Consider the following 240716-nt stretch of genomic DNA (forward strand, 5'->3'; position numbering starts at 1 on the left):
CTCTGGGGTGCCGTACAGGGTGGAGAGGTGCCTTTGTGGGGGACCAACACCATAATTAAGGATTCCACAGCTGCCTCCACCTGATTTGCATGTCTGATAATTTGCCACATGCTATACAACACAGCTCTCTCTCACATCAGGGCATTACCACTGCAAAAATCATTAAGACTGCAGGGGAGCAGGCGCCATGCAGGAAATGTTAACATGCTGTAAAAGCCTTTTAAGATTCAGCTCTGATGGTGTTTCTGCCATTTTTCCTCTTCACAAATCTCACTGTGCTTTCAGCATATACTGTGTAAACAAAGATATCTTTACAGTTATCAAATGTTTACTGTAACACAGTGAAGAATTTTACTGTTCACTTAGGTGAGAAGTAATTATTTCCTTGGGTTATTTGAAAAGACAAACATTTGGAATGCAAATATTCTATTTTCAATTCGTCAGCTGATGTTCTTGAGATTAAATATTAACGTGTTTTTTAAGTGCAATTTTTTAAAACCATCACATTCTCAGACTTTCTTAGAGCTGCAACAATCAATAAATTTCTCAACTGATCAAAAGAAAATTAATTTGTTCTAGTTTTGATATCAAATAAATCAGTTAATAGTTATTACCTTTAGGAAATAGAATACAACAGTTAGCAACATCTTTATGCAATCTTTCTTTTGATCCTCTGTCAACTCACTGCAAAAATTATAGAAACTGGTAGCCGCTGCTGTTTTTATGATGCCGATCTCATATATATTAATATTATTTTAGCCCTTTTATGCCCACCTCCCAATATTAAAAGGTTTCTATATTTGTTTCTGACACATGAAGAGTGTTACATTCCTTTGTCTCACTTCCATTTTAAACGCACCACACATGCAATTTTGAAAACTAATCTCTAAGACACTGGAAACAAACAAACAGTAAATGACAGTAAATGTATTTTGATTACTGTATGTGTTGTTTTCATTTTCTGTTTAAATAAAAAAGGTAAAAAGAAGATAATCCTGTGCTGTTCTTAATTTTCATAACTTAATAGAAAAAAAATGTACCTATCGAAATAATTAATAATGAAAAACAACGGTAGTTACTGCCCTTATCTCTAGTGATGCGATCAAAAGAGATAGCATCCAACAGGAGGAACATCTGGTCTCAAAGGTCATCAAGGGGCATATAGGCAGTATTACCTCTGCTATTGGTACTTAAAGAACAATCAGTTTCTGTTCAAACAGAAAAAAGCAATCGTTTGTAAGTTCATGTATGATAGCTTACATTCAGGGACAGCAGCGGTTATGTGGGGCATTGTACATTAGTGTTGTAAAGCTTACCAGAAACACTGATCATTCAATCAAACCTAACTGATCTTCTGGTTTGTTTCATTGTGAGTCAGAACAGTGTGTGTTCTTTAGTTTCCAGCTGTGGATATAGACTTTCAGTCAGAAGGCCACGTCTGAGTCAGAACCTTTGTGTACATAAATGGCTCACTATAAAGACTCCAAAACATATTAGTGACAATCCAACACACACAGAGATCTATACAACCTCTCGTTTGTTGCATCATGAATAAACATCTGATTTTATTTTTATTTCCCTCAGAATGAAACTGGCAACCTGGAGTCACAGATCCATAACATCAATCCAGTGACAGATGTCTCCATGAAAGCAACACCAGAGGTAATATGATCGCACCGCAAGGTTAACTATGACTACTGAATAATCATGTCAACCCCTACATGTTATTTAGATCTTGTTAAAATAGTTCAAACAGGTTGGTGTAATTCTGTTTTCTTCCCAACTTTCAAAGCATTATCTCGAAAATAGTGAAAAACTGTCCACATATTCGCATTCCTCAGGTCACACTGGGTCATCAGAAGTCGAAGATGTTCCTAATTCAAACTGAACTGACTCATACTACTAGCTACAATTTCCCATCATATTAAAGCATTAAAGCAACGCTTCATGAGCTCAGACTCACCTTGATACGGAGGGATTGGTGGATATCTGCTGCCAACTGTCCTTTCCACCATTGCAACTCCCTTTCCATCTTTCCCATCCAGAGCAAACTTCAAGAATCGAGTTTTACCTGCAGAGACAAACGTGTCCAAAGTTCAAGCTCCTCATGATGAGGCTGAGACGCCCAGGATGAATAGGAACTGTTATTATAGAAGAATCCTAATGAAAACATTTTAGATGTAATAGACTGCAAAGATTTATTTAGAAGAGGCAAATAAAGTACTGACGTCTAAAATGAGTCTGTTTGTGTGATATATAATCGATTCCATTAAATTTGATAACATCCAGCTGATTCCACAGTGGAGGTCTCTCTCCACATGCAGGCCATTTTTCCTGCTCGGGAATTTAAATGGCCGAGTTAAATGCCCACTCGACCACGCTGGAGGTCAAGCGAATCAAAAGTCATTCATTAATGTCAGTGTTTGGGATTATTGTTCTGTACCGACCTCCCCAGCCCTTTGACTACCCACTACCCACGTTGTGGACACCATCACGGCAGGAGCAGCGCCGAACACAGAGGCTACACAAGTTAGCGTCATCTGCCAGACGAGCCCCGAAACACTCGCCTCGTGTGAAGAAACACGACTAAACAAAACCACACAATGATAAAAACTAAATATCATGACGTAATCACAGTGTGTTTTGTCCATTGCATTACTAACTTTCCATCATCACGTATGCCACTCACCACTCCGACTGGAATGCCCCCCCTAGACCCCTTTGTCTCAGTCCGACATCCTGAACCAGAGAACTCTTCTTCGGCTCAACTTTAAAGCACGACCTCTTTTATCTGGCCGGGGGGAAAAAAAACGACACACATCCGTGGTTAAGTGAACGAAACACCGGCCACCGCCAAATCCCAGCAACAGGCGTCCGGTCGAACCGTTCCCCCGAAATTGTTAACACTTTACCGAGAAATTCCGCTCGGTCGTTTTCTCCGCAGAGGCTCCGCTGTAACAAAAGTAAGCTCAACGGCTGCACCAGCTGCTGCTGTAGCGGTGAGAGGCTCGTGCTGCCGACGTAAAGAGCCAGGTCTGGATTGGGAGTTGTAGTTCTTTAGTCATGGTTTGAACTACAAACAATGAAAACGTGGAATAGCGATACAACGATAACATTTTGTTGTTGTTTTTTTCTATATTTTTACGACTAGACGTTTACAGTTTTCTTTGTGGTATTATAGTTTCTTTGGAATTTAATACAAATGTGAACCACTTGACTGAATGAACAATCTTGTATAAAAAAAAGAATGCTACATTCCAAAGTTCAATGTTTATATACCTCTTTGAAATCCCTTTAATGTTTTGGACAGGCTTGACGAAAAATTAAGCATGTTTATGAGGCGCTAACAGGAAGGATTTAAATGAATGAACAAAATTCAATGAATCAATGCCTTGCAATTAATATTAATCATTTCATTCACCATGATTAATGGCTACAGAAATTGTCTGTATTTTAATGAAGTATCCTTCTAATCAAGAATATACATTCGACATTGCTTTTGTTACTTCACTGAGGTGTCAAAGCTTCACTGTACAGATGATGGTACTTTATGTGATTTTGACACAAAAGGCTGTTTTTTAATGTCTTCTCTGAGGACGGTAATTTTCTCTCTGTCTCTATCTTTAATACATGAGCATGACTTTGTGATATGTCACCCAGTGTGGAAGAATATCATGTTATTATATGCAATTTACACAAGTGTGATAAAAACTCTCAAAGTGATGATGTGTTATATAAACAGGACAATAGAAAACATAAATGGCTATGTCTCCAGATTCCATTTGCTCTCTCTGTCCTTCTTTTTCAGACTTTTTACTGTGTAAAACACATCAAAATAAAAATGGTTCTAATAAACTATTTACACAGACAGTGAAGTAAACCCTGTCATCTGGCAGCATCCACTTTGGGAATGAAGTAATTATGCAGACAAAGAACATTTTAGCCATTATCAACGGTGACAATCCAAATTGTTAATTTGTTAAAAAATGTTACATAAAGGAATTATAGTATCCCAAACATTTTTTTCATCTTTGAAAAAGTCTATTTCTTGGTTTTACTGAATTCAAAGGCATCAAACTATACACACACTGCATCAATTTGTGTAATCAGGAAATAATATTTTCGTCAAATTAATATACAGGTAATAGCATTGATTTCATTTGACCTGCAATTATAAATCTTCCTGCTTTTTAAAATTACTGCATTATTACTGCTTTGTGACATTCTCTTACTAAAGTAATGTATAACTCCGCACCTCCATTAACATGAACCAAAAATTAAACAATTCTACTTTTTTTTACATTTTCTATAATTTTGTTGTGAATAAAAAATTCGCCATCGCGAATACCACAATCAAAACACATATCCTTTCAGTGTGAAGCAAACTGATGTGATTTTGCCTTTGTTGCAGACTTTTTTCTGTCCTTGTGCGCCCCCTGGTGTCAAACGTTGTAAACAACTGAAATATGCAGAGACCTACAACTGATGGGCACTTAATTCAGAAGTGAATTTGTGCAACATTTTGTGATAAATTTAAGTCAACCTATACTATAGCATTAACTGTCATCCTGAGCATTAGCTTCTCTATCAGCCCCATCGAGAAAGGTCTGGTCAGCATAGATAAGAAAACCAGTGAAGGTGCTGTCTGTCCAGAAAGGGTCAAAGAAGAGTCCGTTCTGCTCGGAGTAGAAGATCTGCAGCCACACCTGGTCAGATCGCTGCAGGTGGAGCACAGTTGAACCAGATGCCACGTCATGGTTCCCTGTATTTGCATCAAATGTCTTGATTTTGTACTGCCCATTGTGGACCAGGCCGATGGCCAGGTGCTTATTTGCCAGAGTGATATCATATGTGAAAAAATAGACCCCAGGAATGGCACAGACAAACTTCCCATTGCTCGTGTTGTAATGACCCCCTTCATTCAACAGGATTCTGTTGAAGCGGATGGGCAGTCGTTCTTCTGGGTAGCTCCTAGTCACCGCCACAGAGAAGGCTGAGCGGGCTGTCTTTCCACAGTTGCAGCCTCCAGGAGCTCCTTGCTCACCCACATCCCCTTGCTCTCCTTTTTGCCCTTGTTTTCCTACTACCCCCGGCACTCCTCGCAGCCCTCTCAGTCCTCGCGGTCCAGCCTTCCCTATGACACCTTCACGGCCTTTCACACCTGGCTTGCCTTGGTTCCCAGGCCTGCCTGGATCACCTGATGACAGATGCAGAATAAGGACATATTTTATTTTGTATACATGACATATCCTCCATTCTTTTGATGAGTAGTATACATATTGATTTGTGCTCCAGACAACCAACCTCCAGTGTCATCTGAAACTTCCATGGAAAACTATGAGACTCAGAAAAATCCAAATATCTAAAGACGCTATTACTTGTCATAGATAGTTTATTTGTAAGAATGTGTAGTTTGTCCAGTATGCACACACAAAAATGACTATCCATGGGATGGGATCTTTCAAACATAAAACATAAATCTCCAATAATAGACATACAAAAAGTCTTATTGGACAATTACAATGAAATAATTTCCAGAAAGCATTCTGACAACCAATAATGACAGTTGCGTTCAACCAGGTTTTACAGCTGAGGTCTTTTAAACATCTGTGTGAATCATCTTAATAACAAATTATAAAATATGCATGAAGTTTATTACATAATGTTGGACATTGTTTGTGTTAAGAGGGCCTGTAGTCTCCAAAATCCAACACAGATACAGGACAGACAGTCAGATGTTACCTCCATCCCCTTTTCCCCCGTTCCATCCATCCTTCCCATCAGGGCCATCCTTCCCTGGGGACCCCATTGGGCCCATGGCCCCTTGCGGTCCAGCAGGTCCGGGGTTCCCTGCAGGCCCCACTGGGCCTGGCAGACTGCAGACAAGCTGTGAGGGGTGGATGGTGATGTTGCGAGCTCTCTTGGGTAAGGCATATGTTGACTGAGAGAGGACAACTGACAGCAAGCAGAACATCACACATATCTGGAGCATGATGGGCCCTTTGGAGTCGCCAGGAGATGAGGGAAAGTAGCTGAATACATTTATTGTAATTTTATGAGTTATTCTCTGTCAAAAGACGAAAGTCTACATTCACAGAAAAAAACCTGCCAAGTTTAGATTGAACTTGAGAGCGGCGGTGCACTAATCAAATAATAAAATGTTTAAAAGATGGCATATACTATAAATGTAAGTTTAATGTTATTTAATGTGCAAGAAGTAATGGGTGAAAAGAAATCCCAAAGTGCCACTCCAAGCATATTTTCACTGGACGAGTGCTCCAGATGGTTTAAAAGCAAAGAAAAACAACTCACCCGTTGAGATTATGGTCAGTGCTAATAGTTGTTTTACACAAATCCTTTATCTGAATTAAAGTGCACAAACTCTCCTACATGGTTTTCCAGTGATCGAGTTCTTCAAGGCAAGTAAGTACTCTATTGTGCAGCTCAGTAAATCCGTCCATAACATCCGCCCTGTACACACTGCCAAAGAATACTTTCACCATGATGTCACTACACTCAAGTCTGTGCAGCAGTACTGCACAGCTGATGTGGTTAGCTATCATGTCTTCATACACTGTGTGGCCAAACAGAAGTTCTCTCAGATGTGTACCTATCATGAAGAAGTGTTTAATTTTAAATCATGATTTAGTTGATCATTTGTGTAACCTCAACAACAACAAAACAAAGTGGTCTGCATCTATTTGTTCCTATTAATCCCTGTGAGGCAGAACGAAGCACTGGGGGTCAGAATGTTCCAGCTGTTGGGTGAGGCAGTGCCTTTTGTTTAAATTCCAGTGAATGGTGCCTAGAGGCTCTATAACTAATGTAACTGTAACATACTGCATAGAGCAAAGAATATAATGGGGAAAATATGAAGACATTTTCTAACATGAGGGACAGAATTTGGTCGTGCACTGACTCATTCGTCCATGTGAATTCTTCTAAATTGGATGCACTAAGACATGTGTCAAACTCAAGGCCCAGGGCATAAAAGGTCAGTGTCTAAAAATAAATAAATGGGTTTTTTTGGCTGTTTAAAACTACATTTCCCACAATGCGGTAATTAAGCCCATTTTAACTTTGACAAAAACGTTTTGAACGAAGTTAATGTCCAAACTTGTGTTTGATGTTATTTTTCTTTATTAACTTGGATTCTTTGATCCTTGATTGATGGAGTTCTGTAGGTTTAATAACCTGACAAATTAAAAGGATATGTTATAACATAGAAACAAGCAAACAACTGTAAAGTTTGTATCTTGAATAAGTAATTAGTTAACATTAAGGAGTAGTTACATTTATTTTAGAAATATTTTCCATTACACTGAGTGACATTCACTTACATTTATAAATTACAATCTGGCCCTTTGAAGACGGCCATTATGCTAAAGTGAAACTCAGTGAAAAGGAGTTTGACACCCTTGCAGAGATTTACAGATTGATAGGCAGAAGACGACCATGATCATAATTTACTAATGTAGATTACTCTGTCATGACACTTTGGTAAGTCATAACAGTTATAATCTGTTGAAGATGGAGGGCACTGACTTTGGGGGGCAGTCTATTACTTTGACAAAAAGTTAATTTAACTAAATCCACAGCTTCAAGCTGGTGTGTCACAAGTACATCAAGTGGCGTTTCATTTACATTTAGGCTTCTTAATCCACCTAACATTCACGTGGACTTCAGTTTCATAACTATGAGCTATAATTTGATCCCATGTGTTTAGTATTCAGTTACTCTATCTCCAAATGTAACAAAAGTTGACTGCCAACTTTGCAAAAAACAATTATAGTTATTTATGATGTACAGTAATTAAAGAAGTGAAGAAAACACAATGCACTGCTTCACTGGAACTGAGATGCAATCCTCTCTTGCTTTTTCAAACTGAAAATCTAATTTTCTCCAGCAGTTTTCGTCCAGGTCACATTAAAGGTCATCATTAAAGACAATGAGAGAAATAACAATTATTTAAAGCAGTGATTTAAGCTGATTTGGAAACAACCTTTAACATTTACAGTGATGTTCAAGTTTATTGCTCCTAACATTTCTAATGACAAAAAGTTTTCAGTCAAATCTAAGATATAGCAGATTTTACTATAAAAATTCTGCATTAATCCCACAAATGGAGTTTGCTGTACATCCTTTATATTTCCTTTTCTGTGAAACTGATTGAATGCAAAATAAAATTTACCTTATTGCCTCACAGCAATTAACATTAACGTGACATAATAAAAAAGCATGAAAAATTTAAATCAACAAAATGCTGTACATTTTCTTTGACGATGGTGAACCCAACAGAAAACTCCGCCTTTATGTCTACTGCAAAAGTTTTGTTGAGACTGAGACATTTTGCTCCACTTAGCAATGGTTCTGGAGAAGTATGGAATATTAGGGAAGAATTCATGGGAGTCAGCAAAGACCAGGAAGGTCACTGTCCCAGGAAGGAAGCCATTGGATCGTCTGGCCGGGCACGTTTCATGCGGAAGGCCTCCATCTCCTCCTCGGTCGGTGCCTTGACTTCCTGCAAGCTGTTGTATGGCCTCTTTCTCTCCTCCAGCTGCATTAGCGCATCTATGTGTTTTCCATGCTTGTCCTCTGCCTCGAGTGCCTGGAAAGAGAAAACAGGTGGGAAGTCAATCCGTCAAAAAAAATCAATTAACCCAGAGAGATGAAGACAAAAATAACTTTACCTTCTTTAGTTTCTCCTTCTTCTTTTCTTCATCATCTGAGTCACCACTGTTCTTTCTGTTCTTCTTTTTCTTCTTCTTATCCTTTGCCATCTTATCCCGATGCATCTGGAGATTAAACAAAATAATTCCATGACCAAACTGAATGTGCATTTTCCCTGCCAACAAACCCCCTCCATCACCCCTACTGGACATTTCCTCAGCTTCACTTACTTCCAACAGAGTCTTTACTGGTTCTTCCTCTTGAGCCTCGTTCAGTCCCTCTTCAAAGGGCACACAGTCCGAGTTGTTCTTCACATTAAGGAGAAAACAATAACAGCAGTGTTAAGTTATTAAAACAGTGAATTAAACTAAGCTTTTCATCATTCTTAGTCCTTTATATTACTTACTACTGCAACTCCAGTCTCTCCTGTGCAGTAACTCTGTTTGACCATGGAGTGACAACATTTGTATCCCCAGGAACCATCTTTCCAGAAGGAGCCCCAGATACACTAAAAACAAAAGATTGTTTCATGTACGTAAACAACTGAATCAAATAAAAATAGCTGGGGGTTTTTCTCTGGGGCCATGGAGTCCTCACAGTGTGGTTGTTGATGAGCACGTCCTCCTCATACTTGGAGCGAGCCACAGCCTTCTCAAGCCCCTTCAGCACAGCGCCATGACGGGAGTACTCCACGTAGTCCTCCGTCTGGGCCAACAGCAGCTCCCGTGGCGGTGCATTCAGGTGTTGTTCACCTCCATACTGGTTGTTGTATACAAAAGAACAAACATTGGTGACGTCTTCTAAGCTCCAACACGCCATGCAAGTTAGGGCTGAGTGGCACAAACTGAAATCTTAATGACAAATTTTTGCCTAAATTGATGTTATATATTCTGATTTAATAAACTAATAATGACATGGAATTGACAACCTGCTCCCATAAAAATGTATCCCAATAGTGTACCTTTTCTAAAATGCTGTCCCTCTGTTTCTCCTTGAAGTCCTCCTTCTTGACTTTGAAGGACTTGTGGAGCAGCTCCAGCTTGGTGGGATCAGCCTGGAGATGCACCTCAGAGCCTCTCTCATAGGCGTCCCAGGCAAACACTATCATTTATGTTCAAAAGACAGACATGTTTTATTGGTATATGAGTGTTGACACACTGAATGTTTCTTGCAAATGTCTGATTTGCTGCTGTGATAAATGTCCTTTTTGATCTTACTCAAATCAATTGAGGAATTGTGCAATTTCCTCCAGGATTAATAAAGTATATATCTATTAGTTTTCGTGTTGATGTAACTAAAACAAACATATCAGTGAAATTGAGAAGTTCCTCAAAGCCATCATCAGTAAATTTTTTCACTGACGTACCAATAATGACAGTAGAGAATACTGTTGTAAAGATGCAAAAAATACACCTACTAATATACACATAGTGAGCTGAAACATCTGGGAGACTTACATTGTGTTTGAGCCATGGTGATTGTGTCCCCAGAATAGCGGGCAAAATTATCTCCAGCGTAGCCCACTCTGCCAGAAAACACAGTTAAAAAACATTTAATGAAAGCCCTCGAGAACTTTTTAGGAATCAGGAAGAACATTAACTCACTCCTCAGGGTTCATGCCAGTGCTGGAGTACGGATTCTCTCTCATGGCTCGAGTCTTCGGGTCATAGTATGCTGAATTTGGATCCAAATTCCTCAAGTACTGCAAGAAAGAGAAGCAAGAAGTTCAGGCAACTGGTTGTCTCTGACTTCTTTAATAGGACCTGCTTTAACTTTGGACACTAATCATTTTCCACCACAAATAAATGAACGTTATCACAGGTAGAAATCCAACAGTAAAAATGCAGTTCAACTCAGGGGAAAGCAGCAGATGTGACCTGACTCTTACTTTAGCGGTGTCTTCTCTGATACGCAGATTCCTGACTGTGATCCGTCTTTTAGAGTCAAAGTTCTGACCAGGCATGTCAATGTCATCGGCATACTTATCTTCATCTTCATCCTCACTGTCATGTTCCCGCTCCTGCAGAAAAATTATATAAAACGAAACATGCATGGTGTTCCAGCCAAAAGACCGCCTTGTAATCACTGGATTATTAGTGACACATTTATTATCAGTGAACTTGGCATCAGTGAACACTTACAGTTTGGTCCAGTTTTCCAGAGGCCAACTCATCCTGAAGTTTCTGTGCCTTCAGTGTCCTTTTGGCCTGAGATGCAGATACAAACACAAGTCCAAAAAAACATTTAAAATTTTTATAGTCTTCACTGAACCAGAAAAAGGTGCAAAACTTAACTAACATAACCTTTGTATTCAACTTCAAGTACATTTTTTGATTGCTCTTCTGCATTTGGGGTTTTGGGTGTCAGGTTAGGGTTAGGGAAGTGACTGTATACAGACTGTTTCAATGAGGCTTTCAGTCATACAGTCAACATAAGATTAGATAAATAAGCAACAAAACATTTTTCTTAAACCAAGGTGATTTCACATTTGCACTGCTTACCAGATCGACTTTGGCATATTCCTCTACGATACGCTGATGTTCCTCAGGGTCATACCCATTCCAGCGGTCACGCTTCCCATCATAGTCCAAATCAAGTTGTACCTGAGAATGTTCATCTGCAGCTAAGCCTGTGCCTGTATACTTCGCCCCAACCTTTCTGGGCCGCTGAAGACAAATATGAAAGTCAGAGGTTGCACTATTATTTATCACCGATAAAACATTCTGTACGGGAGAAACAGGAGATGATCAAAGATAGCTTTATTAATTTCACCTCCAAGCAGTCCTTTTTCTTGTGCGTCATGGCACCGCAGTTTTCACATGCCCCCTTACGAAATTTAGTGGAGACAGAATTCTGTTTGGTGGAGAGAAAAAAAAATATTGTTATTAAAAGTAGCGCTACTGAACATGTGTATTTGATCTGTAAAAGAATCCAACTTTACTTCAATGAAACACATCAATGTTCGTAATAGTACTGACATATTTTGCAAATGTGCCAGCAAATGTGTCATCTACTGTATTAAATCCTCCTGAACATTGCAAGGGTAAAGGTGGAATTATTTGGACTTAGATACATCATGACATAAAATAAGATGTTGAAACCTCAGAATCAGAGATAAGGATGGCACTCAGCACCAACCCCTGAATAGGAGCCAGTAAACCCATGATTATTTTCAACTATACTTGCTTTTCAAGACTCACTATTGACAGGAGTTTACATTCTTTACATTGACACTCTCAGTTTTTTTCTCTCCAATATTCGCACAATTCTCCAGACTTATTTTCATAGTGATTCAGCTCACCTCTTGCACTCCTCTCTTGTACCACTCTCCAATAGCTGTGTATTGCTTCTCATATTCAGTTTGTGGCCTCTGATGCTTCAGTGTGGGTCTTTTGGATGGGTCGATGTACCATGGCACTGATGAAATATATTGTGGGATGTGAGGGTTTATGTCTCTGGAAAAGAAAAGAGGTAGCATGACTGATTCACGCCAATATCACAACAGCTTGACTCTAAATATGACATTATTTAGATAGACTCAGACTCAGAAACACAACATTAATTTCATGTTGGGGACTACAACTTACTTCCCCTCCTCATCCACCTCAGCTGGAGCATTCCCCAGCTTTCTCTGCTCCTCCAGCTCCTTCTTCTTCCTCCAGTCCTCCCTGGTCATCTTCTTGGGTTCATCCAGGCCCACGATCCCCTCCGAGGCAGTGGTCGCCTGCTCAGTCATCTTGGAACCTGCAACCATAAATACACCACATCAAGCTTTCAATACAGCCAGAAAACAAAGTGACATATCAGTTAAATATATATATAGTTTTCATATACTTATGAATTACTAGTCTTAACACAGACAATCGCATTTTGTGAAAAGTACAGAACTTCAGACAGGAGCAGCCGTCGCTCCGGTGTTAGCAAACGTGAGCTAGCTTGTTCACAAACTGACCTCAGTGTAAACGAAGTAACTTTCATTTTACACTGACCAAATAAAAAACTTCATTACCTTGGGTAGGATCGGATAAATAAATAGGCCTTAGGTGCTGTGCTCGTCAAAACGCTTACTTTCGCAGTTTGTTTATGAGGTTTGTTATATTTACACTAAGAGACGAGCGTCACCATTTTGCGTCAACTGGTGTTACGTCACTTCCTGTCTTCCTTTTTGACTCAGAGACTCACTTTCGGAAAGAGCGACATCTAGCGGACTCTGCCTCCGACGCGGACCCCGTCGATCGTAAAGGCGGTGCAGGGTAGGAATTTGAAAACGCATCACTGTGTTTACTTTATGTAAATATTTGAGAGAGTAGCTTGTCTCTATAGAAATTTTAAAAAAATATTTTCTTGCTTTTATTGGGTATGTCAATTTAAGCCCCAGTAAAACAAACATGTCATACATGAACTTAAAACAAGTAAATTCTTACATACAGCACAGTTTAGAACAGGAAAACTGACAGCTTAGGGACTAAAATAAGGAATTCTTTGACTACCGTGTTTACAAATGAGGACAAATCCAACTTAAGCAAAATTCTGAAACAATGCAAATGGACCTCCTCTCAAAATAGAACAACTGTTCAGTTTTTATGACTGGAACTAAAAAGCTTGACCAAGTCATTTATATCCAGTGTCTTTTCCTGTCTAGACTTATGACCTCAAGTGAACTCCAATATCATCTTCCATTGTTGTTCTCAGGTGTTCTTTAACCAGGTTTGGGGCTGATAAGCTGTGCTCACCTGAGTCACTGGTATTATAACAGTAACCCTAACAAGAAAATTTCGTGAATTATGGTGTCAGATGACAACAAAGACCTCCTCCATCTTCTGAAGGTCTTTGATTTTATCAGAAATTACACTGGAATTTTTTGGCAAGCATAATACTGTCACAACTGCTATTGCTCTGGCACAGCAAAAGTTAATTACGGTAAATAAATCTCTATCAATATAGTCTGTTCAAAATAATGGAAATATTAAACAGTAGGAAACCATCAGGTTGTTTAGGTGCCAAATAGCCTTAGTGTGGACCTTAGTGTCACGTTACCTGTTGCTGCTTACCTGTCATTATCTGTGTATCCTGACCTGATAAATTTCGTTAGTCACCCTGGTCTGAACATGGTCCGGAGCTGGTCAGGTCACACTCTGCATATTCAGGTCCACACTGGTGTAAATCTGGTGTGGACCATTAAGACAAGGTTTCTAGTTAAATATGACAATCCCTGATCTCAAAGGCTTTTGACATGAGAAAAATGCAAGGATATGGAATTAAAAAATTAGAAAATCCCGTAGTTTAAATGGAGTTCTCCAACAGCAGCAAGGATTTCAGTCTTCCTCCTGTGAGCTCTAATTTCCACAGAACCTGTTGTAAAAGTAGATCCTTTTACCAGTCCAAAGCAAAAGGATCTAGACTAGAGAATACGTGAACATAAAAGTCGCATCATTTGCTCCATGGAGGAATTCTAAGACCAGATGATTTGCTCAATAAATTCAGGCCCCCAGCTCCCAGTGCTCAGCTGAAGAAATCATTTTTAGATTGTTCATTTTCTGTGCAAATCTGTAGATGAAAAAAATATTGTTTCACTGACAACTTTGTCTATTTGGAAATAAATATTACCCCATATTTGTAGATACCTACCTATTCAGGCCTAAGAGAGGAGGGTTACTCCCTGAAACTCTTGCAATTCTACTCGATGACCCCCGATCTGGAGCCTTAAAGACTCCTGAGAAACACCAACACACACCAGGAGAAACACATTTTTGTCTAAGTGTTGTAATTAGAAAGACAGTAACAACATCAACGACAACAACATAAGATGTCATTATGATAACAGGTGGTATAATTTCTCACATTTTTTTAACATTAAAAACATTGTAAAATGCCAAAAAATGTAAACAATGTTGGGAGAATAAACCAAAGAAATGACAGCACCAGACACAAATAAACAGATAAGCAGAATTACAAAGAGCCGTAGCACCAGAACGCATCCCCAGTATCAGTCGGGCAGTCTGGGGATGGGAAGGCAATGAGGTACCAAAGTAAAGTGTTGCATTTGACGAGGTACCAAAATATTACTTTCATTTTTGTCCTCTGAATGTTTGGGAGCTCTCACTGAGTCCTGATCGGGGAGGATCTGCTCACTTGTCATCATCCTCTACTCTGCCCCACTCTTCAAAGTCCTGTCCCTCCACCTCTCCATCATCTGCGTCTTCATCCACATAATCTCCCCAACTGTCATACAATTCCCCTGCTTCATTCTCATGTTCGTCGTCGTCTTCCTCCATCAAGTCACCGCTGTACAGATGCTCATCTTCCACTATCTCCACGTCATCCATTTCATCCTCTTCCTCGTCTCCGTCGTCGTCATCGTCTTCCACGTCTTCCGTATCGTCCATGTCTTCCACCTCCAACCCACACACCTCCCCGTCCTCCAGATCACCATCCTTGACCTCGGAGGAGGCGAAAGTGGAAAACGCACTGCCGTCAGTTCTGTTTCTCTGGTAAGTCCTGCTGGAGGGGATGAAGCTCGAGGTAGCAGTCTTGGTATTTATGTAGAGACGGGGTGGAGGCCCCTGTTCTGTCGTTCTGGTATCATCAGCAGAAGTAGGGGAGGGAGCAGAGTCAGTCCTTCTGGAGTCTGGGACCAGAGGGACCGACCCAGTCCTGGCCCCGGGCCTCAAGGCGCTGGCGTTGGGCACATATTCCCGAATCTCTCCTGGCTCCAGGGGGTCGGGGCCACAAGGGTCGTGTTCGCTACAGGACAGCTTGCCGTCCAGTTTGGAGATGAAGAGCATGCCTTCACGATGCTCTTTGCAGTAAGAGCTGGGACACATCTCACAGAAAGAAGCTGCCTCTATACCACAGACGTCACACTGGTGCCAGGGACACTCCCATCGCCCTGGAAACAAGAAAAGCATCATTAACATTAAAGCATTACTGACTTAAAAAATAAACAGCTGAGTTACATTTTCCCCCCATAATAATGTTCATGAATGAATCATGAACATAATAAATAACATAATAAATAAATAACATAACACAATAAATCATCCATCCATCCATCTTCTACCGCTTATTCATAGTCGGGTCGCGGGGGCAGCAGCTTCAACAGGGAGCCCCAAACTTCCCTTTCCCCGGCCACATCCACCAGCTCTGACTGGGGGATCCCAAGGTGTTTCCAGGCCAGTTTTGAGATGTAATTCCTCCACCTGGTCCTGGGTCTGCCCCGAGGTCTCCTCCCAGCTGGACCTGCCAGGAACACTTCCCTAGGGTGGCGACTCGGAGGCATCCACACCAGATGTCCAAACCACCTCAACTGACTCCTTTCCACGCGAAGGAGCAGCGGCTCTACTCTGAGCCCCTCGCGAACAGCAGTGTTTCTCACCTTATCTCTGAGGGAGACACCAGCTATCCGCCTGAGAAAGCCCATTTCCGCCGCTTCTATCAGCGACTTTTTTCTTTGGGTCATGACCCATCACTCATGACCATAGGTGAGGATAGGAATGAAGATTAAACGGTAGATGGAGAGCTTTGTGTTGGAGGTGAAGTGTTACCAGTTGGATCTGGTGGGGCTTGCCTCAACGCATACCATCAGTTATGGAATCAAATTCCTTGTTTTTTTATTGTAATAAATCAGTTTTATGTAATAGCCTTCACTTCTTCAAGCACACTGTATTTTATTTTAGTTGCCAAACGACACACGTCCAGCGGTATCCATTCTGTTCTTTGCTATATGCACTGCAGTACGTAAAAAACTAAAATTAAATAAATAAGAACATGAAGTAAAGTGACCTTTTAATGTTATAATATGGGTTTAAACTCATCCTTAATAAAGTCCCTCCAGCTCTACTTGCCTGCAGGTCTCTTGGCCAGGTTGAGACAGTCTGCGTGATAGACCTTTGGGCAACCTGGCTTCTTACAGGAAACTATCTGGCCGCCGTCACCACAGCTAAAGCACTCGTCCTCCCTCTCCTTGGTGACCTCTTGTTTGGTCTTCTTCTTCATGGGAACTCTCCTCTTCCCTTCTTTAAGTTTCAGCTTCTCAGATGGTGGCTGGTTCTGAAAAAGGAAAAGAAATGGTTTGACGTCTAGCTGTAGGCAGGCATCACCCCTACCCTCTGGAAGGTGTGCTGTGTTCACACGTAGGCTGTCACCTTCGGCCGGACACCCAGGAAACCGCTGCAGTTGGGTGCTCCACATTTACAGGCTGTTTTCCCATTTCCAAGACACTCCAGGTTGTAATTGAAATTCAGCTCCACACCTAGTGCACAACAAGTACATGTTGTGTTGTGAAATTATTTACATTCTCACTTCAAGACCAAATGAAACTCTGAAATGCGACGCTGGCCGCCCACTCAAACCTTTTGGGATGTCTTGCAAGGCAAACAGCCCCACCCTCGTGTCCCCGTTCACAGTCCACTTCTGAGTCTCACAGTTTGGTTGGCAGCAGTGATTCATGAAGCGAGCCTGGTTTCCTTTCGGCCCGGCATCAATGATCCGGTCCTGGAAGAGCAAAAAACAAAACAGTTTTGCATTGTGTGTATTATCTAAGTGCGTTGTGAAGCTTTGTGAAACGCAGGGTTTTGTATTTGTAGCGGTGAAGTTCAGAATCACCTTGTCCAGTGTCAGCATGTAGAAGTTACAGATGTCGTTCTCCTGGGCATGTTTGATTCTGGCTCGACACTCCTCTTCATCGATCACCTCTCCTACATATTCACTCACGAAGGCTCCCTGAGAGGCAGCAGAAGAAGACTTAATAACAGGAAGAAAAGAACCTGAGTATTCACACGCTATTCCTTCTAAAATACCTTCTTGATGTCCAACACGGCACGCAAACCCCAGCCGCAGGACAGCGTCCGGTAGATCTCCACGTGGGAATACTGACGCTTCGTGAAGGCTTGGTTCTGACACCGCTCCCCTGCCGCACACACCTGAGGGTGGCACTCGTACATCAGCATGCGATTGATGCACTCCGAGTCGACGCCACACGGGGTCTCGTCAGATGCCTTGCAGTTACAACGCGGGATCTCCGATAGGTCCGCAGTGATAATCTGCACCTTTCCAATTGGCCGGTTTACCTGGGAGACAGAAGCAGAGGCAGGATTTTCTAAACTTCATCCGAGTCAAACAACATTTCAACAGGCTAATGCTGAGCACACGCGACACACAGTACCTTAATGTGCTTGTATGGAGGTGGCTTCTTGTCATTCTTTCTGTCTTCCTGAAGTTGCCTCATCTCCTTTTCTGCCTGGAGCTCTTTGAATCGCTTTGCTGCTTCAGTTAGGGCTGTGAGGACAACACATTAAAACATCAACCATCAGGAGTACACCATAATACAACAAATACTTGTTGGACGTGAGCACATACCATTTTTGTACACTGCATCTGCACCTTTTCCCATTTTCTCAATGTTATGAGTGTCACCCTCCATGTAGGGAAAGACTCTGGCCTGATAAGTCCACACAAAATCTTTGGAGCCAAAGAACTGTACCGGGAACTCTCCCACCTCATGCTTCATCCTGAGAATGTTATCTGGGACATCTTTGGTCAGACAGACCTCTGCTGGCCACCATCTAGAGAAAGGGACCCAGTTTAAAGGATGGAAAACAGTACATGAGCTGTTTCTTGAAGCCAACACTGTGTGAAAAGACGGGGCTCGTCTCTCACCTGTAACGACCCCATTTGACCCACAGGATGTCCTTTATTCGAGGCCTCTTTCCAGCTTTGCAGTCGTTGCAGAACCAGCTGCCCTGAGGCATCTCCATATTCAGACATTCTCGATGGAACGCTGCAGGACAGGCTTCACAACACAGCAGGCTGCCCCCTTTATTGTGGAGTGGATCGGGTTACAGGGTCAGATCAAGCCTTCCATAACGTTTGGTTTATTCAATGTAATTACATTAAAAAGGGCCTGTTTGTTGAGATAACTGGTTTATTGGTTAATGTCTACTTTTTAATGCATGGGTCCACACATGGTCAGCGCAAACAGACATATGTCACTTATTCTGTCCAGCTCTCTGAAGACATACGATTTCCAAAAATATGAAATAAACAAGGAAAATAATTCAGTCAAGGAATTAACTCCAAACGACTGATCTCATCACCAGTGTCAGCAGACAGACTGTTTTCATCCTTTAAACAGCATAACTGAGAGAAATCGGTCGCCCTGCAGACAATTAGCACACAGGTCAAAGAGATAAGACAGTTCACCCTAAACCAACTGAGATTTTCATTGTCTGTTTGTAGCAATGGTGCTAAACTCACATAAGTGACATGAATCGTTTGACATACGTTTCATCTTGTGGTTGTTTTAACTGTATACAGATGGAAAAACTATCACTAAAGATTTGCATTTAGTCGGTAAAACCACTTAAAACATTATTTGTTGCATTTAGTCCAGCCTGGTATCTGTCCTCAGAGAGTTTCACCACATTCACACTTTAAATTAAGTGACAATAATGCCCATGACTCACATGATGCATCATTAGGCAAAACAACCTGTTTGTCCCCAGCGATCCCTTTGACTCAGCTGTTAAGGTGTGATTTTATCGACTACCACTGTGTTTTCACCCTCAGAAAAATGTAAACACATCAAATGTTTCCGACACTCTCCACCAGCCAGTTACAATCGAAGCTTCTTAGACAGGATGTGTAATGTCTCTAAACTCCAAACAGAAGTCCAGCTGCCCCAAATTCAAAACAATGAAAAAAACACCCCAGACTCACCTTCAGAGCAGACGAAGCACCAGCTGACGTTAATGTGCTCGTGGTTCTTGCAACCCTTACGGGGGGTGAAGTGGTTCGGACAGAGGAAGCTGTTGTTTGCCAGCAACAAGCTGCCTGCGGCCATACAGTTGTCATTGGCGTGATAGGCCACAGGGCAGCGGACGCAACGAGCCAATCGACCTACGGCGACAAAAGGCGACCAGGGACAGCTTAATGTCAGAATATTTGGACATTCAAATGTAGGTTTGACAACAACAGCCAAGTCCGGTTATCACCTGCCCTGTGAATTTCAAGAACGACCTCTGAAGAAAAGTATCCCTGACATCACAAGTCATCAAAGATGCCAGAGTTGTCATGTACTATCAATAAATCAAGTACAACCATCAGTTTGCTCAACGACTCACTGCTCTACACAAGAGGTTTTCAAAAATATTGAATGCCCAAAAGAAATCCTGATACATTAGGTGACAAAACTGAAAGCATAATAATCACGATGTTGAAACAAATCTTCAAGGCTTCAAGTTCAAGTGTTTAGTAAATACTCGGTGCTCAGGAATGTCTTATTTTATTCTTTGTTCGTAAACACAAGTGGAAACAATACCACAACCTTGACCAAATCGATTCAGCAGTAGAAACACGAAAAACTGTACAAATGTGTATATACATTCATATTCCCTTATTTATTATCTATTTATTACTATTTCTACAATGCAACTGTAATGAAAAGCAATTTACCCCTCGAGAATCAAGCAATCTGATTCTGTTTCAGAAAGAAATATAACTTTACTCCTATGGTTCCCAAAATCTTAACCCAACAAATCAGCAGAGATGTGTGGAAGTACTATAATGAATATGGTATAAATCCACAGGAGAAATGAAAACGTACCTTTTGAGCAGATGTTGAGACGGTTGCTGATGTGACAGGACAGACATGCGTGCAGAGAGCAGCGGAAGCCTTTGTTATGCGTCTGGGTGGCCGAGTATGGCAGGATACAGTCGGTGTGGTAGAACTTCCCACACAGCGGGATCATGCAGCGCTTTATCCCGTTACCAGACTTCTTACACACAAAGCACAAGTGAGCACCTAAAGGTCAACAGAGAACACAGATGAGCTCCACCGTGTCGGGACGTTTCATCATCAGGCTGCTTCAGCCCGATGTCAGACACAAGGTGTACCCACCGGTGTTGCATTCACAGCACACAAACTTTCTTCTGGGAGCCACTGAGAGACCGATACACTGCAGATGAAAGGCTCCATAGCACTGGCCCTCACACACCACCAGGTCTCCTGTCTGCTCACACACCTGCAAAAACACACAAGTAGGGCTATTCAAACACTCATTTAGATGAATGCTGATGATCTACCCATCTCCTGGTTTGAGAAGGAATTTAATTCAATACATTAAAAGTTTATTTCTTCACAAAACAGAAACCTAATGAATTGACATGTATGAGTCCAGTCAGAAACAGGCTGTCTTCGTTTTGAGTAAAGGACTGATAGAGAGCTGTAGCAACAATCCCATAAAGCCCAACATAAGCAGAACCAAACAAACTTGTAGTGGACATGTGGAATGTATGACGTATACATCCATCCTCAGCATTTCCCTTTCTGTTACTAAATTAAGGCACAAAGATAAAATTTGACCTTTGGGATTTCAGATGTCATAATTTCATCATGGCCTCCTAATGGCCCATTGTATTCAAAATTTTCAAAATGCACAAACGTCTGAGTTATAGCCAAAAACATGTTTTGAGAGGTCACACTGACTTCTTCATTTGACCTCAAAAATCAGTTCCTACCTGTGTCTGAGTTTAAATCATTCATTTTACATTTTGTATTTCTGTCATGTCTATCTGTGTGTGTTTCAGTTCAATAGTTACATGAAATAAAAACTTAGCCAAACCAAAGTCTAAATTACATTCCAGGCCAAAATATCTGTGTTCTTTCAAATAGTTTAGGGTAAAACATTCATTCATTTCCCATCACTCAATAAATTCACTCAAACTTTTTTCACTTTACTTGGACATTTTTGCCAGGCAGGTGTAGTTACCTTCAAAAGCTACTCCTCTAGTGCACCACTGCAGGAAATGGCTGTATGATATTGTTTTGGATGCATACTGAGATATGATTACGATAATGTAATCAAGTTGCCTATCACAAATAATTTTGTCTACTTCTCTGTCATCTCTTTCAATTGCTCTTAAATTATCTACCAGACCAGATTTGACCAGCAGTCTTTGCTCCAATGCATGTGTCCTAAGTGGATTTTTAAAGTAGAATAGAACGGATGGATGTTTGTTGGACAGAGGTATAATAATTCATACTTTCTACTTCATTGTCTCACCTGACAGACATTCTCCTTGAACGTTGTAGCTCCTATTTTCGGTTTTACATCCACCATAGAAGAAAGACTGTCGCTTGACTCAACAGAGTTTTCCTACAGAGTAAAACAGGGGGATGCTGTTACAATCACGGAAGAACGGTGATGGACTATTTTTGCAATGACCACTTTCTTTTTAGCTGAATAATTCTCTGTGCACACCTCAGGTTTCGGGGTTAGTGTTCCAGTGTGTATATTTTCTGTATCCACAGTGCTGCAGGCATCAAGGTCCTGCATGGGAGTCCTCGAGCCTGGGGGGCTCCGAGGTTGGTTTGCGGTGAGGTCCTCGCAGAGATCTCCATTTTCTGAGTTCTCGGGGGTAGAGGTAGAAGATGCGCAGGGTACCGTCTTCTCTTTCTTCAGACATCCATCCTATGCAATGTGAGATTAGTTTGGTTTAAAGGTTAGGGTTATGGTTATGAGGATTAAGGTGCAAGAATGACCATTGTATAGAGACAAAGCAGTGGTACCTGAGTTTTCTTGACTAACACTTTTACCTCTGAAGTAACTCCACTGTATTGCTTTTGTTCCTATAAAACGAACAATAAAAATACATTTGACATTTCTATAACACAGATCTTTTTAAAAACACTGGTAAGTACAAACATACCTTCTTCTTTGTAGAAGCAACAGACACTTCTTCAATGGTGCATTCCAGAACTTTGTGCGACAGCTTCCTCGGCCTCTTTCTTTCTTGGGATACTAACCCTTTGTCTTAAGTAAGAATGACCCAACACATCAGACACACATTTCAAATAAAATGTCAGAATTAAAAGTTTTTTATATTCAATCCAGTAACCTCTGTGACATTACAAGATAGAATAACACATTTCATAACAGACCAAGTATTATAGGTAAAAGACAAAATTGATTACCTGACGTAGGAAGTAAATCAGTTGCTTCTGCTGCGTGTGTGTCGAGGACAGTTTGTGTTGTTGGTGAGGAACCTGAGGGCGCCAGGGGAAACGGTTCATCCTGTGACGGACTCTGCAGCTCTGGACCCTCAGTGGGTTCTACAGACGACAAGGATGACGTGGAGGTGGAGGGAACTATTCCTGGTGTGCTGCGGAGATCCTGTAGTGCTGTCAACCCTGAATTTTGCTGCATAAACAAATGTGAAAGAAGACCCATTGGAGTGCATGAACTAAATAATGTTGTGTTATAACATGTTCCCAGCTACAATGGAATGGAAGAACAATTGGAATTAAAATTCTACAAACGATTTGATAAAAATCACTTAATTTTCATGAAGGATGATTTTACCAAGTCTTGTAAAACTACTGTACATGAATATTAGTTTTATGGCAACAGAGGGTGTTATCAGAAATACTGTATGTCTATAATTTTTTATAATATATTACAATGTAAGCTACTGCAAAAGGACTGTGGCAGAACGGATATCTGTGAAAGGTAACCCCTAATAAATTGGTTAGTGCTGTGATCTTTCATTTGCGTTTGAAAGAAAGTAAAATACAAGCACATCTTACCACTTTGGAAGCTGCTAAGGTGTGTTTCTTTGATTTCTTTTTTGGAACAAATATTTGTTCAAAGTCCTCGGTTGACTCCAGAAGCCTTTTTGTTGGCTTTCGGAGGCGTTTCTTATCTGAGTTTCCTGTGTGAGTAGATTAAATACTTTTAGACATGAACATTCATTCATTTGGTAAACACGTATCCAAAGCAACCAACAAATATCTATGTGTGATCCAAGCAAAGGCAGATCAAAAAGGAGTCTTTGAGAACAAGTCCTACAAACAAAGCTAAACACAGGTATAGCAACTTCTCCTTTTTCCATCTCGTTGGACAAACTGAACAGCAGCAGTTCATGTCTTACCGGCGGCGTTGATCTCAGAGAAATACAGATCATTCTCTATGTGCCCCTCAATGTCCAGATCAAGATCGGGTGATGCCGTCACGGTGCACGACCCATTTATCTCGGTTGACAACTCCTTCATGAGTTCAGTCTTGCTCTCGGAAACATCCTCCATCAACTGCCAGCGCTTCTTTGGAGCCACTGTGGATCCTGAGTTCCGACCGCGGTAGCTTGCCGAGGGACCAGCAGTGACAGGAGGACTGGACAAAGCATAGGATACATCCGCGTGGCCACTAAAAAACTGCCTGCCATAAGCAAAATTGGACAGGTCGGAAGAAAAGCCAGGGAGACCTGGTTTCAGTTTGGCTGGTAGTCTTTGTTTTCTGCGCTGCTTGTCTGAGTTTGTCTGAGAGTTAACAGTAAAGTCTTCACAATAAAAGTCAGCTTTCACAGTAACTTTCGTCCTGTTCTTTGTTCTAACTCCTCTATTTTGGAATGTTGTGGACTTCCCTGACTTTGCATACTCTGTTTTAATCCTCTGAGTACAATCGTTGGTGTCTCCTGCAGTAGAAGTAGGGATGACAAGAGGTTCCTCCTTGATCAGGACAGAGGATCGTGGGACAGTCAGGGGTTTCCCTTCTTTTTCTCTGGTATCATGCATGTCTTTCAAAAGCATCAGAAAGGTACTGAATTTATAATTAGAATCAGGTCGAAATACTGTCGACTCAGCGTCACTGCTGTCCTCGTTCCCAAGAGATTTAAATACGAGTTCTTTGGGATCCTGGAAAGCGTCCACTGGAGACAGAGAAGAGGATGGGGACAACGATAATGTCTGAGGAACGTTTTCTGTCTTGATCTCAATGGGCTGCACAGTGGGCACACTAGACTTTTCAGACTGGGACTTGATCAGTGAGCCATTGTGAATTTGTTTCTTATCGGGCTTCCTCGCTCGCCTCTTTGGAGAGCTGAGATTACTGGAGGTCGACACATTACTGGGTGACTCCCAGTTCAGAGACGTTTCGGTTTGGACAGGTGCGTTCTCAGGTGTAACAGGAGACTTATCTACATGGAACTCTGTTGAGTTGTGGCTTGTTGGCGGCGTGTCCATCACCTCTGCTTTCAGAGCTCTGGTCATCAGACGACTACTAGCAGGGAGGCTTTCAGAGTGCTTTTCACTTGATTTTGATGAGAGTTCTTTACAGCTGCCTGAACTCTGTTCAGTGTTTGTATTATTAGGAGTTCGCTCTTTTGTTAAAATGCTACTATAACAATTGTCTGTATTACGGCTCACTATTTCAGTAAAGTTTATTTCATCTTTAGTTGAGCCCAGTTCGTCTCTGAATACGTCTACATCCTGTATCGGAGACACGGTTGTGCGTTTAGGCCGATGTAGCATCGGAACTGAATCCAGGTCTGCATAAGGTGAGTCCTTTGGCTCCTGTTTCAGTGCATGAGTTGTATTCTGTAACTGATCCAGCACATTCGTGATGGGAGAAGACTCCTTTGAGCCACTGACTATATGACCAAATATATCTGACAGGCATTTCTTTTTCTTCTTAAAAGCTTTGCTCCTACTGCACTGAAGTGAAGCAGAGCTTATGATGTGACGAGATTCATTTCCATTGAGCGTCAAATTGGGTGATGGGGGTCGACCGGGGTCCACAGGGACAGAGGGGGCCTCCTGGAGCTGTTCAGTTGGGAGTGGGCTGGGCATACTCTCCTTTCCATTGACAGGAACTGAGAGCGTACTTTCAGTTTTCCTCTGCTGATTCGGGAGCAGACACTCAGCCTCTGCCACACTGACTTTCCACGCAGTCAGTAAACTTCTGGGTATCTAAGAGGTACAGACATAACAGTTAAAATTACATTGACCCTAAGATTATAAGTTACTTTAAAATAATTTTACAAACCTACCGTATACTTGTAGTCTTTCTCCTTCTGCTTGCCCCTTCGTCTGAGCACTGGTAAATCTTCAAACTGATGGCCTCCTTCAAAAGAATGAATCGCATTCCCTGTGACCCAGGCACGCTCCACGATCTCCCCAATAGTCTCCAGGAAATACATCCGACAAGGGCGGGGACTGGGAACTAAAACAGGATTTTCAACATATTAATTACCTCGCACACACACACACACACACACACACACAGTATTATTTGATATTAATTTGTCAAGTACAGGTTACAGGACATGACCTAATTTATCAATACATAGTGAAGTCACAGTCCCTCTCCTCCACCACCCTTCCTGACTGAAGCCCTACCTTTCATCTTAGTGTGGGTGCCCTGGTCTGGGTCACAGATGACATGACATGGCCACCAAGGGCGTCTGTTGAATTTAGCCCAAACCACATCCCCTTCTGCATGTTTCACTGCAGGGAGAGACTTTTTCTTTGGGCTGTTGGACTGACCAGGAAAACAAAAAATTATTTAGTATTTAATGCAAATGATAGCAGCTCTGCATTTTACACAGTGGTAAATTAATCATTTTTCATGACAAAGCTGACAGTATTTGATAAAACATATGAAGACACAATATTCTCTATAGCATTGTTTCATTTTGCACCCAAATCTCACTGTTCCAAATTCAGAATTTAGATTACTCAAACTTTCTTGTGTGTGAAGCAATAACTTTTTGAAGAAAAACAATAAAATTACGATGGCAAGAAGGTGTCCAGGTACAATGAATTTATACTCAGCTATCACCTTCATGCATGTGTTCATCTCTAAGGAGACACAAAACCAAGACAAACAAAGACACGAGCGAAGCCGTGGTTACACAAAGATGAGAAAGTATTCCAGACGTTTACGACTTACATTGGAGTTGGTCCCAGCTGGTGAAGTCAATCCATGATCAACAGTAGAGGCAAGTTCACCATCACTGTCTGATTCCTCGCCCAAACTCCAGCCGTCTTTCATAGTGATTTCTGGCAGCGCGCTGGGGCTTAGCGTGGGGTTGAGTTCAGATATAGTTTTCGACATCAGATTAAATACAGTAGGTTTGTATGTTCTCTTATCCACCCCTGAGCTGCATGACGTCTTATTGTCACTAACAGTTTGGTCCCGACTCAACTTTGGAAAGTGGCGAAAAGGTGTCAAAACATCGTTACTACCGTGCTCCCTTTCTCCACCTTCTTCCTTCATGTCACTGCTGTCAAACAGGGTGGACTCAAAATGCAGGTAGCCGTTGGGGATGGGAGAACAACTCTCCAAAAGGCCGGGGCTGTGAGGGGAGAAGCCGTTCCTGTTCAAGTCCCGGAGCGCATCCAAAGGCCCCAACTCATCCTTGCCTGGAGAAGGTGGCAGCCGGACTGAAGGCGCCTCGAACTCATCATCGCTGATGGGGCTGGCACAGTGCAAGCGGTTTCTGGTGTGCGGGTTCCTGTCCAGGTCATGCCTGCTGACTGCAGCGTTAAGGTCCTGCAGCCTCTTCAGCGGGCTGTAGCAGTGGGATCGCTCCGGCTGCTTGAGGCTGGGGGGCGGCAGCTGCACACCTGGAGGCTGGTCTGACCCTTGCCTCACAATGCCACATTGGTTTCCATAGGAAGTGCTCACAAGGCCATGAAGGGCTCTTCCGTGGGGCTGGCCAGAGCCGAACACTGAGCCTAACCCAAAAGCCGGTCTGTATGACTGATTCATGTTGTCACAGCTTTATCCTGGCAAAGAAAGAACACATCAGAGAAATGACATTTAAACCTCTCACAGTATTTCATGTCTACTGTTTAAAGTACAATGTCAAACAAATAAAGACTACCGGAATAACGACTCCGACAGAAGCCTGTGAGAGAGAGAATGTTAGCCATGAGCAGGGCGCACACTCACTGATAAACCCTTTGCATGGCCTCCATAGTGGAGGCAGGTCGCACAAACACACAACACTAGCTGCTGACACACACTTCATTCACACACCAGTCTGAATTAGCACAGCTCGGTCGCTTGATTGTGCGTCATGACGATCGCAGACAAGCACAGTCCAAAGAGGGGGATCGCTCCGGGTGTAGTGGAGGTGGTGACACCGAGCCATCACAGCAAACACACACAAACAAGCTACAGCCACACACACACCGACTGAGGAAGCGACTAACAACTCACAATAAGGTTTGATCGCCAAGTTGACGAGTGGCCAACACGTGGAAAAACGCGACAAACTCACCATCTGGAGGGGTGGTCACCGTGAATCCAACCGCGTTTGTTTTGGAAATGTGGCACACAGCGAGGATTTCTCCCGGTTTGTGAAAGCGGATCTGCACAATCCCAGCTGCAGCAGCCCGAGCAGTAGGCCTGAGCACAGCTCTCATTCTCTTCACTTCATCGCCTCATCAGCGGCGGCCCCCTACAAAAAAAAAAAAAACTGTCACCATAGATAGAAAATATAAAAGAAATCTCCATTACGCAGCGGAGGAAGTGAGAGCGCTAGCGCCGGTCCCCTACCAGCTACTGCGGCTTATTTAAACCATTGTGCGTGTTGTCGAAGTGCCCCTGGTTATGTTAAAACAAGCCCAGACTGACTGTGTTGGTGAGCAGCAACCAATCGGCACCGCTACCCAACCCCCAGTCTGCAGAGGGCCGTGACACTCACCCTGCGAACAGACGCGCACACTTCCAAGCAAACACGCATTGGACGTGTGCGCGCACCGCGCATCCACGTGAACTTTTGATACATAAAACAAAAATATAGAATGAGACACAACTAGATTTAAAGTTGGTGTTGAAGGGGATGTGTCCAGTTTGTGCACGTCTGCTTCATTGTTTGGGGTTTTCTGTGCTGTGTGATTCTGGAGCGACGAGTGAGCAGAAATGATCACAAGGCGCAAACTGGCACACGGCCTCTCCGGTTAAAACCGTGCGCCATGTTGTCTCTGCACCGAGTCATCTGACATGAGGAAACAGGCCGCTAAGCGCCCAGGAAAAGAAGACACACACACACACACACACACAAAAAAAAAACAACAACCCCGAGTCGATGTTGTTATAAGCGTTTATAAAAACGGATCAGACTCCGACTGGAAACCTTGATTGTTCCTCCAGCTGATATAAACACACATACTGATTTGGTGCCCGTCTGCTGGATTATGTTGGTAAAGATACAAAAAGACGCAAACTAGGACACAAAGGGATTGCTGCAGTGGGACAGTCCCTGAAAATCACACACACTCATTCACACAAGACACACACACACGCACACACACACACACACAAAGCCTTCCAGTCCAACACGGACACGACAGCAGAGGCGCACGACTCCACACAAAATCTATCGGGACCATTTTGGAAAGAACGATCCGGCAGAAACAAAAGCTTGTCTGCCATCCAATTTTTGAGACATATTTACGCAACTAATTTCTATCTGGAATGGAATGTATTCATAGTGTTAAACCCGTCCGGATCCATGCCCCCCCCCCCCCCGTGCGTCCACAGGAAGAATGACATTGAAATGGTTTTGTGAAAAACCAGATTTCTTTCTCTTTATTGTGGTTTCACATGCAGCACCAGATTTTCTTTCTACATATCACACAAAGCCTTTTTTTTTTCTGTATCATCGCTTTCGTCACCAAAAGCATTAATTCAGAAGATCTTATCAAGTGAGGTTGGGGACAAAAATGTGCTGTTTGCAGTGCATGTCCAAAACCATATTCACAAAGTGCTGAAACAATAAACACCATGTTCAGAACAATTATGTACTAAGTGTTACTGGTTCAAGGTAATTAGCTGTTCCCATTTTAGACATATCAGGATAAGACCACGAGTAAAACAATGGAACAAAAAAAAACAAACAAACAGACTGATACAAAGCCATATGTTTTTGCTCAGAAAAATCTGGTTTGAAATGTTTGGTTTTAATAAAATGGAGGGTTTTTTTATAAAGGTAGAAAACATCACAAAATCCCAGTCATAGACGTACCGAATCTGAGTGGGACCAATCAAAATTCAGAGAAACAAAAGGCATAATAAGGTGGGGGAAAAAAGACCTCTCTACTGAGGACCCACACACTGTAATTACATTTGGTGGGACTGATTCATCTTCATGCATCTCTTCCAAACTGGTACGCGTATTTCAGTCAAACATGATCAGATAATGAAGATAAATGCCTGAAACTGTACAGATAAAATCTGTCAGGGAGATTATAAATGACCACTTTTTTTTATTCATTTCTTTTTTCAGAGATTCAGGATGAAAGTTTTTTTCCAAGTATCATTTTGCTCATGCACTCATAATCTTTGTTCGAGCACGAGAGAACGTCAGCGTTATTCGCTGCTTTTGTCCGCTTTGCTGCTCGGCTCGCTGAACGGTCTCTTCTCCATCATGTCGTATGGAAACGGTGGAACGTCACAGCCGGCGAAGTCAAGTTTCTTGGGAACACTGCAGTTGTTAAAGTCAAGCTTCTTGTTTCGAGACAGACTCTTGATGCTTCCAGGAGGCCTACCAGGACTGACCTTGTATCCCGCTGCTTTGGTGGTACCGAGAGGCCGCCCTGGACTGGTTTTGAAACCAGCAGCTTTAGTTGTTCCGAGTGGACGTCCGGTACTTGTACGATAACCAGCTGACTTGGTGGTCCCCGATGGCCTTCCTCTACGCCCCGACTTCGCCATGCCTTTCTTCTTAGAGCCTTCGGGTCCTGCAGAATCGCTGCGACTGATTCTCACAGTCTGAGGCTGGAAGTCACTCTGGTTGTCTTGCATTTGACATGTCATGGCTTTGAGCATGCCCTGTGGCAGAGGAGCGAGGCCTGCGAGGGACAGCTGCAAGCCAGGGGTTGTTGAGGAGGGGTAGAATTTGTGGGATTGGGGGTTACATAGTTCAAAGTGACCTGCCGGATGACTGTCCTCAGATAGTGAACCAATACAGAAGTCACTGCTGCTGCTGGTCACTTGGTGCATCATTTTCTGTTGGAATGCAGATAATTAGATATTAGGTAAAACAACAAACCCAAACGGGCCGTTTGGCTGTGCAGCAAGAATTAAGTGATGTCAAGATAAAGCCAGACAAACTGTGCGTCATGAGCAAACCCTGTAGCCGTGCGCGCAAAGACCTGTCAGTGATTCCAGCGCAAAGACACTGATCGGCTTTGGAAACGTTAAAACAATTAGTTCGTACCTTATTTACTGGTGGATGTTGGCTCGGAAAGAGTTAAATTCAAATCGAATACATTTCCTTTCTCTGGCAGCCACATCATGTCCGTGAGGGCGTCGAACACACGACCTCCTGACGTCCAGAACCACTGTCTGCAAGCAGGACCGTAATTTGATCTATTTCATGCGGATTTCATCCTAAAATCAGAGGTTTGTATGAGAGGCAGCCATTTTCATCTGAAAAAAAAAAATTAATATAACAGGATGCACCGTCCGCGCATGCGTACAAAGGTTTCCAGGAAACGCAGCTTGTCAGTGGGGACGCAGGGGTTCGGTTCTAGTCCCTCAGTCCTGAACCAGACGAGCCAGGTTGTGTATTTAATCCAAGTCTTTAAAAACGTTCATAGAAGGCTTTCCTTCAACTATTTGCGCCATGTGCTTCCACATTTTTGAAGGCATATGTTCAAAGTGTAACAAATAACAGTACAATATTTAATGTTCTATTTACAACCTCAGGATCCTGCTGATATGGTTTTATCTGTCCTTTTAGCCTTTTACTAGTCATTGAAGCGTTTGCCTGCAGAAGAAACCAACTCCTCAAATTCTTTGTGATCAATGAAGAATCTAATTTCTCTTCTTATGCAGGGTTTGATTGCAGTACCAATTTTTTTCTCTATTACAGAAGCATATATACACACACACAGGGACTATAGACATGCAATAAATGCATTGATGTGCAACTACATAGCAGTCTCCTGTGAGCCGCCTTGGAAGTTCAAGGGCTTTGGCGGTGCTCAGGAGGTGAACTGACACCGCTCTAACCTTGTTGCATTGTTCAGAATGGCATGTTTCCCTATTTTCCTATCTTGAGCATTTGCTTACTTGTTGGTAACTGTAAAGGAAATGTGCACACAATTGTCACAGCAGACAAGATAAACGAGACCACACCAGCATTTTGTCTTTTTTAATATTATCATCCACATGAACTGGAGCACAGGTACTGGATTTCTGAAGCAACTTCAATGCTAGAACAAGAAAAATGTACATTTATCAGGAATTCCGAAGATGGGATCCTCCAATGTTTGGAAAATGAAGTCCACAGGACCTAAGTTTCCTTGATGAGCTTGGTGAGCTTCTGGATCTTTGTTTTGGTGGACATGTCCACATAATTGTCTCCAATACTGACAATCATGCCACCCAGAATTGAAGAATCCAACTATGGGGAAGACAATAAAAATTACAATGGACTCAATAGACACAATTACATTGCAGCTGCTGCTGAGTAAAATTCATTTCAGAGCAGTTTTTCCATTACCTTTATTTCAGTTAAGTCACAGCAATGACAAAATACACATTGGTGTGATTCTGGGTGTAATCCATTAAAACTCTACCTTTGTTTCCAGCTTGATAGTCTCACCCTTCTGAAGAAAGCCATTGAGGGCAACTTTAAGTTCAGCAAGATTTGCTTCATCCAAAGGCTGAAATAAACAAACATTCCTTACTTGATCATGAAACATTAACAGACAAAAGGCTCTTATTAAACACTTATCGGTGAGTGAACTGTGTATGAGTGGTAACAACATCAGTGTAAGATCTTCAACTAGAATCCTTGCATTGCATGTCAACAAGTTACCTGGGCAGTAGTGACAGAGCAGATGACTTCTCCACGATGTGCACTCATCATCTTACCAAAAGCATTGATAACGTCACCAGTTAAAGGGAGACGACCATTATCAGCCAAGGCGTCTGCAAAACAGTAGGATATGTTTGAAAGATATTCCCTTTGGACTGTTCCTGATTCACCAAACGACAGCATCGAGATGAGGAAACTTCAAAACATGAGAAAGCATTCAGCAAAATAAAGTGTTAGGGATTTAATTTGGTCAATAAAAATGCAAGTTTCTCTCATATCACATGTAAAAACAAACTTAACATTTCTGTACAGCATGATCAATATTAAGGCAACATTATATGTCATTTCCTATAACCGTGTATAATCTGGTGTTTGAATTAATCTTCAGTTTTAATCAGATTCACAGTTAAAAAAATCTGCAAGTGGAATCTAATTTACAAACAGTAAAATAATGAATACATATGAAGAAATAGAAAATAAAAATCAGTCCCAACACAGTATTGACCTAATCAATGCTGTATATTGATTAGGACTGTTTTCAAACCAGTACAGTATGTTTTGAGCAAGACACTTGGGTGCTGACAAATGGCTGACTGAAGAGCTTTATTGTTGAATACAACTGCTGCTTTAACTTAAAACCCTGGACAATATATTATCTTGCTCTGAAAAGCTTAGCAGCAAACTTGTCTACACCGTTTGTACTGTGGCCCCAAAAACTCTAGGCTAGATGTTCAAAAATCACCACGTACTTTCAGGGCCATTACGGCTGTCTCCCAGCTAACCTTTCAGTACAGTAAGTACCAACACATGTTGTGGCCCTCAGGATGGGGATTAAAAGCTGAGACTTTGTGATTTTTCATCCATTTTCATTATTATTTTTATATGTTTTAAAATTGTTTTTACATTTTCTGTATACTGCTGGTGATCTTATTTTACAGCTATAGTGAAATGATTTGCCATGTGGTTCTGAAGAAGACATTATAAGAAAAAGTTTTTGTAATTTATAAAATCTTAAATCTCCTGTGACCTTTGAGGTATTACAGAAATTAATCTTTTTTATGCCAATAAAACATATAGTCAGACATAAATATTCAATGTGGTCATAATGACTGAACATTTGTAGTCAAGAATAAAAAATCTAAACATTCCATGTTTAAGTGAATTTTTAAAACTACTGAAGACTGACGTTACATTACAATCTGTATAAATTTTTTTGTGCATGTTGGTTTTCCCAATGAAATGTAGGAAAGCTGCAGCATTTAAATCAGTCTGGATATTATCCCTTGTCTTCTTTGACAACTATAAAGTACGACAATTAGGTGCTTTGAGATTGCTTGAGCATCATCATCTTTTTAACATTCATATTTTTCCATATATGTGAAAAAACAGGAAATACTTTGGATTGGTTCAAAAACCAGTTACCCAAAGACATTACACCAGTGCATACGCAACACACTTCGATCTGACTTACGTCTACAAGATATAACTAAGATCAGTTAAAACAGAATTACAATACTGTATGTAGCTGCCTGGTTAACGACTTACTGATGAGGTTGATGATCATGGGTGACACCTTAGCCTTTGATAGAGCGTCAGTGAATGTCTTCTGCTTGATGCTGCGCTTTACATGAGGATTCATAACAATGCTGGAAATCTTGGGGTCCTTAATAAGAGCCTGAAGAAGAAAGTGACATTAAGCAAAAGTCAACTTAGTTGATGTGTATCAGAAGAAAATGTACACTAATGCATTCCAACGGCACAGACTAGCCACGCTCCTAGTCATTAACACAATATTTTAATCACTTTGTGATGAGATGCCGTGGCATCCATTGACCTTTGTAATTCCCTGTAGTTTGGTGATTGGAGTCAGACTTACATGAACTTTGCCCAGCTCCTGCTCCGTCTGGCTCAGTTTGTTCTGCTTGCTGGCAGCTGAGAACAGGGCAGTGGCGTAACGACCCTCCACTCCATAGACCTGGATGGGGGGCTGGAAAGACAGAAATAAATCACTGATACAACCTGACACGATCGGATATGCTTCGTGTAATCTGTGAGTCGCTTACCCGGACGAGTTTTGTCGCAGGTCTGATCACAGACGTGCTGAACTGACGGACCTACAAGAATGAACACAATTGCATCTTCAGAACATGCAGAATATTTAACCTGACCTGAAGAACTTCAGACACCTACTGCACCCTTTACGTTAGCGACAGCTAGCATACCGGCTAACACCCGAGCAGTCATTGAAGTACAAAGCCCCGTGTGAATGTTAAACATTTGGAGTTCCACTTTGTTACCCACAATTAATACATTACTTGATACAAGTTCAAGTCATAAAGCTTATCGACAGTACGAGTTAAAAAAATGATTAAAATCACCAAAATCATTGAATGTCTTACCTGCTGTCCTAGCATGAACGCTGCCATTTTCTCCTCCAGCCGTCAGGGTGGTACAACCTACTGCGCATGTCCAGTTTAGAAGAAGGCGTGGTTATGGGAAATGTAGTCCTTTCATTTAGGACTTCATACGTACAATTAGGACAAGGATGAATTTTGGCTGCATTGATTTGCTTAATCGATACTTAGATTTTTGTTTGAACTGACCACCATCAGTGTGTCTTCTGACCTTTATGCCTTTGATAGACATTAATAAAAAATTGTAGGAATAGAAATTCCAATACAAACCATATTACACTGTGCTTATATCACCTTTTAATCAATCCAAATACCATTCACCTCACTTGATAGATATCACTGGGGGGAATATGTGTGTTATTTCTGAGGGTCGTAGGAAATTCTAGACGCATTAAAGTTTTGATGATGATGATGATGATGATGAAGATGATGATGACGACAATAATAATAATAATAATAATAATAATAATAATAATAATAATAATAATAATAATAATAATAATAATAATAATAATAATAATCAATTACTCTTATACAATATAGTTCAAACAACCCGTCCTTCCACTGTGCACCTAGACAAAATAAAAACAGTCCGGAATAACAAGGGAAGGTTTGACGATTTTTTTTCGGTGAAGCTATTCATTAATTTCTGTCTGATAAACCACATGTGTCGTGTCCTCTTTTGAGTCCACACATCAGTTATCATCTCATTCATTCAGTCATTCAGTCTCCATCCTACCACTTTATCCACTGTAATGGGAGCTGGAGCCTATCCCAGCTGGTTTGGGGTGTGAGGCGGGGGAAACTCCGTGCGCGATTATTATTATTATTATTATTATTACAGCATTATTATTATTATTATTATTATCATTATTATTATTATTATTATTCATTTTCAAGTACCGCTGCTGTATCCGCCGCAGCCCACCGTGTTGTGAGGCGACAGAGCTAACCACTGCGCCACCGTGCCGCCCATTATTATTATTAATATTATATTATTATTATTATTATCATTATTATTATTATTGTTGTTGTTGTTGTTATTATTATTATTATTATTATTATTATTATTATTATTATTATTATGAAAACAATGCTTTCTGTTATGGCATTATCGTTATTTCTCTTATCAGATTGTTATGTCTTACCAGTAATTTGCCCAGGTCGACCAGTTGAATGCACTGATGAAGGCTGAATGATGTAAGGTTCTATCCTCAACTGGTTCAGAGACAGTAATGCTGTATTGTATGGTTCTCCTTATATCTCTTTTCCAATAACCTATTATTATTTTACTTTGGAAAGTAGATCAGTATGAGTAAGTCCTTGTCTCAGGTTTTACAGGAGTGCAAAAAAAGTGCAATTTTAATTGCATTATATTCTGCTTAAAAAAATCAAGACTAAGACTAATTTTAAAATGCACATTTGTATTTATGATTTCATTACTACTAAACCTGGCAAGACCGTTAACAGCATCACGTTCTAATGGTGCGTTCTGGACGCGTCATCGTTACTGTTCCGGTTTGGTCCAGCAGAGGTCAGATCAACCATCAAACTTCACTTCGAGATTTTAAGAAAACATACGTAGAATAGGGATGAAACAGAAAAACAAACCGGAGCCACTATAACCTGGTGCTTTAAGGATGGAACTGCCATGTAACACATTTTAACACACGCAGAAACGCTTTCCAGGTGTTCCGTTTAATATGAAGTGTTGGGTTCCTGGGTTTGGAGCAGAAACTACAGGTTTGGGTCAGCAATTTGTAGGACACCACGGGGGGGGGGGGGGGGGGGCAGTAAATGAGTGTGTCGTGAACTCACACACTCCGGTGGCAGCGGACTGAAGGGGACGCAGGGGCAGCTGACGCATTCCCTTTGCGCGCGCGCATACACTCCACGCAGGCTGCGAATGACCACAGCTCGCTGGGACGCAGCCTAGCTGGGCCATCACACCGAACGACACGGGCTTCCTGCGGCATTTCAACCACCGCTCGTCTCGGTAGCTGTCGGCGAACCAAGTATGGATGACAAGTCGTTCACCAAGGAGTTGGACGGATGGATCGAACAGCTGAACGAGTGCAAGCAGCTGTCGGAGAATCAGGTTAAAGTCCTGTGTGAAAAGGTGAGTTTTGCGCAGGAGGACGGGGAAGAGCTGCGAGTCATCCGCCTTCTGCGCGCTAACGGAGGGGTTTGGCTGTTTCACATGATGAATAGTCAGTCGTAACAGTGCCGATGACGCCTGCCTGGATGGATGGATGGATGGATGGATGGATGGATGGATGGATGGATGGCTGGGGCCTTGCTTTGGTGCACACCATCTGGATGCTGTTGCTTTAATACATTGTTATGGAAGACTACTCTTCCAAGAAGATGGAGGTGCATGGCTGCAAATATGTTTTCCTCAGCTACGCCCACTCCTGGTGCCTCTTCAGCACTGGAGCGCACTGACACTACGTAGCAAACCCCATTTCCTGTAATGTTATACGTATTAAATTGGAAAAAGGATGAATATTCACTGCAATCAACTTAAATTCTGTTTTATGGGAAAAACATAAATTATTACGCAGTCCTACACTGCGCCATACTCTGTGGTGCGTGGTTGTCAGCATTATCTTGTGTTTTTGTGGTCCCATATTCTAAGGCAAAGGAGATCTTAACAAAGGAGTCCAACGTGCAGGAGGTGAGATGTCCGGTGACAGTCTGCGGAGACGTTCATGGTCAGTTTCATGACCTGATGGAGCTGTTCAAGATTGGAGGGAAATCTCCAGACACTAACTACCTCTTCATGGGAGACTATGTTGACAGAGGCTACTATTCTGTGGAGACAGTTACTCTCCTGGTTTCACTAAAGGTACAAGAAAGATGTCCAACCATGTTAGGATGGATGAAACTAGTTCATAATTCATACCTTGGTCAGGAAGTGAATTTGCAAGGGGAAGGGTGGTGTTAATGTGGATGATTACTTTCTTCGTAGGTAAGGTTTCAAGAGCGGATCACGATTCTCAGAGGAAACCACGAGAGCAGACAGATCACACAAGTTTATGGCTTCTATGATGAATGCTTAAGGAAATATGGAAATGCAAATGTTTGGAAGTACTTTACAGACTTGTTTGACTATCTGCCCCTGACTGCGCTAGTGGATAACCAGGTGAGGTTCTGTATTTACAGATGGCATGACAGAAATGCTGTAAGGACGTTTTTCAGTGAGTTTGTTTTTGTCCTGTCAGATTTTCTGCCTCCATGGAGGATTGTCTCCTTCAATAGACACACTGGAACACATCAGAGCGCTGGATCGCCTGCAGGAGGTTCCTCATGAGGTAAACTCAGTACACGCAGACATGACAGGAGCCTCCATGCAAATACAAACACTTATCTTACATTTATTTACTGTCATAACATGAATATTAAATTGTGAATTATGCTGCTTGTGGCTCCAAGTCTGCTTGCAATGAATTTTGTCATCTGCTATACGCACATTTATAAATTTATTACATTAATATTCACAGTGAAGAAATCAGATGGTTGATCAGAAAAACAAACATCAAAGACACAGTTTCAATAGTTTATTAACCTTTAAAATGAGTGTTTAGTGAAAATGTTCAAACTACTATGGTTCCCGTGTATATTTTCAGATTTTCTTGGTCTCATCTGAATTTGAAGCACTTTAGTTGAAACACTCTTTTGTTTGCGTATACTCCATAATTAACAGCAATGTTTCCTCCATGTTTCAGGGACCCATGTGTGATTTGTTATGGTCAGACCCAGATGACCGTGGTGGCTGGGGCATCTCACCCCGTGGCGCTGGTTACACCTTTGGGCAGGACATCTCTGAGACCTTCAACCATGCAAATGGCCTGACTTTGGTATCGAGAGCCCACCAGCTGGTGATGGAGGTACAGTACTTACATTTTTTGGGGTTGTTGTGAATTATAAACAGACAGCATGTAAGCATGTGGTAATGTGTCAATCTAGGGTTACAATTGGTGCCATGACCGCAATGTAGTGACGATCTTCAGTGCACCAAATTATTGTTACCGTTGTGGAAACCAGGCAGCAATTATGGAGCTTGATGACACGTTGAAATATTCCTTGTAAGTAGAAATACTTGTTTTATTTAGACATAAACATATCTTCTTTTCTTTTTTTGCATGGACCTTTTGCACATTAAGTAATAATTAATATTAAAATGTGAGTTCATAATGAATTCTGCCCTTGGTTTGCCTTAGCCTACAATTTGACCCTGCACCACGCAGAGGAGAGCCCCACGTGACACGGCGTACGCCAGACTATTTTCTGTAAAGATCTCCGGTAAGGATGGAACAAGGCTACACAGAGGATTGAGAGAAATAGTGTTCATAACCACATGGACCTAAAAATGTGTGCCATAACCTCAATGAAACTACCACATCTAACTGAAGTCCATCATCATTTGAATATTTCCTCTCTGTGCATGATGTTTTTATTATTGCTAGAAAAGATTGCTACTAAGAATAATACCTTCACATACCTGCTGGTGTACCAGGAAACATGAATGAACTAATGTTGAGAATAACAACTAAATGTAAGTCATCTTGGCGTTGGTGTGTACATGACGAGCAGATTGTTGACATATACAGTATGTAAGTTGCATTTTTCACTTGGCATGGCCTCAAATCAAAGGACGCAGTGAATACAATGTCAGCTCTTCTTTTTCAAACTGAAGTACATTTTATTTTGTGAACACAGAAGTTAAGATGTCCAATATGAATTTTATTGTCTCTGCACTTTCATATTTGATTTTTCACATTTTTCCACGTGGCATGGACAGAATGTGTTGTTGGGATTTTCTTTGTTTATTGTTACCATTATTTTTTAATTCTTTTATGATGTAAATAGCTCTCCTTGTGCTCTTCTGTCTCTTCTGAGAATTCATATAATTAAGTTAATTCAGCAATACTGGGACAAGTCACATCAGTTGTAAAAATGTTTTGCAGCTAAAGCTATACAAAATAATAAAGACTGAAATTTCTTCATCATGTATTTTCTTTAGGTAGTTTGTGGTATTCTCTCTCATTGTTCACTGCTAGATGGAAACAGCCACCTCAACAATTCTAATGAGTATGTAGAAGAATAATTAATTATGCTAAAAAGTTAAGGAGCCATTTATTTTAAAATTATTTTTGTTACAGACATTTATTATGTCATTATTTTGACACCTAAAAGAAATAGGACTGTTGTTTTGCAGCCAGTCCCAAGGGGAGTAAACGTCCCTCTTATTTTATAGCTTTCTATAGTTTATCATTATGATTATTGATATTTTAAACCATTTTTATTTTCACGACACATACACATCGCCATGCTGATTATAGAGTATCGTGTAAAGTTCCATCAGTCATTAAATTACTGTTCTTTGAATCAAGTCACAAATTTCTCCGTGAGATACCGGAAGTTATCCGCGGCTCGCCGCAGGAAATAAAAGTCGACTTCAACGACGTAGTGGAATTAAACTGAAATTCGTCTCTTCACTACCTTACCTACAATTTTAATCATTCGACACAGAGCTGGAGAAGCATCACGCATGTCAGGACCTGTTTAGAACCGAATGTTTTCACCACGTCCACTAACATCTCCCTGTGAGGATAGGGGTTTAGCTGGGGCTTTTATTTTGGCGGAGCTGCTTCCGGTCGCAGGTGGGCTGTGGTTGTGTCGCTGCTGGGAGCGCCAGAGAAAATTAGCTGTCAGCTGCGTCTAAGGGACCGCGCTGTGGACAAGCCGGAGCTCTCAGTCCAGTAAGTAGTGTATTCTTGTTTTTAAGGATTTATAAACGTCTGCTTGGAGAGGAGCTGCGTGGATCCGTGACTTCAGGGAAACTGCAGGACACGCTCCTCGTGAAAACCCCACTGGACGTGTGGATGTGGCAGCAGGCTGGTACTAGTTGAGTCCGGGACGCACAGCGGAGCAATTATGGGTTTAACAGATGTGTGCAATTAATCGCGTAAAAATGTTACTTGGGCCTTTAATTCTTCACGAAAGTCCTTCTGCTCATGTGCAAAAATGTCTCCCTATGCAGTCCAGATCTGACTGGTTTACGTCGATGAGGAAGAAAACGAACCGAATCAAGTCAGGGAGCGTGTTCGGATCGTTTTACGCAGAGTTCAGATCCAAGACAAAATAAAGGGTGAACTATTCGTTTTGAGATTGAGATGATTCTTGTGTTTGATGTTTTTGGTGGTGAGGTTAATGGGTGGTCATGCTGGCTGCCGGTGATTGGGTGAGTGTAAGCAGAGGCACCCATGGGTCCACGGATCAGAGTCCGTGTCGGTCCAAAGTTCAACCCGCTGGCACCACATTCATGAGACGTGAGCCTGCTGCTATCTGCGGGGACCACACGGCAGAAACTCACTCACGACCACCGTTCAGGGGACATCCAGCTTGTGATTTATTCAACAACCTCAGAGGAGGATGTGTGCTGTGATCCCGTGAGAATCCCGTGGATTTCTTTTATTTTTTTTTAATCAATTCAAAGTGAGCGCATGTCTCCTGCAGCACACTGTCCATCTCTGCCAACACAAGCGGCTTTTGAGCGCGGTCTTGTGCGTCCAGCAGCCATCTTTACAGCAAAATTCAGGAACAATTTCGTCATGTGTGGAATTTATCAAATAAAAATGATTCATACACCCGAGATCTGGTTTGGTTGAAATCTGGGTTAAAGGAGTCCGAACGGAAGGATGTTTACGCATCGCAGCGTCTCATTCCACGCAGGCCGGTCTTCTCCGGTTTTGCATTGTGCAATTCATGATGGTGATAATAAAATCCAACACACTTTTTCCCACTTTCTCCCACTGCAAAATGAGAATTCATTGTTTAACATGATGATTTATTCACCCGCTGGTTGTTCACAAGGCATGCCACTGCTTTTACTACAGGGTTTGGGGGGGGTGGGTTGGTGTGTGCTCACAATAGGTTTGCGCAATTTAATGCTTCACAACCCCTGTGTGTTCGGTCAGCCATCCCCATGGCAACATAATGCTTAATAAGCAGGATGGAAAGCCAAAGGGGGCTTCATCCATTCCTGCCTCTATGCATTTACTGCCAATGAGAACAACTGAAAGTCCTTGACCTGTAAAATTCTTTTTGTGTATTTTTTTTTTTTGTGTGCATTCATATAATTGCCAACTTTCCTTTCAACAGATAAAGATGGCAGCAGAATTATCCACTTCCATAAATATCAAGGAGCCACGGTGGGACCAGAGCACGTTTATAGGACGGGCCAAGCATTTTTTTACCGTCACAGACCCCAGGAATGTCCTCCTCACTAATGAACAACTGGCACACGCACACAAAATCATCACGGAGTACAGGTAAACCGGACCACAGCTGCACACGAGGTGTTCTCCAGGAACGGAATTAACGTTTCTTACCTGCCTTTCCTTACCTGTCTCCTAGGCAAGGTATAGTGTCTCCAGGGCTGACAGAAGATCAGCTTTGGAAAGCCAAGTATGTGTTTGACTCAGCCTTCCATCCCGACACTGGGGAGAAGATGATCCTGATTGGTCGCATGTCAGCACAAGTCCCCATGAACATGACGATCACTGGGTGTATGATGACGTTTTACAGGTAGGAACTTGTAAAAAGTCTCCATCAGCCAGGTGTGTTGGAGTTCACAGTTCTAACCTGTTAAACTGTGCTGCTACTCCTGAGACTAGTACAATAGGAAAGATTCTTCATTTGACATTAATGAGCACAGGTAAAATAATATAAAATTATGATGTTTAATTGCTTGGTTTCCGGATCCGTCTATTGGACAATGTCGTGCTTACGATGCTATCAGTGCCATTGTTAACATTATTTGTTATCAGGTCTTCAGCCAATCTTAAGTTGTTTTTTTTAAATTTCCTTGATTTACTTCCCTAAATGTGTCTGATTTTTTTAAGGTCCCTGAGAGAATTTTCTGAGAATTTAAAAAAAAAAAACCTTCCTTCCACGACATTTCATGCAAATCCCTTAAGTCAGGCGTGTCCAAAGTCCGGTCGGTTTTTATCCGGCCCGTGATCTGTTCGGCCCACCATACGACCACCAAACAGAACACGCAGTTATTTTTCTTAACTCATGGAGGCAGCTTTGTGTAACACGTCTGTCAACTACTGTAAACCTTCAAAGAAGAAGAAGGCTGACCGATGGACCAATCACAGCCTGGGCTGTGTGACGCTGGTACTCTGGTACTCACTGAGGGAGGGGTCGTGACTCCAGAGAGTTGTGCAAGTGTTCACAGGATGTTTGTTCTGAGTCTTTAACTGGAAAGTTGAGAGTGAAGCTGCAGCTTCCAGGAGGAAGGTGAACATTACAGTATACAGTATCTTCTGGTTGACATAAAGATTCTGAATGCGCTGAATGTCAGCCTTCAAGGAAAAGATGTGGTAGTTAAACAACTAGCTGCACACATCAAGGCCTTTGGGACAAAGATACAACATTTCCAGAGACACTTGTCAGTAATGGATCCCTGAGCCACACTGTCCAGCTCTGTGGGGCGTCATGGGGGCGATACTGATGAGTCTCCACCTCATCTGATGGAGCTGATGGAGCTTCAGGTGACAGAGTGATGCTGCCACACCCTCAAATCACTTCTTTGTACCAGGAGGTGGATCAGTGGAAGTTTCCAGAGATGCACATTCGCGTAGAAGATGTTAAGCTTGTTTGGCTCATCATATTTGTGTGAGCAGACGCTATGAAGTTAAACTGTTTGTGATTGAGACTAAGTCACTCCCACCTACCTGACATTTTCCGCACTGCTCTCCAACTACACCTGCCATACGTACTGAGGTGACATAGGGAGGGACTGGTGGCCACCGGGCACATTCACATGATCAAATCTGGCTCTCCTGACAAAAAGTTTGGACACCCCGACTTATGTGGATTTTACATAATTCTATTGACAGTCAAAACAGGAGAAAACATAATTTTGGTCATTGTTCGGACACCAGAAACTATTTTCTGATTGTTAAGGGTTTATTATTTTCTAATTATGGTTTATTATCAGTGCAATGTGTCCCGGTGTGAACTGCAGTTTCTTCTGTGGCCCCCCCTCCTCATTACTCTGTTGTTTTTAACCTTGCAGAACAACTCCAGCTGTATTGTTCTGGCAGTGGATTAACCAGTCTTTCAATGCAATAGTAAACTACACCAACAGGAGTGGTGATGCTCCAATCACGGTCAGGTAAGGTCCCAGAAACAATGTAGGCACTGACACTGACGCATATTAACCCTTTTAATTCAATGGTTGCGTGCAGTTTAATCCATGATTTGACATTTGAGCTTTCTGTTTGCAGTCAGCTTGGTACAGCTTATGTGTCTGCCACCACAGGGGCGGTTGCCACCGCTCTAGGACTAAATGCACTAACAAAGGTATCAGTTCATCTAACCCCATTCTACTTCATTTTAAGGTATCAACCTGAACCATATCAGTGTGCCGACTTCATTTAATCTCTGCACAGATAGTCTTTGTCATAGAAGACAAACATTATTTAGAGCCAGAACCAAAGGATATGTTTCTTCCTGACTGGTTTCCTTCGTTTTCTCCTCTGCTGTAGCACATCTCACCCCTGATTGGACGATTTGTTCCTTTCGCTGCTGTAGCTGCTGCTAACTGTATCAACATTCCACTCATGAGACAACGGTGAGGATTACAAGGTGTACTCTTCAGAGTACATCATTGTTTCAAACCATGTCCACAGTAGACACTGAGTATTGGCCTTGACCTGACAGAAACAATAACTGGTTGAAGCAAATTTGATTTGTCTGATTCGTTTTGTTTTGCCCTGTTGTCTTCAGAGAGCTTAAACACGGCATTCCCATAACAGATGAGAATGGCAACAGGTTAGGAGAGTCAACAAAAGCTGCACAGCAGGCAATCTCTCAGGTTGTAGTCTCCAGAATTCTCATGGCTTCCCCAGGAATGGGTAAGAATGTCTTTACCCAGGATAATATGTACCTAATTTTATATTTTCAATAGAAAATGTATTGATATTGAATATGTTTTGCAGCTATCCCCCCATTCTTAATGAACCATTTGGAGAAGAAGGCCTTCCTTAAGGTAGGAAAAACTTTGACCTTGTTTCATTCATTAAGATACAAAGTGCAGTGCAGGAGCTGCATTAGCTGCAAGAACATCATCATCACAGATTTAAAATACCATTAAGGTTACTTTTTTTTTCCTATACTTTGGTTTGTTCTAATAATCACACATCAGACACATGAAAAGCGCTGAGGACATGAGGCCACTGCACTCAGAGAATCGTCCAATGCTTTTGTGTCCCTCATTCCCATTTCTGCCTGGTCTTTTCAGAGGTTCCCATGGATGAGTGCACCTATTCAAGTCAGTCTGGTGGGATTCTGGTGAGTCGTCAGAGATGGTCCAGCTGATAATCCAAGAGGAATTCATTTGAAATTTCAACCTATTTTCTCATCAGACAGATATGAAATGTCATTTATTCCAAGATTGATGCCACTTGAAAGCTTTTGAAGTTATTGCGATGCGTCTCAAGAGAAAATGTCTTCATTAGCTGTTGTTCGTTTCCTTGGTGATATAATGCAGCTCTTTCAGTTCATTGTTCTGTACTCCATTGCCAGGTGTTCAAAAAAGTGTAATATAAAAACAAAAGCAACTTGCGTTAACACAAAATGCATCTTTTAAATAATAATTTTAGTGAGGGAAAAGAGTGTACCAAAATCACCAGTGTGACAAGGTATTCATTCCCAAATACAATACTGTAGCCAGTGGTGTCTTTAACAGCAACAACTGCAAACAAACACTTCCAATAACTTGACATCAGTCTCTGACATCAGTGAGGTGGTAGTAACCCCCCACAGTGGTGGTCAGACCATATGTTTGTATCTGCACAATGTTCTTGTTGTTTCCCTGACTGCTCGAGGTAGGCTAAAACCACACACCACAGAATATTGCGGTCAACATTATTTTATAAGCATTGTTAATTTCGCCATTTCACGGTTCTCATTTTTATAGAACTGCAGACGGTACAGAAAGCTAGAACCAATTCCTAGGTTTGTGTCAGTAGTTATAATTAAACAGACGAGACAAACATCACAACCCAGTGGGGTATAAATGAGCTGACAGAATGTTAATATAATGAGGACAGACAGAATAACACAATATACTGTACATACATGTAGACAAATGTATAAACACTTAATGTTCGGTTTGCCCTGTTAGATGTTATTTCCATTTCAAATCTCTAAGACCTTCTGTTGCCTATACAAATTCTCTTCCTTTAATTGACTTATGTTCTTAGTATTTTTTCTTTTAGGCCTATTTAAGTGTATATCTAGTCTTTAGGTGTGAAGAACTCAAGACACTACAATAATACACCATTAATATTAATAAATGCACACAGTCTAACTGGTATACAATCATCAAATGAAGGAAATATGGAACAAATATTGGAAGTGTGGCCTTCTGGGAAAGTTCGCGGTTGATATTTCTCCTTATGAATCTGTGGAGTCCCAGAGCCTTAGAAATAACTTTGTAGTCCTTTCCAGATTCATGAATTTTAATTTCTTTCTTCCTTTCTTGTGGATTTTTTATTCTGGTTTGATGTGCTCCTGCTGACAGACCTACCACCTATCTTCAGAATTTCAAGTTACTCTATGTCAGTTTAATGTGGTGCTCACTTGTTTGATTTCTGTTTTGTAAATCTTGAATGTCTTGAATTTTACTCACAAATGTTTATACTCACTGTTGTGCGTGTTCTGTCTGTATGACTTTGTTCACTTGATGTGTTTGTTTTCAGCCTGGTCTTTGCCACGCCACTATGCTGTGCATTGTTCCCTCAGAAGAGGTGAGTCTGACTCAGTGATATTAGTAACAAAACCTCTGCGTCCCCTTCTTCAAATAAATGTTTGCACATTTCTGCTGAAAAGCGTTCATGTTTTGTTCCATTGACCACCGCATGTCTCCAATTCCTTCCCGGATCCAGCTCCATGTCCGTCACCCGTTTGGAGTCGGAGCTTCAGGAGAAAATCCGTGCCGAGCACCCCGGACTGGAGAGAGTCTACTTCAACAAAGGGCTATGAGCGTTCAGCCCCGTCACCCAAATACTGCCAAAACCCAGCCGAGGGCTCCGTCCTCGACTTTCACTAACTCTCCTCATTCAATGTGCCAAAGTTAAGTTTGTGTTTTCTCATTTCTAACCATTCAGCATGGAAATTTAAGGACTGCTCTCAGCCTGGCAGGAGAAGTTTGCTTTTGTCAATGTGACTGTTGATTTTATTGTCCCAGTCAGAGAAGACTGTCTCTAACTGGCCAAGAGGGAAGTATAGTCTTCATCATAATTGGTACTGTATAGTGGTCTCATACAAAGTTGCTTTAAATTCCAGGTTGTCATCATAAATGAGAACTGGTCCTCTGTTGACCTTCCTGGTTAAATGAAGATCAGATTAAATACAATAAATCAAAAGATGAACTTTTTTTCTGTAAGTTAGATATTTATTATTATATATCATCACCAAATCATTTTCTTTCTTGACTTCGTATGAGATTCACAGACACCTCATGTGTTAAGTGTGACTATAATCATATTTTGATATTTATTAGACAAAGACCTCTTTAGTTCGTGCATTTGCCAAAACTGTACTCGAGCCAATTGATGACGACCTCGACTCATTTCAGTGTATTTTGCCAAAGGCCTCCTTGACATCTAATCATTAATGGTTAATAAGTGACAACACGTCTCCAGGGATCCACCCTACAAAATGTGATGCTATGATGGTAACAACCATTAACTGGCCAACATGGTGCTATCTAATGTCTTAACTTTCAGTGTGTATCGTAGTATTAACTTTCAGTCGTCACACAGAGGCTACACTCAGGAGAGTTAAACAGTGACTAAAACTTCAGCAAAAACACACAGATTCACACGTAATCCATAATCTCTATTACTTCATCCAGGATTTTATGATCCCAGTATTTGATACCACCAAAATTTAGAGACTCATTTGTGCTCTACAAAGATTCGTAGGGTGTCTCCTTTCTACCTTAATGTAGCTGCCCAAGAATGGGGCCATTACTGGAGCACAAGATGACACATTTTAGATGTCAGATTAATTGTTTTATTTTTAAGTGTGTGTGTATAAGACACAAAAACAAACGCTTATGTATGATGTAGCTATTAGAGGAAATGACCAACAGTTTTAGGATGATATCCAAAAATATGTTTTTTTCCATCATGAACCTGTTCAATAGAACCATTAAAAAAGTGTGTGCAGAATCACTTTGACCTCAACCCGAGGAGTTTCTCAGCTTAAATATTAACTGATTATCAGTTCCTTGATTATTTTTATGCACATTGTTGTTAAAGTGACAAATGTACACACTGTATTTATTGCAAATAGATTTGTTTACATTTGCACATACCACAGCGGTTAAATCAGACACAGCCTGAAGTCGTAACCTTGGTTCTGTTGATAACGCCAATCTGGTATGTGTGAGCACAATTATTGTGAGCTGTGTAGTGACACCAGAAGGCAGTGTTGTTATGCTCTTTGGCAGATTTGTTCACGTGTTCCACATTGACAGCAACTGTGTTTTACTGTGTGAAGTTTAAATTCTAGGCAAAAATCAGACGTATTTAACATTGGTCATTTTAAAACAAAGGAGGAGTGAAGAACACACAACCTCCTAGCTGCAGTATTTAACACACCTCAACCAACTTGATTTGAAAAAAAAAAAAAGTACTGTATTGGTATATAACCAGTGTGTTTTAATTATCTGGTCTAGTGGAAAGTGGAAATTATTTAAATCAAATGCTCGTAAACGTTGACATGTCATGATATCTTTTTGCTAATCATGCTGTGTAATTTCTGTGAGATGTTTAATGTTTAATATACTGTATTCTGACATTGATGTATAAGTAATTTTATTTTTCATTTTCAATGCTTTCAGAGACATTCGTCAGGAGCCATTCTTTCATCGGTGTTTAATATTTTAGTGTTCAAGGTAACTGAATGTAGCCTTTTCCAGTTGCAGTTGTCTGTGGCGTTACTCCAGAAAAGCTAAATCTTACAACTTTTAAAATGCTGCACATATTTAGAACTCTCTAAACCAGCCGTTTCCTGATTGTGCTCTTCGATACACTGCATCAAGGAAAAAAAAGAGAATTCCTGGACTATCCCTTTGGTGAAGATGGTTGTTGGTTCTACCATCTATGAACAAGAATATTAAATTAAATTTCTGATAACTGCTTAGAGACTTCACTCGATCAAATTAAATGGAATGCCACTACAGCCAAACCCAAGACATATCAAAAAAGAGGAATAAGTCGTTTGCATAATTACACTCAATATTTTTTTAAAGGAATATAATGACAAAAATGGTACTTGATTGTTTTGCAGTAAAGCAGGGTGATGTGATGTTCTGACTAACTGGGTGAAATAAAGTCCAAATCTTGCACATGGTGTTTGATGCTTCAGTGCAGCTTGTGGTTCTGCAGCGCTATCTTCTGGTTTAACGACGCGGTTGAGTGAGGTTGCAAGAGTTTTATTCCAAGGCACATAGTGGAGCTATCAAAGACTTCAAATGTGGACCGGCTTAATTTGAGTGCATACATACATAAAGCCACAGGGACAGCTTTCCACAGCAATGCACAAAAACAGCAGATTGGCTGAGATCTCTACATCAAGAGAAGGTGACAAACACACAGCTCTCCACTATCACAAAGAAACATCTGAACTGATAATGACCTGATTGGAGTGACGCTGAAAACAATCTTCGTAATTTTACCAGAGGAAGTCACACAATGTGACTATGAAGCAATCAGTTTTGATTTGTCTGCACTGTTCTCTGCTTCCCTGGGTTTCATTGTTCTTGGATTGAGTGCAGTGATTACAGAGAATCATACAACAGAAATTAGTCCTATCACTGAAAGAGGTCTTGAACAGAAGTAACACTCTCTTGTCTGGTGCAATGAACGGCACATACGCGTCTACAATTTAGCCTTTTTATAAGAAACTGCATCGTAGCTCAATATTTTCTCTGGATGATGTCATCCATGTAACAGCATCTGTAAATATTTAACAATGAACATTTCCTTTTATTGAAAGACATATGTCATCGGCCAAAGCTGAAGTGATTTCATCAGAACTAGAGCATCTATAATCAAGACTCCACGCTGTGTTTTACCCCTGAAGTCTGAGGTGACCTCAGTTCAGTGTCATCTTTGGAATGTGGTGGACTTTTCCAAGATTGCTTTTATATTGGCAGTAACATGTGAAACTTGACATTAGTGTGTTCAATAATTACGCAGTCTGGGAAAATGGGCTTTGGGGATACACAACTGCATTTTCAAGTGAAAAAAGATAAATAAAGGTAATATAAATACTCTAACATAATTATACAAAGTTTTATTGTTATAGTAAATGTAAGATTTTGTTTTTTAAATATGAGTCCATAGTGTGTGATCCCATAAGTGACAACACTTAAAATATCTTTGGACACATGTTGAAGTGTTAGCAAATGACCACAGCAGATCGTCTTCCTGCTTCCTGGACGTGGACGCCTGCTTCAAGCCCTCGCAACTCAACATGTCAAAGGTTCAAATGCTTGTCTAACGTGTGAGCATGACAGCAGTCAACTCAATAAAGGCAGCCTGATACTGAAAGAGGGGGATTCACCCAAGCTTGCTCTCAAGTGCATGTCATCAGCTAGGTTGTCTTGAAAAAAACAAACCAAAACACTTTCTTTCGTTTCATTCGTCAGTACTGCCTTTGGGCGCCTACTGCAGATGAATGGGTCGATACAAAGGGCTCAGCGTGGTCCGGCCTTCATTATCTGTAGTTACTCTCTACTTCAATGTAGAAAAGTCAATGTTTGTCAGTGAGTCTTCCTTGTTCAGCAAAACTCCTCTTCGCACTGTGCCTCCCCCACCAGCAGGGAGTGCTTGTCAGGCTCGCTGAGCACCATGCTGTTGAGTGAGTGCTTGTCAGAACGCAGGGAGTTAATGGAGGCACGGCTGTAGTTGACGATGCGGTCCAGCAGACTGAGTTTGGGGGAGGGACGACGCATCTCACCGATGCCGATATGAACGCTGACATCGGACAGGCTGCCCTGCCGCCAGCTATTACCCAGCCTGGCCTCCAGCTTCTCAGCACTGGGCTTTGTGTAACTTAAAGAAGAAAACAAAGATGAATACACACATCTTTCAAATGGGTGAAAGACAAAGCACAATAAAAAAAGGCCTTAAAGATTCAAAATGTCTCACTACCATTTAAGCAGAAGAGAAGACAAAACCACAGAGACGGATGACAGCGCCATCGCAGCAGAACCCATCCACGGCTGTAGCACCAGACCAATGGGCAGGAACACACCTGAGAACGGACACGTGTTACTGCGGAAGTCGATCAGATGATATCTGAACAAACCGGTTGCTGTTACCTACCAGCAGCTATTGGAATGCCAACCAGGTTGTAGATAAGTGCAAATATAAAGTTGATCCTGATCCTCTTGACTGTCTTCTTAGATAGATCAATGCTACCCACCACATCCAGCAGATCGTTCTACAGAGACGACAAAAAATAATCTGATCAAATCAGTGAATCTTAATGTATAATAAATTGTGGCCTGACTGACTGAAATTAACATTCATGATAAACTCCTTCAATATTTTCTCTTGGAACCCCCATGACCCCCACCATGAACCAAAACAATGTCAGAGTTCAGATAATCCTATAAATGTAATGTTTTACCTTGTTGCTCCATTTTATGTTTATATTGTAGCATCAAGGACAGAACACATTCAGTGTTGGAAGAAAAAAGTTTTGATGTTTATTTGTCCTGCTGAATGCCTGAGCCTCCTGCTGCATATTTCAGTTTATGTAACCCAGATTAGCTACACACGTAGCAGAAGGGAATGAGGAGCTGCAAGTGGCAAGGGATCTTTTCTGAGTATTCATATAGTATTCATATAGACCGTACTCACCCTGATCAACACCACATCTGCTGCTTCTATGGCCACATCTGTTCCGGTTCCTATGGCGATGCCGACATCAGCCATGGCCAAGGCAGGCGAGTCGTTGACGCCGTCGCCCACCATGGCTACTCTCTTTCCTGCCTGCTGCAGCTGTTCCACCTTGGCCACCTTGTGAGAGGGAAGCACCTCAGCAAACACCTTTCGGATGCCCACCTGTGGAGGAGACCGACACATGACACACAAACCCCTAGGCCTTAATGAGATATTCGGAAAAAAAAATTTCTTTGCATTTTGTTGGACAAGTAATAGAATAGTTTTAAAAAGAAGTTGTTCATACCTGAGCAGCGATGGCCCGTGCAGTCTTGCTGTTGTCTCCGGTCATCAGCACGACTTCCAGACCCATGTTGGTCAGAGTGTGGACAGCCAGCTCAGCCTCCGGTTTCACTGTGTCAGCGATGGCTATCATCGCACACAGGACATCTATACACAAATCAAACAAACAATTTCTCTATAAAGTTTCCACATCAACAAACAGAACAAAGATTAGACTTCAAGCTGGACCGTCCTACTCACTGTCCACAGCTACCAGGACAGCGGTGCGTCCTCTACGCTCGTGATCCATCATGGCTTCATCGATATCTGCCCTGATCTGCAGGCAGTTCCTCTTCATCCACTCTCTGTTGCCAATCAGGACAACATAGGTGGCCGTCTGGACGAGGCCTTCACACAGAGATCACTCAAGTTAGAAAGTCAAAGACATTTATTTTGCTCTCTAAATTTACTATTAAATATATTCCTGCAAATAGGAAACTACAGAAATAAATGCTAGTCCTACAAATAAATGTTAAACCTACATCGCCCAACATACTTAGAGGTTGTGGGTCCATGATGAGTGGATGGGAACTGGCAGACATCCTGGTGTCACTGATCTGAACAAGGACGCTGTCACGCTGATTGTTATCCTCACTGTCGCTGTCGGCCTGTTTCAGAAGCATCTCTGTGTTGCTGATCTGACATCGGATCCCACAGCCTGGAACGGCCTGAAAGTCCGTGCATTTTCCCAAAGACTCTGTGCCAAGTTCCTGCAGGTAAACAGAAATGCCTACTTCACTATGTAGGTCAGGTGGATAATTTCTCCACAACAAGAAAGGTTTGCAGGCTGTGTGGGTGTTACAGTTGAGGTAGCAGACCAACCTGTTTGCAGTATTTGGTGATGGCTGCTCCAAGAGGGTGTTCACTGTTGTTCTCAGCCGTACCCACGATGGCCAGCAGTCGCGAACGAGGCATCTTGTTCCCCTCCACAACCATCTTAACCTGGATAACTTTTGGAGTACCATATGTGATGGTTCCAGTCTTATCAAACACCACAGAATGGACCTGCCCACAAAAGGCAATATAACAAATCAATCAATGATCAAATAAAGTGCTATCAGATTGAATCTGACATGTTTATACACATTTTAATCTGAGTGACTTTTAAACAAATTACTTTACAAAGAAAGTTTATCTAATATCTGAATTCTTAAAAGTAATATATGATAACTACATCCTGAAGAATACTACCACTAGTCAAACATCAAACTAATAAAACAGTTCCAAGCTCCATTCGTAGCTCTTTTCATGATCGAGGCCACGACTGTTAAACAAACAACAGACTATTGATTTTAGGTGCAATTACACAAGAGTGAAAATATGCTGCGTCGCTGGAGGTTTGTGTCCTCTTTGTGCTTTCTAGTTAGAATTATTACTTCCTCGTGTGCTTAACTTGACAGTTTTGTTACATATTAGTGTGACTGTGTAGAGGTGTCAGAACATCATCATGAACACACCTTATGCGCCATCTCGAGTGGCTCTCCTCCCTTTATCAGGATGCCATTTTGGGCTCCGACCCCCGTGCCAACCATGACAGCTGTTGGGGTTGCTAGGCCAAGGGAACAGGGACAGGCGATGCATAATACTGTTATGGAGGCCTGGAACGCGAAGCGGATCACTGCCTCTACTCGAGAAATGCTCTTGTCATAGCCCTGCAAGGAAGATGCTTGAATGTTTAATTCAAATTTTAATAACCTTTTCATCTCATCTTCATTGAGAAATCGTTGTTACTATGGAAGAAGCAGAGGCTTTTACTGAGGTTTAACACTTTGAATCAGTTAATTAAGACTACAGATGAATTGAAGTACAGCCTTGAGGTTTTATGAGGAGCTTGGTACAGTCAGATATCAAGAATGAACAAAAGACTCACAGGAAAGTACTTTTCCACAAGAGAAAAGTCTAAAAACCCAATGATGATCCAGGAGATTAGTGTAAGGACGGATATTCCAACGATGAAGGGCACAAAGTAGCCACTGATTTTGTCTGCGTACTGCTGGATGGGTGCCTTTAAAGAAAATGTGAGAAATGAAGCACATGAGAGATTTCTGTCTACGTTGGTAGAGCAGATCTCACAGCACATAACTCACCTTTGAGGTCTGAGCCTCCTCCACCAGTTTGACAATCTGAGACAATGTGGTGTCCATGCCAACATGTGTAGCACTGATAAGCAGAGAGCCATTCTGGTTAATGGAGCCTGCGATGACAGAGCTTCCAGGCTTCTTCATCACCGGCATGGCTTCACCTGCAGACAGAACAACAGCTGTTCAGCAGCAGGAAACAGGAACAGACCATCTGTCGCCAACGCTGGCATTTTATCACAAATCAAATAGTATACTAGCTTTTTTTTTTATTGCTGGTCCTGACAAATAATCTAGCTTAAAGTGATTCACCTGTTTTAACTTTTATACTTTATTTGTGTATGTACAATAAGTCTTTTTTTCTCCCTAAATGCCTTGTCTGCATTGTGATATCATAAACTTGACTCCTCTGAGTAGCTGATGTCAATTATATGACTGGTTTGTGCCTCATTGCCTCTCACATCCATTTGAATACCAAAGCCTTTAAAATGTTACAGGAACTAGAAGTCAGATATCTCTAGAAAGTAAATTTGGGAGCAACTCAAATGTCTTTGTGCTAGTTTAATAGCATATTAACACCACTAATGATGATTGTGTGCCCCTAACCAATAATTTTACCAACCTGTGATGAGAGACTCATCAGCCATCGAGCTTCCCTCAATGACCCTTCCATCAACTGGAAACTTCCCTCCAGGAACAACTTTCACCACATCTCCCCTCTGCACCAGGTCAACATCCACCTGCTCCTCACTGGAACATAAAAACAAATAAAAAAACTGTGAAAATAGTGTTAATAAGACTTATTACAACACTACTAATAAGTAGTGATGTAATGTTTTGTAGCAGTAATTCTACACAAACCTCCTGAACAACATTTGTTCTCTAATGATCAAAAATGGTTTGCAGGTTGCTTGTTTGATGGAACTTTAGACCTTTTTATTGACATTCTGACTGCAGGTATTTATATAGTACAATACAATTTAAACATAATAAAAGACATGAACTGTTCTTGAAATAAAGGAGCAAAGCAAACAGTGATTACCTGACAATGGTCTTGTCACTGCTAAGCGTGACCACTGTGGCCTCAGTTGCTTGCAAAGACATCAGCTTGGACAAAGCTTCCGACGTTTTGCTCTGAATGGAAAAAAGCAAATACAAAAAAAGTTAATGAAAATTTTTCAACTGACATTAAATACATGGATGGATGGATCAAATACAGGCAGTCCTCAAGATACAAACATCCCACTTATGAACATTTGTAGATATGAAATAAGTCCACCAAATATCTTCGCAACCGCGGCAGATAGAAAGATGAAACAAAAAGCACATTACTGATCTCGAGTAAACTAGGTCAAGATCAAATTTCTATTTTTGTACACTCAGGAACCGGATAAGATAGAAAGACGAGGGAGAAGGCCATTGTGAGTAAGACCGTAGATCAAAGCTACAGCTTTGCTCAAAGGTGCTACTTTGATCTATGGCAGTAGGTATCAAAGCACTGGCTTTGATCTTTGACCTATGCAAGTAGGTCAGGATAAAATTTTGAATTCAGGTGTGTCGCGGGATGTTGCAGTCTGTGACTGCCTTGGTTCTAGTTATGTGTTGTTTTTATGTCCTGTTTTTTCTGGTAAGGCTTAAGGAATAGTACTTTTCTATTTTGAGTAATAATGACATATAAATGACCTCAAATGGCAATTCTAAATTGAAATTGAATAAATACTGACATACAAACACTTCAGTTGACAGCCTTTCGGACACCAATTGTGTTAGCAGGTTGAGGACTACCTGCATAGCAATAATAATAATCATATAAACCTTGGCAATCTGTTCCAGCCAACGTCCCAGGGAGATGAAGACAAAGAGCATTGGTGGCGTGTCAAAGAAGGTGATGGGATTTACGTCTGCCTTTTCTCCCATGGCCACTATTAGAACAATCAGTGAGTACGTGAAGGCTATGGATGTAGCCAAAACTATTAGCACGTCCATGTTGGCAGATCGATGTTTGACGGCTTTGTAGGCTTGAATGTAGAAGTATCGTCCTCCAATAAACTACACAAGAGGAAAAAACAGAAAAGCTTTAATTCACTCATCGAACATTTTATCCAGATAGAGGATGACATCCATGAATTTCATTTGAAATAAAAAAATGTGTCTGAGGTGATATTTTGATTCTTTGTTTCCTGGTATTGATTTCCTGTGTTTCCTGGTAGTGATTTACCTGTACAGGCACACAAAAGACGAAGGAGAGGAGATTCATGATAGACAGGCCTGGGAGCAGCTGTCGCTCCAGGAACATGGTGGAGTGGTAGTGGTTGCGATCATCTACTGTGAAATTGTGTTGATGCGAAACATTCATTTGGTGGTCCATGATAATCATGTAGGTCATCATACCCATCACAGGTATGCAGAAAAACAGGCTCACCAAGAAGGATTTCCTCCACCTGAAAGATCAGAACAAAAGTGAGCGACTATTTTGTTTGGAACAGGCTCCTGATTGGTTATTACTAGAACATCAATATAATCCTGGACATGCTGCTTTCTACATTTATGTGGCATTGGGAGGTTGTGGCTGTCATGAGGTAGGGTGGGTCTACTAATTATGTGAAGTCCGTGGTTCTATGACTGGATCTATCGGAGCGTCCCTGGTCAAAGCATTTACTCAGACCCTTTGGTCTGAGTAAATGTGTGAATGACAGAATATAACAGAGATATCATGAGGCTTTTGGGTTCAGAAGTGTTGTTTCTTTCTTTTGATGGTGAGTTGAGGTCCTTGAACTGCAACCATCTGTGTTTGAGTGTGTGTCAAAGAAGGACAATATGAACTATATAAGGTCTGCAAATGGATCCAAAGATTTGATAGAAATTAAAAGCTCCATGTCAACACAATCCCTTTTTTAAAAATTAATTCTGAGACACTAGATGACGTTTTGAAATTCAGAACAGAACCTACTTCACCCTGGCTTCCTGTCAGATAGCATAATGAGCGCCACTGACACATGACCAGCAGGAGGAAATGGAAAAGAAGAGGCAGGCCAATCACTCTGATTACCAATCCTAACCCCTCCCCCAGGATGAAAAGTAAAATGTAGGACTACACTTATAAAACACAACAGTAAAGATTAGTTTTGTCATGACGATAGATACTCAGAGATGTGCATTCAATCTGCTGCTTAAGGCAGAAACACATCCAACCAGTTCAGCCATTCACAAACATCACCTCACATCAAGTGTTTCCCTTTCAAAACTTTAATCTCTACCGACAGAACCAGTTCAGCAAATGACGAAATGAATCTGTCATTCATTTTCAACCAACACCTAAAATAAAGTACCAGAAGGTGATCCAAACTTTTGTCGCCAGAAGACAAAATACTGTAATTGGGGGAAAAAACAGAATGGAGGGGGGAGGGGGGGGTCAGACCACCTTGCTTAGTTATGTTCATCAGTCAATAGAGAGCACAACATAAATTAATATAGGCTTGGTTTATGCAACTACACAACAGCAAATGGAAACAAATGTCTCCAGGAAACACACTCAACAAACACTGGTGGAAATTACAATAATCCATCCTCAAAGGTGCCTTAACTATCAGTACTACCGCATAGTAAATAAACACAACAACCTGAGGAATTTTTGTACATACAGTACAGAAGGTTATAAAGCAGGCAAGGAGAGGAGGTAAAAGAGCATCATAAATGTGCCCCCGACTTTTCTGAAGGTACAAGATCTCATAAAAGAATTATCTTCTTAACACTGTTGAAGAAATAAGTCATTGTTCAAAAAAAAAAAAAAAGGCAATGCAGTGTTTCAACTAATATTTGAAGCAAGGGAGACAAAGCTAGAACTGATAGAATTTACCAAGTAGCACAAAACAGGGCTTGATTACAGTAATTACATCCCGTTAAGCGGTGATGTATTGTAATTGTCAGTGTTTGTGTGTTCGTCCGTCCATCCGTCTGTTCGTCCACCAAATATCTTCTCAACCGTTGCAGATAGAAAGATGAAACAAAAAGCACATTACTCGGGCGGCAAAGGGGATGAAAATGAGACGATGACCTTGACCTTGAGAAAACTAGTCAAGGTCAAATCTCATCTTTTGTACTCATCGCGGATTTTTGGAGGGCAGTCACTTGATGCCATTCAAGCATTCTGTTGGCTGACGGCATCCGGAAGTGCGCTACGTTCTTTGAGTCTCGGACTTCCGTGAGACTCAAAAGTGCTTTAAACAGTCGATAAGAGTGTGTGAAAAGGAAATACAGATAGCAGGTGGTTTAATATCAGTATGTCCCCATACTGAGTTCATAAACGTTTAAATTACCGTAAATAATAAGATACATAGTTTGTTGCTCTATCGCGGAATTTGTTAATCGCGTGTGGTTCCTGGAACGCTTTAAATGCGAGGAACAACGGTGCACTGTATACCTTTTTAGGTACACATCTCTAAAACCTGATGAGATATAATTGCAAAACAAAAAACGAAATTTTCAGGAAGCCAGAAACACAAAAATGTGTAGGTTAGGGTAAAATGTTTAATTCAGGGATGTCACTTGTTGCAAACTGTGACTTACTGTCGTATCTCTTTGCTGTGGTCAAGGTGACTCGCATTTCGGTCTCGTTTTACCAAAGATGCTTCAAATCCCAGACTCTACAAATAACAGTAAAATTACCGATTACTTTCATACATTTGCTGAACAATTCATATAGAAAACTACCAAGAATGTGGCAAATTCTCATTTGTATCTAGCATCTACAAGAAACACCGCTGAATAAAACTCATCGAATACAAAAGTGACAGGCAGAACATTACCTCAATTAGCTTGATGATGTCCCTCGGTCCTACAATTTCCGAGTCATATTTAACGTGTGCTTTGTTAGTTGCCAAGGCAACAGAGGCATATATAATTCCCTTTTCCTTCATGAGGCTTGATTCAATTTTGTGTACACAAGAGGCACACGTCATCCCCCTTACCTGGAAGAAAGGGAAGATCACCAGTTAAACAGATTCAAACTGAAGAGGGTGGAGGTGATGAACAAAAATGATTAAATTCATCAATTCAAAATGGTGTTAAACGTTTTATTTAACTTGTACATTTATGGTTTTGATGAACATGCTTTAAACTTCTTGGTAAAACAATCAGAATTCAATAGAACCCTAAATGGACTCACCACTAGCTCCAGGTTTCCATCTGATCCTTCATGGTTCTCCATAACGGAGGCAGTGAAGCCGAGCTCCTCCACGTAGTCCACTATCTTCAGAGGGTCGACAAGTTTAGGGTTGTAACGCACCTCTGCCTTACTGGCCATCAGAGCCACCAGAACTGAGTAGATACCTGGCCAGTAGGGAAATTCATGTTTTTAGTTCCTAATCAAAGCAATAAATTACAGTTCATACTCACAGAAAGAAAACTTCAATATTTGTTTTTACGGACCAGATTCATTCTTCAGGTTTCGTTCAATATTTGCCACACAGGAAGCACAAGTCATCCCTCCTATGTGAATGTAGCATTTGGAGTGCGTGTCTCCATGGAGCCCTTTGGTGGTATCTTTATGGAGGTCACTGTCCAGGTCCTTGTCTTTTACAGGCAATATTTTTGAAGATGTTGAGAGACTGTGATCTGGTTCAGGCAGCAGAGAATTAGTCTCTGTGGAGAACAGATTACAGTTTGAAAATGCCATTTGCTGTTAGCCAAGATGTGTAGGTCTTACAGTTCAAATACACACACTGGTCAAGCATTCAGAGAACAGAATAAAGCTGTTGTAGCTATTTCACCATGTGAAAATATTAACTCAACAAATAGTTCACATATATTCTCACCAGGTAGGAAAGCATCAAAGCCCATGTCTTCTATAGCCTCCCTCAGTTCCTGTGGTGTAGTCAAGAGAGGATCGTACTCAAACAGCCCCTGGTGATCAGCCAGAGAGACCTGAGCTGATATCACCCCCTTCCTTTGGGAGATCATGCCCTGGATGGTCTGAACACAGGAGTTGCATACCATACCCTCGATGGTAATATTAACAACAGATGCCAGAGGCTGGGTAAAATAAGGCTGTGAGGAAGCTGATTTGGCTTGAGTGGAAGCAGACATTAGAGGGCCAGAGGAGTCCCAGGGTTGAGTCCGGAAGTTTCCTGGAGGAAGTGCCTCGATTGCTTGCTGCAACTGTGCCACTGTAATCTTTAGAGGATCATAGCAGATGGAGGCCCTCTCCATCTTCAGTGAGACCTCTACAGACGACACCCCAGGCAGCTTAGAGATATTATCTTGAATATTGACCACACATGAATTGCAATGCATGCCTTTCACCCTGAGCATGATCGGTGTTGTGTCGATAAAGACTTCTGTCTCCTCTGACGGTGAAGACACGGCTGGTTTTAGAGAATCAACAAAACGTTCAATTTCGCTGGAAGACAGCTGCAGGGGGCGGGGCTTGGACTTGATTGACGCCTTGAAGCCAGCCACAGCAATCTGGTCAATGATGGTTTCAACAGTGATGAGGTAAGGCAAGTACAATACTGTCGCTTCCTGAGTCTCCAAAACAACTGTGGAGAATAAATACATAAATTAAAAAAACACAAGGCATACAGGATTTTAAAGGAAATCAAATATTTACTCGGACAGGAAGTGACTGTACAAAACTACTGTAATTCTGACTACACACCATCCAGCAAAAGGACTTCCGTCAACAGAACAATGGATGAAGACATAAACAATGACATGGCAGTTATGTTCTGACTTGTAATATGTTTAATATGTATAATAATAACTACTACAACATCAGTTCTAGCACAAACTAATAAAACACAAAAATGCAAGCCCACAAACAGGTAAAGGAAGTGAATCACCTTTGATTTTTTCAATCCCTTTCAGTTTTCCAATCTTCCCCTCAATAGTAGTAGTGCAGGAGTGACAGGTCATTCCTTCAATGGAAAACTTCAGGAGTGAAACCCCACTTACACTTGTGTGTGATGGAGACAATTCCTGAGTGGGGCTGATGGGTGTGGAATTCTCTATAGTTCTTAGGCTGGCCACTACCTCAGTCATCTGATTCAAACATGTCACAGAAGGAATAAAGGTAACAGTGAGCCCCGTCTGGTTGGAGCTCTCCTTGACATCAAGCACTCCCTGAACACGGGATAATTTCTCAAAAGCCTCCTGTTGCCCTGCAGGTGTCAGATGTGAGGTGGGGATCAGCTGGGTCTCTGTGGAGACTGGTGCGACGATGCTTGACTCTGACAGACTGGATTCAAAACCCATGTCTTCAATGGCCTCTGCTAGAGACTCTGGGCTCTGTAGGCTGCTGTCATATATGACAGATGCATTCTTTAGCTCTAAGGACACCTAAAAAATAAATATTTAGACATGATTAAATGTATGTCAAGACTTTTATGATAACATGTGACTAAAATGTGAAAGAAATTGTATATTCTGCTTACTTGGTTTGAGTGTTTTAGTATAACAACAATCATGCAATTAACCTTTAATGAAGAGTCATAAGAAGTTCTGCCAGTCAGATTAGAGTGTATGGGTTAGTAAAATCTGGTTTGATGAAATTGCAAAAAGCTTTCAAAAGAAAACCGAAAGTGTCAGAAAATTGTGGTGAAGTTATGTTTGGTGTAGTGCAATGGAAGAATGTTGCTGAGTCACGCTCTCCTAGCTATCCCTTAGTTTTAAGTATTTTACATGGAAATTATAGTCTCTTTTCAGCTCTTGCCACCAGGCATAAAATATATTTCTAGGATGCACAAATGCTTTTATTAGTTTCAATTGACTCTTTGTACAATGAACATTTAGCTCCATATCACCCAGTTCTTCCAGTAGTGGTTTAACAGCACTGCTGTGATTCTGCATTGTCTAAAAAACACAACTATATTCAATTAAAAAAAGTTACATGACTTTGTGAACCATTTCCTTTAACAGATTGTTCTGTCAGCATGTTGGTCTTAGTTCTTCCTGCTCAACAAGAGAAAACCATGTGACACCCATAAGGTCAGTTGACTCAACCACAAGTAACAAAGCACAGTGAGGGGTTTAATAGGAAATGAGAGTGACTTGGCTTAACATTTTCTGCAAACGAGGCACAGGGTAGGGCCTGGCATGGCGCAAGGATGCACATAGTAAAACCGATCCTCATCTTGTAAATGATGTTTAAAAAGATTAACTTCAAATGGTGTAGTAGCTAAAACCTTTGAAGAGACAAATTTTCTGTTTGGGCAGACGGCATATCGACCTGCTGTCCGCAAAGGGCAGTGCTCTATCTGGAACAATTACACTGGATAAATCACATTACTCTCTCATTTAACTTAAGCCTGAGGGGTAAAGCCACAATAAACAAAAACACCAAATCACTAATATTGCCATTTTCAATCTCTCATGGCACCGTTGGGGTTATAGGGGTTTAAATTAGATCGGCTAGTCCAGGGGGTGAAAGACTGAGGTAGAAATCAAACTGCATTATCCTGAATTGGCCAAAAGCCTTAAATTAATCTAATACTGAAACCTGTGGGATTCTCAAGGAGCACCACGCAAAAAAAAAGGAAGTTAGCAAGTTCTGTACAGATGTAAAAATTAAAAACACCAAATGTAAAACTGCACTTGTATCATAGCAGATACTGCTGGTACCTTAATATGTGTAACTCCAGGAATAGACCCAACACGCTGCTCTATGGACTGGACACAGGAGCCACAAGTCATCCCCTCCACTTCGATGGAGACGGACCACAGATTGACTTTGTCTGTCATGACTGAAAGGACAGAGGAAGGACAAAATTTATCATCGAAAATGCATCTGCTTATCTTTGTGTTTGAAAAAAGAAGTAGACAGGCATTTAGTGGAGAACATGGCTCACAGAGGCCTAACAGATCATCAGAATTAAGTTAAATCCTAATTAAAGGAACGAGACAGGTCCATCACCAATGTCCTCAGGGTTTGTTAAAGCAAGTTAAAAATAAAAATCATGGACAGCCCTTTGTCTGGATCCTCTCAAAACTGTAACACAAAGGTTCTTCTCTGTTATGAGACCAACAACTCCCCCAGCTTCTGGAAATTATGTTCTTGCGTAAAACTGTTTACAGAAAAACTAACGATTGTGAAGATTATCTCCTTGACAGATGTACAAAAACAAATCAAACGACACAAAACTGAATATCAAAGTCAGTAAAACCTTTCTAAATGCGTCCACAAAGAAACACTGGATTTGACAGAAGATTATAAATCAGTATAGACTTTTGATTTCAGTAAACAAATGGAAATTCACCAGAAAATGTAAGTCAACCTGATCCTGGTCCTCCTTCAGAGTGAGACCTATGTTCGTCACGTTTTATCTGGAAGGTTTATCTGAAGCTATACAACCCTTATGAAGTTCACCTTTTTACTCGTGGTGACAGCGACTCAGTAACAAAACAACAACAAAGACTCATAATTTGTGTTAAACAAGCCTTAAAGCAGTTCACACTGGGATGGAGGGACTAAGTAACGCTCGTTTGTTCTGGTAAAATTTAAGTTCTAACCTGTTGCTGATGATCAAAACGACACACAATCTCTTCAATTATGGTCCGCTGAAGGGAGAACAAGAAAAACTCGTCTTATTTTCTTAAAAGTCTACCTTCAGTTCAAACACACCCACTGCTAGCATGAAAAGAATACAACTCTTACCTGATTCAAATGGATGTAGCTAGCTGGATAGCTTGAGGCTACTGAGGTTGGCAGACAGACTGGCGGTGAGCATTAGTCTTGAGCTAGCAGGCTAGCTAGCTTGTTTTCATCGTAGGTTACAAACAACCAAACGCACACGTTTGTGCTTATTATTCCACTGCTAGTGAAATAGTAAGAAAGTGTTGGAGTAAGAGCTTCCCTGCACTGTTGTCACGAAGCCCAGCTTCGTAGATTTGGTTTGCTTTCTTCTCATGCCGACGTGACGTCATCCACTGCTCCACACGACACGGCTCCAGTGGGCGGAGCCACGGAGCCACGCAAGGCTGACAATGGCTAAAGCTGCCCTCTAGTGTTAACCTGCTGTCATTCCAGCAGGAAATATTATTATTATTATTACTATTATTATTAAAGACACAATGGGGCTCATTCTGATCCTCTCTATCAACATCCTCAAGGCAAACAATGCATCTGTGGTACTGTTCCTAGACATGAAACAATAATGTTGCTCACAAATACTCACTTCTGTCCCTAGTCTAGCCAGTAATACTTGTTCCCACAATTTCATTGTGTGACTCGAGACTTGCAGTGCTCTTCACTCTTCTAACGAATGCTTTTAATTTGTTCAGTGAAAATTTTAGTATCAGGAAATTTATCTACGGTGCTGGGTACACTAAATCGAATCAGAGAAAGTGGCAGCTTTTAAATTTTATTTCTGGAGAGGCAAAACTCGCAATTTATGTGACCAGGAAGAGGAGAATTGAAGACAATACTGTTCAAGAAGCAGCTACTGTTTTTTGCTGTAACATCAGATGTTGCTTAAAACTAGAATTTGGTTTCTATTAAATGACAAAAGACCTAAATAACTTTAGGAACATGTGGTGTTAAAAAAAAATGTCCTATGCACTTTAGTTGATGACCACCTCACTTTTGCAAACTTCCTGATATAATGCATTAATTTTTAAATTGTATATCCTTTTTTTTTATTGGTGTTTAGTGTGTTTGGATTTTCATCTAATGAAAAATTGTAAAATGTTCTAAAGGTTTCTGAATGTGAAGTTTTTTTGCAAAAAATCTTCTTTTTCTTCTGAAGCACTTTAGTGCTTCCATCTAATGTGACATTGTAAAATGTTTGAATGTGATTAAAGTGTTTTTGCAAAAATTTTTTTAAAAAAATCATGCCGACGTGACGTCATACACTGCTCCACACGACATGGCTCCAGTGGGCGGAGCCACGCCAGGCTGACAATGGTCTAGTGTTAACCTGCTGTCATTCCAGCAGGAAATATTATTATTATTACTATTATTATTAAAGACACAATGGAGCTCCTTCTGATCTTCTCTGTACTTCTCTATCAACATCCTCAAGGCAAATAATGCATCTGTGGTACTGTTCCTAGACATGAAACAATAATGTTGCTCACAAATACTCACTTCTGTCCCTATTCTAGCCTGTAATACTTGTTCCCACAATTTCATTGTGTGACTCATCAACTTTGTCCCTCTATAGGTGCAAATAGTTGCAACTGTATTGTTGCAAATTTCCCCACTGTGGGGCAAATAAAGGATTATCTTACCTTATCTTAGTTCCCACATTGTATGTATTCAGGGAAGACATGAGGGCTGTAGGTGTTAGAGAGGAGGATGCAGAAGATAGGCTGACATGGAAACGGATGACACGCTGTGGCGACCCCTAACAGAACAAGCCAAAGGGAAAAGAAGGAGAGGAAGAATTACAGTATTTTGCTGCAGTTAAATGTCTGTATAGGTTTTCAGTTATCCAGGTCATGGTCATCTAAAGCTGAATAATTCAATCCACTGGACTTTAAGAATGCTTCTTGAAGATGTTCCACCTCTCATCACCTCTGTAGACAATTAAATATACAGTTTTGTTGTGATTTTCAATTCCTGTAACTTTTGGATAACGAATTACCACACTGAGAGAAACCTCTCTCGGAAAATGTATTTGGTTGAGTTAACATCACATTCACAAAGGATATCAGCACTGGTGTCTTCTGACAGGGACTTAAAAGGAATCATGCAGAACTCATAATAAAGGAAGTGCTATGGTTTTATCAAAACCAGCTCCCACCCTAACAGGCAGGGAACTCCAGCTAATGGAAATCAAAGACATTTCCTCCTCCAGACAGGAGGGGAAAGGGAACATCCAGCTTTTTATCAGGTCAAAACCCAGCATCAATGGCAGTATGGGGATGCATTCGTGCACACGGCATGTCTCACCTGCACATTGGTGAAAACACAATTCATGTCGAATGATATAGATACAGGATTTTAGGAAATATTCTACATACTAGAAAACACCATTTTCAACGAGGACCTTGTTTCCCTCAATAAGACATTCGTTAGTTGTTCTACTCAGTTCTGAAACGTTCTGGGTGTTAAAGAACTGCTGATGCAGCACAGAGGTAAACATGACCCTGTCCCAGATGATTTGAAACGTTTTACACGGATCAAAATCTAAAAGAGGACACATTGAGTCAGGGGCTTCAATATTTGACATTATTAATTTACTTTTACATTAATTTATTTACATTTTACATTGCATCCCAATTTTACTGGAGAAGGGGTTGGACTATTACTGACCACCACCACCCCACCCCACCCCCAACACTTTGACACACTGACCCACTTTCTCGGGCCGAGTGCACATCTCGGCCTACATCTTATCCATTCATGTGTCACGACTCCATAATAACGTCCGCATAGATACAAAACCTCTGACTCCATCCTCAGAGTGAAACACCGGATTTCCTTCAGGCCTGGTGATCATACCCCCCCCCTACAGACGCGACATATTCCGCGCCCCCGCACGCGTGACGGCGGCTGCAGCCAAGCCGTGTTCCTGTCGGATCACGTGGACCGGCTTCTGTCACTAAAGCCGAGTGGGAGCTCATTACCGGAGCCCCCGTTGTCCCACGTCTCCCGTCATCTGCAGACATGGTTCCGAGTGGACGCGCTCTTCTCCACTAGCGGAGCGCCAACCCCACGGAAAGACCTGCGTTCAGACGCTCAGGTGAGTGGGGACGTTTATTTATCACGCGTCTTATTCACCGGTGAAATGTCTTTAGAGGTTATAAGGCAAGGATGTGGATTTTACTCGTCGTTTATTTGATAATGATAATGATATTGATAATAATCCGGTAGTGGACTTGATAAGAGTTGACTAAAACTGGCTGGAACAGATAAACCTGTGTGGTAAAAACTAGATTTCATTTCTTTTTTTAAAGAACGTTTGGGTGAAGCGACCCTTAATTTAAGAAAATAAAATTATACTAAAGATGACTCTTCAAAAAAACCTTCCTGTGATAAAGAAGTCTTATCGACAGAGTGAATGAGTGGATGAGGTGTAGAGGTTTCATGCATAGATTGCATCAAATACTGGGATTGAACTATGAAAATTAACTTTGAAAAGATTAATCATTACTGGCGTTATTTATTTATTTTCCCAATTTTCAATATCCATCTTAACTCGGTTTACTGTTGATCACTTCCTAAACGTATGGACTTGGCTTTCTGGTTTTCCATAAACATGTTGATTGTTGCAACACAGATAGAGCTCAATAACAATGTGACGCTGCACATCTTATTAGTCATGGAAGACAATTTTTAACGTCTACAAGCCCTAGAAAATAAGCAGTTTTTTTTCTCTATAACAAAAAATGGAAGAACCTCCTTTCATTCCACATATCTGTTCAATAAATACGCTTCTTTTAAGTCAGTGTATTGAACAATGTCGTGCCAAATGTATAGCTGTTGACATTTTAATGACAACCTTTGAAGAAGTTAGAAGCATTTGTTGCATTATTTGATTTGTGAAACTTTCTTCTTAATGTCAAGTTGTCACAGACATTGAGAGACAAATTCATTTGTGCAGGTGAAATTAAATAATTCTCTTGCATTGTGTCTGTTTTTGCACTGTGCTATTGTGAATCAAAGAAGAATAGTCAAACAAAAAAGAATTATCAAAAGTCCTAAACATTAAATATATTCAAAGGTGCAATAGATTGTTTGCACTTTTATGACAATTCCAGAGCTCATGATCCCACTGTGGCCCCGCACCTGCAGCCAGCTGGGATAGACTCCAGCATAAACCCATGACATGGATATGTTAAAAACAGCAGATGATGATAACTGATTGTCTTGTCATCGAGAAAATGAATGAATGAATGATCCTGCAATGTGTTTCAGGATGAAACAAGGAAGAATAATCCTCAAATCGAAATGCCAGCCCTTCCCTTCCCATGAGGAGAGGGCTAAGAGGCAGAAGTCCAGCTTCAGCCTGACTTCAACTCAGGACTGGGGCAACCTGCCCCACCACATTGTCCTGCAGATCTTCCAGCACCTGTCTCTGGTAGACCGGGCCAGAGCGTCGTCTGTGTGCCGGTGCTGGAATGACGTCTTTCACACCCCAGACTTATGGAGGAGATTTGAGTTTGAGCTCAATCAACCGGCTACGTCTTATCTGCGCTCCACCCACCCTGACCTGATTCAGCAGATAATCAAGAAACACGCACAGCACCTGCAGTACGTCAGCTTCAAAGTAAGAACCTTCCCTGCTGTCGCCTATTTCTCCCGTCCTTTCACCTCCTCCTCCATTTTCACAATGCAGCTGTCTGAAAAGCATCATGTGGTCTCCTTAATCTCCACCATCTGCTGCAGATCTGTGACACATTAGCCGTCAGCAGGCTTAACACAAAAAGAATTGGAATTTTTATCACACCTTTGTTTTTCCATTCTTCAATTTCATTTGTACGTTTTTTTTTAACCCAAATGTTGAATTCCTGCTGATAAATCAGGTGGACAGCTGCACAGAATCTGCAGAGGCAGCCTGTGATATCCTCTCTCAGCTGGTGAACTGCACCATTAAGACCCTGGGGCTGATTTCCACTGCACGACCAAGCTTCATGGACGTGTCTCAGGTGAGGACAGTTTGTGCTTCATATGCACATCTCACTCACTGCTACGTCATCTGTTAGTGTAGCGTAACAATCATACTCATATAGGATGATTAATACTGCTTCGGACCAATGGAGAAGAAGATGAGTTATACAGCTTTCCTTCCATGTATGTACGGTATAACTCTGAGTAAATATGCATTTGAACTCTGCCTTTGAAGATTATAACGTTTGTGGTAATTTTATATTGGCTAATTATATCCCGCTTCAAAGCGGTGATGTATTGTCATTGTCAGCGTTTGTGTGTTCGTCCGTCCGTTAGTCCACCAAATATCTTCGCAACTGTTGCAGAAAAAAGATAAAACAAAAAGCACATTACTCGGGCAGCAAAGGGGATGAAAAAGAGATGATGACCTTGACCTAGAGAAAACTAGGTCAAGGTAAAATTTTAACTTTTGTACAGTACACTCAGGAACTGGATAAGATAGAAAGACAAGGGAGGAGGCTAGTGTAAGACCGTAGATCAAAGCTACTGCTTTGATCTATGAAAGTAGGTCAGAGCACTAGCTTTGATCCTTGACCTATGCAAGTATGTCGGGAAAATTTTGAATTCAGGGGTATGGCGGGATGTTGCAGTCTCTTGACTACATTGATTCTTTTTGTAATTGCAAGTCAGCATCATCTGAGAAAATGGACATTGTTGGCCTTCATAGAGTCAAATCTGTCTCAAGGGGTTGTCATCCATGGTGATCCGCAATGACATGCAGCTAGAATTATCGGAAGGTACCCCTTAATTCAATCAAGCTGGAGATCCTGGAGAATGACCGTCCTGGGAGGCTGGCCATCTTCCTCATACAGCAGACCTCTGATAATAAATTTAAGGGAATCTTGGCAAATATTTGACTCACACAATGGCCGCAGAACTGGATATCACTCAGAAACACGTCTTGTTAAATAAAGCGTCAGCTTGCTGCATTATGAAAGCCTTGGTTTTGATTACAATCTTGTTTGAGTTTTAAAATGATGGATGCAATTTGGGTCAGATAGTTCCAAGCAGCTACAAAACCATAACTGAAAGAGTAGGAAAAAGTTTTGCTTCCAGAAAATCTAAATTGGCTCAGGCTGTAGGTGAAGTGATTTTCTGGATGGGTATTACTGCTAGTAAAATGATAACGCTACTAAATGAACCTGTCACATTGATGTTTTATCTTGAAAGCTGATATGAGGTTTGGTCTTGCACCAGGATACTGCTCCATGCCCTAAGACGGGCAATTTGAATTTCTTTGACTCTCTCAGAATCCAAACTTAAAGATGGATGTCAGTGGTTTCCTGTCAGTATCAATAAGCTTATGATCACTGCACTAGGTGTGTAAATGTTAGGGGGGAGACTTTAGAAAATGAAGTCAGTGTTTTGTTTTCTAAAATGAACTTCTTTAAACTCAGACCATGAACTTGTCAATCATCACTCATCAGTCATGTCCTTTAATGTGTTACCACGTCCAGAAACACTCCTGCATATTGATGGGATTAATAAAGAAGACTAAAAATGCTGCGAGGTGTTCTGGTTTAATCACCACTGTCTCCCCCCCCCCCAGGCCCACTTTGTGTCTGCATTGACGGTGGTGTTTGTCAACTCCAAGTCCCTGTCTTCAATCAAGATTGATGATACGCCAGTGGACGACCCATCCCTGAAGGTGTTGGTTGCCAACAACAGCGACACCCTGAAGTTGCTTAAGATGAGCAGCTGTCCTCACGTCTCCCCAGCAGGTCATTATACTCATGTTTGAAGTGGAAGTGGATCAGACTCTCCCCTGCGTCACTTTATGACTGTCTATAGAAGAACGTAGAAGGCAAACAAGCTTGAAGCAGTTAAACTGCTCTTATTTACACAGCTGTTTCAAGCTAAATGCTAATGTCAGCATTGCAATACTTGCACAACCACAATGTCAGTGTGTTTATTAGGTGTAATGTTCAATCTTAAGCATGCCAGCATGCTGACTACGGAGCTGCGGCACAGATTAGAATATCAGTATACTGCAAATATGTGATCATAAACGGGAGTACACAACATGTGTATCTTTGACAGGGATTTGACTGTTAAGACGTTTAAGGCAAAACCAAAAACTACAACGTCTTGATTGTGCTCCATCCGATTCGCCCTTGAGATATATTAGTGTCTGTACAGAATATAATGACAGTTCATCAAGTTGCTTCAAGGATAATCTTAACCAAAGTGGGGATTATTTTTTTAAAGATCTTTTCTCATCCAGATATTCTGACTCCTTTCTGTCCTTTAGGCATATTGTGTGTTGCAGACCAGTGCCATGGACTCAGGGAGCTGGCATTGAACTACCATCTCCTGAGTGATGAGCTCCTACTCGCCCTGTCCTCTGAAAAACATGTCCACCTGGAGCACCTGCGTATCGACGTGGTGAGCGAGAACCCAGGCCAGACTCACTTTCACACCATCAGACGCAGCAGCTGGGAGGCCTTGGTCAGGCACTCACCCAAGGTCAATATTGTCATGTACTTCTTCCTCTATGAGGAGGAGTTTCAGCCGTTCTTCTGCGATGAAACTCCGGTCACCCACCTCTATTTTGGCCGGGCAGTCAGCAAAGAGATGCTCGGCCGCATCGGACTGAACTGTCCCCGGCTGGTGGAGTTGGTGGTGTGTGCCAACGGCCTGGAGCCCTTGGATGAGGAGCTGATTCGCATCGCAGAACGTTGCAAAAGCTTGACAGCCATTGGGCTGGGTGAGTGTGAAGTGACCTGCAGTGGCTTTGTGGAGTTTGTAAAGATGTGCGGGGGCAGGTTGACTCAGCTGTCCATCATGGAGGAGGTTCTGATCCCTGACAGCAGCTACAACATGGAGCAGATTCACAGTGAGGTGTCCAAGCATCTCGGCCGCATGTGGTTCCCTGATATGATGCCCACGTGGTAGACTGGGATGAGGGGAGCTTAATGAAGTGCGTGACTGCTATGGACCCTCCCTTTGTGACACTTACATTAGATTAACAGAATGAATCCATGCTGAGCATCTAACTAAAGATTCAAGGTCACACTCCGGCACAATATTCTCTTTTTTGGACTGCAAATAGGAGTGTCATCAGTGTTGTTGGCAAGTTTACTGAAGATAAATTGAAAAGTTCTCACCTGTATTTTTACTTGCTGTGAATGTGTGTGTGTGTGTGTGTGTGTGTGTGTGTGTGTGTGTGTGTGTGTGTGTGTGTGTGTGTGTGTGTGTGTGTGTGTATTTTGATGCTGTTGTAAAGCATGGTAACTAACTAGATGTTGTGGTGTATATGTGATGCCCTTGGTTCATTCAGGCTATAAAGAAGGGTCTGAATTTAGTCTTTCATAGCAAGCTCTTCAGCATTGGGTGCACAGACAGTGTTTCTTCCCTCTGCTGGTTGCTAATGGTAAAACATCAAATCTTGTGTATCTCTAGCTATATAGATTTATTACATACTCATTAGTATTAAATTCTTATGCATATACTCATACATTGAAGTTGATGAAACTAAGTTATTTTTAACTGCGTGAAATTAAAATGAAAACACATAATCTTCAGTAGTTATTTATCATTATTTATTTATGTTCTTTAATTATTTCAGATGCAATTTATCCCTGTTTATCTAGAAGCACTGAACACAACAGAGAAGCCTTTGAGCCAATCATTCATTTGTAAATGTGGAATTATTTTCACCCTTAATTTTTTTGGTACATGAAACAATTTTATTTTGGGCCAAACAGTTCCAGTACAATAAATGCAATGACCTGTTTTGTATCATTTATATCTAGTGCCACACTGACCCACATGGTATTTTCAACCAACTGTTGAGATATGCCTTTTGGTTATCAACTTTTTAATTAAATGTATATTACTTTTAAATATTAAATATAATTTAATGGTTTCATGCATGTGTGGTAATAATAGACTTGCTCAGGTCCGAAGATGTTTGCTTCCTTGTTTATTTATTAATATAACTCTTGTTTGTAATTTCATTTGTATGTCCACATTACTGTGACCGTAATACAAACCATTTTATTACTTTAGTGTGCGTTTTTTTCTTTGCCCAGTTCGACAACCTTTCTGCAGCTGTTCATACACACCACGAGAGGGCAGCAAAGATCCAACTGGAGGCTGTTGGGTTTATATAAGCAGAGTTGCTGCTGTAGAATAAAGTAGGACAGTGATAACTCAGCCATTTTTAGTGGATTCTGCTCGTGTACACTCCATTTAAAACACTCCATCTTAAAAAAGCATAACACGTTTGTGGCTTCGAAGCTCTTTGCTTTTGAGTTTTTATTTTTACCATTCATTTTGCCTCTATCCTCCCCATCCTTTAATGAAAATAATGTTTTTGTGTATCCAAAAGACAAATTACATACAGAATACTACTCAGAGGCCCAGCCTGTGACTAATGTTTCTACATTCTTCTCCAAGTATAAATGTTCTTCTCCAAGCAAATTAACTTGAAAATCAGGAAACCAAGCATGTTTGCCTCAGTGAAAGGATGCGTTGTGACTGTTGAAGGTATCTGCATTTCACACTATAGGGTGAGAGGAATATTTTAACTAGCTAAGCATTTTGTTCTGGGAAAGTGCCTCATTTAGGAGGAGTGGGTGGCATGACTTATTGAGTTACCACTGTGTACTGAAAACACACCAGGGAAGTAACAGGCTTATCTGTACACCATGGCAGCTTGTCATAAGGAGAGTAAGGAGGAGATTCCTTATTCTTTTTGTCACCAATTTTATCATGAAATTAATTTCATTATTTATCCAAAGTCAAATTATTTAATCCTGATTGTATGCATGTAAACAGCCACCCACACACACCTAAAAAAAGAAAGAAAGAAGAAAACTATGTGCAGAAACATGTCGCGTCATGAATCAGTTAAAAAAAAAAATCAGTTTTCAGAATAAATAATGCTTCAACATGCTAACGAGTCTCTGTTTCTCATGTGTTTGGACTACTTTCAGTGATGACATTCAGTGCAAATTCATCCCCATTGATATCAGAGGAAGTGGGAGACAGGGGGAAAATGTTGGGTAAAGAACGGGTCTCCTGGCTGGGGGAGGGCGGGGTCGACAGCCTGGAGCGTTTGATCTGGCCTCCACCCCTGAAGTCCCTCCACTCCTTGATCATTTGACTCCTCGCGGTCGAGTCCAAGCGGTCCAGATGCCTGGCCTGCGTGAGCGGGGAGGGGGAGATGGAGTTCCTGAGCACGTGAAACAAGTACCTGGGGGAGGGAGAGTGGTGATGAGAAAGTAGGCCAATGAAATATATGCAGCTCTTTGATGTAAATCAGAGCTTTCCCTCTAAATATCAGCACTTTCAGAAGAATCAGCAACCAGGAGGAAGAACAAGCTCTGGTGCAGTCATTCCTGAACTTTATAATTAAAACCATTTAATTATAAATCAGCGAGATTGTTTATGCATCACAGCAACCTGAAATTACATACTGGATAATGAGCTGTACAAGGCAAATACATACTCAAAATACAACATTAATTATTACATTTTGAGGATGATTGCTTTAAACCGATGTGAAAAGAGAGCAGGGAACAGTGGTTTATGAGCTCTATCTAAGGCTTGTGACCCGCAAACATCAGAAATGACTTGACCCTTGTTTTGGGTTATACGTTGTATGACCTCAGATGTGTGTGATAGTTCTAAAATATATACAATTGATGGAAGTCTCCTTAGGAGAGGCAGAGGAGGATGGATCTGACAGTACCTGGGCAGCAGCGCCACCACAGTGGTGATGATGCAGATAAGGTAGAACACCGGGTCGGCCATCTGTCTCTGAAGGATCCAGTATGGGTTAGATGGGGGGTTACAGATGATGCAGATACTGCTGTATGCAAGAGTCACAGTGAAGTATGTAATGACACTGCCAATCATGATCACCGCGTGAACCACCGTCTGCAAGACAGGAACCAGCAGTTAGAAATATTGATAACAATCGATAAAAACAAAAAAATGTTGATTTGTCAGTTTACATGCCTGTGGGTCGTGTGTGTGTGTGTGTGTGTGTGTGTGTGTGTGTGTGTGTGTGTGTGTGTGTGTGTGTGTGTGTGTGTGTGTGCGTGTGTGTGTGTGTGTGTGTTTCAGGTCTATATGTATGTAAAAATACTCAGGCAAAAGAATTTCCTCATTGAGAGATCAATAAAGTTGTTATTGCTGTTCCTCCTCTTCCAGCCTTCTAACACTGTACAGCCATTTGTTCTAGATTTGAGTTTAAAATTCAAAGTGATTGAAAACGACTGCTGATAAGAGGTTTTCCTCGACAGAAGAATGATGTGACGATTCCAAGAAACAGACTTCTGTCAGCTCAGGACTCACCCAGTTTTTGATCTCTATTGACAGATGCAGCAGGATGGTAAATAAGGAAACTGTGTTCAGGGGAGTTCCAAAGGTGAACACATCAATTTCTGAATCCAGGTACGCCTGGAGAGGAAGAAATTAATGAAACAGAAAAGAAGAAACGACTTAGAGAATGAACCATGACTGGTGTAGATTTACACATGATGTAAATAAAGATGGAGAATTGAAATGTTTCTCTTACAAAGTATGGAATAAAGAAGCACACCAGACTCTGATAGAAGGCATCGAGCATTGACAGGAGGAATGTTGAAAACCTGTATTCCTAAATGAACACACACAAGTTTAAATTTACAGACAGGCGCTGAACTGATCTAGTGGTTGTCCTGTAAATATGTTCTGTTTCACTGACCCCTGCACCTTGTCCGGTCCTGTACAGTTCGGGAACGCCAAGCAGCACCTCTGCAGAAATATCTTTGTCCATTATGGCAAACATGATGGGTGGTGCAGAGGTGAAGAAGAGGTTGAAGAAAATCAGCAACCAGTAGTCGATCATGGTCGTACCGGAGAAGCCACAGTAGAACTGATACCAGAACAGCAGGTTCACGTTGGCCTGGTCGGAAAGACATTATAGGCTTCAGATGAATACACAGGAAATCCAAAAAATATGTTCATAAAGGTCAAAAACACAAGACTCACCACATTCTTATAGAAGAAGTAGATGATCATGGTAGCCAGTCGAGTGTAGCACCAGTGTCCATGAACCAGGAGAAGTTTCTTCAGGTGTTTGAAGCGAGATATGACAAAATCACTCGCCATGACCGCCTGAAGATGACAAAATGTTTTGAAGAGTGATGGTAAAAAAAACACAAAAAATCCCCCAAACCATTTTGAAGGTTAACACCTCCATTCAGACCTGCATGCCCTCCTGACCGGTTATCCCGATGCCAATGTCAGCTGCTTGGATCATGTTAACATCATTCGCACCATCACCTGAAGACACACAAATGACATGATATTTTTTCATTTGCTCAAACATGATATGACTCTCATCTCACTATCCTACACCCTAAAATTTCCATTCAAAAGTTCTCATAGAAGATAATGAAGGGACCGGGTGTCTGGGCAGGACACACAATTTGACATGTAGTTTAACGTTCAACGATCAGTAGAAGATTGTATATGCATGTACCCACTAACCTGTGTGTAGAGCGGATTCCTAATGTCCCTTTGGGGATTAAAACAGTTAATAAAATTACAATAAAATAAAATTGAAAGTTAAAAAAATTAATGCATTGATGCACGACACAACAGTGTTTTTTAAAAACTCTTTATAAAGGAAAAGTTATGTATAGACTTCGTCTTCAAAGGAGCAGCTTTGGTCAGATATGTGGATGTGGCCTCAAGGGGTCTTTACTTAAGGTTTATTTACAGTATCTAAAAAAAAATAGAAAAGAATAAAACTCCTGACTTGGATAAGTGCATATAAGATTTATATTTCCTTTCTTGGGTTTTATCCTTTATGTTTGTGGGGTTTTTTTAAACCATGGCTTATCTTAATAACACATAAGCACACTATTAATCTATTCACTCTTGTTCAAAGGTTTGATTTTTAATTCAAAAGTATGCAAATACAATGAAACATTACATGGAGGCACAAGAAGTTGTGCAGAAGGAAATGACTCCCCATGACCCCCCACGGGAACCTTTATGATATCAAAGTAATATCTTACATTTCACATCATAACTAAGCTTTGTACGGAAAACATATTTCTTCTTCATAAAGTTTCTTTATTCATACAATAGCTATATAAAAGTCTCTTACCAACAGCAAGGGTCATGACCTTGAGTTTTTCCCTGACCACCTTCACCACTGTGCTCTTCTGTAAGGGTGTGACTCGACAGCAGAGCACAGTGCGACAATGCTTGGCCAGCTCCATGAAGCGATCCTGCAGGTCCGGCGACAGCGCCAAGGTCAGGGTGTGGCCATCGATGACCAGAGAAATGCACTGGGTGGTATCCACATTACGAGGGTCTTCACCATACCTCCTCACCTCTTCTAGTGTGGAGTCCAAGATAGATGTGCATGTGATCTGCAACACAACATCCGCTTATTTCTGCTGATAATATCATATTTATCACTTTGTTGTTTTAACTTTCAGTATAAAGTCATTTTTAGACAGTATCTACATATGAATGAGAGACAGGAGGAGCTCCGTCCACTAGGTCTTGACTTGGTACAAGACCAGTGTGGACCAAAAAGTCTAGAGTGTGACCTGGTAGGTGGAGAGGAGCCAGTTCACCTCCTGAGCACTGCTGAGGTGCCCTTGAGCAAGGAGTCGACCACCACAAGAGGCTCGCAGGGAGAAATGTGGCTGTGCTTCACTCGACCATCTCATCCTCAAACATGCATGGTTACAGGACTTTTTGTGTGTGTGTGTGTGTGTGTGTGTGTGTGTGTGTGTGTGTATCTGTGTCTGTGTGCTTGCTCAATCCAGTATACTGTATGTACAGTACATGTGTGGAATATATATGGGTGAAAAAAAATAATTTTCTCACAGGGATCATTAAAGTATTAAAAAAGAATTCTAAAATTAAAATTATAATGATCTAAATAAAAGAATAAGATGGAGAGGACATCTATAGTTTGTAAACTTTAAGTGGCATCTTGTACAATCAAAAAAAGGTAAATAAAAAGGTTATAAACTGATTGAATACACACAATGCCCAAATATGAAGGTAAGACCAGCAGGTCTGTGCATCACAGATCTGTGATGAAGAAATTAAACAGTGTACTGTCGCGCTCATGATGTCTGACTTCATGCCATAATGACGCTGTGGCCCCGTCAGACTTTTTACATAACTATGGCCTCACAGCTAAAAGGAAAACAGTTAAAAAAAATTTAAAAACCTGTTTTGTCATCTATCTAATGATGGCTGAATTTCATTTGGTTTGGTCAGGTGATGACTGGAATTCATCCCTCAGTTGGTCCTCAAGTTACTGTACAGTGAAAAATTGTTTATTACACGCCTCCACTCTGGATCAGAAGTGAAGGGTATTTCCTCAGAGGGCAGAATATTAGATGAGTAATTAGATATGAAAGCAGTAGATATTGCACTGGGAGGACCTCACAACATTGTTCATCAGTGACTAGTCCATTCTGACTGGAGCATGGCAGTCCCTTTGTTCCACAGAACTCCCCATGTTTGGACAGCTCCAGCAGAAACATGGCCTATCTGACGTGTAGAAAATGGTCAGTTTGATACAAAGAGTTCATTTTTGTGCTACCAGTGTCATTGATGCCCTCAGAGAAGCAGGGATATATATATACAGGTATATGGTTCACCATGCATGGAGGGTTTCCTCCCAAGTCCAGCATCCTGAGGCTGTACACTAAGCGGGAAGAGGGAGGCCGAGGACTAGTGAGCATCAGGGCCACTCAAAAATCCAAGAGTACATCAGGAAGAAGGCCCCAACAGATGAACTGCTCAGTGAATGTTGCTCAGTGAATGCCTTAGACAGCAGAAACCTGAGGAGGAAGAAGAAGAGGAGGAGACAACATGGAGGGACAAGCCCCTACACGGCATGTACCTCCATCAGATAGAGAAAGTGGCTGATATCAAGAAGACCTACCAATGGCTGAATAAAGCTGGACTGACAGACAGCACAGAGGCACTGATCATGGCAGCACAAGAACAGGCCCTAAGTACAAGAGCAATAGAGGCCAATATCTACCACAGTAGATCTGACCCAAGGTGCAGGCTATGTAAAGAAGCCCCAGAGTCAGTCCAGCATGTGGTAGCAGGGTGTAAGATGCTCGCCAGCTCAGCATACATGGAAAGGCACAACCAAGTAGCTGTGATAGTGTACAGGAACATCCGTACCCAGTATGGACTAGACGTACCCAAATCCCAATGGGACATATCACCGAAGGGGGTTGACAACGACAAGGCTAAGATCCTGTGGGACTTAAGCTTCCAGACCGACAAACAGCTGCTGGCTAACAAACCGGACATAGTGGTGATGGACAAAGAGCAGAAGAGAGCAGTGGTGATAGATGTGGCGATTCCAGCTGACGCCAACATCAGGAAGAAGGAACACGAAAAGATTGAGAAATATCAAGGGTTGAAAGAACAGCTGGAACAGATGTGGAAGGTCAAGGTTAATGTGGTCCCCGTGGTAGTAGGAGCACTTGGGGCAGTGACCCCCAAACTGGAAGAGTGGCTCCAGCAGATTCCTGGAACAACATCTGAAGCCTCAGTTCAGAAGAGAGCAGTCCTAGGAACAGCTAAGATACTGTGCAGAACCCTCAGACTCCCAGGCCTCTGGTAGAGGACCCAAGCTTGATGATGACACACAGATACCACCCCACAAGGGTGAGCGGGACATTTACATATATATATATATATATATATATATATATATATATATATATATATATATATATATATATATATATATATATATATATATATATATATATATATAAATTGTCCCTCTTTTTCAGTTTGCAGTGTGAGTTGGAAAGGCTTCCCCACCTTGCTTTTACAGCTCATGTTAATCACCAGGTCGTCATCTTCCAGTAGCCTGCAGGCATAGCCGATGTTGACAGCTGTCTCCGGCTTGTCACCTGTCAGCACCCACACCTGGATTCCTGCCTCTCTGAGCGCCACGATGGTGTCTGGGACGTTCTCCTGCAGACGATCCTCAATGCCCGTCGCCCCTGCAGGAGTCAGGCACCATTCATACACGGATCTAACGATGCAGCACGTTTTTCAAACATTTATTATGAATGCTTTGTGCTGGGCTGATGTATGTTACCTATTAGGGAGAGGTTTGTCTCCAGTTCTGCAGCGGATTGCCTGACAAGCTCCTCTTTATTGTCTATAGCAGCCAGAGCACTCTGTCTGCCCACCGACCAGTTTTCAAATGCCTTGTCACTCACAATCTGCAGCACACGAATGGAAAAGATGAAACAGAACTCACCTGCTATTAGAAAATCGAACTATCAATCGTTTGTATAACTGATGATCTACCTTCTTTGTGAAGCAAAGTGTGCGTAGGCCCTCTTTACCATAGCAGTCAAGGTGATGCTGTGTATCTGCTGCTATGTTCCTCTGATCCCCATGGAGATGTTCTGAAAGCAATATTACGGTATATTCTTTCATTTTGACTCAGAGTACAACTGTATAATAAATTTAAAAATAAGTGTTCACTAAATAAGTATCAGTATTCCATACCAGAAAAAGTCTGAACCCACCTCTGAAGCTCTAAACCAGTACATACCTGCATAAGGTGTTCCAAGCAGCTCCATGATTGCGTAATCTGCACCTTTAGTGTACAGTATATTTTCGTCAGTGATTGGATGTCTCACTAAAACAGACATCCTTTTCCTGTAGGGGTCAAAGTCCAAGGTGTCCAGCACCTCAAGCACCAGGTCCTCCCCAGATGGAAGCCTTACTGTCACACTGTCCGGGGTGCGAGCCAGCAGGATGAAGCCATACGCTTTGGCTGCATGCACGAGCGCTGCCTCATCTGGACTCTCTGCTTCATACCTTAGATTATCTGAGGTGATCACGGCCTTGTCGGATTGTGTTGGAGTGTAAAAAGAACATGTTTGAAGGTCAGTGTTTTCTTTCAATTCCTCAATTTTTTGAGGCGGGGTAAAACATTTCTCCTCAACACCAGAGTCCTCCGAGCTGGTACGGCTTCTCTTTGGCTCCCACTGCAAAAATTTGAACATATGGCTAAGAGAGCCAGAATTTTTTGCCTGGCTAGATGAAGTGTCCTGTGGGTTATTTGTCTGATGTGAATACAAAAGGCCACTCATCTGAAAAAGACAAAGTAAAACAAAGAAAATGGAAATTTGTTGATTGTATTGTATTTTTACTTAGACCTTCTGCGCAAAAACTCAGAAAAACACAAAAAAGATAAACCCTGTCATTCATTTCCACCGTTTCCTTCTGTGTGCTTGCCTGTAATTACAAACTCAAGGGAAAACCCACATATTGCTCCCATCTGCCAGACCTGAGAACAGAACAGTCGAGAGCAGCGAGTACTAAAATTAATAAACACAACCCTTATTGCCCCTGTGCATCTCCTTTTATTACGTGGCTATTTTAGTGAAAACTTGTTACAGCTGAGGCTTTAAAGAGGAAGGAAAATTAGTCCCATTACTGATGAAAGAACAGAAACAGAGCTCGAAAATTTAAGAAAACTCTCTAGATTAAAGTAGATCTAAGACATTAATTAAGACATCAGTATTAACATTTTTCTTATGTGTGTTACAACTTAAGTTATGGAGATTTTACTGCAGTGCTGTAAGTCAATAGTTGGACATATATAGATTTTTAAAAATCATACTTCAGCAACTGAGATGATCGATAGAATCTTCTCAATCTTCTACTTAAATATTATCTTCAGGAAACACACCCATCATCAGTCTTTTTTGTCCTCACTGTGCCTCATCTCTATGTCTCATCCACAGTTGCAGTAAATGGAGTGCTCACCCTCTGTCTCTGAGCTGTTGCCATGGAAACCACCACCGTATTGCAAATGGCGAGAGCCAAAAAAAAATCCAGGTATGAATCTGTCTTCCCGCTGCTGATGCTGCTGCTGCTGCTGGTGATCTCTGGGCAGCTAATGTGCTCAAGCAGCTTCCTGTCTGGAATCACCTCAGTTTCCTGTTGGAGTAGATTTTTTTTTCAGTCTTTTTAAGCTTATGTTGCTAAACTGATAAAATAATTTGACATGGAAAATATGTCAAGTTTTTATTTCCTTTTCATTTCTTTTGTATGACAAAGGATAACAGGAAGCACAGGGAGTGGGGAACAAGTATTCATTCACACAAACATTCACAGCATAAAGAAAGCAGCATTTCATTCAGAGCTGCTTTATTGGAATCAACACAGGACTTTGTCTGTCTTTGCTCATCTCTCCCTCCTTTTCTCTTTGTTCTATATTTAACCGTAGACAGCTACTGTAAACCAAGATGACGACGACTAATTCATCGTGTACGTTTACACTTCACATTACATTTGTGGTGCGTGCCATGTGATGCCCAGCATGACCATATGTCCTGACACCGACACGGGGTGTCTTTGAGCCAAAATGGATGTGGTCATCACTGACACCTAGCAGCTCGGCCATCTGCAGCAGTGACTGGGACCAGGAGGCCCTCTGACACAGGGATTGGGGAGTTCTGGGTGAACAAATATCAGCGCAGGTCTCTGAGTAGGACATGGATAGAGTCCACAAAGACTCTTCTTTGAATGTGGGTTAGATTACACTGACATTAATACTAATGCAGTACCAATAATAGTAAGACTAACACAAATCTAAGACTAATTCCAATGCTTATCTTGAAAAATTAACAATAATTTAAATCAATAATCATTCATTCATTCATCCATCCATCCATCCATCAATCCATCCATCCATCCATCCATCCATCCATCCATCCATCCATCCATTCATTCATTCATTCATTCATCATAGTCCATAAATTTCGAAATTGAAAAATCAAATAACTTTTAGTATTATACACTAAAAGACAATCGTACAGTCATTATATATTTAATGACTGTACGATTGTCTTTTAGTGTATAATACTAAAAGTTATTTGATTTCGTCATCATGGAATACTACAGTGAACATATATATACCTGTGTGTGTGTGTGCGTGTGTGTGTGTGCGTGCGTGCGTGTGTGTGTGTATATATATATATACATATATATATATTATATATATATTTTATATATATATACACACAGACATATATATATACATATATACATATATATATATATATATATATATATATATATATATGCTTCAACAAACTCAATTTAATTTCCTCTTCATGAATATTTTCTCGAAGATGTCCTCTTTATTAAACAGAATGACTTCACACATGTATCATTTTACTATATACAGCATTTTTACTTTATGGTATTTTATTGTATTTTATTTTATTATTTCATCACATTTCAAAGCTGCAATGGAGTCTGATGATCTGAATTGAGCATGTGTCTTATTCAGTAAATATTTCTTAATCGCTGAATACAAGCTTTGGTGATATTTCTAGATTCCTGCTCAGAGGATAAGTGGTTCTCAGACGTTACCCCAGTGCAGTGTCATATTTGATTGTGTGCCATTTATGTGTGCCACTGAGTCATGATTATGGCTCCAAGGACACTTGTTAATAAGGAAATATGAGTCTAATTTGTGAGGCCCTCCAGGTGGTGTGGAGTTAACTATCAGACTGCATGAGCGTCATGTGAATTACAGATGACCCTGCATTATCTGCCCTCTAAAATCAAAACAGGCAAAGCCCACAATCCCTCCCCACTCTAGCTGAAACATCTTGTCCTCCCAACTGGACGCTCATCTTACCAGTGGACTACTGAAGGCCACATCGCTCTGGGCATGTCCCGTCATCGTGCTCTTGTGCCGAATCTCTTTATGATTTTGAGTATCTTCAGTTTCCAGGGACCATCCAGTCTTTGGGGGCTTTGGTTGTTGGTTGAAGATGATGTCATCCTCTGAGTCTTCTTCTTCAAGGACAGCTAGTCGGATGGCTGCAAACCAGGAAAGAAACAGCGGATCAAGACATCGTATGTCATTTGAATTGATAAAAGGGATGCTGCATCTTTAACTGTGAGACAGAACTAGTTGATCGATCAGGCTCTTATCACATATTGGACCAAAATACATGCAGTAGATTGCAGAGAGATTAAGAATAAAAACACTGTTAGCTAAATAAACCAAATTTACCACAGACAGTCTACTCACTCCTTTCTTACTCTAAGGCACCACCATGGCTGGTGTACACTTTCTTCTTGTACAATACATACTAATTGAGCAGTTCAGGGTTTTCAACTGATTATGACAGGTCACTCTTCTTCAAAGTCACCCCAGAAGTCTCATGAAAAGTCTAAATGTGGATTTGGCTTTTGTAACTGAGATTGAGATAACTTTTAAAAATAATATATAAATGTATTTACCATTCTCTTTGTGTGGGTACTCGGTGCCCAAGATAGAGCATCTCCGAAAAACCATTTTGTTCTCAGTGAGAGTCCCGGTCTTGTCTGAGAATATGTACTCAATCTGTCCCAGGTCCTCCGTGATGTTCAGGGCCTTACATTGCATGGGGCTGTCTGTCTCCTCATTGTACAGATCTATGTCATTAGTGATGAAGTATATCTGACCAATCTTCACCAGCTCAATGGAAATGTAGAGGGAAATGGGAATCAGGACCTGTAGAGATGAGAATATGGAAATGTAGATTAGATAAATGGGAGTGAGAGAGAAAGAGGTCACTAGAAAAGACCGAGGAAATAGGCTGATGGTGATGATGACATGTGATAAGAAGAGTGATGGAAAATTTTTGAAATGAGAGGAAGGAGAGTAAAGACAGGAAGGAGAATGAGGAGTAAGTAGAGAGTCTGCTAATATCAGAGCTCGTAAAAGAAACCAAATGCTCTCTTTTCTTGTCCAGTCTTATCCACCTGCAGCAGGATGATCATGGTGAAGAACATGTAGAAACCGGACAAGATGGGGCTGTTCAGGACCCCGTCACTCTTGGGAACCAGGTAAGGGGGCACACCAGGCAGATCTCGCAGCCATAAGAAGTGACCTGTATGAATGAGGACAGCGGTATTAATTATCCCAAGTGTCACCAATTGAAGAAAGCTCTTTTATGGGACCACGCCTTCCCTGTCTCCGCCCACTTCTCTGTGTGCGTGGTCATTTTTTTTCAAATTGGAGATTTAATCTCTCTTCTTGAACATAAAATCATTAATAATGAATCAGTCCATGTATTGATGACATAATTCATCACTGACCTAGCGCTCCGATAAAACACATTGCAAAGAGGAGAATGACGCAGAAGATGACGTCCATGTTCATCCTTCGCTCCAGCTTGCTACGCTTGTATCTCGGCCCATTATTGTTCAACATGGACTTGGTTTCATGGCCTTGAAGACGGGAAGAGAAGGTGTTTGTTTGGTTATAATATTGACACTACATATGTTCAATGAACACCAAGAGATTGATTACTTGGGGTGTTTATAATATACACCCATTCTAAATTTTATGGCAGTAACAAATAGTTGGTAGCGGGGTAACGAAAGACTGGTAAAGCTGTGGGATGATCATTATTTATGGCTAACAAGTTGATTTATAATACAGTAGGTGATTCTGTTGAGATTGGGTATTAAAGGGTAGAGGACCATTTCAAAATTTTGACTGCAAATGATTTCAGCAAAGCATTTGAGAAAATGGAAAATATACCTGCATAAACCACAAAGCCCATAGCGTAGTCTGTATTTCTGACTGTGCAGCCCCGCAGCAGCAGACTCTCAATCCCAGCGCCCACCTTCTCCTTATCAGGCCTCTCTCTGCAGCGGGAGACAGTGAAAAACCCCGTCTGTATTGTCAGACCATGTTAGATATTCATTACTCCTCATACATTCCCTATTACCAAATATCCTGCTTTATGACTTTAGTGGGCAATATGTGTAGACCAGTTATAAGAGCTGCAGTGCTTGAAGAAATCGATTATAGTCTGTCACAGCCCCAATAAAGCCTCTGGTGGAATCAGAAAGTGCGGCGAGTGGATTTGAATTAGTTTTGCTCGGCTGCTCTGAAAGGCTTAAAGAAATTGGGGAGTCCATCTGTGTATTTGATACTCACACATAACACTTGAAATGATTCAGATTGTTGTTAGGCCTTTCACACACCACAATGCTGTTGAAGCTTTCAGGGTCAAATTCAGGATCCTGTAAAAAATAAAATTAGTCTAAAGTCACTTCAGTACGAACAGTAAATGTAAAAATGTAACCTAACCTGTACTGCCACACACTATTTTTAGATGTGTAAAGACAACTGTAGTTTAAAAAAACTGTTTTTTACATAGCTGTACTGTATATCAACAGGCGTGTGTGTCTGTGTTTTCTATTTGTCAGCAGTGACGTAGATCCATTTTGGAGGTATCTCTTACGTCATCACATATTTATGTCATAAAACTTTTTTAAGCAATGATGAGTGCGGGAAAGGGAAGGTAAAACAGAGGGATATAAATAAACAAGTCAGATCAACAAAAGAAAAAAGCGGTCCTATTCACCGAGATGCAGAAGCCAGACACCACCCTCCTTTGCTTCAGGTTGGTCTCTCCATCCAGGTTGGACGTCTCTATGTGACACACACCGTTGGGGTCTGATGTGTGCAGGAGCAACAGATCTGCAGGGACAATCTCGTTGCAAACCACTTTCACAAAATCTCCTACTCGTACGTCCTTCCAACACTTCTCCGTAAATGCTTTCAGTTTCCTGAAATCAGACGTACATTTTGGTGACTTTCATATTGATCTTTGTCTCAAATATTGACTATAATATTGGAAAAATGCGCATATTTTCTCTTGCAATTTAGTTGTCTTTAATATCATATAAAATTTTTTTTGTATTTCTTGTAGAAATAAAAAAAAAACCCTCAGCTCTCTATATTAACGATTGAGAGTTCACAGAAGCATGCCTTATGGTTTGAACCTGCGTGTCCAGCTGGTTTACCAGCAGTGACACAGAGCTGCAGGTATGCTGCCCTGCATGTAGGACCTGATCTGGTGGATGCCACATTACACCACACCTTGCCTCAAACAAAGATAAGAGTGGGGATATGTATTTTTAGAATTCTGTGCTTGGATTATACACACCGAGCTATGCTAATGTGTTCCGTCAGGAGAGTTTCTACGCATTTTCTGCATGTCAGACAGTCTAATTACCAGTTGGCTCTGGTGGGAGGTCCCTTCCTGAAAGGTGAGCTGTTGTCTCTCTTTCACACGTCATGACGTTTGCAATTCATGTCAGAATAGTTTGGGATTTGTTTTCTTAAAAAAGAACATTTACAACATTCTCAGGTATGACGCTTAGCATACCTATAAGATAAAGCAATAAACCACAAATTATGTCAAATTGTAAAGAAATCCCCCGAAGTCTTGATACTAACCTAAGATAAGCTCAAGGGCTGCTTGTAGATTCATATGAAAGAAAACAGACATCATAGAAGCATAGAACAACAATAGAAGCATAGAGATTTGATCTTGCTTTTTTTTTTTTTTACTGATGTGACTTTGTGGTAAAGCCTCGGAGTTTTGTTGTGGTGATGAATCAGTTCTTCAGAGATGAAACTTGAGATAACATTCTTGCTTTGATAAAACAGGTGATATGAGCCACTTTCTGATGACAGATTGAGAGACAGCTTGGGAAGTGCAGTTCAGGTGACTGAGTTTAACGACACGTAATGTTGAAAAATACAAAAAAAAAGAGTTTAGTGTTCAGTCAACCAACATCATTAACAGCTGCCATCCTTCCTGTCCAGCATGTTTAGCCACAGATGGATTGAGATGGAGACAAGAGGGCAACCATGAAGATAAAGAATGCCACGTGTAAACTTCACACCTCTGCGGCAGCAGTGTGTGGGTGAAAGGTGATGGGAAAAAGATGGATATCAGTTAAGATGTTTTAAGTAGACTCTCTCTCATCTGCCTGAATTCAAAGTGAACCTTTTCATTTTCCGCGGGGTTAACTTCAGTTTAGAAAAAGAGAAAGATAGAGTGAGTGAGGAACTTTTAAAAAAATTTAGTTCCTCTGGATGCATTTGAATACCGGTACTTCAGATGAATCCTAAGCTAATCAATACTACTCTAATCTTTACAAGCCCAAAATGGAGCTTTATCTTCTCTAAGGGTACCCGGACCGTCATCATCATTATCATCATCATCATCATCATTGTCATCATCATCATCATTCCAAACATCTACACAAACACACACAGGATGGCAGTAATTTCCCCCCAGCTGAGGCTTCTTGGGAAAATTAAAAGCAAGCAAAATGCTGGATAGGAGTAAACTCTTCCAGAGGATGAATCCGCACACCCTCGTCTTCCTCCCACTCACAGTCACAATAGTGAAAGGACTGAAAATAACAGTGTTTCTCTTCCCTTCTGAATCATTCATTTTTCAACAGACATGTAAAAACAAATGACAGCTAAACTTAGCATCTTTGCTGACGCAAAAAGCCAGATGAAGATTACATTAAATATGCACAATGCCATGGTGAGACATTTTGTTGTGAGGCTCATGAAAGAAAACAGATAATTTTTCACACCTATTGTAAGTGGAAACAATCATAGGCTACAAACCAGAAAAGCTTATAATAAATAAGACACATACACACTCTCACAGACACCAACATGCTGTTTCATCAGACCGATATGCACACACTGAGATGTAACATGAGTGTCTCCATTTGCCCCATCATGCATGACCAACACGACATGTCGTATCTACACTGAGAACATGACATCTTTAAGTAGCCACTACCTGCTGTAGATGAGACAGGGCGTGTTGTTGAGCTTCTTGTCTGACTGGTACCTCCTGAAGTCCTCGCAGGCATCTTTTAAGGCTGTCAGAGACAGAATAATACAGATGGGGATCAACGCTACCTCCGGCTGGAAGGCGTTTACTATGGGGAAAAAGTTCAGAATAGCCAGCCCCACAAAATAGATGTTAGCCAGACGGTGAAACTGCTCAAAAAGGTTCACGGGTATGAAGAACAAGAGGGTGTATTTGGTGGTCTTGATGGCGTTGCCAGGAAAGAAGCGGTTTGGTTGCTGCCCTTTTTTCAAGCCCTCATAAGGTAGATTGGATACCAAGTTGCGGAGGTCCTTCTCCCGTGCCCTTTGACCTCTCAGAGCCTCCCTCAATGTGCCCCACACCATCGCTGCTCTATCAGGATTTCTTTTCCTCTTCCTCAAAAACTTTTCCTCCTCATCTTCTCAGGTCTTACAGCTCCTACAAGCTGCATGGGCTCCCGTCTGGCAGGATCCTCTCTTTGAGTGTGTGTGTGTGTGTGTGTGTGTGTGTGTGTGTGTGTGTGTGTTTGTGTGTGTGTGTGTGTGTGTGTGTGTGTGTGTGTGTGGGGCCTCATGTCACGACGACAAAAGTGACAACACACCTTGTTCTCACCTAAGTCCGCCCCTTGCAATGACAGGCATGTTGCCGTTTCATTAGTGTTGCTGAACTCTTACAGTGAGAAAATATGTTGGCAGAAATTTACCTGTGAGAGCTGTAATGACTCAGCTGATTTTAGTTCAGTCACCAGTCTTATTTCAGTAGTTTGTTCTTTTAAATATTCATGAATCCATTTTGGTTAGAGACCTCTAGTGTGACAGCAACTCTCTTTACCCTCAATCTTGTGTTTATAAATAATAACCAGAGACAAATTCAACTATAGCCCGTCTCAATAAAGGTAACCGCCATCTCACAGTGATCACAATTAATACTTTAATTTGCACAATCATGGCTACTAACCACAAAAGCTGTTGTGTTCTAGGCAGACAGATTAGAAACTCTGAATAAAGGAAACCATCACATTTTGGAAGATAAAACAGAAAACTTGATAAACTGCTCTGTTCATGAAGGTATAAATGTTAATGAGGCCATTGTTGATGACGACCTTATTTAAAAAGGGAGTGTTAATGAAAAACAGTAATGCCGTTTACACAAGACAAAGCCCAGAAATGAAACAGCATTTGCAGAGCATGAAATTGGTGCAGTGGGTCATAAGGAGATTTTAACTGACAGCACAACATCGAGCAGAGAGCAATGACTGCTCCAGGCAAACATATATGAAGAGCATGCAGAGTGTGAACGAACACAACAGAGGGGCTGACAGTCTATTTATGAGTGTATGGATTGAGAACACAGTCGACATTGTTCAAAACAAGCAAAACCTCCTTAATGATCTTATTAATAAAATTGAGTAAAATAATTAATTTGATTACTCATTCATTGGTGTTTGTAAGAAAAGGTTTTGCTCTCCTTTGAGGTCAGAGGTCATATCCTGAAGGCTGCTTGAGGATTCAGAGCTAATATGTGTAAATATTCAGTACAGTATTTGTGTGTTGAGGGTTGTATCACACTGGCCATAGAGTATTTAACCATACGATGTATCATACATTCTCCAACAGAGACGCTCTTGTATGATGAAGTAGCTTCATGCACAGATGGCCTGCATGGGGGAAACACTCCACTTCCTCGTGTTCACATATGTTGTGTTTTCCAGAGCAGGCTGCTGAACACTTATAGATGTGCTCTGGATGCCTCATGTATTGTGACATTGTTATCCTTTGAACTGTATTTTCCAGGTACTGGGAGTCATATACAATACAGTATTCACAATATAGAGGTGGTAATTAAAATCAATCAACTTTCCCTATGCGCTCAAGTAAGTTCTTCAATTTGCAGGTGCTCAAAAAACACAGATGATTTCCTGTTTTGTCCTTCAACAGTTGCCACAGGCATGTTCATCGCTCCTGGGTGGATCAGCATGTTTGTTTGTTTGCTTTTCTCTCAAAGAAATAACTGTACAGATTAGAGAAGGGGAGTGGTGCAACACACGCGTGCCAGACTCATCCTATGACCCATCCCATGAAGCTCTGACAGGGCCTGGCTTGGCTGACATGCTGACTGCACTGTGTCACAGCTGCCAGTCCACACTGCACACACACACACACACACACACACACACACACACACACACACACACACACACACACACACACACACACACACACACACACACACACACACACACTCACACACACACACAAAGAAAACACACTCTTGGTAACGAAACACACACATGACACCACGGAGAAGAGGCCTGTGCATTCCAAATTACTCCACTGACATGGAAACACACACAAAAAAAAGAAAGCATCTGTCTTTCCCACATCACTATTAAATGTGAGAACCTACGTATGTTGTTTTTGAAAAGAGGGATGGATAGAGAGGGAAAGAGAGAAGCGGGGGGGGGGCTAATTTAGAACAAACCATCTGTCTAGTCTAGTGAAATAATACATCTGTTTTATCGATGCATGGGGGAACTTGGAACAAGACTACATGTCGCAGAACATCCCTTTTCGTACCACTTTATCTTTTTAGGTAGTTTTACACTGAAGGTTTTTAGTCCCAGAAGCATCATACACACACACACACACACACACACACACACACACACACACACACACACACACGCACGCACGTACACACACACACACACACACACACACACGCACGCACGCACGTACACACACACACACACACACACACACGCACACACCTCACACAGACACACACACATGCACACACACACACAAACACACACACACACACGCACACACACACACACACCTCACACAGACACACACACACGCACACACACACACACGCACACACTCACACACTCACACACACACACACACACACACACACGCACACACGCACTCACGTACACACACACACACACACAGACACACACACACACACACACACACACACACACACACACACACACACACACACACACACACACACACGGGTTTGAGCAAAGCTGTTTCCTCAAAAATAAATAATAAATGTGCATGAAGGTGTTTTAGAAGACTACACTGAGCTGTAATGGGAGAAAGGATATAATAAAATAATTTCACAATACGGCCGTTTTTATTAAAAGTGTTGATTCATTTAAAAAAAATGGTTTGACAAATTCAGTCAGTCAACACGTGCGTGTTTGGAACTGTAGTGAAAGTAAGTCAGAAAGTAAACCTATGTTGTCCACATCATCAGAGGACACTGTTGAATTCCATACAAGGAACCCTATGGATACACCTTCTCAGATGTAAATAAAACACAACCATTTGACATTCTGGAAAATCCCCATTCCGTGTGTTTATCCTGATTTATTCATCGTGTTCATCAAATATTTCCCCAGCCGAATTCCCCCATCTCTTGACATCTCATTGTATTCTTTTGGCCCTCACAGAAATCAAACACAAGTTACACATTAATGCCGATATTAAATATTCAGTGTTTAGCACCATCAAATATGCAAAAGCCTCCATTTAAGGGTTGTTGCAGTGGTCAGGTCAGGAGGGACGCGCCGTGCAGCACAGTACAGCTCTTGGTGTTCGGTGTGGCAGCAGCGAGAGGTCAAGGCATGGATGGATGGATGGATGGATGGATGGATAGAGCGCTCCTCTTTCTTCTCCTTCCTCTTGTCTTTTCCGTAGTGGGCACTCTGGCCTCTGCAGGGAGGAGGCTACAGTTGAGTCCACAAAGTGTCTCCACATCCGTGGCTCTGTGTGCGTTAATGTCCCCCGAGGCCAAAGCTGTCGCTCGGCGCCGCTGAGACCCCAGCCGCGCTGATCTAAACCGAGACCACCACCATGGCTTCTTGCTTCAAGTCCTTTCCCTCTCCATCCATTATGCAGCCAATAGTCCGCAGCTGCAGCTCTCACATCTCTATTCACCCCTACATTTCCCTCTTTGCTTTCCTGCTCACTCCCTGCGTGGCGTTTAGTTGTTCACCCACTCGTTCATACAGCCGGCCAGCCGTGAGCCTGACAGCCAGTAATCATGATCAGCCACACATTCATGCAAGACGCATAAAACCCACATCCGTGTACTCTGTTGTTGAAGTGATAGACTGAGTTTTAATTGAATTTAGATACATCTTCATAATTGCTGACAATCATTACACAAGATATTTACAGTCATTATGAAATATTACAATTGGAATTTACAGAACCTTTGTACAAAATATGCCTGACTTCAATGCCTGGATAGCGGGGTCCTTGTTTATTCGTTTCTGGAGAACAAAACGTTGACCCAAAAGTCACTGGTGTCTGGAAGTGCTTTATAGTTTCAGCAAGTAGATCCTTTTAGAGTCCATTAAAAAGAAAGAAAAAAGAGAAAAGTCCAAAAAGTACAGAGTCAGCAAAGTTGTGAATTGTGTTTTTTTTTCTTTTTTTCCTCAGTTAAATTGCTCTTCTTTGTTTTTTTGATTGAATGAAACATTTGATCTGTAATTCAACTGCAAAAACAACAACAGAGATCCATTTAAATTGAATAAATCCGTAATATTTACACAATAGTGTGAGTATTGATTTATAAAAATGAATCATCTCTTTTTCTTTAAACATAATTTTTGTTTATCTACAGCTTTTCAAAACAGAAATCTAATCACAATGAAACGCGTCATACTTCTATCATTCAACTCTACTGATAATTATGATTGTGGATTGCCATAGTTATGCAGCAACTCTGGTTGCAATGAAACTCAGCAAAGTTCTTACACCAGCTTATGTCATGTTAAAGTCATCCTCCACTTGTGAAGCTCCACTCATGATGACAGAAAGTACAGAGAAGCCTAATTTTTCTCTTAGAAAACATGAGTTGAAATGGAATATGAATCTGTCAGCACTGCAAAAGCAAAACAGAAAATTGGCCAAAGCGTCACAATCTCACTCTTTCAACAGATAATATGAAAACTTCAAAAACTGGGGAAGCATTTCCTGTTCAGCATTGGCACTATTAAAGCCCCTCTGGGACATCCAGAGAAAAGAGCGCTCCCTGCTGTACACCTGCTGTCATACAGTCGTACTCGAACCATCCACCCAGTCGGGCCATGCTAAAGCCAAAGCTAGAAAATGGTAACTGACAGCCTAACCTCAGCTAGTAAAACTAAAATCCCTTACACTCCACCATCATTATGTCTGAGATGCAAATGAAATAAGCATGCTTTAAAAGGATGTTTTTGATATACAGTAATTATAGGAAAATAGACTATCAAGGATGATTCCTTTAAAATCATTTTAAAGCTTTCCTGGATGCAGACAGCTCGGCTACCAAGTAAATAGATACTAAACAAAACAAATCCTTAAAATATATGCAAACACAAGCATAAATATTTGATCCACAGAGAGTAAGCTACGAATGACAAATATTAGTGATATATTGAAATTCTGGAACAGGCACCGTTTTCTGTCTTTCAACTCACGTCTCTTTTGGAGCGTCAGTCATTTTAAGGTGTTTCCCAAATCCTAAAAGAGTCACTCTGACTGAAGTGTTGGGTGCTGCTGCAAGTCCATCCAAGTCTTTGCATTCTCCTTGCTTTTTCTGACATGAACCAGCTTAAAAATGTCGGTGCACTGTTCATCTTTCTTTTTCCCTCTCTCCCCCTCTTCATTCCGCTCACCTTCCCTAAACCCGACCCCCACCCCCCCTTTCTTTGCAAGCCCACCGTTAGCTGGCCACCAGATGCTGCTGGGTTTAATGGACGTAGTAGAGCCAGTAGACGACATTGAAGAAGGAGAAGACAGTGGGGAAGATCATCCTGGACCACTTATCGATCGAGTTCACATCAGATAAGTCTGGGATGTTGACTTTGAGCTGCGAGGCCCGTCTCCTTAGGCGTGACTTCTTCTGGGCGTGGCGCTCCAAGGCGCTATGGCCGTAGTTCTGGCGGGCCATGGCTGCTCTGCGGTACTGCAGTGTCGTGGTATCATAGGCCAGCATGGTGTTGCGGGGATCCCCGGGTGCTCCCAAGCCCCGGGAGAGATCCCCAGCACCACCCATCTCGTTCTTCATCTCCAGGGTGCTAAACAGGATGTTGTCATCGGGAGTCATCTGTGTGCGTAAAAACAAGTGGAGCCATTAGAAGTTACTGCCAGAAGGAAGTTATTCGAAAGGTTCAGCAACAGCGACAGTATGTCATCACTCGCTATGTAAAAAATACTGATGAGGTGCTCGAATGGGTAATGCAAATGAGCCAAAATTAAATTATTTACAGTGAAGAAATACTTAAGCACTAGGTAGTTATTGATCATCTGTCCATAAATATATAAGTGATAATACACAACACTATGAAGTAACATTCCTGCAGGAGGACAACGCGCTCCACAAACTAAATCACATGGAGAAATCTTTCATTGTCATCACAGAATTTCAGCCAGTTTGGTTAAAATTCTGTCGATTCACAAGACAAACTGAATAAAATAAATAGATAAATAAAAAAAGAGAAAGCAAACAGAAAAACGTGTGACAGGAGAAGGTTGAGAGAAATAGTAAGGACTTTGCAATGATGGAGGAGAGATAAAAGGCTAAAAAGGTTCAGGGCAAGTCAGGAAAGACATTGTGGAAAGTGAATTCAGATTAACATTTCTTCATCCATAGCCTGACTTGTTAGGAAAAACATTCCTGTAATCCAATCCTATCCCGGTATCAATACAGCTTGTTGTATTTTGCATTTTTGTGTAACTTTGATTCGAAGCCTCTTAGTCGGAACTGTTCTTCCAAATGTAAACTCTTTCCTTTCAATTGCTTCACTTTGTTTTAAGAGAGTTATCAATTCCATTTGAGATCATTTGGTTCTAAAGGATGTTATCTGAGAAGCTCCTGGTGTTTTCTTCTCTCTTGCCATATTTGTTTATTTCCCAGTAATTTAGATGTACAGCCCAGTCGAGATTAAATTAATGCCTGCAGAAATCAAACTGCTAAGCCATGTCTGTCAGGAAAATGCATGAAGAGCAAACCAAGAGAGGGAAAAACACAATGGTGGGAGTGATGATCAAAGTTGCCTTAAAAATCTATGGAAATCAAAGAAATGCACAAAGACTACAGCATTTTCCTCTGATCTGGATTGATTCAGATTGATGACATAGTTTTGACTTTCAAAACCTCCAGTACCTTATTTCTTTGCTCGCCTAGTCCTAAAGCGGCATCGTCCACAAAGATGGGATCCCACATCGAGTCATATGCGTCAATTTCCCTCTGTTTCATTCTGGCATACAGAGCATCATCTCTCTGAACTACATTTCCCACCAGCCACTGCAAGCATACAAAATCAGCACTGTTACTTAAGGGAAATCTTAGCTTGCCACAATCAGAAGGAAAGTGTGTTTTTTATGTTGCTGTTCCTCCTGCTAATTTTAGCAGCTGAATGAAACTTAAAGCGAAGGCTTTTCCACCACAACCAGTGATTTTTCCAAGGTGCCTTGCCCTTTGAGAGACACAGAAATATGGAGATAAATTAAGTGCTAATCGTAGCGTCTGCATTCACTCTTTCAGATCCTGATTGATGCGATAAAATTTGAAACACAGGACTAAACTAGTGGAAACGGAAAGCTAGAGCAGGAGTAAAGAGTGCTGGTAAAGACATCAAACATTGATCACAGCATCACATTGACCTTGAGAGGAGAAGAAAATCATTTGATCCCACAGTAACAGACACACACATTAACTGACAGCACAGATACCTTAACTTCCACAGATACCGGAAGTTTGCCGGCGCATGTACCTTGTTGGGGTCAGGTCTCAGCTTCTCGTTATTGGCCGTGGCGGCCTTCTCAGCAGCCTTCTTCTGCCGCTGAGGGCCCTGGCCGAAGAAGATGTAGTTGACCAAGGCGTACTCAAGCAGGGCCAGGAAAACAAACACAAAGCAGCCCATCAGGTACATGTCAATAGCCTTCACATAGGGGATCTTTGGGAGCGTCTCTCGCAAGTGGGTGTTGATGGTGGTCATGGTCAGCACCGTAGTGATTCCTGGATACCACAGATCACATGTTTAGAAAGAGATTTAAGACTTCGCACTCTCTGAAAATGTTTTAGCATCTGCAAAATTAAAAAAAAATAATAAGGAAAAACATTTTTAAAATATTAGCATAAATATTACATAGATATTGACAAGGTTGATTTGTTCTAGCCTCTACTGGATGGATTCAAATTTTGAAAAGACATTCATGATCCCCACAGGTTGAATCCTACTGACTTTGTATGAGTCGGGGTCGCCAGCAGATTAACGTTTGTGGTTTTGGTAAAATGTAACAGAACACATGTGCCATGTTTCACTACCTTACATCAAATTAGCTGACATCAGGTGCTCATTTTTCAAGGTGATGACTACGTGTTGGTGAACATGTTTATCGTGTGTGTGTATATTCATAGCAAACAGACTGGCGTGATGGAACGTGTACCCATATGGGCAAAAAAAAAAAGATCTGTAAACCTCCTGAGACTGAATTTGTGTGTGTTTGGTGTGTCAGGTCTGATCCTTACAACGTATGGAACAAACCGAATAAAACAAACCCCGCTGCCACTGCTAACACATAGTATTAGTCACACAACCGTTCACCTGTTTTGCTTTGTTGACATACACACACATTGTGTTGGATACATTAGTCATCTGCATGCACAATCCGCATTTGGTCAGATTCACACGAATTATAAATAACCCAGCAGCCAGCAGTGTTGTTGCCGTATGGAGCCTCATCTCATTGGCTGCGCTCTCTGTGCGCTCTCAGGACATTGGGATGAGTCGTATCTTTAAATTACGTTGCCCCTCTGAATGCGCCGTCTGGGGCTCCAACACATATTCCACATTCCAACCAGCATTTAATTTCTGGGTAGTGTCCTAACCCGGAGATGACACGCTGCACGGCTATAAAGACACACAGGACGCATTTCATTTTAGCATCAGCGGTAGATCAACATTATGCAAAAACATTAAGAGTCTTGTTTAAGGTGCATTTAAGCAATCCCTGATGTCATTTAGCAGTGAACCTAATAAGCTGGGATCTCCAACCAATGAGAGGTTTCGATATACAGACCAGCAGAGAGAAAGACAACACGCTTCAAGGTCGAGCTGCAGTGCTTCTCGCTCCGCATGAGTCATGCATATAGTCATCTCTGAACAACAGACATTTAGCCAGGCAGCCTATCACACACTGTTATCGCTCATATGCTTCAAGCTAATGAGGAAAAAAGTAAGTGCTGGGAAAAAAAGGAGTAGGCGCAGAGACAAGCTGATGACACACTAATGTATAGACCTAAAGCAAGTCTACATGTATGTTAAATGACTCTTTTCTGGTCTCTTATCATCTACCCTTGAGATATTTCCCAGGGTCAGTGTTGAGCAGTGGCGAGATGATCCTACCTAGGGCCACTCTGGCAGCCGATGCATCGTAGTTGATCCAGAAGGAGACCCAGGACAGGATGGTAATCAGGATGGAGGGCATATATGTCTGCAGGATGAAGTAACCAATGTTCCTCTTCAGTTTGAAGCTGAGGGACAGGCGGGGGTAGGAACCTGAAGGAGGCACAGGGAGAGAGGAAGTGGGATAGAAATAGATTTTTCTCATTGACGCCTACTAAAAGCTATATTTTCCTTGACACTGGTGAGTCTGCCAATAGCATGTACCAATACCAATGATGTGGTTGGATTTTAATGTTGGAAAGTCTGTCATTTATAGTAAATACTGTTTTTTTCTAATAACACATTTTCAGCTCAGCACAGCTGTCAGTGACCAAGAAAATAAAAAAATCCTGTTTTTGTGTACCTGTAGAGAACACCACATTCTTGGAGATAAGTTTATAGTCGACAATAGAGAACTGTGGCAGCTCTATTCTGTCGACCCCGGACACTGCCCCTTCTCCACCTCGCCAGTAAAACTCGATATCATCAGTGGTGTAGCCGTCTGCAGAGAAGAAACCAAAGCTCAGACACTTTATCATCGTCCATTAATAGTCGCTAAGACATTATGACATAGTGCAGTGTAACGTTCAATGAAAACATTTTAGTAGTGCTACCAAACTGAGGGGAGAGACCTGACAAAGGGCTACATTTGAGGTTCAGAATTATGGTTAAAGAAAACCATTCTAGCTATGTTCACAACGTATTATTTTTGGGAATGTTTGTCATTTCTTTCTTTTTCCCCCAGCAATAAAATGATGGAATCATTTCCAAACTATACATCCTAGCTTCACCAAATGATATCTCAAATACGGTAAAATTCAGTTGAAGCATTCACAGAACTGGTCGAACACAAAAAGAAAAGTGTGAAAGGACGACTGCTTTATTCTAAAGGGCTAAAAGCCGACTGAAACACATTCTATGACTTTTCTTCATCTATTTGGATATTAGCTTACATTCACTTCAGTACATTATTAAAGCCAACTTGTAATAACTAATCTAATCAATATGCCAAACTAATCTAATCAACATACTAAAGATTTATCTGACCTTGGCTTTTGTCCACACTAATCTAAATGTATAACAGTGCAGCAAAGACTTAAGCTTTATACAATGGTGCATTCAAGTACTACTGGAATTCACAGTAATACTTGAATGCACCACAGTTTTTTGAACATTTTAATATTGGTTGATTTGATTGAGGACATTTCCTACGGAGGATCTTGAGAACACGATGCTGCCCCCATGAAACCGACACACAGAGAAGTCTGTTCCCTGTATCTGCTACACAAACAGGTTCATGAACACAACAGCTACATGTTCAGTGGGAGTGATTACCAGTTCGTTTTTATGGACCTTCTTACATTAAATTGAAAAAGCAGCTAAATGAGTGGTAGAACTGCATGATCCACAAAAATATGTTCAGGCAATAAAAAATAAACTTGTGGAAGATGTGAGCAAAACTTGCTGTTTAAATTCTTAGTTGAAACATTGCTTATCCTAAAACATGATTATAGTGGCAAAAAACACTATTTTAAGCTGGATCCGCTTCTTGCACACGAAGCCTTCACTCACTTTTGTATATAGTTACAGACGTGAAGAAACAGAGAGCAGCCATCTCCCTGCTCTGAATTCAACTTTGTCTGCCTCACACTCAAAATAGAGGCAGTGACCTATTCTGATGTGATGAATAATTAAACTCTAAGGCTTTGATTTTAAAAATTAACACATATTTCTGACATTCAAGGTGACGTTAGTCATGGCACTCATTTTGGGCTGTTAGCGTGGACCAGCCTCCCGACCTGTTTCACATCAGACATTTGAAATTGTCAGTGCAGAAAGTAGAAATGATGCTCTAATAATCAGCAGTAGCTTCTTTCTCCGTGAGCCTGCATTCACAACAGCTACAAATGTGTACAGGTATAGTAATCTGTAACAGCAAACACATTAAGAAGGGAAACATAACACGGACATTTTCTAGCAATATTTTTACAAGTTATTGAAAAAGTACAAACAATGAAAACTTATTTCATTTGAGCCAACAGTTTCACTTTGAATGGCTGCAACCAGCACGAGCCGTCACACTCTCCACAGTGTGTGTATGTGTGTGTGTGTGTGTGTGTGTGTGTGTGTGTGTGTGTGTGTGTGTGTGTGTGTGTGTGTGCGTGCGTGCGTGTGTGTGTGTGTGTGTGTGGGTGACTGTCTTTCAGTTCTCTCTGATTTCCTAAACGTCTCTGCAGCATTTAGCGCCAAACACATTGGTTCTTAATGAAGGTATCATTTTTTAAATAATTTTTAATTTCTTTCTTTTAACTGTTTTATATTTAAGCAAAAGTCCAAAAAAACTGAGTAAACGTTATTTGCTTGCTGTTGTTTGGAGGTGTGTGTATTTACTGTATTTTATCTGGGGCTCACTTAATGAAACACTACAGTGTGTGTTTTCAGAGTGATGAAGGTGACCCAGAGGGTTGGTGTGGCTCACTGATGTGTCTTCTATAATTTTAGAACTGTATTAGATCTGGGAGACACAAAGGAATGAACAAGAATCACTACAGGCAGTGCTCGTGAATGGAATCAACTGATGGTTGTTTTTGTCTTTTATTGACTGTGACAAAGGTGTAGATGTTGACTTTGTTCTTTAATTGTTCTAAATCTTTCCAAATGAAGCGGAGCCTGAATGCATCACGCCCCTGGTGCAGCTGTGGAGCTTAATAATGATAAAATTGGAACTCTTTGTTAAACCACAATTAAACACGATTAATGCAGTTGTTTTCGAATGTTTACCGACAACATTCTTAATCCATGAAGAAATATCATTTACACACTCATATGTTTCACCAGATGCTAAAACTCATGCATGTTTGCATGTGAATGACTGAGCCTTTCAGAGCTGTTGATGATGCTCACTTATAATAAATCTAAACATACTTTTAAATATGTTTCTGCCACCAAATTAAAATCAAGCAAATATTTCCAAAAATGTTGAAACCTAAAATTTTTTTTTTTTTTTTTAATTTTTACAGATGGGAGGGTACGCCAGCACATACAATAAGCCCTCCCTGTAAGTCTGCATTATTAACAATACAGGCCCATCCCATTAGAGCTGAGTCCACCCTGCTGCTGTTTTGATGTGCAGCTCGTTGGTCAGCAAGAACATGGTGCGGTCCCACTGTCTGAATGGTTGATGTGAAGAGAAAAACAATGCAGAATGAGCTCTGAGATATGCATGCATGTGTGTGGGTGTGTGCATGTAAACAACAAATTGAATAAATGTGGACATTAATCGTTGCTCGTTGCAGCCCAGCATGTGAGACCAGTGGCTTGAGCAGCAGCAGCAGCAGCAGCAGCGAGCTGCTGACGTATCTGGGAATGTGGGGTTTTAAGACTTGTGTCTGTTAAAAATACATCAAGTTTATCAAGGGAAGTGAGTTCTCGGGGCTCATTAGTCTGAATAAAATAGCATGAACTGATTCTGATGTTAAAACCACTGCCAGTTAATCCATATGAGAGCAGATACTGCCTGGTGATCAAAACTAGAACCATACAGTATGTGTGTGTGTGTGTGTGTGTGTGTGTGTGTGTGTGTGTGTGTGTGTGTGTGTGTGTGTGTGTGTGTGTGTGTGTGTGTGTGTGTGTGTGTGTGTGTGTGTGTGTGTGTGTGTGTGTGTGTGTGTGTGTGTTGTGCTGCCTGAGAGGAGGAAGAGGAGTAGAAGAAAGCCAGTTATGAGTGTTGGAGAGAAAAATAAAAAAGGGTGGGAGAGAAAAAAAGAATAGGATGAGACTGTGCAAAGAAAGGAGAAGAGAAATGGAAAGAGCGAGTGATGAGGAGAGATGCCGAGCGTAATGGAGAGGAGCAGCGAGAGGCAGTTTTGGCCCGTGCTGTTTTTGTGCTGCTTAATGCTGCTGGTGATGATGTGATCAAACCCGGAAAGACTCAGCCCTACACCACATCCCAGCCCCGTAATCCGTCTCCCTGGGGACCCAGATAAAACAGGCAAAGGGCCTACTCTTTCACTCTCATGTTACTCCACACCTCCTCCCTCTGTTCACTAGAGAACACCGGACCGATCTCGTACAATAACCGCCTCCATGTGAAATGAGCTCTTTGTACTTTACGGACATGGACGACGTTCCAGAACGAAGCTGCACGTCGACTATCTGAAAGACTGGGCGTAATCAGGCTCCTGCACACCTTGGGAAGCTACTACAGTTGGAGTTGACTTAATTAAAGCGGATGTTATCAGTCAGTGAGACATTACTGATGTTCTATTCTTGATTCGTATCTCTTGATACCTCATCAGCCTTCCTCAGCATTTTACACGACGTCTTTTCAACCTTCCTCCTGCCTCGCCACCGATGGGCCAGCAGACTGTTCCTCCACCGCTTGTCAGAGCTACTTGTGAATGTGGGATCTGTTCGAATCTACATCAACGTGTGGGCGTGAGAGCTGGTTGTCAGGGACGATAGTACTTACAGCTTTCGATCTCCAGGGTACAGTTTTGCTCATCTAAAGGGTAGCGGCGCAGGTCCATCATACAGGCTGCGGTTGTAGTAATCCTACACACACACAGTGGAATGAGAATAAAGGATTCATCAAAGAGTTGGTGAGGCAGCCACCAGCGGCCCATTTCATTTCATGTGACCTTCAGTACAGAGAACGATGAACACATCAAACAGGATGACAAACACAGAGAACTGAGGAGAACCCAATGTTCCTCTGAAAATGGAAAATGTCATCAAATAGAATTAGGAGTGACTCAAAATCTCATGTTCATTCCACACAACTGAAGAAGGCATCCTCCCACCATGTCGGTGTGATTTTGATGTCGACCAGGTTCACAAATTGAAATTAAAAGTAGAACCATGGCAGTCACAGACTGCAACATCCCGCAATACTCCTGAAGTAAACATGTACTCTGACCTTCTTTCATAGGTCAGGGTCATTAAATAAAAGACCCACGATCCAACTAGTGCATAGACTAGAGCAGGGATTCCTAAAGTGTGGTGCGCGAGCTGCCGTTGGGGGGGTGCGCGAGTGTAATGGCAGCTGAGCACCTTGAAACACATAAATAATTAAATAAATAATTTAAACACTTTCTAATGGAGGATTAACAGTTTAAATATTTAAATTGATTCACGTAAATCATTTTTTAATTTTCAATTAAAAAACGTTTTGGGAAATTTTTAAATTTAAAAAAAAACAAAAAACCAAAATGCACTTGGCTTTCTCCTAGCTACGTGCTAGCTTGTTGTGATAGCAACAACAATAATATGCCGAAATGCATAACTGGTTGAAAACGGGCAGTCTGTCCGGTATTACATCTGGGAGAAATGAAAGAGGACAGGATACATTGGCCACAACTAAGAGCTGTGCAGTCTACCAGGCTGAAGCAATCGAGCAGGAAAAAGAGAGTGATGATGACGAGACAGGGGAAACCGAAAACGAGGAGCACAGAACACAGAAAACTCACCCGGACACTTCATCGGGAGAAGGGGGTAAAGAACACAATGAGACTCGTACTCGAAAGAGAAAATATGATGTTGAACTTGGGCCTATGTTATTTTGATTCTTTGTGGCGGAGTAGCATATTTGTTACCATTTAATAACTGTTACAGTTTGTTTAATAGGCCTATTTGTTACATAGTAATAACTGCTGTTCATCACTCACCTGTAGTCGGCTCGCTCGGCGACCATTTTGACTTAAAATATTATTATTGTCATTTTTATATTGTTACTATTATTCTCCCCACCGTATCTAAAGTGAGACATCATTAGGCCCATTATTGCACAATCTATTCTGTGTTAACAGGAGCCTATATTATTAAACTTGATAACTATATGGCTATAAAGACTACGCCTTTTCTTTCTTTTTTTTTTCATGTTTTGGGCATTGGGGTGCGTTAGCTAAGTCGGGAGGTAGAAGTGGGTGTGCGGACTGAAAAGTTTGGGAACTGCTAGACTAGTGCATATGGAGAAGGCCAGTGTGAGTAAGACCATAGATCAAAGCTAGTGCATAGGTAGATCCAAGCACTAGTTTTGATCTATGGTCTTACTCACACTGACCTTCTCCCTTGTCTGAGTGTACAAAAGTTGACATTTGACCTTGAGCCTAGTTTTCTCAAGGTCAAGGTCATCATCTCATTTTCATCCCCTTTGTTGCCCGAGTAATGTGCTTTTTGTTTCACCTTTCTATCTGCAACAGTTGACAAGATATTTGTTGGACGAACGAATGAACCAATCAACCAACTAACCAACGAAAGAACGAACGAACGAACAAACAAACAACTGGCAATCGCAATACGTCACCGCTTTGAAGCGGGATACAATAAATTTGACATCACCCTGTCAGGGAAGCTTCCTCATTATGCATCTAAAAAAACAGACCCATTACGTGACTTGTTTGACAAGAAAATTAACCCCTAGAATTTGGAATCAGTTGTAATTCAAGGAAAATAATATTTCGCAAATGTTGTTCAGCATCTGATCATTGACATTCGACATCAAAAAGAATCAGTTCAGTTGCAGTGAAATGCTTGTGATGATATAATTTTCCATGTTAGGACAGAGAATATTCTGTAAGCGTCGTAAATTTACCATATCCAGATTTCTTGGATCCAGCTGTCGAGCAATTTATGTCCAACCAGTCATGTTTTTCATCAAAATGTCCTCCAGATTCTGTTCAAGTACGACTTACTTTACAATTTACCAAAATATTTTACATTAGAATATAATATTTATTTTGGAAAAGCCCATCCTGCTCCATCATTTCTTAATGTGAAATAAAAGGCACACTTCATGAATTTTCCACAGATATTAATATATTTAACAAAAAATGAGGAGCTGAGACATGACAATTGCTTTACTGTCATCCCGCTGGTAAAAAACAAACACTCAAACAAACAAACAGAACACTGTAACACTGTGAACCAGGAGCATCCGACAGGCTGGCCGGAGCGCAGACGGGCTGGAACCCTGAGGATGTCTGAGAGGGACTGGACACAGTTTGACTGTACAACACTCAAGCTAGCAATCTATACACACACACACACACACACACACACACACACACACACACACACACACACACACACACACACACACACACACACACACACACACACACACACACACACACACACACACACACACACCAACACAAATGCACAAACAGACTGATTATCATGATAGAGGTATTACGTGATCAACCATTTCTTGAGTCATAATAGACAATGGATCCTGTTAGATGACACTGATAAAAAGAGGAATCATTAGGAATCATGAAATTATTTTACAACGTCACTCATGTCAAGTCATTGATTGCTTAGTTGTTATGGTGTTCTCACTTCTGTCTAACAGGAAGGAGCTGACTCAACTGCTTTATCATATACTGGAATAGGAATATTACTAATGCAATGAGTGTCAGTCACGATAAAGCAAAGTTTTCTGAAGAAACAACTGATAAATTGAACACATTTTACACGGTGATGTTTTAGTCTTGTCTCTTTTTATAGCGTGAGTTAACATTTGCTAGCATGCACGGTGCACCTGCTCATCAGGAGCAATGAAAAGACAAAAAAAAACTGCACAGCTTCAGCTGCAATTTGACTTTCATTATGTTGTGTGAGGACACTTCAACATGCCTCCATATTAGTAAACCACTGCTCTACCTTCTGAGCCACAGCTGCACCATTATTTAGAGCCTTTATCGATTTAACAACCAGCTGCTTAATCTAACAACTTTAATTCTTAATCAAATTGCACAAACAAAAAAATCAAGTATCCCCATAAATTCCTCATCCTACTGCTTTGAGCCCAGCAGAAATAGCGCCAAAAACCGGAGATTTTACAGAGATAGTGAGCTTGACATAAAGAGTACATTATCTATTAGTATCACCAGTTTAAGGCAAAAATCTATCCTCTGACAGTACATCATCGTATTATTTAACGCTGGTTGGTGAGATGGACTAAATTTTCGGGCTAAAAACCCAGGAAATATTTTACAATCTTCTATATTAGAAATGCTGCTTTTGAGCCAGTCTATAAATACATCTACATAGAAACGGAACTCATTTCAGCAAAATCAAGAATAGACATTCAATTATAAACTAACACTATAAAAATCAAATCACAATCTCTCCTCTCTTAACTCCATCACAACTGCAAACTTATCTTGAAGGGTGCTTTGTCTTTAATAATTAAGGGGAAAAGTTTATTTGAAATCCTTCTACATAACTCTCGCAGCTCCCCTGGGCCCAGCCTGGCAACTTTAAGATTTCATATTTTGAGATGTCGACACACAGCCTTTCTCTCACACTCAAACTCTCCCTCTGCCGTCTTTCTCTTGCACTCTGGGCTCTTATATAAGAGCCAGTGAGCAGGACCATGGTGCACCGAGGGATTAACACAGGAGACTTCACTCTGTCCTAGTTTACCCCCCCTTTATGACCACAACTTACTAGGATGTTGTGCTCACCAGCCAGTCACTCATTACTCACCATGATCACCATCACCACCACTAAATCATCATGGTGGCAGAGGAAGCACAGGGGAAAAGTGGAAATGAGGCCAAAATGGCAGGGGTAAAAATAACAGCCTATTTATAGCCCACCTACATCATCAGCAGAAGTCTCAAAGCTTTTTTGTCCGAGACTCAGCATGGCTGATGAAGAGCTACATCCCCTGGCCTAGCTAAAATGGCCTCTTCCAACGCTAACAATTAACAGACAACTCATGACGACAGAGGAGGAGAGAGAGAGAGACCGATGACGATGTCACTGCAGGATTCCCTCCCCATCTTTTTTGCGTTTTCCTCCCCGTAATCTCTGTTGCAGCAAGACTCTGCTTTGGACCTCAGCAGCAGCAGCAGTAATCACAAAGCACAGGCTTGTTTGCTGTTCATCAACATCGGGGCCAGCCCCTCTTTCTCATCCCAACCTGCCGGAGGAGAGGCCGCGCTCTAACAGATCACGCAGATTCAAACACGGTTCATTTGCTCTGCGTCGGAGCTAATAGGACATGGAGCTCTAAAAAAAGCCTGCTTTATTTTTTTTTCCTTCTCTTTTGCATGTTCCCTCAGACATCAACCAGGGCTTTATGTATGTGTGCAGACCCCCTCAGGCAGCCTGTGCACCTTTTTTTCCAAATGACCTTGTTTACGGACAAAACACATCCACCACAAAGTCCCAGACAGAATTTCATTCGGAGGGAGCGTCCCGGCAGAGAACCTATGCAGAGACATTTTTTGCAAGCAGGTTACAAGCCAGAGCCTCCTTTAATTAAACTCACACATTATTGCACGCACATTGTAATTGAGTTTAAGTTAAATTAAGATGGAGAAGGTTCCTCCATTTTGATTAGACAGTCTTGCTGAGCTGTGAAAGCATGGCAGGACTGTTTCTCCCTGCTCAACCACCGCTGCCAAATTTGAAAATAAAATGTCTGCAGTGGCAACAAGAGTCCATCCTGTGCACCGAGATCAAGGGAGAGGGAGCGTCTGATTTCAAAGTGTTAGTAAATCTAAACACATGCGAGATAAAACCAGGCCACCCTGATCAGCAGTTTGAGAGAAAAATAGATAACTTTGAAGGTGATACTGAACCACTATCGATTGTATTGACAAGACAGAAAAGATTATTCAAATCCCTGTCTTGCTCCACTCAGCAGCTTTGTCCTCCTGGCCACGCGATGTCATCTATTGAGCTGCAGAGTGGAGCCCTGACAAAAGAGGACATCAGTCTCCATAGCAAGAATGTGTCCTCTCACAAAGGGAGTTACAGTACTGAGAGAGGAGGAGAGAGAGGGAGAAACAATCCGAAGAATTTCTCTGTTTTGAAGGAAGTCTGACCTTCGTGTCTCTTCCTCTCTGCCTCTGTTTTCAGGTCATCTATAAGGAATCATTCACTGACTCTATTTCCTCCTTATATATAACGCAAAAGCTAAGAGGAGTTGATGTTGTTTTCCGAGTTAATCTGAGTGTTTTCAGGTGTCTCTGCTGGAGATTTACACCCAGCTCTAACGTGATGGGTCGCAGCAGGGCTGTGAGAGAAGGTGTGGATTTTACAGGTTATGGGATGCTCTAAATATCCTTGAAGTCTCACACACACACACACACACACACACACACACACACACACATACACTCTAATCTAGCGCTTCCTACCAACTACACAGTTTTGGGTCCCGCTGGTACAGTGTTTGCTATTATTATTGTTAGTTCAGCAAAAAAATGAGGCTGTTAAAATGTTTATTTTAATTGCTTAATTTACACGAATTTCGTGAGAAAACATCAAATCTCACAGTGTGAGTTTTTAGATTTTTAGATTTAAAAATTAAAACAAGACATAAAAGGTTGCTGGAAAACTGATTACATTCCACTTCAAAGCGGTGATGTATATTAATTGTCAGTGTTCATGTGTTCGTCTGTTAGTTCGTCCACCAAATATCTTTTAAACCGTTTCAGATAGAAAGATGAAACAAAAAGCACATTACTCGGGCGGCAACGGGGATGAAAATGAGATAATAACCTTGATCTTGAGAAAACTAAGTCAAGGTGAGATTTTAACTTTTGTACACTCAGGAATAAACCATTTTAGTTTCATTTCATTTCAGCTCATAGTTTTTCGTGTGCTACATAGCATCTGTCTTCTTGTCATTCAAATTTAAAAGGCAGTGGAGTTGGTGTATCCTCCTATGACCGCTGGTCTCTGGTCTCATCTATTCATCGTCCTCTCCCTCCTGGATTAAAACAACACGTTTACATTTTGCTCTCAGTTTGTCCAATCTGATGTTCGCTGACACCGTTTTCATGTCCTCAGGAAGCAGACACACTGTTTTGTTTTCTGCAGATGATGTGAAATTTGATCTTAACTGGTAGAAATGTGTGAAATCATCATGCCGCTACATCATCACCATGAACAACCTCCACCACACGCTGCCCGGGCATCAGGGAACCACTGGTAAATGTTTTTGTATTTTAATTGAAATCAGTTCAAATGTTTAAAAAAAAATCGTCAAGTGACGACCTCCTTCATACTTTCGAGCTTATGTCCAATATTTATCGGACACGTGTCACCACCATGAATTAAATATCATACCCCTGGTTCACAGACCCTGCAAACCTACAACCAGCATTAGGAATCCTGTTTACCAATAAACATTTATGTCTTAGCAGCGAAAATGGGACTTTTAGTCAAGACAAATTCAGACTGATTTGTCTGAGGCTCCTCAGGTGAAATCCAACTGAGCTGATTATCAGTAGCAGACTCTCCAGCTATCCCATCATATGTTGCCCTTCACCAAAAACATATTGTAATGATCCAAATTTAGCAGAAATTGTGAGATGTTGTTCATGTTTGAGGATTTTTATTGTCCTGTTATTATTTTTCATAACATTGGAAAAATGTTTGAAAAAAATTCCAATATCGTAATGTTAGATAAAGTAAAATATTGATCCAGCATCTTCAGTTTTTTTTAAACTTTGGTACAAGATCCTCTGCTGATACTGCTATAAAGAATGATATACACGGAAAATAGAATGTTGTGTGTCCACCTAAAAAATAAAAGTAAAAATAAATGATGGATGTGCTTTTTTTTTTTTAATCCACACAAAAATCCAATGGATTCGTTCTCATCCTCCCACCAAGTTTCATGAAAACCTGTTCGGTAGTTTTTTTGAGTAATCCCGCTGGCAAACTAAGAGCAAACAGGTGGACTCATGACCATCTTGGCAGTAATGAACTCAAATGCTCCACGCTAAGACACCCTGAAAGGACATGTGTACACACACACGCACGTGCACACACACGCACGTGCACACACACACACACACAACCCTTGAATCTCCTCTCCGTTAGACATCGTCTCCACATCCACCAAGGCCCTGCTGCTGCAGCCAGCCGGCCCGTCTCTACAGGTACGTGTCATCCTGCTCACAGGCATCCGGCCCAGCTAACTCTGACAGAAGCTTATGTCTGGACTCGCTAGCATCAAATAATACCTGGACAAAACCCACCAACCAAATAATAGAGGAGCCGAGAGGTACCAGCACTGACAAGGACAAAGTATCTGAAGCAACAACCACGTCTCTCTGTTGCACCCAGACTCTCAAATGTGCAACAACTCTTCCATGGCCTCCGTCACTTTTTTGGTTGTTATGCAAAGTTGTGTGTTTGGCTTACATAATTGAGTCAGCGCATTATAAATGACATTTCTCATCCGCTGAAGCAAAAAATGCAGCAACAAAAAGTCTGGTGCACTGCAGATCTTTAAATTGTTAAGCAGACTTTGCACAAGAAGGACATCCCAGTCGAGAGAGAGTGTCTGAACGCAGCATCTCCAACGAGCAACAATAATGTTATCTTTAAAACGCAAGCACCGATCTCAGCAACACAAACATCATGAAGAGGAGGCAGCAGCCCACTGACGGATGGGCTTTGCACGCCTCCGAAGTCAAATATGGATTATGTCTTGTATTGAACTTCTACATTATTGATTATGAGTTATCAATTATAAATTACAGTTTCCAACACAACTAAGAGGTGTCTCGTGGATAGGTTGAACCATCCCGCACAATCAGAGTTAGTTTGGCTGCTTGTTCCACGTTGCCTGCTTTATAATTGATCTCAACAAATCAATTATTAATTCTGATGATCACCAGGAGATGTGGAAAAACTTGAAAAAACACGCCTTCATGAAGAGTCACAGTAACTCCTGCATCCCGGAGCAGAAACCAGAGAGCCATGGCCTCCTTTCATTACAGCAGGTACAGAATCTGTACTATTTATGACAGATAACTTGGTCATAGTTCTGTTTGTTGTTTGCTCATTTGTTTTTGTGAATTACCTTGATATTCTTTATTCAATCCCAAGCAAAGGCTGACAACCCTAGACCCAGGGGTGCCTCCACATCTGCTTCTGGGCCAGAGGCCCCATTACCCCAATGACTTATCCATTATTTAATGCCTCCTGCACGTATGGGCTGTGCTACAACATTGTCTTTATAAACCACCTTTGCTAAGACAAGGATCACAGCTGCCACCACACCAAAGAGCTGCTGATGAAGCAAACATGTGGTAATAAGAATGTAGATATTAATCTTTACATAACAAATACGATCAGTCTCAGCTTTTTATCATGGCATAAACCATTTTAAATTAGTATTCCTCAGCCTTCTACTATAATGATCATCTCATAGACATGAAAAAAATAAATAAGCAGGCTAAGAAAAAATTAATTAAATGATATTTAACATTTCATTCAATCTGCACTAAAACCAATGACCTTGTCACACTTGTTTGTCACAGATTAATTCTGTTTGAACTGTGAATCAAACTAGTCATTCTAACAAATGGCCTTTACTGTAATAGACTGCAAAGATGAACCAGTGCATAAGGAAGTAAATCAAACTATACTGAAGTTTGACGCCATGTCTACAACTCTGGGGGCGCAAATGGCCCCTCAAGCCTTGAACCAATGCATCCAGCAGAACCGCAGCAGCACCAGATCATCGTTCTCCAGGTAAGAAACCCCCAGATAAACGTTTTTAGAAGTGGAGCAGCTGAGGGTGAACTTTCATCAATAAGTGGTGCATGTCACTCCTTAGAAACCACAATTAGTGGGTTTGAATTTAAATTTACCAACGGGGTCATTTTAAATCTGTGTTACTGTTGTCATGTTCTGCTCGACCTCGGCTACAGTCCAGTGCTCTTAGCATAACTAGCACGTTTAATCTGCTGCTGATGCTGTTTATGTGGCCTGAGTGGAATAATATGTGGTTTTAGGGTTAATCAGCAACATCTGGAGGTGTGAAGTTGTTCTGGTTTCACTGTGGGATGATCGCTGCTCTCGTCGCTGACTGTATCCACTCTGTTCACACTTAAATTCCCCTGTGTGTGTGTGTGTGTGTGTGTGCGTGCGTGCGTGTGTGTGTGTGTGTGCGTGTATGCGTGTGTGTGTTCGTGTGTGATTTTTACTAGGTATAATACCTGTTTTGTCGTTGCTCAGTGGTCCTTGCACTAAATATACTTTAGCATGATGTCTAATTGTAGCTGCACACACCCAGTTTTCGGTCCTCCTTGAATGATTCATGGCCCACAATCAATCATAACAGTCACAACATGATGAAGGGCAGCTGGAAAAGGCTCACCTGAGTCCATAAAGCACTGTGCCATCTGGATGGAGACGGATCATCCTGTTTTTAACAGTAACACCGTGAACAAAGGACTTCTTGTCGTTTAGGAAGTAGGTGTCCGGGACCCACAGCTGATCTGCTACCCTGTTATCCAGAGTCAGGTTGTAGGCAATCTCTGAGTAGGACAGACGCTTGTCCCGCCAGGCTTGTTGGAAATACATTGTCAAGGTGTAGTCCTGCAGAGGAGAGATGGAGATGGACATCCACTTAGTGAAGCTAGCGCAAAAAACAATGAAGTAAAGATTCATACTGTGAATAAATAGTACTGATATGCAATAAAAGAAGATGTGTGGTCAGAACATCTTATCTTTGTCAAATTAGGGAAATTACACAGTACCAGATGATCTGCATGACAGCAGATCATCTGGTACTGTGACAGAAAGGCGGAAGCTGTTAGGAATTCAAATTCAAGTGGCTGCAAGTGATAATTTCTGGTACTCAATTTTGAGAACAAGACTAGAAATGTTCTGTACACCTCTGCATATATTTCATTTCTATAATCACGTTGAAGCTGGGAACCAGACCTTTTTGTCCAGGAAATGTGAAATCAGCATCAGCTGAGTTTTTTTTTTTAACTAAAGTGTGTTTTAGGGGTAGAAGTAAAACATGAAGAATAAAACGACACACTTGTTATTTTTCATGTATGGTTATCTAACAGCTTTTGAAGCATTTTTAGTTCCGCCCTATTCTTCATGTTGCAGTAATTAACAATTATTCACGTTTTGGAACCATCAAGTCCTGTTTGTGGGCCTGATGGATGTTTCCATTCAAATGGAGCATGTGGGCTGGTGGTGAAGGTCCCACCTATTAAAAAAAAAAAAAAAGCCCAGCCAGTTATTTTCCTCCAGCATCAGGACTGGACCACCATCAGACTCCCTATCTGTGCCATGACACACTGCAGAGTCAGAACTTTAGCCAAAAGGTCACCACGGCTTGCACTCGGGGCTCTGGTGGCTGGGATTGGAGGGTTAATATTCTACCATCCTAAGTGTTGAGAACGGAACCAGAGGGGACTTTTCCTGTCTGGCTGACTGACTGTCTCATGCTGAATTCTATTTCCACTTTAAAATATTAAGCCATATTCTCATTAATGAGAACAATACTCCATTTAACACAAGTACCCAGGACATTTACACAAGTGGGGGTTCATTTTTTTTTATTCTAATACTGTGCAAGAAACAACTAAACTCCTGAGATCTTGGAGAGAGTTTTCCAGATTTAGCCTCAGTGGAAAGCTGCATCTATATTGAACAGTTTGTCTTTACACATGCTTGGAGCTGTAGCAGTAAATTGTATCTCCACTCTCTGTCTCCTTTCTCTGCTTCTCACTCTTAAAAAAATACATACACCCACACAGCCATTGTAAAAAAAAAAAAAAAAAAACAGCACTGCAGTTGGATCTGCTCTGTTTCAGTGTATTGCAGTGCAAGTGATGAGTAGGAAAGCAAAATTTAAAAAATATAAGACCTTTCAGCGGCTATGAACATTACTTCACCCTGTTTCTTATAACCAAGCTATAACCAGCGTTTGAAACTAAAGTACTGCACCAAAAATTGGTATCTAAAAACAGACGAGCTCCTGCCATGATGATTTTTTTTTTTTCGGGAGTGAAAAGTCAAGCGATGATGGCTGCGTGCTTATCCTGTTTTACAACAGTTGAGCTGAACCCTCCTCTCACCCTTTGCTCCATCTCTGTCTCATTATCAGACTGTCGATCAGATGTCTCCATCACCTCTGGGATTATTAGCTGCTGCCGGCAAGTTTGTGAAGCCTGCTTCTCCCACGGCAGCGTCCCCTGAAACACATCTATCTATCTGTCTGTCCGTCTGTCTGTTAGTCTGTCTATGCATCCATCCATGCACACTTTAGGTGGATTGGTCAGTTCCAAATTGTCTGACCAGTGACCTCCTTTCTCCTCACAGTTGAAGGACAATCTGGGGAGCATCAGCCAAAGGATTGGTATGTGAACAATACATCAATTATTCTGCTCTGTTCTACACATTCATGTTTTCTCGGGGAGTACCTTTACTGATCCTTCGGTGTTTTGTTTCAGACTTTAGCAAAAAGATCCAGTGTGTGTGTGAGCTTCAGAGATAATTTAGCTTGTGAAAACACGACCGCACCACTTGATCAATACCAATACTAAACTGTTAAACATCCCTTTGATTTACAGTGATGGTATCACCTCACTACTGAGACACTAATGATATTATTTGCAGCTTCCTTAATGAACAACATAGCTGGCTGCATCCAAAATAAATGCTTTGCTCACTCACTATACTGACAGTAAATTTGATTTATTACTTATTTTCCCCAAGGAGCTTGAAAATAAATAAAACCTGTTCTTTGTTGACCCTTAACTCAGAAAATGAGAAAATAAACATGTGAAAAAAATCCTTCGACAAGGAAAAATGAAAGAGATAGCTAGAAAAATAACATGGAGGATCTCTCCTCCATGACAGACACATATTAGTTGGATGTCGTGTGCTGACTGAACCAAAACACTAAAATTAAATGTAAAATCTCTCACTATTTAATGACACGAAAGAGTTTTCTGGTAGTGAATATTAACATGAACATCTGATCTCACTCATCTGCAAGTTTTACTTGTATAAAATATGGAGCATTGCAATGTGGGAATATTAGCCCCAGGTTGGATACTGGGATTTGTAAAGTACAAGGACAAAGGAATGGACATAGAATAAAATTCCTTCTCAGGACATGAAATGAAATGGTTTAGAGTTAATAGAGAGCACTGTACAGTAAATAGGGAGTGGTTACAGACACAGCAGCACACACTCCGATTGGACACAGCAGGAACATTACAGGAGTTACGAATAACGTTAACAGAGCCTCTGTCTTTTTCTTCCAGTGTCCCAGTAAGCCACGATAGTGAGCCTGCATGCAAAATATCAGAAGCCTGAGACTGCAGCGAGTAAATTGAATTTGGCCAACATTAATGTTATTACTTAGACCCGCCGTTTTCCTGCTGTGGCATGACAAACTATGAAAAACAACACTTGAGATGTGTCCTTTATTGAGTTGCTGAGCTGCTTCCATTCTGGATGAGTCTGCAGTGTCGTGCTGTGTGCATGTGTGGAATCGTATAAAGATGCACAGAAAATGCCTGCACACTGTCTACTGGACGTAAAATGGCAGTGTGATTACGGCCTTAGAGACGATGTTGCTTCACTCCGCTTCCTCCTCACATGAGCCTGAAGAGGCACACAAAATAGAACAGGCCACCTTCCTAAATTTTTCACTCAGCACAAAGTTACTGTTTAAAGAAGTCCGCATCAGAGGCTGCTGTAATGGCTGGGAGTGAGTTGTGTATCATGACAGAGGACAGGGTTGTGTCTTTCTGATGCTGTGCAGACACCTGAAGCAGAAACTTCTATTTTCGTGAGGCACAAATGCTAATATGTGCAAAGATACAGCACGCAGTATGTCAACATCACAGTTTATCTCACAATTTACTAATCCAGTGAAGCTGGTGCTAAAAATGAAAGGATCATCAAAGCCTATGTTCTACCTTGATTTAACATTTATCTTGGTCAATGATATTTTTTCAATCATAAAAAAAAAAGGATGGATATAAGGATGGATGAGTTGCTATTTCAAATCTCTTCTTCAATATGTTAGAGAACAAACAGGGAGCAGGAGAAGATGATGTTGAATTCAGCAGCATCAGAGAGCTGCAGAAAAGTCAGAGGCAGACCATCCCATGCAGGAATGTCGGTCTCCAAAGCGACCTTCAGTCTCCTTGTCACAAGCACTCCCAGAAACCCTATTAATATCACAGAGTGAGCACCAGCGAGTGAGACATCTTGTGGAGAGCACCAATATTAAAAAAAAAAAGAATGACAGCAGTGAATGTATTAACAGGATGAGGATACAAACAAGGCTAGGCCAACTAAAAACACAAGGCTGGCTACACCGGACCAATCTCTCACTACTGATATGTTTCTAGATTTAAGAAACCTATTAAGAAGCTGACAGACTGACAAGAAGTACATTTGTGTTTCCCTGAGAAATCTGACAGACTACAGTTGTTACAAGACCTCTATTACACCCACATCAGCCGTCACAGGCGACAGGGGAGCGAGCTGCCAAAGCACCAACTTAACTGCTCTGTTTGTATATGAAGATGTGAACAAACACTGAAGTTAATACAATCATTTTTGCAATCTAATGAAAACGACTTGGCAGTTTGACTGATCCCTGAAGGTCTTCTGCTTTTGTTATCAGTGAAAACAACTGTCTACCAACACAACCCTGAATTTAACAGATTCTAATACTTTCTAATTTTCTGTGCCCGTGTGTGTGTGTGTGTGATCTTTATTCTCTATTTCTTATTTATTGCAACACGTCATCAATATGAGGTCTATCACTGAGCTGTAATGGTTCAGTAATGTCAGGTACACATGTGATCTGTCTGTTTCAAAATGACCTTCAAAGAATTATATAGTTACCACACAGATCCTTAGCATTAATGTCACAGCACTGTTGTTCCAAAAAAATACATCTATTTTTTGATATTCAAACATATCTATATAAAATATTACTCATTTTTGTGAGAAAAGGTTTTCATTGGTCGAAGACAAATTATTTCAAGGAAAAATCTCTTTGTATTTGCTGTCCTTTAGATCCCGCAATATGAAAGAAAAGTCGATGTCAACAAAACGTGAAGGAACAAAAACATTCCACCGCAGCAGCAGCTTCATAGGGCCAGGCAGACGTCCACCATATTGCTAACGCTTTCATCTGTGTCCTGTGTCCTGCTGCAGCAGAAGCACAGAAGAATCTGCTGATGCGAACAATGTCTGCTGTGAGCTGCTACGATGAGAAGACTTGACATTTGAGCAATAACAAGCTCGTCTGCAGACATTTCATCCTCTCGTCTGTTGGTTCCCATCTAAACACCGCGGTGCATTCACTGGTCAAGTTGAGTTCATTCATTTGTTGCGCCCTCCGTGTCCGGCTACGTTCAGGCTTCAGATGAACCACTGGGGTCAAGGGGCATTCAGAGGCTGTACACATCCTGAGGGAAGTGACAACATAGACGCCTTTATGACTCTTTCCAATGGGTCATTTTTCAGCTACTTAGCTTCAGTGGGGAAAGCGCCTGACAGAATCATTAAGGGACTCATCAGCACATTAAAGGCTTTTAATGGAGCTGCTAACTGACTCCCTGTTTTAAGACACGCAACTTTTCCTTCTCCATGCTGACCACTTCCAAAGAAGATCCAGATTTAAAGTGGGAGTAACTTTTGATATCAATAAAAAGCAAATGACAAATGAAACGGGAATGACTGATCAATTTCCGTGATATTATTTCAAAAAGCAAATTAATTAGTCTATAACTGAACCAATTACATTTATTAATCAAAAAAATACCACCAACTTTCTAAGGTTTAGAATTTGTTGAAGGCTTATTGTGTTGAAGGCTTATTTTTCCATGTTGACAGTAACTCTTTCTAACTTGCACACAAAAAAGGTTCCACAGTAGATGTGACGGTATTTATTTTTAAAGTTAATTTCTCTTCTGACATTTTATATTCAAATCAACTCAGCCTCCGATGACGCTGTAGGATTACAGGTTCTTGTGCTGTAATTTTGTTGCTGACCATTAATTTGTGACTGTGTGTGTCGACTCAGCATAACTAAAGATATTGTCCAGGAGAAGCTGCATTCTTATTTGAAGCTTTTTTGGTAAACTTGGCAGGGTGAGTGAAAACAGCACAACAAACTGCACCAGATTCTGAAATACAAAAACATTTGATATCTTGGTGAGCACTAAAATTTTACATATAAAACTAATATGTGTTCTAGACCGTTTAGTTGGACAGAGAACTGTGATGGGTATTTTTACTTATTTTCTAGTACTGAAGTTAAGGATATATACTTTCATGAAAAAAAACGCAATTATCTAAATGATCTGAAGTTGCGTCCCCATTGACGTTACTTAATTAACATTTATTTTTGTCATATCTGTATTTATCAAAAATGTTACACATGAGTAACCAAAAAAAAACTGATCCCTCCACAAACACAACCTTCACCATGATCGTAAACCTTGAAAAGTCCCTCAGAAAAAGACACTATTTGCTCTTCCTTGACTTCCTGAGATCCACCAAAAAGACTGCGTTGTCATGGCAACACTGAGTAAAAATAACACAAGCTTATTTTCCACAAGCTGAAAATAAAATGGAACAGAATGAGTTTGGACAAACAAGATCAAAATGGTTGCTGCCAATTCACAGACAAAAAAAGTTGTGGTGTGACATGACAGCCTGCGTGGCGTTCTCTGTGGTCATCGGCCCCCCCGCGGTGCGACGGCCGGATCCCCTCACTCATATAAAGAAACCAGCACTTGTCAGGATAATGATCGTAATAAAGGGAACACTCACGCCCCACTAATTCCTCCATCCCAGAAGCCACCACAGCTGGTTTGTTTAAATCTTTTAATTCACATCTAGCTAATTAGCATTCAGAGAACAGTATTATAGAACAGGCAGTGCTTCCTAACAAGCACCAACCTCAGGTATTTTACATGTAATTAACAAGCAGAGGAAGAACAGACAAGCAATGAAAATACTCATTTAGTTCCCTCCTCGCTGCAGCCTCAGAGTACATTATATTCTCAACATATGGATGCATGTGGAAGACATTGTTATGCCGTCCTGATGCATCGCTTAGACCATGGACTCGACTTTTATTGAATCAGCTGCACTTGCTGTGTGCTGAACACTTTTTAATGCACCGTAACCAGGTTTCGGTTCCTGGATCTGTGATTTCAGCAAAAACAAACAGCATTATGCAAATGCAATTTCAGCTACTAAGTGCGGGAGATAAGTGCTGGAGCGAGATGGCAGCACTGAACAGACAGAGATAAGGGGGGGGGGGTGTTGGGGGGGAGGGGGGTGTCTCTGCCATGATATCATATCTGTGCCATATTTTTACAAATCCCAGTGAGTCAGCAAAGCCCACCCGGCAAGGCGGTGTGGTGACACCCCAGACTTAGAAGACACTTTCAAAATCAAAATAGTCAAGACTGTTTCTGCCTGCTGACCGACCTTCACATTTCTACCGTCTGACAATATGGCTGATCTCTGATCCACTGTTGTGGATCGCACACAAACGTCCCAAAAGGAAAACGACTCTGCATTCGATTCACATGTGTGCATCAAGGAAAAACATGCACCTTAAATACAAACGCCACCTCACCAACCAATCACACCATCCAAGTCAGCACAATGGCTTCAATCTGCCCCAACCAACCCGCAGAGTTCATCCTCCACCAAAGGCAGTTTTTATCTTTAATTACGGAAGAGAGCAGATGTCTACAACTCCAAACCTGCTTATCGCCATGATGGCAGGGCCCGCTCACGAACACGGATTTCAACTCCAGAACATCAAATTCTTTCACTCCTGACAGCAAATAGCTCCATTTTCTCTCTCTCCTAAAGGCTAGGTGCAAAAGTCGGCCCTTGTTTGGAATGACGTGTCACCGGTGTGTGTGTGTGTGTGTGTATGTGTGTGTGTGTGTGTGTGTGTGTGTGTGTGTGTGTGTGTGTGTGTGTGTGTTTGGTCGGTTTGCTCATATTCTGTACAGAAGGTTAAATTTGCTAATTAAAATCTACCCTTTTTACAATTCCCCTTCTGATTACAACCCTGTGGGGTTGGAATTTTAACCAATGTACCAAACTAAGTAAAGGTTTCAGTACAACTTTCCTCTGCCTGAGAAACAGCTTCATTTCTATAACCGTTTTTCATCTTCAAGAGCACCTTCAGGTTCCCTGGACCTGCTACATATGAAAATGACTCTGCACTTGGTCTCTACATTCTCTTTTTAAACTGTAATTATTCATTTAAATCAATTTAAAGCCAAAATGACAAAGAAAATCACCATTGGAGCTTTTGAGATGCTTTGCAAAGATCATATTGTTATGGAAGTACATGGAAAATCAATGGTTTTACAATCTGAATCTACAAAACTGTAATTCACATCTCAAGTAACTGGTAAATTAATTGTGGCCTTGGATTAGAGAGTCATACAATTTGGTGCATGAAGAGCTTTGTTTTAATCCCTCAAACCTTCCATTAGCACCGTTGAACTTCACCCCTCTAACCCCAACCCACCATGTTCTTCTCCCTCGTCTCTCCATGGTGTTTCCACTCGTCTCTCTTCAGTCTGAAATGCAGCGTCCTCTGATGAGGAGCATCAAAGCTGCTGCACCGAGCACAGGTCACCAGCCTCATCCCCATGCTAACGCTGCACTGTGATTTTATTGATTTGTCCAAGATCAATCTCATCCTCTACTGTACCTCAATGAAGCAGGAAGGACAAGGAGATTCCAAACCTGTTATGTAAGTTGCCAGAAGGGTTTTTCACAAGAAAACAATAACATGTAGAACACGAGTCCATCAAGGTCTCTGATGTTTCCAGTTTTTCTTTAAAACTCTCGGCTAAATTTGTCTGTGGTGTCACGGGGACGCCTGTGCAGATCAGTCAGAGAGAGCTTTTCTGAGAAAGGAACGAGATGAACACTCTCTCATAGCCACAGGGTGTTGCATGACGTCAGTCGCCATTCACTGTTTATGCACAGTTTTGTGTTTTGTCACACACACAGATATAGAGATGTATGAAGCAGTGTTTTTTCCAGATGAATGCTTGTATGGATGCCTAGTCCTTAAGTAAGATAACCCTTTGGAGCAAGGCAGAGGTGGATTACATGGCTGTTGAGCCCAGAGTTACAAACTAGATATCCATTCAAAGTGGTTGGAGGGAAGGATGGAGGAGGGAGAGAAAGAAAAAGAAAATAGATGAGAGTGAAAGAAAGAGAGGGTTTCTAGTTCAAATCAGCCCAGACCCACCAAAATAAATGATTTCCATCAAATGAAAAGCTCTGACCAGTAAGTGTTCATCCGTATCCAAAGCAAATTCACACACTCTTGTTATGTTAACAGTCATTACAGTTAAAAAAAAATAATTAAAAAATGTATCTGGTTTACAAATTAAAACCTTGACTGTCGACATTAATAGAAAAGATCACATCCAAAACGCATCTGTTAGAAACAGAGAAGTCATCTTTTTCATTTTCTACAAGCAAATGTCTTTTTTATGCTTTTACATAACATCTCTCTGTTCTTTTGCTCCATGGAGAGACTACCTGTAAAGCGATCTTTTCTCACATCCAGGATTAACAGCAAAGAATGGTTTTAAAGAATGGTTTTAATGGGTTTTCTCCTGTCACATTCCACCTGAGAGGCGGGCCTGACTCGGTACAGTAGGTCCACACTGAAGTAGTTAACATTTGCGTCAGTTTCTGGTGGGTCTGTGTCACACGGACCAATGGGTGGTGCTCTTGCATAGACTGCTCAACTTTTCCCTCATCCTCTCCCAAGTCGCGCATCATGTTCATTTTGTTTTAAATGCTATATATGTGACCGGACACGTATTTTTTTAATGCACTGCTTACGTCATCTGTCAAGTATATGCAAAAAAAATCGTAAACGCACATGATGCTGACGGTGTGATTGGTTAACGAATTAAAAGTCCAAAACCCAAATACACCCAAGACGATGGCGTTAGATGGATTTTTTTTTTTTTTTTTTTGCCTTGGTAACAGTGTAAAGAGGGAAAGGAGAGCGTGCGTGTCAACAACACACACACACACACACACACACACACACACACACACACCGTGCGCGCAGCCGGGGCTGTGCGTCCGAGTGCGCCAGTGAGTGTGTGTTTTGAATTCAAATGCAGCAACACACCAGAAGCTGCAGATGCGGAGACTGAGAGGAGGATGGCGATGATGTGTTTGGGGGAAAAGGAAAGCCTTCGCGTTTTTCTACCCGAGTAAAATGTATTCACAGGATTTTTTTTTTTGCTTGTTCTTCTTTTTTTCTTTCTTTTTTTTTTAGATGTGGATGGCATTATCCCGGCTCTCTGGCACACAATCACACACAACCGATCGTGATAAAATTGCCCACTTCAGGGGTAGTCCAGACGTGCCAGGAACAACTGGCAACTTTAAGCGGGGTAATAATCATTAAGATGCACCTACCATATTGACTTCAGAGACCATGTCTATGCTGGCTATGTCTATATTCATCCCCACAGCTACCGGTGCACCTGTGAAGGAAAGGAGGCATCAATACAACATCCGTGGAAAATCCTCTCTTCATGTAAATGAAATAAATTCGTGACGCGCGTCCAGGTTCCTCTCTGCTAACCTCCACCTACAGGAGACTTGAGCATCACCAGCCCCATCTAAAATAATAGGAATAATAAGAATAACTATAATATTGATAAAATAATCATATTTTAGCTCACAGATCAAATGGAATGACATGTTTTCAGTGAAACAACCAAACATTGACGCGCAGGATCGATCACGTTAAACGTCTGTCTTATCTCCCAATCGAATAAAACAGGCACATCATTTCTGATATTCCTATCCAGAAAGGACGAATTAACTAACTGTGAATGGATGATTATGCACATTAAAGCAGATGATTTTGCGATTCATTAAACATGTATTGCACGTCAGGAGGGCGTGAAAACATGACATTCCGTTTCCAATGTTCCCGTTACCTCCGAAATCTGGCCTCAACCGAATGTCGTATCCATCCATCAGTCTGTCCACTGTTTCTTTTACCAGAGGCATATTGCTTGGATCTTTGATATCCTTGACGCTGGGGGGGGGGGAGAAACAAGGTGGTGTAATGCAGAAGAGCTTATTAATATCACACGCCAGGCACACGTTAAACACAGGCTTCTTGACATGCAAGACGGAGGACGGGAGATGGAGACGGGATTCTTTGAGCCCAGACAAATGTCACAAGCAGGGAAAAAGTCAAAACCCCAAAGTGGTTTTTCCTGATCCTCCCCATCGCAACAGTTTTTGAGGTGGTTTCCCGACGCGAGTGAGGAGAGCGCACATCCAACTTACTCCAGACAGCGCAGAGGAGCCAATGATCGGCGCATGCGCGCATCCAGCACAAGATCAAAGAGTGGAGACTGATGATGGTGGGTGAGCAGTTTCCATTGCAGAGAAAAATATTAAAGGGACAAGTGATTGCCCTTAACGAAGAAACACACGTTTGTGCCAGGAGTGAATTTGAACAACAACACTTTTATGTCTCCTTTATTCTCTGGTGTGTTACATTACAAATAAGTTTGTCTAGATAATGACAAGGTCAAACGAAGAGATGCAACTGCAGTGTTGAGGTGACCCAAATGTCAAGTTAAGAACAGGTTTATTCCTTTGGATTTTATGTTACAGGGTGGTCGACAAAGACACTAAAGATACTCCATCACAGACACTTTAACACAGTCACCTACGGCCAACAGTCAGTCACCAATCACACAGCTAAAGAAAATGAATGTCATCAGCATGCTGGGGTATAAAATGCTGTTATTTGCTGTGTTTTTCAGTGCATGTGGAAATGCACAGGCAGCAGAAGAGCGCCAGAGCTGAAAGGTTGGATGGAAAACAATCCCACTGCTCCTTTGCTCAGGTTGGAGTACATTTTTGAAGCTGCGGGGAGAAATGTGAGCCCCCTCTAAATTGCGTTTGATCTTGTTGTAGTGGGAGCTGTGCTTCTGTAGAGGGCAGGCTTCTGAAAGCATTGGTTCACTGTTGCATCAGCACAAGTTACAGCCATCATAGATTATATCATCCACTTCTTTTTGATGTGTTTCCTCTGTGTGTGTGTGTGTGTGTGTGTGTGTGTGTGTGTGTGTGTGTGTGTGTGTGTGTGTGTGTGTGTGTGTGTGTGTGTGTGTGTGCGTGCGTGCGTGCGTGCGTGTGTGTCATGTATTTGTATGTCTTGGTCCAGGGGCCCCTTGAAGTTGAGACTGAGGCCCTGTGAAGAACAGTGGTCACAGCTTGTGGGATGAGTAGATGGAGGTAAATGATTTTCTGATTCATATCTTCTGTGTGTACAGTGACGGGGGGGGTCCTGAATGCTGAGGGTCTCTCTGGTTGGACGTGTCCTTTTCCAGGTCCTTTAGATTTCAAGCTCTGTGTCCCTGAGAATAACACAGCAGAGCACAACATGTGAGTGTGTTACCCAGAAAGCCCTTCTCCTCATCACACACTCAGAAGCTATCTGTGTACACTATGCCTCCTGTACTCTTAGTGCCTTCAAAAGTATCAGGCAATGAGAAGAAAATATGTGAAGGGAATAGATGTGATGCAGCTGTTCTCATGCTCTCCATCTTGTCTCTCTCATTATTCTGCAGAACGTTATAAACAAAACAACCGTAAAAATTCTCTGACAGGAACATGAGAAGCATGATGAGCAGATTTGCACTCCCCATCGTTACATAACACATATCTCTCTCTCTCCCTTCCATCCCTCGCTGCTTTTTGCTCTGTATTGCTCTGGTTCTTTCTTAAGCGGCAGCTTTGTGTTCTATAAGTGGCTATGTTACAGAGTGGATCTGCTCCCTTTCTTGTTCTTAATGAACAAAGTAAAGAAAAGTATTTAATGACAACCACAGCTGGATTTTTTTATCAGGTAAACTTGAAGAAAACTCGAAGAAAATCTGATGTATATTTTTCTTCTCAAAATAACTGAGTGCCCAACCCTTTGCCAGTTTGTAAATCTGTGATGAAGATTAAAAAAAAAACCACGGCGCTGCTGTCAGCGCTGCAGTAACGCCACCAAACATCGTTCTCATCTTTTTCTTTGTTCGCCTACAACTCCCAGCATTAGAAATTATTGATGTCTTTATTGTCAAGATAAAAGTCTTTGACAAAAACGTGGGTAGTTATTGTTCAACTGGAGATATGATAATTAGTTATGTGGCTTTTTCACATACAAAGCTCTGTGGATAAATATCATTTGTTCATTGTGTGACTTTTTTATGTAAAAAATGATTGATGTCTTCCAAGTGTGTTTCCAATTGTGGATGTCTTTCCTTGTCATGCATTACTGAAAAGGTTAAAAGAAACTCCAGGCGGAAACCTAACTAAAGATGTAAACATGGGTTCACCACAAGCAGCTTGTATTCTGGTGTTGTTGGGTGTAGAGATGGTTTCTTTGGGGCTTTCCCCAGGGGATAAAAAGAAAACTCTTCAGTTTTAAATTTTGTTTCTGAACAATACTAGACAATATTTTCCCCTTATTTCCAACATTAAACCAGTACACGAGGTTACTGGTGGATATTCTGTGTTACAGACTCACAGAAAGAGGTAATGTCCATTACTCTCAACGGAAAATTAATGCATAAAAATTAAGACAGACATTCCTGTTTCATCAAGTTTAACCAAAAATTTCACAAAAATAGATAAATAAATGGATGGATGGATGGATGGATGGACGTACGGACGGACAATTGGATGGACTAAATGTGGTTGGTGTACCTGGCACTCTCCATGGTGTCCTTGACCAGATAGATGTACCAGTAAACCAGGTTGAACAGGGCGAACACCAGGGGGAAGAGGATGCGGGCGTACTTGTCGATGGGGCTGGTACCAGCCAGCTGTGGGATCTGAGGAAAAGCCGAGCCCTGCTGGAGGAAAATGGGCAGCGGTGGAGCCTCTCCTGGTTCACTGCGACACACTGAGTGATTCCTCCTCTTAAGGCCTTCCTGAGGGCTGCTGTCCAACTGGAAGGTGGGGGCAGTTTGTTTGGAGAAAAAGGAGGAAGAGGTGAGATGGATTTTGTGGGTCTGCACAGGGAGAAAAAGGGCTAGTGTAAAAAAGGACATTTCAAACCAGCAAGTTTTACATACTGTGATTTGAATACGCTGGGGTGTACAGTATATACGCCTGGAAGCAATGTTCATTCCCACAGGAGTGTTCTCTCAATGGCCTGCTAAGCTAAGAGTGGAGCAGGTAGTTTTCTGGGTGCCCATTGGACGGGTGTGACATACTGCAGGGAGAACTCCTCAGGTTCTTCAATGTTTTTTCACAGTGAAGCTATTTTTACAGCATCTAAACATGAGCTGTACACGTGAACACATCCCAGGAGGATGCTATGGTGGCTTACTGTATTAGCATAAAGCATATTGCTACAGATGAGAGCATTACAAAAGCACATATAACTATTTAATGTGTGGTGTACCCAGAATGCGGGAAATGCAAGGGGCAGGGTGACTACTTGGAAATGCATAGAAAAAAAGGCTCCTATCTGGGTCATGATTACTTTTTTCTCTGAGTCACTGCTTCCTGTTCGACATCAACATTATCACAGCAAACTTTTGTTTTCTGTGAGGGGACTGTACATTAACTCTTCATTATTGGATACGAGCATGCATTTGAAGTGGCACATGATACCAGTTACACCCTTTATTCAACAGAGAGCATGAGTGAAACCTATGGAGTATGGAGTAGTCACGTCTCATGGTGGGAAATTTGGCAGATATCCTGGTGTTAACACCCATTTAACACCAGGATAATACATTATTGTCTATTATTATTGACTTATTAATTTGTCTTGGGAATCAGATTGTTAAAAAATGTAAAAACAGTAAGAGACCTGTTTATAACTTAAAAACATTTTATTTTGTATATATAGTTTTGATATGCTGTCACATGATATAATATAATATAATATAATATAATATAATATAATATAATATAATATAATATAATATAATATAATATAATATAATATAATATAATATAATATAATATAAATGTTTCTAGAACCAGCAGCCAGATAGCTCAACTTTATTAAAGCAGATTTTGGCTTTATTAAAATTATCTTCACTTCAATTAGGCTTAAAATGAACTGTAAACTTATGGAAACATATAGCTAAACTAAACTTATCTAATCTACTGCACAGTTGATGTCTGACCCTGGACTGATCTCCAGTGAAAACCTGTGGGACTAGCTGATTGATTAAAGGCACAAACATGAACACACTCTCCAGGTCCAGCAGCAATTTTACATTTTTATGAACTGAAAAAGTAGAATAATAAATTATTTTGCAACCAAAAAGGTATGTTAGCTGACAGTATCATAGCTCAAGGAGGGGACTGATTGTCTGTTGCACTCCAGTAAAATGACCAGCATGTTTTAATAATGATGGTGAAAGCTCAGCTAGAATTTACCCTTCCTTGTTGACCTACAGCCTGCTGCTCACCGACACTGTGTCGCCATCCTCACTGCTCGTAGCCAACACCTCAAGCTTGTCTTGTCTGGCTTTTTGCTGTTTCAGACGGTTGGCCTGGATGGTAGCGAAGTAGTTTACGGCTGCAAACTCGACAAGAGCCGAAGCCACAAAGGCAAAACACACAGCAATGAACCAATCCATGGCAGTGGCATAGGATACTTTTGGAAGCGACTGACGGGCACTGATGCTCAAGGTGGTCATGGTCAGCACTGTGGTGATACCTGGACGAACAAAAGCATTTATGAAACAAACAGTGGTGCTGTATATTATGATATCCTGTATCGTTTTTTGCCGAATGCATGTCGGAAAACAGTCGTACCAGCGACTGTACGTGCAGGAACAGACTCTTTGTTGATCCAGAAAGACACTTGAGATAACACAACAATCATGATAAGAGGGATGTAAGTCTGTATAAGGTAGTAGCCCAGCTTCCTCTGGAGGTGGAAATGGACCACCTGCACAGAGTAGTGACCTGCAAGATAAACAGGACATGAGAACAGACCAACCCAGAGGGAGGGAGTGGGGAAGCACAGACAGGATGCCCTTGAATGCCCTTGAAATTGAATAGCAGCTGTCAGAAATATACAGATATAGCGCTGCTGTTATGATGGAGAAAGTCTGCACATTGAAAGACAGCATGGGAGAGACAAGACGAAGGAGAAAGAGAGGAGGGACAAAAGGGAGGAGGGTGTATAGCAGGCATTTGTAAAAAGGAAGGAGCGACTGAGGTGGGGGTGGGAAGAGAACATGCAGTGTCACTATGTGTAACGCTGTCCAGCCCAGTCTGCACGCATGCATGCTGACATTCACAGACTAGACACATGCTGCATCACACGCACACACACACACGCACACACACACACACACACACACACACACACACACACACACACACACACACACACACACACACACACATAGTCACTGGGCTTTAATGCAGTAGCTCTTTTTTTAAGGCCTCATATGCACAGACTTACAGTAGCAGGTTACACAAGGAAGCCTTTCCCTTTTTATCGACTCTCCTGTGGGGGGAGCAGTGGACGCTTGTGCAGAGTTTGCAGGAACTCATTTGACCTCTTTCTACTTCGGCGTGCAGGTTTGTCTACAACACAGTTACAAGAATTGCGGTTCTACCTGTGTTTGTTTTGAATATCTCACTGGACAGTGTCTGTCCCACCAGGTCATACTGCAGGAGACTAATGGACTCTTTGGGACAGTCAACTGACGCTATTGGACCCTTCCTCCATGTGAACATGATTTCACTGCTTGTATAGGCATCTAAAAAATGCAAAGGCAATTAGGAAAAACATGAAAATTCCAATATAACAAATTGTATGAATCTGGCCATAATTAATAATTTTGCTTATGTACACATCTCTCTTACTTACAGCTTCCGAACCTGAGGGGACAGGCATGGCCATCCATCGGGAAGTCTATTAGATTCATTGGACACTCTGCACTGATTGTCAGTCTGGCATCAAGAAAACAAAGAAGCATGTCTGAGTTTCCTTTTCCTTTGAGACATCCACATCAGATTCCATCAATCATAGCTGTGTAATGTAAGGTCACCTCATGGTATATAAGACAGTCCCATTCTGCATGATGCGAAAGAGTTTATTTGGTGTAGTCATGTTATGAGAAATAGACTTCTTTGAGTTTCTGAAGAAAGTGTCTGGTGTCCAGATCTTGTCCACCATGCGGTTGTTCAGTCGCAGGATTTCAGTGGGACCTTCAAATTTTAGCCGTTCATCAACCCACATCTGACGGAAGAACATGTCCATGGTGTACTCCTGTTGCATGAACATAATAAAAAAAAGTGGGCGTAAAACTTTTTCTGAAACAATCTCAGCAAAAATTTGTACTTAGATCTTTTTCAACTCTAAACATGAGGCCTCTGTCATTCATCAGCATGCCTAATATGAAAGAGCCATTTAATTGCCAGTGTAATATGAGGAGCAATGACAAGGCAATGATGGATGCCACTCATCCCCACATAATCATTAATCAATCCATTCATCCATTCTCCCTGTCTGACATGTTGTCATATTGATTTAGAGGCCATGAATAAAGGCGTTAGAAAGCTGGTCAAACATATTAAAGCTTATTAGATGGTCCCATGGCAGGCGGCCCATAAGGCAGGCATTCAGCACACAGACATGTCCTCACAGCAGTATTATCATACCATCTCAACATCTGAAACAGGTCCGAAGCTGGTGACAAAGAAGTCTGTCTTCACCTCTGTGACACCACCTGCAATAGCATTTTGCAAATGTAGACTTCACAGAGTTAAATGTGATGTAGGTGAGTCATTGAAAAGGAGGCTTTAGGAATTGAAGTCACAAATACCTCCAGATCCAGGGCGCAATCGGTTGTCATAGCCATCCAAAAGCCGATCCAAAATTCGAGTGATGTTATCTGAGTTAATTTTTTCATTTCCACCTGCATTACCAAGACTGCAGAGAAACACAAGATTAAAGTCCAATGGTCTTGGTACTCCATCCCATCTTCAAGCACAGAATGAAGACCTACCTTATCCAGCCAAGAAATGTCACTAAAACTAATGTCTGTACAACCATACTGGGCAGCATTCAGAAAATTTGCAGTCAACCCACCGAAAAACTCATACAAAAACGGTGTGTGAGGAGAGATAGAATTTGTGTGGATAAAGTGACAGGTGGGTATACGTAAGGATGCAAGAACCATGAGGGCAGGAGCAGTAATCTAATTAACAGATTAGTAAATCCACTCCATTTTTAGCCAAACAGGAGATTCTGTTAGTTTGTTTTCAAGCCAAAGCAATCACTGAAGCAAACCCTAAAAAAAACTAAACACAGTTCATCAGTTTACAACACAGCAATAAATTCATTACTGTCAAAAGAATGACTGCGTGATATCAAATATTTTTTGTTGTAGGTCACATCATCGGACAGCAGGTGTCGCTACAGTCACAAGAGGTTCACATCCGGAACTGAAATCCAACGAGAAGAAGAACTGACCAAAACAATATGGCGATGAGCAACTTCACAACAAAATGAAAGTTAACTGGATGTTTCTGAAACTCTTACATAACAGTTGATCGATGAAGTCCAGACTAAAAAGATAACTCGCGTTTCTGCGTGTTAGCATCTCTTCGCTATTAGAAGAGTGATAGTTAGCTTAACCTGTGAACCGGTGAGAAGCGTCAGCATGTCGGTGCACTTCGAGGAGAGGAGCGGGGTGGTTCCCTGCAGGACTCCGTGGGGCTCCTGGTACCAGACGATGGAGGAGGTGTTCGTCGAAGTCAACGTGCCTCACGGGACGTCTGCTAAAGACGTCAAGTGCCATTTAGGATCGAAGGACATAGCGCTGCACGTCAAAGGGGAGGAAATAATTAAGGTGATTTTGGAGGTTTCTCGTTTCACTATCACAGCACTTCACCTCTTTGAGGAAGAAGTGGGGGCCACAGAGGTTGGGGTATGACAGGGATGGGTAAAGACCATCAAGTGTCTGAAAGATAACTTCTACTCAGAAAAACAGTCGATGATTTGTCATGATAGAAAATCATGTTTAAAACAATTCATTTGGTGGTTTGATTAAATTTGCTTGAAGTACATCCAGTAAATGTATAATGTCCTGCTCCCTTGGTGCTGGGATACCACGTTTGATGATTTCATCATGGTGATAGAACGTTTAATGTGTGCATACTGGACAAACTTACCAAAATCTTCTTTCCAAAACTTAATAGAATTACCCTATCCACAAAACTATTCACAAAGCTATGGGCACTGGAGTTTCTGGGTGCATTTGAGTTTTAGCTGTTCCATAGTTTTCAGCAGGAAAGCTTTGATAAGTACAAGATATTCATCTCGGCTTTCTCAATCTCCTCACTTTAAAATAGAATAAAAAAATAATTTTAAAAAATGAAGTTAGACCTCTTGCACCTCTTGATGCTTTTGACTGCAATATGAATTCATATCAACATGTTTTTCACATCCTGTCAGGGAAAACTGTTTGACACAACCGTGTCTGATGAGGCCACGTGGACATTAGGTAGGTTGCATATGTCAAAATAATTTAAATTTCTATATTCAAAGCCACCCTTAACTCACCTCCATTTAACTGTTTTGCTGATTCAGAGGACAAGTGTCTAATTCAGATCGTGCTGATGAAGACAAACAGGGAGGCGGGGAACTGTTGGTCTTCCCTGCTGGAGGGGGAGTACTGTGCAAACGCCTGGGTCCAGGACCAGATGCAGAAGAAGCTGACACTGGAGAGGTTCCAGCGGGAGGTGAGTTGGTGTCATCTGAAGGGGTGTAGTGTGTTCAAGCACCTGTCTTCCTCTACACACATTACCTTTCTGAAAATGACTTTAACAGATTTTAACAGAATTTGGAATGTTGAGGAGAGCAAAGCAAATTTTGGTCCATTTACACTTAACCAAAGCTCCTTAAATTACTTCTCAAAATGAGGAAAACGTCACAGACTTGATCAGGTTTATTTTGTGTGTGTGTGTGTGTGTGTGTGTGTGTGTGTGTGTGTGTGTGTGTGTGTGTGTGTGTGTGTGTGTGTGTGTGTGTGTGTGTGTGTGTGTGAGAATTTAAATCACTACTCTCCATTTAAGTGACAACACTGCTGATGAAAATCAACATCTACTTTTTCTCTGGTAGAATCCTGGATTTGACTTCAGCGGTGCAGAGATTTCTGGGAATTATGCTCAGGGTGGTCCAGACTTCTCCAGTCTACAAAAGTGACTGATGCCATGGTGTCAGAGACCTGCTACATGCTGGAGATGCCTGCAGCCTGATAACTACTGAGGCCATCCATAACATCCAGAGAGAGTTCAGCCGATCTCCTGTGATGAAGAGTTATACAGATGTTGTCTTTAGAAGAATTAAAATACTGGGTGATTTTATTGGTCGAGCTTTTCATAGAGTTTGCATAGCAGGTCACTGTTCAACTGTTCTGTGAAACATGCTTAGAGAAGTAAGGTTGAAGTCTAACACTATGTGAATGAACCTTAAAAAGCAGTTCCATAAATACTGATTCAGTCTTTTTCAGTTTGGCAAGAGAAGATTGTGCACGCCGTCAAGCAGCTTCAGAGATGTGATCCAACATCGATCTCATTTATCCACCATGGCAAACAGCAGTGGTTGAGCCATGATTCAAAAATAAACAAAACTTGAGTCAGTCCCTGTCAAGTTTTCATGATCACTGGAATACAACTTGTTTACAACGTATTTCCCATGAATTATATACAGTAAATACAATTGTAATTTGTATGAAACTGTTGAATCTCTTGTTGATCTGACACAAGCAAAGTGAAAATGAGTCAGAGTCCAGGATAATCTCGGTTCTTAAACTCTTCATGGCCCTGGAGTACGGATGTCATTGATCAGAGCTCATATGCTTAACTGGAAGTCATCACAGAACAGTTGATCAAAAATTTTTTAATGTGGTTAAAATAAATTGGAATGGTGTTTTCTTTTTTTTTAAAGAACAATGCACACAGCAATATCTTTTCAATAAAGTTTTATTGAAAGGTACGAGTATTCATTCAGGTTCACAGATGGTATGTTCAATTAGCCATTTTGAATTTGAAAATAAATTTCATTTGTCACCAAACAAACTTGAAGTACACAGGGAAACTGGCAAAGAAAATGAAACGCAAATTCAAATCCACATTTCCACTGAAGTGACAAATTATTAGTGTTCTCTGCATCACTGGCAATTGAAATCAGTTAACATATGTGGTGCTTCACTCAGTCCACACCAAGAATATGTGAAAACTCATCTGTAAACGCTGATCGCTTTTCACATCTCATGCAACAGGAACGTCACTAGCCTTGATGTACTTGAGGCCAGAGCTCCCCTCACCATCTCTCGAAGTTAAAAAAAAAAAAATCATCACCTTGGGTAGGAGTGTGCATTCAGGACAGTTTAGCAACCTAGGGTGGGAGTTAAGGATTCTGGGCCCGATTTCTTGGTTCCATTTTTACTGTTCACAAAATCCTTCTCCCTCCTCTTCCACATGGTGGACTGAGGACCTAGGTGGTTCCATACTTAATAGCTTAAAACCAGCAACCCGTTCCAGGAAATACCAAACACCTTGGTACGGATTTAAACAAGAACATACTGTACACATGCAGTCAACTCAGCCAGGAGAGTAGATACATTTCTCACAAAACCTTTCACCTTATTTCAGAGCCAGACACCAAAGCGTGTGTGATCGGAGAATGACATAAAACATTCTTGGAGGAAACAGCTGTATTTGGAGCTTTTCCTTAAAGACATCCATCATCACTTATGAACATCTGTAAGGAAGATAACTGGAGCTGTAAGTGAGTGACCACAAATGCAAGAAAGTTGCCCAATCATTTCACCCAATCCACAAAAAATATTTGAAACACATTTTGTGCATTTAAGGTCACTCTCTTGTACCTCCAGGTTTAATTAGCTGACTCAGGTATGGTGGGGAGGCGAGTGATCTTGTAGTAGCTGTGCTTCAGCTCACGGGCAGTTCTTCCCGATATGATCCAGCGAAGCCGCTGGCCGTTTGGCCTGGAGCACTTGGTGGTGGCATAGTCAACCAGGCATTTTCCAACCAGCTCCCGAATGCACACCAGGTCTCCATCTTTGATCTACAAGTAAGAAAAATAATTGACAACCCCACACTGTCTGTTCCATACGTCAATAGTGACCAGTCTTAACATTATCATTACTGTATTCTAACCAAACGGCTTCATTCAATTCAATTCATTCAGTCCACTGAAAACAGCAAAGTTCACTTCATTACATTAAAACAGAACAAGTGTTTGTTGCTTACATTCAGCTGCTGCTGCACGCTTTTCAGAGCCTCTGATATTTTGTCAGCGTGTTCAGGGTCATGTTGTTCCTGGGCCTCATAGCACAAGAGAGCCATGGCAAGCAGAGATGGCTGTAGAGACAGAGTAAAGATTCTTCACCACCAAAACCTACAGCCAGTATATTTCCTAAAAAATGTTTTACTGAAAACTTATGACTGGACTACCACAGCAAATGTAACATGGGGTTTGAAAGTTTGGTTTCAAACAAACCAGATTAACTACTGGTTGTCACTGCCATTATGAACTACTTGTACATGATGTGACTCATGTTCTACTTTCTGAATGTTTGACAGCAGTTATTTTGACCTACCTTTATTTTGGAGAAGACAAATGAACAGTGACAGGCTTTCAGCTGAGACTCTAGTCTATCAAGACTCAGTATCTTCTCGCTATTAAAAGATAGAAATGCTTTTCAGTTTCATGATCCCGCCATATACATAGTATGGCTGTGAGGCAAAGCTCATTTAAAAGACAATAGATTTAAGAGTCTTTACCTCTCTGTACTGAGCTGCTCCTGGACGTGGCTGTGAAACAGACGGAGAAAACGGAGGGCTGTGGGTGCCTTCACCCTCCCATAGAGCTTCTCCATGATGATCTTCTCCATCCTCATCATGTCAGACACTGTAAAGCGATTCTGACTGATGCGGATCAGGTCGTTGGCCAGGGGCACATTCTTTTCTTCTTCTGATGACTTCACAGCAATGTAAAAGCAGCAGAGGCCCACGCAGGACAGGTGTTTTGGTTGAATCTGTTGGACAATACTAGAAAATTAGGTTTTAAAATATCGTTACCAAGTCAACTGATTGCACTATTTAGGATTCCGCATATTCACAAACCTTCATTACAGAGAGAAATCTATCTAACAAGCTGATGGCCAGAGAGAATGTATCCGAGTGGAAACCAAAGAAGCGGGTAAGTGAAAGCAGGTCCTTCACTTCCACCTCCCTCAGTCTGGTTGTCATCCTGAGACCGTTGTCCTGAGAGGCCTCAATGAACCTCAAGCCACTCAGCTTCGGTTGGTATCGGCCCTCCAGATCTGTCAGGGCCTTCAGCTGGACTGCAAAGGGCTGTGCACCAGGTTCTGTCACTGTATCAATCATCTGTGTAAACAGTAAAAAAAAAAAAAATTCTAACTGACAAGATTTGACTTCAAGGCGTTATGATGCTGATATTGTAATTTTACAAAACTGTCTTGTCAATTTAATGTAAATTGGGCTCTAGACCGACTGCATTTACACGCACTTTTTAAAAAAACTAAAAGAGGCTGATATGAAAGGTGCACACATGCAACAATCCCCATTCACACTGTAGAACAGTCACCTTGATTATTTTGGTTTTCAGTATCTTGTCCAAAGGCAAATAAGCACTTATCTAGTTATTGCTATCTCTGCAGCCGCCCTTAATTTAACACATCTACGCGTTCATCACCTAATAGGCTTTACCAATACAACTATACGTGTATCAAACATGCAAAACTATAGCTGCTCAAAGACGATTTTGAAAACATCAACTTTTATTCTGGCCATTAAGCCCGAACATCAACCACTTCATTTCTGCTATTTAAGAAAACAATTTCAAGTCTTGAATCTATGAACAAGGACTATAAAGACAGTACTAAGTTTAAAAAAAAAAACCATACATGTCTAGGATTTTATGATGTATCCATCACTCCTCACAAAAACACAGTTGTAATTTACATTGTTTAGTAGCATGGAAGAATACGTTTTTACGCATAATCAAAACATGTTAAATTGTCTAACACCTGGACCAAAGACACTGTAGCTGGTTAATCATGATGTTGGACCTGTTTTATAATTTTCCAAATCGTTGGTTTATTTCAAAACAGGTGTACTTCAGAATAAAAATGATTAAACACATTTTGTGATATGAATTGCGTATAATATACCAGATTGTAAGCGTGTGCATGCGGGTAGAATTACGTGTCGCTCACGCTATGTGAGAAATGGGAGCGTTGCCATATTTTAAGTCGCTAAATGACAAGACTTCCCTCAACAGGTGCAGCTGAACTAGACTCAACTGGATCTGACACGAAACGACACACCAAACAAGTTTCTTATAATCTGTACAGGTTTATTTAAATACATTTTGAGTTTACAAAAGTTTCATTAAAAAGGTACGGTCATATCTGTTTGTGACCCATTTCTACAGTCTAGTCACAACATTAGGCTCCATGAGGGCCTCCATGACAGCAGGACCGGCGACAAGTCAGGACATGTCCGACCCCCCCCCCCCCTCACTCACTCACAACTACACTAGTTTACTGAATATATGGACAATTAAAATCCAAGTTAAGACACCACACAGGGGTTATAAACTCGATTTGTGCTTCGTTATGGGGCAACGACAAACTACGTCGTTAGTTAGCTACAAGTGCTAACGCTAACATGTTAACATGTCCTCCATCCCTTTCCCGTGTTCAAACAGCATTAGTTCGGTCTCCTTTAAAGAGTATCCAGTCGCATGACGTTATAACTGTATGAATACGGTATGAAGCTTCAGTCGTTAACACCGTTTGAAGTAAAACACTCGTTTAGTTAGCATGACATTGAAGACAGACGGATTGACTTAGTTAACTTACCTTTGCCCAAGTTACGATGCCTTTGATTTTATGCGGACTCAGCACACGCTTGAAACAAGCGAGTGAAGTTTAAAACATAAAAATATGCAAGTATGAACTTTGACGAAAAAAAGGGTTTAAGCATAGGTTAATGTCGACCTATGCACACCCCCTACCCTTGGCGTAAGGCGACGGGGAAAAGGGAAGTTTAGGTATTAATGCGGGCATTAAACCAAGCCCATGACCTAACACGATGAGTTTTCATTGGTCAACGGCGAAGGAGGACAGGCTTCTGAAATTCTATTGGACATGTAGTCAGCCATTGACGATTAAGCCCCGCCTTTTATAGTTCAGCACACCAATCGCAGTCTGAGAAGGTGGGACATGGCTAAACATGGTGACATACAGCATATGCACGTCTCTAATGATGTCCATCGAAATTGTCACTTTACGCTCAAAAATGATACAGAATAAAAATATTAGTAATAATACATCGTCTGAAAGAGTATGTTTTATTATTGGATATACGTTCAACGCAGGCCAACAAACTACATTACAGGAGAAATACTGGGGAAATTTGAATTTGTGCATTTTTCGGAACGGATGAAATATTTTATATGTAAATTTTTCTACGCTTACTTTTTTTTAGGTATACCATTATACCACAGTATACTATAGCTTTTTCTACTCAATCGGTATCTACTGGTTGAGTCCGGAAGATTCTGGAAGGATCCTGAAACACATATCCGTGTCCACTTGTCAATCTTCTCTGCCAAAATGAGCAAAAAATGAAGAGAAAAGCAATTTTTCTGGAGAGTAATTCTTTATTACATTAGGTTGTAAAAATCTGCGAGCAGACCCACACAGATCCACCATATTAGACAAACATTAAGAGATTAATCCTCAATATAAGCATATGTATACTCTTATCCTAATGACAATACAGTATTTGCTTTTTTGAAACTATAAAATAAAACTATAACGTACTTAACTAAATGTTTTTGACGCTACTTAAGGACTGATGGGATTAGTAGAGGGATTCTTTTACTAAAATCAATGATATATTTTTTTGTATATGACTGATTTAAAGTGCTTTAACTCATAATACAATGTACACTCTGTAGAATATACAGCAACAACAATATTATGTTTCACAGTGTAAACTACCACCAGGCAAAAACTAAATGTATAACATCGCACATGAAAAAACATTTCAGCATATTTTATGTATCAAAAAGAAATCTTGAATGTACATAAAAGGTAAGGAGCCATGCGGCGACCATGCTACAGAGCAATGCTTAAAAGCTGAAAGGGGAGTTTGTAGACATGGAAGACTTCAGGTCAACTCACTCACTCTGCTATTTCAAATTGCAAAAATAATACACTTGTTGGTTAGTTTGTAATCTTTTGCTGTGGTAGAAAGTCATCTAATTCAAATTCCTTCCTGAGGTTAAGGAGCACGCAGATGGAAGACTAAAGAAGCTATAAAAGGAGAAAAAGAACAGCAGTTCAGTTACGTCATTAGTCAAACCACAAGATTAGAAGCACTGATAAAATAATGAGTGCAATGCATTAGAAAGTTTATCATTTTGTTATTTGCACTAGTTGGTGTCAGTGTCTGAAAGCAAAAAAAGAAGTGACATTTGAACTAAAGGGACAATTCTTTACACAAACACTGTTAATGCTTACTGTACTCTTTTTATATCAAATATATGTTGTTATGTCATGACACAAATGGTGAAATATGATATCCACTGATGACTGATGTGAGAAGATGTCCAATGGAACTGACTGCATTCAGTTCCAACAGATGAACTGATGCCACGTTTTGGTTTACAATGACTAGTAATTTGAGATTTATAGAACGCAAAATATTTGACTCGTACTAAAGTCACTGTATATTGATCAAACTATTTTGTTTATAAATTTACATGCAATTGTATTAATCAAATAATATTACAAACTATAAAAGATTAATATCAATATTTTAGTGTTATGACATCCTGCTTTTATCAGGGATCCTATCACACAACTGCAGGGATAAATAAACAAATGTTCACTGTAAGCCAACACATCACACAACTCACAACAATCGGTTCAACTCAGTCAGTAACTGAAAGTCTCCCTTTATATTTTCATTGCGTATTCTCGTTGAGAAATGTAGACAGCAGGAGATGAACAGACTTTCGTTGCAAGAAGATAAAACAACACGAGCTACGTGTTATGAAAACAGTCCACGGGTTGTGTGTCTAGCAGAGTCAGCATGAGGGACATATAAGCACACTGACCAAAGTCATCTTTGTGGTCCGCATACATACAGCGGCTTAGAGCTATCACAATGTTGTGCATTATCACTTTGACATGATCTCACACATGCAGTGTCAAGAAGTGATGTCAGATATGACAGTCTCTTTTTCCCATGCTGAAGGCAGACACACTTCTTGTTTCCATGGATGTTTGAGCCATCAATCAACTAAAAGGGGAAAGAAATATGACAAATAATGGGAAAGAAAACATGGAAAGTATGGTGGAAATCAAAATAATGGAATGATTGGGGATACAACAGTGTTGGGGTTATAAAGTTTTTGAGCATTAACGTTTTTATTAGTGGCCCAGATTTAATCTGAGTCGGTCAGGCTGGTATTTTGATAATTTAACATGAGTTCATAAAAACCTGGACTCCAATAAGGCAGAGACCACACTTAGAGGATTTAATCTCACTAAGTAGATCTGTTTTTCAATCTGGTTGCTAAAATTAAGGATTGAAATGGTTTTTATGTTCAAATTCAACAAGATAAATAACACTGACACCCATGATAGTTGTTGTGTATAAAACTCAGTGTTCTTTCTCTAATATTGTCTGCAGAGGTGAACACATCAGTTTATTCTTTCGGTTACGCTGCTTTTAAACAGTTAAGTAGATGATTTAAATTATCTTAGGTGTCACTTGTAAAATAGATTTTTAAGGTCATGGGGACTCCTGGTTAAATGGGCTAAGAAAGAAAGAATAACTTACAGTAATCAAGAGCTATCAGTTTTTTGCAGTGTGCACATTTTAAACATACCTGGATGTTTTTTTCAAAACATGAAACCATTGCATTCATCATCATCGAGTTTTCAAAATGAGCAATATTATTATTATATAATATATATATATTATATTATATATTAACAACTCAATCTATTTAGCCATTTTGATGAAATATTAAATATTTATAATTGTGTGTATTTTTTTCTCACTGGATAAAATAGCACAGTAATGGTGATCCTCAACCGCATTATTTTAGACCATACAGTAGAAACCCTTGATGCTCTTTTCATCCATATGGTAATAAAGCTAATGCAAACTGCCATTTCATTTCTATTTTACTAATCATTTAAACAGCATTGTGACTGTGCATTTTGAGGCTACTCTTGAGTTACATAATTGTTCTTGACATATTCCAGCAGAAATGATTACATATCTCTGTGGGATGTCAGAGTATCATCTGCGCTGTAAGATGGAGTGAGCATTGGCGAGGCCAGTCAAATGTAAACAGCAGTGCCCCTGTCTGAGATACACTCTGGCAGGTCAGCCTGCAGGGAAACAGGCATCAGGCTGTGTCGTGCAAGCTGTGACCCTTCCTACAATGTCTGGGCACACACTGTCAGTCCAGATCTGTCCCCGTATCATTTTATGTGCCTACATGGCTTCTGGGAAGACAACACTATCACATTAATCCCACTGTATGCTTACAGCCACATACAAATCAACTCCACATAGATAAGCTCAGACAATACGTGACTATGGCTTCTGACATCCTTTCTTTTTTTAATTGTCAGAGGGGTCAGAGTGTTATTATTTAGCACTAAGTGTTGCTCTGAAAACCATGTTGTGTGACTGAACAAATGCAAAGAAAAAAGTACTTACTTCTTCTTGTCCTTGTCCTTCTTGAACGGTTGTGAGCCTTGGAGAGACTGTCCCATCAGCGTCTCAGCTGCAACTTTTCTCCTATTGAAGGCATTCATCTCCTCTTCCAGTTCCCGTCTTTTCTCCTCCAGATTTTTCTTTTCATCCTGGTGCATCCGTTTGAGCTGCTCAAACCTCTCATGCAGCTAGAGATGATGACGGAGGGACAGGGCACAATGTGACACAAACTGAATATCAGCCAAGATGGTTTCAGTGATGATGTCAGCCCTAACCTCTTTTTCCTTTTCTTTCAGCTCTGCTTCGGTCTCCTTCACTTTGTTGACGAACATCTGTCTCATTTCTTCCTCTCGGCGCTGCAGATCCACCAGGAACTCTTTTCTCTTGGCTTCGTATGTCTCTTGAAGGCTGAAGATTGGAGGAAAAGCGACATTAATGTCAGTCATATGACCTATTTTTGACAGAATTAGTGTCCAGGAACTGGTTGCTCCAGTTGTTAATAAGTGTAAACTTTGATGTGGTGAAACATAGCTGCCAACAAAGTAGGGATAAACGTATTCCACAATTAAGACAGGTTTTAGTACACAGCCTATTTCTAACATAAATCTTAGTGTCTAGAAAATATTTACAAGCATTAGCTGCTAGGCATGACTGCTGTATGTCTATTATTAACATAAAAATTAGCTACCCTAATATGTAAATATAAAAATAGAGTGTGATCAGGATTTAAGGTGGAGCTATCTTAAAATACATATAGAAAAAGGAAATAGTCCTCAAATTACAAAATGTTATGACAAATAACATTAAACGAAATGACCAAATGATGTCACAACCAACAGTTTTCACACTTTTCTAAAGACTTTTCACTATGAGAGCTGACACACTGAGATACACACATTTATACATTTTACACAGCTGATCACTTTCAATCGGAAAGCTGCACAAAATTCATACACCGCCAGACTCACATATTTATGATCTTCTTTTTTTTGTAATATCAAGAAAATGACTGTTTTGGAATTATTTAGCAGTTAGCTAATTTGCAATTATTTATTTAAAAAAAACCAACTGGTCGAATCTAATGCTGAGCTGCATGTGATCACCATCACTGTCTTTAATCTAATAAACTTGATTTCAATAGTAAACCTCTACTGTATTCGGCTTGTCGCATTAGAGGTCGCGACAGTGTGTCATCCTTTTTTCCGCTTTAGATGAATGTTTATGTTTGTTTGGCAAAGTTTTTTACACTAGATGCCCTACCCGCTACAACCCTCTGCATGTATCATGGCTTAGGACCGGCCTACAGTCCACACTGGCTTGTGCACCCGTAGGGCTGCAGATGCCAGGGACTGAACCTGGGGTAGCATAATGTGTTGCATGAGCTCTACCACTGAGCTCCACCCCTGATAACTTTACTTCAATAGTAAGGAGTTGAAAGTAGTTGATCTCTAAATTAATTTATGATGTCACTAAAACGGTCATGAGTATTAAATGTCATTAATATGAGCTAACAGTGATAGTTAAATTAAAAAGCACATAAGGATTTACTTTTGATTCTACTCTTTTGTATGTCTTTACATCTATAGTACTTGGTTTCCTAATTTTAAGACAAACATTTTAGACTACCTATTATATAATTATATTTGTCATTTTCCTTCTCCTCATGCTCATATTTTAAGTGCCCATCTATCTACTTTAAATCTTCAAAACAGTAAATCTGTATAGTTTCTTAAATCACAGATACACATTAAGTATCCCTGGAGAAATTAAAACTGAAAAGATTTCAGTTAGGGAAATTTTAATGCTCTCAGCAATTACCAATAAAATAATTTAGCAGTACAGTTTTAACAGAGAGCAAAGAGAGCAAATTTAGTTTTTCATTTTCCCTCAGTTCTATTGAAGTATGTGGTCCCCTATGCGTTACATCACTGCTATCCTTAAATTCACCTGAACGACTGGCTGTCCGGGTCTGTGTCCTTGAAGCCCATCTCTTCCAGCTTGCAGCGACGGTACAGCTCATAGTGTCGAGCGTGCGTTTGGTCTCGCAGATCCTCCATGTTCACACGGAGCAGCATCTCCCTCAACTTCACAAAATCACAGTGGTTTTCATTCTCAACTGGAACAAAAAAGGAGAGGGTTAGTCATTTAGCTGTTTGTATTTGAATGATCACTCAGCAGCAGGTGTCTGAATAAACAGCTTTCCTATTTGGGAGACTTTTATAAAGCATGTCAAATAATTTCACAGACTCACCCTGCACTGATCCCCAGGGGTACAGCCTTGCTTTCACCATCTTATTTCCTACTTTAACATCTTCTACACTTCCAACCACAGCAAAGGGAAGGTGAGTCTGGAATGTATAGAAATTATATTATAGCAATAAATGTAAAAAACTGTTAACTAGTTCTCTCATGTCATCATCCTGCGTTCACAAGATGCTTCCCTCTTTGAGAAATGTTTTTTTACACTCAACACTTGTAGACTTTTTTTTACTATTTACAATTCACAATGTTTTCAGAAACATCAATCATAAAATAATGATAATTTCATTTAATATTAGTTAATTTAACTTCATTATTAATTTATTGTATCACAACAATGCTACTGCTATTATTATTATTATGTTGCTATTCACATTAATTTGGATTGAGGAAAATAAAAAGATGAAAATATGTTCCAATGCTAATTGCTACAACAACATATGAAGGGGTTTGGGGCTAGGAGAAACCCACACTACATACAACCTGGTTAAATCTACACTAATAATATAAATATTGGGATCATTTTTTTATGTTTGTATGTCTTGGGGTGTTTCTAGGACTCACATTCATGGAGGAGTTGATTTCTGAAACAGCTTCATCCTCTGTGGGAAACTGATAAATCTGCACCCCATTACTAACCAGCTCACTCATGATCTTGATTTTTAATTTATCCAGCTCAGTCTTAGATACTGTGTCTGCCTTTGCAATGACAGGGATGATGTTAACCTGCAAGGAACAGAAAGATGAGCGAAAGAGGAAAACTTGATAAATCTAAACTACTCAATTTGATTTTCGGGTCACCTTGCTATCCAGTTTCTTCATTGTGACGAGATCAAGGGACTTCAGGGAGTGTCCAGTGGGTGCAATAAAGTACAAGCAGATGTGGATTCTGGTGTCGTCGCAATTAAACAAGCAACGCTTTATCTTTAGCTCCTCTTCAAGGTACTTTTCAAACTGGGCATCAATGTACTCGAGAATGGGTTTATAGCTGCAAACAGATAACATTAGCATCAATATTCAGTCCTCACACGATTGAGTGTAACATCCTTTTCCTTGTTGACTCAGAGCCATGTCCTAGTTCCAAACTCTACGACTACAGTGCTGCAGCCAAGAAATGCAAGCTTTTTCATTCTTTCCTTTTGAGGAAATCAGCTGCCTATTGATAGTGCATTAGTTCTACCAGTCATTTCCATTATCCCTCTCTTCCTTCACAGCTCTCATGCCAGAAACAGGCCATTTCTCATTCCCAGTCCTATTCTATGTGTGCTGGCTGAGGAATCAGTGCAAAAGGGTGACATGCTTAATAGCTGATGAGTACCAAAACCAGCATTCAATTTAAAGATTTCTAAAGCCTTTTTAATGTCTCCTACATGTTATTCCTCCTTTATTCATTTCTCATTTTAAAGTTAAACAAACGGCTACACAAATCTGTACCTTTCTTCTTTGTTGATTTGGTCTCCAAACCCGACAGTGTGCACGATCGTCAGCTTGAGGTTGACGTTGCTCTCCTGCAGATCATACATTTGTGGGCGGAGCTGCACCTCCCTCTCGTAGTGGCTGGTCTCCTCATTTTCAAATGCAGTGTTGAAAAGAGTGTTCATAAGTGTTGATTTTCCTATCCCGGTCTCACCTTTAAAATAAAGAACAATTATGACACAACAGGAGAGAACATATTAAGTGCATGTTTTCTGGACCATCCTTTCCTCATGAACCCCTCTGGGGTTCAGACATACCCACACAGAGAATGTTGAAACAGAATCCCTGAGCAACTGATTTGCTGACCAATTGATCTGGAAGACTGTCAAACCCGACACGGCCTCCAAGCTCAAGTTGTCGTTTTTCTTCATTCTGAGGTTTGGGAACAGATAGAACAAAATCACAGTAAATGACTTTACATTTCATCAATATTTGAAATGAAGTCAGATTTATTAATCCCCCATAGGGGAAGTTATTTGTCCACTCGAGCACACATTAGTTGTTGTCACTCGCATATATATGTGGTTACAGGCCTGTAACACACACACACATGGGGGTGATGCACCCAATAAGCAAATTGTGAGGGGGACGGTGCCTTGCTCAAGGGCGTTTCAGCAGCGCTCAGGAGGTGAACTGGCACCTCACACTACCAGTATACACTCCAAACGCCTTGGCCCACAGGGGTCTTGAACCAGCCACCCTCCGGTCGCCATCCCAAGACTTAGTGGACTGAACTACTACCGCCCCTTTATTTAAAATCACCACGGGAAAAAAATCATTGAATAGCCCAAAAAATACCTTTCTCAGATTCCTACATTTTGCCATCAAGTTCAAAAAACAATCTTTGCTAATAAAATCACCTCTCTTTTCCATTGTCGGCCAACACAAAGTGTTTTCAGTCCCACAAACCAGATTTTTGCAGAAAAAGCACAGAAAATCTGAAAGACCTTAAGTATCAGATGTTAGCTATGACCAAATACAGCATGTACTTCTACTACCTATTAGCTCGTTAATTAGGCCTTAAAATCATGTAAATCCCAAGGACATGAGTATAACGAACATAAACATTCTGCAAAATACTACATGGTTCTGCAGTATTTAGATCATATTTTTGCTAGGCTTCACAGGGTGGGAGGATTTTAGTTCTCTTCTACCACACACCCCCTCAGATGCTGGAACCTAGCAAAATGTTCAAGATGAGTACCAGGATGTGTTCAATACAACACTCATCTGTTTCTAGCCCTCTCTTTTCACACACAAATTCACACAAACACACATACACACATACAAAGAGCTCCTTATTTAATGTTATTTTACAGGGTGGGAGGACATCCAAGATGTTTGGCACTCATTGCCATCCTTCACAGTCAAACAAACACACTCACACACAGAGCCAGCAAAATGTATGAGCAATCTATTGGCCTATTCAAGCTCTACTTGACAAACAAATATGGATAGTGCCTTTTGCCTGAATTCGATTTTCATATTATTTATATATATATAATGTATGAACAGGACATCTATTCTTAAAACACATCAATATGCCAAGATGTATTTCATGGTCTTGCAGCCCCTGCTTTTGTTGCTTAATTGTTGTCAAAACTTTTTTAGAAATTCACTGCCAGCTGGTGCATCAGTGTCAACACTCAGGATGCATTGAGGTACGTGGGCACCACCCTGGACACTTTTAGAAGTAGACTCATCTACTTTTATTCACTGATGGAGCATGAATTAGCCTGATGGCTGCTTAGAGCCCTGATGAATCTATCTAATCCATTTTATTTACTGAATGCTTTTTATATTTGTATAGATTCTTTATGCAAGAAGGCACAAAATTGTATTTGGCTGAATTCGAGGTTGAGTCATTCTGTACTTTTTCATATTGCACAATGTTTGAGCTAAGCAATTAAAAAAAACAAAGTGGTTGATTTTACAATAAATACATTAACTAGTCTCTTGTTACTTTCCAGTTACTTTCCACACTCCATACAGCACATAGTCAGGTATCATTTTCACTACTGTGAATAAAACCCAAAAATAATGAAGCTGTGTCAGATTTCCAGTCAGTATTAGTGAGGGGGAGACAAATCTAATTGTGCTTGGGACTCCATAAAGACTTAGACCGGGTCTGGACGCGCACTCCTTTGACAGAGTCCTCCATAATGTGCAAACAACATGTAAACAACAAAACATACATTATGTCCCGACAGAAGGCTGTGGGCTATGACGTCTTCCTGATGACACATTACCGCTAATGACACGCGTGGCTGATGAACACTCTGGTCCTGGTTGACCGAACCACCATATGCAGACGATGCTACTTTTACTGATCCTCTTAAGTCGGTGTCCTGCTGCTGGGTTCCATCGGTAAACACACACACACACACACACACACACACACACACACACACACACACACACACACACACACACACACTTGTGACATGACGACACTGTTAACCTGTCTTTCTGTGCTATTTCTGCACGTCTCCGTGGGGCGTCCACGCGTCATTTCTGCTGGATCCACCGCAGCTGTAAATTGCTCTCACACCCATTCATTAGACAAGTCAAGCGCTCCCATCATCCTGCGGTTTCTGCACGCACGTCTCACTGTCACCCATCTCTAATGTGCACCTGAATGAAGGGTTGACTGTTCGATTCCTATGTCTGATCGCGTCACGCCAGATCGTGGAGATAATCGTGGAGATAATAGTACTTACTGCGAAAACAGCCACCTCGCTGGCCGCCATCGTCAGATCGCTGTGTAGGGATCAGCAGCCGGACCTGCTCTGCGGTAGTAACGCTAATGACGGTGGTCACGGCGGTACCGGGGACGGGGCAGCTTCATTCAATATGGCCTCTTGGAGGAAACACCCCCTCGGTGATGAAGGCTGATCCAACGTCAGCGCACTGCACGAGTTGGGGCCAGTTTAAATTAGAAATATTATATTTATTTCATTTTGGGATCAATACATTATATATATTATATATATATTATATATATACTGTATATAGACACTCAGTATTTTTTCTGATCATCTGTAACTTATTTAATTTAAAGAATTGATAGCTTGGCGTTAATTCATGGCTACACTGTATTTATCCAAGTCATTATGATTATTTAAGAATTATTATTAAGAGTTGTTGATAATGGCTTTTCCTTTATCTGAAGGGGCTTTAACCTATGTGGTTGTGAGGTGGGAACCACTAGGACTGGTAACCAGTTCATGGTGACACACATATCATCGTTCACTAATATTACCAGCATGAACTAACAGCAAACAGAGCTAGTCAAATCAAATTCAAGTACTGTACCTCAACATTGTACTAAGGAACGTGCTTATATTGCACATGCGTGACTGTAAAGTCCATGACTTGGTCAAAGTTTTGGCACCATTGATTATATTTATACTGCATATGAGAATTGGTTTGGAACACTATTGATCACTCTACTTGATTGCTAATAAATAGCACTGGTGCTGGTCCAGAAAAAAAAAAACTACTTGGATAATAAATTGGACATATCTTCAGAGTTAGCCTGGAGCATGAGTGTGACACACTGACTCCTTAGGGCCCCTGTGGTGTGTGATTTTCAGTAATATTATACTTCTTTAGATTTTTTAAATGTTCACCTGAACTATAATTACTGTATTTAAATTTTAATAGGTATGAAGACACTATTCATTCAATACCTTCACTTTATTTGCATTTGATAGTTGTTTTAACGTTGCAGTTTTTTGCCACCAAGGTATTGACTCATAGATGCAATATATACTTATTTAAATAGTTCTTTGCCAGTACTCTATTAAAGACGTCACAAAGAACTGCAGATCTCTGGATATTTCCGTGCAAATCGACATCAGACTATTTGATGTAAGTCACACAGATAGATCTGATATAATGATAATGTGTTAGTTTTACACTTCCAATAAGGCGGGGGCAGGTAAGTTTGGCTCTGCGCGTTATTTTGAGGTGAATCTTAAAACTGAGAGGTAAAATATTTTAATTTTTAAATTCTCTTTGTCACATGTACAAGTACATCCAAACGTGTTTTGTTCTCGGTCTACTGGACGCCTTTGACGGTGACGTAAAGCCTCTGGCCGGCAGAGCCTAACGGAGGTTTTATTGGAGAGGAGCCGGAAGCAGCAGGTTGGTGGGGGACAACAGAGGGGAGCAGCTTATCCAGGGGCTTTGCTTCACATGTCAAAGCGATCGGGAGAAATGGCTTTGACGCAAGAATCCATTTTATCTTTCCTGCTGGATCGCGGGGGCAAAGTGAAGAACTCGGAGTTGCTGAACAATTTCAGGAGTCTGATCGGTGGCTCCGATCCCGCGGAAAAGCAGCACAATAGAGACCTTTTCAAGAGACTGGTGAACAGCGTCGCTGTGGTCAAACAGATCGACGAGATGAAGTTTGTAGTCGTGAAGAAACGCTACCAGGACTTCGTGAAGGAGGTGGCGCACCTTGGCTCGCAGAAAACGCAGACGGACGAGCGTTTCTCGAGTCAAAACGTGATCTTTTCGTTCACCCCCCCGCATACAGCGGAGCCAGCCGGGAGGATCTACTCCGACATTGAGAACAATAACATGTGCTGTCCCTCAGACGCAAATGATACGTATTGCCGTGATGCCAAACGTTTGCCAGAGGACATTATGCAGGACAGGAAGGTGTTATCCAGGAACACTTGTTGCGCGGACACCACTGTCAAAGTCCTGAGTCTCTCCAGAGATCAGACGAACAGGGCAAGAAGATCTGGAGCTGTGTTCGCTGTCATAGCGGTCAAATCCCCTCCTAGAGACTCTGCACCAGCAACACACGGGAGATCACAAACCCAACTACATCAAAATAAAGCTTCAGACAAGCCAGTCAAATTGGCAACCAACGTTTCTACACCATTGCTGCCAAACCTGAACTTTCAAGCATGCCAGAAGCACGTCCAAAGTGTCTCCCAGTGCTGGAAGAACAGGCAGGCAGAAAACACCCAAACCCCAGGCCTTCCTTTAGCCAGAACCCAAAACAAGACTACCAAACAAGGGGATGATGTAAGGTTCTCAGACTGTGTGCCCCTGGAGCCATTAGCTCATGAGTGGTTGGTCAAGTGTGCTGCAGGACAGTGGGGTCAAGTCTATGGTTTGCTGCTGCAGGACCTCCAGCTGGCCCAGAAGAAGGACTTCATGTCTGGCTTCACAGCGATGCACTGGGCAGCCAAAGACGGCAACTGCAAGATGATACACAAGCTAATGGGTATCACTGCAAAAGGAGGCGTTTGTCTCAGCATCAACAGCAAAGCACACGGAGGATACACACCTTTGCACATTGCAGCCATACACAGCCGATATGATGTAATAATGTTACTGGTGCAAAAGTATGGCGCCAATGTGAATGAAAGAGATAATGATGGTAAGAAGGCCATTCACTATCTGGGAAAAGGTGCCCCCGCTGAGGTCAGAGGGCTTCTAGGAAGACGGCAGCAGGGCGAGAACAAGGAGAAGACAGAAGACGAAGAGTACAGGGAGCAGTCGAAAGGACTCGCCACCTTTAGTAAACTCTTCCAGCCTCACATGGGGAAGAAACTCAAGCCAGCAACCAAGTTTGCTCATGACTGGTGAGAATGATGCTGACCCCGTGGCAGCTCTGAGAGGGTGGGTCAAAGTGTAATAAGTGCAAGTGTCAATATAAAATCACCATAAACCAGTGTAGATTGTCTTAAAGTCATTGGAAGTCTGTAACTGAAGTGCACATATATGTAGTCTGTGTGGCAGGCTTTAGTTTTCTTGTACAGTGTATCACTGTTGATTAGTAGTATTTATAATTTCAAGACTTTTATTAATTAGTTGAACTCCATGTAATAACAATAAATCTTTTTGAAGTTATCTAATTTGTTTGTTCTTCCTATTAAAACAGTCAGTGTTTAGAATTAACCTCTTCATTCTTGGCTATCTGACATGAGGAATAAACAGACCACAACTGGGGAACAGTTACTTTTAAGTCTGTTGTGGAACAATAAATTCTTCTGAAGTTATATATAAAAATTAAATCAAGCTTTTATGTATCAAAATTAAATCAAGCTCACTTTGGTTAGTCCATAGAAACATATTGTAGAACTTTAAAAGCAAAAGGGGACCTTTGTGGGGGCCAGTTATGCAAAGCATGCAGCTAGAGGGGTGCTGGAATGTCTTGTCCTTCAATCTCTTTGTGAACTTGAGCTTTATTGGCCTCCTTTTGTGAGATAGCATGCCATTCCATCTCTGCTCTGTGGTGGACATAAAAATGACCATGGTTAGTCTTACGTATACCTATAATAATCAATAATTTTAATAATGATTGTAAATTATTTCAACAGCTCACCCCAATATTAAATTGTATTCTAGAAAAGAAAAAATCTTGATGCTATAACATTTTAATGTCATGAATGACAGAATGTTGGTATTGGGCCTTTCTTATGTTGTGCAGCAACAACCTTCATCCTTAACTGGCCCAGAGGAAAACAATCACTGATGACATGGAAAGAACTGGAGCAGAGGCAGTGAAAATCACAGCAGTGCCAGAACAATGTCCTTTGTCTGGTTATGTGGAAAAGAAGCTACTTGCATAATACTTATGACAAAGGAGAGCTGTACTCACAGCAACTGTTCAACATAGTAGATCACTTTGTTTTTAACACCACCACAAAACGTTTCCACTGATGTGAATAATCACTAAAGGAAACTGACCACTGAACAGGCTTCCTGTATCATCTCTTCAATTGTTCTGCTGCTGTGTTTTACGGTCTTTCATCATTTCTTGTCGGTACAGAATGGAAAAGTATTTTTTGTACACTTATAACTCCTCCAGATAGTCAGATTTATACAGTGCTATGTGCATTGTATCATGCGGCTCATAGAAAAGTTTAAAAACCCACTTTGTGGCTCCAAGAGGCTACAGTTGCTACACAATTAAAAAAAACATGTAGATATATGCACAAAAGATGAGATTTTGCCATTTTGACATGTAAGCAGTGGGGTTAAAATGTTAAACTTCTTCTTTGATTGCACTACAGGATAAGCATAAAACCTGCAAAGCAGTCCTTCCCTTAAAAAATCAATACTTATAAATTCTGATGTAAGCCACTCTACCCTGCTGCTCTACAATAACCTGCATAAGCTATAGTTTCATCAGTGCTCTACTTATGAAACACAATCTTTTTTTAGAGGCCAGAACATGAGGTTCAGAATCAATTTCCACAACAATGAATGAATAATACTATACAATCAAAAAGGCACATGACAATTCTCTTACGTTTGTCTTAGAGATCGTAAACACACTGCTTTTCCTTTTACCTGTTCTTCATATTTTGAACCACTAGAGGGCACAAGAAACACATTTTCTAATGATAGTCAAAATTTTCACTGATACATTTCCTATGTAATAAGATTGTGAAATACAAAACTAAAGTCTAAAAACAACATGCAAGGATTTATGGGAGCACATTAAAAAAAAGAATCTGGTCATAAAACTGGCATGGGAATTTTTGTCTGCTCATTCTATGCTTTGTGAAACAGAATCAGATAAATAAACTAATGCTCACAGTCACAGTTATTCCCTTACGACAATACTTAAAAATGTTTTTCTTTAATTTACACGTTTTACACGTTTTGGACTATATACTTATACATGAAACAATTACACTAAAATTAGTTAAAACAGGAATACCACTGTAGAGGTGTAGCAAAACAATTACCTGATGATGGAAATATATTTTATTTATATTTATTCAATACATTTTAACAATTTGTCTACATCTTTACAAATGTCAAATCTTAGTATGAATTTTGAGTTTCTAAATTTCATTTCTAAATTTCAGTACACATTTAAACGACGTCACACAAAGTGAAAGAAATTTGGCGGCAGTGGATTAGGGTTAGGGTTAGGTTAGAGCGGGTCGTCCCATTATTCAAGATCGGTGGTACGATTCCCGCCCCCGCCCAAAAAAAATACCCGGAGATGAGCTGACAGTGGGAGGTTTCAGCTCACCTCCGGAGCACTGCCGAGGCACCCTTGAGCAAGGTGCTGTCCCCTTTACAAATTGCTCATTTTAGGCGCACCAAGAAGGAGCTGCCTGCCACTCTACCTACCTTGCATGCCTACAGGCCCCCCTTGTGTGTGGTGTGTGTATTACAGGGGCCTGTACACACCAATATGCATGCATGTGATTTGATTTGATTGACTAAGAAAAACTAGAGTGTGCGTTCTTAATTTCCCTTCGGGGATTATAACAGTGTATTACATTAAATTAAAATTTTTAATTTAATTTAATTTAATTTAAAAATGTCTTTGTCCCACACTCACGTCTTTTCTCGCGCATTTCCGCGTGCCCGCGTGGCGTGACGTCGTCACCTGGCTTCTCTTCTTCCCCACCTATGTCTGTTATCAGCTGTGACTCTTCCTCACACATCATCATCATTATACTCGTTACCCTGAGCATTCTGGGAACTCATACCCCCCCCCCCCCTCCTCAAAATAAACCAAACAAATCAAAAATCCCGCTCGAGCACCACGTCCGTCTCGCCCTCATACAGTAATCTGCGTGATGCGGCTGATTGCGAACACCTGCGCGTGTTGATCAGCTGAGGCACGTGCGTGCTCCCGTTGACCTCGAGCTCTCAGTGGCGCGTCGCTCCAGGTTTGGACTGGTTTGTGTTTATAATGGAAAACCCCACGCTGATGTCAGCGCTCCTTCGTGGTTTTGTCACGGTTCTTTTGCTGATGTTAGTCACCTACGGCTGTCCGGCGGTCACCTCCTCCGTGTCCGCCTCCCACGCCGGTCACCACCCGCCACCCGGTTTCACGTATCCGTACCGTAGCATCTTCTCCCCGCTGCTCAAGGCGCTGTCAGACCACGGGGGGTCCAGGTGGAACCCGGGCCTGAAGAAGAAGATCAAGCTGGAGCATAGGTACATGAAGTATCTGACCGAGGTGTACAAGAAGTCCTCCAGAGTTCAGAGGAGTGTGGACGGGAATAAAACCTACAACACAGTCCGACTCATCAAACCACTAGAAGAGTGTGTAGCACACAGTGATGAAGGTGAGTGGAGGAAATGAAGAGTTACCTCAGCACCAGGTTGGTTTGTCTGCTTGCAGGGTTGCACTAAACTACTTGACAGAGTTTAAGAACGTGATGAGAAGGTTGGCCATGAGCCATGGAGGAGCCTATTAAATGTGATCCAGAAAAACAGATGGATTCTTTATTTTGTTTGGATTTTTAATTATTATTTTTTATTTTTGGAACATTGAAAGTTAAGATCCTTTAATCTTTTTTTACAGATTAAGGTTAAACTTCCTGGCAGAGTTTGGTGAAACTAGTTAGAAGAGCAATCATTGTCCTAGAGAAGTAACCACTGAATTTAGGACTACAGTAGTTCTGGATTTGGTTCTGTAATAGACTCCAAAAAATGAATCAGTAGATTACTGTATAAACTAAATTTAAGAACAATATTAAAATGAAAAAATAAACAAAACACTTTAACATCTAACACCAAACCACACTATGTGTGTCAGGTTAGCGTGGCCCATGTCTCAGCATCCACAAAATGCTGTGGAATAACATTTGGTAGTTTTTTCATAATTTAGGAAGGCATTGAAAAAAAAGTACATGAAAGCACCAAAGATTTACTGTGCTCCTCTCAGACACATGCTCTGTCCAAGTTCCATCAAAACTTGAGTAATTTTTGAGTCGTCCTGCTAACCTACCAACTAAGGGATAGTGGCAAAAACAAACCGTCTTGGGGAAGCTCATAAGGTAATGATAACTACGAAGGCTTCTACCACATGGGCTAATGTTCTGTGTAGGGAATATATGTCAGAATCTAGTTTGAGTGCTTTGAGTCTGTTCGTTTTAAATGTGCATGTAGGAGAACCTGAAAACTTAAGTTATTCTAGTTTTGAAGAACCGTTTGGGTTTTGGTCATGTAATAGAGCTGCAATGTGAGGGCAGTTACTTTCATTGAATTTTACCTTGTAGACTAGGGGGTGGATGGATAGTCTGTACAAAATGGATATCCATATTTACAAGCTAAAAGGGTGTGTTGTTGATTGAATCAAAATTCTCCCATTTAGTGTTGTGAAGTCATCAGTATATGGACATTTGCGTCATTCTTTGGTGATGTGCACTTTGTTTTTCTCATACAGATAGTTTCATGCAGGATCTTTCCTACAGCCTTGATCAAGTGCGGAGAAAAGAACATCTTCTGAAGTCTGCCCTGCTCTACCACTTTGACCATGTTCCTGCGTCACCCGTTGCCTCAGTGTGCTACCTGAGCATTAAGAGGCGGGAGCCTTCAAACCAGTGTCAGCTGTGTCCCTGGATCCACCACACCGTCAACTTCACAGCCAGCTCAGAGGGTCAAAGTAAGAGGAACTGGGTGGAGGTTGACATCACCTCATTTCTCCAGCCTTTCTTAAAGTTTCACAAGAATGTTCACCTGCTCTTCAATGTCACCTGCCCGGATCAACAAAAAACCGGAGATAATGGTGGAAGAGGCCCACAGGAGGTCACTCTAAGGTCCCCTCCTCTGCTTCTTTATCTCAATGACACCAGTAAAGTCCCCCAGCAGAGGTTACTGGTTAATGCCAAAGCAAATCAATGGCCATCTAATGCAGCGAAATCACTTCACAAGCAGATGGTTTTCAAACTAGAGCAGAGGATTGAACAAAAAAGGAGACTGAAGAGGGAATCTGCAAAGAGCAAACGAGGTGATAAAAGTCTTGACATCCACCTGCCGGACCTGCTTCCCAGTTCCGAGTTCCCAACAAGTGACTGCGCCTTGTATGACTTTAGGGTGCGATTCAGTCAGCTCAAACTGGACCACTGGATTGTTTTTCCACCCAAGTACAACCCGAGGTACTGCAGAGGCATCTGCCCAAGGACCATGAGCTCCATCTATGGTTCACCTGTCCACACCATGGTGCAAAACATCATCTATGAGAAGCTGGACTCCTCTGTGCCCAGGCCGTCTTGCATTCCCTCCCATTACAGCCCCCTGAGTGTCATGATATTTGAAGAGGATGGCTCCTACGTCTATAAGGAATTTGAAGACATGGTTGCCACCAGGTGCACATGTCGCTAAACCAGCTACCAGTATGTCTTGTTTCTTCCTTTTTTTTACCGGCTAGAAAGAAGATGAAGAAAGAACATCTCACAAACTTCTTAAACCGTCTCTGCAGTTGGACTCCATCCAAATATCAGATAATCTGACCAGACTCAGTGATTTCATGAATTTATAAAATTCTTGTGCATGAAAGCAGTTTGATCTGGAGCAGGTGTGTTTACTTAAACAAAAAGTATTTTATCCTACTGGAAAAGAGGTGACTTTTCGTTTTTGTTGAGCTATAACAAGAAAGGGTGCCAATGCACCTTGTTCTTCAACTATACTGCATCATATTATTGAATCCTGACACATTTGAAGAAGAAAATGTGAGTGTTGTATGATTTTGTATGATTTTTTTAAGTTAGTTTCTGTTAACTTATTTTGGGTGGGTGGTCGTTATTCTTTAATTTGACACAGCAAAAGTTTTAAGTATCCCTGTTCCTGACAAAAGATGAGAAAATAGTCACAACCTTTTACATGTCATTTTATTCCTGGGGATAACAGACAGGTTAGATGGCAGTTGTCTTCATAATATCGAGAATGAAAGTTGTCAATATTTCAGTGTGTATTTATTACTTCTGGTCACTGAGTGACTGCATACGTATGGATTGACTGCATATGAATTTGTACCGGTTGAATGTGACTAAATGGATGTCATATCTATTTATGTAAACTGAATGAATTCACTGTGTGTCTGTGCTCAGCTTAGGGAAACTCAAAAGAAGTAAAAAATATGTAGACATATTCTCTGGAATGTTGGAAAATAAAGAACTTGCATAAACGTTGTCTGCATACAGTTAACATTACCTGCTTGTAGAACATGGGAAGAAGATTAGTGCACCAAAGACTAATATTTGAGTTATTTATTTTGTGTCTAGACAGCAAACTACAGTAGTTGGATTACAGTGATATGCATAGTCACACAAAGATGTGTGAGGTATTCCATCAGTGTTTCAAGCTCTCATACCTGCCAGACAAGCATTGTTAATAATCCCCTGATGATGTGCTTCATGAAACACAGGATGTGTTTTACCTTCCTGGTGTTGCTGTTACAACAGGGGTGTGATGAAGGCCGGGTTTTTATCCTGAGGGCAAGAACAAGGCCAAAAAACTGGATTTGATGAAAGTCTTTTCCTGTTTGTTCATGTAACCTGCTAAAGTGTCCTAGTTGCTGCACGTCAATGTCCATTATTGCTGACAATATTGTAACAATTCCACAATTTTATTTATATAGTTGCAAATCACAGAAGTTGTCAAGGAATGTGGGAGCTGTTTCATATCAAATATGATATGCTTGCTCTGTTTAGTCTGGTTTATTTCACTTGATGTGGCAAAATAAATTCAAACTGAGTTCAAGCTCAGTTTATGTGGAAACCTAACATGAGGGAAAAGCCTGGTCTGTGTCATGTCAATTATCAGTTTGGTGTTCCCGAACTGTCTTAACAATTAATCTGAGAAAAAAGATGATTTTACCACTGATTCTGGTATGTTGCTATGTTCGCAGATTTTAACTACAATCAGTCTGAAAAAAAAATTGCACTGATAAATGAAAATACATGGAACTCTACATGTGTTTGATCAAAATTCATGACTATATAGAATCTAAAAAAAAGTCACATGTATATGGAAATAAATGGTTGACAGTAGTTCGTGGGTGCAGATCCCTTTCACTTGTGCTGCCGTTCACCGCTCCGTGGAGCGACAACTCCGGCCCAATAGGTGGCGCTACACGCCTCCATAAGCAGCCCGATGGGATACAACACGAAGAAGTAACCAAAGGACACAGGACTTGGAGGTATTACTAAAGCAGCAGGAAGGTGAGTGTCCGAGCTGTCGGTTAAACGGTGTGAGAGTACACTTAATCGTTTAGTGGCGTTAGATCTGACTGCTATTTGTTGTTGAATGATTTGAATGAGTTCTGTTAAATTACCGTACCAGCCGCGGAAACGCTTCAAGATCTGTACTTTAGCAGCTAGCCTCCTTTTAGCTAGCGATGCTAACTAGCTCTGTGGTTTAGTATTCTACTCACATTGCGAAACATCCAGCCTGTGTCTGTCCCGTACGTTGGTCTAATAATTGAAGCGCACACTACGAAGACTTCAGTCAGTTAATCCCATTTAATTTATACAACAGTTTCTAAACAATGACAGAAAAATGTTAAATTGTACTACCATCCACCTTAAATCATTAAACATTGCATACAAGCGATTGTGATTAAATGGGGTCATCCAGAGCCTCCGAGAGGCTTCATGGAAGAACTCAGCATCAGAACAATTACTTCTATCCATCGATTGATGATGGATAGAAGTAATTGTTCTACTAGAAGAATGACTAAAAGGGAAGAACGAAATTATCCGAAGAGTCTCACTGGTCATTAACCAGAAAGTCATTCCTGTGACATAGGCTCGTGGAAAGTCATGAAGTGTGTTAAAAACTAATGGAAATGTCCCTACACTGACCATAGTGTGTGTGTGTGTGTGTGTGTGTGTGTGTGTGTGTGTGTGTGTGTGTGTGTGTGTGTGTGTGTGATCAAAGAGACAATAAGTTATACAGTAGATAGTGTTTCAGAAATGGATTTAAAAATACTAAAGGTTTCTCTTGATTTCCTGTTTGTTTATTGTGCCAGTTATGTTTTTTTGTTAATGGTCTTGAATGCATGTTAACTTATTTTGTAAATTTTCATTTCAGATCAGCTTGAGGTTGAATATGGGTCTCCACTTTGGAAACTTGGCCAAGGTCAGAAATGTGGTCACCTACAGTTTGTCCCCCTTTGAGCAGAAGGCGTTCGCCAACTACTTCTCAAAGGGTATCCCAAATGTTTGGAGACGGTTCAAAGCTTCTTTCTTTAAAGTTGCCCCACGTGAGTTGCCAGTGTGTCTGTTCAAGCCACCATGATTGATATATTTACCTAAATATTATGTACATGTAATCATTGAAATTTTGAAAGTCATCAATGATCTGTTATCATAATTTTATGTCTGTTGACATTTGTGCAAAGGAGTGTAGCTAAGGCATTTTTATTTTCAGAAACATATTGATTAATTGCAGAAAGTTCATCACGCTAATTTAAAAATTATGAAAGCTGTTTTAAGACACAGCCCATCCATATCCTTTTGGATTGCAGAAGTAATTGCATGATTGTGAATTTTAAGCCTTTAATATCCTCACATCTTCACTGGGATGCTATGATATTTATGATATTTTATTTATTTGATTTTTCTAGTTTCATTCCTGTTGCTAAGTTGTTTATGGTGTTCCTTTTCAGCCTTCATTGGCTTCTATGTGACATATACCTGGGGTAACAGCGTCAATCAGCAGAGCAAACGGAAGGTTGCTGCTGACTACGAGAATGATGAATAAACTTCTGTCACCCCTCTGAGAACTGCTCCTGTTATTGATTTCAACTCTGATTCAACAATAAAGATGAAGATTATATATATGAACTTAGTCTTTTAATTCATTAATTCAATTCTCTTCTGCTAGAATGCTAATACTGCAGCTTTACAAGTTTCAATACAAATTTAGTACTAATGTAATTAATCTAGTTTCGAGAAATTCTTAATCAGGACACAATTCCCAGTCATCTATCAATTCCAATTTGAAGACTTCTTCTGTGCTGCAATATATCTTTAACATCTAGCTTAAAATAAACTGAAAACGTTTTTTATTTTTTGTTTAACCTTTATTTAGCCAGGACAAGTGGAGTTGGGATTACACCATAATTTAAACAGGAAAAGTCACGTTGAGTTACAATAACTCTTCTCCCAGGGAGTCCTGATCAAGACATACGCAAAGAGTTACAAAGACCAAGACAAGTCAGTACAGACTACAGTACACTAAAATCACAAACATGTCCAAGATGACCCTTGACTTGGACAGTCATCATCATCGGCCACCAGAGACATAAAATATCCTCTGGTGGTGCAGATGTTAAACGACATCTGCCTCCTCAGAAAAAAGAGATGGCTTTCCTTTGTGCCTCCCCCATTCTAGTCTTTTGTAAATGTGGACCCCTAAGTATTTGTAGTCCTGAACAACATCCACACTGACCCCCTGAATGGAGACAGAGGTTACCTGCCCCAAAAGTAGGAATGCTAACATGATGCCACTTTTGGATTTGGGAATAATGACCATTTTGCAAAAAATGATTACATTTAATACTAAAGATAACAAGTTGTTCATGTCTCCAAGTGATTTTGACTAATTTTAGTTTTTTAATTACAAGACAAGTGATTACAAGCATTTGCCTGTATTGGCATTAGGATAAATAGCGTTGGTCATAGAAAAACTTGAGTCATGAAATCAGCAGTAGATGAACAGTAAATGCAGATTCGTAACAGACTTGATCTTCAAATTAGCTACAAACTGAAATCCCAGCTTTACATTTCAGAACTGAATGGGGAAAGTCATATAATAGGTTATATGAAAGGCTACATAAAAAGGAAGTAGAAAAGCACATTTACAGGTTAGCTAGGCAAGGGAACACGGCTGACAAGGATGTACATCAGGTAAGGTTCAAGGAGACCAGCATTGTGAGGGTGTTGAGACTTTCAATGCGAGTGACCAGAAAGGACAAGATTCTCTGGATGAGAGCATTAGAGGAACAGCTCATGGTGGACATTTTGGTGGGAAGTAGAGAAAGACAAGGTTGAATTTTTTTGGACATGTACACAGGAGGGATGATGCAGGGAAACGTATCCTGAAGATGGAGCTGCCAGACAAGAAGAGAAGACAAAGACTGGTAAGGTTTATAAGCATTTAGTTTTATAAATGCAGTGAGGAAGGACATGTACGTGTGGGAATGAGGAGGAAGAGGATCCAAGACAGAGAGGGCATCAGAAGATGATGAAGATCCGATGTGGCATCACCAAATGGGAAAATGCCGACAGAAGACATTTCAGGTCGGTACCTGCTGCTGTAATTCCTTTCCTCGCCATCGGGTGGCGCAAGATAGGAGGGTCTAGCTCTCTGCAGTCGGATGCTATTGGTCAACCGCGCAGTAGAAAATTCCGGAACGCTGTCACGCATCAGCCGGCGTACCGCATGCTGCTAGTCACATTCATGGAACAAGAACAAGGGTGTATCACCGTCCACTGACTTAAACCCACTGTAGCTGCTGCTGTCACGTTCAGCACCGGACCCACTCCCCTTCTCTCAAACTACTGCACTCTACCTGTTTCTCATTTCGCCAGCAAACATGTCTGTTGTCGGCTTTGACGTCGGGTTCATGAACTGCTATGTAGCTGTAGCCAGAGCCGGAGGGATCGAGACGGTCGCTAACGAGTACAGCGATCGATGTACACCGTGAGTACCGTTAAACACACGCTTTGGTGTTAAATGTGTTGGTGGGGGGGGGGGGGGGGGAAGACTGATTGTGAACTAATCCACTCTGTCGCCGAAATTTTTAAATTAAGTTCATGTTTCTAGCGGCTAGTTAGCATGCTAATGGAGCTCACAACAGGAAACGGCATGTGATTGCTAAAGCTAATGCTAGAAGGAACAAAACCATTGTGAGTTCAGTATTAAGGTGTCCTGGTTCTGCTTTCTATTCATCCGTGGTTCCTGTAATGTCTTAGTGCTCAGATATTATCCATATCAACCTGAACAAATTAATACATGATCAAAATATTCAGATAACGGTTTTTTTGTATCTTCAGGCGTGAATGGGCGCATGATGAAAGGAGGCCCTATTCTAGCTGTCAAAGAGGCTTGATGTTTAAAACCTCGATCCAAAGAGTAGAATGCATTAAAATATAGAATTTATTGTTCTGTATAAATTAAAAGATTTATTCAAAATAAACAATCATCAGAATCCAACGTTAACATAGTGGGTGGATCAATACAACCCAAATAGGCATCCTTGTGGAAAATGACGTCCAACAGTGATCTGCATTGTTCTTTCTGGGTTTTTTTTTTTTAGGGCATGCGTTTCTTTTGGACCCCGGAATCGATCGATCGGTGCAGCTGCTAAAAGCCAGGTATGGTTTTGATGGGACTGGTGTGACAGTTTGTTCCTGGTGAATTATCTGATGGAAGGTTGTAACAATCATTCCATAATGCGTGGAGTGGGAGCAGGACTCACCAGGGATGCATATTCTGTGTGTTTGTTCACACTGAATAAACACACAGCATTAGGATTTAAGTCAAGGGTGTATTTTGTAGGATATGCATGTAATTCATTTTCCTTCTTCTTTTTTGATCAATAGGTTGTCACAAACTGTAAGAACACAGTCCAAGGCTTCAAGAGATTTCATGGCAGGGCATATTCAGACCAGTATGTTCAGCGCCTCAAAAACAGCTTGGTCTATGATATTGCACAGATGCCTACAGGAACAACTGGCATCAAGGTAAGGCGTGAAGGACAACAGTTATTTGATGTGTTAGAAACCTACCAGATTTACATCATGTGCTTATTACAACCTGGCCGGTGGATTTTATTTTATTATCATCATCATATTTGGTAATAGATGCAACACCTTCATCTTTAAGAAAGGATTAGTTAAAGCCAAGAAACAGCATTTCAGGCATAGTTCAAAGAAAAATAGATTAACTTTGGCTCAGACAGTTACAGTAATGGAAAGTTGTTCTTGATTAGAGCTGTTCATACCAAATTGCTTTCAACAACACAAACAGTATCTGTGTTAATATATGTAGTGCTATACACATTTAAAGATCAATTGACTGCTTTCAGGGGAAGTTAGCTGAACTGTAATTTGCAATACAAGTTCCACAAGACACATGGCAATGTCTCGAATTTTAACACAGGACATCGTAATAAAGACATAAATCTTTGCTCACTACATCCAAAAGTATGAAATAATCTTTTTGCTATTTATTTATTGACTAAAGAATATCTAAAATTGTGCATTTTTTACCTTCTTTTGGTAGATGGTTAGATAAGTGCTCCTGATCTCTAGTTTTGAATCAGCACAGTAGAAAAATTCAGGGTGATGTACAACATTTGTACAAACATTTCTTTTAAAGGTGTTGTATATGGAGGAAGACAAGGTGTTCAGCATTGAACAGGTGACAGCCATGCTGCTGACCAAGCTGAAGGAGACGGCAGAGAATGCTCTTAAGAAACCAGTGGCTGACTGTGTCGTGTCTGTAAGTACTGCATGTTGTTCTGCAGTTTTGGATTCTGGTTGTGCAATGGGTAAATATGTAGTCTTTGTTCATAAATGCTCAACACATAACAGTGCTTTCTCATTAGATGCCTGATTACACCCACTACCATGTGTCCAGATTAGAATGGCATCGCATAATTTCAGCAAGGCTTCACGCAGACTCAAGACCTAATCAAGCAGAGTCAATGAAAGTACCTGTGAGTGTCTTCAAGCTAAATCATGAATCCATTAAAAAAAATTTCATTGTTGGAAATAGGTTCCCTGTTACTACACCGATGCAGAGAGGAGATCAGTGGTGGATGCTGCTCAGATCGCTGGACTCAACTGCCTCAGGCTCATGAACGAGACAACTGCAGGTCTGTACTCGGTGTTCTGATGCTGCACTTCGACAGCGTTGCCATGCAGATACACGAGTCGTACAAAGGCACAGTTCGACCTTGAGTTCAGGAGTTAAAATCATTGGTAATTTCACTCTATTCCTTACAGTTGCATTGGCATATGGAATCTATAAACAGGACCTTCCTGCTCCTGAGGAGAAGGCCAGGAATGTGGTGTTTGTGGATCTGGGTCATTCTGGCTACCAGACATCAGTGTGTGCCTTTAATAAGGGCAAACTCAAGGTGTGAATGACAAATGAACATTTTCTACATCTTCTTGTAATTTTGTGTGAAAACGTTTGCGTCATTCCTTCAAATCAAATCTTTACCTCGTCTCCGTGTGTCTCAGATACTTTCTACAGCTTGTGACCCAGAGTTGGGAGGAAAGGACTTTGATGACGTACTTGTGAAGTATTTCTGTGAGGAATTTGGCAAGAAGTACAAGCTGGATGTCAAGTCAAAGCCAAGGGCTCTGGTCAGGCTCTACCAGGAGTGTGAAAAACTGAAAAAACTGATGAGTGCCAATTCCTCTGACCTTCCACTCAACATCGAGTGCTTCATGAATGATATCGATGTCACTGGGAAACTGAACAGGTCGAGCGACAGCTATTTCTTAAAACATTAGTTAATTATATCAAGTCATTTCATATGTTTTTTCGTATGCATGCTATTTTGATTATGTTCATTTCATTTTTAAGCTTATGTTCACATTTTGCCTTGCATTAGGGCTTTGTTTGAGGAGATGTGTGCTGATATTTTGGCCCGAGTTGAACCTCCGCTGCAAAGTCTCTTGGAACAGACCAGTGAGTACAGAGTCTACTTTCCTCCACTAGCCCGTGTTTCCTGTGAAGTGTTTTAAAATGCATTATACCCAAGCTTATTTCTTTTTTTCAACAATAAAACTTTTGTTCCATTAGAACTGAAAAAGGAAGATATCTATGCAGTGGAGATAGTGGGCGGAGCTTCCAGGATCCCAGCCATCAAGGAGAGAATCAGTAAATTCTTTGGGAAGGAGTTGAACACCACGCTGAATGCTGATGAAGCTGTGGCAAGAGGATGTGCTCTGCAGGTATCACTTTGCTCTTTACAGCTGCTACTGCTTGAATCTTCACCGTTTAATGGTTTGGGATCCTTTCCAGAACCATGGTTACCACTGATGTCCTTTGTCATAATAACTTGTCTCCACAGTGTGCCATACTGTCACCTGCCTTCAAAGTACGTGAGTTCTCCATCACAGATGTTGTTCCCTATCCCATCTCCTTGAAGTGGCATTCTGCTGCAGAGGAAGGACTAAGGTAAAATATTTGATTATCTGTACTGGGTTTTTTTTCCTAATTCGAAAGATTTTGAATATTGTGATCATTATTATTCACTTGTTTTATTCACTTTGCAGTGATTGCGAGGTGTTTCCCAGGAACCACGCTGCACCTTTCTCCAAAGTGCTGACCTTCTACCGCAAAGAGCCTTTTTCTTTGGAGGCCTACTACAATTGCCCTAAAGAGATGCCGTACCCCGATCCTACTATTGGTAAGAAACAACGTCCCCCTGACCCATGTTTCATATTAACAATAAAGCACTCAAGAATTTTAACCCTGGTAAAAAAATTTCCTCACATGTCTGTTGAGTGTTTCACATTTGAGCTGTCACTTGAGCACTGACATTGAGGACAGAGTCAATGTTACTGTTGCGTTTGATGTCTTTTTATTTCAATATCTTTCAAACTCACATTTGACTTAATGATTGACATTTGTTTTAACGGGTTGTTGAATGAGTATGGCCATTCCTAACTCAGCAGTTTCATGTTTCTCTCACTATCAGTGATGTCAGGAGCTGATACTTGTGTGTCCTGCACTTAATGTGATACAGGAGTGAAGGCTGATTTCAGCTTTTGTCACTGACAACATAAGCTGGTTGTCAGAGTTGTTGGATTTTGTGTGAAATTACCACAAATCATGACTGTACACATCCAGGACGTGAAGCTATATGAAAGTTATCTCTTGAAAAGACAGTGTATTCACTTCCTTTTCCATGTTGGTATGATTTGTACACTCCTGAGACGAATAAAATACGTAGCTTATAAATGGTCATCAAATTGTAAGCTATTTTTGTTTTGTCTTCCTTTCAGGTCAGTTCCTTATCCAGAAAGTTGTCCCACAGGCATCTGGTGAGAGCTCCAAGGTGAAAGTCAAGGTGCGGGTGAACATCCACGGTATCTTTAGTGTTTCCAGCGCCTCCTTGGTTGAAATGCACAAGTCAGATGAGAACGAGGAGCCCATGGAGACGGAGCAAGTCAATGACAAAGATGGAGAGGTACTTTGGTTTACTATTCTGTATTTGGATCCATTCACACTTATCTAATTGGTGTGAGACATAAAACACATCTGGGTTTTTATTACACCTGAAGGTCAAGATGCAGACTGACCAGGATGAGCAGCAGGTTCAGGGAGAAGGTCAGAAAGAGAAAGAGACTGAAGAGAAGACGCCACGGGAGAACGAAGAGATGGAGGTAAGATGTCTTCATCAAATAAGTTTGTCTTTCCAAGGTGATGCATCAGACCACAATGAATTCTGTCTTGGAGAACAGACACGAAATGATTGAATTCAACCCGCATTTCCCTGACACAGTGATAACTGTTCAAAAACAATACTTCAAACGTTTGGATGTCTCTTGTGTTTCCTTAGACTACCACAGAGGAGGGCAAAGGCGAGAAGAAGTCTGACCAGCCTCCACAAGCCAAAAAGCCCAAAGTCAAAACAAAATTGCTGGAGCTTCCAATTGAAAATAGTCCACAGTGGCAACTTGCAGATGATATGCTGAATCTTTTTGTAGAAAATGAGGTAAGTAAACATTCCGCCAATTATACACCCATAACTAAATCCATCCATCTGCCATCTTTAATTACTTGCATCTATTTTGAAGTAGTCAGTGGTTACAGTTGCTGTTTGGATTTTCCTCAGGGTAAGATGATCATGCAGGACAAGCTGGAGAAGGAGAGGAATGATGCTAAGAATAATGTAGAAGAGTATGTGTACGACATGAGGGACAAACTACACGGGATGCTGGAGAAGTTTGTCAGTGAATCTGTGAGTAAAAGGTCACCTCTGTCCCAGTGGAAACGAAGGACTTCGCTGTCGTGCTTTATTAATTCTGCATGAACAGATTTGCTTCTCAGATCATATCCTTAAGGACAGTTAGTGTTTGCGGGTGATCACATTACATTTGTTTATATTTGATTAAAGCTTTTATTTACTTTTGCTGTCCTTGGATTGTTTAGAGGAATAAGTAAATATGAACTTACTGCACACTGAGACCCTCGTATTTTCTCTGCTGCTCTTCTGACCTCCTTTATTTTTTGTGTTATTGTTGTTACACTTTTAGGATCGTCAGGCTTTTTCAAAAAAGCTGGAGGATACTGAAAATTGGCTGTATGAAGATGGAGAGGACCAAACCAAACAGGTGTACATTGACAGACTTGCAGAGTTAAAGGTAATCATTGCTTTAGTAATGGTCTCTGTCTCTATTGATTAGTGTAATAAGTATTTTGGTTTTTTTAACCGAGTCACGTTTGTTGTTCGGTGCAGAAACTTGGCCAGCCTATCCAAGAGAGGTACATAGAAGCTGAAGAGAGACCTAAAGCCTTTGATGAGATGGGAAAACAGATCCAGCAGTACATGAAATTTGTTGAAGCGTACAAAATGAAGGTAAAATTTTACACCGCTCAAAATAACTGAATGCATATTATAAGTAAAGGCTTTAAGTCCTGCGGTAATTAGAAAGATTTTTCTATTTTAATTTCCCTTTGAATCCCAGGAGGAGCAGTATGACCATTTAGATGAAGCCGATGTGACCAAAGTGGATAAACAGACCAACGATGCAATGATCTGGATGAACAGCGCCATGAACCAGCTAAGCAAACAGAGCTTGTCAGTGGACCCGACTGTCAAAGTAAAAGACATTCAAGCTAAAACGAGGGTGAGTAGTCATCACAACACCAAAAAACAAATAGAAAACAAGTACTTGATAAAATACATGTGTAATAGAGATGTGCCAGATGTTCAGACAGTTATAAATGTCCAATACATATAATATGCACAGCTGTAATTCTTAAAATAAAATCATTCTTAATGGATTTTTTCCAGGAGCTGTTTTCTGCTTGTAACCTCATTGTGACCAAGCCCAAGCCCAAAGTCGAGCTTCCCAAGGAGGACACACCTACAGAGCAGAACGGGCCCGTCAACGGACAGGAAAAATGCCAGGAAGAACCTGCAGACAAGGGAATGAAAGAGACCACAGGCAATCCCACGTCAGAAACGTCAGAAAACAAGCCTGATATGGACCTCGATTAAAGCCTCCCTCAGCAAAGCTGAACGGGGAGCTGGTTGTTTCAGTTTGAGTTGCAACCTGGGTGTATATCTGAGCAGGTGAAAGTGTTTCAGGAACTGCTCTCCACAGTCAAGAACAGGCAGCGTGATTAGCACACTGAGCCCAGGTCTTGGTGGTTTCTCTGACATAGCATGCCCTCTCTCTTTCCAGATGACATAATTCAAAAGCCAGCTGCAATAAGCCTGTTTGACAATGAGCGCTGTACACATGATGGTATTTATTTCTGTTGTGTGCTCTGTATGTGTTCTGGTCTGTGTCACACTATGGTTTTAATAAAGTTATTGACAGTCATGTGTCGTGTTTTTATTACCTTAAATTTCTCAGGATCAAGCTTCACTAAGGAATTGCTCCTGTCCAGATAGGTTATAGGAAGACAAACACCCTTGGTTGCATTTCTGGAAATTTGGGGGTTGAGTATGATATGAAGAGTTTGGATTTAGGTCATCAATGTAGATGAGTTTTTCACTTGAGAGTTGCTGGAACTAGCAGAACATTCTGAGGACATAAATTCCTGTCTGAAGTAAAGCGTTATACTGTATTTACATTTGCTGGGCCACATACTGGCATGAAATGGAAGAATAGTAATTCCAGTATCGCAGATTGCACCTCATTGAGACTGTTTTGCTGCATTAATCTTCACGTATTCTGTCAGTAGCACTTCTTTAGAGTTTGATATATTTTGCCAATGTTCTCATGTGGTGATAAAAGTACAGAGTATAGAGAATACAAAGAAAGATGAAGAATAAATGTACTTTATTAATCCCATTGGGGAAATTATGTTTCCACTCATAATTTCTATATATTTTTAACATGTATATATATATGTGTGTGTTCAGGCCCCGTCAAACACACACACACACAGACACACCAGAGGCCTTTCTGCTTACAATATATATACAGTTGGAGGTAGAGCAGCTGACAGCTCTTTCAGGGTGCCCCCAATGAGCAGTTTGTAAGAGGACGGTGCCTTGCTCAAGGACACCTCTGCAGGTGGCCTTGAACCGGCACTCCCTCTGGTCCCCAGGTGAGCTACTGCCCCCTTCCCCCCAATAACTGAAGGCATGCAATTACAGAATTATTGCAGGTATGGTAACTATGTGGCCATAGTACGCAAACAGATGAACAGTAGTGATGATGTACAGCAAAACTGGGTGAAACTGCAGAAATGTTTGTTGTGAAGGCAGCTGAGCAGGAAATTCTGGGTGTGGAGCATGACCAAGAAATGGAGCGCTCATCTGAGAATCTATGAACAGATCATAAAAAGAAGAGAATAATTTGACCACTGCTGGAATAACAAATGTTTAAGTAAGTTTATGACTAAATGGAATTCCAAGACATCAAAATGACTTCATTTGGTTTTGATGGGTTTGGAATGGAAGGAGGTGAGATGCCACCTCAGGGTAAGGATGATGAGTCGACAGTTACATTACTGTACTGGACTTAAAGGAGTTTCTGATGAGTTCAACGGCTGGCTTTGAATTTATACAGGGAAAAAAAAATTTGTGTTCAAAGACCATAGATGAAACCCAACATATTTGATTATTTATGGATATGTGGCACTTAGACCAGCTCTTAACTCAAAGTCAGCTTAAGACTCACAACCAGTTTGACAAGTAGAAAGGAAAGCAAACCACAACTTTTCAAAGTTTTGAAGCCTTTATTTTATTTGTTAAAATGCAATTAAGAAAATCTTTTCTGAATGTTAAGTTTTTTTCTAGGCTATGCTGGAATAGGTCTCTTTTAAAAACTTAGACTTCAGAAATCTGGGTCAGATTGTGTAAATATTTAAATCAATGAGAACATCATAGCAATTCTATTTTTACAATTTTTTGGTTTTCGAGTAAAGTTTCCACAAATTAGGAGCTATGTTTCAAAGATACTTTAATATCTTTTGGGCAATCTGGTCCAGAAGTCCTGTGTTCAAATTTTTCCCATTAAACGTCAAATATTGTTGAGACTTTTTAAATTGAGACATTGACCAACTTCACTATGAATTGAAGCAAGGAATTATAATAGGCATACTTAATCCAGGAAAAAACCCTTAAAATGTATACCTTTCAATTTGTCAGGAAAATATAAAGACTAAATATAGAACACTCCAGTTTGTGGAGAATGAAACTCCACTCTGTTACTACTTAATGTAAATGTATGAGTGTATGGAAATCTTTGTATGCAGATCACAGTTTTGTATAAAAGTGGTAACAAAACCCGAAGTCAAACATATCCTGCAAACTGTAATAGTTGAAAGGAAAATAGTCAAGAACGTGTAAGCAAAAATTATCTGTTAAAAATAAGTGATATGTCAGAGAGGTATAAAGTTATATTAATCTCCCTAAAACTGAATGAAAACCCACCTGAAGAGTAAAGTGGTTGGATTTCTCTGTGTTTAGTGTGATGAAAATCTTCATATGATCTCAGGACAGTAGTGGGGAGTGCAGCTTCTCTATGATATGCAGACTGGGCATTCAAGATATTTGTCTTTGACGATAGATGTCTACACTAGTGGGGCAGCTGTGTTTATTATAGTGAGTAAAGCTCAGTGTCTATTACGGGAGAGGGAACACAACAATTATTAGTGTATACCACAGAGCTCTTGGTAATAATTGACCCCGCAATGAAAACAAGAAAATGAAATAATGCAGCAATTGAATCTGACAACTTTTCATCGACCACAAGCATTAGATCTGATAGATCATCAGTAGAACGGTTAGTATGATCAATTCAGTATTCATAATAACGTACATGAAGGAAAGTAAGGGCATATATGCTAATTTCCTTTGGGTTCCTCATGTTAGAAGGTGATGAGTGAGTAGATCTTCCGTCTAAATAAACACGCAGCAGGTTTCATTGAGTGAAGCTGAAGCTGAAGCATTCATCAGGACATAATGACAAACGGTGTGACAACAGTATTGGGTGACCAATGAAACTAGAAGGCATGTATGTGACGTCCAGATATGTTGGTACACAGAAGATGATGGGCTGGAAACAAAGAAAGATTAGATTGCATAGGTCTTAGTCTTTCATTATATTAAATAGGAAAACACCCAGCTAGAAACTACACACACTACTGTACATCCAAACAGCAAATGTCAGACCTGGGTCAGGAATTACGCTGTCGAGAGAAATCAAATACTACCTCACTTCATAAGACTAAACTGAAAAACCTGTCATTTTCAGGCCCTTTAAGCACAACAGTAAATGAGATATACTGCGATTTTTTTTTTTTGAGATTTAAATTAAACTATTTTACCTAAAAGAATGCCTTTCCTTATTGCACATTGTGCTCCAGATTCTGATTCACTAGGTGGCGGTAATGAGACCAGACTGGACTTATCGACCAATGACAGCACAGTACCGCTTAAATGTCCCATTAACTGTTGAATGAACTGTGTTTTAACTTTCAGGTTTGTTAAAACAGTGCAAACAGTCCAATAATGTGTGTAATAAGAGATTCGTCATCTCAGGTCTGCCTCTTATACTGGTTATATTTTAATTTTATACTGTTAAATATTAGTTATAGTTTAGTATATACGGTGTAAGTCCTGTTAGTGCTGCATGTGTCTGTTAGTGTTGTGTACAGTATGTCTAGTGGTATGTCCTGTGATGTCAGGGTTTCTTTTTCTCCTGGTGTTTATCCAGTAGTGATTCGTTATGTACAATTTCCTCCGGGATTAATAAAGTATCTATCTATCGTTTTCATCCATTATTGAGTGAAAAATCGTTAAAATCAGGAAACTTCATCCTTAATCACTCCGTAATCATCCTTTTGTCATTCAATTTTTGTGCTTTAGAGCTGTCTACATAATTAAACACACTATATTTTGGCTGTAAAATGCTGACGGGATGCTTTTAACTAAACAACCACGAGACAAAATAAATGTAAACGCACATCAGTGGCGCCTCCATGACCCGCCCCCTTTCCCATCTGATTGGCTAAGAGTAATAATTTGACTTCGATCCCTACCAATCATCGTTGCTCGTGTCTAAACCTATCGCTGACCGACTAAGGCAAAACATATTAATCAATCAGAAGCGGGTGGACCGGAGACGTCGGAGGCTCGCTGCTGCTGTGATTTCTAGCTCGCTAATATTAGCTAGCATAGCGGTAGTTGCATAACTGCTGGAATCGTCACCTCCGTGGTGAGTTTTTTTTTTTTTTTTTTTTTTTGGGAGTTCAGAAAGAATCACATGATCTACCCCGGATCCTGACTGCAGCGAGTGAAAGCTACAAATCGTACAGGGTATAGGTGTTTTATTGACGGTCTAAACCCACAGTGTCACGTTGCGTGGGTGCGTCAGATGTCAGCCTTTTACCTGCTTCTATCACAGGCGATAAACTGAAAATCTAATTTAATGTCACCGGGTGGTGTGGTTGTAGTACTCTGATGAGTCTAAAGTCTGGTCAAGGCGTGTTTGGAAATTTCCTGAAGTTGCTTTAGTGAAGCAACTCGTTACTTCTAACTTACCTTTTTTTCCCCCTGCAGGACGATGAAACTGATCATCCTCAATGACTACGATCAGGCAAGTGAATGGGCAGCAAAGTACATCCGAAACAAGATCCTGCTGTTCGGACCCGGTCCGGACAGATACTTCACCCTGGGCCTACCGACAGGCGAGTAGGAGCAGGAGCGTTTGTGCAACATTTACCAAAAATCAGCTGATTCTTTGTCAGAATTTTCTTTTTTTTCCCTCTAAAAATCTGTATTAAGCAATGATCAAATTCCATTCTGATTTTTACAAAATTATTTTTTATACCTTTATAATGTTGTTATGATTAATAACTAATCATAATATGATTGATGATGCTTGAATCTGCTCCTGTTCAAAATAAATTACAATGATTTTGTGGGAAACAACATAAAATTTCATAATCAAACAATGCATCATGCTGATTGAAAAAAAAAAGCTGTACATAAATTGCAGTTGGCATCCATTGCAAAAATAAACCCTACTTTGCTTTTGATCATAACAGAGAGTCCATTTTGGGGAAGACTCCTGGCATGTTGTATTTGTGAGTCCACTTTTGCTTTCTTTATAAGCATTTGCTTGTTTTCAGGGAGCACACCTCTGGGTTGTTACAAGAAACTCATTGAGTACTACAAAAATGGGGAAATCTCGTTCCAGTTTGTAAAAACGTTCAACATGGATGAATATGTAGGTATGTCTTCCTCATTGTTTCTCCCAATTAGAAATTTTTATGAAGTGTGTAGTGATTTAGAGCTCTGATCGTTTCATAAATTCCTGTAGGTCTTCCCAGAGATCACCCTGAGAGCTACCACTCCTTTATGTGGAATAATTTCTTCAAGCACATAAACATAAAAGCAGAGAATACCCACATTCTGGATGGCAATGCTCCTGACCTGCAGGCAGAGTGCAACGCCTTTGAAAATGAAATAAAAGTAGCTGGGGGGATTGAACTGTTTGTTGGAGGTCAGGAGGTTACTATGCTGAATATACTGTCACTAACTACAGTTCTACCCACCTTTGGCATGAAATTGCAGTAAAATTCAAATTACTCCTTTTGTCCTGCCAGGTATCGGACCAGATGGTCACATTGCTTTCAACGAACCTGGTTCTAGTCTTGTATCCAGGACTCGAGTGAAGACCCTGGCTAAGGACACTATAATGGCTAATGCGCGATTCTTTGATGGAGATCTGTCAAAAGTGCCCACGATGGCACTGACTGTGGGAGTGGGCACAGTCATGGATGCGAAAGAGGTAAGAAGTTTACCGAATTGTTGACTGTTTTCTTTTTTCATGTTATATTTTCCCTCTCCTTTACGTTTATGAGAAGTCTCCATTATGTCATTAGCTAGGAATGATTGTAATTTTATTTCGGAACTCCAGTTCATTCACTTTTTGTATTTTTTAACAGGTGATGATTCTCATAACTGGAGCACACAAAGCATTTGCCTTATACAAAGCTATAGAGGAAGGTGTGAATCACATGTGGACAGTCTCTGCATTCCAGCAGCACCCACAGACAGTGTTTGTTTGTGATGAAGATGCCACTTTGGAATTACGGGTCAAAACTGTGAAGTACTTCAAAGGTGAGACTAAATTGCAAACCACTGTGCCATTAGTACATTTCATGAGAAAAAAGGTTGTATTCAGCTAAAATATTTGCAAAGCAGGCAGTCATAGAAAAATATGCTGATTCCTGTTCTTTCTTTAGGGATGATGCATGTACACAACAAGCTGGTGGACACACTACCTTAGGGATGGAGAAGAACTGAGAAAATCTTTTCTAAGTTGTCTATTCAGTAATTTTTTTTCAACAACTAACATTCCATTGTTTCCTTCAACTTATGGTGGAGATAAGTTGGTAGGCATCAAGCAGTGCTTCGTGTTAACTGCAAGTAATTCTAAAATTCAGGCTCTGAACTGGTTTTGAAGAGGATGATGATGATACTTCTTATGATTTCTGAAGAGACTTTTTAATAAAGTAATTTTGATTGGTTTCTTGTTTGTCTTTTTGTGATTGTTGTGGGTTCTGAGGGTTTCATTCTGTTAACTCAGTAACATGAGAATTTGAAATTGCATTTTAATACTCTCTGTAACCTTAATTATTCAGGGATGGGCTCATAGTAATATCAACAAAGACCTGTCAGCAAAGTGTTTATATTGTGTGTTTAAGAGAAACAGAAGCACAGAAAGCTTGATGCTGAAGGTGGAATAAAAGCCAGTGCTGGAATACAACTATAATAGCATTTACACAGGTAATTTTATCCTATTTCACTGTTAACAAAGCATTATGATTAAAAACAACTAAATTGCATCAAAGATGGTTCTATTTACTGCACTACGTTTTTATGTGACTAGTGTTTGTTTCTTTGACGCATTCAATGTATAAACAAAAGCTATGGTAATTTCGGTATTCTGGGATGTCAGCAAAGGAGTGAAAGCAATGTCAGCATCTACTAGCTATGTATTATATCTGTACTTAAACAAACTGTACAATGAAAATGCAGGTAACACCTGTTATGAGTGCTATAATAAAATAACGCTGCTCAATTATTCAAAATTAGGACAATAACATTTTGGGCCTTAATCGTCCGTGCGAGAAATCAGGAATTTCCGACAGCCCTGAATGCGGCATCACTGTCTGAGCCGTCCGGGCGTCACAGGGTAGAAGGAAGGAGATGGCCGACTAGGAAGCGACATTACATTTACTATTTCGTTGGCGAAATTTCTCTCAGACAAAACATATTCGCAACTGAATCGGGAGCAGGACGTTTCCAACGGTTCCCCCTTTTCAAAAATGGCAGAACAAAACAGCAACGTCAGATATCAAGAGGTATGTTCCAGTGTGTTTGGTGGAAGGCTAACCGCTAGCTTGCAGCTAACCTTTGCCGAATTAGCTAACGAAGTAGCTAAATATGTCACACTACACGTTAAAAGATATAAATTTAGGTGCGCTTAAAACGAGTGTTTTACAGGTTAAAATGTGAATATTGTAATTTAATGGAAATAATTTGACAAATTTTAATCTTTTTGCATTATTAAAAACATCTGTGAATGTAATACAGTACTGTATTTCAGTATTTCATATGCAGTACTTACAATGTCTTGCAGTGCAGTTTGCAATGTAGTAATATGCAAGAACTCTAAAGAATAGCTTCCACTGTGTTTTTTATTTTTTATTTTAATCTAATTAAAGTTTTACACATGATGTGCTGATATGTATGTTGTCAGCTGGTGAATGAAGAGCAGGCGGCCCAGTCAACCTCTGAGGGTCCTGCCCAGGATGCACCACCGCCCTACAGTAGTGTTGCTGCCGCGAATGCAGGTAAGAGAAACCGTCAGAGCTCCATCACCTCCTGTCAGATCAGCCAGAAGAAAAGGATAGGTGTAGGACTCTAAATATCTATGTCACTGCGGAATCAACTAAATGTGAAAGCAAGTTCAGCATCCTGAATTGGTCATAACAGGTGAAGTACATCTAGAGTCAAAAGTAGTTATCATTGCGAAACTTTCTTTCAGCAGAGTCACATTAGTCTCTGAAGTTAACAATTTGAGTCATATCCTTTTAATCATAAAGTTACTTTACCAGCTATTTATACCGATGACTACTTTAAATGCTAATGTTGCAACAAGTCTAAGCCCATTCTTGATTTTTCACTATTTAGAACTTGTTCTGCCAAGAAATAGGTAATGTACGTACAGCCTTTTATGAAAATGTCGAGGGAATGGTTAAAATTACAAAAGTTCTGAAAAGTTTTTTAGGTGAAAGCTGAATGCTTCATAATATGGTCTGCATGTACAGTATGTGTGGAATATAAATGCTGCATGTCCTACATGAGTATTATAAAAGACTAAGGTGTTCATATTTCTGAGGGGACATGAGGGGTACTTCAATTTAAAAACATGAGGTTTTTATTATCGTATTTGTGTACAAAAAGATGAACAAGATTGATGTGTATAAATAAACTACACCCACAGGCATAAACACCAAACCTGTTTAAGTAAGGTAGTCTTTTTGGGCTTAACTACCCCTACTGGATCTGGGAGCAGTTATTTAGTTGTTCTCTTGCTTTCCAAATTAATTCTACTTTGACCTGAACAGGTGCTTCAAATGGGACTTACTCTGGTTTAGCACAAGCAGAGGGAAAGGCCTTTTGGAATAGTCTGATGTATCTACAGTAATCTAATTTCCCAAGAGGGCGTAGGGCAACGTGTTGCATAAATGGGTGTTGCCTTAAGCTCTTCCTGATCAAGTCCGTGGATCGGCCTCAAAGGAACATGTATGTTACGTATAGCTGCCAAATGGAACAGATTAAGGCTTTGCTAGCATGACATGATACATAAACATTATCAGACCTTCTATTTGGTCTGTCAGCAATCAGTCTGTTTGATAGCTGGTCATCAGTCAATAAATAACCTAGACTTGTGCCATTAACATACTAAAACTCAATACAGTACTTGGGTTGATTCATAATTCCATATCAATCAGTTAAAACATATTTTAACACAATGGTTTTTAATTGTCTGTGATTTTGACCATTTATCTGTCAGTAGTGGTGATAGCTGATAATCAAGCTATTTAGGTGGAAATAAATTCATTAAAATTCTTTTTTCCCCCATGCCTATGAAGCTTAAATGTAGTGTGTTGTCAAATAAGCATATTTTTTACATACAATATTATAGTGAGGATGATAAAATGCTGAAATTACACCCAAAGTCAACACATCACATTAACTAGTGTTGCTAGCATCAAGACAACACCTCTGTACCTTGATATAAATTATTATTGTTGTTATTATTGTAATTATCATTATTATTATCAATATTATTATTATTATTATTATTATTACGTCCCGCTTCAAAGCGGTGATGTATGGTAATTGTCAATGTTTGTGTGTTCGTTCGTCAGTCCGTTCGTTAGTCCGCAAAATATCTTCACAACCATTATAGATAGAAAGATGAAACAAAAAGCACATTACTGGGGCCGCAAAGGCTTTGAGAAAAGGAGGTCAAGGTCAAATTTCAACTTTTGTACACTCAGGAACTGGATAAAATATAAAGACGAGGGAGAAGGCCAGTGTGAGTAAGACCATAGATAAAAGCACTACCTTTGATCTATGAAAGAAGGTCAGGGTAAATCTTTGAATTCAGTGGTGTTGCAGGTTTTGCAGTCACTGACTCTTGTTATTATTATTGTTATTGTTGCCTCCACAGCTTTCTTTGAATACAAGGAAGACGGAGGAAGGTTCCCCAACCCTCCGTCCTATAGTGTTGCCACCACCTTGCCCTCCTATGATGAAGCTGAGAGAACCAAAGAGGAGGCAGCCATCCCCCTGGTCTCTGGACGAGTCACGGTAGAGCTCAGCACAGCATTTAAAACCATTCCTCATGACTCAGTGACTGATTCCTTAGTAAAACGTTATTTACCTCTTTCTTTTCCGTCCTGTCGGTGCAGGAGGAGGATTTTGTGGCGAGGGATGACTTTGAGGATGCTGACCAGCTGCGAATAGGAAATGATGGCATCTTCATGCTCACCTTCTTCAGTAAGCAGTTGGTTGACTTGTTTTTTGTTTGTTATTTCTGAAGAAGGAAACCAGATTTCAGCTTGACTTGTATAGACTTGTCTTTTTAGTAGATGTTTATTACCTCTGGAAAGCAGGTTATGTCTTTGTGTCTGATAGTTGGTTTACGCTCGAGCAGGACTAATGAATCTTTTCTTTTCCTGTTGTTTTGTGTTAAGAAACTGAACACACTGTATATGGGTTTATGGGTCTTTTCACACATAATATGTTCTGTCACCAGTGGCATTCCTCTTCAACTGGATTGGCTTCTTCTTGTCGTTCTGTTTGACAACATCAGCCGCTGGCCGTTACGGGGCCATCTCTGGCTTCGGCCTGTCCCTCATCAAATGGGTTCTTATTGTCAGGGTAAGATCTGAAAGTGAATTTTCACCACTACAAACAACAACATGATGGTCCAGTGGCTTCAAAGAGCTGGATTACATCTTCATAATATTATATAATCATGTTTTGGCCATATCTTTCCTTTCTTCCAGTTTTCGACCTACTTCCCCGGTTACTTTGATGGGCAGTACTGGTTGTGGTGGGTGTTCCTGGCTCTGGGTAAGTGAGAAACATTATGTACAATAATATGTACTGATATCAGTACAGTACTTGGAATTCAGTACTAGTGTCCGGTTAAAATTTTTCTATTACTTGACGCTGTTGGTAGTAAAAAAAATTTTAATTGTAGTAAAGTTATATTTGAAACAACAAGTGCGTGGTTGTCCGTCTTTGTGTGTGGCTCCGTGGAGCACTGGCATTGTGCCCAGAGTGTCCCCCGCCTCATGCCCTATGCCAGCTGGGATAGGCTCCAGCTCCCCATGACCTGCTGCGGTGGACAAAGCAGTAGAAAGTGAAAATAAGTGAATTAATGTTTCAAATGAGGAATAATCTGAAAATCTTATTTTCTTTACCATCAAGGCTTCATGCTGTTCATCAGAGGCTTTGTTAACTACTCCAGAGTGCGTAAACTGGCTGATCCCACTTATGCCACTCTTCCCAGAACAAGGGTGCTCTTTATTTATTAGAGGTAAGGTCTATTAATGCAGTCATGCTCATGATTTCTTTGGTGATACTTACTGGCATACAGGATTGATCTCCTTCAGTGGACCGTATCTCACGCTCCAGACATTTATCTGTGTTTTCTTTCTGTACTTGACCGATCACAAGATGCTTTGCTCAGAGTAACACCGTCTTCACTCACGGGTGACCTCTGACATACACAAACTTTGTTGCATCGTAAGCTGCAGCAACTTCTCCATCTTCCTCTGATTTTCCATCATCTGCTCCATAGCTGGATCAGTTGTCATGAGGCTAAATTCCATGATTAGAAACCTGATTTTTGCCACATCGTCGTCATGGCGCCACTGTGAACGTGATATCCAATGCTGTCTGACAAACCTGCATCCTGTTGAAAGGGAAGTGGAACGCTTTTCTAAAACAGAAACTGCTTTCTACTAAACAGAGAGTTGACAAATTTATTATCTTCATTGCACGCTTTTCATCTCTGCTGAAGGTCAGCAGCTAAAACCTGCACTAGCTGGTTACCAAATTCTCAGATACAGCTTTTTCCACTTGACTTACATTGTAGGTAACGTTAACATCCTGGTTTTAGTAAAAAAGAACGAAGATGAAATAAAAACACTTGGTTTGTCACACACACTTTTTTCATCATTCTTAAAGGAAACGTCTTTTGAACTACAGAACACCCAACCACTATTTATTCATTTTAAAAAGTATTGGTTTGCAAAAAAATGGAATTTTAAAGTGTGGGAAGTATTCATGTATGAAAGTCAACCACTGATACAATTTACCTTACTCAAATTTAGGTGATCGGATGTGGAAGAACTGGACACAACTGAGACTAGAAACAACTTTGTGAAGATACTTAAGAAAACTGTCAGGCAAGTTATAGATGAGGACAACTGTCGATGAAACATTCAGGAATTATATCACTTGTTTAAATTTGTTTTGAACTTTCATTAATTGAAAGTGGTTAAAATTGGTAGTCCCTTAATGTACTCATTAGTGCAGAATGTGAAGTGCTATTTACATCTCTGTCTGTAATGTATCAGTAATGCCTTATATCATTTGATGGTAGCATTGGAGCATGCATCTACCCTAAAGGTCAGTCATTGAGGAGAGTTGGTGACATGTTGGTGACACCTGAAGCCACAGGTACTTATTAATCCAACAATCTGTAGACTTACCACAGCATGCAACAGCAATTTATTTGCACTAATATCACTTAACGGTTTTTATTGTGACTATTATAAACTCAAATACGACATAGACATGAGAAGCTTTCATCAGGCTTTAAATGCTGAAAGACGGATTCACCTCTCACCGACCTGTTGGCATTGACTAGTGTTCTCGGTTTTTTTTAGCCAGGAGGGGGCAGTGTTGTCCCCTACGTTTCTTAAAGACCCATTGAGACCTAAGAAACTCCAAGGTCGTTATCATTTTACAAAATCATGGTTGTGATTCAAATGCATTGTAAGTAGAGTGTGTCAAAAATCTGTCATTTTATAAGAATTTTACCGGTAAATTGTTTTGTTGCACATTCAATTTGGTAAACAATCCCACCTGGAAATGACTGAGTTATAAATCTAATTTTAGATTCAGTTCCTGCATTACGGCTGCAAATTTCCTGTTATAAATCCAGCAGCTCAGTTTAATAGACATATGAGTGCGTGTTTTCTTTTTCATGCCTTTTGAAAAAGGCATGAAAAGACGTGTAACACCTTGGGTTTACTGTGACTCTTCAGGGAGTCAGTGTCTCATTTGCTGTCAGTAGAAAAGCTGCTCAGAATTTCTGTCCCTCAGAGAAAAATAACCCAGATTTCATTTTCAGGTGGGTTTTGTTTTAAGTAAACAATGGGAATGGGAAATGTTTCTTCTCCTTTTAACAACTCATGAGGTAATGTAAGATTCCAGCTCTCATTTGGGTATCAAGAATATTATCAAACAATGTTGTATGCATGTGCATTTTTACATCATAACCAGTGAAACCCAGAGGATGTTCCCATCGTTACTTTACATCCCTAACATTTAACACAAGGACTAAATGATCAGCGGTGCACGGTTGTTCTAAAGGTTTAAAGGAGACGTCACGTCACGATGGTGTAGTCAGTAAAAATGGAACTCTGTCAGATCCAGCTAGCTGAAATGTTTCATCATCAGTAGATATCACACCGTATTCATGGCTTTGACACGCCCATTATGCTAATTTCTATGTGATGTAGAGCTGCAACTTTGAGGATTTGTTTATGAAACTGTACAGAAAATGTTTAGTGTTCAATAAATATCACTTTCAATGTGTGTTATCTGTGTTATCTGGATTATTGACTGCAGTCCCATTGAGACTTATGATAAATATGCTCTGATAATAAATGATGTCACTGCAATGCTCAGTATTTACAGATCAGCATAATGAAGATATGTGTGTCCAGCAACAGAACCAAAGCCTTTCTGCATGTGTAATGATGCATTGTGTGGTTTTATTGCCACCAAGTGATCTAATAACTACGGAATATGACATAATTCTGTACTGCAGCTCCTCTGCTTTTTTGCATTTGGAGAGCCCAGAATAGACCCCAGAGTGGAAGCTAGAAAGTACATGACATTGCCATGCCAAAAAAATTCTCACTCAAATACTTTGTGTCAGTTTGGCTCAATTTGTGAGAAAAGTAAACCTTTTCTAATATTTGTATTTCTACAAGTTAGTGATCCTCCAAAGCTATTTCTGCATCCTTACTTTTCCAGAGCCATGAAAAAAAGTTCTAGTTTGTCAGCCTCTAGTCCAACCTGTCACCATGTACAACTGCAAGCAATGTACATGTAGTCCATGTACAACTGCAAACAATTTGAACCCCCCAGGGTTCGGGATAGGGTTTTGATCTTTTTCTAGTGTGACGGATGAAAGGGGAATATTTGTTTTGACTTCTTTCCAGAATTAATACAGTGATAGTTTATGAATACTATATTATAGATTGATACCTTCTGTGTTGCACACAGACTAGTTTCCATGATGTGTTGAATTTTAAAAAAAAACAAAACACGGTTTGACTACATATTTACACACCATGTTGACATTGCTTTATTCTGCCTCATGCAAAATTAAGTCTCTTTCATGATAATGGTGACATGTTGACAATAAAAGGCTCAGCAATGGCGAAAAGATGTAGAACAGATGTACCCAGATCCGCATCAAAATTCAAATAACTCCTTGGCTTCAGATCCATCCTTTTATAAAACTGAATCAAAATCTGTTCACAAACACAAACATCTGTTCTCATCACCTCCTTTTTGCTGTGCTGCAAAATTCACCATCGTCTGATAACAACTAGAGATGCAGTTACTATTGGATGATCTCCAAGTACTTATTGAGGACACTGTCTGGTTGTTCACCTAATATGTTCTTCTGCACTGTTACAAAGATTTGCTATCAAACAGAAAGTTAAGCTGTGTTGGAAAAAAAGAAGACAACATATCTGTGAGCTTTGCTTCAATATACTGTATGATTATTGGATGGACGACCAGCTACATTTTAGTTCAGGTCAGTCTCAATCCTAACAAAGTATCACATTTGATCATCTCATATTTTCACATCACTTTATGTCGTGTTCTAGCTCGGTTCATGAAATTCAATTCATGATGCACTATGGAGCAGCTTCCATCAATGCTGGGATGAGTGTCTGCTGACCATATTCACTCCCCAGAGTCACTCAGCTGTCGGGGCAGAAAGAAGATGGCTTTCTGTCCAATGTGAGTCCTGGGACCCAGTTTAGGTTTTCCGTTCTTCTTCAGGGCTATGTACCAGTTCCTGTCCTGATGCTTATGGGACCGATACGTATTGTAGTGGTTCTCCTCAAGCTTCTCCAGGAAGTAACATTCGTCACTGACAGTGCCCTGAGAAATAAACACAGTGAGAAGCATCATCAGCTGACAGCATCTGAGTTGGTTGGTTTGAGGTAAAGTTTAAAGATGCAGTCACCAAACTTTAAATCAAAAATCAAAATGAGTGAATGATCAATATTAACAATGGATTTAAAAAGACCCTCCGCTTTATGTGTGAACAATGTACTGCCACATGGACCATTACATACTCACTGAGCTGTACAAAAGTCCCTCGTCATTCATGGCCAGATAGCGCCCTGCTTCTGTTCCCTTGATGACCACGACGCCTCTGTCAACAGCTTTGAGCCTTAAAACAGCTGAGGTGACAAAATATGACATTGTGTGTGTTTAATTTTGGTTTCATTGAATTAAAGTGGGCTTATACTAGAGATACGATATACAGAGTGCCATTCTAGGTTCAATTAATATTGATAATTACAACACTTCCCTTTAGTCAATGGCACGGCTTTGGTTCTGGAACCAACCATCTCTAGGGGGCCTGAATGTCTATTTGCTGGAGAGGCGGAGGGCTGTGTGGGCTTACTCTTGATTATATATTGGATTATATTCTGGTAGATTAAAGGGTAGTTTTCCCTGAACCTCCGGGTCGGGGAACTTTTGTCTGCCAAACAGCAATTCAGTCCCTGCATAGCGTCTCTACAGGAGTCCCCATTCTTCTAATGGGGGACTTCAATGCTCACGTGGGCAATGGAAGGGAGGAACAGCCTGATCGATCTGGACCTGAATGATGTGCATTTGTTGGATGTCGGTGCCATTAACACTTTGTTTGAGCAAAAGGATGTGCACAAGTACACATAGTACCAGGACACAGTAGATCGAGGATCGACTTTAATAGTCATATCGGCTGATCTAAGCTGTCAACTGATCACCTGGTGGTGAGTTGGATCAGGTGGCAGGAGAAGATGCCAGACAGACCTGGGAGACCCAAACAGATAGTGAGGGTCTGCTGGGAACGTCTGGCTGAGGACCCAGTCCAGTCAACTTCCATCTTCCGCAACATGGTTCTGGCTTCTAGTCAGGATTATCCCCGGACGCCTTCCTAGGGAGGTGTTCCAGCTAAATCCATCTGGGAGGAGACTCGAGGCGGACCCAGGACTTGTTGGAGAGAACATATCTCTCCATTGGCTTGGAAACACCTTGGGATCCACACAGATGATTTGGTGGGAGTGACTGGGGAGAGGAGAGTCTGGGTTCCCTGTTAAAACTGCCCACCCTCACACGGATCTTGATAAGCAGCTGAAAACAACACTTTAACACAGTCCAACCCCTGGACCTGTCTTTAGTTTGCTGCTACCGAAGTCTTTTAAAATTGCAATATTTATCCATCTAACCCTATGGGGTTAAGGTTAGGGGTTAGAGTTAGGGTTAGGGTTAAGGATTAGGGGTGAGGGTTAGGGTTAAGAGTTAGGGGGTTAAGGTTAGGTTAGGGTGGTAAGGGTTGGGGTTAGATTAGGGGGGTTAGGGTAAGGGTTAGGGGTTAAGGTTAGGGGATAGGGTTAGGGATGGGGTTAGAGTTAGGGTTGAGGATTAGGGTTTAAGGTCAGGGGTTAGGGTCAGGTGATTGGGGTTAGGGGTGAGAGTTAGGGTTAAGAGTTAAGGGGTTAGGGTTTGGTGTTAGATTAGGGTTAGGTTAGGGGGATTAGGGTTAGGGTTAAGGTTATGGATTAGGGTTAGGAGGTTAGGGTTATGGTTATGGGTTAGAGTTAGGGGGTTAGGGTTAGGGTTAGGGAATAGGGTAAGGACTAGGATTAGGGGTTAGGTTTAGGGGTATGGTTAGGGGTAGGGTTTAGGGGTTAGGGTTAGGTTAGGTGGGTTAGGGTTGGGGTTAGGTTAGGTAGTTTAGGGTTAGACATTCCATGTCCCTACAGCTGGACTCATTGTCTGGGGATTGGGTTGTCGAGACACATGCTGACGACTACCACCTAATCCACACTGCACCGGTCCCCTACGGTTTCCTCAGCAGGTGGTGAGTCCACCGGAGGTTGGGCCCACGTCGTCCCATGTTCCACGCCCACGTTCCATCCATGGGAAGGATGGAATGTGAGATTGACAGACGGATCAGTGCAGCTCCTGCAGTGATGCAGTTGCTGTATAGGTCCGTTGTGACAAAGGAGCTGAGTCGCAAGATGAAGCTCTTGATTTACGTTGCTATCTACGTTCCTACTCTCACCTATGGCCATGAGCTGTGGGTCATGACCAAAAGGACAAGATCCCGGATACAAGCGGCTGAAATGAGTTTCCTCGGTAGACAACTGTGGAGTGGTTGGGCGCACCCTTAGAGGTAGGGTGAGGAGGAGAACCCGAGGAAAATCTAGGCTGGCCTGGGAACGCCTCGGGCTCCCCCTGGAGGAGCTGGAGTAAGTGTCTGGGGAGAGGGAAGTATGGGTATCCCTCCTGAGACTGTTGCCCCCGCGACCCAGCCCCGGATAAGCAGTTGATGATGAATGGATGGATGGATGGGTTAGGTTTAGGGTAAGGGTTAAGGTTAGGGGTTGGGGCTATGGTTAGGTCAGGTTACGGAATTGGGTAAGGATTCGGGTTAGGGATTAAGGTATAGGCTTAGGGTTAGTGGTTAGGGATAAGGGTTTGGGTTAGGTTAGGGGGGTAGGGTTAGGGTAGATAGATAGATATATAGATAGATAGATAGATAATTAATCCCAGAGGAAATTGTATTAAATGCGACCCAGATGAGACAAAGATTAAGGTTAGTGGTTAGGGATTAGGGTTAGGGGTAAGGGTTTTGGGTTAGGGTTATGGTTAGGAGTTAGGTTTAGGGTTGGGGTTAACCCTAACCCCTAACCCTATCCATAACCCTAACCTAACCCTAACCCCCCTAACCTAATCCTAACCCGAAACCCCCCTAACCTAACCCTAACCCTAACCCTAAGGTTTGGGTTAGGGTTAAGGGTTAGGCATTAGGGGTTAGCGTTAGGGGTCAGCATTGGGGGTTGGGGTAAGGAGTTAGGGCTGCATCTGGGGGAACGTCGAGTTGTTTCACTGTGTTCACAACGTGATATGAGTCTTTCACATAGGCCAGGTGTCGGATTGCCAGGGGATTCAAATAATGGTCCAGGAATTGTGCTGTGCGATAGTGTCTGACTGCTCAAGCAAGACCTATCGGTCTCCCTGGTGGCACCTGGAAGGGCACTGTCCATTTCTCTGGATCCTTATTGCCCTCGGGTAGCATTTAAAATCTCCTTTCGCGAGGACAGGGATCCCCAACAGATACTTTTTTGTCTGGCATAGGGTTAGGTTTAGGGTCATAAGCTCTTTTCTCTCATCTTTCTTCTATGGGACGCCTTTGGACCTCACACTCCTGCAGAAAGCCAGGGTCATTGAACGCATCTTGTTACAGGCCCGGTGCGGTGGTGAAATGCGCAGCGCGCTGCGGACTTACTGTGAGCGTCTCCGTCATCCCTTTGGCCGCGCACCGTCCCGTCGGCCTGGATCTGGAGGTGATGTCCTCCGTTCATGCAGTACAGCCGCCGGTGGTCCAGCGTCAGCCCGACGCTCACCGCTTGATGTCCGGATCCGAAGCCCTCTCCATCCGCCATTCTACCGGTAGGAAGCAGAGTCCGTTTCGGAGAAACCATCGGGCTGGATCCCCTGAAGCGGTCAGGTGGTGATTGCTCGTGAATGCGCGCAGAGATCACACAAGAAGCTGGATGCGCGTTCCCGACTCAAGTCTCCAACGTTGTGCAGACCTGAATTGTATTTCGGTCAAACGTGTTTGTTTTACTTTTTTAACTTTATTTGCTTGATGCAAACTACTGAATTGGCATGAATGCGTTTATTTTTGGTACTTATTTTGATTTAAGATTTTGAAGCCCATGCCTAAGTAAAATCTTGAACACAATATGATTTTTACTTATAGTGCAATATTTTTATTTGTAGTTACTTTAATTGAAGATCTCAAACGTGGGAAAAAAAGCGTAGTTTAAAATATAGCGGGTGAACTTAAGAATTTATCTCCATCGGATCATTTAACAATAACCTTCAGCACCATAAACTACCCCCTAACACGAACCATGACATGTAAACTAAATTAAACTTCAACCGTGTTCATGTACGGCCAGCAAACCAAGTGTCAGAATGGAAAAAGCGCATTTATTGGATGAACAAGTGCCAGGTGTGATCATGGAAAGTGTCTTACAATGTCTCACTGTTTTTACCGTTAAGAATTGACAAGTTCATAGGATGGCAGACATCGGATTACAGTTCCTGCGTTGAGAAGTACCACATAAAGACATAAACTCGACCTTTAATCAGTGGAGGACAAAACAACTGGAGTCACGCTACAGAACAGAAAAATACAGAGGGTAGAGTAGATCTATATGGAGACAAATACACCACATATATGTACATATTCAAAACGTTTGAAGCAAAACAAAGTTTTCAGAGAAAGCATACACCCGTGAAATATGATCTGCCCTTGATAATTCTCAAAAGTTAATGTCTGCATGTTTTATACAAAATAGACTTTCAAACAATATTTGGGTAGTGCAAATCTTTTTGTAGATTCAAGCTGGTTGATTACTTTCACAGACAGTTTGCGTGAAAAAGACAGACTCCTATTCACAGCATTACACAATTTGACCAAAGCCATCATGTTATATTAAAAAAAAAGTGTTAAAACAAAGATCTGTACATTTGTCTTCTATACTTAGCTTAAACTGACTTATGTTGAATTTGTACTTGCTTTGGTCACTTTGTAGTCAAGCATCAAATGTGTTTGTGTGCAGTCTTTGTGTGCAGACTGACAATAGACTAGGTGCATCTGTTTCGCTAGAGACGTGAAGTTACTTATGAATCTCATATGAAAATAGCCCCTTCTTAAAATGAGAGGAAGCAACTATACTTCTGTTCATGTGATAGAGTATCTGTCGTTTCTATTGCATATTCAGTTGTCCTCCTCAAAATGTACAAAGTAAAAAATTATAATCTTTTGAGCTACAAGATGAGGTGTGCTATATGTGAGACATACATATACTGTACGTATATATATCTACAGGTGTATATATATAATGTGAGTTTATATATATATATATGAGAGAATGACTATAATACCTAATTTAATGCGCAGCAGCAGCAGAGCTATGGATGCACTGAATGTGAAAGTAACCCAGGACTAATTCCTATGCATTGATGAAGATCCTTTTCATTCATTCGATAAAAACTTCAGAACAAGAAATAAAAACTATAACTTTTGCCTGAGCCTCGGTGTGAATAGACTGTGGCAGCAATATTCATACTAAGTGAGAAATGAACCTGACAAAGAAGACACCATAATGTCAGGAAGCAGACACATTTTAGGGATCAAAACTCAAAAGTTTTTGGTTCTTAAAGTCAGGACATGGATGACTGAGTGAATCGGACATCAATTTCCAACAACCTGAGCATGGGAGCGGTTCAACACGAGTATTGGGAAAGCTCAGCTACATACAGACAGCAGAAGAATGAGGCATTTCCCACATTTAAATGCACCAGTAAGCGCTTTAGCCACTCACTAGACACATTTATCCTGTTCGTTCAAACTAGCAGGGCATCACCTTTAATCTTTAAAGAACATTATTTAAATTATTTTCTCTTAAGGGTTCACATTCATGTCAAAACCTGGATTATTTTGTGCTGATGAAAATGTTAAAACACATGACAAATCTCTACTGACACACTACACAAAGGGAGGGACACTGCAGGCCTACTTTATTTGTGACAACACAGTTAAGTGCCTTGTGTTACAGCTCATTGACAACGACCTCCATCCAGACACCAGAACCTGGAGCTTTTATCTGGCTGTAGACATTTTCTCATTTTCAATACTGGAGTTTCTCCTCTTCTCACACTAGCACTGACTAACTTTCAGCATCACAGAAAGCAGACAAAGCGAGTTTGGCACTGAAATAGTTCCCCGAGGAAAGGATCCAGTTTGCTGGCCTCCCCCTCAGAGATCCGACATTTCAACTGTGAAATGGCTGCATGAAGTGACTAATGCCAAGTGCTTTCAAACATTTGGTGGGGGGGGTTGATCAAACAAATGTGAATGTACTAAAGATACACATACAATAAGACAAGGTGCCTACAGGGCATTAAAGAGCAGTATAGGTAGGGGCAGCAGCAGCAGTGGGTGGAGGTTTATTAACTGCCTAGTTGGATCAAGCTGTTCCTTTGAAAAAGGACAGTTTGGCATTCTGGGTAATTTATGTACTGACTTAATTGTTAGTGGTTATGAGAAAGCTCATTAACTACAGGAATAAGATTAACTGAAGGATCGTCAGCATCAGAACTGAACAGAAGACATTGCAGATGGCTATTTTCTAATCAGTCTGAGCCACGTTAGAACCATAGAAATTAGCTTTCTTGAAAGATGACACAACTTTTAAAACAAAATAAAATATGCCCTTTCTTCTATGATTGGTAGACGCAAGCATTTATCACAATCCATTCTGATTATTGGGCAGGAAAGGGTGCTAAAATACATATTAGACTATTCCCTACTAGAAACATTTTTCCACCTTACAAGTAAAATCATATTCCGAAAAATAGGACAGCATAACAGTCTCACTTTGCAGCCTTTAAAGCCTTTACGAGGGTAAAATATGCTCACATTACACTTCAACACTTGAGTGTGTGTGAGCTGGCATGAATGGAAGCGGGATTTGAGTATTCTTAATGATTAATTCAACAGAGGATGGACCGAGCTGCCACTTCTAGAGATAAACACAGTCATTAAAAAGAGAACAAGTCGGAACTGCATTTAACATAAAAAGTACAATCAGTGTAAAATGAAGGTAGACCATGGCTTAAAGAGAAGCTTACCTTGAACAGGTACATAGAAATGAGTAAGGTAATATTTGAAGAAAAAAAGGCACGTATCTTTCCCTTTTATAATAGACTTGTGTAAACCTGGAAGAGGTCCGCTTGTTGGAGAAATCATCCTTATCATGACGCAGGTCGATTAATCATAATTGCTTGTTTGAGTATCAAAGTAAAGATTTTTTTCCCCCCCATGTGACTGAGAAACCTTTTGTTACAACCTATAAAAACTAAAAGAGAAACACACAGTCAAAGAGCCTATTTAAGAGCATGTTATCGATTAAGCTTCGTTACCTTCCTCGGTAACAACGACCTGGAAAATCGTATAAACTGTTACAAGCTGAAAATGTAGAAAATACTATCAGAACATGAACATAAATTTTTGTTTTATCCATTTTAGATATTGTTCTGAATTTGAAGGTAAGGAACCTGAGACGACACGGATGTTAAGCCTATTTTCTCTTGGTAATATTGTAGTATTTCCTACATGCTATACGCTAAACCTTTGCTCAACAAACCCTCTGTGCTCGCTGTTTGACTTCACAAACATCTCATCCTCTCCAGACCTAGCACACAAAGAGGCATACTTGCTCTCAAAACATCATTCGCTCCTCACTGTGGATGCTCAGTCCTCTCATCGTCACACTTGAAGGAGTGGTGTGGGATGGGGATGTGGTGTGGGGACGGGGTGGGGATGTGGTGTGGGGATATGGTGGGATTTTAAGGCATTTTGTCTGATTCTGGGTAAAGTCATCTCTGGTGGAAAAGAAGAGGTTTGACGCTCCCAGCCTTGAATTTTGGTAACTGGTTGCTGATGATCTCTGCCAGCATCTCTGGAAACTCCACGCTGAGGGATTTATTCACAAAGGTGTAGAAGCAGAAGCTGAGTAGTCCACCGACCATCTGTGGAAACACAAACATGTGATGTTGGGAAACAGAAAAACATTCGCTGGCTGGTGATTAGGGAAAGAAATCTGTCTGGAAACTGCCTTAGGCCGTGTGTCATGTTTCTATGAAATAGGACCTCTATTGATCAGGGTACAAACAATACTGTTTGTGAGAACTGATCGAAGTAAAGTCACTTCTGGCAACAGCAGAACAGCAGAAAGTTTATACTGCCTAAGTTCTAATTTGGGAGGTGCCCACAGACCATATCGTCCATGTGTCTGGGTCACAGAAATGTTTTCTCGTACAAGATTAAAGTTTTAAAATGATTAATGAGATCAATCACCAACAGTTAATCACTGTTAAGGATTTATGAAGCTGCAGACAGCTGGTGGTCAATAACTGCAGATAACGTGTGAGGTTAATGCCGCCGTCTGCACTTTGTCTTTGCGTGTACCACCTCTGTACCTCATGCATGGAGTCCAGCAGCTTGGTGAGCTGATAGAAACGCTGCCAGTTCTGGCTGGAGTTCTCCTCACGCTTCACGATGGCCTTCCCCAGCTCCTTGATGTACGACATCCGAATATCATCGAACACTGCCTGGCTCTTCAGGCCGTCCTTTGGAACTGCAGGAGGCAGGAAAGTGAAGGTCAACTTCTGTGACGGAAACAATGTACTGAAGCAGTGAGGAGTTAATGCTAGTAGTTAAAGAAGTCCTGCAATCTCTTGGCTTCTCAATTCTTATTTGCATTGATCAGCTGAGAAAGTGCTGTGATGGCACATTTTGCATACATCAAAATGATCTTTCCGTGCCTGTAGACAGTATTGGATTAATGGCTGTGATCTGAACACAGGACCATGTCCAGCATAGCAGGGTGGAGGAAGGTGAGGTTTGGTGCTGCTGCTTAGAGGAATAAAGTCTGACCTGTGCTGAGCAGCAGCAGGACCTTCATACACAGATACTCGTCATGGGAAACCTGCAGCCGAACAAACTCGTTGGAGATCTTCAGCATCTGCTTGCACTGGTCAGCCATGTAGGGCAATTTCATCCGGTCCCTGATGGATTGAGAGGAAAAAGGTTCGCAAATAGTGCATTATTGTTTCACCTTAAGTCATATCTGATTCATAGAGCTGCTTATGAAAACTTTAAAAAGAGATGAAGTAGCTTAAATGTGCCAAATTTCGCCCGGAACAATTTGTGGATCCATATGTGATCCACAAATTGTTGATCCATATATTTCTCCATTAATATGATTAGGCCTATCAGTTTGTCAAGTATAGATAGGTGAGTGTCATCAAAGTGAAAAGACAGCATAATGGGTGAAATAAAAAAAATGTAAGAGTTGTGGATTCAATCCTGTACTTGACTTAAAGTGAACAGAAGTTTCATTAAATATAAAACACAAAACACCAGAAGGGTTAAACAATGTTTTTATCAAGCAGCAACATTTTGTTAAGGTTGTCATGGTGAAATGGACAGAAAAAACAGGCTGTAGCTGATTGCTGTTTGGAGTCTGCCTGAGAAACGGAGAATATCACATCATCAGATATTGATTGGGTTCAATTTACTTTCAGATTGAGGATGAAGTGAAGACTATTACAGCCCAGAGGACGGTAGTTATGTTGACCGCTCATGCTGTTTACCAACAGTCATCGGGTCTATAAGAGGGATGAAACACTGATGGCCAATGACAGCTGACAGATGCTGTTTAAGTCAGAGGGGAAGCAGAATGCAGCTCAGAGCTGCACTGATATACAAAAACAAAGACATGAAAGTCTGACTGAGGAAACAATCTAATCAGCACCCAGTCTATAAACATAACTTTGGTTTTACATTTACAAAAACCAACATATACCAGAAATGGACAGGGACATACTCGTTTATGACGAGGTCTGGTGCGAAGCAGAGCATGTTGCCGTTGCACTGCTGGTAAGACCTCCACCCCAGACCGAAAGACATGAGAAAGAGCCAGGAGCACTGCAGCAGAGTCATCTGATCATCCAGGTGCAAGTTCCTGAAACCTGAAGGACATTAAAATACATCAAACAGCTGTCTTGAGAGACACAATGTGTGAGAACCTGTTGTGGTTGAGGAAATAATAGAACAAAAGGAATCTGAAGGTGACTTATTCCCATGCTACAAATGCATCCAGATATCCTGTCCTGTGGTGGAGCAAGTTAACAAAGAATGAACTAGACTCACCTTAAAAAAAAAAAAATTAATGGAAGGTACGAAATATTCTTTGTGTGTTTAAGGATTGATAAACCCACAATGTGTAAAAAAACAACAACTGTTCATTCTTATCTTCATTCTTATCGGTTTACAGAAATACAACTGCAAATGATTTTAATGTACACTAAAAAAAATATATATATATAATTTCATGTGGGGGACTATCACAATGGTTTAATCGACTGAATTCAGATATCATACCACAGTGCAGACATTACACTACTAACCTGGTAGAGCCTTGGCCCACTTCACAGCAGAGATAACCTGTCGGCCCCCCAGCCTGTTGAGCGTGGTCATGAGGCGGGTGGAGGTGTCTGGCAGGGTGCTGTCATAGCCAGCATAGATGGTGTCTGGCTCGATGGCCTTCAGCAGCGACAGCATGGTGGGAACCAGCTGAGGCATGCATTTAGGGACGAGGGATCGGGCCTCGATCGGTGGAAGGGTTGTCAGCTCGGGTGGGTTGCTCGGCAGCGATCCCTTTAAGCGGTTCAGCTTTTTGGTTTTGCGAGCTGCACAGGAGAAAACGGACATGAGCGCATTTTAACAAATGTCAAGTGAAATTAAGAGGTCCTGAAGAGTCAAGGACAAATGCATTCACCCAAGGGTAAACGTTAATAGTTATCAACTACCTTCCAGGTTCATGCCGGCCATCAGACACTTGCGGAAACGACAAGCTGGGCAGTTCTTCCTCCTGATCTTGTCTATTATGCAATCATTCCTCCCAGCACACAGGTAATTATGCTGCCCTGAGGGACACAGAAGATTAATCTTTTAGTTTCATTACTGTGACAAACACTCCAAAAACTAATTAGCTGTATCACAGTACTTAAAGTGACCTTATATCAAATTTAAAATCAGAATGACTCCAGTATTTGAGTTACCGTATGTGACAAAGATCAATGATGTATAAGGTGATCACAGATTATGAGTATGCCCGTGAGGAAACCGTTATGACTAAATACCTTCAACTGCTCTTTTGAAGAACACCTTGCAGCTGCCACAGGTGAGAACGCCGTAGTGACAGCCTGAAGCCTCATCGGAGCACACCAGACAGATTTTACTTCCACTCTTTCCTTGTGCAGAGGATGCAGCAACGATTCCCTCCTGTCTGGAGGTAGGACTGTGGGGGTGGAGACGGCATAAAAACATCAGATATGTGGACTTGCAAAAGGTCCCACGACGCTCTTGGGTTCCAGTACCACTATGATAAGGTTGACCCAAAGCATGTACGACAAATAAAGTCTTGTTTAAATGGAATAATACAGCAATATATATGCAGCAAAGACATTATCAAGGAAAAGTGTTTGTCTGCAAACCTCAACAGTAAAACATACAGTATATATTTAGTTATAACTGAAAAACAAATTGCTTTTTTTTTTAACAGAATGCTGACCTCAACTGACAATTTTACAGTCATCCATTTTACAAAACCTGGTTTGAGATTGCCTTTATAGTACCACACTTTTTGTATGAAAATCACAAAAGTATGATGAAGGTGGGGAGTTGCCCTTGTTCCCTGGATAAAAAAAGCTGTAACAGCACCAACTTAGAAAAGGAGGGGGGTGTGGTAGGACAGGAGAGTAGTGTGGTTGTCTATTGTTTGATCGTGTGACACATTCAAAGAAGTCATGAAGACTTTTATTTTAACCTAAGGCCCCGTCCACACAATGTTGGAAATTTTTGAAAACGCAACTTTCTTGTTGCGTTTACGCCTTCCGTCCACACGACAACGCAGGCCAAGGTGGAATTTTTTGAAAACGCCGGGTCTGCGTTGTCGTGTGGACTCTGTATCCGCAACTTTTTCTATCCGGGGGGCGTGTCCATGCAAGGAAAACCGCTGTGACGTCATGCATGTGACCTGTATCTACATGTACAAATGGAGCTAAAACCGGCTAATTTCTGATGTATAACAGCTCCACGTCAAAGATGCGTTGATAAACATGCATTGCACTTAAATATCTGTTCGTCTGTTTCTTTATTTATATGTCATAAAGATTATACTGTATATGTACTGTATTTATTCATTCATTCAAGTTCCTCGCCAAAGACGCCGACGCCGGTTCTGGGTCAAACCGGGATGCGCTGAGTGCTGGTGGGAGAACTCTGTGATGGAGGTCATCCCTCAAGAACAGCGTGATTTTCCACACATCCTGGTCCTCTCTCCTTTCGTTCTCGGAGTTGTTCTCCTTAAACACGTGTTGATCAACGCACTGAAGCGGATACGTGTGGATGGAGATGTTTTTGAAAACGCTGTCGATGCGGGGTGAGAAAAGTTGCGTTTTCAAAAAGTTCCGTCATCGTGTGGACGGGGCCTAAGAGTTGCACCGTCCGTATATGAAATGTGTACTACACTGTGTTATGCTTCACACTTCTTTTGCTAATGTCAAACAAAATATTTAAACACTTGCATATTCATTTTAGTCAAACCCATAGAAGTCAAACACTGTATGTTTACTCAAAACTATTTACATTCTCCCCAGGCTTACTCCTGAAAGCATCCTCTCAGGTTAGAGAGTTCAGCTGTAGGCCATGTTTTCCAATCTGCATGAACACCTTAAAACTACGCAAATAAACTACACATATGAATATGTTCATCCAAGTCAATGGATTCATTGTGTTTGTTCTAAATATAGTGCTGCCTTAACAAAACATAAATGCAGAAAACTGAACTCATTATGCCTAAATTTAAATTCTAAATTATCTGCAGAGCAGAGGGGGTGTCGTGAAATGGCACTTTCTCATTTGACTGGACCACAAACATTTTCAGATTTAGAGAACAGTTGATAGAAGTGCATGTTTTCAAAACGGCCACAAGAGGACACCAGACATTGAAGCGTCCTCACGCTGGAGAACCACACCCCCCGTCAAAGCCAGTGGCCATGCAAAAACCTCTCCCACCAGGACAGGATATGGTGGGAGTGCAAACAACAGAGTGTGTGTCTGTCCACAGGTCTGTCCTGCAAAGAAAGCAGCTGTGCCTGTTGACAAACAGTCCTCATGCACAGTTAAAGAGGAGAGTTAAGTTCACTCTTAGCTCTACTGCAGGAGTCTATTTATATGAAAGCAGGTCAAGCGCCTGCAGTCAGTGGGTCTAACAGGATGAGGAAACTTGGTGAGAAGTCACAGTATCAGTTCCACAAACAGTCAAGAGTTTTAAATGACAATTGTTTTTCTTGAAATAAGAAGATTAATTTACACTACAGAGGCCTGGAGTAAAATTATTGAATGAATGAATGAATGAATGAATAAACAAAACGTTTACAGTTTGATTTAGCACACCAAGGTCCGATTACTACCAGCCCCATTCAAACCATCCTTTAGATTATTGTCAGAAGTCAAAGTTGGTTAGCGAGTCTCACTGTGCCACGATTAAGAAACAAACCAGAGGTACGGAGGGATTGCAAACAGGAGAAATCATGAGGGGTCGATGTCATTCACAGGGTTCAAGTGTGTGGCCTTCTATTCCTTGAGCATCTACGGCTAACTGAACAGTTTCTTCCTGCTCTGGCTGTGAGAGGGGAAACCCAGGACAAACCCTCAAGGACTAAATGCATGAACACTCAGTTTTAAATTCACATGACCTCATTCATCATATTAAAGACAGTCGGTTTCATTAGATCGGTGATTTGAATTAGAAATTAACAGTTTTACGAAAAACTGTGTTGAAGCAGAAAATTTTACAGTTCTAATTTATTTTCTACAACTTTATTTTCTGTAATATTAACCTTATCCTCTGAAATTAAGTTCTCATTTTGCCATTTTATCTCAAACTATGTGATGCAGCTGTCTGGATCACACAATAGGATGGCTGACAGTCATATGGTAAACACAACTCATAGCCAATCATGCCATCTGTCTCACACTGATTAATGGTGGGTTTCCCTAATGGCTTAGAGAGCACAAACAACAAGAGCTGTTTGTGTCACAACAGAGTGGGTGGTTGGTTTGTCCCATTTGATTGGATTGTGTATCAAAGACTGACAGAATAAGTGGTGTGTGAATTTAGAAATGTTGCTGATAAGAAACATGTCATACCCATCTGTCAGTTTATCAGTAATGGTAAAAAGGAACTTTTCCAACTTGGAATAAGTTGTCATGGATTTTACACCCCACATTTATATTTTTATTTTTAGTCGGTTTTTATTTTTATTTACTGCAGATTCAGTAAATGTGACCAACTGAGCGCAAGCCTTACGTCGTCTAGACATTCTTAAAAGGGTTAAAAAAAAAGAAGTCATTTGTTAAACTTCAAAAATAAAAAAAAAGGGAAATTGAATGTCAAACCCCAACATGTATTTTGCATAAATAAATGATAAGTTGTTCAATCTTTATTCATCTCAAGCCCTCATGCTACCAAAGTGCAGAAAGAAAGTAGTTATTCTATCAGAACACACAATTGTAAAAATGCATTATTGCTTAAGACAGCACATGAAAAACACACAAATGCTAAAATCTTTGGACCATGGTGGTATACATCGTACATGGAAATATAAATTTAAAATAATTATCTTATTGTGATGCTTGGGTGTTTTCTCTGCTGTTAAACACAGCGGCCGTCCATTTCTGAGTTAGGACAACAAAAGCATTAATAAATGCAGCTGTTGGTACATGACTTACATTACAGCTGATTCTCACCCAGCTGTGTTTTCCTGTCTCCTGGGTGTAACCACGACCCAAAATATTTTGATATCCAAACAGAAACATATCAAACTCTGGTGGGTGGGGGAGGCTAATAAGTGCAGAGTGATGATGATGTCAGAGGGTGTGGAGGGGGGAAAGGGTTGTCCTTCAAATCCCACTTGTATGATGTCAGCAGGGCAGCTTTATTACAAAGCTTTAGGCTACTGGGTAAAATCCAATTATTGCAGCTGCTACTTGTTTTCGGCACCAAATAACTGTAGTCTTAAATGAAGTCACTTTTTTAAAGTATTTTCAAAACCCAATTTCCCATTGGTTGATCGCATTCAACTAAATTATAATATGCTACAAAATTTGTTTAAGATCATTGGCACCAATCAAAACAAACACTGCATAGTATTGTGTTAAGACCAAGTTTCCGATTTCTGAAACCATCTGCTGAAGTGAGAGCTCACCATTGACAGGAAGTTCTTGCATTCCTTCAGAGTTTACTATCGGGCAGAGCGCAGCCACAGCACAAAGGCTTAGACGCCCTCAAATGGGCCTTGGCTTTAACTAGAACAGTGCTGAAAATGTTGAGTGCTTATGTCTGTGAGAATGTGATCAATCAGCCCAGGTTGTAATGAGGCAAGCCTCTTTGAGCACTTACGATAATACTGGTGGCCCAGTGCCCTGCTTAACAATTCCTAATCTTCTTTTAGCTGTGAGTGTCACGAGCAGCTTGGCAGGCCCTCACTGTCCACACCCCAGCCTCTTTGTCAATTCAGAAAAATAACCTTCAAGGCACATGTCAAAGCCACTGTCCTGACAATCACCAATTTATTTTATTTGGTGGAAAAGTAGTTGTAATCCTTTCAAATTGAATGTTTCAGGTCAAAATATTACCGGTAATTAAACGTTCAATAAAAGTAAAATCTGTTTTGCCAGCAACATTGCCTTTTTCTTGAATTTCAGCGCCTTGTGTGATTGAATTTGACGCCCCTGCTTTAGAGCTTCATCACTGCACAACCCGTTGCATGGTTTGTTTTGACAGATCTTTAGGGGCTTGAGCCATTAGATAATACTTGACTTATTTCCAGTCATAGTAAATACACCTCTTTAGTGTAAAATATGCACAAGCATTTAGTTTGGTTGTATTTGTGGTGACGTATGGTGAGGACAGAAGATTTGGCTGACTGTTGTCTAATATTTAACACTTCTTCTGATATAGTTCAACCATGCAAAGCAGCTCCTCATCATGTGAAAGAGGAAAGAGGAAGAGTTGAAGGAAGTAATCCTTACTTAAAGTAAGTCACCAAATAAAAAGGGGAACAGGTCTACACGCTCTGAATCTTTTTTGCATGCAAACAACACTAGAATGAAAGGCCTGAGTTTGTTTGAATGAAGACTGGACTGGAGTTCCATAAATTATTCTCTGCCGTCTGATAGAAACAGCATGTGTGTGATTATTTATTGCCACGCTGCTACAAAAAATTAAACAATGGAGATACAACACCCTTTGGTTTACATTAGCATCTAATGTTTTTTTTCTAGCAATGCAAGTCATTAACTAGAACCAAAGCAGTCACAGACTGCAACATCCCGCAACACCCCTGAATTCAAAATTTTACCCTGACCTACTTGCATAGGTCAAAGATCAAAGCTAGTGCTCTGACCTGCTTTCATAGATCAAAGCGGTAGCGTTGATTTATGGTCTTACTTACACTGGCCTTCTCCCTCATCTTTCTATCTTATCTGGTTCCTGAGTGTACAAAAGTTAAAAGTTGACCTCGACCTAGTTTTCTCAATGTCAAGATCTCATTTTCATCCCCTTTGGCGCCCGATTAATGTGCTTTTTGTTTAATCTTTCTATCTGCAACAGTTGCAAAGATATTTGGTGGACAAACTAACGAACGTATGTACTAACACTGACAATTACAATACATCATCGCTTTGAAGCGGAATGTAATGACATATTCTTACAGATTGCACTACCTTAGTATGCTAGCCCCTTGAAAATACTCACTCACTGTAAAGCAGCTATAGTTGTGCAGAAACTACTGCTTTGCCTCAAACACCAGAGGAGCACAATAAATCTAACCCAACACAGTGCACAAGAAAAACACCCCTACAGAATTTGTGGCACCATATAACTCTCCATAATAGGAGCCTTAGTGACGTGTGTGGAGGTGGGAGGCGGCCTCCCGACCTTTAAAATGAATCGAGGGCTTACTGCTGCTACTGTGTGCATGACTGTAATACTTTTAACTGGTGGCCTCTGAATGTGGGAGGAAAGGGCTCCCAAATTCTGACTCAGTTCAAAATTTAATGCATGAATACACAATTGACACTAAGACGACGTGCAGTGGTATGAAAAAGTATCTGATCCCACCGGGTTACTTCTATTTTTGTGGATATTTCAAATCAAAGTATGTCAGACCTTCAAACAACAGTTAAGAGAAAACAAATGCAGCCAGGGTAAATCCAGAATGCAAGTGAAAAGCTAGTTATGTGTCTTTAGTGGCAACAACTGCAAATAAACACTTCCAATAACTGGACACCAGTCTCTGACATCGCTGTCCTGGAATTCTGGCCCACTTTTCTTTGGAGAAGTGTGTTAATGCAGCCACATTGGAAATGAACGGCTCCTTTCAGGTCCCATCACAGCATCTCCACAGGGTTCAGGTCTGGACCTTTACTATACCGCAGTAAAGCTTTACTTCATTTGTGACATTGATCGGTGGATATGGTGTTGTGCTTGGGTGCACTGTCGGCACAATCCAGATATCCTTGGGATTCAATTCAGAGACTGATGAATTGACTTCTTCCGAATTTCCTGGTACACAGCAAAGTTCCCATTATGGTAAATTGTCCTGGCCCTGAAGCAGCAAAGCACCATCATAACACGATAGTGTCACCTTGGTACTTGCCTGTAGACATAATGCCTTTTCTATTGTATGTCTGGCTGAAACCAGAGGTAATGGGATCCGTCTCCAAAGCAGTTCAGGTTTCAACTCATCAGGCCATAGAATATTCTAGCCCAAGTTCTAATGAGCATGAAGTTGTGTTGAGGTAGAATTTATATGTGGTTTAGTGCTCTTCCATAGATACCATTCTTGCCAAGTGAACAATGAGACCACAAACATTGCGCACTATTGAGAAAGGCCTGCAGTTTGGATCTTTTGAAACTTCTAGATTTAACCTTCACTGTACTTGAGCGTGCCATCTAGGAGCCTTATTAGCCAACTACATGCTTCTCTGAAGTGGCTGTTTTCAAATGATTATTTAACTCAACGGGGCCGTTATTAATCAGGCCTGGGTGTGCCCAGTCTTCCTTCAACCACTTAGGTAGTTTTATATACAGACCAAGTTTCAGCTAGATGACATTCCTAATTCAGTTACAATAAGTATCATCTAAATTATCTGTGTGCAATAAGGTAATGTGGCAAAAAATGACCGGAATGGATGGCATCTAATGTATTCAAAAGGTGCCAGCTGTGGGTTGGCACGAAGCAAAGTAGGTCAGGGGAGAGAGAAAGTCAAGGCAGCCTGCCTGCCACTGCATCCATGACACACCCACATTGATATACATGTGCAGACCTACACACAAACCTGACACACAAGATCATAAAGGGTGATTTACAGCAGGTGACAGATCAGCTGACAATGCAGTGTTCAGATACCAATAATGCGTTACTGTAATCAAATAAACTACTTTTTCTGACCAATATACACTACAAATAAAAATTTGAAATAATAAACTACAATGGCTAATAGAGTAATTAAACACTGTAATCAAGTGCAATTTTAGGTAGTTTATTTTTACTGACGAAACTATCAAAAAACAGTCAAATACCAATAATCTGAAAAATAGCGAATAACTCAGTCGCTGGGCTTGCGCTAGCCATTTGCCACTTCACCATAGGCGAAGTAAATTCCATATGGCTACAAGGTTTTTAGCATGTGTAGCCACAGTGGCATTCTCATTTTTAGGAAAAAAATGTCGGACTCGCGAAAATCCATGAGTGATAACACAAGAAAAAAATAGCATGCTGCTATTTCCGCATGCCGAAGGAAATAGGGCTGTCACTAGGGCTGTCACTTTAATGAGTTCATTAGATTAATTGATTACGTTGCAAATTAACACGCTATAAAAATTAACACAATTAATCGCGAGTGGCAAGTCAATACGCAACCATTTTAAATTTGGCCCATTGAGGGACCCGTAGGCTGCAGCGGCACGTCACTTCCTACCGCCACTAGTCAAAAGCAGGGTGACTGAGATGGACGCGACACAGGAGAGCGAGGCAAGCCCACTTGGACATTTGAGGAAAGTTTATTTCTAAAAATAACAAAGACGGGACTATCAACAAAAACACAGTGATTCTGCGCAACCAATCTGCGCTGTACATGCCTCCGTCAGTCTGCCCCAGGGCACACACCATCACAAAGTATGAATGAGGAGTGAATGAATAATGGATCCGATGTAAAGCGTCTTTGAGTGTCCAGAAAAACGCTATATAAATCTAATCCATTATTATTATTAATAATAATAATAATAATAATAATAATAATATTATTTGTACCTTTTGTAAAAGAGAATTTTCATATCACCGAAGCAGCTCCAGTCTAACGTATCATTTAAATGCAAAACATCCCAAGGACACAGACTTGAACGTTAGGTTACCCTTTTAAAGGAAAAGTCTGTTGGCATCTTGCTATTTAGTTGCCTTATTTAGAGGCATGTTGTACTATTCATTTTCGATTGATGTATTGAGTTAGCTTCAGTATTCATTTTGATTGAGAGTCTGCTTATGTGCCTATTTGAGACTCAGCCTTATTTTATTTCTGAATTTTATTTATTTTATTTAACTGTATTCGTATTGCATTCTTGAGAAATGCACCTGGCCTAATTGGTTTGCTGATGTTCTTGTCCTTTTTTCTTTTGAATTTCATTTATAAAGCAGACTTAACAAATAAAAATGTGGAAATGTGTAGTGCATGACTATTGATTAGTCACGCACTACAATTTTGTAATGTCCTAGAATTCAAATTCTTTATTTGGGGGCCTTTAGTAGGTATGAGATTAAAATGAGATTAATTAGATTAATTACAAATCCTGTAATTAATTAGACTATTTTTTTAATTGCCTGACAGCACTAAAAAAACAGGATTCTTTTTTACAAGCTAAACCCGTGAATTGGTGTACGACAAGGCGAGGATGATCGATTGAGAGAAAATGAGAATAGAGTGTTTTATAGTAGATTTTGCGTTTAAATTCTAATTGAACAACAAATGGTGAATGCTGTGAGGGGATAGGAGTGGTGACAGACTGATCAGAAGGTAAATGAAGATATTATCAATACTTTGTTGTAGTCTTAGACTTTTGATCTCTATGACCGGCAGGAATAAACAGCGATTCATGTAAATGTGTATTCACATCGCTTGCTATTTTTCATGGATTTTTAAATTGAAATGAAAAATCATATTATCGAATTAAAAAAAACAACAACTAAACTATAGCATACCAATGGTGTTGTCTGAGTCAGTTAAAATGTCTTCTAGTCCAAGTGAAACTTACAAGTAAACATTAAGTAATATTTTGTATGACTGTAGCTTCACATAGTGAATGCAAGCTTTCAATTGTTGAATCTCACATTTATATCTGCATAAAGTAGGACAGAAATAAAGATAGTTCAATTTGAACTGTTGACTTTATTGTATTTTTGTAGGTAAACTGAACAGAAGATTTTGCCCTCAGAATGCAGGAATACAACCCCATTTTCTAAAAAATTTCCCGTTGGGGGACCCCCCTTGTGGTTTTACACCTCCCAACGATTGAAAACTTCCATTCACTATGTGAAGATATAGTCATTCAAAATATTACTCAATGTTTACTTGTAAGTTTTACGTAGACTAGAAGGCATTTTAACTTTGACTTAGACACTGTGATTTTAATAAATTTGATTCTTGGTATTATTCAATGTTTACTTGTAAGTTTTACTTGCCATTATAGCAAGCCGCTGTCTTGGACACAGAATGTGGCTTTTTGTGGCTTACTCAATTCTTTTACACTGAGCCACAGTGGCATAGTCATACTACCTCCTAGTAGAAGCCCAGAGTCGGATTATTGACCAGGCTGCCTCTTACTGAAGTGAAGGTTTATTCTAATTTCATTGATTCTGCTATCACTAAACATTTCAGGTCATTTCCTTGACTTAATCCTCGTATGACATTATTATTACCTCATTTTCATGTTTGCACTCCTGTTAGCATATTTTGCAAGTGTGGCTTGATCCAGCTAATTCTTCACCACAACTCCCACAATTACTATGTTATATACCAAAAGGTATTGCTTAGCCAAAGCATTCAGAATCGTCTCTCATTGTAGCAAGGTTTAAGCAACTCAGTGAAAGGCTACATGAATGACCACTTACTAGTAAGAAAACCAAACCCACTCATCATGACAAACACCCATATAAAGACCAGTAGATGCTGAAACTAAACAATGCTGCTTTGTTTGTGAGAACACATCTTCCCAGTGAGGCAGTTTTATTACTTCTGTAAACATTCCTCCATCACATTAAACTGTGTAGAACGCCTCTTAAGAATTGTAGCAACCTACACTGTGCACGATAGTGTTTACATGGTCCACAACATTTCTGGCTTAGAGTTGTGAAGAACATAACAGTGAACATAACATTGGCATGCACACATGAAACATTAGAATGGACCACATATTGAATCACCATCTCTGATGTGTGTCTATTACAGGAAGAGGAAATACCACTCTCACATCAAAGGCTGCACAGCATTGGCCACCTAAAGGAGCTGTGTCATTATCTACCATCCATCCCTTCACTTTTGTAACCTCTAAAGCTCATCCCAACTGGCACTGGGTGAGAGGGAGGATAAAACATGGACAAGTCACCCGTTCCTCATGGGTAACATACAAAAATATAGAAAGATGAACATCCACGCGCACACGCACACACACACACACACACACACACACACACGCTGGTATATTCAAGTCAGCTATTTCACTTTACTGCCTGTTTTTGACTACCAGTGGAATCAAATTTATGCATTATTTTCTTTCAACCTCGACATTTTCTTACACTGCAAATCAAGTTCAATCATGCCCTGTCAAATCAAACAGAATTTTGTGACAGTACATTTCCAAGAACAGGGCCAGAAAAAAAGCATTTTCTGAAGGTGAAAAACTCCATGAGATATGCAAAAAACATTTGTTTGTGAGCCAGACTCTAAAGCTGAGCCTGGCTGTCAAAACTGTGATGCTTTAAACTAAAAGACAGGCTTGGAAACTTCAAACGGAGGTGACGGAGATGACAGGTCAAGTTTCAATTTCAATCTGGTGGACCTGCAAAGTGCAAATCAGTGAGGCTACAGCAGGTCAGGCATTCAGTGAGATGGTAGAAACTTAGTCTCAGCTCCAGCATGCAGCAGCAACAGCAGTGCGTGAGGTGCTGGGGGTGATTGCAAAACCGATGCCAACTGCCTCACATCAACAGACTCAGTGCAGTGCAACGTCAACCTAATTTCAAGCCGCTGAATGTTATATGGATATAACTGAGCAGGCAGCACACAAAACAGTGACTCTCTACAAAGCACAGATGAAAGTTCACAGAACAATAAAAGGCAATATCCAACACCAGCCGTCCCTGCTTTCTCACACTTACAATCACCTGGGATCATACACATGCCCAGACATAATACTGGGCTTGAACACACACTAGAAATGCAACACACACACACACACACACACACACACACACACACACACACACACACACACACAGTCGCACGCACAGACATACACACCCACCTAAAGAACACAAAGACAACTCAATTAGTGCCATATGTGAAATGAGGATGCGATGAATCTTGAGTCCCAATCAATTTCTGTTTACCAGAAAAAGATTGCAAAAGGTAAAACGAAGAGCTATTGGAGTACCCAGTATCACAACAATGCATCACTTACAACACAGACACACATCTTTGTGTGTTACATAACAGACCTCTGACACAGAAACACCTTTTTTCTTTTAAATGGCATGCTACGTATGTAAAACAGAATGTGACGATTTGCAAAACACTGAATCCTCAAGCTTAAGGATAAGCAAAAATGAAAGCATGGGTTATGTTGAAAATTAGTAATGTGCCTGTTTTGGATTTGATGTCAGCAACTTGTTTCAAAAAAGTTGTGAGAATGGCAACTAAGGAATGGAAAAGATGTGCAATCTTACAAAAAATAACTCCTAGTACATCTCTACATTAATTAGGTTAACTAAGCTGCAGGCTTAAAGAAAGTACACCACTGATCATTAAGCTGGGCTGAGGGACCTGATCTCTATTGAGGTTACACCAGTACAATAACTAAAAGCTACCTCTATGCACTAAAATTCTACAGAGCAAGAAATAATAAATAGATACGAGATTTTTTCTGAGTCTTGTGGAGTCTAGGAAGAAAAAATTAGATGTGAAGTGTTTTGAGTGAAAACCAAACTATTATCCCACCGAGCAGAATACTGGTGGAGTTCTGTCTGAGCGTGCGTCGTGTCGTGACATATTATGGTGGCATTACCGTATTGGCCCGAATATAAGACGGTGTTTTTGCATTGAAATAAGACTGAAAAAGTGGGGGTCGTCTTACATTCGGGGTCTAGACATTATACCCATTCACAACGTTAGATGGCGCCAGAGATCTTTAAAGCGAATGCTTTGAACTTAATTCCCCAGACCAAAGCGAACCCCTGTCACGAAGAAGAAAAACAGTAGTAGCACGAAGAAGAAAAATAAAAAATAGTGGTAAGAAAGAAAAGAGAAGAAAATAAGAGAAGAGATAACAGAAAATGGAGAAACGTAGCGACAATCTGGAGAAAAGTGGGTCGAAGATCGGCCAGGTTAACCGGCAGCTGAGGAGAAGTTATGATGCAAACTTCAAGATGATGGTGATAAATGAGGCAGAGTCTTCAAACAACTGCAAAGCGGCTGTGAAATATGGTGTCACAGAGTGTAATGTATGGAGATGGAAAGCTCAAAAAGATCGCCTAAAAAATGCTCACAGTCAGAGAAACGCTTAAGACTAGACTACAGTTAAAGTTAGACTTCACTTTGATGGTTAATGCAGTTATTGCAATTCTTTTGTTTAATTACAGTAGATTGGTTTATTTACATTTCAAAAACCAGAAGCCATTCATTTACAAATGTGATTGCACTTTAGTTTACATACTGAAATGTTCAGATATTAAGATGTGATAGACAGTTTTTGCATGAATTGAATGAGGCAAAATAACATGCTTTTTCTCTCGAATATATTGTTATAATCATTTTTTTCAGATGTACTGTAACTATTTTCTGTATAAAAATTAAATTTGGTGTTCAAAGTCAAAAAGAGGGGGTCGTCTTATAATTAGGGTCGTCTTATATTCGGGCCAATACGGTATTGAAGGAGTACTTTTCTCACGCATTGTAAGATGCTGACATTTCTTTATTGGCTCGTCATCTTTCAGTACCTCCAATCTGAGTAAGCCTGATTATCATGTTCCAGCATTACTAAAAGGATCACAAAAACAGTAAAATATGGACCTATCACTCAAACCACTTCAGGTTTATGTCTTTTTAATTTCTTCTACTATATTAATCCCCAATGTTTTTTACACTGTAGTCTGCTACAACTATGCAACTATAGAAAAAATGAATGGCAGTCAGATGGCGGCACCCTGAGATCAGTTTTGGGGTTTGGTAGCTTGATCAAGGACACCTGGGCACTGCCCGGGAGATGAAATGGCCCCTCTTCAGCTACCAGTCTACACTGGTCTTGGATCCTTCAGGTGCCTGTGCATCAAACTACCGTCAGTCTTTTGATAAAGTATGAAAAATATAGGACACTTCTGCGCCTTGCTACATGCTGCCTGCCTCTCCATTCTGAAGACATTCTTGGTTGACTTATTTGAGGTGACTCCTCACCCCTACAAACTGCTTTTTAAGACATCTGGGTTGGGCCACACACATTAAATCGTCAAAACACCACAGCCATTGCCTGATTCTACACACTGTGTTTACACAGATGTGTGACTCAAGGCTGTTACTACCATCACATAAGTGGATCAAAACAGACATCTATCGTGCCCTCATTGCATTTATGCAGACCTTCAGGGCAGAATAGAGGTGTAGTACCTATGCCTTGAATAAGTTGTCTAAATGGGGCGACTAACTGTGGTCACAGCTATTTCCACTGCATGGTGGGCTGCATGGTCAATCTACAGTATATCAAAGCAAGAAGAGGTACGCCAAGCTTATCAGTATCTAAATAAATTTTAATCTGAATCAAAAGATTATTCTGTTGTAAAGTCCCAAGTTCACGGATGTTTGCGTGGGTGAATACAGACTGGATGTCTGGAATTCCCCTGGCTCATTAACAGCAGAACCTTTTGCAAATTATAGTGCTTGCTGTTGCAGCCATATCCTGTCATGAGTGCCGTCACAAAGCAGGACTTGTTGGTTTATTAACTAACTAGGTTAAACCAGACCTTTAACACAAAGTAACAGCTCAGTAGATTTATGAATTTCTCAGACAGTGTTTCTCCATAGCTTCCAGTGTGGCTAATCATTCAGTTGGCATCAGGTGTAAAACCTTGAGCGGATTTCTGAGTAGACTTTCTTGTTCTGGTCCTGAACTGGATTTAACTGAATTTGTTTGATATTTTGTTTTGAAAAGATATGACTCTTCACAGAATGGTTGAAAGTGTGGGGATGTTAATGCAAACACAAATACATTTTTACTGCTTTGGTTGCTTGATGAAATACATCTGCAGATCAGTGACTGAAGTGTGGTCTTGTTTTGGCACTGTTACAATATTACATAATGATTAACTCTTTAAAGTACAGTCTCTCAGGGGATGATAATATTCATGTATTTGTCACAATCGACAGAAAACAAATGCAATGTCAGTTTTTTCTAATATTGTTCAGTCTCAGGTTTACAAGTTAATGAGATGGTGCTGCAGCAGCTCAGTCCGCCAGCTCTTGGACTGGGGGCCAGAGGGTGGCTGGTTCAAGACCAGTGTGGACCAAAACGTTTGGAGTGTGAACTGGCAGTGATGAGGTGACAGTTCACCTTCGGAGCAATACAGAGGTGCCCTTGAGTAAAACACCATCCCTTATAAGTTGCTCATTGGGAGTACCACGAAGAAGCTGCCCATCGCTCTGTCACTATTTATCTGCATTCTTAAAGACCCCCTTCTGTGTACATGTTCTAGGACCTGTACACACACACACACACACACACACACACACACACACACACACACACACACACACACACACACACACACACACACACACACACACACACACAGAAGCAAGACATTAAATATGTTCTGAAAATGCATTTTCAATTACAAAAGTATTCCATCATAGTTCTCAATAGAGGAGGTATCATGGAGAGGGCTTGACTTTCAGGGGTAGGACTCAGCCCCTTACCTCCAGTGAAGTGACATCTTCATGCTTCAGCATACCAAAACATTTTTCCACATTTCTCTCCCTCAAACTTTGAGGGTCCAATTTGGGAAAGGCCCTTTTCCATTCCAGAACGATTTTATCGTCAGTACTCAAAACAAGATTCATAAAGACATGGTTTGATGAGTTTCATTTGGAACAACTTAACTAGTCTGCCTAAAATCGAGATCTCAACCCCAATGAACAATACTGGAATATGGAATGCAAGTAAGGCCTTCTTACCCAGAACCTCATAAGTGTGTCATCTGGATGAAAGGCCAAAAATTCCCAGACTCACCCAAAAATCTTGTGGAAAACCTTTGAGTGGAAGCTTTGATAGCAGCAAAGGGAACCACTTCATTTTAATTCCGAATGAGAAAGCAGGCATCCCAATACTTTAAAGATTGTGGATACAGTATCTTCGAGCTTTATGACCTAAAACTGTGTTTGTGCATGTGTGTGTGTGTGTGTGTGTGTGTGTTTACAACACACACAAACCACCATTTACAACACGAGTTGTAAATGGTGCAATTTGCTTTCGGGAATTACAAAAGATTATCCGCTGTATGATTAAAAATAATGACATTACAATTATCTCTTATGTCTTTAACAGTCTTGGGGATATGAAGATGTGTCTCTGTCTGCCCCGTGTTTCTTACACTAAAGTAAAGAGAAGTCAAAAGATAGTTTAATTATAACCCTGCGGTTGTTTCCTCACGTACATGGTTATCAACAGCAGGATAATATAAAGAGGAGTAAACAATCAAGTAGGCGTCTACACCTTAGTATTATGTCATTGAGTATCAGTGAGCCAAACAACCCTTCCTGGGTTCACATTTCAGTGACATTTGTCAGGTGAATTATGTCTCTAAGACTAAGCAAAGACTTCTCCATAAGGGTTGTCTCTTAGCTGCAGGGTGTAAAATTAACATAATTCCTGTTAACTGCTTTACTTTTCAAATCAAGGTCACCTTTCAGGTCTTTGTTGTTTTAATCAACATAATACTTTTAATTGGATGAAGTCTTCCACTCATTATATAGGCACAGTGTGCACCAAAACCAAAAATACACACATTTCTTCTTCCATGTGGTGCTTTTTGTCAATCTACAATAAATAAGAGTGTGATTAATGTGAATATTTACATTTTGCTACAAAGCTGAAGAGAAATTAAAATAATCTTAAGAAATTGTACAGCAAAATACATAAACCAGTGGCACTTAATTTTATAATGCAGCACCAAGTAACTTGACATTTGATCAGATCAAGTTATATTAACGAACAAATGTGAATGTAGTGAAAAAGTTTAAAAAAAAAAAAAAAAAAGGAATTGCATTATTCATTTTTGGAAAACATTAAGTATACATAGAGTACTTTACTTTAAAAAAGAATTGTTGTAAAATACGTATTACGTAAAATCTATTTACATAAATAAAAGTTGGAAAATATCCCTTGGGTTTGTTGAAAGATCTGCACAAATTGTTAGGTTCAAGTTCTAAATACTGAAGAAATTCAAGCCTGGGGATCGAATATAATATATAAAAATGTAGTCGAGCTCTATGATTTCTCAGTTCGTGTGGACTCTCTCAAGAACAACAAAGACATGAATTTGAGGGTCTTTAAGATAGCACTCATACTCTGCTGATAAACAAGTCACATACTTCATTTTAGTATATGACGACGTACTTCACATGTTCTGAAGCAGCAGTTATGTTGCAAAGATCAGGACAAACACTGTAGTAGAGCTGTCTAAATGTCTTACCTGGAAAAGGTGATGGAGTAAGAGGGAGAGCTTGAGAAAGCCTCACTGGTCTTGTGCACTGCTGAGTTGTCGCCAACAGCCTGGCATCTGTTCCAGGCCCCACTGATGGTTGTGACTGGGAGATAAGTGCTGGACACCGACTTTTGATTCTTCTGCTGTTGAGCTTCATTGCTGCTGGGGTTCACTCCAAAGTGGTAGCTCTGTCCTCCGGAAGTGCTGACCCCATGGATGGAGATGGGGTTAGATTTGGGCATGTCTGTGGAGGAGGTGCTGCTCATTTGGCAATAACTCTGGCCTACAGACGACTTCTCCTGTTTGATCCCACCTGGGGTGCAAAGCTGAATAAAGCCAGTATCTTTTTCTTTCTTCACCAGCACAGACAAAGTGGTTGAAGGGGTTAAGGAAGCAATTGTGGATATGCCAGAACATGACATTTCTGGACTTGTAATATTGCTGCCATTCAGAGCAACAGCGGCTGCTCCACTACCATTAACGCTCTCAACCACAGCAGGCTTTATGTCCCTCTCTGAGCTCACATCCCCAAGCAGGGAATCATCAGCGAGAGAGGACAAAAATGCATCATCTCCCACATAAAAATCTGAGGGTGACCCAGTAAGCTCAAAGTCTTGAAGCAAGTCCAGAGCATTGTCACTGAACAATTTCTGGTGCATGTCCACATCTTTACCAATGTGTTCAAATGCATGATCAAAGTCAATGGGGTCCTGTTCTCCTTTATCCATGGAGAAATCCTCTGTTTTCATTGGGAAAAAGTTGGGATCAGATCCCCCAATAAGTGAATCCATGGAGGACTGGGTGATGGTTACTATGTTGGCTTCCAACTGTGGCAAATTTTCTCTGACGTTTTGACGTCCAGCTGTAGTAGAGGTCTGTGTCTGGAGGAGCTGCTGCTGCAGCTGAAGCTTCTGATCTTTGGTCAAGGCCCTTGAGTCTGTGTTTTCCAACATGGGGCCTATGGTGGTATTAACAGAGGTGAGTTCCTCTGGAAGGGGGCTGTTGCTGAGGCCGTTTGGCACCTGTCCTGGCTGCATTAATGGGCTGGATGGAACCACGACAGATGTGGCGGAGGTGATGGACATGGCACTGTGAGGAGCCACTATCAGCAGACTTCCCTCCTCGGGGCTTTCAGTGTAGACCAATTTGCTTAAATGGTCATCTCTTCGAAACGTTATTTTCTTCACTCCGCCTTTGTCCATCTTTTTAATTGGAAAGGAAACAAAGCGCATCGTGACACGTTAAAAGACAGAAATAGATTTATAAGTGCAACTAGAAAGTAATAGCAGTAATTTAAGCGGGTTTGTGCACACACGTAGAGCTAACGTTAGGTCAAAACAAGGCTGGGGAAAGTTCCGAAGCACGCCCCCAGCGCGCCCTTGATAGCAACCGAAGCTAAAGCTAGCTATTCCCGTAAGCCAAATCTATACGCAGACGTGTAATAGCTGCATTAACATTATACAACCTGTATTTATAGTAAACACAGCTCACGTTATTACCTTCGTCGCGTTTCACGTGTTCAACTTTAGCCTACTGCTAAGTGTTGAAGGCTAGGTTGTGACGTAGCAGGATAAAAGTGGCTCATTTAAGTCGAATGTCGTTAACAGCGACGCTAGCCTGCTAGCCAACAATAGTGTTAGCAGTTATATTTCATGTTTACTGTCAAGTTTACTGCTTTAATGGGTCCATGACTAGTTTATATAAGTCTATATAAGTAAGATAAATACCTCATATTTACCCTTGAAATGATTGACTGCTGGCATGTGTCCACAGGTCGTCTGTCAACATTGTTTTGGTTGAAAGTAGCAGTCCACACAACACGCAACACTGATTCAGTGTCTGTTAACGCTGATCCCCACGTCACGTCACAGCTACATGGCTTGATAAAACAAAAAAACACGCCAGGTAGTGTGCGTGTTGGAGTTTGAAGTCTTCCACTTCGATTTCTGACGATAAATTCTCATGCGTAGTGCACTGAGCTACTGGAGCTATGGTGATTCGCAGCTAGCCATTAGGAAAGTAAGCGCTAACCTCCAGGAAAAACATACAAAATGGAGACCTAACCAGGCCAACCCACGGGGACCTGGTCACAACACGCAACGCCACCTGCTGGCCGTGTCCTGCAACTGTTCTATTTAAAGAGTTCAAGCATAAACAAGGACGATAATGTTTGAAGAAGACTAAATAATAAACACATCGCGATTTATTGTCACAGTTTTCTTTATGATAATTAACATCTCTGCAATTTGCTGCGCTATCAGAGCGGATACACACGTTCTCTGTCAAAAACAACAAAGTGGGCGATGAATCCAAGGGGAAATCCAGACCACATTTGCATTAGCAATGAACACGTGGTGCTGAAAAACATCTTAAACGGTCCTTCATAATATACATTTATTCATGTGTCTCATACATATATGTGTAAAAAGACATCAGCAGAAACTAACCATTCATAAACAAATGAAAGGTTTTTGTTTGATGCAATTGATTATATAAACTAAAAGCAAGTGTATGCATGTATTTTTTTAATCAGAATTTAAATATCTGGCTTTTTACCATAGTAGCATGCAAATATTAGTAGACTGCAAATATTTCTTAGGATGAAAAAGGATGAGTGCTATTTTTAAAAATGGCATAAATTTACATGATATTGTAGTACAATATACTGCAGTACAAGACTGTTATTTGGCTAAAACTTCTTTTTCTGATTGATAATATTCTGAGCCTACAATTCCTTGTTGATATACTTACTGTCCTGCCTCCTGGGGCTTAGGAGGACACTCAGTGTCATCATAATGAATGTACCAGTAAACAAGAAACACCACTGGATAAGTATTCATCAGCAAGATGCATTGAGGGACATATTACCTTACTGTTCAGAATGAGGTGTCATTTTCAAAGATTTTATTAGGCATTGAGTAACTTTATTCAATTATAAAAGAGGTTTGAGCACTTTTCAATCCAACTCTTGAGCTCACCTAATTCATTTATAATTTTATAATTTTAGTTTCCTTTGTAAGACATGTTGTTTCACACTTTGCAGACTTTATGTGGAAATACAAGCAGCTAATGTATGTCTGAGAAGATTGTTATCTCTCTGGAGAGATTAATTTAATTCTCATTTACAAAGTGGAAATAACAATAACATTTAAAATACACACCACTGGAACAATACTATGTGAACAGACAATAAATTTGACAATGAAAATTTCATCTAATGTACATACTGTATTTGTTAGGATTTTGAAGTAATTGTTACAGAAAGTTATTATTATGTATTTGTCATGCTGCATTCTGTATTCTGTATTCTGTTTGAACTCATACTGTCTTACATTATTCATGCTGACGTTGCAAGAAATTCTAGTCCTTCCTTAAGCCATGACCTAACCAGTTGTACACAAATAGCAAATAAAGGAAGGCAGAGAAACTTGTGTTAGTGAGAGGATGAGGTGGATGAATGAGGAACAGGCCACATACTGGAGCATATGGAAAGAAAAGCAGGGGATCAGGGATCAAACTCCAAGTAGCAAGATTCAACATATAGAAGCTTAGTCATGACTAGATCTCTATACATTCATTTAGCAAAAATGAAAGAAACAGTAAACGAGTACAGTAGTCGACACTGACACCAGGGCTTTTCATCTCTACAGTGATGCTGCAGTGACAAGGTCAAGCAGTCTAAAAAACATAATAATATGTATAGCAGCAAAACCTCACATCACAGAAAATGAGATTAGCTCACTGTAGATTTAAATCCCCACTGTTTGAATCCCACTCAGTCCCCATGGCTGCTTAGCAACCCCTCTCCAGCACAATATACTCTGAATTACCAGGGTAGAGCGTGACCACTGCCTCCTCAAAAATCAGGAGTCAAGGGTGTTCTCCCATCATTAACGCCTTCTCTCAGCAGTGCAGGAAAAGAACTGATTTATTCCAACATGGCTTCAAAAAAAACAAAACAAAAAAACACAAACACAGCAAAGATAGCAAAGGAGACAGGTACAAACTGGATACCGAGACCAGTGTTTGTGCTATTATGACGGCCATTATTTCAGGCTCATTTCCACACATTCCTTTTTATACATAAATAGACTTGTTGGTCATATTAACTGCTTATATGGATGATGACATGCACTGTCAATCCTTGCACCATACTTGCTCCAAACGGGATTTTCCAGTAATATCTGCCTTCACTGTAGAGTGAAAACTGCAATGACTCTGTGACAAATTCACTGAACAGGCTTCAAGTAATAAAAATTTAAAACCCTGGGTAAAATGTCTTTTTCTATTTGGAACTGGACGCAAAAAAAAATTCCAAGATTCATGAACTTAATGCAGGATGTGAAGCCAAAACGTACTGTACATCCAAACATTCTTCTCCTTCACCATCAAAAAATTCGCACGTTAAGTTGTAATCAACACATTTTCTTATTTGTAAAGTCTCCCATACAGCTTGAATTACGATTGAATGAAGCAGCGCAGCTGTGTCTGGGGATGAGAGCTGTCCGTGGTGATAAACCGAGAATCTACACTGTCAGATCGATGAAGGGGGGTGGGGGGGGGTCACTTTTCAGCTTCAGTCACACTATTCGGGGTTAAAATAACAACAACAAAAAAAATCATAATGTTGCCTGGAGTTTCAGTCCAGCAGAGAAGAGCGCGCATGGCAATTTGGTCTTAGTTTAGAAAGTTACTTTTTTTTTTTTTATTTGAGCCTTTCTGGGCATCCAAACATATAAACTAGTTAAGGACGACTACCAGCACTTTCTACATGTCTGTCACAAACCCCTGAACCAGAGCAGCATGAGACACAACCCTCACCCGCCTCCCGTCATAAGCGCGTCAGCTAAAAGCGTTAAATGTAAATGCGAAAGCCTCAGTGAGGATTCAGAAGTGGGGATTAAAACCCTCACCACTGGATACCGGAGCAGCATTAGACCTGAATCCTCTCTGCCAGATGCGCGTCGCCTGGAGATAAATCTAAACGTTCAGTTTCACGAAAAAACGGCACATGACAAACCTACATGATTCCACGTTGTGTCGATCGTCTGCTAAAGTCATTTTCCTTTAAGATGATGTAAGACTTTTTCTTTTCTTTTTTTTCATGGGGCGGCTTTCTCTCTCTCTCTCACACAGCTTAGAACAACATTATCTTAAACCCACTGCTGGAACGAGCATTTTCGCACTCAGCTGTGTGGAGAGATGGATGCGCGCAGAAGACTCGTCACCCTCCTCTCTGCGAGCGATCTCCAAGGCTGTTTCAACAACATCCCAGTTGTTGGGAGTAATGCTTTTTTTTTTTTTTTTGCTGAAAAATTGTATTGGCGCCCATTTTTCAATTAATCATGGACTGATGTGACTGAACTGGAAGTTCGACGCAGAGTTGCAAACATTTCCAGAGAAAACTTGTTCAATTTTTTTTAATTTTTTTTTTGCTGCTGTTTTTTGTTTTTATTCTTGTGGGAAATTTCAGAATTAAGTGCGGATTATATTTCTGTGAAGTCCCAGCAGTGACCTTTCGCAGTGGTTGTCTGTAATATGATGCGCTTGCTGGTTATGATAATCGATTTTGTTTAAAAAGGATGCACCGAATGCAGGCACATTTACGCATGGGGTTAAAGGATCTACTGTAGGCACACCTTAGCTCTGTGTGTCACGGGATACTGGATGCGGTGACTGTAGCTGGAATCAAGACTATGCTTTGGGTCTAAGTGAATCAGCATCATGCAGATACACCCCACACTCTGAACTTCTGGAACATTGCGCTCCAAGACGAGACTCCCCTTACATGCAACATTTGAAAAAATGGCACTCAGTGAAAATTGCAAAACGCAACCGACAAAAGAGCAAAGCGCAGTGCAAAACCCTCCATCGGATGTGATTGAGCTGAACGTGGGTGGACAGGTGTATTACACTCGTCTTGTCACCTTGGCAAGCGTTCCAAATTCCTTACTCGGGAGACTGTTCTGTAGCAAGAAGGAACCTTCAAATGATTTGTCCCGGGACCTCAGAGGACGTTTTTTCATCGACAGAGACGGCTTCTTGTTTCGGTATATATTGGATTACCTTAGAGACAAGCAAGTTGTCCTCCCTGACCACTTCCCCGAGAGAGGGAGGTTGAAAAGAGAGGCAGAATATTTTCAGTTGCCAGATTTGGCCAAACTTTTGTCGTCCGATGATTCGAAACTATTTCCAGACGAGTTCTACTACAGTGATTTGGACGACGCGTCGCAGGGCAGCGATCAGAGGTTTTACCCCCCATACTCCCTGGACAGGAGGTACGGCTACATCACGGTAGCTTTTAAAGGCGTTTGCTCCGGGGGAGGGAGAGAAAGCCAAGCCGATTCCAAGCCAAAAAAGTTACCGAGGATCTTCATCAGTAGTAGGATCGGCTTAGCGAAAGAGGTGTTTGGGGACGCGCTGAACGAGAACCGGGACGCGGACAGACCCGCGGACCGTTACACCTGCAGGTTTTACCTCAAGTTTCGACACCTGGAAAGAGCGTTTGACATGTTGTCAGAAAGTGGTTTTCACATTGTGGCCTGCAATTCGTCCCTGGCTGCGTCCTCCATCATTCATTACGTGGATGACCGAGTCTGGTCCAATTACGCACAGTACATCTTCTACCGTGAGTGAAAATTTATTCCCATGTACCCTTTCTGCCCTGAGGTGAAGTGAGATAAATTGGTGGCTGTGACCTCCACGGGAAAATAAAACGCCATCGACAGCGAAGTTACATATAAATAACACCAAACCTAAGCGACAATAATGGAAGAGCCCCTCCCTCACCCCATATAACCCAACCCAGGCATCACCAGTACATAATGTTATATGATATCCATCAGAAGTGGTGCTTTTGTTTAACAAACATTTTAAAAGTCGTGTCCATTTGAAGCTTCATCTTATTTTTCTGAAAAATATTCTCGATCTTGGGATAATTTGCAAAAAAAAAAAAAGAAGAAGCTAGTTTTCACTTCTGGGATTCATAATGTATTTGTCACCAGTCCTTCAGTGTTAAAACCCACAGCTGAATCACTAGTCTGTACGCATGCGTCACCAGTACATAAGAGTTCATGCTCAGACATCATGAGTTCTAATTGATGCACCAGTTAACAGCTATAGTTTCACGTTAAAGTTGCTGCCCGTCTCGGAAATTTGGTCTGTTGTCCCTTAACGACAACATTTGTTCATCAATTAGCCGTAAATGTGGATCATTCCACGTTCTGCAGAGGGAGGTGCTGGACCATATGGCTGATCAAATGACACTTCATCTTCATTATGGTGGATGACTTCCTTTTGGTAGAGCCCAAGAAAACCCAGTTGTCAGGTCAAGGTTGGAGGTGCAGGGGGGGGGTTGATCAGGAAGATGTGACATATGGTTTGCTGATGATTTGCCCTTCATTTTGTTAATGGGCTCTGCGTTCACTCACAGGCGGGTAGGATTTACCTGAGTCATTCAACTTTCTGGTTCATGGCACATGATGGAGCTTTCCCATCAACAGACACCTCCCCAGAACTAAGCCATGGGACAGGAGAAGGAGGATGAGGAGGTAGAGACAGAGATGCAGAGGAATCCAGCAAGAGCACACAGAAAAGGGGGGTGAAAGGAGGTGAACAGGAGGGAGACAAGAGATGACGGAGAGTGCAGCTGAGTGGGAGGGACAAGTGACTAAAAGTTGCATGAGACCTGGCTATGGGGAGAGAGAACTGAAGCAGAAGGAAGGAGGGAGCGAGATGCAAAAATAGATCTCAGTCTCAGATATGGAAGTTCATTGTGTCCAAAAGAGAGGGGAAGAAAAACATTTTTTGGAAGAAGTTAGAAAGAATAACTTTTCACAATAGAAGATGAGGATGAAAGGAGATGCACACGGGACGAGCAGCAGGAGACTGAGTCCTCTAGTTAGGATGATGGATGGACTCAAAAGCAGACAGGCGTTATAACTTTGCTTCCCAACACCACAGCATCCTGGATCCACTTTGAAAAGTATCTGTAACCTGATTCTAAATGTGGGACACAGGCTGGCCCAGGGCAGGTAGTCCTGAACTAAGAACGCATGTAGACAAGTGCACCTTTGGGGTGGGCATGAAACAGCTGTGCTTTTGTTGTTTTCAGCAGAATACTTTGCTGCTTTTTTACCCCCCCCCCCCTTCCCACTCAATCACAAGCTCATGGAGTGAAACAGGCAAAGTTTGTTCCGAGTGTAAAAAGAGTGATCCAGCGCAGTAAACAAATGGAAAGACTCTTCCAGCCTGTCACTTCCTTTTAGTGTCATCCATGTTGGCCTTTTTTAAAATGCGTCAGTTGTTCTCTACAGGCCTCACTGAGTAACACTATTAGTTTAGACTCCAATTTCCAAACACACCGTAGATATGTTCAATTCTACTGCATCATATCATCTCTATCAACGGCCAAGGAATTTCACTCATAAAAATGAGATGCTATAAATACTAGTCCTCCCTTCTTGCTCAGTAGGAAAAAATGTCATTTCTGCTTCATCCTCTGACTAAAATTAATAGTTCTTTCATAAAAGGGCACTCTCCCCAGGAGGCATCACTGATTGAGCATTCATCATAAAAAAAAGACCATCTGATGGTCATGTTGAGTAATTTGCTTCTGACCAGGGGCCACCTTTTGATGTCCAACAACCAGGCAGAGCTGACTATATCAGAAGTGATAACCAGAACATACAGTATGTGGAGCTGAATCTATAGTCGAGGTGTCGGTACTGCATCTATATGCAGATTTTATACGGAAGCAACATTCATCCCAAAAAAAAGATTGGAAGACAAAATTGTAAAAATATTCATAAAAATGATCATGTTTTACGGCTAAAATAATGAGATAAAAATAATAATTCTGTGGGAATTAGTGTAAAGTGCAAATCTCTGTAAGATTTTACTCATCATTTCTATGATTTTTCATCGGTCTATCGTTTTTATAAAAGTTTTCTACATATCGATGATCTAATCAGGTCATTTAACACAGAACCCGGTTGCTCAATGGATTTTTTTTCATTGTCAAGTTATTGCTGTAATGATTTACAACCATAAGCCCCCAGATGAGTTTTGAGACCAGACTCCTTGTTGGTAATTTTCTCTGGGGAAAGAAGAGTGTTGGCTAATTAAAAAGCTAAATGTGATCCCAAGTATTTGCTCAAGTTACCCATGATGGAGATGCAAATTTAGAAAGATAAATGCTAATCTCTTGAAAGGCATGTTAAAATGGAAATCTTAAAAAGGTTATTTACAGTTATAACAAATCTGTCGTTTTGCACATAAAACACAGCCTCTATTGAGAGAGAGGAGTGCTAATACAACAACTCAGGGATTAAAACAGCTTTTTGGATCCAAGGACTTATCATGAGTTTGGTTTAAAGGCCTGTATGAAAATACAGGGAAACAGAAAATATAACAACTGGAGAACCAAAATTTCCAGTTTATTAAATCCTTTCAAACACGGAGGCTCTCAAATGTGGGGGGAGGATTAGACCAGGTGGGTGTGCCAAACAAATTTAAAATGATATATAAGAACAAGTAATTAGCTGACCAACACCAGCAACTGAAAAAAAGTCCCTCAAATACTGTTTGAAATGAAGTTTCCTGAACTAATACTGAAGTGGCCTAAACTGACAGCGTTTCCAGGCAACTGCTAACTATTTTGAGCGTAGCTTTATGCATGCTTCAACTTTATACCTCTTCACAGAAGGTTTAATAAGAGATTTGGCAGGGAAAGCAAAGAAATCAAAATTCTCTGACAGATGATTGGCCCCTTTGACTTTTCTGAACAGCCACACCTGAGAGAAAACAGGGTGAGAGAGCAGGCTGCTTCAAAGTTGAAAGAGTTAATAAAAGCTTTTTTTCCCCCACTCACGGCCTTTATGAATAAATTAACTTGCTTTGACATGTTTTCATTTCTCCAACGGTAGAGAAAACCATAATTTTCCTACTGGGAGCATCAGAGACATCAAACAGGGCTGTGTCACAATGGCGTCTAAAGAAGGGAGACGTGTTCACTAAATATGAAAAATGATTATACTTGCCAGGTGTGCTCCTAATATAACTGCGCAATCTTCATTTGAGCTTAAAATGTATGTGTGGCCATAATATCTCCTGAGCAATGGCCACAGGGTGACAGGGACAGATGGGTAAAAATAATCAATCACCTTGGTGTTTTTGGAAAATGCTCATGGGAGATAGATTATGCTACATTGAAGGATTCAGACACATCCTAAGGTGTGCATGGGCAGAGAGATGGTCAGAAGTGAGGCATAGATGTGTGCATTTCATCAGCTCAGGGAGATTCACCTTATGAGTATATGTGATGCTTACTGAAGCCTGTTCATCATACTACGAAATATATCATTCAGTGAAGCTGCTTGCACAGAATTTTGCAACACCATGTTGGTAGATCATGTTTTGGGCTGTTTACAACAAATTGCTTGATTCAAATCTAAGTTTTTGTCTTCATTCCTATGCAACTGTTTCAACAGTCAAATTAAATTTTACCGCAGTTTTAAATTAAACTTGATAAAATCACCCAGAATTGATGAGCTTTTTTGTTTTTTTATGTGCTTTTGTGTTGCAAGCTATTACAAAAGTTGACTCCACATACACATATTTTATTTATTTATTTATTTATTTAATTTTTTTTCCAGACGTTAATTTAACAGACTTCACACCTTCATCACATTTACAACATCAACAACAACATCCGAAAAAAAAGTGCTGACGGGTAGTAGCCATTAGGCTTGTGAAATTGTCGTCCTCCAGAATCAACAAACATCTCTCTCATTACAATACACATATTTTGGGAATGCCCTGGAACCTAATGTAGAAAAAACTTTAGCTGATACCCTTTTCCCGACCTTATTTGAGTAATACTGTACTGTTTATTTTTCTGCACTCAGTAGCTGCTGGAAAACTGAAAGAGCAGCTCTTCCTTCTGACACCCAACACCTTAATGAAAGAAACACTTGTGGTAGAACTCACTCCGCAGGCCAAGCTGTGAGTTTTCTGAAGAGAGGGGATTCTGTGTGCTGGGATGCAGGTCAGCTTTAGGAGGTGGTGACTGGTTTTGGCATGAAAAAAAAATATAAGCATGCTTGAGGAATCTATTTGGCACATTCATGTCAACAATAGTCCCAAAGATTGTTAGTGACGGAGAACTTTAAATAGGATCTGTTGTCTCATACCCCTCTTGGAATGTCACCTACCTGACAAGGTGAGGAGCCAGAACTGGCCCTCTTCTTTCCTCTTGAGGCATCCTTGATGACAGGAGCTTGGTGAATACACACGACACATCGCTTTCTGTCTGCCTCATCCTGCCTAATCACTACTTGTGCAGTGGAAGGGTGTGGCTTTGGGTCGGGGGACGGGCCTGCAGGGAGAGGCTGATACACACATCTCAAACTATCTGCCTTGCTGTCAGGGAGATACTGAGCGGGCAGTCACCCTATTTGAGGGTAGAGCACCCGCTTGTCATCAACAATCAGCAAGTGAGGCTGTCATTTCCCTCATGGAAGGCAGATTATGTGGGCTGGGGCAGTAGTGGGTCTATGAGAGCGTTGGGGAATAGAGCTGGCTGTGACTCCAGGCGTCACCCGTGATTGCAGGTCTGTCTTAGTAATGCTGCTGATGAGGGTTGTTTTTGCATAGTAGGCTGCTGAGATGGACCTAATTAATATGGGCAAATTCAATTGTGTGCAGATATTCCAGACATTATTAGACCCAGCAAGAGGATGGCTGTAGCCATCAGTGAGGCCGCTCACAAACTGCTGAAGTGATACTTTTGGAGCAAATGGGACAATCTCAGTGAAATGGATTTCCCTCACCCTGTGAGGACGGTCACTGTCTTTGCAAGACAAGCCTTTTTCTGCTGCAAGGACACACTGGCCTAATTTGTGTGCTAACAAGCATGTAAACTACACTCTTCCTGAGGCAGAGGCAGGATAAAAGATATTTGTGTAACTGGATCTGGGAGCAGGAGATTGGAAGAATGTGTCTAAGATCAGAGTGCTTCCACTCGGACGGGCTTGACGCCCTGATTGCATGCATGAATATGCATATTCCACGTGTCAGAAAGCATTACCCTTAATGCATACAGCTGTTTTAACCAAACTAATCAGGACCGATGCTCAATTTTTCTTTTCGTTTGTTTGTTTCGTGCGTCTCAGTTAGACAGTCTTATGGTGAAAGCTGAGCAGCAACTGAAGCAGTGGAAGATGATTCACGCCACTAAGCCCTGCAGGATTTTGTTGTGTTTGAGTAAAGAATGCAAGCTTGCTTACATCAAACATCCAAAAGTCAGGTGTTTTTTTTCCCCCCTCTCATCTCAATAACTTGGATGTGAAATGATGCTTTGTGTTCAAAAGGCATGTATATTTATTCAAATTGAAAACACAGTTCACCTCACTGCTGGGGTTCAAATTTGAAAAGCAGACAGCTTTGGGTCACTTGAAACAAAATATGTAATAAATTATGCTGTGGACTCGTGGTTATGTGCAATAACAACATCCTCCTTTATTTATTCCTCTCAACTTTCATCATACCTAACATGACTCAGCTGCTCAGCCATAAAAAGAGTCAGACCTTCTACGTGAGTCAGTTAAGGGCATAGATAAAGACAAACTCACTAACATCTCCCAAGAAAACCACTGACATTTGAATCAAAGTTTGTCAGAACACTTTGCCTTCAAACCTCATCATGTCCCATTTTTCTGCCATTTAAAACCTTCTATTGGGTAAAATGTCATTTTAATATAATATGCTTTAGAAGATGGCCATGTGAGATACCTGCTGAGAACTTCACTTCCTCTCTGTTATTTATGAGAAATTCACATCCTTAGTCTGATCCCGGGGCCAGACCCAGTCGTTTAATGTGGTTGCAATATGATCTCTTAGACAAACACATTTCAATCAATGGCTTCCCTGAAAAGATACAAAAGGTTATTATACACACACCCACTTGTTTAAATGTAACAGAGAATCACTGCATTTCCTGACAAGGCTTTTAGTCATTTCCTGTCTCGGCTCTGAAGAGTCCATCAAACTTTGATACTACAGCCCTTCAACCAAACACAGTCTTGTGTTCTCATACAGATTTCTTTTTGCATTAAAGGTAATGTCACAAAATCATCCCTAAAGTCATGCATTATTTAATGTATAAAACAATAAGTCGATGCTAGTCCTTTTCAGCCTGTCCGTGGCTATAATGCAATTCATCCTCCTGCATAGTCTGAAAATTTTATGATGCTATTATTGGGTGTTGGCAAGTTTCCTAAACAGTTAGCCCTCTGGACCACAGCATCCGTCCATTTAGAAACTATGCTCAGCCTCCCTCCTCTTGATTCGTCTCCCTAAATCGCCTGAATCCATTTGCCTGGTGATGCTCATCTGCTGGTTTCAGCTTGATTCATTTTCTGTGGAGGGACATGGGTGCTCTGATTGGCCTCTTTACTCATGGTTTAGCCATTAAAAAGCTGTTAGTGACTCTCTTACTATCAGCTCAATGCAATCATTGCACCAGAGATAAGGTCATTATTACAGTGTGTGCAGAGAGGTTAAAACCCCCCCTTGAACTCTGTTCAGTATAAATTGGAGCATGCATTGGAAGGAGTTAATGGACAAATGATCACTCCCTCTGAGTTATCATTGCTACTGAATGGGTATCACTGCATTGCACTGCAAAACATTAAGAAGGTTTTAGCATTAGTGTATGAATGAACATTAGATTATTTATCACACAACATTTGTACAGGATGTGCAGACATTTTCAGCAAATTTCTACCTGTCCGTTAATCTAAATAATCTAAAAATGTTCAAGGATATTTATATAAAATGAAAGGAATCTAATGGTTTTCTGTTTTAACTTGAACACCATCTCAACCCAGTAAACAGAATAAAATTTCTGCTCCCCGTGACCCGCTACGGCGGATGAAGCGGCAGAAAATGAATGAATGAATGAGTGAATAAATTTAAAGTGTAGGAGGATGTGAAATGGAAAAAATTATAAAGAAGATACAAATGTTTTGCTCATGGTTCACTTCAAGGCAGGATGTCAGAAATCTGCCAGTACATTCCTTTTCTCCACTGTTTGCTTACAGCTATGTTGCTATTCAAGTTTTATCCTATCTAATGTTTATCTGCTTTAATGTCAAGGTGCAAGCCTGAAGCTAGGAAGCACCCTGTCGACTTAGTGATCAAAAAATTATGCACCACCTTCTTGATATAAGGCAGCCATGTTTCAGTTCTGATAACAAACGGTGGTGGCAAAACAAATCACTTCTGGCTCAGAGACAAGTGTTTATTTTTGAAAATGGAAAAGGTCTCACAGGGAGCCACACTGAAGAGAGCTGAGCTGTAGGGTTCTCAATATCACAGGAAACAATATGCAAAGCCCACCAGCTTTTTGAAACAGAGTAATTAAATGTCAAAGACAATAACTTGTACGTTCTTAAAATTGCACCTTTCTAAATATCCCCCCCACATAAACACCCATGTGCTCTTATTTAGAACTCATATTGATATTTATATGACTTTGCAACTGTTGCGAATGCATTTGTGACATTTTGTCAGTTCAGCTGGTTTTATGGATCACAGCTTGAATCTATGAGCTAGCAGAGTCTTGTTACTGAAGGAAATGTAGTTCATGTGGTCAAAGCAGCTAAGAAATGTGTTTCTGTGTTCTTTCCCCAGGTGGGCCCTCAAGGTGGTTGTCCTCTCACTGTGATTGCTGCTGCAAGAGTCACAAAAGCGAGCGTGAGGGAGAAAGCTGCACTTCCTTCAATGAGCTCTCCACTTCCTGTTCTGAGACCCAGTCAGAGGCCAGTTCCCCTCAAGGAACTGTGATCTGTGGTCCTGTGACCCGGCGCCCCAATGCCCAGACACTGGACCGTCCCATGCCTAAAGGACCGGTTCACATGCTGCAGCAGGCTGAAATGCGTCGCAAGACTGACATGCTCCGTGTGAGAACCTTCGGGGTCCGCGAACGAGAGGCTGCAAAGAGAAAAGCGAACAAGGAGAAGATGACTCCAGAACAAGAACTGGAGAAATGCATCCAGGACTTCCGACGAATTAGGATTCCCGATCGTTTTCCGGAAAGGAAGTATATGTGGCAATCAGAGCTCCTGAGAAAGTACCGTCTCTAAATATGAGTGTGAAGAAGAGGAAAGGAAGAGATGTAATATCATGCCAATGTTATTGAAGATTGTCAACTGCTGAGGCAGCAGAACACACCCTCTAAGACACACACTGTATTGAAAAAAGTTATGACCACTTTTCCCCCAGAGTGACTAGCTAAGCACACAAGATATAAGGCAGTGTGAATCCTTGATTTGTAAAGTATGCACACTGTTGTGTACAATATGCACAAGTGTAAATCAGGTTCTCCTGTTGGGGCTTATGGCACTAGCTTTGGTCTCAGTGAAAAGCTTTGGGAACAGTCATTCTAAAGGCTACTACATCACGAGTTGAAGCAACAAAGCAACCTCAGGGGCAACATCATTTCAGTCCATAGATCGATCACATACTGTGTCCGAAATTGCCCTCAAAGCTGTTTTCCTGTGTTAGTTTTTTTAAACGGATGTACCCAGATGGTGCTGACAGTTAGCGATGGAATATCACTGAACTTCACTGATAGCACATATAAAGTATTTCAAGTAGTCTTTGATAGCAGCACTGCATGTCATTTCACCCTAAGCATAATTATGCAATATCAGACAAATGTTCAACTCACTATTGTGTGTGATGGATCAAACTGGTGTGTTATGATTGAAGCTAATTTAAATGAGGACAGCACTGCCTATAGATCTGTTTTTCATTGTAAAACCTATGCCCAATGTTGTCATTATGTGCTGGATAGATAATGTTGTGTAGGTAGAGTATACCATGTTGATCGATATTTATTTAATTCTGGATTGTAAGTGTGCAATAAAAGCTAATAAATGAGCTATAATTGTATTTACTGACAGTGTTTTCAAAACATTCTTCTCTACGGTGCCAGAAACGTCTCTTTAACGTAACTCTTCAGATGCATCTTAAAGAAGGCATCAGCTGACAACCTTACAAGGGAAAAGTATTGTTAATCAGTTCAGGATTCAATGCTGTCTCATCGGTTATGGAATATGACTATTTAATTCTTATTAATTGTGTGGAATTATAATCCAGTACTTACAAAGAAGTTTGAGTGTTAAATATGTCAATGTTATTACTGTAAAATCCCAATGCGATGAACATGGTGGGGGTGGCTGGAAATATGAAACAGGAATTTTCAAACTCTGACTCAAACACAGTGTTTTGAACACATGTTTGAGATTCATATTATACTGGATATTAGTTTGGAAAATTCAGGGCCTGGTTTTTAAGTGGACTATGTAATACAGTAATATTACAAATACTAATCATTATTGTAGCAAGTAATTCACTGTCTGCGGCATGTTTACATTCATAATATAGTAAATAACAGTAAATATATTACACTATTTTACAAAGGCAGCCAAATCTCATTCTTGTGGTTTATTGATCTGAGCATGATAATGTGAATTTTACTACAAATTTGTGGTGAAAACATTGAAATCTGGTCTTATGAACATGAGGTCCTGCTGTTTTAGACATAGACAGTCAACTCCATGAGTATCAGCAAGAATGTGGCCAGCTTGAGTTGAGCTGTATTCAATTTTGTATTGCTCTCCTGGGACATGTAGTAATAATGCTGAGGTGTATTTAACACCACCATGAACTCCTCTTCCTCAAAGATGAGCCGTGTATGCTCGCAGCAGGTGATTGGTGCTTGTCCTAATTGAAGAAAACATACAAAATAGTTCCCTTGGTACCTATAGGTCATTTTTACAGACAGACGTTTTTCCGTCTCACAGTAGGAAAGGCATTGGTGTAAATGATGAATGAACAATGGTTAAATAGTATTTAGTCACTTAAATTTCAGGGTCGTGTTATTGTGCAAGCTGTTCTCCGTCACATGACCTATTTAGAACTCTGGAACAGAGCCATTATTAATCATAGTAACACATTTGCTATTCTCTCCAAATGTCAGCTGTGAGAAAGATCTATTGTAGGTAAGAATATAAACACATGAGGCAACTCTCTGGTTAATCAAACAACTGCTCTGTGTGTGTGTGTGTGTGTGTGTGTGTGTGTGCGTGCGTGCGTGTGTGTGTGTGTGTGCGCCGATGATTGAAGGGCCAATTATTTGTATGTTATTAAATCAGATCACACAAATGAGGAACAAAGTGCTTTTGAAAGCAGAGAGATGGAAAATGAAGGCAAAGGCATCAGATGACAACAAACGTAATGGGACTAGCTACCGGGTGAAGGTGATCCTACCTAGTTAAATACACAAATACGACAAATTTAAGTGTCTGAATATGTCACCTCGGTGAAATACACAGAAGGAAGGATTTTTTTTAAACGTTTACAGAATAGTTTGGTAAGAGTTGGAATTTTCCAAATACAGACACTCGATAACAATGTCTTGCCTTACATTGCAGCATATTTTCAACAGCCAATCAGAAAACTTCAAGCAAAGTTGCTGTCGTCTAAGCACTAAAATACATGCCTCTTTGTTGTCATTTCAAATCTTTGGTTCATCCTCTCAAAAGCATCTCAAGGAAGTGGAAGAGAACCTAAGCAGTGCATCACAAGCACAGTAGAGGAGACTATTTTTAGCAAACAGATTTCTGCAGTGTTGCCACATTGCATCCATAAGGAGCAAAGCTTTGGGACTGGAGCACTGCAACCCCAGAAACAGCCTCTGTGATCATAGCTGAAGAAGTTTCTGCCTTATGACAGTAAGTGTTCACTAACTCAAAGGACAAAAGTCTTGTCCAGTCTGGGTGAAACTTTTGCTCTGTAGTCTCTGAAGAAATGCACATGACAATAACCAGAAATGCAAATGACAATAAACAGATTTTAAGTATAATCCTATATGTCCCTTTTGCTGGCTAAGGCACAAATGACTTCCTGAATGAATGAATGAATGAATATTGTACAAAATTCCATTTAAAAGTAATAAAAGTAGCAGCAATTAGTTTGTATAAGAGTAATTTTATTTAGCTTATTTAGGTATTTTATTATTTGAGCAGAGATGTACTGTAGGTTGACATATGAAAGGAAAACACAAAATAAAATCTGAATTCTATTATGTGCATTTGAATTTAGATCCATACCTTATTACACTAGAAGCCAGGGGCGTCTTACATAAAGGGGATGTAAGATGAGGATTTTGTGAAGGAAGTTGTGGCCATTCTTCACCCTCTGAGGACCCTAACCTCTTCCTCTCTTCCTCTCCATTCAATAGGATCACAGCATTAATTCCCTCCACTTGAAACCTGATGCCTCCTTCCTCTAGTCAGAAAACCAGATCCACCTTAGATGACATTTCAACTTGCACTTAACATAATTTGAATCCTAATTCCCTGATGAAAAATCACTTAATCTGTTTTTGCATATCAAATACATGCAGATGTTGCCAGGCCATGTCCGGTTGACCTTGCTGACATATCCCACGGAATCACCTGAATGCAGCCACTTTGCTTTCTTTACGGATCAATAGCTTCAGATCCTTGCCCTGGCCCTACAGTCTTCATAGGCGGTCGATAACCAACATCCTCCTCTTGGATGCAGAGCAACATTAAATCTTCAATCAAAAAACATCACTGACGCAGCTCGCCACTCTCAATTATCAGGCAGGGTTGCCTGCAGGCCTTGCATTTCCCACAACAGCATTCTGTGGCAATAGAAAGGTCTGACAGCATAATTACAGCCCTCATAATGGAAAATTATTGCAAAGCCTGAAAACCAGTTTATCAGATATAGACGATGCACATGGAATAATAGAGACATGTACAACCAGGCAAACATGATGTTTTCATAAAATGAAAAATCTAAAACTGTTTTATATATGGTTTGGAAGAGACTGTAACCCATAATGTTGTTGATCTAATGTAGTAATGGTAAGGTTATTGCTGCAAATGTGGATGAAAATTTCTCCCAGGTCTAACAACTGGAATAGAAAGATGAAACACACATGTCCTCTCCCTGGGAGAGGTCTAGTTCCTGCACTGCTAATAACTGACAGCTGGTTTTAATAAATGCTTTGGGAATTAGAGGGAAATGTGGCTGACTAAGACTGAAGATCTCCACCCTCTCGCTCACGCCTTTGAGATTTGTTTGTAATAATGGCAAAAATGGAAATACTCCCTGGACGATGTCTCCTTTTTTCATTAGTAATAGGGATAATGATCCTGCATGAAAGCTAAAAGAAATTCTTTAAGTGGTTCAAATGAAAATGCCAAAAAAACATTTGGATAATTTTCTTTATTAAAATGATAACCTTTTTTTTGTTTTTGTTTTTTAATCATCATTGTGTGATTCTTTGGACCAACTGTGTCACTTTATTTGTAACAATATTTCATAGAATTTTATGTCTTTCAATCCCTTTTAAGCAAAGTTATATACTAGATGCCATTGTCATGTAAACCTACATACAGTGTGCTCATTAATAGGCAGCCTGCAGGGTTACATAGTTGGAGCCAATTTGTAACCTAGAAGCACATTTAGGGTCTTACTCTGGCCTGATTCTGCCAACTCCAATGTGTGGAAATGCCACTGGAACGGATTAGAAATCCAAGGAATCCAGGAAGAGAAGTGACAAAATCACCGTAGATGTCAGTACCACCACCCCCTGCCTCACCCCTGGTATTCTGCATGGTGCGACTTCTCATTAAATATTTGCATTCTAGTGGGACGTCTGTGGGGCTGAATCTATCTCATTTTCCTACCTCTGAGATTCATAGATGTCATTATCACCAAGCAATTATATACATTTTCTGACTAATCGGTTCATGAAATTGGGACTTTAAAATCATTGATGTTCAAGTATTAACATCCATGCTGTTCTCTAATTTTAATTCTTCACAGGGAGTGTGTGGAAAAAAATGCAAAATTTAATGAGACTGCTGAAAACCATCTGGTTATCAAGTCATTCAAGTTTATTTGTCATGGTCTGGGGTCTTTGGTTATCCTGGTGCAAACCCAGTACAAGTAAGTTGAGCAGAGTTTTATCTGTGTTGCTTAAAAGGTTAAAAAATTCTCCTTGAAAATCGAGTCGTATGTCCTTATTATTTGACAGGATCTACAGACTGAGTTGGTTTGTTTTGAGGTACTTTATACTGAAGGAATAGCTGGCACAAAAACTGTTGACAGTCAGGTCCATGGATTATTCAGGAAAATGAGAGGCTGACTTCTGTGACAACGTGATTAATTTTTAGTGCTGTAAGCACCATAAACTGAATTCAATTTCCCTCTGATGCCCCAAAACCACTAACACACAAATCTTACCCATCTCAGGCCCTTTTACATTCCAACCAGCTGGAATGTGTCTAGTTTGTTCGAAGCTCAGTTTATTTTAAAGGTTGAACACATGTGCTGTTTTGTTCATTCGCTATTGTCACAGTCATACAGTAACATGGTGAGAAAGAAAAAAACACCAACCTCTGATTATTAAAGTTCTGTTAGATAATGGACCAGCCTGTGCTAATTGAATAGATAATTGTGAAGGGGAGTTATTGATTATGTAAACAGGAATCGGAATTTCTTGGAGGAGTTCAGAGTGTACTGCAAAGTGAACAACATGGCTGTCTACAATATACCCTTTCCTCCTTTTTCTATTCCTTGTATCCACTGACTTGAAAGAACTTTGAAGACTGAATGATTTCAAGGCCGTTTCCTTTTGGGTTCACCACTCGTCCAACTTTATATCCTCCACTGTGTGGAGATGTGGTCTAAAATCTCTCAAGGCACATATCTAAAACCTAAACATATGAATTATTGGAAAATGTAATTGGTAGCTAAGTAAATAAATGGGTAAATATATCATTTTTCTTTTTTGCAAAAAAAAGAAATGGATCAAATGGATCTTTTCTTTTGAGAAATGTTGCATCAAAGGTGACATACAACTTCTCTTTCCTTCATTGCATTGTGATCCTACAATGTCTCCTATATCTTCATTAATATTGCAATGTTTCATCAAAAGTCTTTTATGAATGTTGTTGATTCATTTGCATAATCCTATTGGAAGCTGTAGCTTGTGTTGTTGCGGTGGTTGGACTGAAAGCTTTGTGTTTTGTCATCCTGCACATTCCAATAGATCCTGGTTAAACTTACTGTGATGTGGCTTAATGCTGGTCACTGCTAACACTATCATCAACCATATTTAAATTATGATATAATTTTATTGGTATTATTAAACTCACACTTATTACCATTATGTGATATAGCATAATTGCATAAAAACTAGTCAAAGTCTCAGGATGGTTTTGACCCTCATAAAACACTGTGAAGGCCTAATCCTAGAACTTACATTACGCCTAAACGTACATCCCACCAAATTTCATGTTACTCAGTGAAAAACAATTTTTCATGTAACTGACACAAATGCCACAGGGTGTAAGATTCTGTTCTCTATATGGGGTTATGGTGAAGGAGGCTGAATCAAACCCTGGTTGCCCAGCGAATCCAAACACGTGACCTGGGATTGTATCACCACATTGTTCATTAACCTTTGTTCACCACCTGCTTGGATGAATATGCATCTGTGACAGAAATCGCATTAGTAATCTTCATGTACTCATGTACTGTTCTTTCAGTCTGAAGACATACGAGAATGACTCAGCTGCACGCACACCACTTACTTATGCTGTTTCTAGGTCATACTGATAAATGTGGTTCAAGCATGAGCCTACTGGTCGACTGCTCATATGATGTAGACATGCTTCAAGTCTGCTGTGTGTTCAAGTATGTACAACATTCCATGTGTTAGACTTATGTCACAACTGGCTCAACCAGAAAACATATAAAAATATCCTCCCTGAATTAGATCTTTGCATTTAATCACTTTAACCTCAGTGCATGGTTTTCTTGTATGATAATTTTTTTTTCTTAAACTTCCAAATGAATCACAATTTTGTTTTGGTCCTTGTTCATCTACAATCACAATCCATATGCTGTCCTCTGCAGCCATTATGTCCATAGTGAGTCTACTTTTGCACTTGTTCGGCGCCCGTTCTCCTCGCTCAGCTCACTGGTCTGGCGCCGGCGCTGAAGTACAGAGATGTGAGACGTTTCTTTTCATAGTGTGTTTAATCACTGCAGTGCCTCAAGTTCTTGGATATTCATACAGTCCCCGGTGGATCCATTCAGCCTCCTGCACTGCACAAAATCATGGTTCTGAGTCTATCTCCTAATTGGACAAAATACCCCATGTCCTGAGTGAGGCCTGGAATAGGGTGGGGCACAGAATGCGTCAGAAATTTACAAGGGCTCCCTGTGGGACCAGGTGTCCACAACAGCTGACAGTAGGGGAGAAAAATTAGGGTACAACGGAGAGAGGCCACTCCAGTGCCTGTTATGAGGTCAGTGAAGTAAACTTGAAGCTCCAGAGCATTTGGACAGGTGTTCGTAATGCGTTTTTTTTTTTTTACATCTCCCCTGGCAGGTTTAAGGAGGCTGATTTACAGTCAAAGTGTCTTCCACTCGTCACATTCCCCCTCATTACATTATCTCTTTCTCAAGGACTGACTCTAGAGAATATACAGGCTCAGTTAAGATGTTCTGACCGGAAATCCCTTCGCTCGTAAATCACCTCCAAGGGCTACTGATCAGTGCTGCTGCACCACGGAGTAAAGGGGATCATAGTGGTATGTGCTGCCGAGCAGAGCAGCAGCTATTATAAATCAAAGGAAATGTACAGACTATATTACTAAGGATAAAATACTGCAGGACATCATAATAAATCTGAAAAATAATGATTGTCTGTGAACTGTGATATCAGACAATGAACACAGGTAAACAGTTAGGATGTTATGGATGACTTAACAAGGATTAACCTTCCTGGATAAAAACAATCCGTGAGAAGATTGGGATTATGGAAGAACCTTTTTTATACTTTGAATTTCATGATGGAGGTTGTGAGGATGAGTAAAGACAGAGGGTTTCACGTTTCTGTTGAGCCAGATTTTGTACGACCAAAATGTGCTGCACTCAGCTAATGTGTCGACCCATTAAATAATCAGTGGGGGCACATTGTCTTAGTTCCTCCCGACATTTTTCCACTGCTTTGCAATTAGGATAGCATCCCTCAGCCATACCTTAAGGTGTTTTTACTTTATAAAACATCCTCAAATAGCCCTAGAGCACTTTTCTTTATGTGTAACCCTTTTTAGCATATAAGTGAGATAAAGGCTCCGTTCACGGTTAATTTCTTTCACGCCTCTTAACGACGGCCTAGGGAGAGACCTCGCTCCGAATGCAATTCAGAGTATGAAGATAATCTATTCCTTATACAGTAATGTTCATTAAATTTAAACATTCAATTTGGCTTGGAGGCATTGAAGGGGTTGATTTAATTCAGGTTAATAAAACAAATCCTTCAATTGACCATTACGATGCAAACTTCCTGACAGAAAAAAATAAACAATTGGAAGTATTTTTACAGACATCTGCTTGATTTTTCCATAACTGAAATCATTTTCATGTTTGAGAGAGTCAGGCTGGTCGACTATCATGTGGCACACAATCCAACAGTGAGGATGATTCTCTCTCAGTCTGTCACGATTCTTTGAATGTAATCCAATCTATTCTCAGTGATAATCTGTTGTATTTTAAGGATGAGGGGTACAGTAATACACAACAGAAGTGCCGTATGGCAAATTTATTTTGATTTATATTTCCAGGCTTCTCTCATTAAACAGCAAATGTTTCCTCTTGAGGAGTAATTATCTTATTGTCATCTCCCAGTATGTATTTTTAAAGAGGCACCATTGAGTATTTTAAATATAACACCTGCATCAGGAATGGAAGAAATCCCTCATACTGCCCATGGAGAACCAGATTAATCCACCCAGAGATTAAATGTTGCATACAGATGGTGGGCATGTTGCACCCACCCATCTGACCTCCGCTGATCTGTGATTATAAACAGGGAACTTACAATATCTGCACAGATACTCAACATCATATTATGCCTGTAAATATTAAATTCCGTGAAGAAATTTAGCATATGAATGTTCTAGTGGTGAGGTAAAATAAAACACCAACATCAGTAAAGATGACATTTTTAGATTTACAACAGATTCTGTGCAAAAAATTAAACATTCTATCAAACATATAAGCCCACAATTCAATGTTGAATTTCATAGGTCAGGCAAATTTGGTGTTTTTAACGCCCTGGGGTTAATTTATAGTGGATATTTTACATTGATGATGTACTTCAATTTTGAATGCAAACACGGCATGCTAACTGCTCCATGAGGCACAAATACTTCCAGTAAAATGGTCGATAAAGCATGTTAAGATGAACGCCAACAAGTTTAGCAGGCATGATGTCATTTATTTTGATAGTCTACATTACATTAGAAACATTTGATAAATATCCTGAGCAATTGTTAGTTATGTAAGTATTTGGTCCGACACCGACAGAAATCATTATTTAGCTGATGGAGAAAAAAAAAAAGCTAGATCACAAAGTCGAATTCATTATCAGACGTTCATAAATCTAAATTAATTTCAGTCATTATGGGCAACTTAGACTGATGACTTTAATATTTCTAAAATCAGGCTATCATTTTTTCTTCTTCATCAATGATTACTGTATATACAGTTCATGCTAAAGCCTTGCTAAAATGTAAGGCCCATATATGGCTGACAAAATGCGTAACCAGTATTGAGCTGAGCAGATCATGTTTCTCTGTAGCAGTGAAAGCGTTAAAACCCCTGCTCTCTTATTAATCTCCATTGGCCTGTGTCACCATGCTTAGAAAGAAAGGCAAGATTACTCCCATCCCAGCCTCAGTTTCTCATTAAGCCACATACTTCAAGCCATTATTCAGCCATCATAGAAAAACAACAAAACAAATGGTATTTACCTCAAAGGCCATATTACCTCAGGGGTAAAGGAAAAGGGAGTGAAGGAGCTGGGAGTCGGAAAAGGAAAGTGTGGCATAAACAAGAGTTGGAAACTCATCGTGGAGCTGTGGCGCATTTACTTCCTCTGCTACTGTCAGGCTGTCATCTGTCATCTAACAACATGACAAATGGCTGAAATGAGCTGGAGACGGATTTGACACAGATGTCTGACATCACTATCTAATCCTTCACTATGCTGAGAAAATGATGGGATGGCATTTCCATGGCAACAAACTCAGAGAGAAAAGAAATAGTCCCTCAGACCCTGAAAGCCTGGGTGATTGGGTCTGATTTTGATTGTGGTATTAGTCACAGCCTGCTTCTGCGCCAAAGAATGACTGATTTCGCAAATTAGGGCACTGATAATTAGTCGCCATCGTGAATATGACCCACGGTCCATCGCAGGCCACAATCAAAGAGCTTACTCATGTGGTTTTAAACTACAAGCTTCTTAAACAGCTGAACCAAAGCTTATACTCAGAAGTGATGCTGATTACATACTGTGCTGCAGCCTGTCTGCCGTTCAGCCTGAAGACCCACTGCTGAAACACCAACATCTGGGTCTCTGCTTCCCCAGTCACAAGGGGTCGCGCCTAATTGAAAGGAACCAAGGTGAAAGAGGGGGAAAAGATGAGTGGGCTGTGTGTGCGTGTGTGTGTGTGTGTGTGTGTGTGTGTGTGTGTGTGTGTGTGTGTGTGTGTGTGTGTGTGTGTGTGTGTGTGTGTGTGTGTGTGCGTGTGTTCACAGCATGATTAACTTTAGATAAAGGAGAGACAGCCAGAGCAGATGGAACCAACTTGGAGTAAAAATCCAGAGACAGTGATTAGAAATCCACACTCCTATTCTGAAACACACTATTTCACAGTAATAATAAGCTCCAACATGGACAGAAACTGAGTCTGACAATACGACGATCAGTTACTGCTGTCTGAGTGTGGGTGCCTTTAGCAAACCTATAAACCGCTCCAAGGGACTGGTGACATTTCTCAGTTTTGTCCAGCATAAAGATTATATCCATAGTTTAGCAGGAGTCGTGATCTGGCCTCTAGATGGCATTGGCTGTCATCTTAATTACTTCTGACACACGATTCATCACTGCCATGACCGTATCCTTCACTTGCAGATGAATGTCACAGAGTAGTGGAGCTTGAGTGACAGAAGAGCTTTGGTCATATTTTAATAGTTCCATATTTGTCACACACTGCTTCTCCTTCTATCCTTGCATCCCAAGTGAACTGTAATTTTAATGGAGTGTTCCATCATCACAGACGTTTTACCACTGAACTACATCTTATATATAAAAAGTCGGAAAGAGACAGGAGGAAGCTGAATACCCTGGTTGGAGTAGTCTTTCTCCAAATACCATACCAAACACACAGTGGAATGTGTGTAGCTGCTCCCCCCCACACAGACACACACGCACACGCACGCACACACACACACACACACACACACACACACACACACACACACACACACACACACACACACACACACACACACACACTCACACACACACACACACACACACACACACACACACACACACACACACACACACACACACCGAACCCTGCTGGTTTCATATGCTCACTCACCGAACCCTTCTTTAGTAAAAAATAATGTGTTTTTTTTCCCTTCAAGTTTAAGACAAGTATATGTTTTATTGGTGTATTTAATGAATTGTGCATTAAGGGCACCTTTTTTAAAGAACAAAACCAAGACAGTGCATGAACTCACATGAAATTATACCTACCTGTAACTCAGTGTGACTTCTGCTGTTTTTATTGAGAGACCAGTTCAGATATGAGTGGCTTCACCTTGGCAAGTGCTGCTCTTACGTTATGTCATTTTCACAGCAAAGTCTGTTTCTTTTGTTTTCCATGCAGTTTGAGGAAGTGTTAGTTTATTTTTGCCAGTGCAAGACTAGAGTTGCTCAACTTGACATTGCAAATCATGCAGAACGCTGACTCCCATCATGTTCCGTTATACAGTACATGTAAATTCACGTTGCACTTATTCGTCAGACCACTTTCTTTTTCGCTCAACATAGTTACTATGAATTAAAATATTAAGAAAGCAATCAGATGACGTACCATCATGACAGGCATAAATCGACTACTGAGTGCACAAAATCCCCTGTAGCACAGGTAGGCTAATCGATGTAGCATGATCACCTCCAGCCAGTGTTGGCTAAGGGGGGCGTGTCACCACGAATTGACACGATGTGTCACATGTACACAGGGATTCGTGTATGTTCGGCAAAAACACCCGACATGTTGTGTCGGGTGTTTTGTCTTAACCTCCATCTCCGCCGAACCCCTGAGACCGACTCACTGAACCCCTAGGGTTCGATCGAACCCAGGTTAAGAACCACTGCACTACAGCTTCTCTTCAAATGTGCGTCTGCATAGCGTCTGCATAGCAACGCCTTCTCAGAGTGAGTATCCAATCACAGGACACGCATGTGTCAGGTGAACGTGAGGCCAGCTAGAAGGCCCTAGCCTCGCCAACTCGTGATCTGATTGGCTATCGCATCTGTCTATTAACCATATGTTCCCGTTCACTCACAGTGCAGGGAGACCTGCATTCTAGATTCTGAAGTCCCTGGGCAGATTTTATTCAACCTGACAACAAAAGCTACCTGAATTCTGATTGGATAAAACCTCTCTAACCTAAAAATACAACCACTGATTCAGTGTTGGCCTATGTCATATTATATTCCAATGTATAATTATATATTTATACACGTACTGTATTTTAATATGTTCATTTAAAGAAAATGCATCAAAATATAATTAAGATTTATCATAAATATCATGATTTCTGGTTATGTTAGACCAGCAGAGATGGCCTTGCTAGACCTGACCACCCACCACTGCTCTCATGTGACTTAACACAAATGGTGACCCTGCCTTTGACGCTTGTCCATTAGACAAATGTATTGTGTGATGTTTAATTCCTTTGAAAAGAGCTGAAGGCTGATTTATTCTTTATCTCACATGAGTTTAGCAAATGATTGCATTTGTTTGATGCTCTTTTTGCTTTTTTTATTGTATTATCTTTTTCTTTAATCTTGTGAAGTGCTCTCAAAGTTTCTTCATCTGAGATCATCATCATCTCACATTGCCTAATGATTTCTCTTCTCAGTCTCATCCCTATCTGTTCCTGCTGACGTAGATCAAGGTAAAGTCTTATTTTTATCCCAGCCTACATAAAAATGACAGGTTAAAGTCAAGATTAAATCTCACAATCAGTACATTCTATCTTCATCAAACCTTATGAAATATTAAATGTGATACGTAGTTGTGTTTGAAATTTTCTTCCATGGAAAGAGGATTTTAATGTGACTCTGACCATATTTCCAAACCAACGTAAACTCTCACCGTATTATTGGAGAACTCATCAGTTTACTTTGATGCATGTGTGGATGACTGGTCATTTTAAAGATGCTGCAATAATACCATAAGAGGATTTTCGCTGTACATTGCTTTGTAGCTTAGGTAACTACAATTAAAAACAAATGCATTGTATTTTGTTCCTCAACTTTAATCAGGTACTACATATTTGGGCACATTTTTCCCTTGGTGTGAAATAGTGTCAAATGTTTTATAGGCTACGTGATTTTGAGGAGGGTATTGGTTTGATTGAGACATGTTTCATTGGGCTGAGAAGGTGATTAAATGTTAATTTTATTATTGATAGTTCAAAAAGCGCAGAATTTAAATTTAACCAGTCTCATGTCATCTCATCTTAAGTCCTACAATATCATAAAACAACTGAGGATTGTGGGTTTTGGCAAACATTGCTTAAACACATGAAAATAATGTGTTTTTTTAATTAACTAGAACTAATCATTTGATGACAGGGCAACCTTTAATTCATTTAAAATTAAATCACTTGTATTTGTCACGGAGGTCGGGGTATGGACCGAAATGTAGGAGACCGTACGCAAAACTTCTGTCCATGGTTTTAATCATAACTGAAAACATATCTACAGACATGGGCAGGAAGGCAAACAGAACGCAGGCAGAACAAGGCATGAACAAAACAGGACTACAGGACAGAAAGTCAGGACCAAAACTTCAGGACAAGACTCCAGGAAAAAACGAACCGACTAAGAGCTCTGACCAAACCTGGCTTAAGAAGCCTCATGGTGCTTACACCAATCATGATCAGGTGAGAAGACCAGCAAAGGGCGTGGTGATAAGCAGCAGGTGTGGAGAGGACCAACATGTATGGAGCCGAGGCTCCACCTATAAATCTGGCCTCTCCCCCTGCCACATACCAGCACAGACACACCAAACCGTGACAGTAACCCCCCCTCAAGGGACGGCCCCCAACATCCCAATAATGGTCTCAGTGAGGGTCAGGGTCGTGCTCTGAACCGAATGGAGTCCAGGCCCAGGGTCAGGAACAGTTTCTGGAAATACTTTTTTATTGTTATGAAGGAGGAGGTGAAGTGTAGAAAGTGAAGGAAGTGTAAAGATTAATGGCTAACTGACAAACTCAGAACACCACAGAAAAAAAAAAAGTTTGGCGTTTTTATGTCCATTCCAAACTCACATTTTCTGATGATAAGGCTCTTTTCCAGAAAGTCTGTATCTGCTTTTGACACAAAACTCAGCTTCATTCTTGTTTAATTCGCTCCAAGATTCATGAGAGAGAAACATTTTCTGTAGCTTATTGTGCGACTGTGTGAGGGTTGGATAATGTACTGTCGTGAGGGGAGGAGGTGTCCTGTTTCAGGCCTTTCAAACTAGGAGAGGACTGCCAGACGTACAAGGCTTGATTCATGGACATGTAGGTAAACTGAGTAGCAACAACCAATCAGTGAGAGGAAGGTGAGCAAGAAGATGGAAAGAGGAGAGCGGGGAGAAGTAAAGGCTGTCCCACAGGCAATGGAGAGGCAGCTGGCTCAGAGGTGTACACGTCCTATTTTTAGTTTCGTCATGCACATCTCCAACTCCAACAGCTGCTGGAGCATTTGCACACTGAAAGACTTCTGTATCATCACTGCTGCAGACAATTACCCCTCACAGCAGTCAGGTTTACTCTGTCTCAGGTGTTTCAGCTGCAGTCGGCTCAAAGGTTGAGTCCCACTCATCAGCTCCAATTAATCCTCTGGTTTGGGTTTACTTTTAAGCAAAGGTGAGGTTTGGCATGAAGTAACATGCCTGTCAGTGCTGCTGATGCTCCCTGCCTGCAGTTTGATAAGATAAGCAGCTGTAAATAGCACAATCCCCAAATGAGGACGGAGAGATTCACAGTCAAAGGCAGTCATTAATAACATAATGGTCTACGACATCACTCTGGCATCTACAGACAAAGAAGAGAGGATGAGAAACCTTTAACTTGTTTATTCTTATATTCTTTATTAACCAAAATACTTTCATTTTCAAGTCTCCAAAGTAAGAATCTACTATAGAAAAAACGTTTTTTGTCGGTACCAAATGGGTGCATGTGATGCATATTGAAAAGAAATGAAAAAGTTCCAAATCTCTTTTGAGCATTGACTATAACAATGTCAGTACTGTGATAATGAGCTCCTGCATACATAGGTAGGGCATCAACTTAGTGCTCTACTCAGAAGTAAGAAAATAGGTTGTTTCATTTATTTATCAAATATAAAATATTTATAGAATTCAATCTGCAGGCACAGGAGGACCAAGCAGAACAAACTGTGGGTGGAGG

At 40.8% G+C, this 240716-nt stretch overlaps 25 protein-coding genes across 32 annotated transcripts in view; 11 read left to right on the forward strand and 14 right to left on the reverse strand.

The window, feature by feature from the left end:
- Positions 1 to 2925, reverse strand: part of ccnjl (cyclin J-like) — a 16541-nt gene extending 13616 nt beyond the window's left edge. The window contains exons 1-3 of the mRNA XM_068325168.1: positions 2913 to 2925; positions 2690 to 2791; positions 1964 to 2071 (exon numbers count right to left, since the gene is read on the reverse strand). Of these exons, the coding sequence (XP_068181269.1) occupies positions 1964 to 2041 (78 nt within the window). The 5' untranslated portion in view covers positions 2042 to 2071; positions 2690 to 2791; positions 2913 to 2925. The remainder of the gene's footprint in view (positions 1 to 1963; positions 2072 to 2689; positions 2792 to 2912) is intronic.
- A 340-nt stretch (positions 2926 to 3265) lies between these two features.
- c1qtnf2 (C1q and TNF related 2) lies at positions 3266 to 6479 on the reverse strand. Of its 3 annotated transcripts, none has more exons than XM_068325170.1 (3): positions 6313 to 6479; positions 5743 to 6032; positions 3266 to 5197 (listed from the first exon to the last, which is right to left on the reverse strand). In XM_068325170.1, exons 2-3 carry the CDS (start codon positions 5990 to 5992, stop codon positions 4557 to 4559), a joined length of 891 nt encoding a protein of 296 aa, XP_068181271.1. In that variant the 5' UTR covers positions 5993 to 6032; positions 6313 to 6479; the 3' UTR covers positions 3266 to 4556. The 3 variants fall into 3 exon arrangements, with proteins under 3 accessions (XP_068181271.1, XP_068181270.1, XP_068181273.1); XM_068325169.1 differs by having other exon boundaries at positions 3267 to 5197; positions 5743 to 6000; XM_068325172.1 differs by having other exon boundaries at positions 3269 to 5197; positions 5743 to 5887; positions 6313 to 6478.
- A 1690-nt stretch (positions 6480 to 8169) lies between these two features.
- Positions 8170 to 12818, reverse strand: slu7 (SLU7 homolog, splicing factor). The gene is made up of 15 exons (XM_068325167.1): positions 12680 to 12818; positions 12258 to 12414; positions 11972 to 12125; positions 11443 to 11523; positions 11172 to 11336; positions 10812 to 10877; positions 10559 to 10690; positions 10275 to 10372; positions 10128 to 10195; positions 9632 to 9771; positions 9268 to 9429; positions 9077 to 9178; positions 8901 to 8978; positions 8691 to 8795; positions 8170 to 8608 (listed from the first exon to the last, which is right to left on the reverse strand). The coding sequence occupies exons 2-15, from the start codon at positions 12404 to 12406 to the stop codon at positions 8429 to 8431; spliced, it is 1680 nt and encodes a 559-aa protein (XP_068181268.1). The 5' UTR covers positions 12407 to 12414; positions 12680 to 12818; the 3' UTR covers positions 8170 to 8428.
- Positions 12819 to 14403: 1585 nt separating this feature from the next.
- nsd1a (nuclear receptor binding SET domain protein 1a) lies at positions 14404 to 28148 on the reverse strand. The gene is made up of 24 exons (XM_068325749.1): positions 28008 to 28148; positions 27730 to 27909; positions 26394 to 27232; positions 25841 to 25982; positions 25492 to 25664; positions 23599 to 25411; positions 23255 to 23379; positions 22643 to 22868; positions 22378 to 22481; positions 22238 to 22297; positions 21930 to 22139; positions 21732 to 21824; positions 20567 to 20690; positions 20273 to 20470; positions 19387 to 19566; positions 18328 to 18484; positions 18028 to 18233; positions 17834 to 17946; positions 17469 to 17738; positions 17275 to 17391; positions 17022 to 17163; positions 16815 to 16921; positions 16515 to 16719; positions 14404 to 15559 (listed from the first exon to the last, which is right to left on the reverse strand). The coding sequence occupies exons 3-24, from the start codon at positions 27213 to 27215 to the stop codon at positions 14799 to 14801; spliced, it is 6348 nt and encodes a 2115-aa protein (XP_068181850.1). The 5' UTR covers positions 27216 to 27232; positions 27730 to 27909; positions 28008 to 28148; the 3' UTR covers positions 14404 to 14798.
- Positions 28149 to 29032: 884 nt separating this feature from the next.
- si:ch1073-44g3.1 (uncharacterized protein LOC797133 homolog) lies at positions 29033 to 30889 on the reverse strand. The gene is made up of 2 exons (XM_068325867.1): positions 30673 to 30889; positions 29033 to 30461 (listed from the first exon to the last, which is right to left on the reverse strand). The coding sequence occupies exon 2, from the start codon at positions 30456 to 30458 to the stop codon at positions 29823 to 29825; it is 636 nt and encodes a 211-aa protein (XP_068181968.1). The 5' UTR covers positions 30459 to 30461; positions 30673 to 30889; the 3' UTR covers positions 29033 to 29822.
- Positions 30890 to 31596: 707 nt separating this feature from the next.
- Positions 31597 to 34787, reverse strand: atp5po (ATP synthase peripheral stalk subunit OSCP). Its single transcript, XM_068325889.1, has 7 exons — positions 34680 to 34787; positions 34344 to 34394; positions 34157 to 34267; positions 33826 to 33955; positions 32281 to 32393; positions 32039 to 32125; positions 31597 to 31863 (listed from the first exon to the last, which is right to left on the reverse strand). The coding sequence occupies exons 1-7, from the start codon at positions 34704 to 34706 to the stop codon at positions 31753 to 31755; spliced, it is 630 nt and encodes a 209-aa protein (XP_068181990.1). The 5' UTR covers positions 34707 to 34787; the 3' UTR covers positions 31597 to 31752.
- A 1705-nt stretch (positions 34788 to 36492) lies between these two features.
- On the forward strand, positions 36493 to 39689 carry LOC137602477 (serine/threonine-protein phosphatase 2A catalytic subunit beta isoform-like). Its single transcript, XM_068325242.1, has 7 exons — positions 36493 to 36813; positions 37333 to 37542; positions 37666 to 37839; positions 37919 to 38008; positions 38423 to 38584; positions 38664 to 38782; positions 38918 to 39689. The coding sequence occupies exons 1-7, from the start codon at positions 36712 to 36714 to the stop codon at positions 38988 to 38990; spliced, it is 930 nt and encodes a 309-aa protein (XP_068181343.1). The 5' UTR covers positions 36493 to 36711; the 3' UTR covers positions 38991 to 39689.
- Positions 39690 to 40360: 671 nt separating this feature from the next.
- On the forward strand, positions 40361 to 46997 carry sfxn1 (sideroflexin 1). Of its 2 annotated transcripts, none has more exons than XM_068324923.1 (11): positions 40361 to 40459; positions 41862 to 42031; positions 42117 to 42287; positions 43786 to 43884; positions 43997 to 44072; positions 44258 to 44343; positions 44499 to 44626; positions 44711 to 44760; positions 45013 to 45062; positions 46475 to 46522; positions 46661 to 46997. In XM_068324923.1, exons 2-11 carry the CDS (start codon positions 41868 to 41870, stop codon positions 46755 to 46757), a joined length of 969 nt encoding a protein of 322 aa, XP_068181024.1. In that variant the 5' UTR covers positions 40361 to 40459; positions 41862 to 41867; the 3' UTR covers positions 46758 to 46997. The 2 variants fall into 2 exon arrangements, with proteins under 2 accessions (XP_068181024.1, XP_068181026.1); XM_068324925.1 differs by lacking the exon at positions 40361 to 40459 and adding an exon at positions 40505 to 40604.
- A 186-nt stretch (positions 46998 to 47183) lies between these two features.
- On the reverse strand, positions 47184 to 64004 carry atp7a (ATPase copper transporting alpha). Of its 2 annotated transcripts, XM_068324921.1 has the most exons (24): positions 63746 to 64004; positions 63601 to 63648; positions 62713 to 62834; positions 60936 to 61431; positions 59910 to 60632; positions 59524 to 59736; positions 59261 to 59424; positions 58902 to 59063; positions 58663 to 58739; positions 56315 to 56537; positions 55912 to 56145; positions 55139 to 55230; positions 54719 to 54846; positions 54106 to 54260; positions 53889 to 54023; positions 53476 to 53670; positions 52841 to 53023; positions 52515 to 52728; positions 52220 to 52366; positions 51984 to 52126; positions 51656 to 51859; positions 51116 to 51233; positions 50942 to 51044; positions 47184 to 50842 (listed from the first exon to the last, which is right to left on the reverse strand). In XM_068324921.1, the coding sequence occupies exons 3-24, from the start codon at positions 62830 to 62832 to the stop codon at positions 50569 to 50571; spliced, it is 4503 nt and encodes a 1500-aa protein (XP_068181022.1). In that variant the 5' UTR covers positions 62833 to 62834; positions 63601 to 63648; positions 63746 to 64004; the 3' UTR covers positions 47184 to 50568. The 2 variants fall into 2 exon arrangements, with proteins under 2 accessions (XP_068181022.1, XP_068181023.1); XM_068324922.1 differs by lacking the exon at positions 63601 to 63648.
- Positions 64005 to 66693: 2689 nt separating this feature from the next.
- fbxl3l (F-box and leucine-rich repeat protein 3, like) lies at positions 66694 to 71599 on the forward strand. The gene is made up of 5 exons (XM_068325922.1): positions 66694 to 66776; positions 67952 to 68303; positions 68560 to 68682; positions 70254 to 70425; positions 70956 to 71599. The coding sequence occupies exons 2-5, from the start codon at positions 67953 to 67955 to the stop codon at positions 71597 to 71599; spliced, it is 1290 nt and encodes a 429-aa protein (XP_068182023.1). The 5' UTR covers positions 66694 to 66776; position 67952.
- A 2022-nt stretch (positions 71600 to 73621) lies between these two features.
- On the reverse strand, positions 73622 to 88919 carry atp10b (ATPase phospholipid transporting 10B). 2 transcript variants are annotated; one of them, XM_068325920.1, is made up of 21 exons: positions 88369 to 88919; positions 86116 to 86320; positions 85686 to 85771; positions 85284 to 85390; positions 84836 to 84967; positions 84500 to 84627; positions 83996 to 84248; positions 83385 to 83569; positions 81500 to 81673; positions 80277 to 80820; positions 80027 to 80127; positions 79812 to 79938; positions 79529 to 79713; positions 76815 to 77082; positions 75906 to 75982; positions 75689 to 75814; positions 75402 to 75602; positions 75234 to 75314; positions 75011 to 75115; positions 74403 to 74590; positions 73622 to 73904 (listed from the first exon to the last, which is right to left on the reverse strand). In XM_068325920.1, the coding sequence occupies exons 1-21, from the start codon at positions 88764 to 88766 to the stop codon at positions 73622 to 73624; spliced, it is 3954 nt and encodes a 1317-aa protein (XP_068182021.1). In that variant the 5' UTR covers positions 88767 to 88919. The 2 variants fall into 2 exon arrangements, 1 of the variants encoding a protein (XP_068182021.1); XR_011037207.1 differs by lacking the exon at positions 73622 to 73904 and having other exon boundaries at positions 74452 to 74590; positions 75410 to 75602.
- Positions 88920 to 94130: 5211 nt separating this feature from the next.
- gabrb2a (gamma-aminobutyric acid type A receptor subunit beta2a) lies at positions 94131 to 129840 on the reverse strand. The gene is made up of 15 exons (XM_068325741.1): positions 129712 to 129840; positions 129529 to 129635; positions 129365 to 129432; positions 128752 to 128972; positions 128571 to 128653; positions 128317 to 128460; positions 127551 to 127654; positions 122647 to 122740; positions 122117 to 122184; positions 111999 to 112219; positions 102330 to 102412; positions 98223 to 98360; positions 97820 to 97972; positions 96185 to 96429; positions 94131 to 94515 (listed from the first exon to the last, which is right to left on the reverse strand). The coding sequence occupies exons 1-15, from the start codon at positions 129768 to 129770 to the stop codon at positions 94159 to 94161; spliced, it is 2145 nt and encodes a 714-aa protein (XP_068181842.1). The 5' UTR covers positions 129771 to 129840; the 3' UTR covers positions 94131 to 94158.
- Positions 123875 to 125955, reverse strand: gabra6a (gamma-aminobutyric acid type A receptor subunit alpha6a). The gene is made up of 2 exons (XM_068325740.1): positions 125426 to 125955; positions 123875 to 124086 (listed from the first exon to the last, which is right to left on the reverse strand). Exons 1-2 carry the CDS (start codon positions 125848 to 125850, stop codon positions 124065 to 124067), a joined length of 447 nt encoding a protein of 148 aa, XP_068181841.1. The 5' UTR covers positions 125851 to 125955; the 3' UTR covers positions 123875 to 124064.
- Positions 129841 to 130157: 317 nt separating the features above from the next.
- On the forward strand, positions 130158 to 132529 carry nudcd2 (NudC domain containing 2). The gene is made up of 4 exons (XM_068325784.1): positions 130158 to 130557; positions 131163 to 131211; positions 131298 to 131449; positions 131829 to 132529. Exons 1-4 carry the CDS (start codon positions 130369 to 130371, stop codon positions 131910 to 131912), a joined length of 474 nt encoding a protein of 157 aa, XP_068181885.1. The 5' UTR covers positions 130158 to 130368; the 3' UTR covers positions 131913 to 132529.
- Positions 132530 to 132675: 146 nt separating this feature from the next.
- On the reverse strand, positions 132676 to 136825 carry ccng1 (cyclin G1). The gene is made up of 6 exons (XM_068325783.1): positions 136624 to 136825; positions 134861 to 135124; positions 134519 to 134772; positions 134335 to 134413; positions 133985 to 134095; positions 132676 to 133799 (listed from the first exon to the last, which is right to left on the reverse strand). Exons 2-6 carry the CDS (start codon positions 135122 to 135124, stop codon positions 133608 to 133610), a joined length of 900 nt encoding a protein of 299 aa, XP_068181884.1. The 5' UTR covers positions 136624 to 136825; the 3' UTR covers positions 132676 to 133607.
- Positions 136826 to 137417: 592 nt separating this feature from the next.
- LOC137602479 (septin-8-A-like) lies at positions 137418 to 147097 on the reverse strand. 2 transcript variants are annotated; one of them, XM_068325243.1, is made up of 10 exons: positions 146965 to 147097; positions 144502 to 144616; positions 144203 to 144398; positions 143570 to 143756; positions 143333 to 143494; positions 142761 to 142857; positions 142457 to 142625; positions 140785 to 140917; positions 140513 to 140697; positions 137418 to 138084 (listed from the first exon to the last, which is right to left on the reverse strand). In XM_068325243.1, the coding sequence occupies exons 1-10, from the start codon at positions 146992 to 146994 to the stop codon at positions 138030 to 138032; spliced, it is 1329 nt and encodes a 442-aa protein (XP_068181344.1). In that variant the 5' UTR covers positions 146995 to 147097; the 3' UTR covers positions 137418 to 138029. The 2 variants fall into 2 exon arrangements, with proteins under 2 accessions (XP_068181344.1, XP_068181345.1); XM_068325244.1 differs by having other exon boundaries at positions 137418 to 139075.
- A 1180-nt stretch (positions 147098 to 148277) lies between these two features.
- On the forward strand, positions 148278 to 150113 carry sowahab (sosondowah ankyrin repeat domain family member Ab). Its single transcript, XM_068325744.1, has one exon. It carries the CDS (start codon positions 148445 to 148447, stop codon positions 149852 to 149854), a length of 1410 nt encoding a protein of 469 aa, XP_068181845.1. The 5' UTR covers positions 148278 to 148444; the 3' UTR covers positions 149855 to 150113.
- Positions 150114 to 152930: 2817 nt separating this feature from the next.
- Positions 152931 to 155350, forward strand: gdf9 (growth differentiation factor 9). The gene is made up of 2 exons (XM_068325746.1): positions 152931 to 153309; positions 154413 to 155350. Exons 1-2 carry the CDS (start codon positions 152931 to 152933, stop codon positions 155348 to 155350), a joined length of 1317 nt encoding a protein of 438 aa, XP_068181847.1.
- Positions 155351 to 157087: 1737 nt separating this feature from the next.
- On the forward strand, positions 157088 to 158814 carry uqcrq (ubiquinol-cytochrome c reductase, complex III subunit VII). Its single transcript, XM_068325998.1, has 3 exons — positions 157088 to 157188; positions 158060 to 158231; positions 158637 to 158814. The coding sequence occupies exons 2-3, from the start codon at positions 158078 to 158080 to the stop codon at positions 158729 to 158731; spliced, it is 249 nt and encodes an 82-aa protein (XP_068182099.1). The 5' UTR covers positions 157088 to 157188; positions 158060 to 158077; the 3' UTR covers positions 158732 to 158814.
- Positions 158815 to 160384: 1570 nt separating this feature from the next.
- On the forward strand, positions 160385 to 167550 carry hspa4b (heat shock protein 4b). The gene is made up of 19 exons (XM_068325123.1): positions 160385 to 160675; positions 161292 to 161349; positions 161578 to 161718; positions 162356 to 162478; positions 162755 to 162854; positions 162985 to 163118; positions 163225 to 163469; positions 163602 to 163678; positions 163793 to 163944; positions 164064 to 164170; positions 164269 to 164402; positions 165001 to 165185; positions 165280 to 165381; positions 165558 to 165713; positions 165834 to 165959; positions 166255 to 166362; positions 166458 to 166577; positions 166687 to 166848; positions 167016 to 167550. Exons 1-19 carry the CDS (start codon positions 160569 to 160571, stop codon positions 167220 to 167222), a joined length of 2544 nt encoding a protein of 847 aa, XP_068181224.1. The 5' UTR covers positions 160385 to 160568; the 3' UTR covers positions 167223 to 167550.
- Positions 167551 to 171410: 3860 nt separating this feature from the next.
- gnpda1 (glucosamine-6-phosphate deaminase 1) lies at positions 171411 to 173721 on the forward strand. Its single transcript, XM_068325501.1, has 6 exons — positions 171411 to 171875; positions 172320 to 172417; positions 172507 to 172689; positions 172793 to 172977; positions 173135 to 173309; positions 173435 to 173721. The coding sequence occupies exons 1-6, from the start codon at positions 171748 to 171750 to the stop codon at positions 173476 to 173478; spliced, it is 813 nt and encodes a 270-aa protein (XP_068181602.1). The 5' UTR covers positions 171411 to 171747; the 3' UTR covers positions 173479 to 173721.
- A 653-nt stretch (positions 173722 to 174374) lies between these two features.
- Positions 174375 to 180605, forward strand: ndfip1 (Nedd4 family interacting protein 1). The gene is made up of 8 exons (XM_068325330.1): positions 174375 to 174556; positions 174955 to 175048; positions 176938 to 177077; positions 177179 to 177266; positions 177526 to 177650; positions 177779 to 177845; positions 178206 to 178314; positions 179114 to 180605. The coding sequence occupies exons 1-7, from the start codon at positions 174521 to 174523 to the stop codon at positions 178310 to 178312; spliced, it is 657 nt and encodes a 218-aa protein (XP_068181431.1). The 5' UTR covers positions 174375 to 174520; the 3' UTR covers positions 178313 to 178314; positions 179114 to 180605.
- A 975-nt stretch (positions 180606 to 181580) lies between these two features.
- fgf1a (fibroblast growth factor 1a) lies at positions 181581 to 185823 on the reverse strand. The gene is made up of 3 exons (XM_068326128.1): positions 185602 to 185823; positions 182397 to 182500; positions 181581 to 182195 (listed from the first exon to the last, which is right to left on the reverse strand). The coding sequence occupies exons 1-3, from the start codon at positions 185795 to 185797 to the stop codon at positions 181995 to 181997; spliced, it is 501 nt and encodes a 166-aa protein (XP_068182229.1). The 5' UTR covers positions 185798 to 185823; the 3' UTR covers positions 181581 to 181994.
- A 468-nt stretch (positions 185824 to 186291) lies between these two features.
- On the reverse strand, positions 186292 to 212072 carry nr3c1 (nuclear receptor subfamily 3, group C, member 1 (glucocorticoid receptor)). 2 transcript variants are annotated; one of them, XM_068324872.1, is made up of 9 exons: positions 211786 to 212072; positions 210036 to 211249; positions 193098 to 193255; positions 192765 to 192881; positions 192363 to 192644; positions 191780 to 191924; positions 190828 to 190958; positions 190371 to 190528; positions 186292 to 189920 (listed from the first exon to the last, which is right to left on the reverse strand). In XM_068324872.1, the coding sequence occupies exons 2-9, from the start codon at positions 211247 to 211249 to the stop codon at positions 189768 to 189770; spliced, it is 2358 nt and encodes a 785-aa protein (XP_068180973.1). In that variant the 5' UTR covers positions 211786 to 212072; the 3' UTR covers positions 186292 to 189767. The 2 variants fall into 2 exon arrangements, with proteins under 2 accessions (XP_068180973.1, XP_068180972.1); XM_068324871.1 differs by having other exon boundaries at positions 211775 to 212072.
- A 3022-nt stretch (positions 212073 to 215094) lies between these two features.
- Positions 215095 to 225964, forward strand: LOC137602742 (BTB/POZ domain-containing protein KCTD16-like). The gene is made up of 2 exons (XM_068325728.1): positions 215095 to 216675; positions 224742 to 225964. Exons 1-2 carry the CDS (start codon positions 215853 to 215855, stop codon positions 225191 to 225193), a joined length of 1275 nt encoding a protein of 424 aa, XP_068181829.1. The 5' UTR covers positions 215095 to 215852; the 3' UTR covers positions 225194 to 225964.
- The last annotated feature ends 14752 nt before the right edge of the window (positions 225965 to 240716 follow it).

Source organism: Antennarius striatus, chromosome 10, assembly GCF_040054535.1.
Source record: "Antennarius striatus isolate MH-2024 chromosome 10, ASM4005453v1, whole genome shotgun sequence".
In the NCBI taxonomy this organism is placed as follows: domain Eukaryota; kingdom Metazoa; phylum Chordata; class Actinopteri; order Lophiiformes; family Antennariidae; genus Antennarius; species Antennarius striatus.

Coding starts and splice junctions, on each gene's coding strand:
- sowahab (XM_068325744.1), top strand. CDS start 148,445: ATGTCAAAGCGATCGGGAGAAATGGCTTTGACGCAAGAATCCATTTTA.
- si:ch1073-44g3.1 (XM_068325867.1), bottom strand. CDS start 30,458: ATGATGCACCAAGTGACCAGCAGCAGCAGTGACTTCTGTATTGGTTCA.
- gabra6a (XM_068325740.1), bottom strand. CDS start 125,850: ATGAACATTGCTTCCAGGCGTATATACTGTACACCCCAGCGTATTCAA. Junction 124,087..125,425: donor GACACCATGGAGAGTGCCAG/GTACACCAACCA, acceptor TGTTATTCTCAG/GGACACAGAGCTTGAAATCT.
- LOC137602742 (XM_068325728.1), top strand. CDS start 215,853: ATGGCACTCAGTGAAAATTGCAAAACGCAACCGACAAAAGAGCAAAGC. Junction 216,676..224,741: donor CGCACAGTACATCTTCTACC/GTGAGTGAAAAT, acceptor TTCTTTCCCCAG/GTGGGCCCTCAAGGTGGTTG.
- gabrb2a (XM_068325741.1), bottom strand. CDS start 129,770: ATGCTGCCCAGTATGGTTGTACAGACATTAGTTTTAGTGACATTTCTT. Junction 128,654..128,751: donor ACTGTCTTATATACCATGAG/GTGACCTTACAT, acceptor TCTTGATGCCAG/ACTGACAATCAGTGCAGAGT. Junction 94,516..96,184: donor TGAGACCTGACCCCAACAAG/GTACATGCGCCG, acceptor TTACGCACACAG/ATGACTCCCGATGACAACAT.
- atp7a (XM_068324922.1), bottom strand. CDS start 62,832: ATGACAGACAAAGTCAATCTGTGGTCCGTCTCCATCGAAGTGGAGGGG. Junction 53,671..53,888: donor TTGTGGAAAAGTACTTTCCT/GTGAGTCTTTTG, acceptor TCTTCCTTGCAG/GGCTATGACAAGAGCATTTC. Junction 52,367..52,514: donor CATGGACCCACAACCTCTAA/GTATGTTGGGCG, acceptor CTCTGTGTGAAG/GCCTCGTCCAGACGGCCACC.
- nr3c1 (XM_068324871.1), bottom strand. CDS start 211,810: ATGCCAGCAGTCAATCATTTCAAGGGTAAATATGAG. Junction 190,959..191,779: donor CCAGACCTCGTCATAAACGA/GTATGTCCCTGT, acceptor TCAATCCATCAG/GGACCGGATGAAATTGCCCT. Junction 189,921..190,370: donor TGCTGGACTCCATGCATGAG/GTACAGAGGTGG, acceptor GTGTTTCCACAG/ATGGTCGGTGGACTACTCAG.
- fgf1a (XM_068326128.1), bottom strand. CDS start 185,797: ATGGTTTCTCCGAAACGGACTCTGCTTCCTACCGGTAGAATGGCGGAT. Junction 182,501..185,601: donor GGATGACGGAGACGCTCACA/GTAAGTCCGCAG, acceptor TTGTCACCTCAG/CTGTTTTAAGGCTCAAAGCT. Junction 182,196..182,396: donor AGGGACTTTTGTACAGCTCA/GTGAGTATGTAA, acceptor TTTATTTCTCAG/GGCACTGTCAGTGACGAATG.
- gnpda1 (XM_068325501.1), top strand. CDS start 171,748: ATGAAACTGATCATCCTCAATGACTACGATCAGGCAAGTGAATGGGCA. Junction 172,978..173,134: donor CAGTCATGGATGCGAAAGAG/GTAAGAAGTTTA, acceptor ATTTTTTAACAG/GTGATGATTCTCATAACTGG. Junction 173,310..173,434: donor AACTGTGAAGTACTTCAAAG/GTGAGACTAAAT, acceptor TTCTTTCTTTAG/GGATGATGCATGTACACAAC.
- ndfip1 (XM_068325330.1), top strand. CDS start 174,521: ATGGCAGAACAAAACAGCAACGTCAGATATCAAGAG. Junction 177,078..177,178: donor TGGTCTCTGGACGAGTCACG/GTAGAGCTCAGC, acceptor CTGTCGGTGCAG/GAGGAGGATTTTGTGGCGAG. Junction 177,846..178,205: donor GTGGGTGTTCCTGGCTCTGG/GTAAGTGAGAAA, acceptor TTTACCATCAAG/GCTTCATGCTGTTCATCAGA.
- LOC137602479 (XM_068325243.1), bottom strand. CDS start 146,994: ATGGCGGCCAGCGAGGTGGCTGTTTTCGCA. Junction 143,495..143,569: donor TGAAGAAACTGGATAGCAAG/GTGACCCGAAAA, acceptor TGTTCCTTGCAG/GTTAACATCATCCCTGTCAT. Junction 142,626..142,760: donor CCCCTGGGGATCAGTGCAGG/GTGAGTCTGTGA, acceptor TTTTTGTTCCAG/TTGAGAATGAAAACCACTGT.
- hspa4b (XM_068325123.1), top strand. CDS start 160,569: ATGTCTGTTGTCGGCTTTGACGTCGGGTTCATGAACTGCTATGTAGCT. Junction 163,679..163,792: donor AAGTCTCTTGGAACAGACCA/GTGAGTACAGAG, acceptor TTGTTCCATTAG/AACTGAAAAAGGAAGATATC. Junction 165,960..166,254: donor AGAAGTTTGTCAGTGAATCT/GTGAGTAAAAGG, acceptor TTACACTTTTAG/GATCGTCAGGCTTTTTCAAA.
- atp5po (XM_068325889.1), bottom strand. CDS start 34,706: ATGGCAGCGTTCATGCTAGGACAGCAG. Junction 34,268..34,343: donor CTGCGACAAAACTCGTCCGG/GTAAGCGACTCA, acceptor CTGTCTTTCCAG/CCCCCCATCCAGGTCTATGG. Junction 32,126..32,280: donor GCTCTGTCACTACTGCCCAG/GTAACTTGTTGA, acceptor TGTTTATTTCAG/CCTTTGGATGAAGCAAATCT.
- sfxn1 (XM_068324923.1), top strand. CDS start 41,868: ATGGCAGCAGAATTATCCACTTCCATAAATATCAAGGAGCCACGGTGG. Junction 42,288..43,785: donor TGTATGATGACGTTTTACAG/GTAGGAACTTGT, acceptor TTAACCTTGCAG/AACAACTCCAGCTGTATTGT. Junction 44,761..45,012: donor AGAAGAAGGCCTTCCTTAAG/GTAGGAAAAACT, acceptor TGGTCTTTTCAG/AGGTTCCCATGGATGAGTGC.
- c1qtnf2 (XM_068325170.1), bottom strand. CDS start 5,992: ATGCTCCAGATATGTGTGATGTTCTGCTTGCTGTCAGTTGTCCTCTCT. Junction 5,198..5,742: donor CGGGGGAAAAGGGGATGGAG/GTAACATCTGAC, acceptor ATCTGTCATCAG/GTGATCCAGGCAGGCCTGGG.
- LOC137602477 (XM_068325242.1), top strand. CDS start 36,712: ATGGATGACAAGTCGTTCACCAAGGAGTTGGACGGATGGATCGAACAG. Junction 37,840..37,918: donor CTGCGCTAGTGGATAACCAG/GTGAGGTTCTGT, acceptor TTGTCCTGTCAG/ATTTTCTGCCTCCATGGAGG. Junction 38,585..38,663: donor CCCACCAGCTGGTGATGGAG/GTACAGTACTTA, acceptor GTGTCAATCTAG/GGTTACAATTGGTGCCATGA.
- gdf9 (XM_068325746.1), top strand. CDS start 152,931: ATGGAAAACCCCACGCTGATGTCAGCGCTCCTTCGTGGTTTTGTCACG. Junction 153,310..154,412: donor TGTAGCACACAGTGATGAAG/GTGAGTGGAGGA, acceptor TTTCTCATACAG/ATAGTTTCATGCAGGATCTT.
- nsd1a (XM_068325749.1), bottom strand. CDS start 27,215: ATGAATCAGTCATACAGACCGGCTTTTGGGTTAGGCTCAGTGTTCGGC. Junction 20,691..21,731: donor TCAAGGAGAATGTCTGTCAG/GTGAGACAATGA, acceptor GTGTTTTTGCAG/GTGTGTGAGCAGACAGGAGA. Junction 18,485..19,386: donor GTGCTTCGTCTGCTCTGAAG/GTGAGTCTGGGG, acceptor TCCACAATAAAG/GGGGCAGCCTGCTGTGTTGT.
- ccng1 (XM_068325783.1), bottom strand. CDS start 135,124: ATGATTGATACAGTGACAGAACCTGGTGCACAGCCCTTTGCAGTCCAG. Junction 134,096..134,334: donor TTGTCTTCTCCAAAATAAAG/GTAGGTCAAAAT, acceptor CTGTCTCTACAG/CCATCTCTGCTTGCCATGGC. Junction 133,800..133,984: donor GCGTGCAGCAGCAGCTGAAT/GTAAGCAACAAA, acceptor TCTTACTTGTAG/ATCAAAGATGGAGACCTGGT.
- slu7 (XM_068325167.1), bottom strand. CDS start 12,406: ATGACTGAGCAGGCGACCACTGCCTCGGAGGGGATCGTGGGCCTGGAT. Junction 11,337..11,442: donor AGAAAAAGGACTGCTTGGAG/GTGAAATTAATA, acceptor ATTTGTCTTCAG/CGGCCCAGAAAGGTTGGGGC. Junction 8,796..8,900: donor CAGTAAAGACTCTGTTGGAA/GTAAGTGAAGCT, acceptor TTTAATCTCCAG/ATGCATCGGGATAAGATGGC.
- nudcd2 (XM_068325784.1), top strand. CDS start 130,369: ATGTCGGTGCACTTCGAGGAGAGGAGCGGGGTGGTTCCCTGCAGGACT. Junction 131,212..131,297: donor TGAGGCCACGTGGACATTAG/GTAGGTTGCATA, acceptor TTGCTGATTCAG/AGGACAAGTGTCTAATTCAG. Junction 131,450..131,828: donor TGGAGAGGTTCCAGCGGGAG/GTGAGTTGGTGT, acceptor TTTCTCTGGTAG/AATCCTGGATTTGACTTCAG.
- uqcrq (XM_068325998.1), top strand. CDS start 158,078: ATGGGTCTCCACTTTGGAAACTTGGCCAAGGTCAGAAATGTGGTCACC. Junction 158,232..158,636: donor TTTCTTTAAAGTTGCCCCAC/GTGAGTTGCCAG, acceptor GTTCCTTTTCAG/CCTTCATTGGCTTCTATGTG.
- fbxl3l (XM_068325922.1), top strand. CDS start 67,953: ATGAAACAAGGAAGAATAATCCTCAAATCGAAATGCCAGCCCTTCCCT. Junction 68,304..68,559: donor TGCAGTACGTCAGCTTCAAA/GTAAGAACCTTC, acceptor CTGATAAATCAG/GTGGACAGCTGCACAGAATC. Junction 70,426..70,955: donor TCCTCACGTCTCCCCAGCAG/GTCATTATACTC, acceptor TCTGTCCTTTAG/GCATATTGTGTGTTGCAGAC.
- atp10b (XM_068325920.1), bottom strand. CDS start 88,766: ATGGTGTGGGGCACATTGAGGGAGGCTCTGAGAGGTCAAAGGGCACGG. Junction 81,674..83,384: donor TGGCCTTCAGTAGTCCACTG/GTAAGATGAGCG, acceptor CTACTCCAACAG/GAAACTGAGGTGATTCCAGA. Junction 73,905..74,402: donor GTGGTGGCGCTGCTGCCCAG/GTACTGTCAGAT, acceptor TCCCTCCCCCAG/GTACTTGTTTCACGTGCTCA.